At 42.4% G+C, this 251,038-nt stretch overlaps 5 protein-coding genes and 2 pseudogenes across 8 annotated transcripts; all 7 read left to right on the top strand.

The window, feature by feature from the left end:
• Positions 1–16,985: 16,985 nt before the first annotated feature.
• Positions 16,986–24,290, top strand: LOC306641731 (E-selectin-like). The gene is made up of 10 exons (XM_079106975.1): positions 16,986–17,272; positions 17,924–18,307; positions 18,776–18,883; positions 19,050–19,235; positions 19,513–19,701; positions 19,888–20,064; positions 20,589–20,699; positions 21,418–21,439; positions 21,542–21,623; positions 22,487–24,290. Exons 1-9 carry the CDS (start codon positions 17,236–17,238, stop codon positions 21,597–21,599), a joined length of 1,272 nt encoding a protein of 423 aa, XP_078963101.1. The 5' UTR covers positions 16,986–17,235; the 3' UTR covers positions 21,600–21,623; positions 22,487–24,290.
• Positions 24,291–32,733: 8,443 nt separating this feature from the next.
• Positions 32,734–49,102, top strand: SELL (selectin L). Its single transcript, XM_079106976.1, has 9 exons — positions 32,734–32,881; positions 33,663–33,741; positions 35,219–35,605; positions 36,489–36,596; positions 38,982–39,167; positions 40,240–40,425; positions 41,884–42,012; positions 45,764–45,782; positions 48,766–49,102. Exons 1-9 carry the CDS (start codon positions 32,879–32,881, stop codon positions 48,782–48,784), a joined length of 1,116 nt encoding a protein of 371 aa, XP_078963102.1. The 5' UTR covers positions 32,734–32,878; the 3' UTR covers positions 48,785–49,102.
• A 41,977-nt stretch (positions 49,103–91,079) lies between these two features.
• LOC306641839 (P-selectin-like) lies at positions 91,080–130,206 on the top strand. Of its 2 annotated transcripts, XM_079107114.1 has the most exons (16): positions 91,082–91,633; positions 102,313–102,403; positions 103,956–104,342; positions 106,703–106,810; positions 107,217–107,402; positions 108,297–108,482; positions 109,959–110,144; positions 112,325–112,510; positions 115,551–115,736; positions 120,773–120,958; positions 121,673–121,882; positions 122,838–123,023; positions 123,822–123,941; positions 125,909–125,939; positions 126,959–127,014; positions 127,568–130,206. In XM_079107114.1, exons 1-15 carry the CDS (start codon positions 91,445–91,447, stop codon positions 127,011–127,013), a joined length of 2,493 nt encoding a protein of 830 aa, XP_078963240.1. In that variant the 5' UTR covers positions 91,082–91,444; the 3' UTR covers position 127,014; positions 127,568–130,206. The 2 variants fall into 2 exon arrangements, 1 of the variants encoding a protein (XP_078963240.1); XR_013758306.1 differs by lacking the exon at positions 125,909–125,939 and having other exon boundaries at positions 91,080–91,633; positions 123,822–123,972.
• Positions 96,413–97,946, top strand: LOC306642059 (prohibitin-2-like; annotated as a pseudogene). Its single transcript has one exon. The product of its transcript is annotated as a prohibitin-2-like (transcript).
• On the top strand, positions 130,041–195,637 carry F5 (coagulation factor V). The gene is given in 28 exon segments (XM_079107115.1): positions 130,041–130,328; positions 132,466–132,557; positions 141,208–141,330; positions 154,376–154,588; positions 155,738–155,881; positions 158,747–158,968; positions 160,143–160,157; positions 160,160–160,290; positions 160,292–160,308; positions 162,044–162,221; positions 163,796–163,895; positions 164,292–164,503; positions 165,570–165,720; positions 167,850–168,062; positions 169,234–171,754; positions 175,094–175,268; positions 177,799–178,035; positions 179,007–179,214; positions 181,685–181,864; positions 183,902–184,018; positions 184,787–184,862; positions 185,536–185,599; positions 185,601–185,639; positions 186,055–186,210; positions 188,725–188,869; positions 191,270–191,421; positions 193,463–193,645; positions 194,976–195,637. Coding segments are annotated over 28 exon segments (6,369 nt in total). The 5' UTR covers positions 130,041–130,170; the 3' UTR covers positions 195,123–195,637.
• A 3,564-nt stretch (positions 195,638–199,201) lies between these two features.
• On the top strand, positions 199,202–203,632 carry LOC306641431 (large ribosomal subunit protein eL8-like; annotated as a pseudogene). Its single transcript has 2 exons — positions 199,202–199,468; positions 200,097–203,632. The product of its transcript is annotated as a large ribosomal subunit protein eL8-like (transcript).
• A 12,676-nt stretch (positions 203,633–216,308) lies between these two features.
• Positions 216,309–232,725, top strand: SLC19A2 (solute carrier family 19 member 2). The gene is given in 7 exon segments (XM_079108164.1): positions 216,309–216,862; positions 223,097–223,141; positions 223,143–223,706; positions 226,853–227,075; positions 228,076–228,268; positions 228,634–228,775; positions 231,332–232,725. Coding segments are annotated over 7 exon segments (1,500 nt in total). The 5' UTR covers positions 216,309–216,658; the 3' UTR covers positions 231,461–232,725.
• The last annotated feature ends 18,313 nt before the right edge of the window (positions 232,726–251,038 follow it).

A 251,038-nucleotide genomic window follows, 5' to 3' on the forward strand; every position in this document is an offset into this window, starting at 1 on the left:
GAACCCTGCTGAGGAATCGCCTCCTCTGAACTGATGGACAACAGACGTGCACATGAAAACACAGCATGGCCGGGCCAAGCCCTCTTGCCTCTCCAGCCTCCTCCTGTGCCCTCCAGTCATGGTGGCTGTCCCTACGCTCCCAGGCTCAGGCCTTGAGTGACCTAGAATGTCTCTCAGGCACTGTGGCTGTCCCTAGGTTCCCAGCGTCCTCCAGGCCTTTACTGAGCTAGAATGAGAGGGGGGTTTTGGTGAGATTTCTTCAAGAATTTACTTGTCTCCCTCTCTTAGATAGTGGAAGTTCATAATGACTCCAGACTTTTCCCTCAGCTGCTGCAGAGACTGCTGTGGACAAGTGGTTCTTGAAGTCACTGGTGGGGTGCTGGGGGAGAGGACCTTTCCTGCTGTCTGTGCTGTTGCTGGCTACTGCTTTATTTCCCCAGCTAAGAACGGGAGGGGACTTCTCTGAGCTCATACTTGCTTAATACAGCAGATTTCAACAAACCTATTGCTATGGTGTGAATGTCCCCACCAAAACTCGTGCTGAAATTTAACCCCCATTGTGAGGTATAGAGGTGGAATCAGGTAGGACCTTTAAGAGGCGATAGATCACGAGGGCTCTGCCCTCATAAATGGATTAATGCATTCATGGATCTGTGGATATGGGGATTTAGGAGCAGGTTTGTTATGAAAGCTAGTTTGGCTCTCTTGTAGTTTGGCTCTCATATCTCTGTGGCCCTGTGAGGACTTGTGCTGCCTCACGGCTCTGCAGACTTATGCTAGCAAGAAGGCCCACCAAATGTCGCTCCTTGATGTTAGAAATGCTGGCCAACAGAATTAAAAGCTGAATAAACCTTTATTCTTAAAAATCACCTAGACTTTTGTATTAAGTTATAGTAAGAGAAAACATGTAACTATTATCAATCTCGTGGCATTAACTTTAGGACATATGCATTATTTTTAATGTTTCATTTATTACTAATCATGCTTTCATAAGAAGACATGAAATATATGCAAAGAGTCCTGTGTCCACTGTACCGGGCTTCCTCTAAGGCAACGTCCATACAGCTGCAGTGCACTAGGAAACCCTGGGGCCACATTGGACAAGTCGCAGAGCCTCCGATGACGACCTGGGTTCACACGCTGCTGTGCACAGGTGTGTGTGGTCCCCTGCAATTCCACCCCGGGTGCTGTTCGTGCCACTACACCACAGCCACAGCACGCAGCCCCCACCTCCGGGCCCTGGTGCCTCCTCTCCTCCATCCACAGCAACCACAGCCACTGGTCTGTCTCCGTCGCTCCGTGGAGAGCAGGACGCGGAGGAGGGGATGCCTGGGCCGCGAGGAGGGGCCGATACCCTTTTACTCCCTCCCCTCTTCCCCTGAGGTGCAGCCACGCTGCTGCACGAGCCCATCGTTCTTGTCTCTTTATTGCAGGTGGCGTCTCCACCTGTCCATACAGCTGCTTCCTAACCGTTTATCCACTAAGGACACCGCAGGTGCGTCCAGTGAGTTTGTGGACAAAGCTTCCAGAAAACATTCATGTGCAGGTTTCTGTGTAAACGCATGGTTCGTGTTTTACCCATTTCTAATGGACAAATGCTAACCGCCGTTGCCATCGGCCTGGAGAATACACATTGCGTTTCTTATGAAGCTGCCAAATGAGTCCCAGGGCTGCTGACCATCTTCAGTCCCTCCAGATTTTGGTCCCACATCTCTTAGCTCCAGCTGCCTGCATGGAAAACTCACCTGAAGGGCTCAGGCCTGGCCCTCAGCTCATTGGAACCCAAGCTCCTCTTCCCCTGCATGCCACCCTTTCCTCTGCTACTTCTGTCTAGACCCCAGGACTGTTAGTGCCCATGCCAGACCCTGGCAGCCATCCTGGACTCCTCTCTCAGCTCTTCCCACATTCCGTCTGTCACTTGGAGCTCCCTGTTTTCTCTCCTGTCTGAAAGAGAAGAGGAGATACACTGTCATTCTCCAATCATCATTGCCCAGCATTCACATAAGGATTTCCTGACGTGCCTATTTTATCAAGCTGAGACCAGGCTGTTGGCAGTGTATTATTGGGTAAGGCACAGAGAAGTGGAACAGACTAGCTGACCATGCACAGCCAGGCCTGTGGGCCAAGTGAGCACCAATCTCTGCATGGAGAGGTAGATTGAGAGTAGAGGCCAGACCTACTCTGGGCAGAGCCCTGACCTTGGGCAAATGAACGTCGATGCACCTAGCAGCTTGGCAGTGCGGATACCATGCATTGGCCTCAGGAGGCATAGTGCGGATCCATTGTTGGTTAAGATAATTTGTAGACTGGCCTCTAGAAGTCATCTAGGCATCGAATTAATAGTTGTGCCCTATCAGGTTAGCAGCTAGGTCTCTCCCTGAAGATCTGATGAGCTCATGTGCTTGTTTCTGGTCAGCACTTTGAGATTTAGAGCCTTTACTGACTAACTGCACATAACTAGGTACGTCAACCACGTGATTCCAGACCCCGAAGTAGGTCCTCCTCCACTGAGGAGCAAAGTGTCTTTCAATCAAGTTCCAGAGACACACTTAATATTCGTCTCGCTGACCTGCTGCAACAAAGACCCTGCCAGTGCTGAGAGGCAGTGTGAGGAAGTCGCCTCCAGAGTCAGGTGTCGGTCATGCAGTGGTTCCCTGAGCGTCACCTCTCCCGTCTTCCCTTCACCTGGGTAGCCCGTTCCACTCTGGTGGAGCATAAGTCACTGGCCCTGTTGCTCTTCATATAAAGGGTCATTAAGACGTTGCTTGTGTTGAAATAAATCACTAATCCCGTCCCGAGAGACTGTGTAGTGTGAGTTCTTGGCCTAGATGCAGGTGAGGAAGTCAAACCGGGGCCCTACAGTAGGGAATATGTTCAGGAAATTCCCCATTTAAGCTCATTTCCAGTCGGCTTTGTTCAGCCGGTGCCCTGGGACACTAGAAGTTGGAGCCATTGACACTGTTTTTCCCTTCATTAGGAGCCAAGTTCCATCAGGTTACTGTGACCGTCACTGACAGTCTCAAAGGGAAAAACTCACAGGACTCAGCCTGAGACACGCGAGCAGCGCAGGCTTTGGCCACTTGCCGCCTCGCCTGGGGTCCGCTCATGTGCGCTCCATCTCTCCTCTGGCTCCTCAGGGTCAGGCTTGGGCTTTGCACAGGGCTGGCGTGTGAGGAGCCTAAGCGGGGGGACTAGACGTGGTCATCTTCTAGAGAGCCGGCAGCCTGTGAGGCCGGGCCTCCTGGGCCAGACGTGGGTAATAGTCCAGAAGGAGCACCCCCTCCCTGCCCCTCCCTCCCCCGTACCTGCATTGGCTCTCCATTGCTGCAGTGACAAGTCACAACAAATGCAGAGCTTCCAAGAGGAGCCCCTGACTCCTCGTTCTGTAGGCGAGAAGTCTGTGCAGGTCCCTCCTTGCTGAAATCAAGGTGTCAGTCGGCTGGGTTCCTTTCTGGACCTTCTAGGGAAGGATCCGTTTCCTTGGTTATTTGAGATGTTGGCAGAATTCAGTTCATTGCCCTCGTTGGACTGCTTTCTTGGCAGCTCTCAGCGGAGGACTTGGCCCAGTTTTCCAAGGCTACTCTCAATCCTTGTCCTGTGGCCCCTTCTTTAATCTTTGAATGAGTTCCAATGAGGAGCCATTCTCATGCTTCAGATCTCTCCCTTTCTTTTTTCTTTCTCATTCTCGCTAACCCAGCCATGAAGGGTGTTCTGCTCTTAAAGTCTCCTGTGATTATATTAGTCCACATGGAGAGTCCAGGATGATCTCATAAATTCAAAATATACAATCTTATCAGCAAATTAAATAAAATTTTTTAGTATTTTTTAGCTGTTGCTGGACATTTAATTAGTTCATTTATTTATATGTGGTGCTGAGAATCAAGCCCAGTGCCTCACACATGCTAGGCAAGTGCTCTACCACTGAACCACAACCCCAGCCCCAGCAGACTTTCTTTCACTATAAAATGTAGCATATCACAAATTCCAGGGATCAGTGTTTGGGGCTCCATGGTTCATTGTACACCCTCCGCACTACAGCGGATTCCATGAGCTCAGTGACATACAACTCCCGGCTGTGAATGAGAACACAGTTCTGCAGCAGCAAACCCAAGTAAGAGGATGGTGGGGAAGAAGCCAGTAGGCAACTCAGTGATCTATCACCCAGGAGAAACCAAAAACCCATCATTTCTATGATGGAAGGAGAATCAAAAAAGACAACACTTGGTGGCAGTGTTGGGCATGCTCTGGCTCCCCTCCCCTCCACCACTTAAGGAAGACAGGTGCTGACTGACACATCTGCAATCTGAGCAGATGGTACACTCAGGGAAGCTGAGGTGAGCCTGCCTGGGAGACTGTTGGGCAGCTCTCTGTCTGGAGAGAGACCCCACATTTCCCAGCAGAGGGGGTTGGGTTAGGGAAGCACTGACAGTTTGAAGGGTCCCTGTTTTGCCCCCTCTGAAGCAGACTAGGAATCCCTGTTGTTCACCTTTGTTTCTCAGTTTTCGCTCACATCCATAGGAGTTCTGTTCTTGATATACTCACTTTTTAAATATCTAAGACCAAACAGTCAGTCAGATTCTACTTTTCCCTGATTGACAGGTGCCCCTAACATGAATTAATCTTGGCATAAAAGAGACTGGGACTCAGTCTTTACAGAAACCCAGATGGCCAGTTGATCAGTTTGCAGAATGATGAATAGCAAAAAGCACTTTCATTTGAAATTGGCAGTCTGATCAGGATGAGGAAGAAAGTGGACATTCTCCATGACACCTCCCCAGACCCAGCAGGAGCTGGATGACCCACTGATTCACATGCCTCCCCAGAGCACATGGATAGTGGTCTACGGATGGAGCAACTGAAGGCCAGCAGCACTGCCAGACTTGAGGCCTCTTCCTGGACACAACAACAAAGCCATTTCTAGAGTGAAGTTTCTTGGGAAGCAGACGATGTTCTCTCCCCATCTACACTTCTCCCCAGCAGAGGTAGCCAAGCAAGGAGGAGGCTGAACTAAGCATACACTCACCATACAGGTTTTTGTTGTTGTTGTTATTTGTTTTTTTGTACCTGGGATTGAATCCAGGGGCACCTAAACACTAAGCCATATCCCCAGCCCTTTTTTGTATTTTATTTAAAACAGGGCCTCACTAAGTTGCTTAGGGCCTTGCTAATTTGCTGAGGCTGGCTTTCAACTCTCAATCCTCCTGTCTCAGCCTCCCAAGTCTTTGGGATTACAGGGTGTACCACTGCACCCAGCCTCACCATACAAGTTTGATCAGTTTGGATCACAGCTGAAAACAACAGCAGGATATTTGCATTATAGAAACCTCCTCAGAGTTGGGAGTTTCTAAATCAAGATTCCAGAAAGGAAGATCACTCTTTCAAAAACTCCAGAAAGAAGAAAACTAAACCTCTGTATAATAGTAATTATATTTACTGATTGATAGTAACTAATTCCTAGTGTCTCCTAACAATCTGTGTTTTGTCAGAATTCTATCTGATTTTGTGTACTTTGTCAATTAAATAGATCCTCTTTTGCTCTCTTCTGTCTCTGTCCCTGCCTCTCTCCTGCATCAATTTTACCTTCCCCATTTTAATCTCTATCTCCCTTCACCCACCAATTTCCTTTCTTCTTTCCTCTCTGATTTTTCTATTTTTAAACCACATTTTCCAGTTTAATTTAGTGTACAATCATTAATCATTAATGTTTTCATCCTATTCTATATTACTGGTCCCTCATGTTTCTCCTTGCTTAATAGAGTTGTGGAGATCATTAGTAATGACATTTATAGTGCATATTGATATGTGGTTTGCTACCACTGTTACTTTCAAGCACTCTTTCCTTTCAAAGAGATATTGGGGGTTGAAAATAATACTTTGTTTATGCTGATTGGATGTGTTGAAGCTAAGATATACCCAAGTCCCACGACTTATTGTAAAAAGATAAATGTTCTCCCAAGCACCCCCACAAAAAAGGAAGAAGAATAAATCTCAACAGATGCAAAATCTAGGACCTCTGAAAACATGAGGAAACAGGCCAACCAAAAATTTACAACCCCGATAACTGCATCTAAAGATATTGATAGGGATGAAATTCCAAGGAAAGAATATAAAACATTCATTATTAAAATGATTGATAAACTAAAAGAGGATCTAAGGAACGAATAAAGAGGGAAAATACAGGATATGAAAGAGCATTTCTATAAACAGATGGATATTGTAAAATGGAGTCAAAAAATTCTGAAAATTAAAGAAACAATAAATCCAATAAAAATTTATTTGAAAGGCTTACTGTTTTAGTCAGATTTTCATTGCCGAGATAAAAAAGACCTGCCAAGAACAATTAAAGAAGGAATAGTGTGAGGGCTCATGGATTCAGAGGTCTCAGTCCATAGACTGGCTCCATTCCCCAGGGGTCAAGGTGAGGCAGAACATCATGGAAGAAGAGTGGATCAGAGAAAAGCAGCTGGAGACATGGCACCAGGGAGAACAGAGACTAAGCTCAGCTCACAAAAAGTATATATACCACAGGCATGACCCCCAATGACCTATCTCCTCCAGCCACACCCTACCTGCCTAGGGTCACCACTCAGCTAATCTCTACTGGGCGATTAATGCCCTGGTTAGGTTAAGACTCTTATAACCCAATCATTTCACCTCTACATCATCTTGCATGGCCTCAGATATGAGCTTTTGCGGGGACACCTAATATCTAAAACATAACACTCACTAATACTTTAGACCATGTAGAAAACAGAGCTTTGGGTCTTCAGGATAAGTTATATGAACCTGAAACATTTTACTAAGCAATAAAGAAAGAAATGCTCAGAATATGCAAGAACTCTGGAACATCTTTAAGAAACCAAATTTAAGACTCATTGAAATTGAAGAGGGAACTGAGATTAAAGGCTAGGGGCATTAAAGGTTAGGGGTTGTAGTGAAATAATAGCAGAACATTTTCCAAGTCTTGGAACATCTGAATACAGGATACATATAGAATCCCAAAAAGACAAGATCAAAAAAGAAACACTCCATGATGCTTTAAAATTAAAATGTTTACAGAACCAGAAAAGAATTTTTAAAGTTTGAACAGAAAAATGTCATGTCACATTTATAGGTAAACCAATAAGAGTAACTTATGATTTCTAATCAGAAACTATAAAATACAGGATGGTAGACATGAAGTATTCCAAGCCCTGAAAGAAAATAAAGGACAACCAAAATTCCTATATCCAGGAAAGCTATCCTTAAAAATCAAAGAAGAATATTAAAAATCTTCTGAGATAAGCATAAACTAAAAGAACTCATGAATATCAAGCCAGCATTACATAAAATAGTTTAGGAAATACTAACTCCATCCATTTACCAGCAAATACTATAATTTAATTCTTCTTTAAAGCTCAGTAATATTCCATCATATATCACATTTTCTTTATCCATTCATCTGTTGAAGGGCATCTAGCTTGGTTCCATAGTTTAGCAATTGTGAATGAAGCTGCTATGAACATTGATGTGGCTGTGTCAGTGTAGTATGTTGATTTTAAGTCCTTTGGGTATAAACAGAGGAGTGGGATAGCTTGATCAAGTGGTGGTTCCATTCCAAGTTTTCTGAGGAATCTCCATACTGCTTTCCATAATGGTTGCACCAATTTGCAGTCCCACCAGCAATGTATGAGTGTACCTTTTCCCCCACATCCTTGCCAACATTTATTATTGCTTATATTCATGATAATTGCCATTTTGATTGGAGTGAGATGAAATCTTAGAGTAGTTTTGATTTGCATTTCTCTAATTGCTAGAGATGTTGAACATTTTTTCATATATTAGTTGATCAATTGCAAGTCTTCTGTGAAGTGTCTGTTCAGTTGCTTAGCCCATTTATTGATTGGGTTACTTGTTTATTTGATGTTAAGTTTTTGAGTTCTTTATATATCCTAGAGATTAATGCTTTCTCTGAAGTGCATGTGGTAAAGATTTTTTCTCACAATCTGTAGGCTCTCTCTTCACATTATTGATAAGAGAATATCATGCTAAGTGAAATAAGCCAAACTCAAAAAACCAAAGGCTGAATGTTTTCTCTGCTATGCAGATGCTAATGCACAATAAGGAGCGGGGGAATGGAGAAGAATAGAGTTACTTCATTTTAGGTAAAGGGGCGTGAAGGGAGGGGAAGGGGTATGGGGGAAGGAATGATAGTAGAGTGAAACAGACATCATTACCTCATGTACATGTATGACTGCATGACCAATGTGATCCTGCAATATGTATAATCAGAAAAATGAGAGATTACACTCTATTTATGTATGATCTATAAAATGTATAATTTTATGCATTCTACTGTCATGTACAACTAATTAGAACAAATAAAATAAAAAATAAAAACAAAAATAAAATAAAATTGACTGGAAAAAAAAAAAAAGAGAGAAATACTATACATAGAAGGAAACAACAACAATGACCGTTCCTAGCAGTAAAAAACTAACAGGAAGAATAGTTAAGCAAATGAGAACTAGAACTGAATTAAACAAAATAAATAAACCATGATGGCAGGAAATAATAATCATCTCTTTATAACAATACTGAATTTAAATGGTCTCAACTCTCCAATTAAAATCAGACTGGCTGGGTGAATTAAAAAACAAGACCCAACTATAGATTGTTTGCAGGAGGCTTGTCTCACAGGCAAAGACAAAAGTGATAAAAGGGTAAAAGTGAAAGAATAGAGAAGGATATTTTATGCAATTGGATTCTAAATGCAAGCAGGAGGAGCTACTCTCATATTCAACAAAGCAGATTTCAAACAAAATTTAATCAGAAGAGACAAAGGTCACTTCATATTAACAAAGGAAACAATTCAACAGGAAGATATAAAAATAGCAAATATTTATGTCCCAAATGTCAGTGCACCTAATTATGTAAAAACAACACTTCTTGACATAAAATCTCAGATACAACCTAATAATTAAAATGAACAATTTTAACATACCTCTCTCACAGTAGATAGGTCATTCAGGTACAAAAGCAGTAGACCTTTCAGACCTAAAAAATACAAAATGCAGTTTATAAAAATAAAAATAAAAAAAATACTATAAATCAAACAGACCTAATAGACAACTATATAATATTTCATCCAACAACAGCAGAATTTACTTTCCTCTCAGAACAGTAGGAATAGATGAAGCACAGAGGATTTTTAAGGCACAGAAACCATTCTAAGTTGGATGCCTGCTATTATACACTTGTCAAAACCCATAAAATGCACAAAACCAACAGTGACCCTCATGTAAACTGTAGACTTTGGGTAATATAAAGTGTCAATGTGGGTTCATCGGTGGTAACAAGTATACCACTCCGTAGGGGATGTCGAGAGCAGCAGAGTGTGCTTTGTGTTTGGCAACATGGAAACACTGTGTATCTTAGCTAAACTGTGCTGTGAACCTAAAACTTCGAGAAAAAATAAAAATAATTTTTAAAAGGCAAGGTCCACTATTTTTAAACACTGTATTTATGCCAGACACCATGACAAGCTTTGTTGTCATCTCTTATCATGACAGTTGTCCCATACATTAGGGTTGTTGTTTTGTTCCACAAATGAGAAACAAGTCTCAGTGGAGACTGAGTTTCTCAAAGTCACCCAGCTACTTTGAGAATCCGGGATTCTAACCTTGATTATTGGACTTCAAAGCTCTGCATAGATTTAGTGTAATGTACCATAAGTAACTTACTAGTAAGTAACAATACATGTTCTTTTGTAAATACAATGGAGCCATCATATGAAGCAATACGACACTTGATAATGGTCACTGAATTTTCAAAGAGGAAAAGTGACTTAGGAAGTATGAAAATAAAAAAAAATGTGTATAACTGAGAAAATAAGAAATAAGGGTAGACCCGGGAAGCCACTGGAAACTGCTCACAGGCAGTCACAGGTGAGCTCCCAGCTTCCCCTTGGGGAGAACGCCCTTTCAGAACAGCTCTCTCATTGGGACACGCTGGAGGGGAGTCCATGCTTGCAGGATAGAACCAGCAACAACGTGGAACCAGGCCCCACTCTTCAGACGTTTGCTAGAAGCAGGCTCAAACCTAGAACATTCCAAACCTTCCTAGGGGCAGAGCAGAGTCACTGATGGGCAGAATGTGAGTTGGCACAGTAGAAACAATCCATTCTGGAGAACAGAAAGATGGCACCCAGGGGGACAGAACTAAAGAGCAATGCAGACCTGAGATACGCTTCACTTCCCAGAACCAACAAGGCTCTCTAATTTAGGGAAGCAGTTCAGGTATTGGAATCATAGAGCAAGGCTCTCCCGTGACAGCCTCCTCTCGCCGGGCTGGCCCGAGGCATCTTGTCATGAGCTGTGGCCATAAAGCTGAATTTCTTGAAAAGGTATTGTTCATCTCTTCCTCTCCTCCTATCTATTAGAAGCAGAGAAGCAGCTTGCTGGCTCGGGGACATTGCCCTCTGTATTCCTGTAACCCTCCCCAGGGAAGGATATGTGGGGGTTTGACCTCAGTTTTCTCTCCAAAATCAACATTGTTCAACATGCAAAGGAGCCTTTGAACATCACAGGCCCAGTAAGCCGACGCCCAGAGCGGGGCCTCTGTTGGAACGTCAGCCTCGAGTCTCCCCTGGCCCCCTCTGGCCCACATGCGCCTGCAGCTCGCCCTCAGGTTCGTCATCTTGTCACTTGGTGCTCTGCTCCACAGGAACCGTGACTTTCAAACCCTGGCGTTCCCAGACCAGGGGAAGGGGTGCAGCTGGCCATCCTGACGCCTGTCTCAGATAGAAGCCCACTGCTTGTGGGTGAGCCCACCTATGCACACGGGCAGGCAGAGCCAGGGAGGCTGGCACAGGCCCACCCTTCTGTCTCTGGCCTCATCAGAAGACAGGTCAGCTTCCTGCTTTTGTGCTAGCGTGGGCCAGTTTTAGTAGAAGGTTATAACCTCCTGGCGTGGTGGCCAGCCTCCATTTACACGTCTCAGAATTCTCAGATATTTTAAGAAGGATTATTTCCACTCGTGTGTTTCATTGGTCATTATCATTGTACATAATGGTGGGGATCATTACGCCATGGGTGGACAAGCTGGTCAGGTCATTCCCCAGGACCTCTCTCCCTTCCTCCCACATCCTCTTGCTCTACTCTACTGCTGCCCCTTACATTTTACTATTATTATTTTAAATCATGTTTTAAAATCATACATAAAGCGCTCCTCAAGGTGGCCTGTCAGTACCTGGGTGAAGCATGACTCGGCGATCCAGTCCCCAGCACTTCCATGCCTGCCCTCCCTGGTGGTCCCTCCCTCATGGTCCCTTCTACTCCCCGGGAGCCCTGCGGAGGCTCTGAGCTCTAAGTAGGCCTTCTTCCCCAGCAGGTCTTCTGGGCTCAGCTCTGTCTCTGGAGTCTGAGTGGCCTCAGTTCAGGGCAGCTGACCTGTCTTCTGATGAGGCCGAGAGACAGAAGGGAGGGCCTCCCGTGGTCCTGTGGGCCGACGCCACTGGCTCTCCCCTGGTGCAGGACGCGCGGGCCCCGGCTCTGCGTCCCCGAGCCCACCTCGGGTAGCTGGGCAGCTTTCCCCAGGGCGCGTCCCTTGCGCAGTGAGAAAGCGGGAGGAGGAGCGCCAGCCTTCCTCTCTGGCGGCCACGGGCCTGAGCCTGTGAGGAGGGCCCAGCAGCGGAGCCAGCCTCACGGACTCCGGCCCGGGTGCGGTCAGCACGTGGTTTGCATCATCCGCTGAAAGCCAGGCTGGGTCAGGGGCTGGGGAGACGCAAATGCCCTCTGCGAAGCCGGCGTCTTGATTCGCCGATTCGTGCCCGCGCTTCAGCGTAACTAGGGCAGCCGCGACCAGGAGGGCGGTGGCCGGTGGCGGCCGCGGCATGGAGAGCGCTGCGCGGCCCGGGCCCAGGCTTCTGTGCGCTGGCCGTGCCGCTGGAGCCCCTGCAGCCTCCGGCCTGAGGGCTGCGCAGCGGGCAGGGCGGCCACGCTGCAGGTCTCTTAAGTAGCCAGCGGCAGCCAGAGCACAGACTGGGCGCAGGCAGGCGTGGGCCAGGCCCCACTCTGCCACCCACGGCCCACTGGAGTCCTTAGTTTGCCATGGGCCGGCAACTTCCAGTCCCTGCCCGGAATCTGTGAGATGGTGAATGCGTGTGGTCTGCAGCCACCGCCCGTGTAGGAGGTTGCTCGAGGATGATGGGAAGCAGACAGCCCACCATGTCTGTCCCTCAGAGTACGTGCAGGTGACATCACCGGCAAACTCCATCTGGCTCTTCCTTGGGGAGCGCTTCCTCTGGCCACAGATTCCACCTGGAAGGGCAGGGAACCAGCCCTGCAGGAGCAGCCCTCCCCCAGGACTGCCCTCTTGCCCCTGCTGGGACACGCTGAGGTGTCTGTACTGTCCCCCAGAGTCCCCTGAGACGGAGCAGGGTTGCCCACGGGCAACTCGAGGACCAACACGTCTTCTGTTGAATTCCTCCTTCCCTGGCCTCACCCCTCACTCCCTACACTGTTTCTTGGGATCACCTCCCAAACACCCACCTGGCAGCGACTTCCATGTCTCAGGAGCTGCTCAGAAGGTCCCAGCTGAGGACACTAAGCTTCCAGAGCTGTTGTGGGGGAAGTTCTACAACACTTTCTCGTGGGAAAACTAAGGACCACTCCCCTGCTGAGATTTGCTCAAGCAGGCGTGGATTCGTGGAAAGGACCTGGGCCTCAGAGTCGCAAATGTGGGTCTGAATCCCAGCTCTGCCATTTAGTAGCTGAAAAACTCAGGTGGGTATTCACCCTGTCTAGGTGGATAACCTAGGTTTTCTCCTCTGTACTCTTTCACTCTTTTTTAAATTTGTATGAAGCCATGTATGGAAAGTGTTTGTCTTCAGAGGACACTGATTATGGACCATGATATGAACTATCCTAAAAGCTTCACCACTAGGAAAAGTAATAACCACTGTGTTAAAACAGTGTTTTCCTGTGTCATCATTATGTCCATCATTGTGTCACAGCCAGCAAGGCTGAGGTCCAGTACCCTTGGCTCCCAGGTGGGGAAACTGAGATGAAGTCACAGAGGTAATAGTGCAAGATAGTAATCTCTTCTGCTAAATCACTGCACTTGATATTCATTGCTACCAGGTTAATACAGCCATTCCCAAACAGAAAATGCTCTGCTTATCTAATGAATCATATCAATTATCGAGTCATAGAGATGTAGAAAATTCAGGATTTTCTTCTACTTCACTTCTTTGAAATCACCTATTTTTACTTTGGGGAGGAATGATATCTTTTCATCACCATTTGGTGTCCTTTTTGATCCATTTGGAATTGTTTCATTTTGTTTCTGAAACAATAAATTCAAAGTGATGCTTTAAGAAGTGACCAAGCTAGACCCTTCTGATGTGAGGCTCTGAGAACAAAGCTAAAAATACTCCTGTAGGAAACTTCTAACTTACAAAACAAGCAGCACAGGGGGCCAAGGACAACAAGTCAGGGGGCTTTTCTGAAATCCAGGGTATTTTTTCTCCTGTGTTAACAATGGTCAGCAGTCTGGCTACATTCAGGAAAAGTTCTGCTAATTAACCTGCCCACCCCTGTTTGTTTCTTCCGCTCTGGGAATTCACCAGAGTTGGCTTATTTGGAAGATATTCCCATTAGTTGGTCCTTAAATCCTCACACAGAGAGCAGAAGCTTCAAGATAAGGGGCTGCCAAACAGGAAGCACAAAATACATCAAAATTCTAAGTCTCAGAATCATCCAGGAAGATCAAGAAGGAGAATAAGTGGAATTCATAGTCCTCTGGAAACAGAGGAGAAGAGGGAATAAATTAATAAACGTATACACTTGTGTTAATTCATCAGCAGCTATTCCTTTTCCTTGGTTAGAAACAATTCACTTTTCATATGCCTGGGGACCCCAGGCCTCACGCTGGCTCTCCCTCCCTCCCTCAGGGTCACCCCTTCACCATGAAGGCGAGTCGGCCCGGGGCCCAGACACAGAAGCAAAAGCGGTTAACACTCTCCATGTCCGATTGAAGGGTGTGGAGGGGGGACAAGGGACTTCCAGGAAAAGGGAAGACAAGCGGGAACACTTGGCACCTGTGAGCCGACAGAGCAGCCCAGGAGGCGCAACCCGGCTGGGCCTGTGTCTGCGCCTCCTTCTTTTTCCTTTCCTTCCCCATGGGGCGGGTGGGGAGGCACCCCTCAAAGGGAGGTTGTCCTGGGGACACTCAGCCACGTCCTCAGAGCTTGGGAGACTCTGGAGCCGAGGCCCCTCTGCTGGCCTGTCTCTGGGGGGAGGTTTGAATTGTGCAGAAGGGGGTAATCCTCAACAGCTCCCCTGCTCAAGTCTCGCCCAGTTCCTCTCCCAGCCCCTGCCCAGGTGAGAGCCCCTCCTGAGACCCTCACAGCACACAGGGGGCAGCCCAGAGTCCCTCTGCTTCCCTCCCCTGGCCCTGCCGTCCTGGGGCCTCTCCAGGGGAGGTCGGCCTGCACCTGCTCATCGACCCCGGGGAGCCTGCGGAAAGCCCCGCCCTCTCAGCACCCACCCAGGGCCAGGGACCTGGGCACCGTCCTGGGAGAACGCAGGACGCTTGGGAGGCAGAATGGACCTAGCGCGGCTCAAACACCGGGTTCTAATCACCCTCCTCACCAGCCTCTCCCGCTCCTTTCTCCTGTCCTTCCTGTGATACTGAATTTCTCCCGGAAGCTTTCTCAGGACAAATTTCCAGCAGTCATGTTGCCCTTGGCCTTGGAGGGAACTCGATTTTGAGTCAGTTTCCCAAGGGAGGTGTGGCTGGAGGTGCAGAGCTCCCTGTAGGCAGAGCCAGCCTGCCTGGTCAGTGTCCTCTGTCCACTTACTCCCTCCTGCTGATGTCACCGCACAAAGAACAGGGCTGGGCACAGAATGGGGACTCAACAAGGTTAGAGATCAGAGTTGAGGGTCTAGGACATATGTTTGCAAATGAAATAGGGACATGTCACCATTGGGTTCCTTCTATTTGTATCTTTAAAGAAAGGGAAGAGATAAACTATGTACTTACTTATGAAATAACTAAGCAAATAAATAAATAACCATAATAGTAAATGGATTATCTAGGACTTTTTATAACTAATTTCTATTTACAAAATGCTCATCATGCCCTTCACTGACATGGCAAATAAATTTTGTCTTGAGGTTTGGCTACAATGCATATCTGACCATGCTTTTTTAAAAAATAACAGAGCATGTATTCTTAATTCATGAAAAAAGTAAAATATATACAGGCCGTGTATGACCTCATCACCGTGACAGATTGTGTATGACCCCAGTATTGCATCCTTCCCTGAAATTTGAGTCAACTGTGAGTAATTCTCTTCCACAGTGTTGAGTAGTGAAAGTCCTATCTAGCAATGCAAAGTGGGATGCGGAGCTGGAGTACCTTCAATATCTGGGACACATAGAGGAGGAGGGTGGGGTTTCAATTCTGGTTAACAGTAGTAATAGTTAACAGCTTTTTGATAGAGGTTGAATCAAACTAGTGAAGATGGTTTTGTTCCTTTTATTAATCACCGGAATTTTCCTTGTTTTTCCTAGTTTGGCCCATGTCTTGGTATCTTTGTGAACACAGAAAGATGCAGAACACACAAGAGAAAAACAAGCCTTTCCCACCTGTCCTCACGTCAGCTGAGAGGCCTTTCCAGATCTCCTGTTTTAAGAAGCTAGAGTCACAGAAGTTAACTTGACTTGAACTCTAAAAACCCAAGGAACATGGAGGCAGAAATGACCCACTTGCTGTCACGTCACTTAAATTAAATAAGATGCCAGATGGGAATGGATGTGCGACTGTATCTACCCAAAAGCAGCGTCACACTTAAGCACAAGAACGTAGGACTCTATGTACATCACTCAGTGGCATTTAGACATAGATGCTGAAAACTGTGTTCTGTAGGAAAGAAAAAACAAAACAAAACTGTAGAAAGGGGTCATGGCAAAAATTGGGAAATGTTGAAAACAATCATGAAAGATACAAAAACTATCTCAAATTTTCCGACAAAGAAGGGGTCATTGTTAACATTTTTCCCCAGTTTTTATTCTTTGAAGTGCATATTTTGACATATTTAAATAAAATTTGCGTTAGCTAATATGAGTAGATGTAGTTTTTAATCTTTATTTTTTCACAGAACAAACTATGAACATCTAAATCTATTTTCCATTTTTTCAGTTTGTGAAAACAAGGTGCTATTTCAAATATTTGAGTGGAAGATATTACTCTAAGTAATTTAGCTATAGCCAACATGCAGATCCTGAGGAATAATGTTTCCTTTTGATGATTCCCCTGGGAGACAGTGCACAATCAATGTGCTAAGTTGGTGGCTGAACAAGAAACAGAACGTGACTGTTGATCCACCATTGACAGCTACAGATGAGAAAATTGAGGACAGAGAAACAAAGACAACAGAAATCCTTAGCTTACTCATGTGTATGAAGCTGATTGCTACCACAGTTACATGAGCAGCACTACAATAAACAAAGTCTTGAAACAATTTTGAAAAACTAGACTTCATGCTATTAGAATGAAAAGTCAGGCATCTATGTCATCTCAATGAAAGTGTGTGTAAAACACAAAGGCATAAGAGGGAGAATTAACTTTGGGGACAGTACTTCTGACATCACTGTAATTTTTAGCATTGTGGATATTCCCGGGAAAATTTCTGGACGCCGTTGAGGATTTCCTCCTGGCTGGATTTGGAGAGTCTGCTGTTGCTCACAGGAAGCAAGCCCTGCTATAAAGGGCCCAGCAGAGGCGATGCTCAACAGGGCTTGGCTGACTTTGCATCAGAAACGCCCAGGAGCAGGAGACAGAGCATCGCCACTCACCTGAGCAGTCTCAGCCCAAGGACCAGCGCAGAACAGTAAGTGCAGCCTTCATTGCAAGAGCGGCCTCGAACCAGGAGACAGATTCATCAGTATGAACCGATGTGCAGACAGACTTCTGATAAGAGATCCGAGCAAGCTTTAATTGTATTGGGGTTAAAGCCTGTCTTGTTTCTTTTGCCTAAATGAGGAAAATCGTAAATTTTGTATTTATTCATTCCAGTAACACCTTTCAGATAAATACATGCTACTGGGATCCTTTATCTCGAACCTCATGCTGGTGCCTTAAACATCAGAATGATTTGAGTAACTGGCTGCCTAACTTTTCCTTCTGTAATTAATTTTTCTCCCCAGGAAAACTCTTCAAGTCTAACCCACTGGTGAGAAGCCTGAAGTCATGATTGCTTCCCAGATCCTCTCCACTCTCACTTTTGGTAAGTCGCTGTCATGAGATGGGCCAGGGCTTCTCGTCTCCTCCCTACTGACACCAGAGACCAGGTTATTCTTCCTGGTGTGGGGCTGTCCTGTGCGTGCTGGGTGTTTAGCAGCAGCCAGGCCTCTACCTGCCTGGCGTGAGGGAAACTGACTTCTTAGTGTCCTATTTCCATCTGTGTAAATATTGATCAAAAATGGTCTATGCAGGCATTGTGACAATTCAGTGATATGGTAGTTTAGGTGTCTGGGGGCATCTGGACAAATCTGAAGAGGGCAGCAATCTGACGGTTGTGGTGACTTTATATTCCCAAAGATATGATTTTGGTTGTGAGTGCCTCGCATGGTGCCTGGTGGCTCATATTAAGGCTCAGTACTGCAGAATCAGAGGCAGAATCACAAGAATCCTGTTAGGAGGGTGAGAACAGAGCCCTGGGTGGCCAGGCACAGAGAGGGGCACAGTGATGCTGCTTTCTCTCATCTCTCCTCCTACTACTTTTCCAAAGGTGAATGACTTTGTCATCCTAATCCAGACTATGTCCAAAATAAGACAACAAAGACCCAGTGAGCAGAGTTAGACCCCAGCATGTTTAAATTTAAACCCTAGTATTTATTTAAACTAAATGCTGCCATTCTTTCTCGCTTCCCTCCAGTGCTCCTCCTTAGAGAGAGCGCAGCCTGGACTTACAGTGTGTCCAGGAGAAGGATGAATTATGACGAGGCCAGCGCTTACTGTCAGCAGAGGTACACACATCTGGTCGCAATTCAAAACAAGGAGGAGATCGAGTACCTGAACGCCACGTTGAGCTATTCTCCAAGTTACTACTGGATCGGAATCAGAAAGGTCAATGGCGTGTGGGTCTGGGTGGGGACCCAGAAGCCCCTGACCGAAGAAGCCGAGAACTGGGCTCCAGGAGAACCAAACAACAAGCAGAACAACGAGGACTGCGTGGAGATCTACATCAAGAGACCGGAAGGCTCTGGCATGTGGAACGATGAGAGATGCAGCAAGAGGAAGCTTGCGCTGTGCTACACAGGTAGGGAGCCCCAGGCCGCCGCGCACTGACGACTCGCAGTGGCAGCAACTGGCCTCCACTGTGGTCCTTGGCTCTGCAGGATACGATGCGTCCCGGCTAAGGCCCCCTTTACTCCTTTGTGCAGACGTTGGCAGGAAGCTGTGTACTGTGTGGCCTGAGCACACACGGGAGGGCCACACAGACCCAGGTGGCAGCTCAGTCACTCGTTTAGTTTTGGCAGGGGAACTGTCTTCTGGCTTGTGATGCAGGGACACCCAAGCGTGGTACAGCTGCAGCTCCTCCCCTGTCTCCAAAATTAGTATCCAATACAGAAAGATGAGCCTGGAGCTCAGATCTGGCATTCTGTGCAGCACCATTAAAATCCCGGGCACCCCGTACCCAGGTGATGCCCACTGCACACTGCTGATCCCAACAGTAACCAATTCTTTACAAGCACAACAACTGCCCTGGTGGCTTGTGTTCCCACAGCCGCCTGCACCCAGGCCTCCTGCAGTGGCCATGGCGAGTGTATCGAGACCGTCAACAACTACACCTGCAGGTGCCAGCCCGGCTTCCGTGGACTCGAGTGTGAGCAAGGTAAGTTGTTGTCACCTCCCCCTTCACTTGGGACCGAGGCCCCTTCCTTCCCAGCTGCTCTGGAGTGTGGCCTGCATATCTTCCCTCCCTGGACCAGTCAGAGCCTGTCTTCCTCCCTCCGTCGGAGGCAAGGGATGGGCAGAACTCAACTGGGTCCCCTTTGCAGTTGTGACCTGTGAAGCACAGAAGGACCCCGAGCATGGAAGGCTGGACTGCACTGCACCCTTTGGGACCTTCAGCTACAGTTCCTCCTGCTCCGTCAGCTGCGATGAGGGCTACCTGCCAAGCAGCACGGAGACCAGCCGGTGTACGTCCTCTGGGGAATGGAGTGCTCCTCCTCCCACCTGCAAAGGTAAGCCTCCTTCAGACGCGAGGACAGTCCCCACTCACCCTCATCAACCCAGGCTCCTATCCAACCCCAGGGGAAGCTCTTTTGGTGGTCATCTTAGTAAATCGTATGCGGTCTCTGAGGGACACGCTTGGTTTGAGAGCCCAATATGTTAGGGTGCTGTCTTTGTTTCCATTTGATTTAAGATAAAAGCCACCAGGGAGCCCAGGCTCAACTGCCTGGAGAGCCCTGCAGCCGCCTGGCACACACAGGCTGCACAGGGCTCGCTCTTGCCTTCCAGTTGTGCAGTGTGCTGCTCTCTCTGCGCCCCGGAACGGCTCCGTGAGGTGCACTCCTTCCCCCACTGGGAAGTTCCCCTACAAGTCCTCTTGCACCTTCCACTGTGAGGACGGCTTTGACCTACATGGATCAGCTCAGCTGGAGTGCACATCTCAGGGACAGTGGACACATGAGGTCCCCTCCTGCCAAGGTAGTTGGAGTTCAGGTCACACACCTTGTAAGATTGTGACCCTCAGTGGCTTCAGGGCTTTGGTCCTAATTTCCTACATGCTGAGTCCTTTGCAGGGTTTATAAGTTGCACTTCTTGGTGACTTAGGGTGCTTTAGAAGCTTCCAGCAGTTTTCCTAACCTCCACCCTTGTGCCTGTCATTTGCAGTGGTACAGTGCTCAAGCCTGGCAGCTCTAGGAAAGGTCAACGTGAGCTGCAGTGGAGAGCCTGTGGCTGGCACTGTGTGTGAGTTTGCATGTCCCGAAGGCTGGACGCTCAATGGCTCTGCGGCTCTGACGTGTGGTGCTACAGGACACTGGTCTGGGACACTTCCTACCTGTGAAGGTGATGCATTGACTGATGCTGGCTGCCGGGTGACCAGAGAGAAGCGAGGGAGCCCTGTTGCCATAGCGATTAAAGATGCCTTGTGTCCATATCAGAATGATTACTCAGCTGGGCACATTTATGCTTATGGAGATAGGCAGGAGACAGAGACCGGGCATGTGGGTGGAAAGGGGAGAATTCCAACAAATGGCAAAGGAGACCTGGAGAGGAAAGGAAGAGGGTGCAATGGAAGTGAGAGAGAGAGAGAGAGAGAGAGAGAGAGAGAGAGAGAGAGAGAGAGAGAGAGAGAGAGGATGCAGGTGCAGCCAGCATCCAGCAGGCAAGGTAGAGTTCTGCCTGGCAGCGGTGGGCACCCAAGGCAGGCTGGACAGGTCTCAACAGCCTGTTATTCCACCTCTGCCTCATGACTTGATCCAGACAGCGCTGGTGCTCCTGGGCACCAATGTAACAGAAAAGGTGACGTGGACGGGCAGGAAGATTTTCAAGCCAGGTCCTCATGGCCACCCTCCCCTCTGTTGCCCTAGCTCTGCCTGAGTCCAGCATTCCCTTGGCAGCCGGACTTTCTGCTGCAGGAACCTCTCTCCTAACAGTGACATCAGTTCTCCTCTGGCTTCTGAAAAGCTTTCGGAAGAAAGGTGAGTTTTTGAATGTGCTCCAAAAATATTTTTGAACATATTAATTTTTTGTCATTGATGATTGATGGTTTCTCTTGCAAATTCATACAGTAACTACAATCTAGTTATTGGACAAACTATAACATCTGTTTTATTATTAAGCAAAAGTTGTAGGAAAGAGTTCATAAGCATCCCAAAGTTTGAAGTGTTTTAGGAAAATAAATGCAAGGATGCTAATATTGCTCAACTCCAGGGGGCACTATTTGTATTCAATACCGTATTGTCTCTGGAGTTTTGTTGATTTGTGCTCCCAGGGAAATGGATGAAATCATTTCTTTAAAGAGTATTTGGAATACAGTCTTAAACTTGGAGATACCTCCTAAGGAATATGCAAACCCATCTATCCAAACTCATGGATTGTTCGGTCTACAGAGTATTTTAAACAAATTTAAACTAAGTTCAGACATTTAAGAAATAAGAAAATTTTAGGTTAAAAAAATCCTGATTTTGGGCTTGTCATGAAATGGCGAAGCCTGTGACTAGTGGCTGCCGTCAGAAAGCTGCCGTGTCCTTTGAAGGCTGTGCACCGTGCATTCACTTCAGTGACCTGGTCGTGTACCCTGACTGTTACCGAGCCCAGTGCACTGAGCTTGCAGGCCCTGATGATCAGGTCATATTGTGTCTGGATTTGCAATTAAAAGTCATTTGGTCTAAAGGAATGGTTTTCTTTCTCTTGCAGCAAGGAAATTTGTCCCTGCTAGGTAAGCTGCATTCCTGTACAATGCATGCTGTGAACATTCTAAACATTTTCCTCTCTTCCTGCTGGAAACAGTGGCTCATTAGTGTTCTTATGTATCCCACAGCAGCTGCCAAAGCCTGGAATCCCATGGAAACTACCAGATGCCTTCAGATTCCATCTAAGCTCAAAGGACTCTGGTGAGACTTGTAAGTGGAAGTCACGAGGGAACATTCTCTCTGGCGCTCTGCTCATCCTTGGGCCCCTCCGAACCTGCCATTTCCCACAGGGACTCTCCATCTCCATGGCGCTTGCTGGAAAGTCATTTTGTTTCTTTGCAGGAGAGGGAAGAAACAGAGATCTGGCTTTCCCGGGCCATTTCCTCTATGAAAGATAATAACGATGGTGACAGTTGACCCTTATGTGGCACTTACTGTGCCCTAGAAACTGCTCTAAGCTAGGAGCCCCATGAGATAGGGATGACTGCTCTATTTTTCCTCATTTACAAGGAGCAAAGGAGGCAGAGAGAAGTCAAGTGACTTGCCTGAAGTCTCAAAGCCCCCAAGTGGTGGAGCTGGGACGTAAACCCAGGCAGTCTGGTTCTAGCATCTGTGTTCTTAAGCTTCTGCTCTGCTTGGGAGGATTTGTAATGGTCAAGTGAAGTCCCTTGCAATACATTTAAAAAAATCAATATCTGATTTTTGTGCAATTTTAAGTGTATAGAAAAATTGAGCAGCGTTTTGACATCTTTAGAGTTACCTGCATCTCGTCCTAGCATGACTCCTCGGATGCAGTTGATGGAGCTGTAGAGATGTAGTATTATTAACGTCCCAAGGCTACTTTAAGGTTCACTGTGTTGTGCATTCTGCCGGGTTTCACAGATGTGTGATCCCCTGTAGCCACTTGAGGGTGCCATGGAGAACAGTTTCCCTGTCCTCGTTGAAGAGCACTGGATGTTGCTCTTTGGGTGACCCCAGCCAGAGTGCACGCTGTGTGTGCTAGAACGTGTACTCTGTTGTCACCTCCAGTATGCACAAGTGTCCTGATGACACACGTTTGCTTGCACTTGCAGGAACCCTAGTGCATCCTGGGAACTAGAGTGACTCACTGAAGACAGCAGAGCTGTCCTGGGCCCCTGGCCTTCCTGGACATTGTACCTGTGCCTTGACAGCTGGGACCACGACTTCAGTGGATGAGAGTTCAGAGCCAAGGACAGCCTTCCACTAAAAGACACAAAGCAGAAGAAAGCCTTCTGTTTCCTATTCCCAGGATAGAAAGTGCTGGCCACTGAAGAGAGAGGATCGTCTTCAATTCAAGTTGAAGAGACCAAGGCTCTGGACTCTCAGAATTCCTTTCCTAACTCTCCCTGGAGGCTCTGAATCTCAGTGGAGAAACCATGTCTCCTGGCTGTTTCTCTTTAGCCCTTCACAGTGTTGCAACTGCCAGTTACAGAATTGCCTTCAGAGGGGTACATAATAATCATGAGCAGTTTACAGAAAACCAATTAGCCAAAGATATTTTACTTCTAACTTAAAAAAACAAAACAAACAAACAAACAAAAAAAATGGATTTTAATGCCCAGAGATGACTGCATAGGAGGTTGTTCCTGGTGCAAGGTGCAAATCCTACTTAATGCTCAGTGCAAGGATCACCAAGCACTGTCTTAATCATCTTTACCTCTACAGAACTCAGTGCTTTTAACATGTTCTTAAAGGTTGTGCTCATTCTATTCACCTTGAATATAGCATAATCTTCTAGAATTAATTCAGTACAAAAGTTAAAGGTACTTGAAAAATTTGTAAATGTTGTTGACTATGATAGGGTAAAAGTTATTGATCCTAGATCATCACCTTCTTATTTATTAACAAATTTGAATGTGATACCTGCAGTAGATTTATATCAAATAATAAAATACATGATCAGGGTGACGTTCTGAGAATTTTACTACAGTTTTTTTAAAACATGGTACTATGAAGAGAGTAAAAGCTGAACAAAGGGTTTGTATTTCATTACTACATTTTTCACATATTTTTGCTTTCTTATGTTGAAAAACTTCTATGAGGCCAAATATTCCAATTTGGTAAAAGCATCCATGCAAACCAATGAATGTATAATTTTGTGACTTCCTTTGTAAAAAAGTAATGTAGACATATGAATGTGCTTTGCCTTCCTACAAAAGTGTTTGTCAGATGTAAACATGTAATTATTTTGTACTACTTACGGGTTTCAAATACATAAGAATTAATCATGTAAAGCACCACCTGTGGATTTTCAAAGAGCGGATGTCTAATGATTGTTTCTTGGTTGTAGTATTTTGTGCTAGGTGTCTTGGAGAGGGGGCAGTTTGTGTGTGTGAGCAATGTTTCCAAGGAGAGTTTAAAACTCCTAAGGAACTTCCAGGTATTACCAAGGATGAGACATTCTTGGTCCATAAGTGTCCAAGTTGCCCACACCAAAGCTTTCCCACATTTCCCTTAACTTAACATGTTGAAAAAGAAATTTTCAAGTAAGTGCTGACTATCGTCAGTGGCAGAACCAGCAATAACCAGGGAGGTGTGATAATGATGAGAAAGCAGCGGTTTCTTAAGGGACAGAAGGACTCAGGGGAGGGGGGACTATTGTGATCAGATTACATATGGAAAGAGTTATTATTTTCTCTGAAATTGCTCAAATGTTGTAAATATTTATATATCTGCATTATAAATAACTGCATGAAACATAAATGTGGTCTGTGTTTGGGTTCTGTATGTTTTACATTATGATTTAAAAGTATTTAACAGTTTTAAAGTATGTATTTATTTTAGGTTTTGTCAGCTTTATTATACTTGACATGGCATTACAAAGTTTGACAATAAATATGTGCATATTTATTTCCAGTATGGGCTCTTTCTTAAAATTTTTATTGCATTTAGATAAAACTTCAACACAATGAAATACACTATTTTGAACTGTGCAAGCTCAAGCAACCAGCGGCACACTCTAACCCCAGAATGTCCTATCTCCCCAAAAGAAACCCATTCCATTAGCAGTTCCTCCACCTTCTTCCCTTCCTCCTGTCCTGGCGACAGCTAACCTGTTTCTGCAGCTGTGGATCCGCCTATTCTGGGGATTTCTCACACGCAGATCGCAGGGGACCTCTGTCTGGGCTCCTCCCCTTGGTGGTACTCCCCAGGCCACGCAGCCGCCGCTGCATGGCGCCTCCCTCTGTGTCCTGGTGGAGTCGCCTTCCACTGCAAGCACTCAGCACACTTTACTTCTCCCCTCGTCAACTCCTGGGCTTTGGGTCCTTTCCTCTTTCTGGCCACTGAGAATAATGCAGCCATGAGTGTGCAGGAACATGTTTTCAGGTAGACTTAACATCATCCATTTTTTTGACATACAACTAGCAGTGGAATTGGGACATATGGTAACCACGCTTCATCGTGGAGGAACCACCAAACCCTTTTCCAAAGGGCCTGCATCGTTTTACAGTCCCCCCAGTGATGTACAGGAGTTACCATTTCTCCACATTCTGCATAGTACTTGCTATTGTCTATCTTTTTGTCAGATAGGCATTCTGGTTATTTGGGTGTTTTATTCTTCTTCACTTTTGAGATGTCTGCTTAAATGTCCTGTGATGGGCTATTCTCTGGATCAAGTTGACTGGACTAAGGGATGCCCAGATAGCTGGTGAACTTTATTTCTATGAGTGTCTGTCGGTCTGTCAGGGTGTTTCCAGAAGAGATTATCATTACAATTGGTAGACTGAGAAAGCACATTGCCTTCACCAATGTGGGTGGGTCTCATCCAATCTGCTTCACAAGAAGTTGGAGAAGCTGTAGGAAGTGTGAGCTGTGGCATCCATCTTCTCTGGCCCTCCTTGTTCCTGAGCCTTGGGGCTTGAGCTGAATTATATCACCAGGTTTCATTGCAGATAGCAGACCATGGGAGTTCTCAGTCTCCATAATGGCATGAATTAATTCCTACAATAAATCTGTGCACATATGCACATGTGTGTGCATGGACACACACACACACACACACACACACACACACACACACTTTATTGGTTGTGGTTCTCTGGAGAGCTCTAAAACATGACAACTCACTCCTTAAACTAGGTCTCCTCTTTAAAGTTCTCATAACCCATATTTTTATTCCTTCCTTCAATTGTAATGAGTTTTTATTTGTATAGTTTTTAATGTCTGCTTTCCTACCAGACTTCAAGTTCATAAGAGGTAAGGACAAATCACTGTATTCATTGGTGTGTTCCCTATAATCTAGTATATTCCTGATATGTAACAGATACTTGACAGATATTTGTTGAATGAATAAATTAGGAGGTAAGTGAATGAATGAATGCATACTTGGTCTTGTGATAAGGAACAGGATCACTTTCCACAGATGGAATGAATTGTCTCATCGAATGTTTAAAATGCAGTTGTGTGGGGTTGGGAGCATGGCTCAGTGCTAGAACATTTGCCTAGAAAGTGTGAGGCCCTGAGTTCAACCCCAGTACTGAGAATGAAAAGGAAAATGTATATTTATCAAATCCACCTCCCTTGCCAGTTTTCTCTCACACATACGTGTCTATCTCTCAGAAAGCTCAGCAGTTATTTTGACTCCAAATCTAGTAATGAATCTATTCAGAGGGTAGGGGGTGTGTCAAGAAATAGGAAGTAGAAAAACTTCACAAGAACATGCCACAAAGAAGAAAGGAAAAGTAAAGATACTGAGGGAAAAATCATCTTGCATTGAATAAGCAGTATAGACGCTTAGCATAAATCCATATGGTCACATATTTTTGTAAAATCTATAAAAGAAAGGTACTTAAAATTTTTTTTTAGCTGTTGATGGACCTTTATTTTATTTATTTATATGTGGTGCTGAGATTCAAACCCAGTGATTCACACATGCTAGGCAAGCACTCTTCCACTGAGCCACAACCGCAGTCCAAGAAAGGTACTTTTATATTCCTTTTAGTAAAGAGATTCTAAACCGTATAAAATTCAGTCCATGCAAAATTCTAAATCTGTCCTTGACTGCTACAGTTTGGATTCTGAATATCCCTCAAAGACTCATGAGTTGACAGCTTGGTGCCCAGGGTAGAGCTTTGGGGGTTGTTTCAGCCTTTGAAAGGCGGGGCCTGGTGGGAGGCCTTAGGTCACTGAGGGGACTGTGGGAAGCGGGCTCCTTCTTCTCTCTCTTCCTCTGCTTCCTGGCCATGAGTGAGTGGTTTCACTATGCCACCTACTCCTGCCATGATGTGCTCCTTCATCAAAGGATGGGACCTCTGATTAAGGACTAGAACCTCCAAAACTGTGAGTCGAAGTAACCCTCCTCCCTTTGCTCGAGTTTGCATCTGCACTGACCCCCAAGGCCCATGTGTTGAAGGCTTGGTCTCCAGGGCAGCGCTCTCTGGATGGGGCTGAACCTTTAGAAGGTAGGGCCTGATCAAAGAAGTTAGATCTCTGGATATGTATCACACACAAACATAAACACGTGTATTTATGTACACATATACATAAAACATTTAGTGTGCTTTTATACATAAATATTTTGTTGTTGTTGTTGTTGTTGTTTTTCAGTGCTGGGGATTGAACCCAGGGCCTTGTGCTTGCGAGGCAAGCACTCTACCAACTGAGCTATATCCCCAACCCCAATATATATGTATATTTATTAGTTTATTATCTAAGTTATTTTGTTATAGTGATGAAAATATTACTAATGCATTGGCCCAACCCAGAATATTCTGATTCAGTAGGTTTGGGGGTAAATGCTGTGCCTTTTGTTTATTTATTTTTTCCAATGTCACTCTAAGTGACTTTGATACATAGTTAGGTTTGGAAATCACTGATGAAGGACTGAACACGGATCAGGCTCAATGGGTTCCTGATATTTAGATTCTACTTTTTTTTTTTTTTTTTTTTTTTTTCTGGAGCTTTGCCACCATGTATTGGGACATAAACGGTGTAACATTATGTAGTTTGCAAAGAACTAATTAGCAACATTCACTTTCACATAGCAGTGAGGATTCACACAACTCCTTTTGTGTGTGTGTCTGTTGAGGAGCTACTGACTCTTTATGCTGAGGAATTCAAGGTTTTGCTTGTACTGGCTTGTAGCAATGTAGCTCTTGCAGTGAGGAAGGAAAGGAGACTGAATATAAAATTAACAGTTGTAAACACCAGGAAAACAGTTATTTGGTTTACTTTTTAAACTCCTGTTATGAAATCAGTCTATGTCTGGCAATAGCGCAGCAAACAGCAGAAGTTAATAAGGAGAAGGCTGACGGCTAGTAATGAAGGCTCGAGAAGAAGGACATGAGACACTAACAGGTGTCCAGCACTCACCTCCATCACCACAAATGAACCACAGTGACAGTGGATAGTTGCTTTTGGAGGTGGGTGTGTGAGCAAATGTCGGTAATCAGCAAGAGATAGTCTTGGAAATGTGTAATATCCAGAGACCTGGGGCAGCAAAGGAAGAAGAGCGAAATACCCTGGCACTGCCACCGTGGCCCAATGGCAGGGGAAGGGGACAAGGATGAAAGTGAGAGTCCCAGCAAACACCACGTCAGAGTGGGTGCTGGCAATACAGTGCCTGCAAAGTCTCACAACCTCACGGGCCTGCAGTCCACCTATGTAAGTGGCCTAGAATCTGCACAGTAGCCCTGCTTTGGAAAAGGATCTCACATCAGCTCTGAGCCAGCACCCAGGGTGCTGTAGCCAGGAGCCCTGTTGAAAAGGGAGCTACCGTCTGAACTGGGACTTCTCTAGGAGTCAGAAGCCCTGGCATATTAGCACCTCTGCAGCTCCACGGATATTACCCTGCACCAACCCCCACATGCAGCCCAGCCCTCATCAAGGGCCCTCCTGGACTGCAGGGGGAAATCACCATAAATGCATTTCAAAAGGGCTCAGAAAAGCAGGAACAAAGAAAACCCCAAATTCATAGATGGAAAGATATAACAAAAATCAGAGCAGAAATAAACAAAATAGAACCTAAAAATAAATAAATACAAAAGATCAATGAAACAAACGATGTTTTTTTGTTTTTGTTTTTGGTGTTTTTTTTTTTTTTTTTTTTTTTTTTTGAGGAGGGGCAGCAATCAAACATTCAGCTAGACTAACCAAGGAAAAAAGACCCCAAAAATGAAATTAGAGGTTAAAAACAGAAATTATAACTGATACCACAGAATTACAAGGTATCTTTAAAGAATATTTTGAAAAACTATTTACTAAGAGATTAGAAAGCCTAGAAGAAATTAACGTATTTCTAGAAAAGTATGACCTGCCAAGATTGGACCATGAGAGCGTAAAAAACTTGAACAGACCAGTAACAAGTAGTTAGATCAGAAAAAAGTAGATCTAGAAAAGTTTCTCCCAAAAGAAAAGCTCAAACCAAATGGCTTCACTGCTGCATTTTACCAAACTTTTGAAGAACTAACACAGATTCTTCTCAAAATATTACACAGAATTGAAAGGGTGAGGACCTTTCCAAACTCAACCTTTAAGTCTAACATCACCCCATTACCAAACAAGAAAGGACATAGCAACAACAAAACTAGGGACCACTATCCTTGATGAAAACAGATGCACAAGCTCTCAGTGAAACATCACCAAATTGAATTCAACAACATTATCAAATGATCATTCACCACAATCAAGTGGGTTTTATCCCAGGGATCTAAGAATGATGCAATGTAAACAAATCAATAAACATTATACATCCATCAACAGAATGAAGGATAGAAATCATACGTTCATCACAAAGGATGCAGAAAAGCATTTGGTAAATTTCAACATCCCATGAACACATGAAGTATAGGAGAAAAATAACTAAACAAAACAAAGGGTATTTATGACAAGTCCACAGACTAAATGTGGAAAAGCTGAAAGAATTTTCTCTAAGATCAGAAATAAGAAAATGTGTACATTTTAACCACTCTTATTCAATACAATATAAGAAATTTTAGCCAGAATAATTAGGAGATATAAGAAAATAAAGGCATGGGAGTATGAAGGGAGTTAGTCACTTTCTTGTTTTCAAATGATAAGGTTCTAAATATACAGGAACCTAAATATTCCACCAAAAGACTGTTAGAACTGATAAATGAATTAGGAAAGTAGCAGGATATGAAATTAGCATATAAAAGTCAATAATCTTTCTATACACCAACAATAAAATTGTTGATAAAACATGAAAGAATTCCATTTATACAATAGCTGCAAAAACCTAATAGAACATTGAGAAAATAAACTTAACCAATGAATTGAAAGACTACCAGAATGAAGATTAAAACAATGACAAAAGAAATAGAAGACATTCCAGAAAACAGAAGACATCCCATATTCATGGATTGGAAGAATTAATATTGTTGAAATGTCCATGCTACCAAAAATGATTTACAAATTTAATGTAACCACCATCAAAATATTACTAATATATTCTCTCAGAACTAGTAAAAAATAATCCTTATATTCATATGGAAACAGAAAATACCATGAATAGCAAGAATTCTCTAATAAAAAGAACAAAGCTGCAGGCATTACAATGTCCATTTTAAAGACAAACTACAGAGCTGTAGTAACCAAAACAACTCCTAAAGTACAAGAAGTAAAATCAAGAATCAATAAATGGGATGGTATCAAACTAAAAAGCTTCTTCACAGCAAAGGAAACAATCAAGAATATGAAGAGAGAGACTACAAGAAAGGAGAAAACCTTTACCACCTGCACCTCAGATACAGCATTAATCTCCAGGATATAAAAAGAACTCAAACAACTTAACATCAAAGAAACAAATAACCTAATCAATAAATGGGCAAAGAAAACTGAACAGACATTTCACAGAAGAAGAAATATAATTGGTCAACAAATATATTAAAAAGTTCAACATCTCTAGCAATTAGAGAAATGCAAATTAAAACTATACTGAGATTTCATCTCAGTCCAGTCAGAATGGAAATTATCAAGAATAAAAGTAACAATAAGTGCTGGAAAGTATGTGGGGAAAAGGCACACTCATACATTGCTGGTGGGACTGCAAATCAGTGCAACCACTTTGGGAAAAGTATGGTGATTCCTCAGAAAATGTAGAATGAAGCCACAATTGACCCAGTTATTCTACTCAGCATATACCCAACAGATTTAAAATCAGCATACTATAGTGACATGGCCACATCGATGTTTATAGCAGCTCAATTAATAATTGCTAAGCTATAGGTGCCCTTCAACAGATGAATGGATAAAGTAAATGTAGTATATATACACAATGGAATGTTCTCAGCCATAAAGAAGAATGAAATTATGGCACTTGCAGTAAAGGGATAGAACTGGAGACTATCATGCTAAGTGACATAAGCCAATCCCCCAAATCAAAGACTGAATGTTTTCTCCCCAGAGGTCATAGTGTTATTCGCAGTGAGTTCACTCTAAGAGCATATATGTGTCGTGGGCCGGATGGCTAGCATATTCTCTAAATTGAAATTTTAGCATCTGATTGTTATGCAAAAGTGCTTTGAACATATAAATAAACCTTTCCTGCTTATTAAAATAGTCCTGGACAAACAGTTACCTGTGGCTGAACAAATGACTATTAATCCTGAAAGGCAGTCGATTGAAATGCTTTTTCTCTGATCTCTTGAAGCATCCTGCCAGCCCAGGTCATGCAGTGGCCATGGAGAATGTGTGGAGACCATCAACAATCACACCTGCAGCTGTGATGCTGGACACTACGGGCCGCAGTGTCAGTTTGGTAAGCCCCTCCCATTCCTTTGCTTCTTCCCCTGGGAGTCCCAGGACTCACCGTAGCTTGGTTGGGATGAAATGATATAAGCCATTCTGAGAAATGGGAAGTTGTGGTCAGCAATTATGCTTTTGCAAGGCGTTATCTTTCTGCAAAGATTCCACAAGTCAGCATGAAGTTTCATTTCACTTCGCAAGTGTTTTTGATTTCCACCTGAGACCAGGCGTGGAGAATACAAAGCCATCTTCCTCCTCTCGACCCTCGCCTACCTGCCCCCATCCACCTTCACCCTTCCCTGCTCTGCTCCACGAGGCCACCCTGTAGATTGCATCATCCCCTCACTGGTGGGCCAATTTGCAATAGGCTTGACTGACAGTTTGCTGGAAGAGACCAGGGAGTGAGGACCAGGGAAGCAAAGGCATTTCTTACCACTCTCCCTGATTTGGTGGTACCTGCCCCACTCCTCCACCCGACTCCTGAGGACTGGCTTTTCCTCCAGGGCTGCAGGGCTCATTGGTTCTGAAAACACTGCCTTTTCTGCTTGAATCTCCAGTGCCAAGGGTAGGAAGAACTTTCCCTTAGTGAAGTGTTTGGTCTCGGTGAGAGCAGTCTCAGGTGATTGGTGTGGCGTAGGCCAGACTGGCTCACGCTCCAGAGCAGCTGGAGGAGAGGATGTAGAGACACAACCAGGCGTTTCTTTGGCGTGCAGAGCACTGGTACTTCACAGGCCTCCTTGGCTCCACATTGTCCACACTTTCTAATGTCCTCAGGTCTTGATGGAAGCTTAGCTCAGTGGTCAAAAGCATGAGGTTCAGCACTGGCGGTCCAGCTTCATATATATTCTGAGGCAACTCTCTTACCCTCTTTGATACTCTTTAAAATGGGAAATACTAAAGGTTTCTACAGAACGGTGTGGTTATAAAGATTAAATAAGGTAATAAATATGGGGTTCTGATTTCTGTAGCTCATCATTATTATCGTTCTTAAAATGCAAATTTCATGATGTCAGTAACACTTCTTTCATCATATGAGTCCTAACTTCATATGCAGTCATATCTCCCTCGCATTTTATACTTCAGAAATACAAAGGTAGTCTTGGGACCCTAAACCTGCCTAGGGCAAAAAGAGAGGTGCCGTTCACAAGGTCCTCCACTAGGTGGCGAGCAAGGACAGGAGAAGGAACTGGATTTTGTCAAGTGGCCCAGGGAGCTGTACTGAAGTGGGACAGGCACCTTACCTTGGTCTGAAATAGAGTTTTGATCTGTGGTATCGCCAGGGCCACCTACAACAGGTAGTCAGGAGTTAGCCTAGCATTAATAAGGAGAGAGAGGGAGGAGGAGGAGGAGGAGGAGGAGGAGGGGGAGGGGGAGGAGGAGGAGGAGGGGAGCAATAAGAACTACATGGGAGGGGAGAAGAGGGAGGGAAGGATGCCCAGGACAAGGAAAGAAGGGTGGAAAGATGGAAGCAGGAGAGGAAGGAGAATCTAACCCCAACACCACTGTTCTCAGGGAGAGGGGATAGAGGCAGCGAAGGAAGGGGGTGGGGCAGAGGCCAGAAGAGGAGGAAGGGGAGGGAGGAGGGAGGAGGAGTGAACTGGGTGGAGAGAGGGCCTGTGCCACTCGGAGCCCTGCCCACCCCCCCCGGCAAGCGGGCTCCCCTCTGCCAGGACCCAGAGAGGCCAGGTGCTGCCTGCAGAGGCTGAGCGCTGTGCAGCCAGAGGAGGACAAGCAAAGCCATGGTGAGCCTTTGGCCTTCCAGATTTAGCCGTGCAGAGAGACTGTCCTGGGCTTAGAGGCAGGTGGCGTGGGGCCAGAAACAAGCCATTTCGTTTCTGATTTTAAGCATGCCAGAAACCACAAATGCTCCCAGTCTCAGAGTGCAATCCTGGGGGTTCTCCCCTCAGGTGGCGACGTCCTCCCCTGCCAGTCTCTGGTGAGGTGCTTGGGTGGCCCCACGCGGAGCTGCCAGAGAAGTGTCCTCTGCAGAAAACTCGGCCCTCAGGTCTACAGAGAGCCCGGGCGCTGTCGGGCAGATGCTCAGAAATTTATTTCTTATTTTTAAAAAATGACCTGCTTTGCTCCTCTGGAGTCTGGTTCTCTAATTCTCTTAGGTATTTGAGGTATTGACGCATCATGGTCAAGTGTGAGAAGATAGCTGTCAATCTAAACACCATAGGGCATTAAGCGCCAATGAACACTTGACCATCATGCACACCAAATATTCAGTAGTTTGACGAGAAAGTAGCATAGAAAAGCAGGAACAAAAATTACTGAAATGTAGAACATGAGAGCAATAATGATCAGCAGTATGAGACCAAAACTGAAATCAGAATGGAACAAAACTGCAGCAGGCTTGGGTTGATTTGATGTGACTTTTTCTTCCTTGTCTGGGAAATCTATGGCCGGGAACAGGGTAAATGCATATGTGTGTTTAATTTGGAACCTTAAGAAAGTTGCAGGTACCCCCTAAAGATGCTTTAAACTTGTTTCCAGTCTAATTTGTCCTGTATTTTGTTGCAGATATTTCCATGGAAATGTCAGGATGCACAGAGGGGCTTGTGGATCACCAAGTGGTGGATCTGGACAGTGCTCTGCTGGGGTATGTTGTGATATTCACACTTTGCCATGCCTTTTAACATATGTTCATTAAAAAGATACCCACTGAGTGCTCACAGACGCAGGGGAATTATTAGGTGGACATCTGCAGTTCCATCCCTTCTGTGACCTCTGTCTTTTTCTTCAAGCCCTGGTACTTCCCAGAACCCCAGAACCCCACCCTTGCCTGCCCCAGCCTGTACTGCAGACTCCAAATCCTGACAAGCCCAAAGCCTTTGGCTGAGAAGGACTGAGGTCAGGAAATCTCTGTAGGCACTTGTGACCTGTACCTGTTTAGCACTGGCCTTCCTCTTAATATGCCAGTGTACTTCAAGGCAATTTCCGAAGTTCCAGGGTGAACACCTTCAGGGCAGGGGACATAGGTCCCCCGTTGGTCCTCCTCTCAGGGATGTTGCAAGTTTTCATGAGTCTTCACGACGCTCCAGCCATAGCCGGGACCCTTCCCATTCCCAGGTACATGATGTCCCCTCCCTCACCTGGACGTTCTGCTCTGACCAAGCAGGCACGCCTGGCGGCTCCTCCTGTCCCCTTACACCCAGCCACCTGGGTGTGCCCAGCGTCCCCTCATTCTCCAAGAGCTCTCTGAGTTCCTGCAATGTGCAGGCACTATTTTAGGCACTGAAGGTCAGAGTGGCCAAACAGCTTCTCCCATGGTAGGACGGGCATCGCAGCGGATGGCTGCTCTCACACAGTTCAGGGTTTCCGGGGTGTCTTTGCCCACTGCTCACGTGTTTCCGAGTCCTCTGATCAGTTCTGACATACGTGACCAAGATCAATGAGAGAACGGGACTTGAGCTGGCATCTCTCCAAGGACCTGCCCTCCGTGACAAACAGGCAGGGGCTGTGGGGCTCTTCCCCCCTGCAGAGTAGCACTGCTCAGAGATGCCACTGTGCCTGGCGTGGTGCACACCCTGGGGACGGCGTAGGGGGGGGTGGGGTTTGACATAGAAAGGGTGGGAAAGTCGGTCAAGGTTCTTCCTGTTCTAATTTTGCTTCTCATTCAGGAGAAGACAGAAGAAAATGGATTCATGTATTATGACCACAATAATACATGTTGGCAGTTAGGAAGTCATCCCAGAATAAAATAGACTGTAAATATTAATGTTATATGATATGATGCTTCAATTAGTTTTAAATGATTGACAATCAATAAGACAATGAAATTTGAATTTCTAGAGCATTAAAGTTACGTGAAAGAATTTAGAGAAAAAACTTGTTACAAAAATAGATCTAGAAAACCACCATGTTTGTATAAAGCAGAGCCATGAGGAGGAGTATCCATGTTCAAGTGGTGGTCCGGGTCCTGCTGTCCAGCTGCTGACAACTAGGCTGTGATCCTGAGCAGTCACTCACCCTCTGGGCCTCAGCTCCTCATCCTGAGTGGCAGGCTCAGCCTGGATGAGAGGTGGCTCTTCTCAGCTGAAACACTGAGTAGACATGCTTCCTGCTCTGTCTTTCAGAATTCCTGGCCCATCAAGGAACGGACTGTTGGACTTACCATTATTCTGAAAAGCTCATGAATTGGCAAAGTGCTAGAAAGTTCTGCCAGGAAAATTACACGGATTTAGTTGCCATACAAAATAAGAGAGAAATTGAGTATCTGGAGAAGACAGTGCCCTTCAACCGTCATTACTACTGGATAGGAATCCGGAAGATAAGGAATACATGGACGTGGGTGGGAACCAACAAGCCTCTCGCTGCAGAAGCCGAGAACTGGGGAACCGGGGAGCCCAACAACAAGAAATCCAGAGAGGACTGTGTGGAGATCTACATCAAGCGGACGAGAGACTCCGGCAGGTGGAACGACGATGCCTGCCACAAACGAAAGGCGGCCCTCTGCTACACAGGTGGGGGCCAGGCTGGGCTGGAGAGGTCAGACCTGCCCATGCAGGGGCTGGAGGGCGGCGGGGGCTCGTTCACCTGCGCTCCTTCCCATCCTCAGCTAGGCACTTTTGAGTTTCTGGCGAGTGAAGCCAGGTCCTACACCCCACCGCCATACCCCTAATTCAAGTACACCCAGGTGCTAAGTACATTATGTGGGAGGCAGGGAGGAAGAGCAGACAGCCAGGGCCCCTGCTGGAGGGCAGGGGCTGGACACCAAGAGCGGGGGCTGTCTGAGCGCGTGGCTCACATTGCCAGTGTCCTCCTTGTAAAGCAGGAGCCTGGGTCTACGCTGCCTCCTGGCCTCCCTCTCACTGATTCTGGGTAACAGCACTGCACAGTCTGGGGACTACAACAGTCTCAGCACAGCCAGGAATTTTCCGGGTCGCATTTCAGCAGTGAGCGTGGTCCATTTGGTCTCTTGTAAACTGGAACCTCTGCTGCTTTAGAAGGCTTGAACTTTTTATCTTAGCGCTCTCCAAAAAGGAAGGGTTCCAAGCACAGGCAGAGACGAGTGAGGCCCAGCCTTCATGTCCCCGCTCACTACACAGAAGGCAAGCCATTTCAAGAGTGTCGATGTAAGCAGCCTGAGCAACTCCCCAGAGGCCAGAGCGTTCCTCTCAGAGAGTTCACTCTAGGAGCACGTATGTGTCCTGGGCCGGATGGCTAGCATATTCTCTAAATTGAAATTTTAGCATCCGATTATTATGCAAAAGTGCTTTGAACATATAAATAAACCTTTCCTGCTTATTAAAATAGTCCTGGACAAACAGTTACCTATGGCTGAACAAATGACTATTAATCCTGAAAGGCAGTCGATTGAAATGCTTTTTCTCTGACCTCTTGAAGCTTCCTGCCAGCCCGGGTCATGCAGTGGCCATGGAGAATGTGTGGAGACCATCAACAATCACACCTGCAGCTGTGATGCTGGACACTACGGGCCGCAGTGTCAGTTTGGTAAGCCCCTCCCATTCCTTTGCTTCTTCCCTTGGGAGTCCCAGGACTCACCGAAGCTTATGATGGAAGTTGGTTGGGATGAAATGATACAAGCCGTTCTGAGAAATGGGAAGTTGTGGTCAGAAATTGCAATGCATTTTCTGCAAAGATTTCACAAGGCAGTGTGAAGTGGTTTTGTTTAGTTTAGTTTTGTTTTTTTGTAGTGGGGATTGAGCCCAAGGGCTCTTTACCACTGAGCTACATCCCCAGCCCTTTTTATTTTTTATTTTAAGACAGGATCTCTTACTAAGTTGCTGAGTGTCTTGCTAAATTGCTGAGACTGGCCTCAAACTTGCAGTCCTTCTGCCTCAGCCTCCAAAGTCTCTGGGATTATAGGTTTGTGACACCATTCCACAAGAAACCAGGCGTGGAGTGACAGCACTGAGCTCCACAGTAAGGGGTCTGGCGAGGGCTGAGTGACAGCACTGAGCTCCACAGTAAGGGGTCAGATGAGGGTTGAGGGACAGGACTGAGCTCCACAGTAAGGGGTCAGGGGAGGGCTGAGTGACAGCACTGAGCTCCACAGTAAGGGGTCAGGTGAGGGCTGAGGGACAGGACTGAGCTCCACAGTAAGGGGTCAGGGGAGGGCTGACTCCTGCTCTCAGGGAGCTCACAATCTGTGAGCTTGATGGATTAATTAGAATCTGAAGTCTGAAAGAAACTGTACCATTTACCATTAGGAGAGAGAGTTACCCAGAAGGTAATCTCACGTTTTTACAAAGCGATGACAAGGAACGCCAAAGAGAAAAGTTCATGTTGGTACACAGCACATGCCAGATATGCGTAATAGCAAATTCTACATGTTCACTTGTGCTAAGTGTTTCAGGAGAACACAAGGGGAATCTATGTATAATCTTCCCCTAAAGGGTTTCGGTTAGTTAAGGGAAAGCTTATTTGTTCACAGTTCCTCGACTGTGATGGAACCCAAGACAAGCTGCAGTGAGCCTAGAGACTGGAGCCGCCTGGTGAAGGAGGCCGGCCGTGTCTGCACTGAGAGGCTCAGGGGTCTTCCACGGGCATCTGGGCAGTTATCTCAGAAGCACAGGGGAGACACTGGGGACAGAAAGAGAGAAGGTGGAGAGGCTCTTCCTGGTCTTGGTTAGTCACTCAGAGCAAGGAGGTGGCAATGGAAAGGAGAGAAGGCACAGGTTAAAGTCAGACTTCGACCCGGTTGCCCACGGAAGGAGGCACGCAGTACTCTGAAGCTGTGGGTCATTTCAGAATGTTGTACGTGTCTGATGTATAAAATAGAAAGTTATTGAAAAAGTGATATTTGTAAATAATAATGACTTAAATTCAAAATGAATTTGAATATCAGCCCACCAGAATAGATGCAGTTCATTTTCCTTAATCTCTGAGCCAGTACACCTACCTGATATTTTACTCCTGTTCTGGAACTTGATTTTTCAAACCTTACATAATGGTATTCCTGTTCCTCACCTTTCAAACATTGTAGGTATGTTTTTGTCCTGCTTTCCATCGAACTATTCTTTTCTGGTTCTGTTTCTACCTAACATCATTCTTCTGTGTTCCTATGTAGGCAGTAATCCCAATCCTACTACTATTAATCCTCAAATTCTGTCTTTTGCCTTTGGCTCTTCTGACTACATGTTCTTTGTGGTCAAACGTACTGACTTTTGTGGACCCACAGATTTCTCTTTGGACTGACCAATCTGTCTCTAGCTCTAAATATGCTAAGGATTTCTTTGAGGATGTCCAAAAGAATATGAAGTCCATTGTCCCATCTGGCTTTACTTTTGGAATTCTTATGTCTGTTTGAGGTTGACCAGGCTCTTGAGCTGGACATGGGACCACTGTGTACTTGGGTACTGTGAGCCTCTCACCTGCCCCAGTGTGTGTGCAAGGTAATCCACACCAATATTCGGAACTCAGGGTTTCCCGATTTGTCTCCTGCCTGTCTACCCTTATATCATCGCCACATTCTCTTTCTCCTAAAAGACTGTAATAGTCCACAAGATGAGCTCCCCAACTTTAAATGAGCTCCCCTCGAATGTATCACTCATGCCACAGGCAGCGAGGTATTCATTAAATCCTATCTTTCTCCCTAGATTCATCTCACCTCCTCATTCCCTTCCTGCTGGTAACATCAAAATGCTTGTTCTCCACTTACCAAAGAGCCTTGGTATCTCAGGGACTCTGCCCATGGCCCTGTCTATCATTCTGTGTACGGTTAACACAACTCATCATCATCATCTTCAGACTGTTTCAGAAATATTTCTTTGGACTCCAAGTCAGACACATTATTAATATAATTATTATATTAAGTGGCTATCAAATCCATCAGCCCCTCTGAACCCTCCCCACACTTCTCTTTCCTTACTGAAGTGGTCCAGTGTGCGGCTTTGGAGACCCCGGAGCTGGGCAGCATGGTCTGCACTCACCCTTTTGGGACCTTCAGCTTCGGCTCACAGTGTGCCTTCAACTGCTCTGAGGGAACACACCTAGCTGGGATGGAGGAAGCACACTGTGGCCCTTTTGGGAACTGGTCATCTCTAGAACCAACCTGTCATGGTGAGTGACTTCAGAGAAGAGGTTTGACCACGGTCCTCCTAGGTTTACAGTCTGAGAAGGCGCAGCAGAGTCTTGGTAAGACATCTGCATCCTCTTTAGGACTGCGTTGTAACCTTGAATTGTGCTGTGATGCTTTCCTAAGGGGTTATTCTTACTTAAATTAAACAGAGCCCCCCAAAAACAAAAAAAAAAAATGGTCTCAAAAACCATGTGTCACTATACAACATGATTAACAGCAATACAAAACAGCAATATTGTGTTTTTTATTTGTCTCATTGCCATGGCATGAGCTATCAGTCTTGCTTTAGAATTAAATTTTATTCCTCTCCTCTCATTTATTTCTATTGGTGGAGTCCTACTTTACATAAACCAACTTTCTTCCCAGAGGTGAGGTCGTTCTTGCTTTTTTAATTTGGTGTTTCTTAAGAGTATCTTTATCTTTTTCTGTCACTCAAACTCTCAGGTGGATAACTGCTCTGAAAAACAAACCAATCTCTTCATCTTTTTACATTTGAAATCCTGGGGGTTTTTATTTTTCTTTTGGTCTGTCAAGATTATCCCCACATGGGAGAATACTGGTGGTTGTCTGCACTTGGGAAGTTCTACATTTATACTCCTCAATCACTAGTTTAATCAATTCTCAAAAGAAATATCAACATCCTTTATCAAAATCCTAGAACTAAATTGTCCCAACTCCCAATTTTTACAGAATTGGGATTTTACAGAACTGGGATGGTTTTCAAAGCTTCCTGGGTGGACTTTACAACAGGAGAGAAGGTGGAGATTCTGCACGTTCATGAGTGTATTCCAGGGACTCTTAGGCAAAGGTGTGCGGCCTAGTGCTTCATCAGGGCTGCCAAGACACCATGCTGGGCTTCATCCTTGACCTGTCACTCATCATCATCTCAAGAAGACAGTCTGGAAGCATTACCAGAAGTAACGTCTAGAAATGAGGACTCCTACAGACATGTGGATGACCTTAAGTCAGGCAGCTTGGGCTAAAAGTCTTTCGCCAAGGGAGAGTTCTCTGCTCAAAAACACTATCTTGAGTTCTCTTTCTTTTTCACTGAAGTGATCCAGTGTGAGCCTCCAACAGCGCCTGACCTGGGGTCCATGGACTGCACTCACCCTCTGGCCAACTTCAGTTTTACCTCCACATGCACCTTCAGCTGCTCAGAGGGAACTGAGCTAAGTGGGGAGAAGAGAACTGTTTGTGGATCATCTGGACTCTGGTCCAGTCCTCCTCCGATATGTCAACGTAAGTTTGCCCAACACACAGAAGACTTCAAGATGGGGTGATGGACACACAGATGCGGGGACACATACTAAAGTCGACATTTCATTTTGCTAACTAAAGTTTGTCCACATTAACTTACTATAAAGTGCTTGGCTGTCCTTGTCTCCTCCTCTAGTGACAAACATTTCTTTTTTTCATTCTCAACTCTTCCTGCCTTAACTCTTAAAAACGAAACCTGCTGTCTCTAGTGAATCACCTCTTCTGCATTGCTCTATTCCTCTACAATCTGACTTCTCCGTCAGTCCCTCGCAATGCCTCCTCAGAGGTCACCCAGCGCCACCTAATTCCCCAAATCATAGACTCTTCTCACTTGTCACTCAGCTGATGTCTCCCAAGTCAGCATGAGAAGGAGTGTGCCTTCTTCACCTTCATCTTTCCTCCACCTGACAGGTGCTGGCAACACTTGCTGGATCAAAGGCACATTCAGTTAGCATAGGAGACATGGCCACGATGTCTGCCCCACACGCCATCTGCACGGGTGACAGGGGCCTTCTCAGGGTGGGATCTGCAGAAGCCACTAGAGAAGCTGAGCTCTGTGTGTCTAGCGTGGAGCGAGGCAGGCAGCAAGGGTGGCAGGGAGGCCTCTGAGCATCAGGTTGTCGGGTACATTTGCTCTGAGGCCTGGCAAGCGTCCATTCCCTGACCTTCCTCAAGCCAATGGGTGCCTGTTTGGTGCCTCTGGGAACTGGAGCCTCCTCTGCATCCTCTAGGTGTGGGATGGAGGCACCGTGAAAGGGGTCAGCAAAGCAGTGTGAGGACCAAGGGCCCCGGTTGGACCCTGTGCCAAGATGGGGAAGGAGCCTCCTTCAGCAGGAGGTCTGCAGGGCAGGTTTCCCACTTAGGACTTTGTCAATAAGCGCCTGCAAATGAACTGAGTTTACATTCACGAAGCCTGTGCAGCGAGTCCTCTTCATTTTGGTGAAGGAGGTGGAGGGAAGTGGCGGGTCTGCACCAGTTGATGGGTCAGTGCAGGTCCTTGGCACACAAACACGTGCTGCTCGTTTCTCCATGTCTGCTTTATAGTAAGAGCAGCAGTAGTTTCTGCTGACAAGTTACCCAGGTCAAATCCTTGGCTTCTCTTGTTCCTGAAGTTGCATATGACTTTGTAAATCTTCTCTGTATTGGAGGTCCAGCCATAGACCAAGGCCCTGGAGCCAAATACAGTGACAACCTTTCCTTGCCAAGATTTTGTCTCCATTCCCAGGAATCCCACCAGTCCTCCCCGGGGGACTGGCATTGGGCTAGAGGCTGGGCCAGTCCGCCTCTGCAGTAGACTCTGGGGACCTTCCCATGCATCCCTGTGTCAAGAGCATCAGTGGCTGTAATGGGAAGGCAGGAGGAAAAATGCCAAGAATCCTGAGCTGCAGGGAGTCCGTGATGCTTGTGGCCTCACTCTGTGCCTTACTGCCTCTGTTGCAGAATCAGACAGAAGTTTCTCAATGATAAAGGAAGGTGACTATAATCCCCTCTTCATACCAGTGGCAGTCATCGTCACTGCGTTCTCTGGGCTGGCGTTCATCATTTGGCTGGCGAGGCGATTAAGAAAAGGTATGTGAATATACCTATACAGTTTTAAAGTGAAAAAAGAAAGAAAGGAAGAAAGAGTCCCACAGGAAATTAAGTGTAATGGATTCCTCTGAAGCAGATGCCAAGCTTAAAGTGCTATAGACATCAGGGCCTGGAGACATGTGAATCCGCCCAGGACACAATTCCAGTAAAACAGGCTGACTGCGTGCTAGGCGTATGGCTCAGTGGTACAGCACTCCTCTCGCATGTGTGAGGCACTGGGTGATCCTCAGCACCACATATAAATAAATAAATAAAATGTAGGTATTAAAATTCTTTAAACAACAACAAAAACCAACCAGGCTTGCTGGTTTTTTTTTTTAGGCAAACTGTTGAACATGCCCACTGTCTCCCTGCCCCTTGCTAGGGTGAAAACCACTACACGAGGTAGTATACTAGTTCTTCATTCTCATTTAATTCAGAAAAAAGGAAGCCTTCCTGAGCCTGCGTGCCTCTGATTTCAGTCTTAGAGTTGCAGTAGGAAGGGATCCTGATGTCCACTAGGGTTACAGGTGCTGCTCTCAGAGGCCTGACTTGTTGAAGAGTCCCAGTCCTGTCTGGCTCTGGACTTGTGGGAGCCACACGGTCCTGGGGAGAAACCCCTGTCTTCCCCCTGCTGTCTATCCACCAAGGCCACAGCTGGAGACAAGTACTCCACGCACACCTTCCCTCCAGCCTGGGCTGGAGAGAGGGCAGAGCAGGACTGCCCTGAGCAGCTACCGTCTGCTGCCTGGATTGGGAGTCCAACACCAGCACAGAGGCACGCAGGGTCACGTCCCTTGCCCCCACCCCCAGAGTGTCCACCCCTGAAGGTGGGACCAACAGTCTGCACCAGGCCTTGGGTGGGCACTGCACATTTGGCCAGACTCACTTGGCAGAACCATTCAAAACTGAACAACTCACAGGCATGGGGCAGCCTTTAAGATACACCTGTTTCAAGTTCGGGGGCCATGGACAACCTCAAAACAAGTGCAGATCAACTCCTCTGTGCTGTCTGAGGCATCAACTGATTGACGTTTAAATTTCCCTTCCTTCAAGTAAGGTAGCATGTATTCTGTTCACTGAACACGCAATGTCAAGGTTGCCCTGCCTGCACGCTGGCAAGTCCAGGAATTGTGTCATCCAGTCCCTAATGGTCTTGCACTATGATCCAGTCTTGATCCATATTGAAGGAGTTGCCAGATTCATTTTCTCACCAACGTGAAAGACAACAGAGGGGGCACTATCTGTGTGAAAGAACCCCATTAACTAAAACCTGAGAGCACTGAGCTGTCACAGTGTCCACTCCTGTGGCTATAAATTCCGGGAGACTGGATTCCACCATCATAAGCTCTATACCAAGTCCCTCAGTACTTGGGAGAAGAAGAGTGACAGTTGTCTGTCACCACTGACCATTCCTTCCATGGAGACTTTGAAGCCTGACTTCACTGTCCTTTCTTCCTTCCTGCCTTTGGATGATGGCAGAGCTGAAGGGCTGGAGAATAGAGCGTGAATTGTACCCTGTGCCCTGCTCTGGGATGTGGTGGCTATTATCTCAGTAACTTCAGGGACTTTGGCACTGAAAGTCACCTTTGTAAGGAGGATGCTTGTCTCCAGTTTTCTTAGTTTTTAGGCAACATTTGTTAGAATCTGAAGAATAGAATCAAGGTCATGCGTTTTTCATGAGGGGTTAGCTGGCTAAGACTCTTGTATAAGCAAGGTGAGAAAAGTACTAGGATCATTTTGTGAGTTTGTTTTTTTTTTTTACCTGGGAGTCATTTCTGTACAAGATCTCAAACTGATAACTCAAAAACTGCATGCCCTGCTGTGGGAATCAGTGTGGGGCAAACAGGAAGCAGATAACAGGCACTTAGGCTAGTTACAGTTATGCCACCAAGAGACAGAGCCCCAGAGATCACTGACTCTGTAGGAGAGGCAGAGTTAATGCAACATGTGGATGGTCTCTTGTGAATCATCTCCCAGGATCTCCAACTTTCATGTAAATGACTTTGTCTTTCAAAGTTAATTGTAAGCTGGTTCTTTAAAACATAAAGATATTTTTCCTATAGAGATCATGTTAGAAATGGTAGCTTGGTCCCTCGCCTCAATTCACAGACTTTTAGCTAATGCATTTATAAGAATAAAAGTAAAAAATAATTAATCTTTCTGTATATATATTCTTTCGAGAATTTTCTATTTTTGTTGGATTCTGAAAACTTAAGATGAGGATAAATGACCATGTAGAGCATGCTGGTCAATGAAGTGACCCCTGTCCTTTTCTCTCTGTTGGAAGCTGAACCTTGCACTGCTCCTCCCTAGAAGTCTTGGTATCCAGACTGTAGCTCTCTTCTCTTGAAAAGGAGGACGGAGGGCTCCCAAAACCTGCCATCCTGCCTGAGGCGCACCCACACACTGCTCCTGACCCCATCGTTCCCTGAGAAGTCACCACCAATAGCCACTTGGCAAAGAGGACATAGAGCCAACGATGTTTTAGGCCAAATCTCCAAAATCTCTGATCAGCAGGGACCAGGGTCAGAAATCAGACTCCCATCCAGATATGTTCCCCAAAGCCCTCACCTTTGTAGTCACAAGATTGTTCTTTTCAGAATTTGAATTTTCCACCTGACCCAGCACACATGGGCATGAAACTGAACACATGGCCCCTTAGTTCCCTTTTCTTCAAAAAGAAACCCTCTCAGTAGGAACGCATTTTTTGGTCATCTATTATTGATTCACTGTTCCTAAAAGACAAATACATTTCTATGAAGATAAACAAACGGAACTTGAGGTTAATTCGGACTTGATTCTCCCTGATCACGTGAATTTGGTCCATGTCATCAGCAGGCTGAATTATGGCAGAAAAGATTTAAAGTTGTAATCCCTAACACTCAAAAGGATTAAAACAGTAATTGAGTATTGTCTGTGAAAAGCCCTGGCCTAGACACTTTGAGGAAGCAGCAATTATTGTGCCCCTTTTGCAGGTGAAGAAATTGTGGCTTACAGAGAATGAGTAGCTGTTCAAAAACACCACACTACATACAGGTGGCAAAATAGGGTTTGCACCTGGGTGGGGCAACTAATGTGCCAGCTTACAACCACTGAAACGTGTGGCCCCACCCCCACCATTCTGTCTCTTCCAAGAGCTCGCTCTATTTCCTTTTCTTTTGCTTGATTTCCTCTAGACCCCAACTCTGCGGATCATTCTTTAATTTGCTTATTTATATTCTGCTATTTTCCCAAAGAATGTAAGACAGTTTACAGAATACATTCAACACAGTAAATTAGAATTAGCTAAAAATATTGGGAATCCAGGGTTAAGTTAGGACACAAAAATGTGTGTTGCAAAGTCCTATACACTCAAGAAGAGAGGTTCTCGGCTCTGGCCCCAGGTTTCCTTGAGGAAATCAAAAGCAGCACAACTAGGTCCAACAGATCACTGTGTTTGTGCAGTGGAAATGTCAGCTACTCAGGCACTGCAATGCAATTCTTACTGACAAGACCAGAGAGAGTCTCTTGTGCATCCCATTGGGGAGAGGCTGAGACGCAATGACACACACCACTGTTTGAATTAGAGCATTAACCAGAGCCTCAAGTCCCTCCAGACACACGTGGGGGTCCGCCTGACAAAAGCATGGTATGCCTTAACAGGCATTCCCGAGGGTAGGAATATCCCCTCTCCCTTAGTTCAAAAATTGAAATCGTGTACTTTTTGCTAATAAAATTTCTCCATTTTCTTTTCTATTTTTTTTTTTAGGCAAGAAATCTCAGAAATGGTAAGTCTTTATCAATGAGGAGTTTCTAGATCTGTTGATCCCTTCTCTGCTTTTCTTCAAACACTTCCTGATATAGCTAGTCACACTGACCCGTAACTAGTTATTTACATGGGGGGTTGGGTCTCATCTAAATAAAATTTCCAGGTATAGTGCTCAATCAGTAACGTCCCTTGAAATCTGGTTTTTTTTTTTTTTTTTTGTACTAGTGCAACAGAATGGATAAATGAGTAAGTAAAATTTTATTTTGAGGGGAGTTTTTCCTGATCATCCCTGAATTTCTTTAAGGGTTAGAAGCATTTGGTTATGTTTTTTCTTGTGCTATCTGAACACACTCATGGAGACTACATGCGATCTCTGAGAAACACTCCATTCCACAAGTACTTACTGACGACTAATACGCCCCGGGTCTTAGGAAGAATGTACATTCCCAGACCCCAAACTGTGACTCTAATAATAAGCACTGATCTTCAGAAATGTAGAAAAGATAGGGATCATGGATTCTAAATACAGTTTTTCCAAAGATGCAATCCCTCCCTCTCTCTCTCTCATATATATATATATATATATTTTTTTTTTTTTTTTTTTTTTTTTTTTTTAAACTTTGGTCTTAAATCTTCAATCTTCAAATTGGAGACAGCACAGTGAGGCAGGTTAATGAGGTAAGAAGAGGTAGGATCAACTGAATGTGGTGCCTAATTGGCAGAAAGACACAGAGAGAGCGAGCAGAGCCCAGGAAGCTGCATGAGGCTGACTGGGGACTACTGGCGGGTGGTGCTGTTTGTGCTGAGAACTCAAGGGAAGGAGCAGTTTGGGAGGTGACCATCACAAGTTCAGGTCTCACCTGCTGAGCGTCAGTGTCCGTGCTCCTCCACAGTGCGCTGGGTCTGTGCCAGCACAAGGGGCAGGAGATGTGGATTCGGGGGTTCTCTCCTTTCAGAAAGTAATGACCATCGGAGGAGGGTGCACAGTCACCCAGGGACAATGTGAGCGTGGGAAAGGAAGAGGACCTGGGAGAGGGCGGGAGCCAGAGGACCATGGGTATCTAAGTCGGCTGAGGGAAGGAGAGTGAGGACAGGTGGCCAGAGCAAGGTGAGAGAGTCGGGGCCACAGATCTAAGGAAAAAGGAAGTGGAAATGGCCTCGGTGTGGCGGGAGAACCAGCAAGTGCCCAGGGCTATGCCATGGCATCCCGGGGACAGCGTTGCCAGTGCAGACACCACGACGGAGTCCGAGGGCAAAGGGTGTAGCAGTCACTTGGGAGGAGGAGGTGGAGGCAGAACGTGTATCTGTGTATTTTCAAGTCTGGCTCTCAAGGGGAGCTGTGGGGATAACTGGGTGGGAACGCAGGCCAGTGGAGAGTCTTCTCTTCTGTTTAATGACCCTATCTTGTCTTCAATGGTGTAGATGGCATCTTAGTAAGAAAGGGGTCTCTTCTGGGGGCTGGCCTCCCTATCTCTGTGGCAGGAAACCCGCAAGATATAAGATTTCTTTCATGTTCCCACCCACCGAGTGAAAGTCTTTTCTGGCACAATCTACCCAGAGCTATTTTCTGGCCACAGGAACCACCTGTGTTAATTGTCACTGGGTGAAAGCTGACAATTCTAATTTTTTTTTTTCTTAATGTCTGTGGGGGACAGAAATAGCTGCTAGCTAGGAGAGTATTAACATTAAGTTAATTACCAAGTTAAGCAAATTGCCATATTAAGTTTAAGGGTTCAATGATTTTTACAGTGATCCATTTATAAGCTGTTTATTGAACACTTTCATGTTGGAATTGTACTAAGATTGACCAAGAGGAGTAATCTCTTGAACCTAATCTCAGGGAGATTATTATCTAGTTGGGCAGTCGAGATAAGAAATGTAGAAAGAAATTAGAAAAATACAAAGCATAGTATGGTAATGACCATTGAATTTTGTATTTGAAAATGAAAGATCACTGGGCTTGGTGATCACACAAAAACTTTGTGTAGAAGGTGGACTCTGAGTTGCTTTTGATGGATGGATAGGCTTGGAGTTACAGGTGAAATGACACCGCTACATGTGCTCTGTGCCATTTTTAAGCCCTGGAGCAGACTCTCACAGTCCTTGGTGCACACTCCTGTTAACTGGGCTGGTGAATGAAGGACTCCCTGGGCATTTGTGGTTTTGATTCATGCTTGTTATTTTGATTCTTCTGAGATGTTTGTCACCTCATTTGGTTTCTAGCGTCTAAATTCTACCTGGGTGAAAGCTACACCCAAGATACACAGGAAGATATGATGCCAACCTCAGAGGAGGGCACATGTGGGCCTGTTTTCAGAAACATTTTTATCTCTGTCGGTGAGCATGTTCGCAGCTGCTGAACTGTGGTTTACCTGACAGTTCATCATGAGACCGAAGACTCAGAATCTAGTTCTCCTTTGAAAGGTGCTGAGACTACCAAATTTGGTTCTCCCCACCCTTTCCAAAAATGAGAGTTGTAAAACACCAAAAGAAGTGGCATTTAATTCAGAAAACAAAACTTGTCAGCACCTCCATGAGGCTTATCCCACCGTAATCAGGCATTTAGAGCTACCGCCATTCCTTCCTGAGCTTTGATCTGCTCTGACTTCACTTTCCGGCTGAGCGTGCTGTCTTTCACATCCCTGGCTAGCAGTGTGCTCTGGACTCACGGATCTGGAGGCAAGGTTCTGAACCAGGTCTTCCTCCAGCTGTGGCCAGTGGGCCAGCAACACGAGTATCACTGGGGAGCCTCTTGGAGATGCAGAACCTCAGGCCCCACCCAGACCTATCAATCAGAATTGGTATTTTAACCTGAAAGTGAGAAATGTTGACCTGGGACTCTTCCCGTTTGCCTTACAATAGCCCACTTCTTGTCCAAAATTTCCAGCTGAGAGCATTTCCTTTCTCCTACTCTTAGCACTGGTGAATATTTACCTTTGCTGCTGACATTTTAACTTGTGCAAGTTCAAGCTCCTAGTTTATGCTCTCCTGCTTTTTTCCAGCATGGATGGTTCATACTAACCCACCCCGTGAAAGAAGCTCCTGAGGCACTGAAGACGTGGCCCCTCCTCAGAGAGGCTCTGCACGAAGGGCACAGGACGTTCCCTTCGGCGCGCCTGGAAGAATTTCCACGTGGCAACAGCTCCTTCTGCTCTCATTTTGCCCCTTATTCACCCCCTGGCTCTGATCCCCCCATAGTTGTTAATATGGCTCAGTCTTTTAATATCTTCTCTTTGGGGAAACAAGAAAATAGGGTAAAGGATTGTTATGGATATTAAGACGTCTGACATTGTTCTTTCCTAACTCTTGTTTCAATTAAATACTCTACCTGATGACACGTACAAATGCAGTGAAAATCTTCTACATATGTAACTACAGCCTCAGTTTTCTTGCAGATCAAGCCTTATCTCCTCTGTCTTCTGTGTATCTGTGGGGGGACACTCTTAGGCAAAATTCATAAAACTAATGTTTGATGCTTTCAAACTGCAGTAAACCAGAGGGGCTCTGCTCAAGCTGAAGGGCCCCACTGCACTGTATTCTGCCTGTGTGAGCAGAGCCACCCTATCCAGCCACCTGCAGCCTCCCCACTTCCTGGGCCACCTCCCTTCTCCGCTGGCTAACTTCCACACGCAGCATCTAGGCACCAAAGCACAGGACACAGCGATGGCGGTGCTCTTTTGAGGTTGTGGGTGTTGCTGTCTCTTCCTATGAGACCCTCCTGCCCTTCTCTGAGTCGGTGCTTCTTCTGACTGCCATTGCTGATAAGTAAGGAGCATCCTGAAATGCTGGCTGCAGGTGACGACCCCTCAGGGCTATCAGGCGAGGGGAAGCGGGCAGAGGGACTCCCTGGCCCCTGCTGAATGCTCCCCTGCCCCTGCCCCCAGGTCTCCTACCCACCTTCCTAGACTCAGTCCTTTGGGCTCCTGGCAGGCGCCCTCCCCACGCCACCTCCTCATCACTAGTGCTTACCTCATCCTGCCCATGGCCATCTCCCCTTCCTGGTGTCCCTCTATAAAGTTGGTCTGTAACAGGCATTTTGTACTTAACTACAATCTTAAAATTTTAACCCAGTCTATTATTTTTAAATTACAATATGTTCTGATTCCTCCCCCATAAGGCTGGATGCTTCTTGAGGGCAGAGGTTGTGCCAGATCCCTGAAGTGTCCAGTCCGTGGCTTGGCCTCAGTAAATGTGTGTTCAAATGAACCAGAGAGAGTATCAGAAAGTGTGCCGTCAGCAAAGTTTCAGCAAACCTCTTTCCGTGGCATGTGACGAGCTGTTCAAACTTCACCTGAGGTCAAGGGCTGGATCTTATGAGAGACCAGGGCCCCATCAGAAACTAGTCAGAAATACTCTGTCCCATGGCCAACCCAGCCTTCACACGACTCTGTGCATCTCAAGAGAATAAGCTCTGGGTAAGGGTTGCGTGTTCCTTTTCTAAAGTCATTTCAGGTTGTGCATTTCAGCAAAGGCTCTTCACCTTGCACATCCGCAACAATGTGTCATTCACATTCATGTGGCCTACGGTGCATCCCTGAGGCTATGCGGGGCACAATCTGCAGACTCACCGCACGTGCCCTCACCGTGAGTGCTTGTTCACTAGGACACAGGGCAAGTGCAGACTGCATGCTGGGAGTGCGACGCGTGGCTTAGAAAGTCATCCTCCAGGCCGTGTTCTCCCAGCTCCTGCTGTCTGCCAGCTGACGTGCCTCTGGCTGCCTCTCTTCCCCAAAGCTTCCTAAGCTCTCCCTCTTGACTCGGCCACTTGATTCTTGCCTCCTGCTCACAAGTCCCATGGAACCGACAGGAAGGAAATCTGCCAGCAGCAAGCAGCCCACAGCCGAGAGAGGGACAGGGAAACAGGAGCCATCATGAAACTCCACTTCCCTTTGTCCCTGGTCCTGCTGATCTTGTGGGCTCCCAACGTCTCCTGGGGTACACGCAGCCTTCCCTGGGTGGCCCTGAAGGGAATGTGGCTGGACTGAGCCTTCTCAGCATCTGGGCATGGAGCTCCATCCTGGTGACAGACCCGCCAGTAGTGTGTCCAGTGCCGGTGGCTTTAGCAGTAGTAGTGGCCTTGGTGATGGTAACGGTGCGGTCATTCTACAGCACGAGTCTCCGAGACTCATCCTCGTTGGCCTCCACACTCCTTCAGGAGAAAGCTGCCCTTCTGGATGAGCCTTCGCGGAGAGGAGAGCCCACAGTGTTGGAGCCCATGAACTACAAGTGCAGAATTCAGGTGCTCTGGTGACAAAGCGCAGAAAACTTAGCTTCCTCTGCCTCTCTGAGGACCCGAGAAGTGAAAAAGAGAGAAAGTAACAGGGGTAGAAAAAAGAACTTGAAAAGTTGTGAGAAGTTACAGAAAGTGTGGGGAAGCCTGGGCTCTGAGGAATAAAATGGAGTAAGGGGTGTGATTCCCTGGCACAGCATCAACCTCCTGGAACCTTCTACACAGACAGAGGCCGGCAGTCCGGTGGTCCTGCAGGGGTGGCTTCCTTGCTTTGGGAAACTAGGTATGAAGAAATAGCCACAAAAGTCAACCTGGGGACAAAATATCTTGACTGAAAAAAATATTTAGATGAAAATTTAGCTCTCTGGGAATTTCCACCACTCTTAGGGTTTGGGGCCTCCTGAAGTAGTAGTATTTACCTCCACTGTATCTGGACTTCAGGGTGTGCAGGGTTCTTCGAGACTTCTGGGGTACAGTCCTTGCAGCAGTCTGCCCTGGCTACAGATGTTATTATCCCCAGCCAAGAAACAGCTGCCCTAAACCTTACCCCTAGGAAGTGCCCGTGTGATGAGCAAGTGTTGAAGCAGTAGCAGCGGTAGCTCGAGAGGGCGTGTGTGCAATGTGAAAGACAAGAAATTAAAGTGACTCCAAGTAGATTTAACACTTTTGCCAAAGTGGGTAGTGAAAAAAATATGTAGCCTCTTTCAACTCCCAGCAAAGTAGCCCCAGAAAACAATTTGGAAAGAACAGGTGTGTCTCTCCATCTTAGCCCCTCATTACTGGCCCCTTTATCAGGAGGACAACAGGTAAACAAAGTAGACATTGAGTGACAAGTGATAAGAGCACATTCAGTCAGAAGAGACACCTAAGATGTGGGATGAATTAAAACTAAAAAACCCAAAAAAACAATAACAACAACAAACTTTACTATTGAAAAAAAAAAAAGTGTTGTCAGAGCCGGTGTAGACATGGGGCAGAGTCCCTGCCCCCGGAGGCAGCATCTAGAGGGGCGAAGGTAAGCTCCCACCTGCAAGGCCAGGTGAAGCGCACCAGGGGACAGGACCACTCGGTAAAGGGCAGCAAAACTCAGAGACTGAACGGGATCCTAGGGGAAGTTCAACTGGAAGCCAGGGGAGAGTGGAGTATCTGAGACCAAGATTCTGAAGCCACAGACAGCTGGTACTGGCTGACCAGAGAGGAGCAATGGACATGACATACCATGGCTGTGAATTCCAGATCAATGCCTGTGGAGTACATACCATGGTTTCTGGGAAAACCTGGGCAAGAGAGTGACAGGATGGTGACAATATTCTGGGAAGGTTAACATGTCTGCACATTTAGGAGTGGAGAGAAGTGGAAGCAGGAGGGACTAATCAGTAAGTGTAATTATCCAGGCATGACAATGAGGGTGAGCCAGGAAGGTCCCACCATGAAACACCATGAAACACTGTGGCGCCTTTGTTCTCTCACCAGTTGGGGTGGGGTGAGGGCACAGGGAGGGAGACTAAAGCATTCAGAAAGGAAAACAAAACAAAGAATCTGGTTAAATATGGCTTATGCAAATGTTCCTTTTACAAAGATCTGTAGGAAAGTCCCCCTTTGTTGTTTTTCCTCTGCATGAACTTATCTCCTTTATTCTTAATATAGGATCAAGTCAAGGATATGGTCAAAATGCCCACGAAACAAGCAAGATAAGTAAGGAGACTGGGAACGGGAAAAGTCCCATGTCTAAATGCTCTTAAAAATGTGGGTTTGAATCAATTCTGAGTAAGCTCAGTTTAGTTTCATCAGTGCTACTTTGATAGAAACCTTGAGGCAGACCAGGCAGGACTGGGTCAGTACTGAGTGCCCCGTCCCGTGCTTGTCCACTGGGCTTACATTTGACTGTGTGATTGTGTTGGGCACTAAACCAGACAGGCACTCAGGATAAGCTCCTGCATTAATGCATGTTCAAGTGTCCTTTCCTTTCTTAGAGACACTTAAGAAGAACTAGCCTTGCTGTCCAAGGCTCTTGGAGTAAACTTGCCACATTATAATATTGAAATGAGCATGCCCAGAATATTCATGTCAGCCATCATAAAAAATGTGTTCTCCTTGTGCCCTATGACTTTGAGCAGAGCATGCTCAGAAATGTAACCACCACCTTTTCTTCAACTGCGATCCTGAATTAACCATGCTCAGGAACCCATCTGCCCCTGAAGTATCTGCAGGCTCCCCGAGTGAACCCCGGAACTTATGCTCTTCAGGGAGAGCACTGCTTTGCTGATGACTCTGGTGTCTTCCTACTTGTGGGAGAGTAAGTCTCTCTCCATGCTGGTCCACTGCTCACGCTCTGGCCTTGGACTCACCAAGAAGCAAACCCAGAACCTTCAGATACACTTGGTTTCATGTGAATTTAGAGGAAGCAGGCAGAGCGCCTGGCAGACCATGTACGTGAGCTGCACAGTTTTGCTTATCACTTCTGAAGCATTATGGGAATGTTCTAGAGAAATCAGTATTTCCTTAGAAAGCACATACCCACAGCAGTGGTCTCCAAGCTCATCTACCATGAGAAACACTCATTAAAGTCAAAAAATGCTACCACGCAGTTACTGAGGAAAGTGGAGGAGCCAGGCGTGCTGTGTGACCTCCACGTTCCTTCCTCCCCTCCTGTAGCACAGGTCTCCTGCAGAAGGCCTACGGGAGCCGGGAAGATTCCGCAGCAGAGAAGAGCAAAGGGCACATGCAGGAGAGCTGCTTCTGACCTACTGCCTTCCCTAAGGCGGGTTGTTTCCAGAGACTGAGCCTGCTTAGAGCGCTAACAAACAAAGGTGTATGCTTTAAAAATAAGAAAACTGAAGGTCCGGAGATTAGAAACCATTGCTTGTTCCTACGCTCTGCAGTATTTTTAAGAACCCACTTGAAAGATATCAAGCTTCTCATCTTTAGTTGAAAAAAAACAATGATAGAATGAAGCTGAAGAAAGTTAAAAGAAAAAAGGAAGTAATACACTTAAGAGCAGAAGTTAAATAGAAACAAAGAACAAGAGAGGATCAAAGAAGTCAAAGAAATATGCAGATCTCTGCAAGACTCAATGAGGACAAAAGAAATGTAGAACAAAAAAATGTTATGGTACAAAAAGAACATATCACTCTCCTATCCTTCCTACCCCATAGATGAGAAATTACACTCTATTTATGTATGATTTATCAAAATGTATAAATGCATTCCACTGTCATATACAACTAATTAGAACAAATAAAAAGATTTTAAAGAATATATCAAACATAGAACAGATACTTTTTAATTAACAACAAAAATTTTTTTGATAATAGACAAAATAAATATATTTGTCAAAAATATTTTACTGAAGTTGCTACTGAAGAAGTAGAAAGAACAATGGTATCCTATAATAATTAAATAATTTGAATCTGGAGTTAAACATCAGGCTCAGATAATTTCCCAAGTGAGTTCTTCCAATTATATTTAACACATTCTTGAGAGAGAAAATGAAGACCTCTTCTTCAATTTTTATGAGTCAAGAATACCCTTGATCCAAAAACCAGATAAACACTCCAATCTCATTTATGAATATTTGTGAAAAATATTAAACATAGCTAGTAAACCAAACATGGTAGCAAATAAAAAAACATAATCCATGATGCTCAGTTCAGATTCATTTCTGGAATAGAAGAGTGGAACTTATTAGAAAACTGCTGACCACAAATAATCATGTTAACTGATTAGAAGGAAAAAAAGCATAATCACCTCAATATTGCCAAAAAGGAATTCATGATTTCTAAAGAGGAGCATTTAGCGAGTCAGAAGAGGGATTTCCTTAACCAATCAAGGGTTCCTCCCAATCACTGCAGCAAACATCACCCTTCACAGGGTCTGTTTGAATCTGCGCCTCTGCACTCAGGAGCGGTTCGGTGACTGGCCCACCATGGCGGCCATGGAACGCACAGTCGCTCTCCTGCCCTGGGAGCAGAGTGACTGACAGCCCAGGACTACCCTCTGGTCGACCACCATTTTCCAGCTGAGGCTGCACATCTCTTTAGGCGGTTTCTGACTGTGAAAGGCACCGTTGTGAGGCCAGCACGGCCCCTCATGTGGGTGAGGAACTCCTCCAGTGAACATTTAACTCAAGGACTTGCCATGGGCCTGGTCAAAACCGCCTCAGGACTGTAGGACAATGGAGCGCTTCCTCAGCCTCCTCCTCCTTCCTCTCCTCCCATGGCAGGCGTCACGCATGCACGCCAGTCGGAAGGTCAGCCTGCTTTACTGCTTCTGTCCTTCGCAGGCATATCTCCCTGCACATTTCTTCAGTGCCCAGTAATGCTGGTGCCTGTTTCCTAGAAGCCTGAACCAGCACGTTGTATTGGTCAGCTGTGACAAAATACTTGAGGAACAACTTAGGGGGGAAAGACTTATTTTGGCTCATGGCTTCAGAGGTTGCTGTCCAAGATCAATAAGTTCCACTGCTTTGGGCCTGAGAGAAGGCAGAGCATCAGACTGGGAGGGTCTGTTGTAGCAGCGCTGTCTACCTCATGGAGACTGGGAAGGAGAAAGTCTGAGACAGAGAGAGAGAGAGAGAGAGAGAGAGAGAGAGAGAGAGACAGCAAGGAGGGGGCCAGGGGCCTCCCATGGCATTCCTCCAGAAACCAGGTTCCTCCAACAAAGCCCCACCTTCTACAGTTTCTACCACCTCCCAATAATGCCATCCAATTAGGAGTTCATCAGTGCATTAATCCAGTGCCATCCAAGTACAAGCCTATCAACAGATCAATCAGAAATCTTATTATGCAGTCATTTCCCAAAACCCCAACTCTAAACACCACTGCCCTGGGGACCAGATGATAACACACCTTAACGGTAACTGCTTCTGTCCAACATTGCATTAGGCACCAGGCATCTGCAAGGGCATTATCCAGCAATCTCTGATCCTGACCCTGAGTTCTAGACGCAGCAGTGTAGCTGGCTTTCCTCGAATTCACTGTGTGCATTTTTCCCCAAAATCTTCATTTGGGCTATGTTACTTTCGCACCCCCCAGTCTCTGTTGAAGTCTAGGCCATCCTATGAGACCCAGTTTAGGGTTAAATTGACTCATGAGATTCTTCTAAAGCTCCCAACCGGGGCAAGCACTCCCTCTACCAACTTCTGCATCAGCCTGTGGGATTTTAGTCATGACCACACTTGTCACACAGACCTTATTCAATTGTGCCATTCCTCTACCAGATACCATTGCCGAGGAACTGGACGCAGCCAGATAATTAACTCCTGACACTGCTCACAGATTGTGCTTAACCCACCTTAGAATCAGCTCAAGTTCTAACCCCTGCACCCATTCACGCCCTGCCAGTGAAACACACCAGTAGGAACGTCTTCTCCCAGCCCACCCGCCTTCGTTGCAGGGATGCTAGAACAAACACAGTGCCAGGGTGGATCCACCCTCCGAGTTCCACTTAACCTCCATATCATGTTAGCCTCTACTTTCTTCAGGACGACCCTACAGAAGGCCTCCCCCGAAAATGGTTTCAACATGTGATTAGCCTGGCATTCAGGAAGTTGTTTTGTTGTTTACCTAGCTCGAATCCCTCTTGCTGCCACACCCCGAATGTTCTTCTTTGGGGGAACTGATGCAGGCTGATGAGACTGGCTGGCCATCATGGAGGGACAGCCTGCGCTCTAGGAACCATGATTCCATGAGCATTTTTTCCTGACCATATTTAAGTCTTTCAACAGTTTTAACGGAAGCTGGGGTAATGCAGAAAATGTGTCCCTTGGGCCAGGGGCAGTAGCTTCTGCTGGTGCGGGTTTGCGGTTCTGTCCTGTGTGGGGCTCTTCCAGGCTGGGCCACTTCCTCAGAGCAGACAGAGAAGGGAGTGGGCCTCTGGCAGTCTTCCCGAGGTTACAGGCGCCACTCCCCTTCCTGCTCTGCTGAAATGCAGTGACCAGGCCAGGCTTCCGGGGACAAGCCCTAGCAGTTCCCCAGGTTGACCCTCTTGTGTACTAACCAGCCTGCTCACCAAACGCAGGAAGATGCTGCCTGTAAGTCAGGCTTGGGGAAGAAAGCCCAGGGAAGCTGTGATCTGGGCCCTGATTCATGGACCAGCCAGCAGCCACATGGACGGGAACGGAGGGGACACTAGAGCCACGGGTGGACTAGCACACAGGGAAGATAAGCTTGGCTTCAGCTTTGCAATTCCAACAAGCAAGTTGCCAAGAAACTCATTTTCCTTAGCAGCAACTTGTTATCACCAAATACTCCTGTTATCTGATTAGACGCTGATTCATCCATTGTTCATCAACTAGAGGAGGCTCCGTTTGTACCAGTGTCTCCGTCCTGCTGTGCCTCTCTCTGCTCAGAAAGTACCAGTTGGACCGAATCCAACCTGGATACGGGGCAGAGATGGGGCATGAGATGAAGTCAGTTCCTGGGCCCTGAGTGTGTCCCAGATAGTGAGGAAATGCTAAGTAGGCTGAGAGCAGGACGGGCACCCTGACTTGTTTATTCCGGGGTTTACTTGAATGACCTTCTCCCTGCTCTCCCTGTATTTACTGGGTTTTAGAGCGTAATGCATGTGGAGTTTAAGAGGTTTGCGTCTAAACTCAGGCGAACAGTTTCTGTCTCATTTTTCATGCCTTTCAAATGATAATCATGGTGACATTAGCATGGTAGCTGAACTGAGTTTCTGTAAGGAATCTGCCTCTCCCACAAAGTAAACACAACAAAGTATAAACAACAATATTCCAACAGTAGTGAAGAACCCTCGTGGAGGTTGAGACTAGAGATAAAAGCAGGGAGAGAAGAGCAAGGCCCCTGCCTCTCCCCTTCCCAGGTCACTTCAGAGCCATGACTAGTATACCTAATGGAAAAAGGTAGCAACAGAGTGCCAGTGGTGTCCCCTACCACCACTGTTGACTGCACAGGAGATTGCTCAGCCCTGCCAGTCCCTGGACATAGTTTGGAGAGTCACTCAGAGTTCACATGGCTGTATTGCCACAGAGTAAGGGCCCGTGTAGTTCAACCCTGTCCCTGCACCCTCAGCTACCAAGACTCAGCACTGTCTTGCCTGTGGAACAACTGCTGAGTGTCCCACCCTAGGGATGGTAGCCACAGAATGCCTCCATTCCTGAGACTCAGCAAGCATCCCACCATGCTCACACAAGTGTCTGCAGAAGCAGGTCTCCAGCTGTTCAGAGCCCAGACCTAGCAGAAAAGCTGGACCTCAGCTTCCAAATCCACACAGGGCCCCACTGTCCAACAAAGAGGAGGACCTACACTGAAGGGAGACCAAAACAGCACTAGGAGCTCAGTTTGCCTGCACTCAGCTCCATGGCCAACTAGCAGCCCTGGTTCCCTGCTGAGCTCAGGACACATCCAAACAGCCAGCAGCACCCCCGTGCAACTGCCACCAAAAGCCATCCGAGAGGAAACTCCCATCCCAGAAAGCCCACCACACAACAGGCTGGCCTATAGTACCTGTGTGTACCCAAATCCCACCTCAGAGCCCTCCAGTCAAGAGCTTTGCCTGCCGTAAGCCTGCCACACAATTGGCCAGCCCATAATGCCTTTCTGTGCCTGTGAGGGTCCAATAGCCAGTCAGGTAGTGGCCCAAATCCCCCAGAGAGCCCATCACAGAGTCGGCTGGCTTGAAATGCCTTCATGGACCTGAACACATCTCAACAGGATCCAGATGACAGTCCCTCCCCCCAGGAAGCCTGTTGCACAACGGGCTAGCCCCAGAGCCCATATATACCATCCCCTGCCAGCAGCCGGCCAGGTGGTGATTCCGCCCCGAGAAAACCCACTATCCCACCTGCAGATGCTTGTGCCCAGTATGACAACCAGCCAGGCATGTCCTGCCTCCAGCAAAAGCACACCATGCCACCACAGTCTCACAGACCCACAGCCTAAGCCACTGACAACTCCAGAAAATCCTCTCCCTACAAAGACAAAAAGTGTCCCTAACATTGGAAAATGTAACTGTTTCACTGGATGCTCAGATATCAATGTAGGGACATTGGAAGCATGAAAAAGCAAGAAGATTTTTCTAGGGAAATCAGTAACTCTCTTGTAACAGATTCCAAAGAAAAGGAAATTTTTGAAATGAAGAAAAAGTATTTAAAATGGTCATTTTAAGGAAGCTCTGTGAGATAATAGGAGAAGACAGAAAAACAATTCAGTGAAATCAGGAAAGAAAAATTCATGACATGAATGTATAATTCAATAAAGATATATTTCATAAAAAGAACCAAACTCAAATCATAGTTGAAGAATTCAGTGAATAAAATAAAAATACAATTCAGAGTCACAATAGACTAGATGACATAGAAGACAGAATTTCTGAACTTGAAGACAATTTCTTTGAATTAATCCAATCAGGGAGAAAAAAAAATGAAAATGAGTGAAAAAAAAGTCTAACTCATCTATTAAGTATCCTTAAGTGAACAAATTCTTGCATTATGGAAATTGCAGAGGGAGAAGAGATGAAGAAAGGCACTGAAGGCATTTTCAGCAAAATAATAGCTGAGAATTTCCTAAGTCTTGGAAGACATGTGGACATCCAGAGCAATGAATCTCACAGAATAACAATTAGACTCCACTTGGTGGAGCGCTCTCCAAGGCACTTTATAATGGAGAAGTCAAAAACCAAAGAGAATTCCAGAAGCAGCAGGAGAAAGATGTCAAGTCATGTATATATAAGGGAATATCTATTAGCAGATTTCTGAGCAGAAATCTGCAGTCCTAGAAGAATAGAATGATATATTCAGTGCTGAAGGAAAAAAAAAATGTAGTCAATAATTATATAGCCAGCAAAGCTAATATCCTTCAGCACTGAAGAAGAAATAAAAGCTATCTCAGATAACAACAAGCAAGGAAGTTAGTTCATCAACACTAAATCAAATTTATAAGAAAGGCTTCAGGGAATCTCACCTTTAGAGGTCAAAGGACAATAACTACCATCATGAAAATATGCAAAACTATAAAACTCACCAGTAGCATAAATATATATTTGAGAAAGAGGAAGAAATCAAATCTTGTCACTGCAGTAAACCACCAAACACAATGATTAACAACAACAGAGGAAGAAAGGAATAAAAGATAAATAAAATGACAAAACCAACTAACAACATGACAGGGATAGATTCCTGGACTGTAAGTGGATTAAATTCCTTAACAAAGAGATACAGACTCTGGTGAATGGGTAACAAATAAGACTCAACTACATGCTGCCTACAGGAAACATGTTTCATGGGTGTACACACACCGATAGAAAGTGAAGGAATGGAAAAAATGATATTCCACACAAACAGAACACAAAAGCAGTCAGGAGTGCTCCCACCATATCAGATAAGACAGACTTTAAGCCAAAAAACCCCCCAAACATAAAAAGAGATGAAGTGGATCATTATATAATGATGAAAGGATCAGTTCAGCAAGAGGAGATTATAAATTGTAAATATATATATAGATACTAAAACCAGGTCACCAAAATCTATAAATCACATACTACTATATCTAAAAGGAGAGACAGATTCCAGCACAGTCACAAGTTGGTATTTTAATACCCACTTTCATCAATGGGCAGATCATCCAGACAGAAAAACCAACAGAGGAATACGGGAGTGAAACTACATTGTGAACCACGTGGGTCTAACAGACATTTACACAATATTTCACCCACTATTGCAGAATGAACACTCTTCTCATCAGTCCATGGAACATTCTCCAGGATAGACCATAGGTTTGGCCACAAAAAAAAAGTCTCAACAAAGTAAAAAACCTAAAGCACGGCAAGTATTAGACACTGACCACAAGAGGAACTGGGAAAACTGCAGCTATATATGAAATACATGGAAACCAAGCAGTATACCCCTGAACAACCAATGAGCCAATGAAGAAACTAAAAAGGGAATTAAACATGTTCTTGAAACAAATTAAGATGAAGACATTACATAGCAAACCTACAGAATACAGCAAAAGGAGTACCAAGAAGGAAATTTCAATTAATAAATACCTACATTGAAAAGGAGGAAAGTTTCAAACAGCCTAGAAGCCAACACAAGGAACTGGAAAAGCCAGAACAAATCAAATGAAAAATTAGTTGAATAAAAGAAATAATTAAGGGTTTTCAAGATGGCGGCCTAGAGGGTGGCTGCATTACGTGTTGCTCCAGGACTCAGGATTCAAGAGAGGAGATATTGGGACGCTTGGGACCAACTCAAAGTAGCCGGGTGACTCTCACCCCCTGGGGGGGCATCCCGGATGGGACGGGGGTCCCAGAACGCAGGAAACTTTGTGAAGTAGAACTGCCGGCGAGACGCCCCTCCCCCCGCTGGAGCTGTGAACTCGGATAGCTGGGAGCACCGTAGAGGAGGCCGCTGGGCACAGCGCTGGGACTCGGAGCAGCCACTGGGGCTCCGGCGGCTGCCCGGGGGGGGGGGGGAGGAGTGGCGGGGAGAACTGTGTGGACTCAGGACACCGGGGCCTGCCCTGAGGAGGAGGAGAGGAGCGTGGCCACTTGGATTCGGAGAGACTGCATCAGAGCTGCAGGCGGTTGCCAGAGGAGAAGCCGCGCGGCGAGCTGTTTGGAATCAGAACGACGCTTCTGAACCCCGGGGCCTGCCCTGAGGACGAGGAGGAAGAGGAGCGGCCGCTTGGATTCGGGTGACTACACGGGAGCTACAGGCGGTTGCCAGAGAAGGGGCTGCGTGGCGAGCTGTTTGGACTCTGACCACTTCTGAACCCCGGGGCCTGCCCGGAGGAGTAGGAGGAGGAGGAGGAGGAGCACGGCGGGTCCTTTGGACTCGCAGTGACTGCATTAGCGCTCCAGGCGGCTGCTCAGAGGAGAAGGCGAGTGGTGAGTTGTTTGGTCTTAAAGTGACAGCTCCTGAACACAGGGGGGCTGCCTGGAGGAGAAGCGTGGTGGGACGCTTGGTCTTGAGTGGCCGCACCAGAGCTCCGGGCGGTGCCCAGAGGACCCGTGCAGCGGGTCACGTGGATTCAGAGCCACTCAGAGGGACTGCTCCTGAACACCCGGGGGGTTATCTGGAGAAGGAGGAGGAACGGGGAGGGTCACTTCGACTCGGAGTGATTGATTGCCCCGGGCTACGGGTGGTTGGTGGGAGGAGGAGGCACGAAGTGAGTTTCTTGGACTCCTAGTGACCGCACCGGCATACTGGGCGGCTGTCTGGAGGAAGAGGCCTGTGGCGGGTCTCTGGGACTCAGAGCGATTGTTCGGGGCCACAGGTGGCTGCTCAGAGGAGGGGCAACGCAGCCAGGCGATTAGGTGCAGAACAGGGTCCCAGGATCTAGGAGGCTTCTGGGTGGAAGAGCCGCACAGAGACAGGCTTAGGGCGGAGCGAAGGTTCCAGGCCTATGGGCAAATTCTCTGAGGAGGGGCAGCCTAAGGAGATTCATCTGCGAAGGGTGAGGCTCCCAGGCCCAGGAGGTAGGGCCGGGCCCCTGGAAACTTTGCAGAGGAAGGCAGCCCAGCCCAGGCAGTAGCTGTAAATTGAGGGGAACCTCTAGGAGGAAACTGACCAGCGAGACCTCCCCACTGGGTGAGTCTTCCCTGCCTGGTGAGGTTTCCCCACAAGGACGGTAAAACCAGAGACACAGGCCCAAACAGGCCTTGCCTCAGCCCACAGCCTAGGTCCCCTTTGGATGACCATTGGTCAACAAGTGGAGGCACCTCTGCCCACTAGCAGGGAATATACCCCACCTGAAGGCCACCACTCCTAGAGAGGCAGCTTCCTTGTGGAGCACCGCATTATCAACTTCCTCCAAGACTTCAGCCTACTGAAGGCTAAGAGGGGATATATATAGAAATCTTCAGGGACATTGTACATCAACAGAGGAAATCTGCAATATCTCAGCAGTCCACTGATACCTGAACAATATGAGAAAACAAGGAAAGAAAATGCTGCAAACAAATCTACATGTTACATCAATAAAACCCAATGACAGCATGGCAGAAGAAATGACAGAAAAGGAGTTCAGATGTACATAATTAAAATGATCAGAGAAGCAAACGATGAGATGAAAGAGCAAATGCAAGCATTGAATGATCGCACCAATCGACAGTTAAAAGAGCAAATACAGGAAGCAAAAGATCATTTCAATAAAGAGTTAGAGATATTGAAAAAAAACCAAACAGAAATCCTTGACATGAAGGAAACAATAAACCAAATTAAGAACTCCATAGAAAGCATATCCAATAGGATAGAACACCTGGAAGACAGAACCTCAGACATTGAAGACAAAATATTTAACCTTGAAAACAAAGCTGAACAAACAGAGAAGATGGTAAGAAATCATGAACAGAATCTACAAGAACTATGGGATATCATGAAAAGGCCAAATTTAAGAATTATTGGGATTGAGGAAGGCCTAGAGAAACAAGCCAAAGGAATGAACAACCTATTCAATGAAATAATATCAGAAAATTTCCCAAATCTGAAGAATGAAATGGAAAATCAAGTTCAAGAGGCTTACAGGACTCCAAATACACAAAATTACAACAGACCCACACCAAGGCACATTATAATGAAAATACCTAACATACAAAATAAAGACAGAATTTTAAAGGCTGTGAGAGAAAAGAACCAAATTACATTCAGGGGGAAACCAATACGCATATCAGCAGATTTTTCAATCCAGACCCTAAAAGCTAGAAGGGCCTGGAACAACATTTTTCAAGCCCTGAAAGAAAATGGATGCCAACCAAGAATCTTATACCCAGCAAAACTTACCTTCAAATTTGACGATGAAATAAAATCCTTCCATGATAAACAGAAGCTAAAAGAATTTACAAAAAGAAAGCCAGCATTACAGAACATTCTCAACAAAATATTCCATGAGGAAGAGATGAAAAACAAAGAAGCAAATCAGCAAAGGGAGGAATTATCCTAAAGGAATTGTCAAATAAAGGAGGAAACAAGTTGTGTCAAACAAATAAATAAACAAAATTTTAAAAATGAACCAAATGACCGGGAAACCAAATCATTTCTCTATAATAACCCTGAATGTTAATGGCCTGAATTCATCAATCAAAAGACATAGACTGGCAGACTGGATTAAAAAGAAAGATCCAACAATATGTTGCCTGCAAGAGACTCACCTCATAGAAAAAGATACCCATAGACTAAAGGTGAAAGGATGGGGAAAAACATACCATGCACATGGACTCAGCAAAAAAGCTGGAGTATCCATCCTCATTTCCGATAATGTGGACTTCAAGCCAAAGTTAGTCAGAAGGGATAAAGAAGGTCATTTCATACTGCTTAAGGGAAGCATAAATCAGCAAGATATAACAATCATAAACATCTATGCCCCAAACAGTGGCTCATCTATGTATGTCAAACAAATCCTTCTCAATTTCAGAAACCAAATAGACCACAACACAATAATACTAGGTGATTTTAACACGCCGCTCTCACCACTGGACAGATCTTCCAGACAAAAATTGAACAAAGAAACCATAGATCTCAACAACACAATCAATAATTTAGACTTAACGGACATTTATAGAATATTCCATCCAACCAAGAGTGAATACACTTTCTTCTCAGCAGCACATGGATCCTTCTCTAAAATAGACCATATATTATGCCACAAAGCTAATGTTAGCAAATACAAGAAGATAGAGACACTAGCATGTATTCTATCAGATCATAATGGATTGAAGTTAGAAATAAATGAAAGAGTAAAACACAGAAACTATTCCAACATCTGGAGATTAAACAATATGCTATTATATGATGAATGGATAACAGAAGATATTAGGAAGGAAATTAAAAAATTCTTAGAGGTAAATGAGAACAAAGAAACATCATATCAAAATCTCTGGGACACTATGAAAGCAGTACTTAGAGGGAAATTTATTTCATGGAGCGCATTTAATAAAAGAAGTAAAACTCAACAAATAAACAACCTAACACTACAGCTCAAAGCCTTAGAAAAAGAAGAACAGAACAGCACCATAAGTAGTAGAAGACAGGAAATAGTTAAACTCAGAGCTGAAATCAATGAAATTGAAACAAAAGAAACAATACAAAAAATTGACAAAATAAATAGTTGGTTCTTCGAAAAAATAAACAAAATTGATATACCTTTAGCCACACTAACAAAGAGAAGACGAGAGAAAACCCAAATCACTAACATTCGGAATGAACAAGGAAATATCACAACAGACAGGATGGAAATACAAAACATAATTAGAAGCTATTTTGAAAATCTATACTCCAACAAAATAGAAAATTTCGAAGACATCAACAGGTTTCTAGAGACATATGAATTGCCTAAACTGAATGAGGAGGACATAAACAATTTAAATAGACCAATTTCAAGTACTGAAATAGAAGAAGTCATCAAAAGCCTACCAACAAAGAAAAGTCCGGGACCAGATGGGTTCTCAGCCGAGTTCTACAAAACCTTTAAGGAAGAGCTCATTCCAATACTTCTCAAAGTATTCCATAAAATAGAAGAGGAGGGAACCCTCCCAAACTCATTCTATGAAGCCAATATCACACTGATACCTAAACCAGACAGAGACTCATCAAGGAAAGAAAATTTCAGACCAATATCCTTAATGAACATCGACGCAAAAATTCTCAACAAAATTTTAGCAAATCGCATACAAAAACATATTAAAAAGATAGTGCACCATGATCAAGTGGGTTTCATCCCAGGGATGCAAGGTTGGTTCAACATCAGGAAATCAATAAATGTAATTCACCATATTAATAGACTTAAAGTCAAGAATCACATGATTATTTCAATAGATGCAGAAAAAGCATTTGATAAAATACAGCACCCCTTCATGCTCAAAACACTAGAAAAAATAGGAATAGGGGGAACATTCCTTAACATTGTAAAGGCCATTTATGCTAAGCCCATGGCTAATATCATTCTAAATGGTGAAAAACTGAAAGCATTCCCCCTAAAAACTGGAACAAGGCAGGGATGCCCTCTTTCACCACTTCTATTCAACATCGTTCTTGAGACTCTGGCCAGAGCAATTAGACAAACCAAAGAAATTAAAGGAATACGAATTGGAAAAGAAGAACTCAAACTATCCCTGTTCGCTGATGACATGATTATATATTTAGAGGAACCTGGAAATTCCACCAGAAAACTTTTAGAACTCATAAGTGATTTCAGTAAAGTAGCAGGTTACAAGATCAATGCCCATAAATCCAACGCATTTTTATACATAAGTGATGAATCTTCAGAAAGAGAAATTAGGAAAACTACCCCATTCACAATAGCCTCGAAAAAAATAAAATACTTGGGAATCAATCTCACAAAAGAGGTAAAAGACCTCTACAATGAGAACTATACAACACTAAAGAAAGAAATTAAAGAACACCTTAGAAAATGGAAAGATCTTCCATGTTCTTGGATAGGAAGAATTAATATTGTCAAAATGGCCATACTACCTAAAGTGCTATACAAATTCAATGCAATTCCAATTAAAATCCCAATTGTGTACCTTACAGAAATAGAGCAAGCAATGATGAAATTCATCTGGAAGAATAAGAAACCCAGAATAGCTAAAGCAATCCTTAGCAGGAAGAGTGAAACCGGGGGTATTGCAATACCAGATCTTCAACTCTACTACAAAGCAATAGTAACAAAAACGGCATGGTATTGGTACCAAAATAGAAAGGTAGATCAATGGTACAGAATAGAGGACACGGACACAAACCCAAATAAATACAATTTTCTCATACTAGACAAAGGGGCCAAAAATATGCAATGGAGAAAAGATAGCCTCTTCAACAAATGGTGCTGGGAGAATTGGAAATCCATATGCAACAGAATGAAACTAAACCCATATCTCTCACCATGCACGAAACTAAACTCAAACTGGATTAAGGACCTCGGAATCAGACCAGAGACCCTGCAGATTATAGAAGAAAAAGTAGGTCCAAATCTTCACCTTGTTGGTCTAGGACCAGACTTCCTTAACAGGACTCCCATAGCACAAGAAATAAAAGCTAGAATCAACCACTGGGATAGATTCAAACTAAAAAGCTTTCTCTCAGCAAAGGAAACTATCAGCAATGCGAAGAAAGAGCCTACAGAGTGGGAGAATATCTTTGCCAATCATACTTCAGATAGAGCACTAATCTCCAGAATCTATAAAGAACTCAAAAAACTCTACTCCAAGAATTCAAATAGTCCAGTCAACAAATGGGCTAAGGAAATGAATAGACACTTCACAGAAGAAGATCTACAAGCAATCAACAAACATATGGAAAAATGTTCAACATCTCTAGTAATAAGAGAAATGCAAATCAAAACCACCCTAAGATTCCATCTCACCCCAATTAGAATGGCGATTATCAAGAATACGAGCAACAACAGGTGTTGGTGAGGATGTGGGGAGAAAGGTACACTCATACACTGCTGGTGGGGCTCCAAATTAGTGCAGCCACTCTGTAAAGCAGTGTGGAGATTCCTTAGAAAACTTGGAATGGAACCACCATTTGACCCAGCTATCCCACTCCTTGGCCTATACCCAAAGGACTTAAAATCTGCATACTACAGAAATACAGCCACATCAATGTTCATAGCTGCTCAATTCACAATAGCCAGACTGTGGAACCAACCTAGATGCCCTTCAATTGATGAGTGGATAACGAAACTGTGGTATATATATACTATGGAATATTACTCAGCCATAAAGAATGATAAAATTATGACATTTGCAGGCAAATGGATGAAATTGGAGAATATCATGCTAAGTGAGATAAGCCAATCTCAAAAAGCCAAAGGACGAATGATATCGCTAATAAGTGGAGGATGACACATAATGGGGGGGAGGGAAGGGTTAGAGTTAGGGTTAGGGAGGGGGGCAAGTATGGAGGAAGGAACTACTGTATAGAGGGTAAAGAGGGGTGGGAGGGGTGGGGGGAAGGGAAAAAATAACAGAATGAATCAAACAACATTGCTCTATGTAAATTTATGATTACACAAATGGTATGCCTTTACGCCATGTACAAACAGAGAAACAACATGTATCCCATTTGTTTACAATAAAAAAAAAAAAAAGAAATAATTAAGATCCAAGCAGAAATAAACAAAAGTGGGGCAAAAGCCACAAAAGATCAATGAATCAAAAGTCATTTCTTTGAAAAGATTAAGAAAATTAACAAAGCACTACACTAAGGAAAAAAGAGAAAATACCTAAATAAATAAAAACAAAGATGAAAAAAAAGATAATGCAACTGATACACACAACGGAAGTGCAAAAGATGATCAGGGACTATAAGGGACAAGTACATGTCAGCAGCTGGAAGACCTTGAAGGAACACATATGCTCCCATTCACATACAACTCACCAAGAATGAATCATGAAGAAATAGGAAGTATTCGCAAACCAATAATGAGCAATAATTGAATCAGCGATAAAAATCAACCAACAAAGGAAAGCAGCTTTAAAGAAGGATGGAATTCTGGCATTTGTTGGCAAATGGATGGAGTTAGAGAATATCATGGTAAGTGAAATAAGCCAAACTCAAAAAACCAAAGGCTGAATGTTTTCTCTGCTATGCAGATGCTAATGCACAATAAGGAGCGGGGGAATGGAGAAGAATAGAGTTACTTTATATTAGGCAGAGGGGAATGAAGGGAGGGGAAGGAGTATGGGGGAAGGAATGATAGTAAAGCAGACAATATTACCTCGTGTACATGTATGACTGCATGACTGATGTGATCCTGCAATATGCATAATCAGAAAAATGAGATATTACACACCATTCATGTATGATCTGTCAAAATGTATAAATGTATTCTATTGTCATGTACAACAAATTTTTAAAAAGAAAAGAAAGAAAAGCCCAAGGCAGGATAGTTTAGAATTCAACCAGACTTTTAAAGAAAAACTAACACCAGTTCTTCTCAACTGATTCCCAAAAATATCAAAAGGGAGAGAGTTCTTTGAAAGTCATTACCTAAGACCATCACTATCCTAATACAAAATCTAGACAAGTCTACAACAAAGAAAAGAAAATCTTAGGTCAATGTCCCTGATAAACACAGGTACAAAAATCCTCAACAAAGTCAAAGCCAACAAGATCATTGAGAAGATTATATACCATGATCAACTGGGTTTTATCAGAGGGATGGGTCAACTTGTGCGAATCAATAAATGTGACACATCACATTCACAGAACAAAAGACAAAATTCATATGAACACCTCAGTAGATGCACAAAAAAGTCAATAAAATTTAACATTCCTTCATGATAAGAACTTATAGCTTCCCCAAATCTGTATGTTGCAAACTGTATACAAGAGCTGATCATTATTTCCATTTTTTAGATGATGAATTGAAGGCTCAGGAAAGTCCAATAAATTGCCCTTCCCTTCTCCACCACCAACCCAAAATACCAATTGTTGAGGATGAGAGAAGGAAGTTTGGAAAGCTGTTTGCCTAATTCCAGAATTCGAGTCTTCCCTACTATGCTCTCAATATCAAATACGAGCTGGTGTTTCTCCATTCAGTCAACAGGTACTTAGCAAAAGCCACCAACAGCAGCCAATAAAGAGCCCACACTCACTGTATAATAGGTTGGGGATGCAATGTGGAGAAAGAACAACACAGTCCCCACCCCACATGCACAGAGCTTAGTAGAAAGAAAACCAGCAGGTGAAGAAGACAACACGTCTGGGTTCAGTAGGTGACAGGCATCGTCCCAAGTATTTCACATTCATGTATTTCTCACACCAATCCCATGAGGTAAATATTTTTATCTGTATTTAACAATTGAAAAAGCTGAGGAATGAATGCTATTTGCTCAGGATTACAAAACCAGTCAAAGATCTAGAATTATAATCCAGAGGGTCGAGGGGTCTAGCTCCAGAGTTTGTGCAAGGACCATATAAACTATTGTTTCATGAGTGCTGTGATAAATGCTATAAAGTAAAACCACTGTATTAAATTAAGGAACATAACATTACATTTGTTTATATCCAAAGGATATTAATCTTCTAGTTTTTATGAAGACCTACATATGCATTTACAGAGAGAAAATCTGTGATGATATGTGCATACATATATGTATGCATGTGTATTGTATGTACTTATTTACATAGCACATATTTAACCACTATTGTCTTCGAATGGTAGGATTTCAAGCAATCTTGAAATTTTTTTCTTTATAATTTTTAATGTCAAATTATTAAAATAAAAATCATTATGAATTTTATCATCACAGAAAGGATAAAGATGTTTTCATTTTACAAAAAAAGCACCATGTGCTGTAAAAACAAAATTTTCATTTTAAAAGCTTTTCTTTTAGTGGGCTGAAAGAAGAAGAACAACAAAAAGCTGATGTCTAAAGGGGAAAAATTATGACAAATCTTTCCATATAAATATTGAGAAGCCACATAAATAGTGAGAACCACATCCATGAAATTTCTCAATTTAATATTGAATAAATCTTTTGACTTCAGAAGATTTCACACTACACTACAATTTTTGAGTGAAAATTTAGCAAATATTTAAATGATATCCCCTGTCTTAGACCAAATCAGATGGCCAGCAGGAAGGACGTGCTCTTCACAGGAGACCATGCTATCACAGCTGGGAGCAAGGCCATCCAAAACCCTGAGTCCCCCACTTCCTCTACGTTAGCAAGCCCCACGGAGCTTCTGCGAGGCTCAGTCTCCACCTCTCACAGGAGATGGAGGCAACCTCAGCACTCCGGGTTGTGGGGAGGTTAAAGATCCTCATGAGATTGCGTCTGCATCTGAGGTACCATGGTCTAACTTCTCTCACGAAGATCTATGTAATGGGAGCGCTCAGTTCATATCCCAACACATTTCAATGCCCCCATTTTGTTTTACAGAGGTCTCCTTTTCTTTCTTCATTGGTGCATCACTACATATGACAGCAGGATTCATGGCTACATACCCGTTCCTGTACACAAGATGACAATGTCATTTGGTCAATCTTGTTTCCAAGTACTTCCCCTATCCCTTCCATTCCCCCCCTTTTTAGTAAAATGACTTATAAGCAACATCTGGGGTACCAAGGGGGCTTCTATTTGTACCTTTTGGGGACTCCCTGGCCAGCTCTGCTTACTTCAGGGCTGGCTCTGGGTGAGAGATGAAGACACAACAGGGGATGGGACAGTGTCAGGGAGCAGGCCAGCGGGTAAAGAGAGAAGTCTGAAGCATCATCCTGCATCACTGTTTTACTTACATTAGACTATTTTCCTCTGGCAAGTCACAAACACTTTCTTCCATATCTGGTAGGAAACAGGCACCCCATTTCTCCTATGGGGAAATTTGTCATTTCCCTCTTTTCCCTGTTTTCTGAAACAGCGTATCAGGTGTTAGAGGAATAGCCTGTCTTCTTTCCAGATACACAAAAATACATGACGTGCTTAGACTCCAAAGGGGCCGAATCAAGGAACAGACCCATGCTGTGATAAGTGGAGAATCTTACCCAACAGAAGTACCTTCTGAATCCTTCACTCTAACTTTCCCCGCAATTGCCCATTCTTAAAAAGATCCATGGCTTCAATTCCACAAAGGTAAAGCCATGATCAAGTCAGAAAGTTGAGGCAGATGGAGCTGGTCTTCCTTGTGGTATGAGATATTACTGTTTCAACATCTTTGAAGTCTACTATACACATGAGAAGGGGCACATGTCAAAAGCATATAGCTATAGAAGTTTTTATGACCCAGACATCACTGTAACCAGCACTCAGGTTAAGAAACAGATCCCACCGACCCCGGCGGCTTCCCCTGCTGCATCTTCTGTCATTAACCACCCTGCCAAGGGCATCCCTCCCCAGATTTCCAGCAGCACCATCGCTTGGTCCACTGGCTTCTGAATTGTACATAGGTAGACTCCTCCAGAATGTCTTCACTCTGTGGCCTGGTTTCCATCTTGTTGTATGCAGACCATTCAACATCATTGCTGCGAACCACCTTATTGTACATGTAATTTTTAAAAAATTTCTTTTATTATTTAGTACCAGGGATTGAACCCAGGGGCACTTAACAACTGAGTCAAATTCCCAGTCCTTTTTTAATTTTTTTTTTTTTTTTTTAAATTTTGAGACAATCTCCCTAAGTTCCTTAGGGCCTTGCTCAGTTGCTAAGGCTGACTTTGAACTTGTGATTCTTCTGCCTGAGCCTTCTGAGCTGCTGGGATTATAGGTATGCACCACCACGCCTGACTGTATGTGTGATTTTTTTTTAAATCAAATATTAAATTTCAAAACTCATAGTTTAAAATAGATACAGGCTGAGGTTAAGGCTCTTTTTTTTTTTTTTTTTTTTTTTTTTTTTTTCCAATTTCCTACACCCCAAATGGACTTTCCTAAAAGTTCGGCAAGGGGACTCTGCTTTAGGAAGGAAGATGCTGGATTCCCGTCAGTCCTGGTGTTTGGATTTTTCCACAATGGGAGGCCTGGGAAAGGTCTCTTCAGTTTATCATCAAGTTTGCCAGGCCAGTCAGCTGGCTTCCCGTGTAAATCCCTAGGTGCTTGAAGACAGGAAGGGATGCTGCTGCAGGCTGCTCCTGTCTCAGTGCCCAAACCAAAGCCAGGCCCAGGCCCCCTGTGGTGTGGTTAAATCGTCTCCTACTCTCTTCCCTGCATCCCCAGCTGCTGCCTGTCTCCTAGGGTTTCGTGAGGCTGAGCCTGAGATTATGGCCCTCTTCTTCATCCACAGGGACAGGCCACCTACAAGGGACTCGATTCAGTGAGAGTGTTTCTCCACCATGTCTCACCCCACCTAGCATCTCATAGTTGGTATAAATGAGGCTAATTTCCTAGACCCTTTGTATGCATTGTGCCTTTATTTAAGAAATGTTGGAGATTAAGTGGTTTCTGAGGAGAAGTTGGATGTAATTCTTATTTATTCTCTATAGGAAAGGTGTTTTCACCCTTTGGCTTTTTAGAACTTTTAAATTTTCTGTACTTTGAAAATGGTAAGCCTTAATCGTTTTCATGACAGTGGTGTTGATCTCTGGTGTTTCTTTTGGTTCTTTCCTTAGAGTCTCCATCTTTTGGTTTGCATTGTCCTCTGGTCTTGCACGCTGTCAACTTTATCTACTAGGGCCCTTATCATGTTAATCACAGCTGCTTTAAGTTCCTGGTCTGGTGGTCCCAACACCCAACTCCTAACGCACCTGGTCTTGTCTGGACGCTTGCTATGTCCCCTCTGGCTGTGCTGTCTTCTGGCAAGCCTTCTGACTTCTTATCAGTAACAAGGCCTGATGCAGCCATGGTTCCGTGAGGTTGCTGCTGCAGGCGGCTGTGCTTCTCCATCCTCCCAGTGGTCTCCAACTGTGAGGAGAACGATCGTGCTGCAGCCTCAGCTTCCACGGTGCCAAGAAGGCCCACTCTTCGCCTTCCTCAGCTTTCTCTTGTGGTTAGGATGAAGTGGCCACTTCCACGGTCTTCCACTCACTTGTTGCTCCTCTGCCTTCCATGCCTTACTGCTAGCAAGTGCCCACAGTCCTCAAGCTATGACGCAGCAGGAGGTGACATCCAAGGACACCTTTATGCAACGTCTTAATTTATGTGTTATTACTCAAAATATTACATATCAGAAAAGCTCCATAGGAAACCAAGTAGTTGAAACTAGAACAATGAGACTTTTGTGGTCTATCAGCTTGACTATGTTTCTTGAAGTGGCAAAGCCAGATTTGGGGACAGGAATGAAGAGATGGGCACCCTCATTCACTTCTGGCAAGATTTCAAAATTGTATTATTAATTGGAGAGCAATTAATATCTGTCAACATTTTAATGCACATATTTGTTTCATTCATAGGTTTGTTGGAGTTGTGTTGCTGGGGATTGAACCCAGGGCCTTGTGCACGTTAGGCAAGTGCCCTACCACAGCTACACACCCAACTCTTTTTATTTGTTTATTTTTTAGAGGAATTCTTGCTCAGTTGCCCAAGCTGGTCTCAAACTTATGATTCTCCTACCTCAGTCTCCTGAGGTGCAACAGGCTGCACCACCTTGACCAGCATTATATGTTTAGGCCGCTAAGTCCTAGGTAAATTATAAGACACAGATAGGCAAAGATAAATATCCTGAAACCCTTGAAATGGTTGTTTAGGATAGCAAGAAATCACAAATATCAAGATTTTCATCAATACTGGATATTCTATGCAAATTATGGTCTATTATATACAAATATTATGCAGTTCCTATAAAGAATGATAGATACCTATATTTATTAACATGAAAATATGAGATTAATATATTGTTTAGCTTAAAAAAACAAAATAAAAAATAAAATCTAACCTATTTTTCTTTAAATTTATTTGTGAATACATGAATTTTGAAAATTTGGAACCTTACTGACATGTTAACAACGTATATCTTGGGGGATATAGAATGATTGTTACTTCTTTATGCTTTTCTCTATGACATGGATCTTTTATAAAAACTACTTTTATATACTCAAGTTAGCAATTAAGAATGTTTCCTTGTGGAAATTTGGTTTTGTTAAATTGACATAGGAGCTACAAAATGAATTTTTTATTTTAATGACAGAGTTTTACTTTAATAACAACAGACCCAGTTCCAGAGAGAGAAAGCGCCTGAAGAGGAGCTGGAGCACAAGCAGGTCCCCAGGGCTCCGCGGGCGCCTTTTCTGCCTCTTGATGGCCCAGAGGAAAGCGTGTCCCCAGGAGGCTACTCTTCCTCTTGGTGGCACGATGCCATCTTATCGGCAGCCACGATCACAGAATTATTCGAAGACTTGATCCTGGACTTGATTGAGTGGAACGTCGCTCTTTTTCCATTCTTGACTTCGCCGCCGTCCGCCGCTCGCTGTCACAGTTGGGCTCGAGTGTTTCAACAGACCACCGCGTTGAGGACCGAGGTACAGCCAAGGTCACGGCTTTTATTTTATTTAATTAATTAATTATTTATTTATTTTGCAGAGCTGGGGATCGAACCCAGGGCCTCGCGCTTGCAAGGCAAGCACCCTACCCACGAGCTATCGCCCCAGCAGGACACGGCTTTGGGGCAGACGCGTCGGACTTCACGTGCAGCTGGCGTCCCCTGCCCGCCGGCAGGACGCGGAGCCGCTGGGGCGGAGGCTGCTGCGGGCAGGGCGCCTGCGCTCTGGAGGCCCGTGCGGGTCCGCGTCCCCGGGGGAGCCGGGCGGCGGCATCCGGGTGACTGGGCCACAGCCTCTGCGGGAGCCGCTGCTCGGGAGGCCGCCTCCAAAGCTCTGCTCCAGGTCTCTCCGGACAGACTCTCTTGTTCCTCCAGTTTCATTACTTTTTTGTGTGTTCAAACTGTCAGAAGAATACCTAGCAAAGGTTTTCTTCCATGATGAAGGTCCTCTATGCACATTCTTGTTTCCTTTGCAGTGTAAAAGATTTTTAATCAGATGCCATCCCATTTAGTAACTCTTGTCCGTATTTCCTGAGCTTTAGTGGTCCTATTGAGAAAGTGGTGACTTGTGCTTTTATGTTGCAGTGTTGGCCCTACATTTTCCTATACAAGTTGCATATTTTCTGGCCTAATTCCTAGGGTTTTGATCCATTTTGTGTTGGTTTTTGTGCCAGGTGAGAAGAAAAGGTCTAGTCTCATTCTTCTACACATGTATAACCAGTTTCCCAGCACCATTTGTTTTGAAAGGCTGTCTTTTCTCCAGTGTATGTTTTTGGCACCTTTGTCAAGGATCAGATGACTGTATCCGAGAGGTTTTATCTCTGTATCTTCTATTTTGTACCGTTGGTCTGTGTGTCTGTTCTTATGCCAGTACCATGCAGTTTTTGTTAGTATAGCTCTGTAATATAATTTGAAGTCTGGTATTATGATGCTTCCACAATTGATTTTTTTTTTTTTTTTTTTTTTTTTTTTTTTTGCTTAGAATTGTTCAGGCTATTCTGTCTTCTATTTTAGAAGTGTTTTTTTTTCTAGTTCTGTGAAGAATGTCATTGGTATTTTGATGGAGATTGCATTGAATCTGCATATTGTTTTTGGTAGTATGACCATTTTAACAATATTAATTCTGCCTATCCATGAACATGGGAGGTCTTTCCATCTTCTTGTGTCAATTTCTTTTTTCAGTGTTCTGTAGTTTGTATTGTAGAGGTCTTTCATCTCTTTGGTTAGATTTATTCCTAAGTGTTTTATTTTATTGTTTTGAGGCTATTGTGAGTGGATTTTCCTGATTTAATTCTCAGTAGATTAATTACTGGTATATAGGAATGCTATTGATTTTTGTATATCAATTTTGCAACCTGATACTTTGCTGAATTTGCTTATTAGCTCTGTCTTTTGGTCCTTGGATCTTCTAAGTATAGGGTCATATCATCTGCAAAATAAGTGGTAATTTAACTTTTTCCTTTCCTATGTTTATTCCTTTTATTCCCTTCTATTTTCTAAATGCTATGGCTAGAATTCCAAGTACTATATTAAATAGGAGTGGTGAGAGTGGACATCCTTGTCTTATTCCAGGTTTTTAAAAAATGCTTTCAAATTTCCTCATTCACTATGATATTGGCTTTGAGTTTTTCATATATAGATGTTACTTCTTAATATGTTGTTGAATATGATTTGCTAATATTTTATTAAGGAATTTTGCATCTTAATTCATCAGGGATATTGGTCTACAGTTTTCTTTCACTGATATGTCCTTATCTGGTTTTGGTATGAGTGTGATATTGTTATGGTTTGGATGCAAGGTATCCCCCAAAAGCTCATGTCTGAGATGGTACAAGGTTCAAAGGAGAAATGATTGGGTTGGTTGTAAGAATCTTAACCCAACCAGTGATTTAATCCCATGATAGGTATCAATAGTGGTAACTGAAATGGTAGGGTGTGGCTGGAGAAGGTGGGAATTGGGGTGTGGCTTTGAATATATATTTGTATCTGGTGAGCAGACTCTCTGCTGCATGATCACTATGTAAGCCACTTGCCTGTGCCACACTCTTCCACCATGTTGTTCCTGTCCACCTAGAGCCCTGAGGAATGGAGCCAAATGTCTATGGATTCAAACCTCTGATACTGTGAGCCCTCAAATAAACACTTCCTCCTTTATAGTTGTGCTGGTTGGGTCATTTAGTCACAGCAGCAAAAAAACTGACTAAAACAGATACTGACTTCAGAGAATATATTTTGAAGTGTTCCATCCTTTTCTATTTCATGAAATCATTTGAAAATCATTGGCTTTAGTTCTTTAAGGGTCTGACAGAACTCAGCTGAGAATCCATCTGACCCTTGGTTTTCTTTTTTGGAAGTTTTTTTCCCCTCTTACTTCTTCTATCTCATTGCTAGTTATTGGTTTGTCTAGGTTTTTTTTTATAGTATTTTAAATCAGTTTTGGCAGTTTATATGTGTCTAAAAAATGCATCCATTTCTCCTAGGTTTTCCAATTTATTAGTGTTTATGTTTTCAAAACATCCCCAATGTCTGGATTTCTATGATGTCTATGGTGATTTCTCTTTTTTCATTGGGTCTTCTCTCTTTTTCTGTTGGTTAATTTGGCTAAGAGCTTATCAGTCTTATCTTTTAAAAGATCAAACTTTTCATTCCATTGAACCTTTGTATTATATTTTATTCTCTATTTTATTGAGTTTTGGCTCTGATCTTAAGTATTTCCTTCCTTTTACAGGTTTTGGAATTGTTTTTCTTGTTTTTCTAGATCATGATGTCTTGTCATATTATTTGGGATCTTCCTGATTTTCTAAGGTAGAGACTCCTAGCTATGACATTCCTCTTAGAACTGCCTTCATAATGTCCCACAGATTCTGGTATAATGTATCACTAGTTTCATTTGAGTCTAATTTTTAAATGTCTTCCCTTATTTCTTATACCACCTACTCATCAAAAGTGTGTCATTCAGTATTCATGAGTTTATATAGTTTATGTAGGGGTTTTTTGGTGTTGATTTCTAATGTCGTTCTATTATGATTTGATAAGATGCAAATAATTGCATCTTTTTTTTATTTGATAAGAGTTTGTGGCCTAAAATATGATCTATCTTGGAGTAGATTCTATGATCAATGAAGAAGACAGTGTATTCACCTGTTGTTGGATAAAATAGTCCTTAGATGTCTGTTAGATACATTTGATTTATAGTATTTTTCAGATCCAAAGAGTCTTTGCTGAATTTATGTCTGGAAAAACTATCTTTTGGTGAGAGAGGTGTGTTTAATTCATCCATTGTTTTTGTACTGGGGTCTGTCTGAGGTTTTCAGTAGTGTCTCTTTCATGTAATTAGGTACACCAATATTTGGGGCATAAATATTTACATCATTGTATCTACGTATTAGATTGTTCTCTTTATCAGTCTGAGTGAGCTTCTCTGTCTCCTCTAATTAGTTTTGGCTGGATTCTGCTTTGTCAGATATGAGAGTAGCTACTCTTGCTTGTTTTCAGTCTCCATTTCATGGTATATCAGTTTCCACCCTTTCACCTTTAGTCTGTGGCTTCTTTGCCTATAAGGTGTCTCTTGCAAGCAACATAGATTGGATCTTGTTTTTTAATCTGTTCTGCCAGCCTATGTCTTTTAATTGAACAGTTGGAACCATTTATATTCAATGTTATTATAGAGAGATATTTATTAGTTTTTATCTTTTTGATTTATCTCAAATGTTCAATTTGGTCCTGTTTCTCATTTGCTTAGCTACTCTTCAAAATATATTTGATCATTTGTGAGCTCTGGGGTTTGTTGTTTTATTTCTTCTGTGTGAAGTATTTCTTTAAGCTTTATAGCACCAGCTTGGAAATCATAAATTCTTTTAGCTTCTTATCTTGGAAGGTTTTATTTTATTATTATTATTATTAACCTGGGATTAAACCCATAGGCACTTAACCACTGATCCATATCACCACCCAGTGCTTTTTATCTTTTTTTTTTTTATTTTGAGACAGTTGCTTAGAGCCTTGATAAGTTGCTGAAGCTGGCTTTGAATTTGTGATCCTTCTGCCTCAGCCTCCCAAGCTACTGGGATTACAGGTGTGTGCCACCATACATGAAAAAAGTTTTATTTCTTATTTGATTTTGAAAGATAGTTTTGCTGGATATATCAACCATGGTTGACAGTTATTTTATCTCAGGACTTAAAATACATTTTTGCAAGCACCACTGGCCTTTAGAGTCTGTGATGAGAAATCAGAAGTAATGATGATTGACTTGTCTCTAAATGTGAGCTGATGTTTTTATCTTGAGACTTTTAATATTCTGTTTGTTCTATATCTTTGGCATTTCAATTATTTTGTGTGGTGCAGAGGTCTTTTATGATTTTATCTATCTGAGGTTCTGAACACCCCCTGTATCTGGATGTCTATTTCATTCTCAAGGTTTGGAAAAAATTCTGATATTATTTCTCTGAAGAGTTTATCCAATCCATTAGCCTGCATTTCACAACCCTCAATTCCAGTGATCTTAAGTTGATCTTTCAATGTTGTCACAGAGTTCTCATAAATTCTGATCATAGTTATTTGTTTTCTTTTCTTTAATGTTTGTCTGAATGTTCAAGGTTGGCCACTTTGTCTTCCAGTTCTGATTTTGTCTTCAGTATGGTCTAGTCTAGTGGAGAAACTTTCAATGAACATTTTATTTATTGTGTCTTTCATTTCCAAGATTTCTGTTTTGTTCTTTTACAATATCTCTGTCTCCATATTGAATTTCTCATTCATATCCTGTTCTGACTTTCGTAAATTTTCAGTCATATTTCTCTGTTTTCTTGGAATTCATTGATCATTTTAATACTCATTCCTCTGAATTCTTTATCTGATATTTCATCCACTTCAATATCATTGGAGTCAGCTGTTGGTGAATTATGAACTTTTTCATATTTCTTATATTCCTATGTTGGATTTTATGCATCCATTGGGATTAATTTCTTTTCTACTCTTATGTGTGAACCTTTTTAGGGCATGACTATCTCTTACAAATGGTTTGTCCTAGAATGATCTAGTTTGAGATTCCCCCATAGGTGTGGTATCCACAGTCTTTGTGCTAATTATCTGTTTTACTGTAGGAATGAATGTCCATGAGTTGGACCTGAGGACCCACCCCACCCCCATCAATTCTACTTGTGGTCTGATCATCAGTTTTATTTATTTCTTTTTGTCTCATTATTTATATTAAAGTACAGCAGAAGTTTGAGTGTTGTTAATATGTGTGTGGAGCAAGACATGTTCACTTTTGGTTGAGTTTAGTTCAGTAGCAGAGTCTCTACCCTGTGAACTTGTAGTGTCCCTAAGGATTCCCAGCACTTCATACAACAGGGAAAACAAACAATAGCAATAACAGATGGAAAAATATACAGCATCAAAATAAATATCTGTTGCCTAATATGACATCTACCATACTAATTCCCACAAAGAGAGGAATGGTAGTATTACTGTTTAGATATGAGGTATCCCCAAAAAATTCATGTGTGAGATAATGAAAGAAAGTTTAGAGGTTAAATTATTGGGTTATGAGAGCTTTAACCTAATTAGTGGATCAATCCACTTGAATGGATTAACTGGGTGGTAACTATAGGCAGGTAGGGTGTGGTTGGAATAGGTAGGTTACTGGGTGCATGCCTTTGGAGTAAATATTTTATCACTGGTGAGCAAAGCTCTATGTTTCCTGATGACCATACCCTGTGTTGCTTTCCTCTGCAATATTCTTCTGCCATGATGTTCTGCTTCACCTTGGGTTCAGAGGTATGGAGTCAACTATCTATGGAGTGAGACCATTGAAACCATGAACCAAATAAGTTTTTCCTCCTCTAATTGTTCTTGTTGGACCTTTTGGTAACAGTGATCAAAAAGTTGACTGAAGCAGGTGGGGTTTGCAATTGTTAACAGCAAAAACAATAAATAACTGAATTAGAGCTGGCATTAAACAGCAGATGTCACCTATGTCCTCTACAGCAGTAATAAATGTAGAAACATAAATGGTGGGGAAAGGAGTTATGTAAACCAAATAATTCTAAGAAATGGAAAAAATACGGTTCATTAAGAGAAAAGAAAATGAAGGTAGAAGAGAGTTCGTAATGTTTTCAATATGTGAACAAAGAGAATGAAGAAGAGATGTACCAAGTGATGATTATAGAGAGGAAAAACAAAGTAAAGGCAGAGAAAGAGAGAGAGAGAGAGAGAGAGAGAGAGAGAGGAGTTGACTGTTAGCAGAAGAAAGGAAAGAGAAGCAAACAGGACAAATAAAAAATAAACAAACCCAGAACCCCAACCCTCAAAATATAAAGCAAGAAAAAAATCACTACATCAAAAAATGCTAAAAAAAAAAAAAAAAAAAAAAAGAGGAAAAATGAATGGCTGAAGAAAGCTGGTATACTCACCATTATAGGCAAGATTTGGTGTACGGCTGCATACACCAAAAGAAAAAAATGTTGTTTAGTAAATATCATCAGCTCTTTAATCTTTTCTTATATTTTATCATGGGATGGCAGGAAAATTAACTAGAAAGATTGTAGGAAACTGAACCAAACAACATTAAATTTGATGATTGGATGAGTATTTAACATGGTTTAAAATGGTTCTATTTCCCCTCCATCTTACCTTTTTTCTTCTGAATTACGACATTTTTCATGTTTTCTTCACATTTCCATGTTAAAAAACAAAACAAAACAAAACAAAAAAACTTATTCCCCAGCAAATTGGCCCAGACTCTCCTTTGTGTTGAAAGGGATTTTAACCCAGTCTCCGAAACAGAAGATCTTGCCCTGAGATGTCATTTATGTGTCCTGATGTGATACAAGAAGTAGCTTGATTTAGTTTCACTCTAAATTTGTCTTTAGCTACCAGAGATTTCTAGCATAGAATATATCATCCAGGAAAATCAAGAGAAGGGGGTCAGAGGAATTCTCTTTCAGAAAGCACTTTTTAATGAACCCAATGACACCCCTGCCCAATTTAGCATACTGCAGTATCATTGCAGATGAACTTAAATTTGAATCCCATGTTCTTCACTAATTAGCTGTGTCATCTTGGGCAAAACTATGAACTTTCCAATCCTCAATTCCTTCTTAATAAAATGCACATCATAAAAATCTCTGGGTAGATGGTTCTCAAAGGGCCCAGTACCCATGTGCTTTTGGAAGAGTGAAAACACTGATCATAAGGCAAACCATTTCCTAACTCATCGACTGTGTTCAGAGCACTTCCACTGAGCTTGCACAAAAGATTCTGACTTCTTCCATTCAGCCGAGGGTCATCTCCTCCAGCAGCCGTCTGACCAGCACCCCCCACCATCAGACCATCAGACACCCTCCTGCAGGTCTCACACAGCCATGCAGGTGCCACTCTGCCACATGGCTTATAGTTAGCTTTTATGTGCCTGTCCCTCCACTGGTCTCAGAGCCCCTTCAGGAAAGGGACTGTGTCTCCAGAGAGTAGCTTACGTTATAGCACGGAGCTGCTCTCACCAAAACATGTAGGATGAACACAGGCATCCTCAGGTGGGATACGTGGGTGTGAACATGGAGCTGGGATCCCGATTCCATTTAAGGCTATGTGGGTGCAAGTTCTTGTGAAAGCTCATGTTTATTGCTTGGGACCTTTGCCAAGCTGACTGATTTCCTTCCCTTTCAAAGACTGCAGGGCAGAGATAGTGAAAAGAAATGCTTAAGCATCTCACCACAGACCAATTTAAATAGACTCTCAATAGAAAGAGTTGGCAGTTCATGAAGCTTGAGCAAGATATCTTCCTAAAGCCACACGGACCAAGAATACAAATAATCCAATCGACAAATGGGCTAAGGAAATGAATAGACACTTCACAGAAGAAGATCTACAAGCAATCAACAAACATATGGAAAAATGTTCAACATCTCTAGTAATAAGAGAAATGCAAATCAAAACCACCCTAAGATTCCATCTCACCCCAATTAGAATGGCGATTATCAAGAATACAAGCAACAACAGGTATTGGCAAGGATGTGGGGAGAAAGGTACACTCATACATTGCTGGTGGGGCTGCAAATTAGTGCAGCCACTCTGGAAAGCAGTGTGGAGATTCCTTAGAAAACTTGGAATGGAACCACCATTTGACCCAGCTATCCCACTCCTTGGCCCATACCCAAAGGACTTAAAATCAGCATACTACAGAGATACAGCCACATCAATGTTCATAGCTGCTCAATTCACAATAGCCAGACTGTGAAACCAACCTAGATGTCCTTCAATTGATGAATGGATAAAGAAACTGTGGTATATATATACAATGGACTATTACTCAGCCATAAAGAATGATAAAATTATGGCATTTGCAGGCAAATGGATGAAATTGGAGAATATCATGCTGAGATAAGCCAATCTCAAAACGCCAAAGGACGAATGATATCGCTAATAAGTGGATGATGACACATAATGGGGGGAGGGAAGGGTTAGCGTTAGGGTTAGAGTTAGGATTAGGATAGGGGGGCAAGAATGGAGGAAGGAAGGACTGTATAGAGAGAAAAGAGGGGTGGGAGGGGTGGGGAAGGGAAAAAATAACAGAATGAATCAAACAACATTACTCTATGTAAATTTATGATTACACAAATGGTATGCCTTTACGCCATGTACAAACAGAGAAACAACATGTATCCCATTTGTTTACAATAAAAAAAAAAGAGGGAGGGAACATGAGGACAGGGCCAGACATTACAGGCAGAGAGACCAGAGGACCCCGCTTGTCTGGGAAGTTTTGGTGTGGGCATTCAAAGCATGGGGAGGTTGAATTTACCACCAGCTGTGCAGGCTGAACCCTCCTGAGGAATCGCCTCCTCTGAACTGATGGACAACAGACGTGCACATGAAAACACTTAGCATGGCTGGGCCAAGCCGTCTTGCCTCTCCAGCGTCCTCCTGTGCCCTCCAGTCATGGTGGCTGTCCCTACGCTCCCAGGCTCCTCCAGGCCTTGACTGACCTAGAACGTTCTCTCCACCTAGACCTCAGTACCAAAACCACTCTCTCAGGAGAGTCATTTTAGGTTGAGTTCCTGTCGTACCATCTCAGCTAACAAAACTCTTAGCTCCATGAGGATTTGTTCATTATTAAATCCCTAGGGTTAGTACATGACGGGGAGCCCCAAAGGATTTTACTGTTTCTCATATAAGGTAAGTAGAATTCAGAGAGGGAGGCTGCAGGAAGCACTTTCACTGTGTCTCTCTGGAGTCTTCAATTGAACCAGTGACAGCCTGCATTTACTCAGGGCCTGTTTGCCTTCTGAAAGACACATTAGGAGAAGAACAATAGTATAGGAAAGGGTCTCTGTCCTCTGGAAATTTGCAGCCTAATCTAAAGAGATGAGAAAATATATTTCAACTACATATCACTATTAATTAAATTTGTTACAATAACATTGCTTTTAAAGTTAACATAATTGAAAACAACCTGAATTACTGATTATGTCCATATGAGTAAATGATATGCAGCCTGAATAGCTTTTAAGCAAATCAACTAGTATTCTCCTCCCATTCCTATTTCTATAAATCCTATTCTCTTTTCCTTTTGTTCTTTTTCCTTTCTCTTTTTTCCTTTCTCTTTTTTCCTTTTATTTTTCCCTTGTTCATATTTTTAATATGTGTGTATGTATGCACATAATTGACAAATAAAATTATATATATATGTTATATAACATGATGTTTTGATATATCTATACTTTGTAGAATGGCTAAGTGATAAATATCAGTTTCTTCACATAGTATTTTTTTGTGTGTTGAGATCAATTAGAATCTACTCTGTTAGCAATTTTAAATACATAATTCATTGTTATTAACTATAGTCACCATGTTGTACAATAGATCTCTTGAATTTATTCTTCCTAACTGAAATGTGTATCCTTCGGCCCAACTATTCTCAACACCAATCCCCACTCCCAGCCTCTGGTTACCTTTGTTCTACTCTCTGTTTCTGTGAGTTCAACATTTTTAGATGGAATGTAAATGGAATCATGCAGTATTTGTCTTTCTATGCCTGGCTTATTTTATTTAACACAATGTCCTAAAGATTCATCCACGTGGGCTGGGGTTGTGGCTCAGTGGTAGAAGATTTGCCTAGCATGTGCGAGACACTGGGCTCAATTCTCAGCACCACATACAAAAATAAATAAAACAAAATGAAGGCACTGTGTCCATCTACAACTCAAAAATTTCAAAAAAAAGATTCATCCACATCATCATATTTGTCTTGCCCCTGATCTTACAGGAAAAGCTTTCAACTTTTACTGTTGCGTTTAAAGTTAGCAGTAGGTTTATGATATGTAGTCTTTATTTTGTTGAAGTTCATTCTTTCCATAATTAATTTGTTGAGATTTGTTATCATAAAACGCTGCTTAATTTTGCCAAATACTTTTTCTCTGCATCTATGAGATGGTTATATAGTTTTTGCCCTTCATTCTGTTAAAGAATTGTATCACACTTATTGATTTGCATATGTTGAACCATCCTTGCATCTGGAAATAAATTCTAATGTGTCACATGAATGATAACTTTAATGTGCTATTGAATTTGGATTGCTAGTATTTTGTTGAGGAAAATCTACAGATTTTTAAATCTATGTTAGGTATGTTGGTTTGTTTTTGGTATTAGGATAATGGTGACCTCATAAAATGAGACTGGAAGTATTCTCCCCTCTCCATTTTTTTTAGAATAGCTTGAAAAAGATTGGTATTGATTCTTTACGTTTTATAGATTTCAGCAGTGAAGGCATAAGATCCTGGGCTTCTCTGTTGGGGTACATCTTATACTGATTCAGTCTCTTCTTGTTGGTCTGTTGAGATGTGATGTTTCTTCATAATGACTCTTAGTGGGTTGTATTTTCCTGAGAATTTATCAATTTCTTTTAGGTTATCCAACTCAGTGGTTTATAATTTGTCACAATAGTCTCTTAATGATCCTTTATATTTCTCTGGTAGAGACTTATTTATTATATCTTCTAAAAAAAAAAAAAAAACAACTCAGTTTAACCAACCTTTTCCAAGGTTTTTCTAGTTTCTATTTCATATATTTTTGTTCTTATTTTTATTATTTCCTTTCTTCTACTAATTTTGGGCTTAATTTGTTCTTTTTCAAAATCTTAAGATATAAGGTTAGGTTGTTTATTGAGATTTTTGTTCTTTTCTTGACATAGACATTTATTGCTATACATTGCCTTTGCTATATCCCCTAAGTTTTAATAAGTATACTTACATTCTTGTTTGTCTCAAAATATTTTTTAATTTTTCCTTTAATTTATTCTTTGACCCATTCATTGCTTGTTCAAGCACACATTGTTTAATTTTCACATATTTGTGAATTTTCCAAAGTTTCTCATTGTTGATTCTAGTTTCATATCATTGTTGTTGGAAAGGCTCTCAAATGATTTCAACCATCTCAAATTTGTTAAGACTTGTATTGTGGCCTGCCATTTGATCTATCCTGGAGACTGTTCCATGGGTACTGGAGAAGAATTTGTATTCTGTTGCTGTTGGATGGAATGTTCTGTATGTGATGATGAGGGTCTTTTACTTTAAAGGGTAGTTCGAATCCATTCTTTCCATATTCATTTTCTATCTGCATGATCTATCCTTTGGTGAAAGTGAAGTGCTGGAGTCCTCTTCTATTTTAAAGTTACTATCTCTCCCTTCAGATATATTAACATTTACCATATATATTTAATTACATTGTTGTTGGTTGCATATTGATGATTGTTACTTCCTCTTGATGAATTGACTCCTTTATCATCTCATAATTACCTTCTTTGCCTCTTTTACAGTTTTATAGAGTCTGTTTTAGCTGATATAACTATAGCTACCCCTGCTCAGTTTTTGTTTCCATTTGTATATAATATCTTTTTGCATCCCTTCACTTTCAGACTTATATATCACTAAAAGTGAAGGAATTCTCTTATAGGCAGCATATAGTTGGGTCTTTTTTAAATCGGTTCAACCACTCTATATCTTTTGATTAGAGAATTTAATCCATTTATATCCAAGGTACTTAAGACATAAGGACTTAAGCTTTGCTGCTTAGTTCATTATTTTCCTGTTTTTTATAATTCCTTCTTCTCTAGTGGCACACTTTGATTCCTCATTTTTTATCTTTTGTATATTTACAACAGGTGGTTGCCTTATGGTCACCATAAGGCATAACATAACAACCTATTTTAAGCTGACAGCAACTTAGACCACATAAAAAAGTTCTGTTTTATATTTTTTATGTCAACCTTTACATATTTTTATATTGTATATACCTTAACAACTTCTTGTCACTGTAATTTCTCTAATAGCTTTGTCTTTTAACCTTCATACTGAATATAAGTGACTTACACACCACCACTACAATACTAATGGGTTTTTACTAATGGGTTTTATACTTTCCTAAGTTTTCACATTATTAATTAGCATCCTATTTCTTTAAGCTTTAGGAATGCCCTTTGGCATTTTTCATAAGGTAAATCTAGGCAATGAACCCCTTCCAAAGTGGTTATCTCTTCTTTGTTTCAGAAGGTAAAGTATTTTTGGTTGGCAATTTTTCTCAGTCCTTTGAATATATTACCCCACTCTCTCCTGGCCTGATTCTACTGAAAAATTCACTAACAGCCTAATTTAAATTGCTTTGTATGTGATATGCTTTTTTGTTTTTCTTCTTGATGCTTTCAGCTTCTTCTCTTGATTTTTTATTTTTGACAGCCTGATTAATGTCTTGGTGTAGTTTTGTTTGGATTGAACTTGAGAGACTTTTGAACTCCCATGCCTTAATATTTCTATTTTTCCTCAGATTTAGGAAGTTTTTAGCTTTTATTTCTTTAAATACACTTTCTCTCCCTTTCTATCTTCTTGCAATGCTAAATGCTAAAATGAGAAGGTTAGATCTCTTGATGCTATCCTATAAATCCTCTAGGTTTTCTTCTTTTGTCTTCATTCTCAGTGCTTAATCAAGTCTATTGTTGAAACTCTCTATTGCATTTTTTATTCCACTCCTTTTATTTTCAGCACCAGAATCTTTTTTTTTTAATTCTTTTTTTTTTATTGTAAACAAATGGAATACATATTGTTTCTCTGTTTGTACATGGCGTAAAGGCATACCATTTGTGTAATCATAAATTTACATACAGTAATGTTGTTTGATTCATTCTGTTATTTTTTCCCTTCCCCCCACCCCTCCCACCCCTCTTTACCCTCTATACAGTACTTCCTTCCTCCATACTTGCCCCCCTCCCTAACCCTAACTCTAACCCTAACTCTAACCCTTCCCTCCCCCCCATTATGTGTCATCCTCCACTTATTAGCGATATCATTCGTCCTTTGGCTTTTTGAGATTGGCTTATCTCACTTAGCATGATATTCTCCAATTTCATCCATTTGCCTGCAAATGCCATAATTTTGTTATTCTTTATGGCTGAGTAATATTCCATTGTGTATATATACCACAGTTTCTTTATCCACTCATCAATTGAAGGGCATCTAGGTTGGTTCCATAGTCTGGCTATTGTGAATTGAGCAGCTATGAACATTGATGTGGCTGTATCTCTGTAGTATGCTGATTTTAAGTCCTTTGGGTATAGGCCAAGGAGTGGGATAGCTGGGTCAAATGGAGGGTCCATTCCAAGTTTTCTAAGGAATCTCCACACTGCTTTCCAGAGTGGCTGCACTAATTTGCAGCCCCACTAGCAATGTATGAGTGTACCTTTCTCCCCACATCCTCGCCAACACCTGTTGCTTGTATTTTTGATAATCGCCATTCTAGTTGGGGTGAGATGGAATCTTAGGGTGGTTTTGATTTGCATTTCTCTTATTACTAGAGATATTGAACATTTTTTCATATGTTTATTGATTGCTTGTACCTCTTCTTCTGTGAAGTGTCTGTTCATTTCCTTAGCCCATTTGTCGATTGGATTATTTGTATTGTTGGTGTAGAGTTTTTTGAGTTCTTTATAGATTCTGGAGATTAGTGCTCTATCTGAAGTATGATTGGCAAAGATATTCTCCCACTCTGTAGGCTCTTTCTTCACATTACTGATAGTTTCCTTTGCTGAGAGAAAGCTTTTTAGTTTGAATCTATCCCAGTTATTGATTCTTGCTTTTATTTCTTGTGCTATGGGAGTCCTGTTGAGGAAGTCTGGTCCTAGGCCGACATGTTGAAGATCAGGGCCTACTTTTTCTTCTATAATCTGCAGAGTCTTTGGTCTGATTCCAAGGTCCTTAATCCATTTTGAGTTGAGTTTTAGCACCAGAATCTTTTTATGCTTTCAGTCTCTCCATTAAATTTCTCATTTTGCCATTTATTGCTTTTCTGATTTCGTCAATTTGTCTTACTTCATTCTCTTCTATGTTTCTGAGATTCTTGGAAATAATTATTTTTTATTCTTTGTGGTGCAGTCCATAGTATTTCATACCTTTCAGGTACCCTCCTGGGAAATTATTGTGTTCCTTAGATGGTGGTTTGTTGATTTTTTTGTTTCTTTTTGCCTTGCAGTAAGCATTTGGAAGAGCAGCACTAATTCTGGACGTTAGAGGTTGGCTTTGATGGAGCGATACGTTCCATTGGGCTCTTACAGAGTAGCCACAGCTTGGGGGCCTGGGGATGCCAGTGTACTCTGGGGATTAGATCCCGAGGGCCACCATGGCTGATCCTGATAGTCTCTGCCTTTCTTCTTGTTCCTAGCTGTGTCCAGACACTTCAAATATGCTGATCTCACCAGTGAGATAGGCTGTTTTTGTTTGTTTTTTTCTCCATTGTGGTGTTGAAGATTTTTAAATGAGTTTAGAGACCTCCCGATATATTCTGGTTTGTGGCTGTCTATATTTGTGTGAGGTGCAGGGCACAAAGGCTGATATCTTGTAGTTCACCATCTGACATCATTTCTATAGCGATCTCTTTCTGTTTTCCTCATACTCACTATAATTAAATATTACTGAACTTATAAGCATATTATTAACAAGAACCTATCATTTAATATAACACCTTCCCTCATCCCTAACTGAATATATGAATATACACATGTACATATGCATATACATACACTGACATACATGTATGTGTATATACATATATTGTATGTATATGTGTATATACATATATATACATACATTAAGATATATGTGTGTGTGTATCTCAATGACAAAAAAAGGGGTTAGAAAGCAAAACTAAGAATGAGTAAGATCGAGGCAAGTTTCATATAAATATTACTGGAATTAAGTACTAATACTATATAAAGCTAGCATTGCATTTACAGCATGGCAGGTATTGTCCCAAACATGTTAAATTCATTTAATTGTCCCAACGCTCCAATGTCTTTGGTGACTACCACCCTGATGTATTCACGGGGCTGCGGAGACAGACACACAGAGCTCCCAGAGCTGGCAGGAGGTGCGGCCTCCAGTCTGCTCTGCAGTCTGATCTCCTGATCCCTCTTGTGCTGCCTTGGAGTCCCCATTCTTTCCCCTCCCTCAGCTTCCTTGCTCCTCTAAAGTCATTCTTCATGACCACCTCCTTTGTCAGCCTTTTTGCTGCAAAAATGTAACTTATCCCTTTTTCTCAGTCTCAAAATAAGAAGTGAAAATCTGGCCTCATGGTCCTCAATTAATCTTTACCTTCTGACCTTCTTCCAGATTTTTCCACTTTATTCCATTTTTTAAATCTACAAGAGGTGCCAATTTGCATGCTGAGTCAATCATGGAATGAATAAAGGATATCACTCATTACTAAATAATTAGAACCCCCAGAGGACAAATTGGAGTTGCAGTTTTTTGACTTAATACTAAATACTTGATACTTGATTTTGCTGTCTGAGAGCAGTCTGAAAAGTAAGAATAATGACCAACGTTTCTTGAGTGCCAACTGTGTGCTTGACATTATTGCAAGCCCTCTCCATGCAATAACGCATTTAATCCTACAACAACCTTGTAAGGTACGTTCTACTGTTATCACTCTGATTCACATTTAGGAAAACAAAGGTGTAGAAAGTTTCCTTTGCCTAATGGATAGTCAGAAGTGGAGACAAGATGAGTCTCCGGCAGTTTACCGGTTGTGCCAACAGTCATTTGGGCCCACACACTCCATGGGAAGAGAAATACCAGCCATTCCATTTTCATACCCAATCATTTTCCCTCCCCAATCCCAGTAAAAGAAGCAGAGTTCCTTTCAAACGGTCTGTATCTGTTTTATGTCATTTCAAAACTGTTTCCAACAATCTTCTCCAAGCACCAAAAATCCCTCAGTGGATTTCTCCTTTCCTATCTAATTATTTTTTGACTCTATTTTTGCTCTGTTCCCTCAGAAGTCTGCTGTGATCATAATCACTCCCTGGAATTTCACAATAACTGGAATCGACACTAGGACTTTATGATTAATACAGAAGTCTCCCAGATGCGTGACCTTACCTTGGGACTCACATTGTAATCAAAGGAAACCTGCTCCGGGGATGCAGTCTGTTCCTGCATTGCTCAGCCTGGGATGTCCAGGAGTGAGTCACACTTGCCCCTGCCTCCAGACCATCTCCACGGACGGGGTGACCCCTGCCCCTTGGTAACTCCTAATGGCCAAGCTGCCACACTGCCCCTGCATTATCATCATTCTGACTTCACGAGAAAGTCTATGGCAAATTTCTGGAAAGCAAATAGGAAGTTGTATTTCTAAGCAGCTTGACGCTGAGGGAAGGCAGCGAGACTATAAGAAGTCTGGGCTGGACAAGAGGCAAAAAGCCAGCAGAGCCGCGGAGGAGATGGTAAGTTCACTTTTCTTTTGTGTGGGAAGTCGATGAGTTGAAGTGGTTTGGGGCTGAACTGGGGAAGCAAAGGTTCAGAAGGGAGGAAGAGCAGTAGCCGTGGAGTTTTATGGTGAACAGCCTATCGGGGTTTGCAGGCATTTCTAAACCTGCCGTCCACTTTGACCGTCCCAACATCCTGATTAGTGGCGGTTACTTCCATTGTACAAATAAAAGCCGTGTGGCTTATGGAGACTGGTGTTTTACCTAAAGCTACACTGTCAGGCTTGGTGTCAGGATCTCAGTCTGTCCCCTGGCTCCACAGCTGCTGTTCTATGCACCAGAACTCGCAGGGACCCTCTGGGAGTAGATCTTGGTGAACGTGCCATCTCCTTTTCCAGGACTGCTTCTCTCTTTGGGATAAATGGAAGGCTAAGCAAGTGCCCCATGGAAAGCCTACAATTGAATGGTTTCTAATCTCTAGTCTTCTTTCTTTCTCTGAGCATAAGGAGTTTTCCCGGACTGATTTGAAATTGGTTTCAATTTCTACCCCAAGAGTCTATCCAGCTAGTGATTCGGGTTTTCTCCTCTATAAAGTAGATATAATAATACACTGTAGTACTCTGTAGTGTCTAGTACTCTGTAGTGTCATCATGAAGATTAAATAATATTACAATGAATAGCATTTACATCTGAGCCTGCCATATAGGTGATTAGAAAATGTCAGCTATTATTAAAAGCAAATTTTTTGATGTATAGTGGAGTTTGGGGTCCATGGAAGATTCAAAGATAAATGGGCATTGTGAAGTCAGAAATGTCACTCTAGATATAAAAACATGTTTTGGCTACCTCCAATTTTACCCCCAATTTATTGGGGTATCCCACATAGTCTCAGAATCCAAAGTCCTACAGTTAGTGGCTAGGGAGGAACCAGACTGGTTTACTTTGGATATTTTCTATGGGACTAAAGAAGAAAGCTGTGCTTATAACTGATCCATCCACCTCTCTTCTTTACTATAACATGCTTTTCAAGGCTCCTAATGAGGGTTTCTGCATTGGGGGAACCAGGGAAAAGAGGACGATGAAGATTCTCAAGAAGGAAGGGCTTGGAGCCTGCCCTAAGTTTGAACCACAATGACATAAGAATGTGGCTTACTTCTGTCTAATTTCTGCATGTCATGTCTGAACTTATCAGCTTGAAAGAACAGCTCTTCCCCTCTCCCTTCTGTTCTCTTTGATGCTTTCCTTTATTTCAAAGATATAACAATATTGGATCAGGGATTTCTTTAAGATTCTGATGGAAGCTACAGTTCTTCTTCCCAGATGAAAATACTAACATCCACATAAAAAAAAAAAAAACCAAACTTTATAGACAACCACAGGAGATTCCCGACCTCTGTGTGGATCTCAGAAAAACCCCATTACATTGCCTCCTATGCTAAAGCTCAGAAGCTTCTCCACTGACATCCTGCAACTAGGCTGGAACCCCAAAAAGAAGAGCTAAGGACTCCACCCCTGGAATTGCTTTACTATTTCATAAAAGTCCTCTTCCTTTTCCCCCCAAGCTTGTTTGGTGCTTAGTTTGTCAGGAACCTCAGAATGCCTGTGTAAGTTCTGAATCATGTTGAGAATGGCTTTAATTAACTCCTCGGACCTGAAAAAATGAAGTTAAGGTTTATCTGGCGGGAGGGGAGTAATTTCAAACAGATCTAAGAAAAGAAGCTCTTGGTTGGGAATTTATAATTCAGTTTTCCGAGGTTGACCAAGGCTTTAGTGAGCTAAGGAGCAGGTCTCAATTCCCTTTCCTCCATACCTTTTAATCATCTTAGGTCTGTGGCTTCCAGGTTTTACTTTTCTTTCCATGATCTGTTTTTCACAATGTAATGAACTGGTTCACATTCTATTGGGCTTAGAATGTGCATCTTCAGATTTCTCTATCTGGAAGTTCATTAGTGGAATCCTCAAAAATCAAAGTGACTTTACTATGTAGCAGGTGTTACAGAGAAAAGACCCTAACCTAACCCTAGAGAGTAGGTACATGTTGGTTTCATAAATGACATTCGTTACATTGTCTTCTTGGTGTCTGACCCCTCTGAAGGAAAAGCAAAGGAGAAAGTTAACAAAGTCAAATGCAGAGCAAATCCTTTATTTTTTAGGGAGGTAACCCAGCTATGGTTCAAAGTACATTTTAATTTAAAATTTAAGTATGTTGTTTCATTTTTAACACTAACATTTCACTCTGTATAACGGCAGGGAGTAATCTAATTTAACTGTGCCTCGACTCTAGGTGTGGATGTCCTGACCTTTGCTGTCTTAAATGCACCTTACTGTTTGGCTTAGAGACAACCTATTTCCTCACCGTGTTTCATTTTCTATAGTTAAGCTGGGGCCACTAATATCTGTGCCACACCATCACTACCACCAACAACCAGAAATTCAAGGGAATTAATATTATAACAGTTGTAAAACCTTGTAACATCTGAGCTTTGCCACCAACAGGTTGTATAGCTCTGTGTCCTCAGTGACTCTCATATCCTCCTCCTTCACTGCATTTCCAGAGACGCAGCCCAAGTCAGGCCCTCTAACTTCTGCTGGGACCATTGGAATAGCCTCCTTTTTTGTAGCTCAGCCTTCCTTCTTCTAATTTATTAAAAATACCACATTTCTCAGTTAAGAACCCTACGATTAGATTCCTTTTGCAACTGGTATTTGAGACCCACAAGATTTGGCCCCAAACTACCTTTTCAATTAACCTCTAGGACACGATCATTTTCAACATCAATGAGACTACATCACTACTCTCCCTGGCTTCTTATTGCACTTGGTATAGGATTTCGTCCCCCCGTTTGGCTTCCAAAGCCTGGAGTGACTGATGGGTCAACTACCTTCTCGTGTATTCTCCCCATTACGCACACCACTCCAGTCACGCTAACGTATCCACATTCTTTGAACACTTCACCCTTTGGTCCCATGTTACCATGGACTTTGAATTTGCTCCTTCATTTGCCTTAATGCTCTTCCTCCTGCTTCTCACTGGATAGGTTTTTAAATTTTTTCCTGGTCATTCTGCTGTCAGCGTAACCGTCACTTCTCAGAGGTCTGCCTGATCTCGCGGTCTTACATAACCCATCACTCACTCTATCACAGAACCCCACTTTAATTCTCTGCCTACCACTAATTTCTGTCTTGCATTTTCATATTTATTGTTTAGTACTCTTGTGTATTTCTTGGGCTTGTTTCATTGTCTCCCTGAATAGAATGTACATTGACACCGACTATATGAGGACAGGAATTATGTCTGTTTTCATCATTTTAACCCTGATCCCTAGAAAAGTACCTAATATATTTTAGGCACTTAATCAATAGTTGTTGAAATAAATAATGGGAAAAAGTATAGTCAGAAACAAGGGTCACCTCTTTGGGTATGGAGAAAGAGGTTGCTGTGCTAGCAAAGCTCCTTGGAGGTGGAGATATGAACTTAGGGAGCTGGGCAGATGCAGATGGAGATGGTGGGCTGGACATAAGAACAGGAAGCACGCAGTACATTCTGTAAATTACAAGATGCTTTATTATAAATGAATCGTAGGATTGTGAGGAGGCAGGGAGTGATTGAGGGGTAATGATAGGGGACGAGAATAGAGAAATGGGAAGAGGCAAGCCTGGAATGGTCTTGCATGTGTGCTCTTGAAAGGTTTGCATGTCTTGCTTATGCACCAGGAACAACTGAAGAATTTTAAGTAGTGAAACAATATACTCATACTTTTGTATAGAAATATCATTCTGATTGCATTTTGGAGAAAAACATGGAGATAGTTGATCTGGAGGAAACAGAGGCCAATTAGAAGAAGATTGATCTGGTCCAGGGAAGAAATATTAACATATGAGCTAATGCTTTTGTCATTGAGTGGCAGTTTAGAGAATGACCAAGTCTCTTACTAGAATGAAGTCATGAGGATTTAATGACAGATTGATATGAAGGGTTCAGACGAGAGAAAGATTCTTGGTCCTTCCTCTCCGCTTCCACTCGATGGAGACTTCTGGGTCTTTGTGGCAGGAGATGGGGAGCCTTTTCTGTTACAAGAGCGTACATCCTTTATGAGCCTCCTGTGGTTGCTGGAGCCTTTCAGACTCACACCCATGCAGAGGATCAGGCTGATTTCTCTCTCTGCACCTCCACTTTTAAGGTTCGCTTCACCTCCAGACTTCCTGAGATGTACCCCTGTGAACAGCCCTCCCTACCTGACTTCTCCTCCACTTCTCCCCACTTCCAACCTACATGGAATTAAAAGTCCTGCTCATGATCTCTCACATGGGATGTCTGAGAGTGAGCCATCATGTCCTGTTTCTCTCACAGACAAACAGAATGTGACAAGGTGTCAGTCCCAATGTTCTCCTAGGTAGCACATTTCCATCCTTTTTCAGTTATTCCCTTGCTATTATTCTTTCCTTTATCCATTCATCCGTTTACCCATTCAAGCTTATTAACTTAGTCACTCTACCATGGGTAGGGGATTCAGACCTAGTCCTAGTTCTTGCTCTTGAGAAGCCTCTGCCAGCTGTTCCTCCAGTTGTGCCCAAATGGTGACTTTGCATTTGGTTGTGGATCTCATGTTCAGAGATGGAACAGAAATGGAGATGCTGATTGGGGTCCTTTCACAAACAAGACCATAAGGAGGCCTAAGGAAAAGAGAAGAATAAGAAGAGAATATGGTTGGGAAGGCAGGAACTTGAGGAAAATTACCTCTGCAAATGAAGGCAGAGGCGGGGTGAATTCAGAGAAGACTTGAAAAAATTGCTCAAGACATTAGATAAGTATCCAGAGAAGAGCCAAGGGCAGCACTGTAAGCAAAAGGAAGTAGTCAATAGCATATATTGCTACGGAAAGGTCAAGGAAGATAAGTGTAGCTAATCTTCATTTGGTTTGGCAATTAGGATGTTAGTGATGACATTCAAAAGAGCAGTCTGGCTCCCGCGAGTGAGCGCTGCCGCTCTAATCCCTCGTGTGCTGGTTGTGATCTCCAAACTGGAGTCAGGTAGAGACGGGCGGGCACCCACTCCTGACCTCAGGTGCCACAGCCCTCAGAATCAGATATGGCCCAGAATTTGAAAGACTTAGCGGGACGCTTGCCCACCGGGCCTCGGGGCATGGGCATGGTGCTGAAGCTGCTGCTGGGGGCCAGCGTTGTGGCCTATGGCGTCCGCCAATCCGTGTTCACTGTGGAAGGCGGGCACAGAGCCATCTTCTTTAATTGGACCGGTGGCGTACAGCAGGACACCATTCTGGCCGAGGGCCTTCATTTCAGGGTTCCCTGGTTCCAGTACCCCATTATCTATGACATTCGGGCCAGACCCGGAAAAATCTCCCGGACAGGCTCCAAAGACCTGCAGATGGTGAACATCTCCCTGCGCGTGCTGTCTGGACCCACAATACCCAAGAGCTCCCCAGAATGTACCAGCGCCTAGGGCTAGACTATGAGGAGCGAGTATTGCCATCCATTGTCAACCAGGTGCTCAAGAGTGTGGTGGTCAAGTTCAATGCCTCACAGCTGATCACCCAGAGGGCTCAGGTATCCCTGTTGATCCGACGGGAGCCGACAGAAAGGGCCAAGGATTTCAGCCTCATCCTGGATGATGTAGCCATCACAGAGCTGAATTTTAGCCAGGGGTACACAGCTGCTGTAGAAGCCAAACAAGTGGCCCAGCAGGAAGCCCAGCAGGCCCAGTTCTTGGTGGAAAAAGCAAAACTGGAACAACAGCAGAAAATCGTGCGGGCTGAGGGTGAGGCAGAGGCTGCCAAGATGCTTGGAGGAGCCCTGAGCAAAAATCCTGGCTCTGTGAAGCTTCGCAAGATATGCCAGCCCAGAACATCTCCAAGATGATCGCCACATCACAAAATCCTATCTATCTTACAGCTGAGAGCCTTGTGCTGAACCTACGGGATGAAAGTTTCACCCGGGAACTGACAGCCTCACCACGGGTGAGAAATGAGCCTGATGAGCAAAACTCTACCCCCAGGGAGAAGCAGCTGTGTTTCTCCACAGGTTTTTGAGGAACCAGGTAGGGGTCCAGCACACCCCATCCCAATATCATGTGATGGTCCCCTCTGTGCCCATCCTCTTGAGCCCTCGTGGATTGAGGAAGACTGAAGATCAACCCTATTTAGGGGAATGAGTTTCTTCCTCCTGTGTTGGCCAGGGGTGTTGGGACAGTTTGTGATTTCTCAGTGGTTTCCTACACTGTTGTTCCCGCCCTCAAGGTGGGAGGAGATAACCACTGTACCAGGAATTCTCAATAAATGTTTATTACTTAAGCCAAAAAAAAAAAAAAAAAAAGCAGTCTGGTAGACTGGAGGGGCAGTGGCTGAAGGGTAAAGGGGAGGCAAGGAAGTCAAGAACGCTCAGCTGCAGAGCAAGGAGAGAAGACAGGCTGAATCTGGGCAGATGGCCAGAGGTCAAGGAAGGACATTAACCCTTTCTCCACATGTGCAGAGCTGTGGTCTACAGGGCCAACGAGTGAGCAGGAGCCCTTTTGTGGAGCCACGTTGGCCAGCTTTGCAGGCCATGTGGAAAACCATAGGACGCCTACTGGCCTCTGGTTCCCCTTTTCTAGGAAAGGGGAGGTGGAGGGGAAAACACTTGCTTTGTCCCCTCTTTACCTTGCAATCACTTCTGGTTCTTTCAGAAAGTAACATTAAAGATGACCATGGTGCTTAATGAAGGTTTACAAAGGCACAGGATGTTATTCTAATGACCCGCTCTCAGACTCCTTTCCAGCAACTTCCAGCCTGAACCAGGCTGCCAGAGAGCACTAAAGATTAGCAGAGCATGGGGCTGCTTCTCCTGGAAAGGCATTTCCTCTTGTTTCAACACATTTTGCTTAGTAACAGGCCAGAGCCCTTAACTCTTCAGCGCCCTACTCAGCACCATCCTGGAAACTGTACTGTAGAGCAGGAGCATATTTGCGTGGTTTCAGAGGAAGAGTGCTACTCGTGGAAGATACCCAAGCATCACCATCCTCCAAACCCACACATAATACCCATCGGCCGCCCCTGGGTCAAGGGGCTGCCTTATGGTCAACACAGAGATGTGAACTTGGGGTCCATTAAACATGGATACAATCAGTGGGCCCACGAACCTTCTGAAAGTGTCTAGAAAATTGCAAGTGCACTTCTTTGAAGAATCCTGACTGTTTCCAAAGTTCATGAGCCCTGTGAGAGTAAGAATCTCTATGTTAGGTACGTTCATTCAGGTGAGCCAGCTTGGGCAAACCATTTAACCCCATCCTGAGCATTCGCAGTGCAAAAGACCTACGGAAGTGGACCAGTGAAATGTTAAATTGATTGGCAGTGATCTTCACGATCTCCCACGGCTCTGAAATGATCTATGAGAATGAGCCTTGGCGTTTTGGTGATTAAAAGAAACAGAAGTGAATGGTCATATTGCACTAGGGGGTGCACGTCGACTTCCACTCTTTCTTGGAGGTCATTCCTCCATCAGAAGCATTTACCCGTCATCTAAAACTTGAAAATGCTTAAAACTAGGGTCCTTGTGTGCTCGCTCTCTCTTACTCTTTCTCTCTTTCTCTCTTTTTCCTCTTGTAGAGAACTGCTGAGGAAATTTTGTTTAAAACAAACTCCTTTAAAGGTTTAAACAAACAAGTTAGGTCGGGAAGCAGTGAGTAGATCTGGGCATGGTGGTAGGAAATGGGGAGCCCTGCCTACTCAGTCTCCCCCACACTCCCCTGACTTAGCCCCAGAGCTAGAGAAACCCCAGAAACACTCTGCTGGGGAGAAGAACCACTTCCAAAGTGCACATACAGTGCTTCCAGTCTGCTTCTGTCCGCGCCAGCAGAAGGCTGGCTCAGGCTCAAGAGCAAGGCCCAGGCCTGGGCGAAGCTGACCTTACTGTGCCCTTAGCAGCAGCGCTTTTGCTCCAGAGCCTCCAAAACTACTCTAGGAAACTGTGTGGTACTTCCGCCTTTCTGAGAGGAGAGTTGGCGTCCTTCTTCATGAATTTTAAAAGACTGATTTCAAGATATTGTAAAAACTGACCTTCCAGAAAACCTGTTAGACCACACTTTATCCAATGTAACTAAATAACAGTGATCAGATAACCCTCCCCACTTAAACAATGAACAGGATCTTAAAACAAGAAATTTTATATTATTCATTTTCTCTTCTTAAATATTTATTTCTGTTCCATTTCTTGTGTAGAATTGTAACCTCATTCAGTATATTTTTAAGTTGGAAATCTTCTCTTGATTACTTTATCATGCTGTTTGCAAAAACAGAAACATAATAAATCAAAATTTAAAAGACTTATCTTCTGAAGCCCTAAGTTTCCACAGGTTAATTTTTTAAAAATTAGCATGACAATTACTTTTAATACACAAGTAAATAAACTAGCATATATATGTTATGAATTTTGATAAGTAACTTAAACTTGTGTATTTGAAAGTTATTGCATATGCATCTGTAGATGAAAAGAGCTTTTTTGCTGTTGGTTCACATATCCATAGATGAATACTACTTCCAGAAACAGAAAAGCTCAGCATCAATCCTAATTCTCTATTTCATTTTCAAGGATTTTAACACTGGAAAATCTCATTTGCTTGAGTGACAAAGGGAAATGGAAGTCTAATGATAGCAATGCCTCTCAATTTTTTGAACTCCTTCTAAGCTATGTCTCCCAAATTGTATAGTGATTTATTATCAGACCTTAGTCAAAGCTGACAGCTTAGCTGGATCCTCCCTCAAAGTTGTTGAAGGACAAGAAATGGAAACCACCAGACTCGAAAAGGATTTGCTAGGCAGTCATTTGATGCATCAAGTCTTATTTTCCATGCCAAGACACTGCACTGTCACTATCATGCCAATCTCTTTTACATCTTGGAGCAGGCCTCACAGTACACAGACCTTAGACTAGTGCCTACTTTTCCTTTGTAAAGTGGGAGGAGGGTGTACTTTTGGGCAGACTGGTTTCAGGAAAGCACACATGTGGAAATCAAGATCTCCATCCAGATTGATGCTCCCCTTGCTGTATGCCCCTGCTGAAGAGTTCTGCTATAGCGCTGGGAATAGTATTTGGCAGGTATTCAATGGAAACATAGTACTAATAGTAGCTGGTGATACAACACAATCTGGAGAACACTCAGTGTATTTAAACCCCCCTGAAGGGAATATCACCATGCTTTCTGTGCAAATAAACATGTTTCTCAGCATTTGATCATGGGTCCTGCAGAAGTCAGCTGATTAGTGTTCTGGTTTACAAGAACACAAAATAATTTGATAAATACTTATCAAAGCCAATATTCAGAAATCCATCGATGGAAAGCACCAGGCTTTTCATACATGACAGACCCACTATCTGGAGATATGCATTGTGTGAGTGTATCCTTCCCAGTATCTGGCCAGGCACACATACACACACACACACAGTGCCCACACACACACACACACCACCCACACTGTCCCTCACACAGGCATTGGTGTCGCTCCAGCATGGTCGGTGTTAATCCAGAATTTTTATACAGGAGGAGTTTTAGGTGACGATTTGACTGGAAGAGCAGTAGAGCTGCAATGGTACAGCAAAATGCGTTCTTATGTTCTTATGTTGGTGGAAGTGATGGCGGCTCAGGAGAAATACTGGTACCCAGATCAGCTTGGTCACCTCACACTCTCTCCTGCCCACCACAGCAGTGCAGCATGGGTTTGGAAGCCTGGAGGTTTATGAAGGCAAAAAGTGGAGTGGACGGAGCTCTCCTTCCAAAGTCAGTCTCTGCTGCTACGGTTCTGAGAATGTTGCTTAGATGCTCCAAGCTTGTGGGACGTTCAAGTACAATATGAGGAAGTTGGGGAATATGAGCATTTCCAGAACTTGTCCAAAAAAACTTTTAAATGCTAACAGATTTAATAAAATCTTAACAGAAGAAAGCCCATGAAAAATAATAGTTGTTACAGATCCAAGGGGAGTAGGCTTATTTTATATATATATTATATATATGTGTAATATATATATAAAATATATATAAAACATATACACACATATGTATATATAATATGTATATATTATATATATGTATATATAATATGTATATATTATATATATGTATATATAATATGTATATATTATATATATGTATATATATGTATGTACATATAATATGTATGTATTATATATATGTGTAATCATCATGTAGTATTATGAATACATGCTGAAAGAGTAAAGCAAGGAGATAAAACAGATCACATAACAACACAATATGTTGCTCTGTGAATCAAACTGTGGGTTAGAGAGTTTATGTGAGGATCAAGAAGTTCTTGCATGATTTCCTATTGTTCTTGGGAATGGCATGCCAGTTCTGAAAGGAATATTACTGCATAATAATAATGACTGCAACATTCACACTTCAAGTATTTTTTTCTCACATGCATATTAAAAATGTACCTTAAAAGAAAAATATTGGCATCATGAAGTCGTTACTCAATGACTATTTCTTGAATGAATGAAGAAGTGAGCTCTCCTTCAGTCTTTTAGAGTGTTTATCTAGGGTTGCTGAACAGTGAAAACTAGGAAGGAAGCAGAGGGCTTGGACCACTTTCCCAAAGGCAATAGGATCATCTCAACACAATTACTAACTAAATTTTTTGGTCATATTGGTTGTATACGGTACTAAAAGAAAGTTTCCTTTTCTTGTTTCAGGCCAGTTGCGTAAAAGCCATCTGGATCCTGAGGTCTCAGAGAGTGATCCTCGGAGCTGCCCAACTCCTCTGGTTCAGTGCTTTGATCTCTGGTGAGGCTGACTCTTCACCTGGCCCTGAGTGATAGGGTAGAGCCCAGAGCCAAAGGGGAGAAGTTAAGGACTGCAGTCAGTTGTGAAGCACGGGACTCTGTCCCAGCCCAGATTCCTGGAGGAAAAATGCACCCACCATCATCACACACCTGGTGGGCAAGGCACCAGAAACAACGTAAACATACATCCACGATGGTCCAATGTTAGGCATGGTAGGCACAGGCCCACAATACTTTCAGTGACCCACAAACATGTCTGAAATTTTTTAAAAATAATTTTGTTTAAAGTCAAAGAAAATGTTTTAATACGTGATATTAACACATTCAACTCCATAAGGCTTAGAGTCCAGGAAGCCATGATGCTCTATCAGAGTCAAATCTTCACAATGCCATAGCGGTGGTGTCAGGGAGTGAGGAAGAAATGTGCTGGCCCTCACGCAGGCAGCAGAGAAACAAGGCCTTATAAACAGGAAAAGGAGCCATTTCCAGGGCTGATTGCTTGCCTTGTACACCTCACAAGGGAACTGGCCCTGGCTGCCCCGCGAGCTCCCGCAGGCCACAATAACAATGCTGTGCATCACAGCGCCTTCAAGCTTCTGAAGGGCACAGTCTTTACTGCACTGGATATCACAAGCAGTCACCAAGAAGTGATATCACAAGCAGTTCTGAGAAAGGGGTAAGCAGATATGGAGGAGGCAGAGTGATTTATGCAAAAGTACAGCCAAGCAGAGTGGAATGAGTGTGAGATTACAAACCAGGAGACCTTCTTTCTAAACCTGGCTCTGGAACAAGCTTCTGTGCCACTTGTTCAACAGGTAAATTTACCAAAAGCCTATTAAGCCAACCTCTGTGCTTAGTGCCAAGAACCCAGAGCTAAAAACAAAAAATTTAGAAAAAAATGTACCACTATTAGGGATTCTCAATCTAGCCCCTAGGACCATAGCATGAGCACAGACACTGCAACACACAGCAAGAGGTGAAGTGGGGCCTGAGGAAGAAACCTGGAGCCCCCAGGGAAGTCAAGGGAGGTGGGGGTATAGTTTGCCAGGTGTAAGAGCACAGGGCAGCCAGGATCAGGAGCAGCGGTGAGAAGGCTAAGAAAGTGAACGTGAGGCAATGAGGCTGGGCCAGCGGGAGTCCTAGACTGCTGAGCATCTTATTTCCCACGTGAAAAGGAGTAGGACCTTCCGTCACGTATTTTACATATCATTTAATTTGGGCCTGGACAAATTACTTAATATGTGTCCTTCATTTATAAAAGGAAAGGAGTAAATCAGTTGACCTTTAAATTCCCTTCCAACTCTACCATCTTCTGATTTCAAATCTTTAACATTAAGAATCTTAAGAAGAGGACATTTTCCTAATCTGATTCCATATATACTTTAAAATGAAATATGGAAACCACTCTTTTTTCCTAAAATAACTACATTAGACATAAAATATTGGTATTCATCTTCTGGACAGGAATTCATCTGACTACTCACAGTGTACTTGAGACCACAGCCTGCTCCAGTTAGGGATGCTAATCTGGTCCTCATTGTTCTTCACTCCAGAGCTAACAAATCAGAAGGAAGTGGCAGCATGGACCTATAATTACAGTATAAAAGCATACTCATGGAATTATTCCAGGGCATTCTGCCAGAAGCACTTCACAGATTTAGTGGCTATCCAGAATAAAAATGAGATTGCTCATCTCAATGACGTCATACCCTACTTCAGTTCTTATTACTGGATTGGGATCCGAAAGATCAATAATGAGTGGACCTGGGTGGGAACCAAGAAGGCCCTCACGGAGGAGGCCGAGAACTGGGCTGACAATGAGCCCAACAACAAGAGGAACAACCAGGACTGCGTGGAGATCTACATCAAGAGTCTGTCGGCCCCTGGCAAGTGGAATGATGAGCCCTGCTGGAAAAGAAAGCGGGCCCTGTGCTACACAGGTAAGCCTGCTTCACTCTGAACTTGCCCATTAAAGTGAATGCGCTTTCCCACTGCTCCATGTAACCACTGAGCCAACAGCATGAAACACAAAGTCAGGGGCATGAAAACAAGGAGCAAACTGATAACTCCCTTTATTGGGTATCTCAGATACAGACTTGGGGGTGGAGAAAACTGGCTGTTAGGAACCAGAGAGAGTTTAATATCCAGTTTGCCCCTGTCATTATAAAACTGAAGTGGATTCTCTGGGGACTTGAGTTTCTTAAGGCAATGGAGTAGCACGAATCAAAGGTAGGACTGGAAACCAGTCTCATACATTTTAGGCCTAGAGCTCTCCTTCGCCAGGAGCACTATGTGAGAGAGGGCAGAGAGCCAATTAGACGTCCTGAGAGGCACAGCTGTAACTAACATCTGCTGAACGCCAACACGTCCTGGTGTTATTGTTTTGCTCAGGCGTCATTTGTTCGTGAACATTAGCTGCCCTTCATCCTCAAGACAGCCTCATCAGTCAGCCCCACTTGGCTCTTATTTTGCTGAGGAGGGAAAGGCTCAGACATAACAGTCTACCAAGGTTCCCCCTAGTTGATAGTGAGGCCAGAATCAAACTCACATTGACTTGAAAGGTGGTATTGTTAGTTAGATGCCTCCATGTTCCTTAGTCTGCATGTTCATGGGACAGTTTGAGAGCATGCCTGAGGAGCACAGATGCTTTACAGATTCTCTTCAACAACAGTATGTCTTCAGGTCTTTAGTGGGAAGACTTTAGTGGGAAGGTAGGGGGCCAGGAAGGGAAGAAGCAACTGAGTGCTCAGTGGTACAATGTCACCCAGATCCAAGTGAGGGCCACCACCAGCACAGCGCCCTTGGTGGACGCCACCATTGATGGGTGTTTTGCCATCAAAGAGGCAGAGTGTAGGTGCCTTCTGTTCTTTGTGGGAGACAGGAAAAACAGTCCTGTACTGTAACAAGAACTTCAGTTTGTTGAAATAAATCTCTAAATGCCAAGGTTTGTTAGACCTAAGAATATTTTATCAAAAAAAAAAAAAAAAAAGATCTATTCATTGAATCATCATCATTCTCCTCCCTGAATATCAAAGAAATAGGCAAGTTGCTAACCTATCTAGGAAGCCTGAAATGCAACAGGAGAGAAAAAGTCGGCTGGGTTTGGTTTTGTTTTCATTCTTAGCGCATTGAGAGCTACTCTCTAGGAAGGTAAATTAAAGCACAACTTGGATGTTCTGAGAGCAAGATGTAGAGGCGTTGCTATGGTAAGGCCCTGGCGGGGTCAAGGTCAGGTGAATAGGATGTGGACAGAATCTCTCCCTACCAGCTGCTGCTGCCCCTGCATCTTCTCTCTGCTTGGAACCCTTCCCAGTGCCTCAGTGCAGCCTCACCAAACTCACTGGCTGCGGTGGGAACTTCCTCCTGTAGAATCTTGCATAGTTTATAGAATCATGGCCTCTCAGATTGAGAGGGAGCATGGAGATGATCTAACAACCCTCTATGTGCTATATAGATTTCCTCTAGAAGTCTACCACAAAGGGTGTCATTGTGTGGCTGGGGCTCAGTGCAGAGGAAATGACCACCAGAAAACAGTCCAGCCACAGACCTTATCCCAGCTATGACCCCATAAATAAAAACACCAATAAGAACAAATGAGAACATTCTCCACACCCTCGTGGTGTCAGTTCTAACATGAACCTTCCACAACATGCAGGCACTGAAATAGCTTCTTGCAGGAAAGAAGCCCTGGCCCTTCTCTTCACCCGAGGGCACAGACATAGTGAAGAGGGCCTGGAAGGGCAGCTGCGTGGGCACTGGTGCAACGCCGTCTCTGAAGATGGTTTCCCTTGGCCTTGACCCGTGTTAAACATCACCGGTGGCCTCTCTGCTCCTCTACCCATGGTGTTGGACATAGATTTGAAGGAAACAAAAGGTTGAAGGGATCCGGCTATCACAATGGGCAAACTGAGTCCAGAGAAATAACTAGGCTCTGGTCACACAGTGAGTGGGCAGCAAAGCCAGGATGCAGGCCTGTGTGACCCTGCCTCCCACGTGGCTCCAGTCCTCCATGCAGCAACTCTGCCACAAGGCTCGAAGGCCCTTGCTTAGAAAGCCACAGCCCATGCTGTAGCACATGGAGGTGTTCCTCTGTGCACACGGGCCAGGCACCCCCCACAGGAAACACTCTATGCAGTGTGAAACGGGACATCAAGTAGGACGCCTTTCACAGGGAGCAGGCTGACTCTCTAGATGACAATGGACCTCTGTTGCCTGGCTAGCTCAGTCCTGCCTGAGACAGGCCAAGCTGGCCTCGACCCCCGTGAGTGCCCATGATTCTGACCCTTCTGTGCCCATGCAGCCTCGTGCCATGACATGTCCTGCAGCAAACAGGGAGAGTGCATCGAGACCATCGGGAACTACACCTGCTCCTGCCACCCCGGGTTCCACGGGCCAGAGTGTGAATACGGTGAGGCCACCTTGCTGATATTATTTTAGCCCTTGTTCTTGGGCTAAAATAGTGCCAGTGAGTAGAGACTGGTCCTGGGCCCTTTCCATCATCTGTCCACTCCACTCAACTGTCTCTGGACAGTCTAAGTAAAGGCACCTTATTCTAGAACATTCATTCATAAAATTTCAAAGAGAAAAAGGAAAATGATCAGGAGGCAAGACAAAGAGAGCCCTTTTAGGCTGGCTCTCCTTGTTTGAAGTAAAAACCAGTGAAGAATGATCATTTCCCAAGATGCAGGTGATACAAAGAAACCTGCAGCTTGAGTGAGAAACCCAGGAAGACAGTGGGGAGGGCTCAGGGCTCACAGCAGACCCAGCAGTGCCTGTGAGTCTCCAGTGAAGATGTTGCCCTTTTGTCCCCGCAGTCAGAGAGTGTGGAGAATTCGTCCTCCCTCAGCACGTGCTCATGAACTGCAGCCACCCGCTGGGAAACTTCTCTTTCAACTCACAATGCTCGTTCCACTGCGCCCAAGGGTACCGACTGAATGGACCCAGCCAGCTGCGGTGTTTGGCTTCTGGAATGTGGACACATGGGCCCCCACAGTGTGTAGGTATGTGGACTTCTTCCTTTCCATCCTCACTGACAATCTGAATTTCAGGGATGGGGTGCAGTGAGCTTTTTTCATTAAAAAATGTGAGAAATAATGAAGGTCTACATTAGATGGAAAAGTCTAGTTATCATTGTTACTTGTCAACCAGAGTAACAGTGGCTTGATTTTCATGATATCCTGCATCTGTAGAGTGAGGGGGGAGTTAATTCTTGAGTCTCAGGCAAAAACATTGCAAAGGGCCCCCTTTCCCTTTAGTTACAATGTGAGCAGGGTAAAATGATGAGGATCTAGGGATTGAGCATTATTAATGTGATAACTTTGACTTGCTTCTTCAAATGAAAAACAAAGGTGTTGAGATCTTTCCAAACAGCATCTACCCCAGCCCAGTGCATAGGGAGACTCAGGACATACAGGGTGTATAGGGTTCACTGCACCCGGTCCTTGCCTTCACTGCGCCTACAGATAAAGCTGCCATGTTAGGCAGAAGCTGGACAGAACTGCCAAAATCTAGCTGTCCTTCCACCAGCTGCAGAGCTAGACTGGGTAAATCCCACCTAAGGAAACAGTCAGAATAGAAAAATAAGAGGCTGACTTTACTGTGGTGAAAATTAAAAGGTCTTCCTTCCCCCAAACTCACAGCCTTCAAGCAGCTTCAGCAAGGCCATCTTCTCAAGGGGTAGCAGCTATAACTCTGCGTGGCACCAGAAGACCTGCGGGGATAGGTTCATAAAGGCATGAGGAACAGAGGACACTAAGATAGAGCTTGGGGCGAGGCCATGCTGAGGACAGGGGCGCTGAGTCTGGCGGGGCTCCCCTGACCCTCCCCACCATGCCCTCCACCCTGGGCTTCACTCTCCCCCTCACTGCTCAGCTTGCCCTCACTGTTCTCTCCAGCCGTGCAGTGTCAGCACCTGGAAGCACCTGACAATGGAGCCATGCACTGTGTGCACCCACTCGCCGTCTTTGCTTACGGCTCTCGCTGCACATTTGAGTGCCAACCTGGCTATGGAGTGAGGGGCCTGGACACACTCCGCTGCGTTGGCCCTGGCCAGTGGACAGCGCCCCCACCGACCTGCGAGGGTAGGTTTTCCTTAGCAGCCCCCAGTGCGCCCAAGGAGGCCATGGCACCTGAGAAGGGCCCAGGGCTCTTAACATCAGGGTGACCTCCCCTAGGCTCTGATGCGGAGGTAGCTTGTCCCATCTCCAGGAGCCAAGAGACGTCCCATCTGTGAAATGGAGCTAAGGATTCTAGTGTCATTAGAAAAACAAGAGGCTGATTCACTGTGGTGACAATTAAGAGATCTTCCCTTCCCTTGAAGCAAGGTGCTTGTGAGGACTAAGTAAATAAAGTGTACACCTTGAAACAAATACAAAGCACTTAGCAGAGAGCCGGGCACAAGGCCAGCTCTTGTGTCTGCCCCTTTTTTACCTTCTTGTCTCGTTTGCATGTATGAGCTCCAGGACAAGGTTCTATATGTGAGGAGCAGGGCAGTGGCTGTTGGGACAGAGAGAGAGATTCCCCATCTCCTCTTTGGAGGCAGCCTTTGGCAAAGGCCGTGTTTAAAGAAGAGCAGGTGACGCAATCCTAGGCAATCACATAACACCATGAAACTGCGTCCCAGCCACTGCCTCACACCCTCAGCTTCCGAGGAGCCTGAAGCCCGGCTTAGTTGTTCCCAGACCTGGATCAGAGCCCCACTCCGGTTCTGCTGGCCATGAGAAGTTAGGGAGGCCAGATGGCATTTCTGAAAGGCACTTTTCTCATCTGTAAAGCAAGAAAGAAGGCCTAAGGGACGTTTGTCCTTACACTTCCTGATTCTGTAAAAGCCAGAGGTCGACACTGAGGGTAAAAGGATAGTCTTTATGCTCTGCCAACCGCAGGAACTGCATGGAGGTGGCACTCCTCCAGGAAGGGGCCTGAGGAAACAGCCCTTATCAAAATGGAGGTCACTCGAGTCCAACTGCACTCAGGAGCTCACTTTGGACTGCACACAGTTGGCAACTGAAGTCAGTTAGGATGACATCCTGAGTTCCAGGGACAAAACCCACTGATGACCACTGCACAGTACAGGACACAGTGTCAACAACAAAGCTGCGCTACTTAGTTTTGTCCTTATAAACCCAAATCTTCTTTAATTCTGCACCTGTGCTTTTCAGATCCCATACATACCTAACAAGCCCCTCTGATGTGCCAAGCACATTCTGGACTCTGGGATGTAACTAACGGCAACCCCAGCCTCCAGGAGACTGTGGTGTGCCGGGGAGGAACAGCGCTCAGGGAGGACAGCATAGGACGGGATGTGGGAGCGGGCTGTAGGAGTTCCTCCCCTGAGCAGGGCAGGCAGGGAGGAGGCGAGGGCTCAGCTGAGACTGAGGGCAGGTAAGAGTGAGCCAGGCAAAGGGCCTGGGAAAGGCGACTCTCCTTCTGCAAAGGGGAGGATCTGAGGTTCTGCCCAGCCGACAATGTGGGCAGGAAAGAGACAGGGTCTCCGAGTCTCTTCTGAAAAGGGACCAGGCCCTCCTGGTACACAGCTACAGACAGCTTTTTCCCTTCAGCCCTGGCGTGTGAGCCACTGGGGAGTCCTGACCATGGGAGCATGGAGTGCACCCCGTCATGGAGAGCATTTCAGTACAACTCCAGCTGCAGCTTCTACTGCGCCGAGGGCTTCCTGCTGAGAGGAGCGGAGGCGGTTCGCTGTGCCGACTCCGGACGGTGGACAGCACCAGCCCCTGTGTGTCAAGGTACTGCAGCATCAAAGATTCTTCCGTGCCTCTCAGGCGTAAGGGCATCAGCATCCGCATTTAGCACTGTCACTCCCTCGCCCACCAGCCAGTCACCGAGTCCACAGCACGGGGCCTCTGCGCAGCACCAGGGCTGAAGTGGCGAGCAAAGCCAGTCCTGCTGGGCAGAGCATTACAGCACAGTCAAGGCAAGCACTGCTTTGACTGACGCACATGGGGTGGGCCGGGAGATCAGGGTGAGGAACAGCACGAGCGGGTGGAAAAGCAATGACAAAGCACTTAGTGCAGTTCTGTCACGGCTGTCAATAAGCTGTGGGACTCGTGGGAACTCAGTGTCTTCTGTCAAATGCGGACACAGCCGTGCACCTCACCTTCCCTCTCACTTGGTGGTCAGGGCTACTGCCATCCACCTCGCCTTCCTGCCTCACTAGTAGTCGTGAATTAATGCGTGCAAAAGCAACTTTAAAACTGCGTCGGCTTTATGAACATTGAGAAAATGATAATAGTACTTCATCAATCATGAGTCTGTGGTCTAATTTGACAAAATGGTCCTCTTTTAATATTTCATGTTTTCACTGTTCTGCTCTTACATGCAAACTAAGACAAACACTGGGGCTGTTTATCTACAACGGGCTCTCAACTCAACATCATGTCCCAGAAGTACAAGACTGGCATTGCACATTGCCATTTGCTGAGATGTATGTGAATCCCCTGGGTCAATATAAACTCTATTTTCAAAATGAGAGACAGAAGTTTGCAAATGGGCCTTGAGCAGCTTTATTTACAATAGTTTTGATGCGGAGATAACCCAAGTAAGATGGACAAACTGAGTGTGGTATACACAGACAATGGAATATTATTTAGCTTTGAAAAGTCAGAAAATTCTGACAAATGCTACTACACGGATGAACCTAAGGACATTACCCTAAATGAAATGAGCCAGCCCCACCGCCCAAACAAGTAATGCATGATTCCTATTCCAAAAGTCATTTAGGTAGTCGAAATCAGAGTCGGAAAGTAGAATGATGGGGGAGAGGGAGTGAGGAGTACTGTTCAACAGGCAGAGTTCGAGCTTGAGACAGTGCAGCATTCTGGAGATGGGCTGTGGGGACAGCCGCACAACATTGCCAATGTGCTGGTGCCACTTAGCTCCGTACTTACAACTCTTAAGTGGCAAACAGCTGATTTTATGTTGCATGTATTCACTGCAATAAGCACTGAAAGTCCAAGGGAAGGAATGTGACGGAGGAATAGACAGCCACGCCCCATGCTGGTGCAACTGGGGTGCTGTGCCCAGCTGTGGACAAACGGTCTCAAGCTGTGGACGAACGGTCTGTGGACAGACATGAGTCCTGGGGCGTGCCTAAGAAGGGCCCCAGGGGACCACTGGAGACGTTCTGCCTCCGGGCGTGACCTGTGTCTGGTCATCCAGGACAGGCGCCTGCAGAGGCAGGTCACTGGCCCCCGATGGCCGAGGTCCTCCTCTGCTGCATGGTCTTGAGGACGACACCAGCATCTGTCGCTGCCACTGCCACTCCAAAGTTACGGAGCAGCCCCTGGGACCTCATCTGGGCTGGCTCCAAGAGCTAGCTACAGCTGTTATTCTCAGCTTAAAAGCAAAAAGTACGACATATATAGAAGTCATGCATTCTCTCCCTGTTTGAACACCTATTTTACATGTTTACAATCATGGTATAATTTGATTATGATCATGATTTTTCATTTATTCTGCTTTTACATCTAACCTCACACAGTGAGACACCTCCCGTATCTTTCCAAAGTGAAATATAATTTTTGGGACCTTTAACATTCTTTTCATGAATCTACCATGATTTATTTTCCATATATTAGTGTCATTTATACTTGTTTTCAATATTTTGCTCTCACAGACCCTATCACGATAAAATGTCTCTGAATTAATTTTTCATTAAGGATCCTGATTTCCTACTTGGCATCAATTCTTGGGTCCAAAAGTATGATAGTTTAAGCACTATTGATACATACTGCCAAAATGCTCAGTGATGTTTTAGCATTTTCCTCTAAACCATTCTGGTGCCATTGCAACTAATTGACACTATTATATTGGGGAATCCTCGTTCTTGGCATCAGGTGGTCAGAACCAATGAGTTCCTGCACGCTACTGCTTCTTGCCCTTACTGCCTCCATTCCTCTGCCCTTAGCTGTGCAGTGCGGAGATCTTCCAGCTCCCCGTGGGGCCCAGGGGAACTGCTCCCATCCCTCCGGCACCTTCCAGTACCAGTCAGTCTGCACCTTCACCTGTGAGGAAGGCTCGTTCCTGGTGGGAGAAAGTGAGCTGCGGTGCTTGGCCACCGGACACTGGAGTGCCGCTCCTCCAGAATGCCAAGGTGAGAGCACATCTTTCCAGCCTCTTGGAAGTAAACCCCAGGCAGTATTTTCAAGAGCTGCCTTTTAGAGGTGGTAACTGTAGAGTCCACAGGCTGGAAAACCCTTTTACCCTGTAACCCAAGGATCAAAGGGCAAATGTCTCCAGAGGCTCAGCAGATAATACAAGTGTCCAGATGTTTGGCAACAGGCCACAGGGAGCAGAATGGCTGTCACTTACTTCTTGACAGGGCCTTTACCAGCACCTGAAGGTTCCTATCACAAATGAGGTGAACTGTACTTACTGGCTGAAAATAATATGTGGATAGAAAACTAGGAGGAAAAAACCCAGCTTCCAAAAACAGCTTGCAGTGTTTGTTCCAAGGCTGATCTAGCATTTTCCTCCTAGGAACCATGAGGTGTAATGGTGGCCACGCTAACGGGTATCTAGCTGCAGACATACCCAGGACTTGTATAACGGTGGGGAAACACACTTAGGATAAAGGGTAGAGGGATGAAGAGAAGATACTCCAGGACCTGGAGGGTACAGGTTCTCTGAAGAAAGATGTGCAGATTCAGGGTGAGAGTCATATCCACACTGCACTTGGTAGTCGAAGGCCGGGGTGCTCTGTCAATATTGGAACATCCGGGACAAAGTGCAACTGCTCCTGTAGAGTCCCCGTCCATTTTTCTACTCGACACATCCAACTCCTTAGTTACATTTATGGCAAACACATTTTAAAGGGACCTTTACAAAGCAAGATTTTCATATACAAAAACTATAGAAAAATAAGAACACAGAAAAGTGAAAAATATCCTCTTAAATATCCCTACTACCCTAAATTGACATTCTTAGCATTCTGGTATGAATTCTTCCAATATTTTCTCTATCCACCCTGCCCCTTACAATTATTGTGTTTTATGGTGCACATGTGATTTTAATAACACATTTAATGGATAAAATATAAAATATTTCTGCATTATTAGCCATGTCTTTCCCTTTGCACAGACTTTCAGTATCTAAGTGAAAGCAGGCAGATGCAGGTTTTCTGTGAGGAGGAAACCACTTGCTATTCAGGTCACACAAGCTCATAGGTGCTTACACACGCAGTGCAGTTAAGCTAGGTTAGCTGTAATGAATGGATGAATTAATAGAAGGGAATTCAGCAGAATTGGAGGTCCTTCGTCCCCAGGCTCCAGAGCACATGGCCAGCCACTGGAGCCGGGCTTGGAAAGGGCAGTGGGCTGTGGCCTGGCCCCTCAGCTCTCGGCCTGGCAACAGTGAAGACTGAGTGTGTTAGAGCCCACACAGCTCTGGGAAGACCCTGGAGTCCTGAGGAGGGCCACCACGGCGGGCAGAGCCTTCTGGGCTTCCCTGGGCTGTGCAGGCACACATTACAGACCACTGCTCCACACTGCCCTGCCTGGGGCACTTCACAGCAGAGGTTGCCACTCACTCGCTTCCTGTGACCTTCCAGTTCCCTTCTGCTTCTGGTTCTTTGTTTACTCAACCCAACTCTGTCCTTTTGCGGCTGGGTGTGCAAAAGTGACATATCCCCAGGAGGGCTGGGCAGGAAGGTTCCAGGAGGCCTGCAATCCGCAGGCTGTTGCAACCGCAGAGGGGCCTTACCAGAAGCGCTCCCTTCTTACTGTCCCCCACCCCGCCACATCCACCCCTCTCCTCAGAAGGCAAAGCCACGGAGTGAAAATGGACTCTAGCGCCCCAAGGGCCTCACGGGCACCCCTTCCCGGTCATTCCTGCAGTGCCGGGGCTCCTTACTGGTCTCCTCTCACATGCACACAGAATTCAGAAGACTTCAAGTGGCAGGGAAGAGTTAGGGCTGTGGAGGAGGTGACCAGACTGAGAGGGCAAGGAATAAAGGGACGAGAGGGGAAGAGAAGCTGCTCTTGAAACCAAGCCATTCGAGTCAGCGCTGAACAGTGGCCCTCGGACAGCCACAGCCCCGTCCCTGCTCTAAGCCACCCGATGCTCAACCAGCACAAACAGTGAGGAAGAAGAGCCTGAAACCACATGTTCACTCGTCCCTACCTTTCCATGTCCACACTTTAATCTGTGCTTTACTGTTTCCTTAGCTGGTAGAGGCACATCTTGACAGTTCCTAACAGTTACAGTAAGTGTTTTCCCTCCTGATCCTAGCGGGAATGCTAGGAGCTGTGTAAGACTGTGCTCCCGCTTTAAGATACTGTGATTCAGAGAGGCAGGTGACTGGCCAAGAGTCACAAAGCACAATCATCAACCCAAGCAAGTCCCCTAGCACCTCAAACTCCACACACTGTGGCAAAGAACTGTAAGACCTAATTTAACTTTTTTCCCAAGTGAAAAAGCAATCATGTGTGGCTGATCACTACAGAATGGGGCTACGAGGAAGAGGTAGAATTAGCATTTGCCAACAACTGATGAATTATGTGCCTACTTTGTGTCTATGGTTTTTTATTGCATTTTAAATTTAATTTTTAGAGATGATTTAGTTAACTTCCTACATAGCTAAGGATACCTGCAAGGCAAGGATTATCCTTTTTCCTATTTGAAGCAACTGAGGCTCAGAAATGTCACTGTGCAGAGATGCACTGCTAATGAGTTACAGAGCCAGGTCTGGACCCCGAGCTCCCACCACCAGGTTGGGAGAAGGGGAGAAAGCGATTTATTCTGTTTCCTCTTTCCAATCGCCTATCATCGTTTCCTGGGAAGGTCACTAGGTCTACTTCTGAAGAAGGTAATTAAGAGAGCAGCCACCTCCACTCCTGTCAGGGACATCCAAAATGCACTGCAGCACTGTCTTTCCAAACATAACACCAGCTCCCTTTTAAAGTTCCCTCCCAAGATCTTGATGGCTGAGAATTCAGAGCATCAATCAACGATAAGCTGCTGCTATCTTACACCTCCACAGACTGAGACGGCACCATGAAATTCAAATAATCAGTTACCCAGATGCTGCCCCCGAGTATTAAGCAGGCAAGACACACACACACACACACACACACACACCGACTTCAGAGTGTTGAGTACTAACACAGTCTCCTCCTCTGCTGCATCCATGGTAGCAATCACCTGCACACCTCTGCTGAGTCCTCAGAATGGAACAATGACCTGTACCCAACCTCTTGGAGAGTCCAGTTATAAAGCGACTTGCCAGTTCATCTGTGATGAGGGGTTTTCTTTATCTGGACCTGAAAGTTTGGATTGTGCTCCATCTGGACACTGGACAGGCTCCCCACCACAGTGTGAAGGTACGCACTTTGGTCTCTTAATATTCTCAGATAACAATACAGAATGAAGAATCATCAGAGATTCAAGAAGTGTTCTTGAACTAAGACAGCATGCACTCCACAAAGCCTGGTAATCTAGTCAGTCCGTCTCTCTCTCTCTCTCTTACTCTCCCTCTCTCTCTGGTCTCTCTCTGAACATTTTAATAAATTGAGTTAAACATTTCAGATTTATGAAGTGCTTTCATGCCTTCATAGCATGTGAGGTTTGCCAGAATTCTGAAATAAGGAGGACAGACATAATCATTTCCATTTGGAAGATGGAGATGAGGCACAAACGGGCTCAGAGAGAGGTTAAGTAACCATCAGTAAGTAGTGAAGCTCAGCTGTGTCACTGACACTTGTTTTCTGTGCATCTTTTTCTGCTACACCATCATCCATTCTTTCTCACACCCACCTTCACTGGGCACTGCTAAGCCCCAGACACTGAGCACACCAGGGGTGGATGTGATTTTGTTCTGGTCTACCTATTACTCCTCCCCCAACTTCTGCATGGATTGTAAACTCCTTGAGGGTAGGCGCTTGCTCCTCATCTTTGTACCCCTGCAGCAGTGAGACAAAACAGTGGGTGTGTGACAGACAGCCAAAGCTTACCATTTGCCAGTGAAATTCACTCAAGCACCAGCCCTACTGACGGTGAGTTAGTGGAATCCTCTTACCTGTGTTTAACTTCCCAAAGCATCTGGCTGGCCAGTATCTAGCATGTCATGTGCTCTGAAATAGCAGTGCACTGGGCTTACTAACCAACAGCTGCTGTTGAGCTTCAGAAGGCACTGTTGTTCCGATTTAGTGGTCAGGGTAGTCAGGGTAAGTCAGTAAGCTCAGCAACAATAGTTAATATTAATTGCTTGTGTACTGCCACCTATTTCATATGAGTTCTTATGACGCCCACTTTGAAGGTGAGGAAACTGAGGCTTTGAGAGAAGAAGTAGCTGGCACAGGCACACAACTAGGAAGTCTGGAATCAGGGTTCACCCAAGCCAGTCTGACGTGGCTTTTCTGCCACCATGCCATGCTGCCACCCAGTGGCAGGTTTCTAAACCCTGGGTCTGTGACTTAATTTACTCTTCCATTGCACAGGCTACAGTTCTAACTACTGAAATAAACCTCAGGGGTTGGGGCGCCTGATCAGGCAAGAGAATATGTCAGTAGGAATCCATTAGTGTTATGTAGAAGATGGCTAACATATTATTTATTCCTCCTTATGCCAGGAGCACTAATCTCCAAAGACATATATTGCCCCCACCCCCTCTCCCACCATCATGTCGCATTGAGAAAGTCTTGTCACCTCCAAAGCCTTCAGTTTTCTCAATCCCAGAAGAGGAGAAAAGTATAAGACTATCTTTGAGGTCTCTTCCTAGGCCACAAATTCTTCAGGTTGAGGAGTATAAAATGCTACTATCTGCTGTTGAGAAGATTCACTACAAGCCACCTGAGGAATCTAGAACATTCTTAAAGGCCAGCATTAGGGCGTGAGCTCCACTACTCGTTCCTTCATTTCTCACTCTCATCCAATTATCCCACTGACATTTATCACCAGCTCTCTTTTATAATATCCCATTTTTAATGCTGCAGAATCCAAAATCCCTTAAAAAAAAAAAAAACTTACGAAAATTTCAAATCATCTATGTAACCTACATGGTTGTTAAACCATACTCTCCAAAGTCCGTTTCCCTTCCCTTCTTTCCAGTCCTCTTTCCCTTATACCAGGTGGCATTTGCCTGTCTCCTTTCGGTCACCCCCACCCTGAGACTAGAACCAACCCCGACAGGAACAGCACCTTCAGGCAGCGATGGCTCTCAGAACTGTCCACCTTACCTGATCCTGAGTCTGAGATCCGGTTTTTGTACCTGTGTTCTCACTTCATTCTCCAAATTCATTCTGCAAATCCTTGGTCTCCTTTCCCCACACAGCTCAGTGCTTGAATTTTTAACCCTGGCACCATCTCTAGAGTTTCACATAGCATGCTGCAGAATCCTAGCATACTTCAGAGAGCCCACTGGAGGTCACCAAGTATGGAGGGACACTGTGACAGATGGAGCTCTCCATTTCTCTTTTACAGTGCAATGCAGGATTTTATTTTGGGGGCAGCTCCAAAATGTCTCCATCGTAGTTAGAACACCAGTTCCCTGCGCCCCTTGGAACTTGTGTTCTGCCTATATTTCCCAGTCCCCCCCTGGCCCTTGCCCTCCCAGACCTGGAGTCCTCCCCACAAGCCTCCGCAGCCCTGAGGTTCTTCTGCCAATATCACCATTTGTGAGCTGGAGCACGTCTGTCCAGTTGTATGTCCCTGTTACTCCTGTCTGTGCATCCACCTTCCTGGCACAGATGAGTCTCTCCTGACCACCAACACTCTTGCTGACCTTCCAGACACTGTTCAGTTCTGGACTTCCATTCCTAATATCCAGTCCCACCATGTTGGGGGACTGCTCCCAGCCCAACCTCCACTCTTCTTTCTTAGCCCTGCTTATCCAAATCCTGAATTATGGCAAATGGGTACACTCTAAGCTCTGGCTGGGGGTATGTCTCTACTTTGTCCTTTCTCTCTCTCCTTGGAAGTTCCCACTTTATTTATTTAATCATCTTCTTGTTTGCTTGCTGTGCGTTAGTTCGGGGTGGGGGTTCCCACTATTTTGCTCAGGTTGGACTCAAACTCCTGGTCTCAACCCATCCTCCTGTGTAAGCCTCCTGAGTAGCTGGGACTATAGGTGTGCCCCTACTGCACCCAGCTATTTTCCAAGTTTGAGTTTAGTATAGACACCTCTGTTAAAATTATTATTTAAACTAGATCTTAATTCTAAGAAGCTCTTGAGGCGATATTAATTTTAAGTAAAATGACACAATAAAAAGAAATAGGAAAATTGACTAGATCTAAAATTGACTAGAATCAGCATGTCTTAAGATGGTGATTAGAGTGCAGTGAATATAATAATTCATAGACGCACCTGCCACATGTATGTCCACTTGTGGAGCACAGAGAAACACAGTGAAGGCTGTGTTCCAGGGAAGAACGGCCTTGGAAGTCAATGAGATGGCATTTAATGAAAGCAACTTTTATCAGTTTTCTTATTCTTCAAGTAAGTCTCTATGTCTACATTAAGTGCCTCTACTCCAACATCATTCTAGATAACTCCTTTAATTTAATGGAGCCATACCTGCTGAGTGCCCGCCAGATGCCAGACCTGAGTTAGGCTTCCAGGTACCTCATGAATGCTGCCCTTCCTTCAGAAGGAAAACCTGCTTCCCTGCATGATTCAAAGTCAAACCCTTGAAGTCTTTTTGAGGTCTTGATTTTAACAATGTTAACATTTACCTGAGAAGATTCAGAGACTTTCATAGATGGAAAAGGATGGGACTGCCACCTTGGCAGAGCAAGATTGACAAAACTGAAACCACAGCAATAATCCCTAAGTAGATAAAAGTTGTAGAAATTCTCATTTTAGATGCTCAGTCATGTTAATCCATTTTTTAAAATAGTAACTTCTCTTTACTTCTTTCAAATCAGACCAAAGAAATCTTATTAGAATTAGTCTAAATTAAAGTGCACTCATTAACTTATTCAGTCAACAAATATTTTTAGACACCCCCCCCCGCATGTGCCAGGCGTTTCCTGGGGTACAGTGTTAGAAGAACCCACACAGCCCCTGCTGTCTTGCAGCTCACATTGTGCATATTCCTGGGCTTAACAGGGTAACCTCAGGAGATTCTGAGACAGCTATTTTAATGAAAATGTTCACAGATGACTTATGCATAGGACTTACACCAATAGATATGTTTTGTAAATGTTTGTAAGTGGAATTGATGAGCCAGACATGGAGTTACTAATTACTCAATAAACTGAGAGCCCCGGACTGAAATTCATTGACTGTTTCAATGGATTTCTGCAATAAGGAACCACCATCCTCAAGTGAATAACCCATCACTGCAGAACACATGGACCAACATGCAAAAGCCAAACACATCCCTTTTCCATGGAACAGCACAAAGAGCTTGAAGAGGGATTTTAAAATCAGAATAGCTAAGTAAAATGAGCCTTACTCGACAAAGGATTTAAAGAAAGAACACTCAGTTTGATAATAATTCAGTATTTGTTGATAAATAATAGTTTTGTCAAATAATTTAATGAGAAAAAAGATAATGCTAAGAGAAACACATAACTGCAATAATTTATGAAAATTTGGGGAGGAAATTATAGTGAATAAACTAGAAATTCATTAACTCAGCCACAGGGCGCAGGGTTATTGAGCGCCACCTCTTGGGATCCTGCAGTGGAGACAAAGGAAGGTGGTGGTTGGATCTTGGAAGCTTTCTGTGCAGAAGAGAGGAAACAGTCGACCTGGCAGGAAAGTGTTTGAGTCCAAACAAAAAGCCAAGGCGTCTGAGAAGAGCTCACGCTGGATTCAGTGGCAGCTTCAGAGGGGATGTTGAGTTGGATCCTGGAGGACTGTGGGATTTTAACCAGTGGAAAGGGAAATAAATTCAGGGCAGTGCAAGCAAGAACCAGAGCAAACACTGAGTCAGGTAGGAATGCCCGAACTCAGCTGTCTTGTCGGGAAGGCTTGCCCTTTCCGCTGTGATGGACCTGCAGCATGAGAAAGCAACCTGGAGATTCAGACAGAGGACATGGCTTGAGGAGGAAGGTGATCGTTGTGGTTTTAGATGTACTGAATTTGAGGAGATGACGCATATCTAAGGCAGGAAGAAAGTAGAAATGGAATCCCAGAGTGCACCCACCCAGATACTGGGAGCCAGAGGAGACTCTGTGGTTTTGGAGCAGAGGGTGTGGACAAGAGGACGGGATTGTGAGTTCTGTGTCCTCTGATATCCTCCATTCTGCAGGCCCACTGTCCCTCCACTGCCCTGTTCAGTGCCCATGTTTAGTGTCTACCAAACGCCTGGAATACAGTAGGTGGTAAATAAATACTTGTTGAATCTGTGGATGGAGCACAGAACTTAGGAAAGGACCCGGTGACAGTGTCATTCTCGTTTTGGTACTCCAGCCATCAAGTGCCCAGAACTCTCCGCCCCCAAGCAGGGCAGCCTGGACTGTTCTCATACTCATGGAGGATTCGGCATTGGTTCTACCTGCCATTTCTCCTGTGATGAGGGCTTTGAGCTAGAGGGATCAGGCAGCGTGGAGTGCACAGCTTCTGGAAGATGGTCAGCACATCCCCCAGGCTGCAAAGGTAAGAACTGACACTCGCTGGGACACCTCCATGTTGGGGGCATTCCCCACAATGACAGGACACGTGGCTGTCATGCGGGGCAGGTGTGTATCACACTACCATTCAGGTTTAGCAAACACAGCCTGTGGGTTAAAGCGATGTCTGAGGAGTGACAGGCTGTTTATGCTGTAAGTAAGAGGTACGCTGATTCTCGTGCAGAAACTGTGCTTCATGTGGGTAGCTGGGGGCTTCACCGAGCAAACGGAACAGTGCCCATTACTCCACTGCCTGGAGAACAAGGGCTGCCGTCAGGGGCCCAGGTTTGCAAATCAAGGAACCAGGTGCTGAGAAGTTAGTCATCATCTTCCTGCCACACAGCAAGTGGAAAAACCAGCGGCATCTCCTTTTGTGTTGACCTTTGACCAATCACCTCCCAATAAAGCAGGGAGGCGACAACTGGCCCACATGCATTTGGCCTACTGATTGCTGTTTCTGCAACAACTCTCTCACTCATTCCTTTTTTAAAGTAATATTAATATTAATATTATTCTTCTGTGTAGGATAATCATCTCTTCAAGGATTTCCATACCTGGGGTTCATCATTTTAACTTCCCTATAGGCATCACTAGTGCCTTCCCCAGGGTGAAAGGAGTGGGGGCAATTTCCACGTCGGCCTTAACTGACGCGCTGCCTTTAACTGGGAGCTTTCTAAATTGCAATACCCTCTCACCACAGGAGTAGTGCCAGTGCCTACCTCCAACGTGCGATGCCTGGCCCTCGTCTCTCCTGGGCAGGGAACAATGTCCTGCACACATCCCCGGGGAACCTTTGGCTTGGATGCCACTTGCTACTTTGGATGCAAAGCTGGATTCACACTCACAGGAGACAGCACTCTCAGATGCACACCTTCAGGACAATGGACAGCAGTGACCCCAGCGTGCAGAGGTAAAGAGAAAAGCAGCCTGCGGTTCTGATGCTATCCTGCAGGCACTTAAGTTAGCCAGGTGGTGAAACCCCACCCAGCCCCAGCAGCCACTGTACCCACGGGGCCTCCATGAATTCCACCCATTCCAGTTGGCTACACCAGGCCCAGGCACACTCTGCCCTTCCTCGTGCCAGAGCTAATGCCCTGGTTCTCAAAGCCCTAAGGAGGAAATCTGTGTGAGGACGAGCAGCATGCTGAACGTAAGCCAGCATTTGAGTTGTGAGACATAAGCTGCAATTTTATTAGGCGGCAGGATAAACAGCTCGTATTTTCATAGTTGGAATCTAGACATTTACACCTATGTGATCCTTCCTGGAGAGCTGCCACGCCTTACAGGAACCTTAAACTCTATGTCCCGTTCATCTCGACATCCCCACAAAGCACAGCACAGAGCTCTACAAATCTCAGTACTGCTCAATCATATTTACTTAAATTAGATATAATTCCTGACCTTTAGTTCCCATCCATAAGTTAGAAAAAAGAACATGAAATTCCCTGAAAAGTAATTTAAAGAGGATGATGGTCTTTACTTTCCAAACTTTCAATGTCTACTATGGAAACAAATAAACTTCCAGTTCTAGATGCACTGAGTGTTTATTAAGTATTTTAATGAGCACATGCTGACCTACCAGTCAGCCATCAAAGTACTAATAATAACACTTAAAATAGTATTTTTGAGAGAAAAAAAAATTCCAAATAGTATCTTAGGAGGCAAGGTCAATCCATCGCAGACGTTTAGGGATGCCACCGTGTCCCTCCTTGCTCTTTGGCTAGCGTTCCTTGAGTGGGCGTGAGCGTTGAAGTGGCGAATCTCCTTCCGCTCTTCTGTAGTCTACTCTCTACTGGCAACGCCAGTCAGGTTACAGATGACACTGTGGTCTCATCACTTCATCCTGCATGCTGTTTCTCCTGTAGCCATCGAATGCACAGAACTACACATCAATAAGCCAGTAGTGATGAACTGTTCCAACCCCTGGGGAAATTTCAGCTATGGGTCAACCTGCACCTTCCACTGTCCAGAGGGTCAGTTACTTAATGGCTCTGCCAGAGCAGCATGCCAAGAGAATGGACACTGGTCAACTCCCATGCCAACCTGCCAAGGTACGTTTTTCATACGGTTTAGGAAGTCTTCTCAATACGAAAACAAAATCAGTGTTTCTGCTCTCTGTATTTGTCACGGTCGTCCTCCTTTCTGTCACTCGGTTTCCCTTGCTTGATACACATTTCACATTGCGTCACACAGAATCTCCTTGCTTATGCAGAGCAGTGGGAATTCACTCAGTGACTGCGCATAACCACCACTCCTTTTCAGGGCTCAGATCTGTGAAAGGAGTTCCCTTGCTCACTTAGAATCTCTACTAACACATCTTGAAATTTCAAAATATATTAATCAAGCAGATTCTAGTTTATTTCCTCAGAAGACCTTTGTTTACTACTTACCTCTAGAACTATCACAGATCTGAATTATGCTCACCTGTTCACAAGCTTCATTTCAGCTCCCAGCTTCTCCCCTGCTTTTCCCTGGCAGCTTGTTCTGATCACTTTCTGTTGCATATCTCAATTTTTGATTGCCAGAAAAATTCCCCATGGTTCATTTTATTTGTTCAACCTTCCACGTGTAGGCCCCTTGTGTCTATAGTGTCTTTCCTCTTATTAGGTCTTTCCCTGAACTCTTTGAAATCACATTTAATATTTAAGCCTTAGGAATATGATCCTGGGAGCTTCCCATTCTCTGACCATGGCTTTCTGACTTCCAAGATCTTTCACACCAGGTTCTCGGCACTGCAGGTCTTTGGATGATCCGAGATCATCTTAGAGTCCTTGGGACCCTCTGAAGGGAACAACTGGCCTTCCCACAGTGCACCTCTCATGTCTTGCACATGCATGGTTCTTTTGCAGAGGGGCCATTGACGGTCCAGGAGGTCCTGACTTACTTTGGTGGAGCTGTGGCTTCTACAACAGGCCTGGTCATGGGCGGGACCCTCTTGGCTCTGCTGAGAAAGCGTCTCAGAAAGAAAGGTAAATAAGAGAGTCTTCCTATTGCTTTCTTGTTTCATGAGATTTGGGGTGGGGTGGTGAAGCCACCATTTCAATAGTTCATGTTTAGGAAACATTTAAATGAAAGAAGGCTAAGATAACTGAGTGATCCTGAGGACTGACTATCCAGCAAAATCACCTGGAGAAATTTACCAAATTGTAGATATTACAGGGATACTTGGGCATAGGCTAATAAATCTGAAGTTTTCAGAAGCCCTCCTTCAAAACTCTAAGGGGGCAGTTTTGCAGTTCAGACTTTGTGATCACAAAACCCAAATTCAAAAATGTCATGCTTGCTTCCCCCACCCACTCCTTCATGGGACAGTCATTTCAGGCCGACTGTGTCAGGCTGAACTCTGTGGGACTGTAATGGTCCCTGGTGTCGAAGCTGTGGTAGCTGGTAGGGAGGTAGACAAGTCCCATCAGCACACACATACTCAAGTGGGGCGCGTGTGTGAGGACAGGGACACAAGCAGGGTGTCACCAGAACGCAGAATGGGCCGCCTAAACCAGCTGCGTGGCCAGAGAAGCCTTCTCAAGCTCAGCTTTGAAAAGCAGACGAGAGGGATTTGGCGAAGGGGAACATGGAAGTAGAAAAAGTGGCAGGTGGAAGGGGGCAGCTGGGAGAGTGTGTGCAGCACAGGGTGCCTGAGGCCATGGGGCTCACGGAGAGCGCTCCTGTGCCCGCCCGTGCCGCCAAGACACCTGCATTTCCACCGAGAACTCGTGGAGTCCACGCGGGATCTAAGCAGGGAAGTGGCCACAGGGATGAAGACTCGACTGTGGCCTGGGAATAAAAGAAGGGAATGTCCTCTCTTAGGGTTAAAATCTGCTGTGACACATGCCTGCTCATGATTGCACAGGGATCTTTGCTATCACCCCCCACCGACATAAGGAGGGCATCAGAGGGGCCACTGACGCTCAATCCAGGTCACTGGAAGTGGCTGGTTGAGAGCTCGGCCATTGAAGCTCTCCATGCACCGAGGCGCTTCAACACCTGCTCCTAACTTGCTCCCTCCTCGCGTTCACAAAGTTGCCTCTGCACTGAGCTGTTTTTCCAAAGCCCCTTCACCATGTCTCCCATGAGTAAGTGACTAGGATGATAGACAAAAGATAATGCTGTGCTCGAAGACCAGAAAGGTGCACCAAGAGCTACAACCAAGCCCTCCAGCAAAACGCGTTTGGCCAGGTTCAGAAGGCAGAGGCAAGAGCTCCCGACACAAGGTCCGCGCCTCCGTGACCACAGGGATCACAGCGCTCCCTCCCGCTTTCCCCACAAGTTCTTTCTCTGGTTTGGAGACATTTCTAGGTTGGAAAGGGACCAGCCACCCTTATCCTCTATATCTTTGATAATAAATGAATTCACCTGTTTGGAACAGGAGTTTTTTCCCTGGGTGTATCCAAGTTTGGTTTTGTGCCTCTGGATATTCCACAGCCAGGCAGCAGGCAAACGCCACAGCCATGTCTGAGAGTTGACTGCCAGAGGCTGTGGTGTGGACTAAGGCTGGAAAACTGATCACCTAAGTGACAGGGAGGGAAACCCCACGTCCAGGTGGTGTGAGTTTGTGTGACAGCTGGCCCAGCTCGGGCCCAAGGAGGGACACAGGATGCTGCAATAGGAGACCCGCAAGGACCCAAAGGCTGAAGGCCTCAGAGGCTTGAGGAGCTCTTTTTAAATGAAAGGCAAGAGGAAGAAGGTGAGAGGACTCTGGAATCAAGTACTGTACAGCTTGTAATTCAGCCTACAACAGGCCCTGCCTTTCAGGGTAGACTGCACCCAGTCCCCTTAGAACGAGCCCATCTGAAGGTCATTCTACTGGTTCTCCTCAGTCATTGTCATCACTGACGACTCTGCCCCTCATCTTGTCATCACTAACGACTCTGCCCCTCATCTCGCTTCTTTTTTTTTCCTTTTAAACAAATCATTTGTGTTTTCCCACTTCTTTCAGATGACGGGAAGTGCCCCCTGAACCCTCAAAGGTGAGATGGAAATGTTCTACGGCTGAGTGGGTTGTGTTAGTTTGCACTGTGTCAGGAAGATCATGCACAAAGGCTAACTCCTCTGTATCTTTTGCTGTGTCCTCAGGATGATCCTGAAGTAAGATAATCTATCCCCACCACACGCCATGCTTTTACAATCAGCAAATGTCCTAATTACAGTATAAGGATAAATAAAAGAAACGGTGGGTTAGAGTAGAAACCAAGTGCTAAAGCTGAGGTGCCACAGGCCATCAGAGCTTGCACTTCCTGTAGCATCACTGGGAAGCAGCGGCTGTGCAGCTGGGCTGGCAGAAGGCTGTAGGAGGGACTCAGACAGCATCCCAGCCATGGCCAACACAAACCTGATATTTCAGAGTGGCAAACAACCACAGCAGAGTTGTACAACCTGCTATGATCTTACCTCAATTCATGTGGCAAATGCACTTTAAAAGACGCAGGAAATGCTTAATACTTATGTGTAAGTCTGTTAAGTTCCAGGTGCAAACATATCTGGTCTCTATGAACATCGAGTAGACATTCCAAAGCTGTGTGGGATGTATGACAATTCATTTATATCCTGTACCTGTTTGGACATTCAGCACCCCGACCCACGCCTACTTTGTCAGTATGACTCCTGATCGTTAAGAAAATCAAAAAGATGCCCCTAGGGGGCAGTACCACCATTCTTGAAAACTAATGCTAGATCATCAATTTATCAAGGCTAAGAATTTTGTGATTATTTCTTATCACCAAGAAAGGGGTACAGACCCCTCAGAGGGCACAGAAGAAATTCTGCACATAAAGCATTGACAATAACAGTCTGGGTGTAAAATGCAATGCAAACTACCCAGAGTTGTTAAGTGGGATCTCTAAAATTGCTTTAGCACGTTTTCCTTATTAAAACAGACAAAATTCCGGGGGTGGACTGGTAATGCATGGTTTATGGAGACAATATGTGTGGGACTGTGTTGAGAACTGTGCATTACATAGCAGGTCATCCTTGTGTTTCTGTTCTTTAGCCACCTAGGAACATACGGAGTTTTTACAAATGTTGCATTTGACCCGAACCCTTAAGGTAAGTTAAGCGTTGGTAAGTTAAGACGATATTTTTGAAGGAACAGGAAAAAATGGAAACAATAGGGAAAAATGGAAGAATAGAAAGCTTGATTTTCTTTACATAATCAAGAATTAAATCTGAAGCAAGTATTAAGTCTTCAGGCCACGAAGGAGACGGTATTGGCAGTGAAAGGCAGGTGTGACAGTGAAGTGACAATGGCAGGGGAGTCGTCACGCCTTCTGCAACCTCCAGGATAGAAGTGCTCCAGCAGTATGTCTCCTCCTCCAGGACACCTGGCATTACTGCTGTTGGCTGCTAGGTGTACTGACACCATGCCACCCCTGACACCCCCTGTTACCTGCTGGGAAAACTGAAACTGCCACCACCCTTTTCCAGAGCAGAGCAGAGCAGTAAATAGCTGAGTTTCCTAAGGACAGTGGCCTTGAGCAGAAAATCTGGAATCTAGAAAGAGAAGATTGTCTTGAACATCAGAGGAGAGATATGATGAAAGATTTCTTTCTTTTATTTAAAGAAAAGTACTTATTTTGATTTCTTTTAATCTCATTTTCAGAGACTTGTCTATCTCCCAGCCTCTCAGGATCCTGGTTTGTGAACATGGAGCTTCCTGCTAGACTTGACTTTAACTGTAGCATACTTGTTACAGTTTTCTGTAAAAACCCCTGGATAAAGGGCATGGACTGTCCTTTAGATGAGCTCTGGACCAGAGTGGAGGACCTCTCCACCTCCACCCCTTCCTGCTCCACCTGTGCTCCTTCTCCACACAAGCTGCAGAAGCCAGAAGCAAATGTCTGTGCTGTGGTCTGTGGACTTACACACAGCTATCACTGGAAATACTAGCCAGTCAAAGAGACTGGAGCATTTGACTCACTAGAAGACCAGACTAGAGAAATGAAAATGCCCCTCTATTTGGGGGTTGAGGAAGGCATTCTCTGCAGTGTTGGAAGCCAAGCACATCTCTGACTTGAGGAAACTCTGATAGGATCTCCCAGGATCTCCAGTGATCACTGTCTATGAGGACCCTTAGACCTCTGCTGCTGAGGTTTCCAGAGAAACCTGGGATGGGGCCCAAGACGACAGAAGACCTAGAATCAGCACAGGAAGCCACATCTCACTGTAGACCTTCCCAAAGGACCCAAAGACCAACTTCAATTGTAGAATTAAATGGATTTGTCCCCAAATGCCATGTTCCTATTGATGTTTTGTCCAATAAGGTCTGCATACATCACTTTGTTGTGTATGTGTAGTGTAGTGCACATTATCCTTGTCTTAATTACAGCTCCACCTCTAAATGAGCTGGCAAATAGACATCACACTCCCTGATCCAAGAGAGAAGCAGAGAAGCAAAAAGTCTTCATTACCTCAATGTTCCACCAGAAAGAATGGTTGTGTTTTACCTGGTCTTTAAATCTCATACCTAATAAGTGGGTCACTGAAAGTTATGTAGTGCTTATCCAGAATTATGCAAAAGTTAGAGAGCCAAGCAGTGCAGTCATCTGGTCATGATGAAATGCAATCCGATGACTAAGTCATATAGACTGGGTACACATAAGCAAATATGCAAGTGAAAATGGTCAAGCAGTCTAAAGATTACAATGATTTTTCAGGAATATTGGTAATAACCTTGGGATTTAGGGACACAGTGCTTTATAAAAAGTTTCTCAGACATACTGCCATTGGCATCCCTGACTGCTTCTCATCTGTCAGTTACTAGGCTAGGTATTATATGCCACTGATCTCAATGTTGTCTTCTGAATCAGAATCTGCACTTTGTGAAAGTTATAAGGGAACCCTGATGGTCTCTTAACTTTGGGAACCACTGGGTCCCAAATCAAATGTACAGAAGTGTAAGACCTTGGACAGTTTATAATCTAGTTGCGGTACAACAGACACCCACACAGTATGATAAAGGGGAACAAGTGTATAACTTGAATGGTGTTGCAGGAGTTCATAAAATAGAAAAGTCAAATTTGAGCCCACAATCAGAGAGATAGGTAGAACTCTGGACTTTAGAGAACGGGCAAGCAAAGACGAAGGGAATTCTTCATCAGTAGGTAATATTAGCAAAAGGGGAAAAAGAAGACTGTGGAGGGGAGTTGCAGAGAAGCCTGGTGTCATTAACTAGTGCCTCTTGGAGGTGTCAGACCACAACATGTTGAATGAATTGAAGGCAAGCATACACAGAAGCTTGGAGCACACAGATCCAGGCCCCCTGGGATGAGTCGTCATGATGTCTCAGACGATAGAATTCTCAGGTCCTCTACCAATAGCAAAATAAGATATAGAGGCCTTGTGTGAAACAGATACTTCAGGAAATATGAGGGGCCCTGGAGACAGGAAAACATAATCACAGAAATAAACATGTGCTGTGTGCTTTCTAATGTTAGGCAATGTTTTTTATCCTCCCAACAATGCTATCAGGAAAAACTGGTATTAGCAACCCCATTGTGCAGATGTCAAAACCACAATCTGGAGAGTTGATCCCAAGAGCACACAGTTAGTAAATGGAACTGAAATCTGAACTGCTCATTATCTCAGTTAAGCCCTCTGCTCTGCTGTGCTCTAACTAGCAGCAAGCCCTTACTTATCAAGACAACGGTACCTGGGTAGAAGTTGGCTTCCTCACGAGCTCATCACCCACCTCAACACACAGTGTCTCTGTGGGTAAAATCAGGCAAAATGCCCTTTTTCTCTGTGGGAGGAAGGCTGCAGAGTCTCAGTGCACTGGGAATTGCAAAGAGTGTGGCAAACATGAACTTTGACCCAAGCACCATGGATGGTGGGAGGCTACTGCTTCAGTGGTTTCAGCCAGTGAAGTGTGGCCTGTGAATTCCTGGGCACTGTCCCTCCTGTTGGAGACTCTAACAGGATCTCTGCCTGCCATTTCTTCACCTGTAGAAAAACAGTCACTAACTCTCCCTCTTGTCCCTCTTATCACCAAGGACAGTGATCTTGCCACGCCCCGCCTGGGACAAACCCCAGGAAGTGGGGAGGGAGGGTGAGCCAGAGACTGCAGGGGAGGAGGACACTGCCACCCAGAGCCTCCCAGAGCTCACTGCAGCCAGGACAGTTCACAGTGCGGCATCGGGCACGGCGAGCTGCTAGGCGAGCCCTGCCATTCCCAGGGTGGCAGAGGGCAGGAGAAGGAAAGGAAACATGCTCCTAGACTGCCCGTGCCTCTGGGTCCTGGTGGTCCTGTGCAGCAGCTGGGCAGGCTGGGGGAGCCAAAGGGCTGACGCAGCGCAACTGAGGCAGTTCTACGTGGCCGCTCAGGGCATCAACTGGAGCTACCATCCTGAGCCCACAAACCTAAGGTAATTCAGGTGCAGTGTCCAGGTGGGGTAGACAGGGTGGATAATCTAATGTTTTAGAGAAGACTCCCTTTGCAATTCCACAGGCGTGTGTGTGTGTGTGTGTGTGTGTGTGTGTGTGTGTGTGTGTGTGTTTCTGGTAAATAAATACAATTAATAAAGGTATGAAGAGCGTAATAAACTTGGTGAGAGCTAATTTTGCTCCACTAATGTGAAAAATATTCGACTTGATTGTTTAGATGCTACTTTCTTTCCATGAGTTTGTTTTCAGAACGGTTTATTTGTAGTCTCATTGTTGGTTTAACATGTTGATTGATTCACAAACACCAAGCTCCTTCATCTGCCCTTCTTCCAGTTCCCATTCCATATTTTTAGTAGTCTAGTATTTTTATGTCACTTCTAGTTACATATTATTTATTCCATTGTCATACAGCTTCATCTTCTAAAACTAAAGGTGTGCACATTGTACTTTATTTTGAGAAGATAATTGAAGAACTATTGCCATAATTTTGTTGCTTTCTTAAAAATGACTTTTGAAACGTCGGTCCATGGATATGCAACACTTCAGTACTTTCACCCTATCCTGCTTCCTATTTGGCTTATTCATGGCTGTTTACTGTGACTCTCAATTTTTTTCTCTCTTAATCACTTCCTGGAGTATGGTTTACCCTAGATATTTTGGTAAGGTCACTATTAAAAGGCATGTGTCACTAAGAGGAGGTTTAAATAATATTAAACCCTATCTTTCAGTTGCAAACTATAGTTTTCTAATTGAAAGGTTAAAATGAGACTTCCTGGAAATTAACTAAATCATAGGGTCTATTCAATTTTTCCAGCTAATCTTATTTTTATTCATCTTAAATGGTAAGCCTCCTAATGTGAATCACTTTTTTTTTTAACTTAGCATCATAGTTTAGATGATTGTGAAAACTGTGTTCCTCTTTTACAATTACAAAACCAAAGCAATCTGCCAAAAAAAAGTAATATTTCGAGAGTCTTTTCATGTATCACATTAACCCTTTAAAAATTCCATTGTAACTGGTTATTTAAGAGGGCATTATATACTATCTTGGTCTTATAGTACAAAGAAATTTTTATTTTTAAACGATAATATTGCATTTCTAGTGATTCATCCAAGTTCATGCCCACACCCTTAGTGAACTGCCGCTCGCTCAAACCCCATAGAAAATAACACTCTTTCTGACACCGATCTTGCCTGCCCATGGGTGGAACAGGAGCTTGGTGACTGGTTTCCCGGTAGCAGGCGGTATGTACGCCTTGGGGTGGGGATGGGTAGATGCAGGCCAAAGCACACAGACCAAAAGATCGAATGTACAGCGTTGGGACCGCACTGCACTGGCAGATCTCCCGTGGTTAGGAAAGAAGGGTGGGTCAATTATTGACGAGGGAGCCACCTGGATGGAGGACGTTCTCCTTTCACAGCCTCTGTCATTCCTGTGGAAGATGGTACTGTGGTTAAGACTCAGAACCCTGTTGAACCTAGAAAAAAAGATTAAAATAGGGATTAACTGGGTCAGGATACAGGACAGGAAATGATTTTAACCATTTTGGATCTTGGCTCTGTCATATATCAACTGTATTTCCTTGGAAAGTTACTTAATCTTCCCAAGATAGTTTTTTCATTTGTTTGTTTCCAGTAGGAATCCCAGAGAGTTTACTCCATTACCTATATCCACCCTCTGAAGTAGAAAGTATCCAACAAATCAATATGAATTTAAGATATTCCCTAGTGGCTTAAAATTATAATTTGTAAGAAGTGTTTTAAGAAAAATTGTATTTGATTGATCAGTTGAAAACAGCTTACCTATTTACCTATAAGTGATTTTAATCATTTAAAACCTAAACCTAAAGTTTGAGTTCATACTATGATCTTAGGTTCCTTTTAAGAAAATTGATTCTGAGAAACAGCATTAGGGCAGCCTAAACTTATGAAAGAATGTGATCACAGCATACTATTTTTGAAGAGACCAATAATTATTTCATTAGTTCCACTTATTGTTCATATCTATAAAATGCTGTCATTCTGCTAGAAGTCTGAGGTTATGAGAGATATACTTGGTTATAATGTAAGTAGATGTCATATACATCTTTCAAATTAGTTTCTGCATTTTGATTCCAGTTTGAATCCTTTTACAACTTCTTTTAAGAAAATTGTCTACAGAGAGTATGAAGCAAATTTTAAGAAAGAAAAACCTCAATCCAGCATTTCAGGTAAGCCTGAAAAAAATATATATATATATATTTAAATTTTAGATATAAATTTAAATTCTATGGAGCATGTGTTATTTATCTGTATCTAAAATATCTATTAAAATATCTATCTAAAATATCTATTTGTTTTTACCAGTACTGACTGTGTAAGATGTTGGCCCAGTGCACAGCGAGAATGTGATACCCCTTGCTCATGTTATTGAGAATTTTCAAAAGAGTGACAGCAAAGCATTAAAGCAAACAGAGCCCCTTTTGAGTAGGGGGCCCTTTTAAAAGGCACAGGTCACGTGCCCATGAAACCAGCTGTTTTTAGTCTTGGTCAAAATAGCTAAACAAAACTTTTAGGAATTTGAAGTTTTACCCATTTGTCTAATGAACCAAAGTGGAGCACTGGGGGCTCGGCACTGAATCAGGCACTGTGGGAGCAGCAGTGGATAGAGGGCCTCACACACACCTTGACGGGGCTTGTGGGTTGGTCTAAAAGGCACAGATGTGTCTCAACAGCATGATTTTTTGTTTTAATCTGTCTTCCTGGATTCTTTCAAAGGAACTATGTATAGCTAATTCTTTGCATCTGTCTTTCTCATCTATACTGTTGGTATAATCATGGAGAATAAATTCATTAGGGTTCTAGGATCTTAATTATGGAACCATAGTCCACAGAAATGAAAGAAGCCATCAAGGAAGAACTTCTTTCAATTGGGTCCCCTTGTGAATGACCCCCCCCCCCACCATGCTTCCCTAGCCAGGCAGAGGCCTGTCATCTACCCAGACTCAACCTTCACCTCTCCTACTTATCCCAATCTGCTCTGACTCCTCTCATCTCCCTTAATCTTCAATCCTTCCTCAACCAGCCTTCTCTGAATTCAAAAATCAACACCAACAAAACAAAATCATGATCAGGTAAATTGCAACCTAAAAAAAGAAAAGGAAGAAATCTCCCATGATCCTGCCTGCCTTTTCCTTTTCTCCTTTCCTTCACTACTGATTCCTTGAATGAAGAGTCTACATCATTATCTCCATTTCTTTATAGATTCTTTGTATATGTTCACTTATCTTTATTTTTTAAATATTGTTTTAGTTGTTGATGGATCTTTATTTTTTATTTATTTATATGCAGTACTGAGAATTGAACCCAGTGCCTATGCGAGGCAAGTGCTCTACCACTGAGCCACAACCCCAGCCCATATTCACTAATCTTTAAATAAATATGCATATAAATATTCTTTTCCTTTTTCCACATTTGTGTAATTGAGAACTATGACATTCTAGGTTGTGGGAAAATAAAACTGGGTAAGACCTGGAGCCTGACTACCAGGTGCCAACCAGTTATTGGGGATGACCTATAATTAGAAAGGTCATGACAGTACAGAAATAAGGAAGAACTACGATGAGGGATCTACATTAGGACATCAGAGACCTATCTCCAGTCCAGTGGTCATGAAAGTTTTCCTATTTTTAAGTTGATAGCTTGAAAAAAAAAAAAGAGTACGATCTTGGAAATCCAAGCTGTGGTTAGGGATGGAGATGCATTTTAGACCAAGGTGATTCAGAAGTTAGAAAGCATGTGTATTGGGGGAACCATAACTGGATCAGCACAAACATCAAGGAAGGAATCGACAAAAGATGCAACCAGATGGGGACATGGCCAGATCGAAGCCACAGAAAGGCTTTATCCTGAGGAGAGTAGGAGGTACTGAAAGGATAGATGCAGGAGAGACTCAAATTTGTTTTAGAAGGAGTACGGGTTGGAGAAAGCCAAGTCCAGACTAGAGAAACAAGTGATGGAATTTGGCGTTTGTCTAGGTAAGAATCCAGCAGGGAAGCTGAGGTGGGGAAAATCAGACTATTCCAAAGATATTGAGGAGCTAAACTTGGTAATAAACTGTATGTAGATAATGAGGAAGAGAGAGGAATTGTGATTGATTCTGACATTCCTGATTTGAACAGCAGAGTGATATGCTGCCATTCAATGATAAAGAAAATTTAGAAATAGGAGAAAGTTTGAGAGGGAAGGTTTGGGGTTTGAAATACCATTGAAATATCTACCTAGTGACTCAAATGAGAAGATAGAAGTTTGCCCTTTGGGAAAGACATCTATACTGGACATAAATATTTGGGAGACATCAGAACCAAGATGGTAAATGAAGAGTTTAAGGGGAGTTTAAGGAGAAAAGGTCATAGACAGAGTTCAAAGGAGCAACAAGAATGAAGAGATGAGATCATTCTTTCCTGAAACTTGGCTCCAAATAGGGGGAGAAACAGGTCAGCTCTAGAGAGGAATGAGGGGTCTAAGGATATTTTGGAGTTTCATAAAACAGAATTCAGAAACCTGATATATTAGGGAAGATTCCAATTAAGAAGGTGAGTACAAAGACACCTGAGAGAGAATGATTCATGGAGTTCGAAGAAGCAGGAAGTGCTGGGATTCAAAGCTTGGGCTGGCTCAGCTTGAAGCAGAAGGGCTACAGCCTTCACTGGGAGACAGGAGGAGAGTAAGTAAGGCTGCCTGTAGAGTTAGTCTGTGGCGAGGACAGAAGCCGAAGGACCTCCCCTCATCTATCACAGAGCCTACTCATTTTCATTCTCCAGTTCCAAGTTTAGCATATATAGCAGATACTTAAGGACTGTTTAATGAAATTAAATTGTAGGTGGGTAAAAAGGAAAATGGGCTTGGAAACATAGTCCTTAGGCCTAGAAAAGAGGGACTGGCAGGTATTTGAGATTGCACCTTTTGTGGCTTTTGACAAATTAACCAAATGTTAATGTCATACTGGATAGGACATCCACTGAGTGCAAAGTAGTAAAAAGGACAAATGCCAGCCTGGGCTCCAAGCAATATGGAAGATTTGGTAGTTTTTGAAGAGAAGAGTACTGTGATGGAAATCCTTTCAGATGATTAGCTTTTATAGTCATTTCCTATTTAACTTCATTAACTATAAGTGGACCTTGAGAGTTAATGAATCAGTTTCTGATTCATGTTTAAGTTCATTTCACTTTAAGCATTACTTTTCTGTCAACTTCTGCACATCTCAGATTGCATTTGTTTTAGGCAAACTAAGTATGCCAGCATCCATTTTTACGCAGTCTCTTCTTGAATTCTCTAAGTTGTTTAACTACGAAGCCCTGAAGAGTAGCAGTGGCATTGTGTTCACCTTTGTAGCTGAGACAAGGAAGCAGAGCTGGTGTGAAGGAGAGCCGCAGATTTTGATTGAGAAGATCTGTATGTGAACGCTGCCACTAACCATGAGTTCCCCAGCTTGGCCCTGGGTCATTTGTACCTTTGCTCCATTTTCTGCTCTGCTCATCTGGTAGGTATGATTCTAGCTGACCCCTGAACAAGTCATGATGCTGCACTTCTGCAGGGTGACCCCAGAAGTTGTTGTAATCGTGGATGGGGGCAAGGCTACAGGGCTGACGTTCAGTGAGGCTTGTGAGCACTGGACAGGGGGAGGGCCAGGCTCATTTTCAGGAATTTTGTCACAGGCTTTAAAAGAGCTAGTGATGAGTCTCTGCTTCTTTTCAAGGAAGATTATGAAATGTTTGTTCCCAAAGGCGTTTTAAAATAGCTGCTTCTTGTCTCACGTAATTCCCTGTTCAGCCAGAGCAGGGGACTAGGCTAGCTCATCTCCGGCAGGCATTTCTTTCCATCTTCACAACTCCATGAACTCCAAGGTAGGCCTTCCCCCAGTCCACCTCTGGGCTCTGAGGGGAAGGTGGAAAGGACTTACGGAGGAGCTAATCAGCAGCTCAAAAATATTGCAACACGTGTTTGCCTGCATGTGTTAAGGTATCTGGTTTGCATCAATGAAAACATCCTTTAGTTTTGCTTAATTCTGAAGAATCAGGAAGGGAGGCTGAACAAAAACCCCAAACTGTCACTGTAAAGGTCTCATTAGGAAGAGAACTTAGGAGACTTGTCCTGGGCATCGGGCATTTAAAGCCATGTGATGCCAACAAACGGATTAACCAGGTCAGGTAACCATGACAACAAAGCATGGCACAGGCAGTCTAGGACGCTGGGAGTAGCCAGTGGGACTTCCAGGAGAAGCCGAGGTGGAAGGTAGCAGCCAGATAGGATCAGTGGAAGAGTCAGACATGGTCAGGAGCCAAGAAAGCTGAAGACTTCTGTACTTTTCTAGGAAGGGGAGGGTCTGACTTGCTCTGTGGAAGGTGGAAGAGAAAGCTTTGGTTCCAGAGTGTAGAGCTGAGTTCTAGTGCCAGCAATGCCACCAAATCACTGACTTCCCCTGGGGAACCACCTTACTCCTCCCTCCCAGGCTTTGTGAACCATCTCTAAAATGAACATGGAACTACATGCCCTCCGTGGTCCTGTGCAGAGCTAACACAAAGCAAATGAAAGAAAGCTTCAGGCATAGAACAGTATAAACTCATGGACTAGAAATTCTGTAAAAGGAGCAAGACAGCAATGGGTGGGAAGACAGGGGTAGGATGGTAGGTTACAGATAACCATTGCCGCTGTAACGAATCACCACAAATTCAGTGCCTTAAAACAACACAACTCTTACAGTTCTGGAGGTCAGAAGTTCAAAATGGGTTTCACTGGGCTAGAATCCAGAGCCGTGTTACTGCTAGAGGCTCTAGAGGAAAATCATTTCTTTGCCTTTTCCAATTACTTAAGCTGCCTGTATACATTCCCCCATCTTCCAAGTCAGCAGAGTGGCATCCTCTAATCCTCTAATCTCTCTCTCTCTCTCTCTCTCTCTCTCTCTCCTCTCTCTCTCTCTCTCTCTCTCTCTCTCGCTCGCTCTCATTTTGCAGAGGTTGGGACTGAACTGAGACCTCTCACGTCAGGCTACTAAACTGGCACTGAATTGCACCCCCAGCCCTAACCCTCTAAAATGCTCTTTCATAAGAACCCTGTAACCACACTGGGCCCACCCACTAACCCCCAGACTTCTTCCCGTCAAGATTCTTAGTCACATGCAAAGGGTCCCTTCTGCAATATAAGGCAGCACACTAATAAATCATAAGCATTAAAACACGGACCTCTCTGAGGGAGGGGACTTTATTCTGCCAGTGTCCTCCACCTCAGAGAGCAGCACTTCATCCGCCCAGCTCCCAAACCAGGCCTCACAACCATCCATGGCATCCATGGTGATGTCCCACATGCAGTCCATCAAGTCCTGAGACGCGAATCCCCCAAACAGATCTCGCATGTTCCTTCCTTGTCATCTCCACACCACAACCTGGACGTACATCAACGGGGCCTTCTCTCAGCATCCACACTGGTTTCTCCCCAGGTCATTCTCCACAAATGCAGCCAGAGATTATCCACACCTGGTCCATGCTGTCCCCTTGCTGAGAACTCTCTAAGAGCCTCTGAACACTGTTAGGCCACAGCAAGACTCCGGAAAGCCTGCAAGGCCCTGAAGAGGGGGCCAGGGGTGCAGTCTGCAGTCTCCCCTTCCACTTTGCTCTTGCTCCTCCTAAGCTTTCTGGCCACCTGCCAGTTATCCAAACAGGCCAAGATTTCTGGCATCTCAAGGCCTTTGTACATGCTTATCCCACTCCCTAGAAAGACCCTGCCCATCTCTTGGCTTCTCTGTCCTTGGACTTCAGTTAAAGTGTGGCTTCCTCCGGAAAGTGTTTCCCAACTCTGACCCTCTCCCTGACCAAAAGTGGACTAGATCCCCCACCTAACACTTTCAGAGCACCCTGCACTGTTCTGCCATAAGGATCACCACGGTTGATAATTAAATATTCATATGATTATTTGTTAAAATCTGTCTTTACACAGGGCAGCTGGTGCACGCCTATAATCCCAACAGCTGGGAGGTTAGGCCAGAGGATTGCAAGTTCGAGGCCAGCTTTAGTAATTTAGCGAGACCCTGTCTCAAAGTAAAAACGATAAAAAGGGCTGGAGATAAAGCTCCCTGGTCGAGTGCCCCTGGGTCCAGTCTTAGAATCTGTCTTTCCTACTACCTTACAAGCTCTATGAAGGCAGAGAGTGTATTTTACTCTTTATGCATCATGGCAGTTCTGAATCCTGGAGGATGTGAACAATCAATATTTGTTGAATGAATGCAAAAAAACGTGGAGATTGCAGGATAAAGAGGTGGTTTAAAGTTCAGCTAGATTTCAATTTTAATCATGGCTTTGCCTCTCATTCACTGTTATATTGGGCAAGATATTTAAATTCTCTGAGGCTTATTTTCCCTACCTATAAAATAAGAATTCTAGTGTCTCCCTGAAGACTTCCTGTGAGGAGTACTGCAAGGGCTCAGGGTGCGTGGCTGTCTTAGGTGGGTGCAGAGGCTGCGTCGTCACCATCACCACTGTCAGTGCACGCCTGGGGGACTCTGTGACCACTGACACTTCCCTCTACTTCTGAAATTCCTAATGGGCAGAAACCAATCCCATGAGGACTTATGGATGGCTTGGAAGTTGATCCAGTCACCTGTCTGAAATGGGACTTTGGATGACAGATTCTCAAACTTTAAAGGAGCCAGAATCACAGGTGAAAATGCAGATTCATAAGGTGGTCATTGAAAATTTTTGTTTTAGTAAGACCCCAGGTTATTCTGAAGTGGAGACATTAAGAACTTCACTTTGGGAAAATATGTGATTCTTCAAAACTCTGACTCAATGTTAACGGAAGAGGTTGACTTTAACTCCCCAGACAGAATTAGTCCTGCATCTTCTCTGCCAACCATGTCTCAGTGGTAGCTCCTACTGTATATCTACCTTCAAACTCACTGTAAGCACCCAAAGGACAGGCTGTGTGCATTTATCCACATGGCCCATGACCTCGCTCAGTGCCCAGCCTGTTCCGAGTGAGACCCTACTCTTGAGGTCTGTATCTCTAACCTGTTCCTGTGTCATTAACTGGTAACATTAATCAGGTCAAAAACCTCAGTCATCCTTGGTTTTTCTTCCACATGCCACGTCAATCCACAGGAAATCCTGTTGCTTTACCTTTATGTGTCCAGAATCCAACCTCCTCTATCGCATCACTGCTACACAGGGTGGCCCAGGACACCACAGTCTCCTTCCTGAATGCCAGAGTCCTCTGCTTTCACTCTTCCTGCCGTGACGGTTTATTCCCTGCACTGCCAGCAACAGACCTTCAAAACACATCTGACCATCTCTGTTGCACAAGTCTCCAGTGACTTGCCATTTTACATAGGGGAAAATCCAAATTCCTTCCCACGGCCATGGGGCCTTGTATGATCTACACCCCGCCTCCACTCACCTCGTCTCTTCTCACTCTGCCCAGGCTGTTCTTCTTACTGTTATTTGGATACGTTAGGCTTACTTCTATTTTAGGAATTCTAAACTTGCCCCAAGGCCAGAGAGCTGTGTTATTTAGGCCTCTGGGGTCTCCTACTTCAGAGAAGTATAATCATTTCTTTATGTCCTGGCATAACTGAAAATGATCTTCTTGACCAAAGTTAGCAGTGTCTAAGGAAAGGCAGTGTATCAGAGGGGGACCTGGTCAGAAAGGTCTCCCCTGCTCTCTTGACTTGCTCTGGGTCCAGTCAAGGACTGGACTGCTTTGATTATATGTAATGTAGAGTTAATGTGCTGACTGGGTCTTCCAGATTCAAGAGAAGCAAGTCAGCTTCAGGACCAGGAAGAATGATAGCAATTGCTTCTGGAGTTTCTCTGCATGTTTTTCCAGCTTGGCATTGCAGTCTTTGATGATCCTGAACGCACATTTTTTTTTTTTTTGTTCTAATTGGTTATACATGACAATAGAATGCATTTTGACACATTGTACACAAATGGAACATAACTTCTCCTTCCTCTGTCTGTACATGGTGCTGAGTCACACCAGTAGTGTAATCATACTTGTATATAGGGTAATAATGTATGTCTCATTCTACTGTCCTTCCCATCCCCCATGCCAACCCTCCCCACACTCCCCTCTGCACAATCCAAAGTTCCTTCATTCTTCTTCACCCCACCCCCACTATGGATCAGCATCTGCTTATCAGAGAAAACATCCTGACCTTTGGTTTTCTGGGGATTGGCTTATTTCACTTAGCATGATATTCTCTAGTTTTATTCATTTACCGGCAAATGCCATAATTTCATTCTCCTTTAAGGCTGAGTAATATTCCATTGTGTATATGCATCACATTTTCTTTATCCATTCATCTGTTGAAGGGCATCTAAGTTGGTTCCATAGTTTAGCAATTGCAAGTTGAGCTGTTATAAACATTGATGTGGCTGTGTCACTGTAGTATGCTGATTTTAAGTCCTTTGGGTATAAACCAGGGAGTGGGATAGCTGGGTCAAATGGTGGTTCCATTCTGAGTTTTCTGAGGACTGCTTTCCAGAATGGTTGCACCAATTTTCAGTCCCATCATCAATGTATGAGTGTACCTTTCCCCCACATCCTCACCCACACTTATTATTGCTTGTGTTCTTGATAATTGCCATTCTGACTGGAGTGAGATGGACTCTTAGAGTAGTTTTGATTTGCTTTTCTCTAATTGCTAGAGATGATGAACATTTATTCATGTTTGTTGATCAGCTGTATTTCTTCTTCTATGAAGTGTCTGTTTAGTTCCTCAGCCCATTTATTGATTATTTTTGTGTGTGTATGTGTTAAGTTTTTTTAATTCTTTATATATCCTGGAGATTAGTGAACACACATTTTTTTAAATCTTTGTTTCCACAGGACTTCTTGGACCCACTTTATATGCTGAAGTTGGAGACATCATGAAAGTCCACTTTAAGAATAAGGCAGACAAGCCCCTAAGCATCCATCCCCAAGGGGTCAAGTACAGTAAGTTCTCAGAAGGTAAGGCAATGGCATATCCTTAACATCATTTCAAAATTTAGAACTGGTATTATTAACTGATGTTATTAGGAAATATCCTTTCCCACAACTGGTAACCATAAAAATTGTTGCCTTTGTAAGTTTTGGAAATGGAAAAAACGGTTCTGGAGTCATCTAGACCTTAGGTTTTCATTAGTTCTTGCTCCTTAATAGTTTAGTAGGCAAATTACCTCATCTCTCTGAATTCCAAAATGTTCGCCTTAAAATGGGAATGAAAATAATGTGTACATTAAGTGATGGTTCAGGGTAGGGGTCAGCAAACTTCTGTAGAAAAGCAGTTAGTAAATATGTTCAGCTTTGCAGGTCAGGGGACCTCTGTCATAACTACTCAACTTGACATTTTAGTAGAAAAGCAGTCAAAGAGAATAAATAAATGGATGAGCATGGCTGTTTTCCAATAAAACTTTATTTACCGAAACAGGCAGCTGGCTGAGTTTAGCTACGAGTCACTGACAGAGTGATATAGGACTATCCTGACAGAAGGGGTGGCCTGGCACACAGGTGACACTCATAAGTTGTGTTCGATGGTGGTGGCACTAGAAGTAGTACTTGAATTTTGGACACAGTGGTTAGAAACATTAGCTTTGAAGATTCAGACTTCAGACTTTTCACATTTCACGAATCTCTTTTCTCCTCCCACGTGTTCAGCCCTCACACCTTCGCAGAGAGGAACTGAGTAAGAGAGTTCAACTACACTGCACTGTCAGGTGCAAATCTTGGTTTAAGACACTTATTAATTCTGTGACTTTTGGAAAGATACTTAAACTCTTTGTGCCTCATTTTCTCATCTGTAAAATGAGGATAGAAATCATATTTATCTCAGACATGTTTGTTTTCATGAAATCTTAGAACACTGACTAGCATGTAATAAGCAATCAACAAATATTAGCTATGACAGTAAAAAGGATTTTTCAAATAGTGTTCAAATAATTTAATACCTGATAATCTGTGAGTTAGGAAATGATTTTACACTCATTATTTCCTATGTAAATTACTGTTAAATTCATTCTTACTAAAGTATAAGTGACTCCAGGTCAATGAACTACCTTCCCCACAAACTAAATCCCTCCCCACAGACTAAATCTAAAACTAAGTCCTTGGCTTGAGGATAAACAATGAAGCATTATCTGTGAAACTGCAGCCATCTTCAAAAGCTGATTTGGCAAGACTAGGAGGGGCAGTGTCCACAGGACTCTCTTCTGTCTTCCTAAAATCACACAATGGCATAATGAACGACTGCTTAACCTACTTGGGAGGTCTCCAGATGACTGCTTGAGGAACTCAGCAGTGAAGAGCAAGAGAAACCTCAGAATGTCCGAGTGTCCCTTGCAGGTTCTGATTCCAGCGTGGGAGGAGGTATGAGTTGTGGACTTTGTTCCCCACTAGACTGTTTGCACAGTGAATGGACCTTGCAACATCATCCCTCACTTTACTGTTCATTTGCTTGAATATCCCACCCCCAGACCAAATCTTTTATGAAAAATTACTTGAAATGCCCCACCACTTCCACGAGTACCAGATTATTGGTGCTATTCATGCCTCTGCCATGAATCTAGGAAGGCTAAGTGTAGATGGATGGAGAAAGTAAACTTTTCCTTGGAAATGAGATGCAAATCTAGTTAAGTAGCACCCTCCATGGTACAAGACAAGCTTCTGTTCATCTTACTAGGCCCTCTGTGATGAAATAAGATATCCCCTCTTTGTGTCTCACTCACCCTCACCTGCAGCCTTCCTCTGAGTTTTGAGACTTTTTCTCAGGAGTGGGACAAGCTAACAGTGTGCTTTAAGGAACCCCAATTCCTTCATCTCAGAGGTAAGCATGTGAGAGATGGATGGCAGGGGATCGCAACACTGGGATAGGTTTGAGAAACCACAACAGTACATAGGGCAAGGATGGGAACCCTTTCTGAGAGCAACTTGTGGTTTGTAAAAATGCTTATGTTTCCTTTAGAAATGTATTTAATATGCTTTTAAATCAAGAAATAAAGTGTCTATAACTGTGCCTAATGGTTTAAAACTTTTCTATCACTAATAGAGTTTCAATTTGAGGCTAAAATTTCAGATATTCTATACGAAGCTTGCACTGAATTGTTTAAAACTGGTACCCTTAAGCAAATTTTGTTTTTCAGCAAGTTTCAAAGTTGTTTTGATCATTATCTTTAGAACATTTGTTTCATAGCAAATCTTAATATTATTCTTTCATTTGATTTATATTTTTCATATTTTAAATATGTGAGTTGCCTCATTAGTATTGTACCACAACATTAGTTTGATAATATTTAGCTATCTGTTGGTAACCCAACTCTGTGAATTGATAAATCTCCACTAGAGATTTTGCATCTAAGTGTTACTAAATTCTATATGAAAACTTAATCTAGACTTTTCTAAAATATTTCAATGCTGAATATAATGTAGTGATTATATTTTTTATTTTTCACCTAAATTTTAATTTTGGTCTTATGTAGCTACTTCCTTAAAAATATGATAAAAACCTGAAATAAACTGTTGGCTAGTATGAAAGTTCTCAAAAATGTGAATTCCCCCTCAAAAGAGGCTTGCATGCCCTGCACAATGGAATCAGGCTCTTTACAAAACAGTCAGCATTTAAATTCGCCCATTGCCTAAGTCATAGCTTCTAAAAGAGTGTTCTGAATCTTTGAATGCACTGAAACATTCAGTAAGCTTATTAAATGGAGAGGAAAGAGTTGTTCACAAAAATAAGTAAGGGAGGCTTAATTAATGAGCACCCTAATGGGCAACCGAAAAGACTTTTTTGGAATTTCCCAAGCTTGTATGCACCATTTTACATTTTTAAAAAATGCTGAGAGCCTTTGGGCAAAATAATTAGTACACATGACCAGAGTAAACAAATCACAAAGCTGAATATGGACTGAGCAGGAAGTGAACAGAACCGGGTAAATATGAAACCAAGGACTCCCTCGTGCAGAGAATTTAGTCTAGCCCAAGGGTGAACAAGGACTTTTTGTGCCCTAGCACAATAGCTGTTCCTGCCCGTTTCTCTTCTTTGCAATTTAGTCTTCACTTTTTCCTTCAATTCACAAAAAATGCATTTCAAAAATGTTCCCTATAGGGCTGGGATTATGGCTCAGTGGTAGTGCACTCACCTAGCATGTATGAGGCCCTGGATTTGATCCTCAGCACTACACAAAAATAAATAAACAAAATAAAGGTATTGTGTCCATCTATAACTAAAAAAAATTTTTTAATGTTCCCTATTAATAACTGTTTTATTTCACACCTTATACTATGTAGGTTGTAAATAAAAAATAAAACAAGCCCTGCTTTATTCTAAAGGCAAAAGTATCTGAAGTGAAAAGAACAAAAGCAGATAAAATTATCCCCCAACTGTCTCATTAGTAGTCCTCACTACTTACTTACAGAATATCACCCATCTGCAAATCTATGTCGTCCACCAATCATTCCAAGATACCCATAATTCACCTTTTAAGCTTAATTAAAATCATTCATTCAATCGTCTGAAACTTTTCTTACACTTAACTGACATGAATGTGCAATTCTGAGGAATTTACTTTGGTCAATTATATGGATATTAATTTGTGTGACCATAATAACCTTTTCAAAATCTTTAGGTATATCAAAACATCATACTGTACACTTTAATGATATATGATATTTTTTGAAACCCAATATGTGTTAAAATAAACCTGCTGTGAACCACTGACCATTCACAAATTATCATAAAAAAGTCACACTGCTGTATCCAGCACAAGCTCTGAGGTTGAAGCAACTCCTAAATGTTTACATTGCTTGGTGCTCAATCAAACAGTGGTGTCTAATTGTGGCCTCTGCACTGAGGGGCCCTAGAAGAAATCTGGGGATAAGGCCCATCACAACTAGGCCACCAGCACGCACCCTCCTGTTACCACGCTGAACACTGGGCTGCGGCTGTGCTTCCTTCACGGTGTACCTGGCACCTGTCTCTGGGCCTGAGACAGCAGACGACAATGTCATACTGAGCTGAACCAGAGGACCGCGGGCTGATTAGGAAGTCGGGACTGGGTGGCACTTCCCCTTTGCTTTAACAAGCATTCATCTTGCTGGAGGTTATGAGCAGTTACGCTCCTGGCATTGGTTTTTATCACCTTTAGAACAGATACATCACTACAGTGGACCAGATATTGTGTCTCCCCAGAATTCATGTTGAAATCCTAGCCCCATGTGTGATGGTTGAGGGGTAGGGCCTCGGGGAGGGGCTTACGTCACAAAGGTGGCCCCTCAGGGTGGGATCAGTGTCCTCACAAAAGGAACCCCAGGGTAAGTTGTCCCACCCTCTCCTGCTGTGTGAGGATGAGGAGAAAGCAGTCTCCCACTTGGAAGAGGCCCCACCAGAGCCTCGATGTGCTGGACGCTGCCCTCAGGCCTCCAGTCTCCAGAAACGTGGGACGTGTGCTGTTTAGATGGATGCAGTCCAGGGTTCCTCCTTGCATCAGCCAAACTAAAGCAATCACCAATCTCACTCTTTCTCGCTGCATTAAGAGAACTCAAAAACACAAAAGATGTATCTTATCCAAAGTAAAACAGAGAAAGAGGCTATATTAATTATAAAGTGCCTGGGAAAGAAAATACTTGGCTAAAATACAAAAGCATGTGGTCACAGGCTGTGGAGTAATTATATATTATATATAATTAATTATATATATAAATATATATATATATTCCAGTCCTCATAACCCATCAAAAATAATTATTATTCCTATTATATCCAGGCAAAGACTTATGTTATCTTAAATTCTGAAGGAGAAAGCAAAGGCTGAAAAAGGGCATTAAGAAACTTTGCAGCTTCACATGGTTGGTTGACAGAAGGCACAACCTCTGACACCACAGCTCATGTGCTTCTCACATGACCCAGGAGAAAGTACCATTAATCATAATCTCAATGCAAATTGTGATGAGTGCTATTGAAAAACCTGTAGCACAACCAAAGATCGAGAAGGGGGTAAGCTTATATTTCATCACGTGTGAAAAGGATGAGTGCATTTTATTCAGAGGAAGGAAAGTAAATTATCTCTCACCTGACAAAAAGTATCATTTGTGTCTTTTAGAGAGTTTGTGAATACAATGGAAAGAAGGCTACTTTCTGGCATAGGAAGGGCCTGAGATGTTTAAAAAGTTAGAAGGGTGCAAGCTTTGTGTTCAGAAACATCATTTTTTCAGCTCCATGAGGCCAGGAAGCATTGAGTCAGGGCTGATTGACCACAGTGCAGCTCCACCCCAGCCACCTCGGGCCAGTTAGTGAACAGTCCGACCTCAGGGGCAGCTCTCCTTATCAGTCTGTTTGCGCTGTGCTACAAAACCTCTTTTGTAACTTTGCAGAGATAAAGCTGCCTGTTTATCAGTGGAAAGTCTTCTTCACCTACTCTTTTATTTTTCTAAGGCTGAAAGGTTATAATTCACAGGAAGTTATTTAAGCTTCTATCATTTCTCAGCTCCTGATAATTTTAACACTCAAATCCTATTTATCATCAGAATGAAAGTTCAGTTTAAGGTAAATATGGGTTATCAGTCACTGCCAAACCATCTTTCAAGGGTGGGAGTGGGCAAGAGGCCAGCGTTCAGCTAACCTATACCATAAGGTCGCAGGCTTGAATGCCCACAGTGACCAGGTGGGAAATTCAAAGGAACATGGGTCCCGTAGGTACAGGCAACCAGAAAGTAGAAGAGCACAGCTGGACACCAGTCCCACCAAAGTCTGTGCAGGAGTTTGAGCCTATGTTAGTAAATCTCTAGGATTTTGTTTTGCTCTTCTGTTTCTTAATCATGACGTTATATTTCTTGTTGCTTAGTCTGCAGCAACTTGGTGACAGAGTCCCATTATCTGTCAGGTACAATGGACTTTGGTGCATAGTGGGGTAGAAACACCAATTACAGCAAGTCATTCCTGTGCCATTATCCTCAAAAACTTTTGGTGTTATTTCTTAGGGTAAGTGCAGATATCCTGAAAGAAAAAGTCATTTTATCAATATATCCCTCTTTTCTGATGAATTCTATTCTAGTTATTTTTGGCTCTTTGGCTTTGTATCTATAATTTTTACATGAATTTATTAGCGTGCTATGGTTACACATAATGTTGGAGGTCATCTTGACATGATCATACACTCATGGAATGTAATTCGCTCCCTCGCAATCGCCAGCACTTCTCCTCTTCCCTCCTCCCTCATGATCTTCCCCTACCTCTCTGCTGGTCTTCCTTATATTTATTTATTGTTTTTAAATTGATGCTTTGTAGAGATACATAAAGGTGAAATTCACTGTGGTATATCTGGATATGTATGCAGCACAATTAGATCGATTTCCTTCCATCGTTCCTATTTCTATCCTTCCTCCCTCCCTCCCTCTTTACCTCCTTCCTCTAGTCCACTGATCTCCCTTCTATTTTCATGGAATTCCACCCCCTCCCTTTTATTTTTCTTATTTTGCTCTATCTTCTACATGTGAGAGATCATTTGATGCTTAATTTTCTGAGGTTGGCTGGAGATCAGCATGATGATTTCCAGTTCTATCCATTTGCTAGCAAACGGATAATAATAATTTAGTTCTTCTTTATGGCTAAGTAAAATCCCATTATGCATATATACCACATTGCTTTAAAATTTTTTTGTTTTGTTTTGGTACAGGGGATTGAACCCAGGGGTGCTTAACCACTGAGTCACATCCCCAGCCCTTTTTTAAAACATTTTTTTGTTTTTTAATTTTAAGACAGGGTCTCCTTAAGTTGCTTAGGGCCTCACTGAGTTGGTGAGGTTGGTTTTGAACTCATGATCCTCCTGCCTTAGCCTTCCAAGTTGCTGGGATTACATGTATGTGCCACCACACCCAGCTTACATTTTCTTTATTCATTCACCTGTTGACAGGCACCTGAGAGGTTCTGTAACTTGGCTACTGTGGATTATGTTGCTATAAACATTGATGTGCCTGTACCACCCTAGTATGCTGATTTTGGTTCTTTTGAATAAATACCTAAGAGTGGGATAGCTAGGTCATGTGGTAGTTCTATTCCTGGTCTTTTGAAGAATCTCCATACTGCTTTCCAGAGTGGTTGTAATAATTTGCAGTCCCACCAATAACGTATAAGTGTACCTTTTCCCCACATCCTCAACAGCATTTATTATTGTTTGTATTCTTGATGACTGCTATTCTAACTGGAGCGAGATGAAATCTTAATGTAGTTTTGATTTGCATTTCCCTGATTGTTAAAGATGTTGAACATTTATCATGTACTTGTTGGACATTTGTATTTATTCTTTGGAAAAATGTCTGTTTAGTTCTTTTGCCCATTTATTGATTGAGTTATATGATTTTTTTTGGTGTTAAGTGTTTTGAGTTCTTTATATATTCTGGATATTGATCCCCTGTCAGAGGAGGAGCTGGCAAAGATTTTCTCCCATTCTGTAGGCTCTTTCTTCATGCTCTTGTTTCCTTTGCTGTGCAGAAGTCTTTTAGTATCATGCCACCCCACTTATTGATTCATGGTTTTATTTATTGAGCTTTGGTGGCCTTTTTAGGAAATCTGTCCTATGCCAATATGTTGGCATGTTGACATCTTTTCATCTAATAGTTGCAAAGTTTCTGGTCTGATTCCTAAGTGTTTCATCCACTTTGAGTTGACTTTTGTACAAGGTAGAAGAAGGGGACCTGGTATCATTCTTCTACATATGTAAATCCAGTTATCCCAGCACCATATGTTAAAAAGGCCCTCTTTCCTCCAACATGTTTTTGGCACCTTTGTCAAATATCGATGTCTCTATGTATGTGTGTTTGTCTCTGTGTCTTTTATTCTATTCCATTGGTCTTCATGTTTCTTTTGATGTCCATACCATGTTGTTTTTGTTACTATACCGCTGGTGTAATTTGAGATCAGGTATTAAGGTGCCACCGGCGTTTCTCTTCTTTCTTAGCATTGGTTGGCTACTCTGGGTCTTTTCATATTCCATAGGAATGTTAGGACTGATTTGCCAAGTTCTGTGAAGAATGTTATTAGCGTTTTGATGGGGATTGTATTGAATCTGTAAATTGCTTTTGGCAATATGGCATTTTAACAATATTAATTCTTCCTATCCAAGAATATGGAGGTTCTTTACATCTTCTACAATCTTCTTCAATTTCTTTCTTCAGTGTTCTACAGTCTTCATTACAGAGGTGTTTCATCTCATTGGTCATAATTAATACCCAAGTATTTTTTTAGGTTATTGTGAAAGGGATAGTTTTCCTGATTTCTTTCTCAGCAGATTTATTATTGGAGTACAGGAAAGCTATCAATTTATGATTTGTGTATGTTAATCTTATAGCCTGCTACTTTGCTGAATTTGTTTATCAGCTCTAGAAGTCTTCTGGTGAAGTTTTTTGGGTCTCCTAGGTATACAATCATGTTTTCAGCAACCACAGATAATTTGACTTCTTAATTTTCGTTTTGTATTCCTTTAATTTCCTATTCTTGCTTGATTACTCTGGCTAGAGTTTTAAGGATCATGATGAATAGGAGTGGTGAGAGTGGGCATCTTGTCTTGTTCCTGATTTTAAAGGAAATGCTTTCAAATTTTCTTTTCAGTATGATGCTGACCTTGGGTTTGTTGTATATAGACTTTATAATACTAAGTTCCTTCTGCCTCTAGCATTCCTTCTTTCTCTAGTGTTTTTTGACATGAATGGGTGCTGGATTTTGTCAAAGATCTTTTCTGTATCTATGAAGACGATCATATGATTCTTGTCCTTAATTCTATTTATGTGGTGAATTACATTTATTGATTTGCATTCCTCGGATAAAACCCACTTGATTTAATGTGTTTTTGAATGCATTTGCCAGTATTTAATTAAGGATTTTTGCATCTATGTTCATCAGTAATATTGGTCTGTAGTTTTTTTTCCTTAATCTGTCTTTGTCTCATTTTGGTATCAGGGTCATACTAGCTTCATAAAATGTATTTGGGAGTGTTTCCTTCCTTTCTATTTTATGTAATAATTTGAGGAGGTTCTGTTTTTAGAAGACAAACAAGGAACCCAGAGTCTTATCTCCAAATTTTCAATGTTGGCATTTAAACTGCTTTAGTACCATGCAATTCTAGCAAAACACATCCATGAGCTGTGATGTGGCTCTAACCCACAGGATCTTGAATCTTCAGAGTGCAGTAAATATGCATGCTTCTCCGCGAACTGTGGAAGGCACCAGAGATACTAGGACAAATACAACCCAGCAGTATCCCTATTCCCTGAGGAGTTTACATTTCTGGCAATCAAAATGTGTAGAATACAAATACCTCAAAATAATCATAATCTTGAAGGAAAAATTAAATTATCACATAATATCAAATATTTAGTTACAAACTATGATGAATGCTATAAAAGAAAATTATGTAGCAGAGTCAGAGATAAGGGAAGGAGTAAACTGACATTTAAGTTGATATCTAAAAAATGAGCATCATTTATCCCAAGGAAGAAAAAAGAGGATGAGCACTAGAAGCAGAGGAGTTAGCATCTGCAAGGACCCTGAAGCAGTATAGGACCTGGCACATCTGGGGAATTGACGGGGAGCCTGCGTGACCAGCACACAGTGAACAGTGGAAGGCACTCATGATGAGGCTAGAGAGAGAAGTGGGGCTAGACTGCACGTGGGCTTGCCCATGGTAGGAATTCGTGCAGTTAGTGATGGAGAGTCACTTCCATGCTGGACTCTCATGTACGTAGAATACAGTGCATGTCACCTCAGGGCCTGTGTGCCTGTTGCTGATCACGGCACTGTGTGCGCTGGTCCCACACCCACTGAAAGGGCCCAGACGTATGCTGATGCCATTGAAACTGTCACAGAGTTGTGCAGGGAACAGACTTTGTGAGGCTGGGGTGGGGGAAGTCACAGTTAAACAGGGATCGTCAGTGCTGCGACGCAGACATTTAAGATAGCTGTTGTGAGCCTTCTCCACATGTTTCAGATAGAGAAAAGGACAAGCATGACCAGGAGAGACAGAAGATAGAAAGATACTTAACGAGAACTTGTATAGCTGTGGAGTCGAGGTTACCAGCACATTAGACACTATGGGAGAACATTTTCAGAACATTAATACATAGCAATAGGAACTATTCACGGCTGGGCTAGGGCTCAGTGGCAGAGTGCTTGCCTAGCTCATGTGGAGCACTGGGTTCAGTCCTCAGCACCACATAAAAATAAACAAATACGATAAAGGCATGCTGTCCATCTACAACTAACAAAAAAATTTAAAAATAAAAAGAGATGAAACAGAGATAAAAAAGAGAACAAAATGAATGGGGCATCTTTGAACTGTGGGATATCATGTAGTCTAACATGCCTAATTAGATCCCAGAAGTGATGGAGACAGGAAAAGAATTTGAAGAAATAATAGCTGAAAACTTTCCGAATGTGAAAAGTTCTACAAACCTGCAGATTTAAAGAGTCTTGACAAGCCTGGAGGGGAACATGAAGAAAACCACACCAAAGGGCATCGAACCCATGTTGCCAAACGCCAGGGCCAAAGAGAAAATGGTAAAAAGTACTCAGAAAAAAAGAACACAGGGAGATCTGTCCACTTAGCGTTGTATGCCAGGCAAAAACACCCTTTCAAAATGAGGCAAAGTAAAGACTGACTTAGACATACAAAAGCAGAGATCATTTCTCACTAGCACACCAGAAAAAAGTGTTAAAGAATTTCTTTAGCAGTAGGAAAACTGTCTCAGTGGGATACTTAGACTCAGAGGGAATGAAAAATTCTAGAAACCAGTAAATATAGAGAACTTTTATTTTTAACCTCTTAAGAAGATAATTGATTATCCAAATATTAAAGCAAAAATAATAAATTATTGTGGATTGGACCATGTACATAGAAGTAAAATGTTCAACAATGGCAAGAAACAGACCAAGCACCACAGGGTCTTGTACGTAAAATGTCACATTATTATTTGAAGGGAGACCGTTAAGGTAAAGTTGTAAACTGAAGGACCCTGCTAACAACAAAGCAAGACCAAGGAGCTGATTGTGGGGACTTGAAAGAATCACTAAAAGCACTCAACCAAAAGGAAGCAGGAAGAAAGGGAAAGTAACCCAGACCAGACAGAAATGGAGCACATATTGCAGGATGGCGGTTTTTGATGCAGCGGTTTAACTACATTCCAAGGGAGCAGAAGAACACTACAGTGAATAGCTAATTGGAAGCCTGGATAAAACATCGGACTGTGTGCAGAATTCAGAAAATCCACTTAAAATTAGACACAAAGAGGTCAGAAAGAGATGAACGTCATATGTCTTCTCACATATGTGGAAACTAGAAAAACATCTGAAAATAGCAGAAAGACTTTAAGAAAGAGGAAAGGGGAAGTGGGGGGAACATGATCCAAGCTTGATAAAGGCATGCACTGGAGTGTCACAGTGAACCCCCAAATCTGCACAATTCGTATGTGCTAATAACTTTAAAATATTTGAAAGAAAAAAGAGACTAATCCACGTGCTCAGGTAAAACAGTTCATACCAACCAGAAAAGAAAAGAGAAAGAAATTAAGAAAACTATACACCATATCAACTGACTGTAACTGAACACAAAGCCATCTATAACGTCACCCATTTATATGACATCCTAGAGAGGCAGATGGGTGGAAGAAATGGGCGGTTGCCTGGCCTGGGCAGGGGAGGGCGCCCGCTGCGATGGCACAAGCACTCTGGAGCGAAGGAGCCGCTACTTGGTTGTGGCTGTAGCTATGAGCCTGCACACCCTCGTCAAAGCTCAGCAAATACGACACTTAAACTGGTGGACTCTGTACACGCAAGTTTACCTCAATAAAGACGAAGAATGGAAGGGAGAGAGGGAAAGAAGGAAGGAAGGGTGGTAGGAAAAGATGAGACACTGAAAGGAAGAAAGAGGGAAAGGAAGTGGAGGAAGGAGAGGCGGGAAGGAAGAAATGAAGCGCCATCTGTTTTCAAAAAGCACAATCCCTTGAGTAAGAACAGTTCCCAGGGGCCTTTCCCCATCCTGAAGTTCCGGGCTTGATCCTTGCCTGCCCAGAGCCGTGCTGATGGTCTCCCCATCTACCTCAAGGCAGTTATCAAGCTACCGTTCCAAAGATCACCGAGACCCAAAGGGAAATTCCGGCACCGCTGCTGGGAGCGAAACTTTCAGCCAGTGAAAAGAGGGCTGCCTCCCGCAGGGGAAACTGCCCAGCCCTCCTGCCCTCGCCCTTCCCGTCTCACTTGCTCCATCCCCAGCACTTCTTCCCTTCCTTGCTGAAAGCCCCACCCAGCCCTCTGGTTTTCTTTTCATTGTGAGCATCTCAGTTCCCCTTCTTCAAAAAGGAAGACCAATTTCCACATCCTCTACGTCCTGTCAGAAGGGAAAGGAAAGCACACACCACACGGGGGTGTTAAGGGGTCACTGGGTGCACAAAGAACAGGAGCAAGAAGTCTGACTTCAAAGGACAGACACAGTTCCTGAGCACCAGGATGACTGCACTGCTGTGGGAGCCCACCTAGGCTCCGGGGGGAAAGTTGGGATAACCAGATAACAGAGACGCATGAAGATATTAACCAGGGCTGAGGGGGACTGCAGCTGGAAAGAAGCTAAAGAAGGTACGTTCAGAGCCAAACACAACAGTGGAAAGAGCCCCGAGTGTACTCCAGTCCCGTGCTAACAGCAGCTAAATATAAGAGGACTTGTCAAGCACCAGAGAGAAAATGTAACTTGTTTTCATATTTGGAGGTGATTTACTGACCAGAGGTATTTGAGTCTGTGATTACATTTAAATAATTGTTTGTATACCCTGGAAAATTAACTTGCTAAACCTTAACTAATTCACTGGTAACAGCTATTCAGTGGCATAGAAGTAGGTATATGTGAATCTTTCCAAATTAAAAGGTTCGCTATAGAAAGGCATATACCCTCCAGAGAGTTCTAGTCAGGTTCTCAGATTTGAAAATGATGAAAAAGTCGTCTCAGGATCTGCTCAGATGTCCTCATGGCCTTTGCTTCTCCAGGTGCGTCTTACCCTGACCACACATTCCCTGAGGAGCAGATGGACAACACTGTAGCTCCGGGTCAAGAATACACCTATGAGTGGCACATCAGCGAGGACAGTGGGCCCACACAGGACGACCCTCCCTGCCTCACGCACATCTACTACTCCTATGAAAATCTGATTCAGGACTTCAACTCGGGGCTGGTTGGACCTCTCCTTATCTGTAAGAAAGGTACAGACCCACAGCAGCAAACGTGTTCTGGTGGTAAGGAGCTCCATGTGGGATGCGGTTTGGCATCAGGCAGAGGGAGCAGGGGTAGAGACCAGATCATTGTTTGACAGTAGAAAACACCTAGTATTTGAGGGTCTGGATCCTACTCTGCTTATTCTAATTCCTCCTTTAGCTCAGGCATGGACGCTTCTCCCAAGTAAATGCCTCTTTGAATGTGTTCTGACATCATGCTTGTAACACTGACCTCAGGGCCAGCCTTTCTAAAAGGGTACAGCAGCATGTACTCTGCTGAAGAATTCTTAGAAAGAATGCAGGCTAAGGTATTTGACATATTAGAGACAGCAGAGGTTTGGGCTGGTAATTTGGTCGATAAATACATGAAACTGCGGCTTCCTTTCTTATTAAGTTGAACACTGAGCAGCAAGTTTCAAACATCCCAAGCTGGCTTCTTAAGAAATTTCATTGTCTAGGCTTGAGTTTTCCCTTCACTCTAGGAATTCAGGCCTTGTTTCCTTAAAACGAACTGTACCAGGAGAAATAAGTGACACCCTCACCATCCGCCCACAGACACAGACCAGACCTACACACACTCGGTTACTCATCACGCAAACATTTCTCTCATTGCCTGTACACAGAAGATGCCAGATGGGCACTGAAATTTTTTAAACCTATGAAAAGCTCTTCTTTCATTTCACCATTGGCAGCAATATTTCCTTATATGAAAATGAAATAATCCTGATACAACCAATTCTCTAGTGACCTATTTCAAATACGAACAAGATAGCTGCATTAAGCTTAGCCTGTGAGGCTTTATTACCTGAACTGAAGTACGTACGTATTGGACTGATAAGACTCCAGGAAGTGGGCACTTTTACAGAGCAGTCCTTGACAGTCACCAAATGCTTTCTTTCTGTTCCAGGTGAAATTTATGTATAAAACTGTCCCCCCAGCCCACAGGGTACCAAAGTAAATAATGTGGCACCAGGAATTTAATAACTGGCAACTATTATTCCTTGATAAAGATGCTATTTTAAAAAAATAACAACTCTTCAGTTATATCCTATGATTATTTTCTTGCTCTAAACCTTTGCTACCTAGCAAACTAATGAGTATTCAATACAGGATGCTACCACGTCTTTTCTCTCCCAGGCACCCTCACTGGAGATGGAACTCAGAAGATGTTTGACAAGCAGCACATACTGCTGTTTGCTGTGTTTGATGAAGGCAAGAGCTGGGCCCAGTCGTCATCCCTGATGTACACAGTCAACGGCTATGTGAATAGGACAATGCCAGGTAACCCACAAGCCACGCACCACCCAACCTCTGTGGGCTAGCTACACCAGACAAGTGGCCACACCCCCTGCTTTTCAACGCCTAATCAGAAAGCAACATAATCTAGTGCAATAGTTCTTAAGGTTCTATCGCCTTTTGTTTTTAACCAGGAAAATACAATACCCAAATTAGAAGCTAGCTAGGAGAAGGACAGCCTTCTCCAGTGCAGTGCTCTGAACAGGCTTCACCTTGGCCTGTCCTACAGAAAGACCTCCAGGGTGTTAGTTCAGTCTCCCTCAGTGAGGCCTGTGGACCCTGCTGTATGATAAGCACGCTTACTTCCATGTCACTCCCTTGCAGAAATGGTCAGCAGGTCAACAGAAAGAATGCAATAAAGACAGAATGCAATGAAGACACTTTGGGTGAAGATGAACTGACAGGAAAAATCCCTAACATAAAAAATACATTATTCATTTCAAAAGTTGATGAATGAGTAATATTCAATGGCAAGAAGAATGTTTTTTTGTAAATTTCCATCTACCTATAGACTGTAATGAGCAAGTAAAATCAGAACCACTGTTAGGTAGAAAAAAAAAAAAAAACCTTAACTTCCACTGTATTAATCCATTTTCTGTTGCTATAACAAAATACCTGAAGTTGAGTACTTTATAAATAAAAGAGGTTTAATTTAGCTCACAGTTTTAGAAGCTTAACAGCCAAGATTGAGCAGCCCCATCAGTTCAGCTTCTTGTGAGGGACACTTTGTCTGTGTCACAACATGACAGAGAAGCAGAAAGAGAAATGGCCACATACAGGAGAGGCCAAGTTCATGAGTAAACTTCCTTTGTGACAACTCACTCTAGTGAGAAGAAAGCAGGGTCCTTCCATAGGCCCCACCTCTTAAAGGTCCCACCACTTCCACACCACCACACTGAGGACCAGTCTAGAACCAGCACATGAACCATTAGGGACACATTAACACACCTACCAGTTCTTATACTGAGAGTCCTGGTTAAACCAGGATGGTCACCACCTACTCAGCTCCCTCTTCGGCCTAATCCCTCAGCATTCCTGTGTTTCTGAACTAATGTCCCCGTTCTGGGCCGTACTCTTATCTTGGTAACAGCCCCACCCAGACCACCTCTGCTCCTTCCTTCTGGTAGAACTGATTGAGAACTAATACTCCACGTACATGGTAACCAGTCTAGGAAAAAAATAAAAACATTCCCATATTACTGAACGCTAACTTCTGAGAGGTCATTTTCATCTGAATAGCACTTGTGGCTTCAGTTACTAAAATTATCAAGAGTGAGTTCTAGGTATTGCTTTTAAATTGAGTTCTATTTCCTTTGACTCTGTTTTCCACCTGGATTATTAAAAACACACCCTATAACTCTGGGTATTGATTCTGAGCTCCAAAATCAGGAGTTTATAAACCTGAGGCTTAGTTAACCGTGGGAAGTTTAAGTCCACACCTCATTCTCTTTCCCATCCTAGTGTAGCCTCTAGGTGCTTACTTCTAAAAATGGATCAACCTCTATCTGTGTCCCAAGAGTAAGCAATGCATACAGAAGCCAACAGAAAAAAAATCCACGAAAAAACCAACTTGCCGGGTGCTATGGTACACACCTGTAATCCCAGTGGCTGGGGAGGCTGAGGCAGGAGGATGGTGAGTTTGAAGCCAGCCTCAGCAATGGCGAGGTGCTAAGCAACTCAATGATACCCTGTCTCTAAATAAAATACAAAAAAGGACTGGGGATGTGGCTCAGTGGTTGAGTGCCCCTGAGTTCATTCCCCAGTACCTGCCCCCACCCAAAAAAAAAAAAAAAAAAAAAACTTGATGAGAACAGAGATAATAATTATTCTTTAGAAAAGAGTAAATGGGGGTAAAAGGGAGAGGGAAGGGAAATGCCTCTAACAGAAGGGTCGATGCCTGTAAAACTCCCTGACTTACACGACCAGTACAGCTGCAGACTTCCACAGGAGCACTCCTTAGGGACGTAAGCCTCTGAAAAGCCTCCCTACCTTCAGCTTGTTGCCAGTGCTGCCAGGTTCCCCGCATTGTCACAGTGGCCCCTCCCAAGCAGTACAAGCCCCTAAATGGGTAGGAACTGATTCTCAGTTCCATGATCTAGTGTCTGGTGATTATGGATCTGAAATTTAAAGCCCAAGCCAGAGACAGAAGCCAGGATTAAAATATTCCATTGAGCAAAATAACACATTTTCCCCGTTACTGTGGGAGTGATGAAGGAGGAAAAACTAAGCTTGTATCCTCAGTTCTCATTAGTCCATCCATGAAAAGCTCCCACCAGCCCAGCATAATGAGGCATAATCCACGGCATTTTAAGGAGAGCCCGTAACCCACAGTAATACAATCAAATGTGGATGAGGGAGCGACACGAAGTCCTCCCTATAAGCAGGGCTTTGCCATCTGTCTAGAGAAGAGGAGAAAGCTTGGACACAGCCTCACTGGAGGTTCTGGTGACTCTGTCCAACTGAGAGCAGACTGGTGTGTCCAGCCACCCTGTTTTGCCCAGGATCCTACCAGTTCTTATACTGAGAGTCCTGGGTAAACCAGGGTGATCCCCACCTACTCAGCTCCCTCCTGGCTTAATCCCTCAGCACTCCTGTGTTTCTGAACTAACGTCCCCGTTCTGGGCTGTACTCTTACCTCGGTAACTTGCTGCATTTACTGGAGTGGGTTGTGACTGTCACTTTGCTGTCACTCTGCAAGACAGGCACCACAACTGGAGCATCTGCTTCCTGCCCCAAATTTCACAGAATGCCTGTCGCATAGCAGGTGCTTGATCTGCATTTGGAAGTGAACTTTTATCCCACAACAGTGAACCGAGTGCCTGTACTGCCCTCTCTCTCCTCCTCCCTCAGATATACCGGTCTGTGCCCACGATCACGTCAGTTGGCATCTGATTGGAATGAGTTCTGGGCCCGAGCTGTTCTCCATCCATTTCAATGGCCAGGTCCTGGAGCAGAATCACCACAAGGTCTCCGTCGTCACCCTCGCCAGTGCAACGTCTGCTACTGCAAACATGACCATGGGTCCAGAGGGGAGGTGGATCGTATCTTCTCTCATCCCCAAACACTTCCAAGGCAAGGCGCTCTTCCGGCAGGCTCGCTTATGGATGCAGCACTGCTGCCCTGGCTCCCGTTCCTCCTTCTCCTCGCCTTTCAAACCACCTCCCCGCACCCAACATACATGCCCTGGGACCTCACAGAATTTAGATACTCTGCTTCTAGACATGGAACCAGGGCTTGGGGATGAAGGAAGTGAAGGAATTGGCAAAGATTGTTTTAAATGATGCAAAAGCTGAAGAGAGCTCTGCTTCCTCAAAAGGAGGAAAAGAGGAAGGAAATAAATGCTACAGAGAGGAATTCTTTCTTGGGGGTTGTCATGTGTAGCCAAAGGAACAGACCTGGAGGCTAGAACGAGACAGACACCCACAAATTAGAGAAGCACCAAAGCACCAAGAGTGCCAGAGCTTTAACACAGAACTGCCCTTCACGACAAGATGGGCACACGCCTGACATGGGCGCTCGCTAGAGGGTGTTAAGAGTAGGGATCATGTGTACAGAGACTAAAACCTGAGTAAATGCCATCTCTATGGCCATCTGATTTTGTTACCAGAGTAACCGTGTGTCGGCAACACATGCCAGGAAGAACTACTTCATGGCATGTTTTCTTTTCACACCAAGCAACTAAAATTATGTTCAAAGTAACAAAAAATTGCAACAATATCCATGGAAGATACAGTTCCTAATAATAATAAAACAAAAATAGAAACTAACTTTAATCAAGGATAAGCACCATCCCGTATTGCAATTTAATCTTCAATGACAATTTCATTAACTACGTACTGTTGTTATCTTCATTTTTCAAAGTCAAATAACAGGAAAAATAAGAATTTAACAAGATCTAAATTATAGGGTTTGCTGTTGTTTTGGGGTGCTGGGGCTAGGACATAGGGCCTCCCACATGCTGAGATTTACCACAGAGCTACACCCCAGAATCTACAAATTTCGAGAAATCTTCCTGCTCCAGAAGAAACACAGGGACTGCTCCCAGGTGCTTCCTCTAGTACCAGTTGTCACTCTCACCTCCTCCCCTCCACAGCCTGGCACTCTTACTTCTGGAGGCCACAGGAGGAGTTCCAAGCCAAAACGCTCACTGTCACTGTTTAAATCTTCCCCAAACTGATTTTAAAAACGTGTTTTGATCAACAATTTTGTATCTCAAGTCCTTCCCTGTCTTATGTCTTAATGCCAGCTGGGATGCAGGCTTACATGACATTAAAAACTGCCCAAAAAAAAATAGGAATCCTAAGAAACTAACCAGAGACCAGAGGCGGCACATTAAGAGGTGGGAATACTTCATCGCTGCAGAGGAAGTCATCTGGGACTACGCACCTGTCATTTCCAGCAAACATGGATAAGTGAGTCCCTGGGTCCATTTCACCCTGCAAAGGTTTGAGACCCTTTGGCAGGGTCCTATGTGTGGGGTGAAGTGTCACAAGCAGACATTTCCCAGGGTCATGTGTGTTTGTTTCCATTCAGGCCTCCTTGTCAAAGTCAACATGCGTGACCCCAAAACCTAACCCAGGGAGTTCAGCCCAACTAACAAGCAGTCCACTGCAGCTGCTACCGTCTGCCACATGCCACGCTCCATCCTTCCCAAGAGCTCACCGCAGTTCTACGAGTTAAGAGACTGCCTCTTAACCTTCTATAGAAGAGGGACTGTGTCAAGATATTAAGAAATCTGGAAATGTGAATAGCTCCTGAATAGTTGAAAAGGACTGAATTCACTCATAATAAGAGAAATGCAAATTAAGCTTCACTGGAATATTGTTTTTTGCCTATTAGGGCTGTTCATATGTCAGGCTGTGGAAAATAAGTATGGTCATATATTACTGGTAGCAGATACATTGGTAAGGCCATTCAGGAACCTGGCCAAAATGAATCAAAATAATAAATGCATATATGCCCTCCAAGCCAGCAATCCCACTCTGGGAATTTAGCTACATAGTCTCCCTGCTCACAGGTAAGATGATGGACATACAGGGCATTCAGTGCTGTACTGTCAGGCAATAGGAAAAGATTTAATAATAACCCCAAATGTCTAGCAACAGGAATGATGTTTGATAAATTATAATATAACCCATTACAATGGAACACTGTGCAGCTGCCAAAAATCAAATACACAGAAAAGGATGCCAATGTTCTCTATATGCTAATATGAAAGTCCCAGAAGATATGTTGTTAAGTTAGAGTCAAGAGTAGTACAGAGAGGATAAACAGCACCTTATGTTAAAGAAGCAGGGAGATAAGAATATTTATATTTGCAAGTCATATTTTGCATTAAAATTCTGGAATTACACACATGAACTTAATATAATTCAGAAAAATTTGGGGAGCATATGAGTTTTCACTGTAATAGAAATCATGTGAATGTATTTTCTATTCAAAAAACCAAGAAAAAGAACAAAGATGAAACTTGGCCAGGATTATATAATTAGTGACAGAAGGGAGACAGGAATCTGGTGTTTTTCACTGCTCAAAATAAATGCATCTACTTTTGCAAACTAAGGTAATAAAGAGCGTCAGGGGAAAGTACTTCCTGTTATTGGCCCTAAATCACTTATCCTGGTGGCTACAGAAGATAAGTGAAGGAGGTCATTTTTTGGTCTACACCTGAGAAGGGTGGATATCAAGAAGGAGAGCCCAATAGCTCAGGGCTATGACTAATAAAGATGGTGAGACTTCCTGGGTAGAAAAGTGCTCTGGGCAACTGAGAAGCACCTGAAAGTCAATAAGGGAATCATAGACGGAGTAACAGGGAAGACTGAAAATGTCCTAGTGTGTCCTATCCTTTCCTGTAATGTGGCCCTTTTTCCAGGGACACCTAAAGGTCTACTGCATGAGAAGGACAGAAAGGTCTAACCTGGTACCTGCAACTCTACCATTGGTGGAAGAGACAACCAAGAAGTCTCTAGTTTTCCAACTAGATAGAAGGCATTAGGACCTTGCAAACTACAGAAATTTTTAGAGAACTAGCATTCTAGCTAACCCCAAAGCAGAACTTCTAAGCACAAGGGTTTCCCCATCCTGCTGGGGTCTCTATTGAGGAAGTGGTTTAATTTTTCTTTATTATTATTTCATTTCACTTTAAAGAAAATACAGGTCTCTGCACTTGGACAATTTCTCAAACCAAATTGGAAAATATTATAAGAAAGTTGTTTACAAACAGTACCAAGATGAGACCTTCACCAAACGCGTAGAGAATTCCAATATCAAAGAAGAAGGAATTTTGGGCCCTATTATCAGAGCCCAGGTCAGAGACACACTCAAAGTAAGTAACATAAAGAACCATGAAAGAAATGAAATGACAAAAGAGATCATGGCATGCTTGCTTGTTTATTAATTTTTTTTAAAAAAATTGTGATAGTCTTTAAGAAAAAATGATTGCCAAAGTTAATATCTGCATTTATTTATAATCTGCTCAATAATACAAAAGGCCTGGGATTTATCTTCAAATTATTAATGAAAAAAACAGAGTGAATGTAGTCGGGGTGGAGTATAATATGAGACCAAAGAAAACAAAGTCATAAATAAGTAAAACAAAATCCATACCATATGATCCTAAGAGACCACTTGCAAATTTGGTGCTAAACTCTATGACAGTCAACGAGAAAAGGAAATGTGCCAGAGCAAGACTCATGCAGTCATAAAAGAACCACAGTCTTCTGACACTAAGACCTAAGGAATTTCTCCCATAGATCCTGCAAGTGCGGGGGCAAGGTGGTAGACAACATCATACACAGAATTCCTACAACTGTTGTAGATGTAAAATGCCATCAGCGTCTTTAAAATAATGCATCTCGTTTTTTTTGTCACAGTAAACACAATGGAGTAAAGCCAAATCTTTAATGTGATCTAGGTATGTAGTTCCTAAAGGTTGGTCTCTGATAAAGGTAAATTTAGATATAAATTAAGAACTTGGAGTTTTCATCAGACAATTCTCTTTAAATATTACATCATATTGCTGAGATGCAAGAACTGGGTAACAGGAAATAGAAGGTTTTAATCTTTGGCAAGATCCTAGGATGCAGTAATCCACAGTTTAAGGGTGATTTAAAGGCTTTGGTAATCAGCCAAGCAGAAGATAAGACTAAGATTCTCACTGGAAGGTTAGAAGACCGAAGCCTATGCTGTTCATTCCCAAACAGCAAAAGACAAAAGCACTCCCGGTGCTTCTCCCTCCCTCATGTCTGGTTCCTGCTAGGTGCTCTAGTAGGTATAAACATGCCTCATAGGGAATTCAAGGCCTGGTTATTTGTACCCTGCAGGAAGATGGCTTTAATGACAGTGGTCCTAGGACATCTGGCAGGAGAGGGACCATGGCCTAGAGATGAGAAGGACCAGGCTGAAAATGAGCTGTGGTCCAAACTAAAAGGAGAACAGGAACCAAGTGGAGACCAGCTTGCAGAGGGTGATACACTAGGAGGAAAAACGCAGTCTCTCCCAGGCTGTCCACTTTAATATGAATGTGAACGTCTCAAAGCCTCCTGCCACGTTTCTGGAGAGGTTGTTGCTCAGATAAACAGAACTAATTTCTCCGTGTGGGTGTGTGTGCGCGCGCGCGCGCGTGTGTGTTTGTGTGTGTGTGTGTACAAGTGTGCACCTGGACAATTTTTCAAACAAAATTAGAAAATATTATAAGAAAGTTGTTTACAAATAGTACTAGGATGAGACCTTCACCAAATGTGTAGAGAATCCCAATACCAAAGAAGAAGGAATTTGGGACCTCTTATGAGAGTGCATGTGCACATGCACACACATACACAGAGTAAATATGCAAAGATAATGTCCTTTATTAGTTCTCGAGTGATCTTAAACACTGAAGTAATAAATCTAACCTTGTAGATTGTGTTCAAAAATATGGCCAGTCGAGTCTACAGCATTTACCCTCATGGAGTGACCTTCTCTCCTTACGAAGATGAAGTCAACTCTTCACACACCTCAGGTTGGAATCTTTCACTTCTACTGAAAGAACTAGTGGCCTCTGAGAGGCTTCCATGTTTTTCTGTTTCCCTTCTTGCCCTGTGGTATAACTAGTGCAGTTAACTGTTTACACACAGGAATATCCTACAAATCACAACAAAACCTTTCTCACTTCAGGCAGTTTGTCCTAGTAGTAACACAATATGGTAACCATTATTAGTGTCATGGCGGCCCCTAGTGGAGCAATACTGGCTGGCTACATGCTAGTCAGAATTCAAGAAGTGTTTCATAAACAGTAAAAATTATATTCCATTCCTGATATTAATTGGTTCTGATGAGAGTCAAAATATTTAATTTTTATTCATTATAATGAAATAATTCTCTAAATGCAAACAAAACTGAGTACATTTTCTTTCAGGCAGTCACACCATGATCAGAGCAGTTCAACCAGGGGAAACCTATACTTACAAGTGGAACATCCTAGAGTTTGATGAACCCACAGAAAATGACGCCCAGTGCTTAACGAGACCTTACTACAGTGACGTGGACATCACAAGGGACATTGCCTCTGGGCTGATAGGGCTACTTCTAATATGTAAGAGCAGATCCCTGGACAAGAGAGGCATACAGGTATTCTGTCTGTGAGATAACGCCTCAGAAATTCTGGGAGTTTCTTATGGATGAAACAAGCTAAATGTTCTTGCTAAATTATGAGGTTTCCTTCTAGAGAACAGTAAATTCCAGGTAATCTTCTTTAGCTTGACTGTGATGACATTTACCAATTTCATTATTTTTTTCTTTTCTGTTTCATGTGAACTCTCTTTACACAAGGCAACTTTATAGTGTGATATCATATTTTCTTAATTTCAAATTCCATGTCTGTTGGTAAGAAAGTCACTTAGCTTCTCCTAATTTCTTCCCTTTATCAAATGGGCAATACCCCTCCTAAAATTTTTACAGAGAGGCTTGGGAGCTCAGTGATATATCACCCAGTAAAGTAGAAAGCTTTGTACCCACCTTTTTTATTTCTAGACACCCACAACTGAGCAACAGGAAAGACTCCCTGAAAGCAGATGCACTTGGAGAGACCATTTCTAGTGAAGGTGAACCAGACATGGTCTTTCCCTGGTGAGACTTAATCACACAGAAAAATGTGATCAGAGTTGGTTTTCCAAGCTTATCTTCACTGAAGATTAATATCTCAAAGTGTTAACCTAAAATTCCCATTTGGGCTTGTAACAATGAAAGAGGTACCATCCCAAGGCATACAGAATAAATAGGCACCTGAGAAAAATCAGAAATAGATACTTAGAAGATCCTGATATGTTGAGCAGATGGGAAGCAGGTAGGAGAGGCATGAGGCTTCCCTACTGAAACCTGTTCGGCCTCCACAACTCTTTGGAATACATGAGTCAATCACGCCTGTGAAAGGTGTTCAGTTAAGAGGTAAGTAGACTTGCAGCAGCCATGGTGAAGTGGAATTTTTTCTCTGGGATATTTTAGCCTCTGAATTTTCAAATCTGCTGTTTGCTCTTGCATGCTAGCTTTAGCTTGGGCAAATGCTTGGTACACAACAGGCTCTTGTGCCTTGAACTGAGCAGCCCCCAAGGACAGCGCCCTCTGGTGTCTGAAGAATTTGGTGTTACAGATAAGCAGCAGAATGTTTGTCTCTGAACACAGCCCTTTAACCCTCCAGAAGGCAGCAGACATTGAGCAGCAGGCTGTGTTTGCGGTGTTCGATGAGAACAAGAGCTGGTACATTGAGGACAACATCAACAAATTTTGTGAAAATCCTGATGAGGTGAAACGTGACGACCCCAAGTTCTATCAATCCAACATCATGAGCAGTAAGTTGGGGCACTGGTTCTGTCCATCAGGCTCTCACGCCTGTGGTCGAAGTCAGTCTGTGACTAGAGGCAGAGATAGGGGTGCTTTTCAGTAAGTACTGAAAAGCAGTTCTCTTACCCTCACTTCCAATTCAAGGACTTGGTGACAAAACCCTGGGGTGATGGGGCTGGAGTTGTAGCTCAGTGATAGAGTGCTTGCCTAGCATGTGTAAGGCATTGGGTTCAATCCTCAGCACCACATAAAAATAAATAAATAAAATAAAGGTATTGTGTCCATCTACAACTAAAAAAATATATATTTATATAAATACACACACACGTGTGTCAGTATGTGTGTGTGTTTATAAAAGAAAACCTGGGATGATGTCACTGCAGTCCATTTTTGTTATATTTTAAGCAAGAAGTCAAAGACTAGTCACACCAGGCACTTTTTGGTCTTTTTGGGCTCCTATTCTCAATGAGTGTATGTGTGTGTGGATGTGTGTGTGCCCATAAATGTGTATGCATGTATGTGTGTGCATGTGTGTACATGCATGCATGTGTGTGCGTGGGTATGTGTGTGTGAGTCTGCACTTGCTCTGGGCAGTGAGGAAGGGGGCAGGGAAGGTGTTAAGGCCCTGCTCAGTGGTATCTGGGGACTTAACACTTGTGCAGGGTGAACACTCCTTATTAAGGCCAGGGTGGAAACAAGATAGGTTATCCAAAGCTGGATTGTCAAGTCAAAGTAAAGCAAAATGAGTCTGGGGACTCAAGATTCTGGGAAAGGCAATGCATGAAGAGGTTTTAAGTGAGCAGTAAAAAGTTCAGAACAGAAGAATTCCCTAGCTGGGGTTCAGCCATTTGCTGCAGTTCCAAAGTTCACTGCCATGGGGAATCCAAGAGAACTTTCACTGAGGCAGCTAGAAGCAGACTTCACTACAGCCAGGGGCCCTCCTGTGCCTCAGAGTCAGGAGTCACCTTCTCTGATACTCATAACTCTGAGGATGAGTTCTCCAAGGTCTGTTCACATAGCTCCAAATGACTGACAACTGGGGATTACCAGAACCGATAGGTGCCATGACATATCATTCTAAATGGAAGTTATTCTCATCTTTCTTCCCATAATTTCATTTCAGCAGTGAACCTAGACCAGTGCTGTCCAATAAAAATTACATGAATCACATGTAATTTAAAATTTTCTAGTAGCTACATTAAAAGGGAAAGAGAAATAAGTGATATTAATTTTAATGATGTGTTTTATTCAACCCACTATATTCTAGACATTATCATCTCAAAATACAATCAACATAAAAATTAATAAGACTTACTTTATTTTTGTCTTTGAAATCCAGCATGCATTTTATTTTTACAGTACATCTTATCTACCACATTTCAAGTGTCCAAAGATCACCACATTGGACAGTGTAGCTATGAACCATCTAGACAACCATCTAAAAACAGGGTACAAACTAGTGACACATTACATCAGTGATTCAACATGCATGTACTAAGTGCCCACTTGAAAGTTTGACAAGTGTCAGGCACTGTACCAGCACTACAGGTATAGTGGTAATCTAAGCAGATGTCAGTCCTGTTCATAGAAACTAGATCTTTGATTTGATTACCACACTTAGTACATAAGAAAGATACTATATAAAGCAGTATATTTTAAAAATAATTAAAATATTTTAACACTTGAATGAAAATTTTAACTTATACAGATGAGATTAAATGGCAATAAAAATGTCAAAATATGCTAAATAGGCTCTTTTAGGGCAACATTCGTTTTTACTCAATGACCAATATTTCAAGAAGATGAATTTCTTATATTGTTCTTCCAAGTAGAATTATTCTGGACAATATTCTAAATTGACTTCAAAGACAGCACAGAATATGAGATATCTAACATACCTCAGATAAATGAACGAAAGGCTTTGTCTCTCTCCTGGCATTGCTCTCTTAGCTAACTTAGAATAGGCTCCCTTGGGGAAGTCTGCATTTGACCTTCTAGCCACACTTAGACCTGGAAGTGTAATCTTGAATGAACACTGATTTGACATAGCCAGATGAATGCTGGACAGGTGCCTCAGGGAGAAGGAGATGCTGCCTCTGGGTGGCACCTGGAGTTCTAACAGCCCTCACTCTTGCAGCTATCAATGGCTATGTGCCTGAGAGCATACCTACTCTAGGATTCTGCTTCGATGACACTGTCCAGTGGCACTTCTGCAGTGTGGGGACCCAGGATGATATTCTGACCATTCATTTCACTGGTCACTCATTCATCTACGGAAAGAAGCATGAGGACACTTTGACCCTCTTCCCGATGCGTGGAGAATCTGTGACTGTCACAATGGATAATGTTGGTGAGTAAGAGCATGGACACTTGGAGAGAAAGCTGACTTTGAACCTCTGGTAAAGTCTGTTGCAGCTCTCCAGATGACCACTGCTGGTGGGTCCATCTTCCTGACCCCTGCAGGCTATCCTTCCACAATTTCTATTTGGGAAGTTAATGACTTAAATAGATTCAGTCCTTTCGTGTGGTTTTCACTGATAGAATCTCTGGACCAAGTGGGAAGTAAAGACACACCACAGCAGGATACAGCATAACCTTGAGGAAGAAGCACAAATATTTTGACCTCAGAAGAGCATTTCCTTTTATTAAAATGCACTTTTCAACTTTTTAAGACTACCATGCTACCCAGAGTCAGCAATCATCAGATACAGTGCCTTCAAGGCTGCCTCAGGACAGCTTTGGCATGTTAGACCTTAGTTCCAATCCAGCTCTGCCACTCCATCTCTTATAAACTTGAACAAGCTACTTGGCCTCATTGAGCCTCAAATTATACATCTGAAAGACGGTATAATAAAACTTTATAAAGCTGCTTCAGCAGTTATAGTATGCACTAAGTGCCTGGCACTCAACAAGTGGTGACTGTTGGAGACATCCAGAAAATCTTGAGTGTCAGCAATTCATGCCACTCATGCCATTTCAGAGAGACTCAAACTAGCACTTGCCCCACCTGAATTATTTCTTAGAAATGCCTAAATATGTCTTATTTGTTGGAGTAGACAACATCATCCCCTAACTCCAACTCTCAAACAAGATGCAGAGCTAACAGGATTTTAATGATATCCAAAGTCTATTTTATTCTTGATCCACCCCTTTATTAATACATTCTAAAATAGTGATTCTAGAAGTATCTGTGCTGAAGAGCTTCTTTTCCTCCCGAATCCCCACTGACCAATACTTTTGGTCAATATTCTGTTAAACAAAATAAGTACACTTACCATGTGCTCCAATGCCACAGCAATGTTAAATTGCTCTAACATTTTTTTTAAAAATACATTATTCTTGGTTTATTTCCTTATGTCATCATGGCCAGTAATTCAGTTCACAGACTGGCAGTGGTCCATCATCCACACTGAGGCATCCCCACTAAAGTTCACTAGAAAGAACACGCCACAATGGATCCTAGTGTTTTCATATCTTTTCCTGGACCTTTAGCCATCTCTTCTCTCTTTCTTCTTCTGAAGGAACTTGGATGTTAACTACCATGAACTCCAATCCAAGAAGCAAAAACCTCAAGCTGAGATTCAGGGATGTTAAGTGTATCCGGGATGACGAGGACGACTCATATGAGATCTATGAACCTCTAGCTCCTACAGTCATGGAAACACGGAAGATGCGTGAATCTTCGGAAAATGAACACGAAGAGGACAGCCCTGATGATGATTACCAGGATACACTGGCTTCGTCATTAGGGATCAGGTCATTCAGAAACTCATCACTGAATCAGGAAGAGAATGAGTTCAACCTTACTGCCCTTGCTCTGGAGGACAACTCCGAGTCCATTTTCCCAAGAAGAGATACAGCTATTGACTCAAATTTTTCTTCCCCAAGTAACAGTAGTAGGCATATAGCTAATAATCCCACAGAACCTCAGAAAACCCTTCCTCACTCAGGAGCCACCAAAGTTGGTCCCCCACTGGGGTACCTTGTTGGCTTAGGTGAGAACTCGGTTATCAACACTTCCACGGCAGAGCATTCCAGCCCATATTCTGAAGACCCTCTAGAAGATCCCTTGCAGTCAGATGTCACAAGGATAAGCCTGCTTCCACCTGGGGCAAAAGGACTGAGAAATCAGGAGCATTCCATACATCAGGTATCTAAGGCAGAGAGGGACCGAGTAGCAAAGCACAGGTTCTCCTGGATGAAATTACCAGCCTACAAAATTGGGAGGCATTTAAACCATGGTAACACTTCTTCCAGAAGGAGACCCTGGAAGGACCTTCCAAGTGAGCCCTTACTCTTAAAACAAAAGAATCCATCTAAGACTTTGAATGGAAAATGGCATTTGGTTTCTGAAAAGGGTAGCTATGAAATAATACAAGACACTGATGAAGATGTAGCTGTTAGTAAGCTCCCAAATAGCCCCCAGAATGTCTCAGGGACTTGGGGAGGAAGCCTTCCTCCTATAAACAAGCCTGACATGCCTAGTGACCACCCAAAGTTCCCTGGAGTTAGACATAAATCCTTACAGATAAGACAGGATGGAGGAAATAATGGACTGAAGAAAAGACCATTTTTCATCAGAACACGAAAAAAGAAAAAGGAAGAGAAGCTTGAACACCGTGTTCCTCTTTCTCCAAGAGGATTTAATCCTCTAAGAGGAAAGGCCTACAACACATTTTCAGAAAGGAGATTTAATCATTCCCTGTTATCCCACAAGTCCAATGAAACATCTCTTAATCAGACATCCACATCTGTCAATCTTGACTGGACAATCTCACTTGACCATAATCAAAAGACCCCAAATAACACTAGCCAGACAAGCTCCCATCCAGATCTTTCTCAGACAGTGCCCCCAGAAGAACACTATCACACGTTTCCTATCCAAGACCCTAATAGAACACATTATACAGACCCCAGTCACAGGTCCTCTCCTCCAGAGCTCAGCCAGGTGCTTGACTATGACCTGAGCCATGAGTTCCACCCTACTGGCATGGGTCACATGTCCCCTTCATTGGAACATGAGGGCTGGCAGACACCTATCTCTCTAGATCCCAGTTACCCATTCCTTTCTTCAGACGAGGGTCAGATGACCCCCTCCTCCCCAGACCTCAGCCAGACAATACCCTCCCCAGACCCAGGTCAGATGACCCTCTCTCCAGAACTTGGTCAGAGAAACCTGGACCCAGATTTGGGTCAGATGACCCTCCCTCCAGAACTTGGTGAGAGAAATCTGGACCCAGATGTGGATCAGATAACCCTTTCACCAGAACTTGGTCAAGCAAATCTGGACCCAGATGGGGGTCAGACGACCCTCTCTCCAGAACTTGGTCAAGCAAACCTGGACCCAGATGGGGGTCAGATGACCCTCTCTCCAGAACTTGGTCAATCAAACCTGGATCCAGATGGGGGTCACATGACCCTCTCTCCAGAACTTAGTCAGATAACCCTGAACCCAGACAGGGGTCAGATGACCCTTTCTCCAGAACTTGGTCAGACAAACCTGGACCCAGATGGGGGTCAGATGACCCTTTCCCCAGGCCTCAGCCATGTGACTCTCTCTCCAGACCTGGGTCAGACAATCCATCTTCCTAATCTCAGCCCAACACTGCCTCCTCCAGACCTTGGCCAGACATCTTACCCTTCTGAGTCCAGCCAGTTGTTGCCGCTTTCAGAATTCAATCAGACCTTTCCTAATCCAGACCCTGTGTACATGCCATCTCCTCTACCGTCTCCAACACTCAGTGATGCTTTTGTATCAAAGGAATTTAATCCACTGGTTGTGGTGGGCCTCAGCAGAGATGATGGAGATTACATTGAGATCATTCCAAGGCAGGAAGTCAAAAGCAGCGAAGAAGATTATGTTGAAATGGACTATGTGGCCTATGATGACCCTTACCAAACTGATACTAGGACAGACATCAATTCCTCCAGAAACCCTGACAGCATTGCAGCCTGGTACCTCCGCAGCAACAACGGAAACAGAAAGTATTATTATATTGCTGCTGAAGAAATATTCTGGGATTATTCAAAATTTGCACAAAGGTTTGACTAGCTTTCTCTTTCTATATTATCATTCTTTGACTACTGATTATAAAAAAGGAACTCCAATAGTGTGGGTAGATAATTCTAGGCAAATGACCTTTGGTTCCCCAATTGCAACTTGGCCTGTAAAATTTATTTTTATCAATTCCAAAAATTAGTTTCTCTACATTAGATAATACCTGGACAATATGAGACAGTCCTGTGGAAAGTCTATGATATTCTAGAGGTAAATAAACCTCCTGTCTCTTCTTCTCTTACCACACATGTTCTACCCTTCTTCTTGCTCCAGTGCAGTTTCTTCTATTCATAGCTATCAGATAATCATTATGATTTAATTGAAGTTGGTTTCAAATTCAAATTCTGATGGAGAAATCTCCTTTTTCATTTACTTGTTTACAACACAGAGTTTATAAAGGATCCATGCACTTTCTTAAAATATCATTTTCAATTTTGGTATTGCTTAGGGAAGAAAGTCATATTGGGCTGAAGATACAAAGAGAGAAGAGAGAGGAGAAAAGGAGCAAGGCTTAGTCAACTACAGGCTCTCAGGTTTACTGCACGGTGACTGTGCACAAACTTGTCTAAAAGTAGTTCACTGCTCTTACAGAGCCACCTGTTACACTAATTAATTAAAAACAAAAGTGTAATTAGAGTATGCAAACATAATACATGGTGTGACTTAGGCATATTAGCTCATTAATCTGATGCCTGACATTTCCATGTTAGAACTCTGTTTAAAATACTTTCTCCCTGACTTCCTACTGAATGGTAGCACTCATTACTCTATGTGAACAACCAGTTATCCAAGGAGTTCTAAGGAAGACCCTGAGGGGATAGCTCTTAGGGTCTGTGCAGAGCAGAAAGGGTAGGAATCACTCCTTCAAGATCGTGGGTCCCACTCAAGGCCTACAACCCACTTTTATGGCAAAGCTGTTTTGCCCATTCTGTGTGTTCTTTGAGATTGTGTTCTATGCTCAGAGTCGTATGGCTGAGGCTAGTAGGGGAGAACGACCAGAAAGAAGGCAGAGTAAAATTTTCTGTTGATGGTTATGGACTATAACAAATATGATGTGTTTGACAGATGAGCTTTTGACTTATTTCCATAGGCTTGGGAGATTTGAGAGTCAGTGGGAGAATTTGACAACCACTGGCCTCAGATGGAGCTAATGAGAATACATGGAGAATAATGACCTGTATTTACATTTTTAATTAAACATTTTATGATGATTGTAGATTCACATGCAGTTATGAGAAATAACACAGATTCCTTGTATCCTTTACCTGTTTTCCCAGTGGTAATATCTTGCAAAACTATAATCTTCTATCACAACCAGTATACTGACATCAATACCATGAGGATGAAGAGCATTCCATCGCCACAAATGTCTCTCTTGCTGCCCTTCTGTAGTCACACCCACTTTCCTCCCACCACCTCCTGCATGCTGACAACTCTGCACTGGACTTCATTCTGTATTTTTTTTTTTTTTTTTGTCATTTCAAGAATATTACATAAGTGCAACATGTAACTTTTGGGGATTGGCATTTTTCACTTAGCATAATTCTCCAGAAAGTCATCCAAGTCTTTGCATGTATCGGTAGTTCATCCCATTGCTGAGTAGTATTCCATAAGATTGCTGTGTGTGCCACAGGTTTTTGTTGTTGATGTTGTTTTATATATTTAGGGTATCATGTTTATATATATATATATATATATATATATGTAAATTTGAAATGCCTAATTCTGGCTAATTGACACATGCATTACCTCACATACTTACCTGTTGTGATGAGAACACTTAAAATCTACTTTTAGTAATTTTTAAGACCATACTACACTGTTATTAACTATAGTCACCATATTGTACAATAGACCTCCTGAAAGTATTCTTCCTAACAAACTGAAATTGTGTATCTTTTGACCAACATCTTTCCTTCTTCAAAGCCTCTGGTAACTACCACTCTACTCTCTGGTTCAATGTTTCCAGATTCCTTATATAACTGAGATCATGTGATATTTGTGTTCTGTGCCTGTGCCCTCCAGGTTCACCATGTTTTTAAAAATACAGAATGTCCTTCTTTTTAAAGTTTATGATGCTCCATCGTGGATACGCACCACATTGTCTTTATCCATTCATTCACTGTAGGCACTTAGGTTCATTCCACATCCTGGCTGTTGTGGACAGCGGGGCAGTGAGTGTGGAGTGCAGGGGTCTCTCTGATTCACGTTCTTTGGATACATGCCCAGAAGTGAGATTGCTGGGCATGTGGTAGCTCTATTTTTAATTTTTCAAGGAACTGCTACACTGCTTTCCACAATGGCTATAAACTAATTTAACTGTACCCGGTACCAACAGTGTACAGGGTTCCCTTTTTTCCACATCCTTGCTCACAATTACCTCTTGTATATTTTATAAGACATCCTAAAAGATGTGAAGTGAAATCTCACAGTGGTTTTAATTTGCATTTCTTTGGTTATTAGTAATGTTGAGCATTTTTTCATATACCTTTTGGCCATTTGTATTTTTCCTTTTAAGAAAAACATATTCAGGTCCTTTGCCCATTTTTAATCAGGTTATTTGGGTTTTTATTTTCTCCTAGTCCATAGATTGTCTCTTAACTCTGTTGATTGTTTCCTTTTCTATTCACAACATTTTTAGTTTAATAAAATCCCATTTGTCTATTTTCACTTTTGTTACCTGTTTGGGGAGGTCATAGCCAAAAATATCTTTGCTCAGATCAATGTCAAAAAGATTAGAAGTAATGCATTTAGCAAAAGCAGAGAGTGGCTGCTTCTAGGGTACAAAACACTCATCCACCCAGGGCCTTCCACAGAGGTGACATTCCAACTCAGCTAGCAATTGTCACCTGACAGCCCAAGTTCTACTTCTGACACTGTCTAGTGAATGGCACCTTGTCTGCCTTTGATATTAAAATCTATGTTAATATATACTTATATTTGTTCATTTACTCAGGTGTTTGATAAAAATCTCACAAATAAAGCATACATAATTGACTACATATATTATAGGAATACTATAGGAATCTACTGTATATACTATAATAATACAGTAACACTGTATATACTATATAAAGAAATATGAGGAATTATATGAAAGATTTGACCTAGTCCAAAGAATCTTAGGAAGACGTACCTAGGAAATGATATGTGAGTTGGAAGTTAGAAAATATTCAATGGTGGGCCTTTTCATTCATTAATTCATCCATCAAGTATTTATTAAAGACTCTGTGCTAAATATTACATTCAGAAACAGTTTCCTAAATTCTTTTTAACAGTCTTTAGTTTCTTCTTTTAAATAAACCCTATTGTTAACATTTCAGTGAAATGGACAATGAAGACACTGACGACCTTCGAGAGGACACCACATATAAGAAAGTCGTTTTTCGAAAGTATCTTGATAGCACTTTTACTAAACGTGACCCTCAGGGGGAGTATGAGGAGCATCTTGGCATTCTTGGTCCTGTTATTAGAGCTGAAGTGGATGATGTCATCCAAGTAAGTCAACTTTTGAGTGCTACTAAGATCATCAGAGGAATTTCCACAAGCACCAGAGGTTGTAAAGGTGAAGGTGGTGAATGAATTCTCCAGAATTAACAAATAATCACATTTTTTTCAAAGACTGCTTGCCAAGCAATTTGACAATCTTTAAGACAAAAAAAAAAAAAAAAACTCACAATTTTTTAAATGCTGAAAACTATATAATTTGGAGGATATCATACAAATTTCTTGGGTTTTTTCTTGGTTTTTGATTTATTCTTTTTAGATATACATAGCAGCAGAGTATATTTTGATATATTATACATACATGGAGTATATATAACTTGCTCTAATTAGGATCCCATTCTTGTGGTTGTACATGATGTGGAGTTTCACTGATTATGTACTCACATATGAACATGGGAAGTTCTGGCTGATTCATTCTACTGTCTTTTCTATTCCCATCCCCCCTCTCTTCTCTCCATTCCCCTTTGTCTAATCCAATGAACTTCTATGCTTCCCTCTGTCCACATTGTGTGTTAGCATTTGCATATCAGAGAGAACATTTGGCCTTTGGTTTTTTGGGGATTGGCTTATTTCACTTAGTATGATAGTCTCCAGTTCTATCCATTTATCAGCAAATGCAATAATTTCACTTTTTATGTCTGAGTAATATTTCATTGTCACACTATAATTTCTATCTAAAGCTAACCTGTGTGAAGCTAACAGAAAACTAACACATTCAGGAACAGTTCAACTGAGTTTCATAGCAATAGCAGAGGTGGCAAGGGCAGTAATTTAGCAGTATCTCCTGGTATTTTCTTAAAAGAAAATAGAGTGAAGTTAAAGAAAACCAGTAAAGGAAATAAGTGTGTCTCTGAGCCTTCAGAAGTAAGCAAGTTCCCAAAGTATCTTCCCAATTCTGGTCATTTCCTTTAAAAATCCTGTATCCAGCTCCATGCCTTTAATTCTTTAATTCTTCCAACCTCTCCTGAACATTCAACCAAACAGCTGCTTCTCCAGGGCATTCCCAGCTAAACCCATTCATGCTTTGTCTATAGCACATGCTATCTTGGTTCCTGTTTCTATGCCTCTCCTCATTAGTAGTTTTTATTACAAAGTTTATCTCCCCCATCCTTCCTAACCTCTCACAAAATAATAATAATGATGGTGGTGGTGGTGGTGATGGTGATAAAAGGGTCCTGAGTCTAAAGTAAGCTATTTTAGATCCAGAAATATAACCTTTTTATATCTATTTAAGCATTTGTCAAATTTTCAGTGACTATTTGCTCTTTTTTAAAATGCACATTGGAGAACAAGAATATGTATTAATCAGTTTCCTGTCACTGTGACAAAATACCTGAGATGACCAACTTAAAGGAGACAAGATTTATTTTGACTCATGGTTTCAGAGATGCAGTCCTTGGTTGCTTGGTTCCATTGCTCTTGGGGCTGAGGCGAGCCGAACGTGGCAGAAGCTCACGGAGCAGCAGAGTGCTCACCACATGGCAGCAGGGAAGCAGAGAGAGGGTGGGGCTGGGGGCCCAATATCCTCTGCAAGGAAGCACCTCAGTGACCTACTCTTCTTTCTCCTGGTTCCCACCTCCTAAATATTCCACCACCTGTCAACAGTATCACAGGCTGATGACGAAGCCTTCAACACACAACCTTTGGGGAACCTGAGGATCCAAATCATAGCAGAATGCAAGGATCTTAACTACTCTACTTGTTCCATGAAGACATGGGAGGCAAGAATCCTCTCTCAAGATTAGGGGGATTTTAGTCACGAGAAACTATAGAAGAAATAGGCTAAGAGACCAGATGGTGCTGGGGCACGAAGACTCCCCATGCGGCATTTAAGATCCTCCATCATCTGGTCCCAGCCTGGTGTTCTTTGAGCCACATTTCCCACCAGGTCCCACCCAGCCCTGTGTACTTCAGCCACTCAGATGCTTGCTATCCCCCAAACTTGTCCTTCGCCCACCCCCCCAGGCCTGTCTGTGCTTTTCTGGGACCCTGAAAGCCTTGTTCCTCTTTCTCCCTCTGCTGAGACCGTGTTCATTCTATAAGGGCTAGTTCCATGTCTAAGGAACTTTCTCTCCTGAACATTCAACCAAACAGCTGCTCCTCTGGGGAACTCCCAGCTAAACCCATGTATCCTTTGTCTACAGCACCTGCTGCCTGGACTTGTGGCTTGGGTTCACATGTGCATATCTCTCTTCGCCAGTAGCTTGAAAGCCTGTCACAAGCAAGGCCAGGCCTCATTTGACTTCAAACCTCAGCGCCGATCACTATCATTTCACTTGTCAATAATGTCAACACTTTAGCCTTGGGCATGAGATTTCATGTTTTGGTGTTTCTGGGTAAACTACCTGAGCACTATCTCACAGGACGGTTGTGGAAGTAGATGAAATATTATGAATAAGGTGCTTTGCAATTGCAAGTGCTCTGATCTCACAATTGTCTACTTTGGCCCATCATGCTGACAATTTTTTGGTCTGGATTTTTGTTAAGCTCAAGTACATTTGTGGATTGTTCCTTGTTCTAGGTACGTTTTAAAAACTTAGCATCCAGACCATATTCCCTACATGCCCATGGACTCTCCTATGAAAAGTCATCAGAAGGAAAGACTTATGAAGATGACTCTCCTGAGTGGTTTAAAGAGGATAATGCTGTGAAGCCAAACAGCAGTTACACATATGTGTGGCATGCCACCGAGCGCTCAGGGCCCGAGAGCCCTGGCTCTGCCTGTCGGATCTGGGCCTACTACTCCTCCGTGAGCCCGGTAGGTCTTTCCATCTGAGGCTGTCACCATCCCCAGCCTCACAGCCGGAGTCTGCTCTGTGCGAGGATTGGATTTCTGTGTTGAGTCTGCCTAGCTTTCCATGAGGACGTGGAAGGGTGTGTTAGCCGTCCACAGCTACCACAACAGGGAGAGAGACACTCCTATTCAGTGGACAGGAGAGAGGATTATTTAAATGGCTCGCTCCCAGTTACAGTGCCTGAGTCTACAGTAAAAAAGTGTTTGATTTGCAATTTTCTAGAGCGCTTTATTGAAGCAGTGTTCTTCTGCTCTTTACAGAAGGACTGAAAGATTGGGACTACTTCCTTTAGCATTCTACAGTGTATATATAATCCCAGAAAATATGCTGTACATGATAAATATATACAAGTTTTTCAGATAATTTTTAAAAAGGATTTCTTAATTTGAGGTACAGTTGGAAGAGCACAAATTTAGTTTTTCTGTGTGTGTGTGGGGCTGGGGGTTGAGCCAAACATGCTTCATACATACTCTACCACTGAAGTACATCCCTAGCCCCTAGACTTAGATTTACATTCCTACTCTATCACAAATTATTTGACCTCTCTCAGTCTCAGTTTCCAAAATTAAAAATGAGATAATAGTATACAGCACTTGATAAATATTTGTTTAATGAACAAATTTATATTCATTATCGTAGAGGACAATTGTCAGGATTAAATGAGCCAAGAATATAGTACAGGTGCTCAAAAAATAGTATCCATTGTATTATCAATATCATTATTATCATCATTACTGGGATAAAGAATATAATCAGAGGAATGCAACAGAATTAAGTGATAAGTGCCCACATTTATTAAGCTATTGATTAATAATTTTCAAATTTAGAGCCTTTAAGAAGAGATTTCCTTTTCAATATGATTAGTTATCGCTGGAAGAGTAAAGCAATCCTGAGCAAAGGTGAACTCGTGCCATTTGCTCTTCCTCTCTTACAGGAGAGAGATGTCCACTCTGGCCTGATAGGTCCCCTTGTGATCTGCCGAAAAGGAACACTTCACAAGGAGAGCAACATGCCCATGGACATGAGAGAATTCGTCTTACTATTTATGGTCTTTGACGAGAAGAAGAGCTGGTACTATGAGAAGTCCAAAGGGTCTCGGAGACGCGAATCTTCAGAAGTAAAAAACTCCCATGAGTTTCATGGTAGGGACTTCCAACTTGAATCTAATCTCTGCTAATCACACTGGGTCACAGTGATTTCTGCCCTTAGGGTTTCACAAGATTAGACATTAGATCTTCTGAGGAACCGGGAGCTACAGGGAAACCAGTTCTTGAACACTGGCAGGTGACAGGGCAGGTGAGGGAGTGCAGAGAGTCTGAAACAGCATACAGAACTGCCCAAGACAAGGCCACACGCTTCAGCTGCTAGCATGCATGGCAAAGGCTGTAACGTTACTCTGCAATTTAAGAAGCTCATAAACATTCATGATCTCTGGAAGAGCAAGTATCTACACAGACAAGATGACCGTGCATGTCTTTACTAAGAACGAATGTCCTATGTTCTCCCTCCAGCAGCTATCAGGTGGCAGCCATACCAGGTGGCCTGTGATGAGGAAACTAGGAGGGAGGAAACAAGGGAGCAGGTAACAGGAGGAGAGAGGCAAGAGAGCAGAAGAAAGTACACCCAGAAGCCCACTCAGAAATTTAGCCTGTACATTGCCAACTGAATTGCAAACAGTTTTAGAGAAAGGCAGAATTTAGGATTTTGTGGACAGCTAAAAATAAATAAATAAGGAGGAGATGTTGCAATTAGAAAACAATGAAGACTAATAAGCCATGTTTTCAGAGTTTGGAGAATGGAGGTATGGGGTGTAGTTCAAGATTTCTGATCTCTGAGGGCCTGAGTTGGGTAGCGGGTCACTCAGTGTAACAAGAAAGCTGCTATTGCTTAAGGAAACAAACAAAATCTGTTATATGCAACACCTCCAGCCAGCCAGCAAGACTGGGCATATCTCTCTTCCCTCTTCTCCCATTCGAGTGCTCAAGCTACCCTTCTTTTATCTTCTCTTGTTTTTAACCTTTCTTCTATTTCTAGGAGACATTTAATGATGTCACCCATAAAGGGACTTTGAGGTAGAGACAGGCAAGGAATATGATTTATGATCTGCTCCAAATCCCACCCATCAAGGATGGACTCTACTAATCACAAATAGGTCTATAAAGTTCAAACATTAAAAAGACCTATCTATTAAGCAGTGTAGAGCAGAGTGAGAGACAACTAACAAACAGGCTGAAAGCAGAGCTTCTTCCCTTCTCTCCTACCATCTGCAGCCCCAGTGTGCTTGGTCTCAGGAGCAGGAAGCACACTTTAGAAAGCCATGGCCTCTAGGAAGGCACAGGCTGCAGAATCAGACTGGGTGGTTCTTGGCTGTGCCCTTGACTCACAACCCTGGAGAAACTGTTTCTCAATTTCATCACAGAAAGACTCAAAAGCATCTGGACTAGCTTTAGTCCCAAGTGTGTTGCAGTCGGAGTCTCTGTAATGTGGTAATCCCCATGCTGCGATACTTACCAGGGTATTTTACAGACAGGCCCCCTGAGTCCCCAGCCGCTAGCTCAGTGCCTTGCCTCTGAAGAACAGGCTCAGCAAACATGTGAACTGGTGACTAAAGAGTGGATTCATTCAGCTTCATTAAGTGTTTACTGAGCACCCATCGTGTCAGGTCTTCACTTCCACTTCCTGACGGACAGGTCAGGAGTGCCCCTAATCATCGTCACAATGCCTTGCACTCTCGTGAGCTCTATTTTTTTAACAGAGCTAAGGTGAGGGGTAAGAGCTGGTGTTCTAAGGAAGTCCACAGCTGCTCCCTTACCTGACGTGATTCCCCTAACTTGGCTCCAGGAATTCCACATCAATTCCTTTACTATAATAATAGCAAGAGAAACTTTTCCTCTCTTCTGTTCCAGTTAAATGCTCAGTAGCATTAGGCTTTATCATTAAAATGTTGTGTTGTATTTGTAAGAGAATCAAGTTTACCAGGTGCTTTAAACACACACACACACACACACACACACACACACACACACACACACACTTCACTAAAGAGAGAACCCTAGACACCTAAGCTAAGAAGGGGGCAGAGGAGCCACCAAATCGAACAGAAAACAAATCAAATGGCTATGGGTGGTGGGAACACTGAGGATAAACTTGGAGTTCCAGATTTGCCTTGGAACTCTGACTTCAGGAGACCTCAAGGTGACGAGCTGCTTGTCCCCTTACTTACTCTCACATCAGATTTGTATTATATTATCTGCCCAAATTAATCTCCATCATGTGGCAAAGGGACATTTGCACTATTAATGTGAAGACTAGATGAGTAAAGCACAGACAGGGAGAGGCATACTACAGGGAAGAGTGGGAAACGGTGGAAAAGGAGCTCACTGCACTCCTGGAGGCTGGTGCACAGGACAGGAGGAGGACCTGAAGGTTCTGGTTCTGTTTCAGCCTTTCGCTGGTCTTATGATGCACAGAGGGCCCTCTCTATGCCTGGGTGGGTCTGGGAATGTGGAGTAACGAGAAGGTTGGGGGGGGGGTGGATTGCCCCACATTTCCTTATCAGCCTCCTCCTGGTGTATACAGGTTTCAATTGATTGCAATTCTCCGTCCTTTCAGCCATCAACGGGATGATCTACAACTTGCCTGGCCTGAGAATGTATGAGCAAGAGTGGGTGAGGTTGCACCTGATGAACATGGGCGGCTCCCAGGACATTCACGTGGTTCACTTTCATGGCCAGACCTTGCTAGAACGCGGCACTCAGCAGCACCAGTTAGGGGTCTGGCCCCTTCTGCCTGGTAAAGATATGAGCAATGGAAGAGGTCACTGCTGAGAAGTAGCTAGATAGGGCAACCTTAGTATCCATGACTCCCCCTCCTTCTCTCCAGTGCATCCTCTACCTAAGGGGTCAGAACACAGGATTCTGCCGTAGATCTGAGGCAAAGTCATATACCAAACTGTAAACAGTGTACAAAACAGCTAGTATATGATGAGTGCAGCCCACACAGGCTAAATGTGTGGCCAGATGTGGTTCAACAGAGATGCTGTGTTTCTCCCAAGCTGCTGTCTGTTGAGCAGAGTGGCTCTCCAGCAATGACAATATGAACCCCAGAGGGCTGAGGCAGCTGAAGCTTTTTCTGTTGGGAGGGAGATTAGAAACTAATTAGACCTCTGCATTCTTGAATTCTACTCCTGGCTCTATCACCCTGACAATATGGGGTCCAGGAATCATAATTTGTACTGACACATGCAGATGTTTGGAGAGAAAAGTTCTTTTTTGTTTGTCTGTTAATGATTGTAAAAGATGAACAATAACAAAGGTATTTATGGCTCTTCATATGTAGAATAATGAGAAAATATAGATTTAAGCAAACCACAATCATCAGAAAGGACTTCAGTGTGCCAGTGAGTTGCTTGTAGGTGTATCTGTTCAGGTAGCAGAACCAGTGCTGGGTGCCACTGATTCTCAAATGTCAGTGGGCATAGTGAAACCTAGGAAGCTGGTTAAAACACAGACAATAAAAGCGAGATTTTGCTCTCAGAGACTTTGATCTTGGGTGGGATTCCCAAGTAGCCTCCCCTCCACAGTAATGTCTAAGGAGTTACTGAAAGGCTGTCCCTTGACAAGCCCTTGGGTAAGGATCGTCATCATGTGACTCTGCTCAAATGCAGGTCCACAAGTCCACACAGACCTGATTTGGTGAGTGGAGGGGAGGAGGGGTTCTTGTTTGCTTGTCACACACCATGATTGCCCAATAAATCTAGAAAGACCCACTCTGTTAAAATTAGAGACAGAAAGAATTGGGTCAAACTTATTGCCACTTCTGGGGTTTTCTTTTTCTTTTTCTTTTTCTTTTTTTTTTTTTTTTTTTTTTTTTTTTTTGGCACTGGGGATTGAACTCAGGGGCACTCAACTACTGAGCCACATCCCCAGCCCTGATTTTGTATTTCCATTTAGAGACAGGGTCTCCACTGAGTTTGCTTAGTGCCTTGCTTTTGCTGAGGCTGGCTTTGAACTCACAATCCTCCTGCCTCAGCCTCCTGAGCCACTGGAATTACAGGTGTGCGTCACCCAGCCCAGCTTACTGCTTCTTTTTCACCAAGTATTAGCACATCAGCTGCACTTCCCAAGAGCCTGCAAATGGACTGAGCAGCCAGCGTGGACCTGGTCATCTAAACTTCCAAACCTGAGTATCTGATTGGAGGCAGAAGAACTAGAGATCACATTCAGTGTGTTTGAGGGCGATGACCACAGGCTACTAATTTTCACTCACAATCTGGGCAACTGGCTTCAAGTCATATTCAATAGAATTTTAGTACAACGTTAACTGGCAAAGGATGATGTTAAGGTATCATAATAAATAATCATGAGGTCATATAAACCTCATTCTTTCAGTGCTTTTCCAAAACAAGTTTATATAAATATTCAAATATGTAAGTTTTCTAAGAAAATTTGAAAATACAAGGAAAGGATGTTTTGTTTTGATTTTTCTTATTTTAAAAACCGAAAAGAGAGATGAAAAAAGGAAGGAAACATGAACAATATTTTTGAGGCCTGAAGGTTACCTTGATACTTGGAACTGTGAAACTTTGTTGGCCATGGGTGACCTGTAACATCACATTAGATAAGTGAAAGCTGCTTTCCAGTGTGGGGTGGTTCATTTTTAGTAACGTGTGTGTGTGTTGTTTTATACTTGTTTTGGTTCTGTCAGTTGCAACTTGAGGCTTGCCTAGAGAAACGGACGACTCCTAAATTCTGTGCTACAGCCTCTGTGATGCAGGGGCTGTAGGACCCTTGGAGAGCTGTCAATCATAATATTAACTCTCTATTTGAGGTTCATTTACAACTCTTGAAATGAAAGCATCAAAACCTGGCTGGTGGCTTCTGGACACAGAAGTTGGAGAAAACCAGCGAGTGGGCATGCAGACACCTTTTCTCATCATAGACAAAGGTACCACCCAAGAGCCACGTCTTGTTCATGAGCAGGAGAGCACCCCAACTTTTAGATCATGAATGTTCAGTCCTGATAACCCCCTGGAGAAAGGCGTGATCTGTAGCCAGAGGTTTCTTACTCCGGCCCCAGGTCTGATGGCACTGAAACCATGCCAGAATGGCTCAGAACAAAGGCAGCCCTTACTCAGGGAATCATCCCTCCTCCTGATCTTTCTGCCAGAAAGAATATTTAAGAAATTCTCCAGGTTCCTAAACAGGAGGGAGGAAATGTAATAGGAATTACACAAATGACAGAGATAGTCACTGAACTTGGCACATCAGTTCAAGAAACTCAGTTTCCATCTGCCACCTACCAGCCTTCACTGACAGACACCTGTGGAGCACCACTGTGCCACATCCAGGCACATGCCCGGCTGGCAATCTCTTCCCTGGTGGCGTAGGGATAATCTGTAACTTCTGGTCAATGTTTGAGAACACAGTCTCACGAGGGATAGAAGTTAGAGTTGTAAAATAGCTTACTTTAAGATCCAAGCAGGTAGAAGTAGGTTTAACAACCAGCCGCATTTCAGAATTTCAGTTCTTTTCCTCTGGGGTGGCACTATTAAAATTAAAGCACTAGTCTTGCTAGTGCACTTCCTATTTTATAATGAAACATATTTAAGTCCATGCCACACAAGGCTGGTAAAAGCAGTTACCAACCAAGGATCTCTTACTTAGTTGTGTACATTTTCTAAGCAAAAACTAATCATTGTTCGGTTTTTTATAGAATGTAAGATGCCAATGGGACTAAGCACTGGTATCATATCTGATTCACAGATCAAGGCTTCTGAGTATCTGAGTAAGTATTAGCATCATGGCTTGTGAATGGCAACTCTACAATTGTGCAGTATACACCCTGTGGAACCATACATGACAACACTGTGGGTCAGCTCTCCTCAACATAATAAGACAGCTCATCTCGGGGTGCTCATGTGATAGTGGGAGGAGCATGAGGGCAGGTGCTAAGAGCCTGTTAGTTATAGTCCCCATTAATAAGGCCCCTTGCCTGCGCCAACCATTCATCTACTCCAGAAGCTTTACTGGACCATCCACTCTATGTCAGGGCACACCTAAATTTCCTCAGTCTGCTGCAATCCTTCCAAGATTGAGGCCTTGATCAAGAGGATGATGAAGGTTCCCATCTGGGTCCCTCCCTTATCTTCCTGGTATGGAGGCAGTCAGCAGCCAGCCACACCAACAGAAACTGATAAAACACAAGCTGCTGACCTGTGTGCAAGGAAAAGGCTGGGAGGGTGAATTGACAAACTGACCCAAACACACGGCTGAAAGAAGATTCCATCACCAAGGTCTGGCTTGGTATCAGGACCCTCTTAACTTCCTGCTCTCCTAAAGGGAGCAGACCCTGCAAGGATCTGTTTTCCCACTGGACTTAACTCACTTAAGAATATTGCCTAATTATTCTATTGTTGTTTTCAAAAATCCAGAATAAGCTTTTATCCTTCCTTTGAAGTTTAGATTATTGGAGCCCAAATTAGCAAGATTAAACAATGTTGGATCATATAATGCTTGGAGTGTAGAAAAAAATTGCAACAGAATTTGCCTCTAAGCCTTGGATCCAGGTATGTCTTATTAACCTGATAATGTTTACTACTATTATAATAAAATGACTGTGATTTAGTAATTCTTTTTGTTGTTCTTTCAATGTTAGTAAGGGAAACAGCAACTAACATTATTCTCAATATTTTTACATCTTCAAAATCAATACTCTGAGTATGGTTCTAATAATATCCCATTTTATAGATGAAAAACCAAAGACAGAGAGGTATAAACAACTTCCCAAAGTGACAACAGTAGGTAGTGGTTTAGCTGGGTTCAAGTCAGGCACTCTGAGCTTACATATGGATTGCATGTATGAATTTGCTGAGACCGTAAGGTTGATTCTGGAGTTCTGAAGAGAGTTGACTGCACCAGGGGTTAAGGTCATATGTGACTCATTGACAAGGACTTCTGCTTGCTGGTGTTCCTACACTGCAGGTGGACATGCAAAAGGAAGTCGTAGTCACAGGCATCCAGACCCAAGGAGCCAAACACTACCTCAAGTCCTGCTACACTACTGAGTACCAGGTAGCTTACAGTTCCGACCGCACCAACTGGCAGATCTTCAAAGGGAACAGCACCAAGAATGTGATGGTTTGTATACAGGTTTCTGTCTGAATCTCAGGACTCACCCCATGGTTACTCTAATTGTGCCCTTTTTATATTACTTTTGTGGGGCCTGGGGTTGTGGCTCAGTGGTAGAATGCTCGCCTAGCACGCGTGAGGCCTTGGGTTTGATCCTCAGCATCACATAAAAGTAAAATGAAGGACTGTGTCACCTACAACTAAAACATGTATTTTCTTTTTAAATTAGCTTTGTGGGTGCTAGAAATGTGAACGGCTTTCTAAGGGTCCTACGGAGGAATGTGGTGATACCATAGGTTTATGTATACAAATTAAAAGGATCAGCAGAGCTGCTGAAACTTTGAAACCCCACAAAACTTAAAAAAAAAATTCCTTCATCATCAAACAAAGCACCTAGATGTATCATGTTGGCAGACAATGTACAGTAGAATCTCTGCTCTTATTCCTCAGAGCTCTCATGCTAGAAATTGGCCACCAAGAGTTCTAATTTTATTATTGTATTTTATTCTGTTCTTCAATTCAAGGTACCTGAAGCAAACAGTAGGGTTATGCCAGTGATGCTCTGAGGCAGTATGATCTCAGACGCACTTGGGGCCATGCCTGAGGCCATGCCTGAGCTGGTATACAGTCTGGCTCCTGCCCCTTGCCCCCACTCCCCTCCCCAGAGGAAATGACCTGAGTGCAAGGACACCAGTGATCTTGTCTGCCATTATGACACCAGGAACCTTGAATCTGTCTCATTTTATATCTTGTGTAAATCATCTACTAATTACTATTTTTCTACATTATCATTTAGCTATTTCTAATAGCCAAATTAGTGATAATATAACAGATAAAATCATAAAATCATAAAAATCTTAAGTTATGGTTCTTATTACTCCACATTGGGAGAAAAACACAGACTGCAAATGGGTCTGTAACTTAAGGATTTCTGCATTTGTACTCATTTGTGAGTGATATCACTGTATAGTTTTGGTACTGCCTGTTTTTGATAGGGCATTAATACCAAACTCACAGAAGAAACTGACGAGCATATAAAGAGATTTCTACAAATTTGTGTTAATTTTTTAAACATTTGGAAGAAATTTCCAGCAAAACATTCTGGATCTGGGGATTTCATTTGGAGTTTTTAAAATCATAAATTCAATTTCATTAACAATATTCAAATGATCCATTTCACATTAGGTGTGTCATGATGCTTCATTTTTAATAAATCTGCTTGCTTCCTGAGGTCCCAAGCCATGTGTGTGGAGGCGTCTGTGGGATCTGCCCTCACCAGCCTGTACTGACAGTGCCTGTTTTCACCTGATGTTGTGAATTGCCTCTCCTCTTGTTTTTAACTTATCAGGCGTGCTCTCTATTTGCCCATTTATGTTTATGGTTTCCAAGAACCAGCTCTTTCGTTGGTTGTTCCCTGCTGTTTTTCTGTTTCCAGTCTTACTGGTGTTTGCTCTGACCTACTGGAATTTCCTGACACTGCTCTAGCACAGTCTGGTTACTGTCAGGTGAAGGTCAAAGTCCAGGCTTCCCAATGGGCCTCGTGGGCATCTTAGGGGAGATTTCTCCTCTCTGCTGCAGGGGCAGAAGCCTCATGAGGGGCTGGAGATGATAAAGTCCTGGGTTGGTTCCTATTTTCACCTTCTCAGACACAGCCCCAACGGGGATGTTGAGGGTACCTCTTCAGTCTCACAACCCTAAGCGTTGGCTCCCCATTCAACCTTGACTGTTGTGGGTGGGAAGGGGCCACAGTTTTCTCGTGCTGCTTGGTTTTTATAAAACAGTTATTGTCTATAACTCTTTGCCAGGCTGCCTCTTCCCGGTACGATGATGACAGAAAGCAGGCTTTTTGTTGAGTAATTTTTTGTCTATACCCAATGGTGTCTCCACATTACTGATTTCTTCTCCAGACTGGGATATATGAAGCAAAAAGGAAACTCAGGGAGCCCACCTCCATGTTGTCCCTTGGGCCCTGAGAACCCTGGTCAGTCCTCTTTTCTCTCCACCTTTCAGAGTCTTCTTCTGTCTCTTTTGTGTACAATGTCCAGGGAGGGATTCTAGTTGTATGTAGTGAAGGAAACAAGGCAAAGTATATCTATACCAACTTCCTGGAAGTGGAAGTCAATTATAATAATAAATAATAATAATAACTATTATTATTATGATTATTATTGGTTCTGGAGATTTAACCCAGAGGTGCTTTACCACTGAGGCACATCCCCAGCCCTTTTTGTGTTTTTTTTTTTTTTTTTTTTTTTTTTGAGACAGGGTCTCACTAAGTTGCTTAGGGCCTCACTAAGTTGCTGAGGTTGGCTTTGAACTTACAATCTTTCTGCCTTAGCCTCCTGAGCCACTGGGTGTGTCACCACACCTGGCAGAAGTCAATTCTTTTTTTAAGATCAAATTGATTTGAATGACTCAGCTCGCATGAAAACTTAACATTACAATACTGTTAAATCAAAATATTATTATAAAATTATTTTATTGAGAATTGTTACATGACTAAGCTTTCCTCTTTTCTTGTAGTATTTTGATGGCAATTCAGATGCCTCTACAATAAAAGAGAACCAGTTTGATCCACCTATTGTGGCTAGATATATAAGGATCTCTCCAACAAGATCCTATAACAGACCTACCCTTCGACTGGAGCTGCAAGGTTGTGAAGTTAATGGTAAGGCACAAGATGCGTTATATTCTCACTGGCTTCTCTAGGGCACAAGATTGGGGGCCATGGAGGATAAGCAGAATTCTTAGATCTCTTCCATGAATTATGCTTCCAGAAAAATCTCCATGATCAGAGGCTCTACTCAGGTAAACTCTCAGTGACCCACGATGGGAGGGTCCTAGGTTGAAATTAGCTCCATCAATCCATTATCAGCAAGAAATACTTGAGATTTGAACTAATTTTGACTCTTCCAAAGTCCTCCAGGCTACACAGACTTTTATGTAACAAAAATATTCGACAATGTTACTCACGTATCTTGCTGTTCAATGAATATTTGAAATCTGATTCTGTTTTCCAACTTTGAGGTCACACTCTATATTCTTTTGTACCTATGTAGGTACTCAAGTCTTTTCTTTGTAAGTTGCTATATTTTAGGGGATGCTGTATTTTAGTGTAAAAAAAAGTCTAGATAATCATAAATAGTCATAATGAAATTCTACTACAGCTAGCGAGGATGCCTAAGAGTTTTATCAACTATTCTTCTCTGACTTAAAGCAGTGCTGTCCAGCATTTTTCACTTCAAAACACACAGAAAATAATGTCATCTGCCTAACATTCTGAGCTAATCCAGTAAAGCAACTGGCCCCGGACTTGGCTGATCCTGGCCCCTCAGGACTGGGGTGAGGGGTCAGAAAAGAGGCACAGGGGAAACTCACTGTGTCGCTCTGGGTGGAAGTTACAGCACACTCCTAGGGGCAGATAAGGAGCTGGGATGCTCAGTGGAGAAAGCAGCTGAACCTTGGAATCACTTTCTTATCAAAGCAGATAATGGAGCAGTATATCATTGACACTTGTGAAGGATAAGGACGTGGGCATTTTGCCAATGTCCAGATAGCTGCAGTATGCAACACCTCCATATAAAAGGCAACTTTTGTGCAGGCAGGACTACTCCTTGAAACAGTTTTGTAAATAACCGGGGCTTTTTCTTTCCATACAGTAAATGGCATAAATTGTAGATTTGTTCAGATCATACAGTCAAATTATCCTGTGATGTCTGATTCTGTTAATTTAGACATCTCTTTTCTATGCAAGAAGCATTACTTTGTTCATACTTCACTTCCTTGTGTATAATTAGCATCAGTAGTAGCCATTCCTTTTAGGGTTTTTGTCACCCACCCCCAACCTACCAAACATACACACACACACAGAAAGGGGGGGGGGGGTGATATCACTTCAAGAAAATGAGTGCACGTTGCACTAGCAAGAACAAATCATCCTGGATGGGCAGTCAGTGAGGCTCACTCACTAGCTATGCTCCTTACACAACTGGTCAGCCTGGTTGCCTGGTTGCCAAGTTACCCCTTGGCAAAATTCCAAAGGGTGCATAACATGAGTCACACTCAAAGAGTTGAAAGGAAAGTACTAAATGGTCACTATCAAGGATCTGTTACATTCTCTGTAGCTTTTGTTGGGAGAAGAAACAGTGTTTTCTACACACAGCCATGCATTGCTTAACAGCAAGGATAAGTTCTGAGAAATGCACCATGAGGCAGTTTGTGTCTGTGAAAACCTCAAAGAGTGTCCTTTCACAAACCTAGATGGTACAGGTCAATCACTTGATGCCATTTTGATTGCATCAGGAGAAGCAGAAAACAAGATGTGTGTGGCTACTGCCAGCAAAACATGACACACTGTTTTACAGTAGCTATTTTCATTACATAGGAGTACATTCTAAAATAATAGTTAAAAGTGAATACACAGCCAGTAACATGTTGCCCTTATCAAGTATCACGTTCTGTACATAATTGTATGTACTGTACTTTTATACAATCAGCATAACAGTCATTTATTTGGCCAGCATAACCACAAACACATGAATTACATGCTGTGTCATGATATCATGAGGGCTATGACATCACTGAGCAACAGAAAATATTCAGCTCCATTATACTAATGGGACCTATTGCACATGCAGTCTGCCATTAACCCAAAGGTCACTGTGCAGCACATAACAACACAGGGATAGTTTAGAATACTGTCTGCCTCAAAGCAAAGACTAAAGGTTCCACTTAATGAAGGAGGCACTGGAGTTTAAATATTTAGAACATGGTATTTGGTGTCAGTGAGTTTAAACTCAGTTTCTGATTCTTTTGGCTGTGTAATGTTAGACAAGTTACTATTTCTTGCTGTATTTTTGTCTTCTCATTTGTAAAATGGAGATAATTATGAGCATTAAATAATACATTCAAAGCCCAAGAGTAGTGTTTGACACATGAATTCAATAAATGTTCAGTGTCGTTTTGTTGTACTTGGTAGAGATGCTTTCTCTGTGTCTTCTGCAGTGTAAAACGCCATACAGGAGATGCTGGTGCTGCATAACTCATTACATTCCTTTTCTCTTGACAGGATGCTCTACACCTCTGGGTATGGAAAGTGGAAAGATAGAAAACAAGCAAATCACAGCTTCCTCGTTTAAAAAATCTTGGTGGGGAGATTACTGGGAGCCTTCCCTAGCTCGTCTTAATGCCCAGGGCCGTGTGAATGCCTGGCAAGCTAAGGTGATGCAGACCTTTCAAATGCAGTCTTCTTGGCCCCCAGAAGAAAACGTGGCCTCACCACAGAGGGAAGCAGGAGTGTCATCTCCTGTCTCTGCAGGTTAAAATCCTAGGTCTGAAAGTCTAGGATATCTGCTGATCAATAGCTATAGCTATGACTTTGGTTCAGAGAAGTCATTTCTCATCTCTGTGGTTTCTGCTTTATAGCCTTGACTTAAACCAGGAGGGGACATTTATCTGCAAAGAACCAGATAGAAAATACTTTAGGTTTGCTGAGCCATTTATTCTCCCTCATAACTACTCAACTCTGCCTTCGTAGCTTGAAAGCAGCACACACAACACATAAATGCAAGCACATGACAACGATTTGCAAGTTTCTGATTTAGACCAGTATGCATTACTGATAAATGAATGATTTAGATTTACCACATTTCTTATTTTTTCTTTACAAGTTAGCAATATTTTTCACTTTCTTTAGTGTGCCATCTAAACATTTTTGTTCCAATTTTTTTCAAGAATGTTATAACATTCCTTGACACAACTGGAGTCATGGTTACAAAACCAGGACTATAAATCAGTGACCTAAGATAAAGAGACACCTTCAAGAGAGTTATATTGCCCCTGATATCAATCCCTGAGTAATTCAGGTGACTTAATTTTAGGATAACTGTTAATAATTGACTTATTTTACCTCTTTGTTCAACTGACCAGAAGAAGCAGAGTGGCATAGGGTAGCTATGGGTAGCTATGATCCCTTTAACCAATTAAATCCAAATTCCCAATTTAGCATCCTCCTAGCTCCTTCTCTTAAGGTAGCTAGGGTCCAATTTCCTGGGTCCTCTGTAGAATTCCATACCCTGCCCTCGAATTAGGTCTCTAGAGTGGAAAGACCTATGGTGTGACTAGATCCAGCCCAGTCTTGGGAACAAATGTCTGTGCCTTCAAACTCATTCTGCCCATCATGAGATCACAGAATGCTAACATGGCAGGGTTAATGAAGCATCTGCCTAGGCCTTTCAAGTCTAAAGGCTCAGGAGAGTACATCATTTTTGCTTTTGGTGTTAGAACCAGGACTGGAATCCCATTCTTCCAGGATGCAGGTCAGTGCTCCTTCCTCCTTTGCAAGCAGCCCAAACACCTCGTTTTGTAACCCTGAAAGGAGGCAAACTGGCACCTACAGAAGTTTAATGATTAAAATCATAATATTACATTATACTTATAAAATAATATAAAAAATAAAGAGAGCTGTCATCCAAAGCTTTCCTAGATAATTCTTTGGACCTGTACATTGTAAACCTTGTTATTCCACCCTCCATTTTATACCCTTTTAAAAAATTTGCTAATATAGTTTGCTCTTAGTCTCTGTGATGTAATGAAGACCCAAAGATAAAATGCTTATTTTAAATTTTTAGTTCTGCCATTTACAATCTGGAATTCTGAGTCAGAAATATGTTTCATTTAACCTTCTACTAGAATGAAATGTGTATATGTGTATATACAAACACACACACACACACACATTTTTGAGACACAGTCTGGCTAAGTTGCTAAGACTGGCTTTGAACTTGCTATCCTCCTGCCTCAGCCTCCTGAGCAGCTAGATTACAGATGTGTGTCACCTGGCTCATCATAGTATTTAAACAAACTCGCTTAAGGATTTTCAGATAATTTAGCAATATTCTGAAGGAAAATTCATTTATTCATTCATTCAACAACTATTTCTCTGAGCACCAACTGTATTCCTCACATTGTCGTGAATACCAGGAAACAAAATTAAATAAGTCCCTATTCTCAACCAGTAGAGGACACAAACAATTATTGTGCAAATAATTATTGCACATTGTATAAAATACATCAATAGAAATTTATACTTGTGGCAAAAACAAGAAGAGACAGGGAAGGCTTCTAAAAGACTGAATCTTAAAGGTGAGAAAGAAAAGGAAAACTCTGAGTTCTGTGCATTTCTGAATATCTCTGTCTTAAAAAAAAAAAAAAAGCAAGGTTGCAACATCTTCCTTATCCCTGTGTTTTTATCATTTCATAGGCTAATAACAACAAACAGTGGTTACAAATTGATCTGCTCAAAATCAAGAAGATAACTGCAATTGTAACACAGGGCTGCAAGTCTCTGTCCTCTGAAATGTACGTGAAAAGCTACACCATCCACTACAGTGACCAGGGTGTGGAATGGAAACCTTACAGGCAGAAATCCTCCATGGTGGACAAGGTATGTTGGCAAGAGAAGGCATTCTGAAAACGGAGCTATGATTAGAAGGATATGGTGCCTTACATTTTACACATGTGCATCAATGTGTACCACCTCTTTACATCTTCTAAATCCTAGGTCTGCAGGTGCCTGGTCTTGGCACAGGGACAAAGCACATCACCTTTCTGCCTTGACTGCACCACCTGTGAAATAGGACAAAATTACTTAGTCTGGTTGAGAAAGATGGCACAGGCATCCAGAAAACCTTCCACTGAAATGATACCACATTAACATTGCCTTAGATGTACTTGGTATTTGTGACTGATTGAACGCCCAAGACTACAAACCTTTGTATGCCATATTGTTATTAAACAAACAACTATTATCCTTTCTGATGGGGAGACTAACTTTCCTGCAAGACAAACTGCTCTGTAACATTCTTACATCTTAGTAGGTGGTTTAAAATGCTACCAGAGGCAACACCACAGAGATGTGCCTAGTATTTGAGGAACGGGAATTGGGCTGAAGCCAGGAGGAGACGCTACACAGGGAAAGGAACTGAGAGCTACTGAATTCTCATCAGGTGCTCAGCACTTTCTCTATTAATGAATCTGTACCCATTTTTCATTTTATGAGGCTGTCCTTGTAACAGGGTAAGCATCAATGTCATAAACCAAATAGTGACTTGGATTCTACAGTGTGTGTGTGTCTATCTTGGAGAACTTGCTAAGGATGGGATAAACACACACACACACACACACACACACACACCCTACAAAACAGTTCAGTTGAGAATATAAAGAATATTCTAAAAAGGATGAACAAAAATGCCTGACCACATTTTTAATTTAAATGCCAGTAATAGCTAATCATTTACTGGTGTCCATTACCTGACATTTATTGGCACTCGTTGTATGTACACTTTCAAACCTTCTGTGCCACAGAATTTTATTATCTCCATTTTGCCAAGAGGAAATGGAGAACCAGAGAATATAACTAACTTCTTCAAAGTCACAATAGCTACAAAGGGGTGAGGAGCAGAGATGGTTTTGCAGCTGCTCCCCAGCACCATGTCAGATTTATTTTTCCTTCACTTGACTCAGATCATTGATGAAATGAAAAATCATTTTTTTTTTCAATTTTTAAGTTTTATTTTATTACTGCCTTTCTGTTCTCCAGGTATGACTCCTAAAAGGAGTCTGCCGGGCTTGTGACTTCATAGTGAGGATCATCTCTGGGAGAGCACTGTTTGATGCCCTCAGGTTCAATGAAAAATTTTTTTTAAAAATGTGTGTAAGATTTTTATACTAACTCTACCAATATTAAGGATTTTCTCTTATTTTGCTTTCAGATTTTTGAAGGAAACAGTAATATCAAAGGACATGTTAAGAATTTTTTCAATCCGCCAATTATTTCCAGATTCATCCGCATCATTCCTAAAACATGGAACCAAAGCATCGCACTTCGCCTGGAGCTCTTTGGCTGTGACATTTACTAGAATTGATTCTTTGAAAAAACAGAAGAGACTCTTTAATACCTCCAATCATTTAATGAGGACAGTGTATTTTATGACTATTTTAAATATTAACAATTTTCCATTATTTCTTTTCTTCTATTAGAGAATAAAATTTTATATAAGAAATGCTTATAATGCAACTCATTGCTGCCATTCAGTGAGACAGTGGCTATTATTTCTACATTCATTTTAATAGAGATGAGAAAATATCGTGAACCAACAAGATGACATCTTTTACAATGATTAAAAACTCTATACAAAGTAATACTCATGTACATAACATGCTTCATTATAGCTTTTTCAAATCCTACACACATTAATAAAAGATTGATTACTTTTGTAAACCCTTAATAGACCTGGAAAACTTTCATTCTTACACTTTAAAAAAAATGTGATTTATGAACAAAGGAAAAAGGATTTTTAAAAATGGTTTGTAGCTTCTGATAGAGAGAAAAACAATGTTACCATGTGAAATAAGTGCCTGAAGTGCCCTGTCTTTCTTGTATGATGATGATATGCTCCTTCTACATAAGCAAAGAAAGAAACATGATTTGAGTGTCCCACTGGACTTGTGCATCTGTCCTGGTCTCCCTTGGGACTGGCTGCAAGTATTAATGTTCAAGCAGTTGGTGGACATTGTTATGATTTGGACCTGAGGTGACCCCCAAAAGCTCATGTGTGACACAGTGCAAAACAGGTTTAGAGGAGAAATGACTGGGTTGTGAAGGTCTTAATCCAATCAGCGAATTAACCCCCTGGTGGGATTAACTGAGTGGTAACTGAAGGCAGGTGGGGTGTGGCTGGAGGAGATGAGTGGGCATTGGGGCCTGGCTTTGGGTACATATTTAGTATGCGGTGGGTGGAGTCTCTTGCTGCTTCCAGATCATCATGTGAGCTGCTTCCCTCCACCACACTATTCCACCTCACCTTAAGCCCTGAAAATGGAGCTGGCTATCTGAACTGAGACCTCTCAGACTGTGAGTTTTTCCTCCTCTACAATTGTTCTAGTCAGATCTTTCAGACACAGCAGCAAAAAAGCTGACTAAAACAGACATGAAGCAAAACCAAAATAACTGTGGGAGAAACAGAATGGCTTTGGCTTCATTCTGGCTGGCACTGTCTCAGCACAGGTTCACCTAAGGGAAGGCTTATACCTGTAAAACACTATTTAAACTGCTGGCTCAAAAGCAGCTATTCCTGCTGTAACTGGCCCTTGGCCAAATGGGCACACGGTAAAGGTGTTCTCTCTGTGCCCTTTTCTCTGTGGCCGCAATCTCCTCCTCTTCTTTCCTCCAGTAGCTTCTCAACACTCCCTTCCCTAGGAACTTCGGATCCAGTGATCCTGAAGACTCTGTGCGGCCAGGAGGTTTTGGCATCCTTGAAGTCACATACAATAGTCACTGTGGAGAGTATCTAGTTTTGTGAAATAAACCACCTCAAACTCAATGCTTAAAACAACAACCACAAACAAATGGTATTTGAGGTAAGGGATATAATGGATAGCTAAATTTATTCATTTTACCATGTGTACATATATCAAAATATCACACTGTACACCATAAATATATACACATATGATTTTAAACAAAAAAAATTAAAACAATAATGTCACCAACAAATTTATCATCTTTCATGGTCCTGTGGGTTGACTGGGCCCAGCTGGGCAGTTTTACTGCTGAGTCTCTCCTGAGGTCATAGCAAGACAACCGCTGCAGCTGGAGTCATCAGGAAGCTCAGCTGAGTGTTATCACAGCCAGTCTTCTCCCCTCTCCAAGTAGTTTCAGGTCTTCTTCTCACAACATGGCTTCCACATACAGTCTTCCCACTTGATGTCTCCAACAGCATAGCGGACTTTTTATATGGTGGTTCAGGCCCTATAAGCAGGTGTGTGAGGGTTAGGAAGCAGAGGCTTCCAGTATCTTGGAAGGCTGGGCCCAGAACAGGTGCAACCTCACCTCTGTCACATTCTTTTGGTTAATGCAAGTTAACAAGAACAGGTCAGGCAAGATTCAGAGTAGGAGGGGCTACTGAGGATGTGCATACCAGAAGCTGAAATTCATTGGATCTTCATAAACTAATAAAGTTACCTACAGCACCTTCAGGTGGGGTGAGCACTGCAAATGTGCATGAGAACTCCAAAGTCTCCCAAACACTGGCTTTCTGGTTGGTATTTCTGTTGTTTCTTCTCTTTCACGATTCATGTCACTATTCCACCACAAGTGCTCTAAGGTTTTTATTTTGTTAAGAGCAAAAGAGTGTCTGAAGTTAAAGGAAATATTCCCTTTTTTCTCCAGGGTTGGCCTCACAGATGTAGTCTCTGTTCAGTCACAGAAGGCCCATGCGCAGAAAGACCCCATGCTTAGGTCAATTCTGCTGTCATCCCCCTTGAAATCCTTCATTTTTAAACAAGAAACCCAAAATTTTCATTTTGCAATGAGCCCGTCAAATAATGAACCTGCTCTCTACTGCCGAATTGGTCAGGATTTCTCTTGATCTAGAAGCTACTGAGACACAAAAAGGATAATTAAAACATATGGCAAATAGGAAGGGAGAAGATGGCAATGGAGCATAAGGTCCAATTGGTCATTCAATGCGTTAGAAGAATAAGGCCCCAAGGTAACAATTTGCCTGAGGCTGGTTGCTTAGGACTGTCACAGCCCATAATCTCAGATGATCATACTCCCAGCTTCTCTTTCAGTCTGGTTTCTCTCCCATACAATGGATCTTTTATTTACGTTTATGTTTATGTTTATTCATCCCCCCAGACAGGCAGACATTTGGGGATGAATAAAATGTTTGGGCTACATCTGATTTGAAGTAAAAGACATTTCCACTTTTATTCCTCTCTTTGAAGTTACTTAGATGCAATTACAACATTGGCTTCATGTTCTATTCTCCTGACATAATATAGCTGTTGCTATGGAAAGGAGCAAACTGACTCAGAGAGAAATCATGACTTGGGAGGAGAAACAAAGTGATAAAACTTTAAACATTATGAGTCATTCCAATTGAAAAGTTGGGCAAGACTAGCTATGAGCGAATCACCAATTCAAAACAGCATCAAGAAACATGGAACCATTTTCTCCAGGATTATCTCAGCAAATGCCAGTCTACTTTTAAAATGACTTTAAATAAGCACCATTTGCTGAGATTGGGACCATTATACCAAAATTAGAGCCAAATAGTGTGAATCCTCCCAAGAGCCATGAATATTTCACCATTTGTTTCTCTGGTTAGACCAAGAAGTAACACTTCACAGGCAATATTTTTGACTGTACAATTCACACATGCCCCAAAGCAGCAAGCCTAAAACATACTTAAAAATACCTTTTTATGTTTTCCCCCCCAATAGACAACTGGAAAATTCTGCACGATTAATTCTTCTAAGTTCTTATGCTCTCATAGCCTAGAGGTAGGACAGACAGCGAGACACAGACAAAATGACTACTTTTGGAGTGACACATGGTCAACGTCTGGATAACAAGGTTTTTCATTCCCAGGTATTATGCTGGGAAGGACTACAGAGCTTTAGATTTTTCTACCTCTGACTTGTATGAACTGTTAACATCAAAACACATATGGATTTTGCATTTTGGTATATGCGAAGAAAATAATTTAATTTTTTTTCAATTATTAAATTAAAACAATAATTTTAATTAACTTCTCTAGATATACTAACATTTTAATTTGTTCTTTAAAAATATTAAGCCATTCTATCTGCACAACAAAGCACTATGATAAGCTTCGGAAGGGAGAGTATACAAAGGAAATAAAAGACTGTCCAGCACATCATTCAGTGTGACAGGGAAAACAAATAAACATAAGAAACAAACAGAGACTATAAAACTACAATGCCTAACATATTATACCCCGAGGATTAGGGGTGGAGTGAGACTTTGAAAGCTTCTGGAGAAGATTTGACCTAGGTGACTAGAAGAGAAGAGCTTTGTGCTCCAACTTGGGACCTTGTAAACTTTCCCCAAAATACCCACCAATTCTCCCTGCTGTCTCTAGCTCAATCTGGTAACGCACCTCCCCTTCCCTCCTTACCATGGTCATAAATCCAGTGTGTCTGTAAGGTCAAAATAAACAACAATAGCTTTCTCCTCCAGCAGCCCAAGATACCGAAAGGAAAGAAGGCCAAAGGGAAGAAGGTGGCTCCGGCCCCCGACGTGGTCAGGAAGCAGGAAGCCAAGAAGGTGGTGAACCCGCTGTCCAAGAAGAGGCTGAAGAACTTCGGCATTGGACAGGACATTGGAAAGAGACAAGGAAATAATAGGAATTGCTATAGTTGTGTGTTTTGTAATAATAATAAGCTATATTTGGTATTTGCCTGAACTTGTAAAGCTAAAATCATAAAAGGCTCCTGGTGACAAACTTGCTGTATGGCAGGATGACACTCCTGAATAATGCCGATATGATCATGTTTATCTATGATTTGAGTGGGGGCTCCTAGTCTAGTCGTGTTCTGGTCTTTATCAATGAAGACCAGAGCATGACTGGGCTGAAAATCACTACTTAAACCCCTGGACTTTTGGAGCAAACTGTCAGCAGCACCGTGACCAGAGGACTCCACGTCACTCTGTCTCTTGACTACCCTGGCTGCTGTCCACACTATCACTGATTGCTGATGGACCATTGTCATTGAGGCCAGATGACTGACCACCTCTCTGGCGATGATGACTGCCATCCAGCCTCCAGCTTATCGGACACCCGAGGACATCCAAAGACATCCAAGGAGCTGAGAGAGGCTACGGCTGAGAAGAATCCCCTCAGTCTTGCTGACTGGCTTCTTGGCTAAGAGATGTTGCATTGAGTAAGTCCATGGGGACTGGGTTCCAGGTGAACAAGGGAGAGAATCTTCAATGTATTTGTGACTTGCTATTACTAGGAATGTTAAGTTGAGTGTGCACTGCATAAATAAAATCCACTTATTGGAACCAAACTTGATTCCTCTCTTACTCACTGCTCGCAACAGACATCCGGCCCAAAAGGGACCTTACTTGCTTTGTAAAGTGGCACTGCTACATCCAGCTGCAGTGGCAAAGGGCTATTCTCTATAAGCGGCTGAAAGTGGCCCCTGCAATTAACCAGTTCACCCAGGCCTTGGACCGCCAAATAGCCACCCACCTGCTTAAGCTGGCCCATAAGTATAGATCAGAGACGAAGCAGGAGAAGAAGCAGAGGCTGTTGGCCCTGGCTGAGAAGAAAGCAGAGGGGACGTCCCCACAAAGAGACCACCAGTCCTTCGAGCAGGGGTCAATACTGTCACCACCTTGGTAGAGAACAAGAAGGCTCAGCTGGTGGTGATTGCACGACCTGGATCCCATTGAGCTGGTTGTCTTTCTACCTGCCTTGTGTCGCACGATAGGAGTCCCTTACTGCATCATCAAGGGGAAGGCCAGGTTGGGTCTGGTTCACAGGAAGATGTGCACCATGGTTGCCTTCACACAGGTGAACTCGGAAGACAAAGGAGCTCTGGCTGAGCTGGTGGAAGCTATCAGAACCAACTACAATGACAGATATGATGAGATCCATCACCACTGGGGAGGCAACGTCCTGGGTCCCAAATCTGTAGCTGGCATTGCCAAGCTGGGAAAGGCAAAGGCTAAAGACCTTGCCACGAATCTGGGATAAATGTATGCTGTTGGGTTTCTGTACATAAAAATAATAAATTATCCTCCATCCAGTGTCTTGGAAAAAAATTTTTAAAAAATAAACAACAATAGCTACCAGAGTGGACCCAGCAATATCGGGATGGGTAGGAGACACACCAGGACACAAAACACCCCTAATCTGCAAATTGGGAATGATAGATGGTGATGACCAGATTGAAAACAGCTCACCTTTGGAATATTATGGAAGATGACTACATTGGACATAATTTTAGTTTGCTTAGGGTGACTGGAGAAAGGCACTGGAGTGGGAAGAAGATAGATAAACATGTCACATGTGAGGAACTGACAGAGAGATGAGACAATCACAGGGGATCTTTGAAAGATCACAAGAGCTCAAAGTGCTTATGTAATGGTTTTACTTTGTTTTACCACAAGTCCACATCCTAACCACTCCCAAATCATCTGCACTTTCACATTTTGCACTTTGGGACAGCTTCTTAATGTGTTATGATGTACAGATAATTGTTACTCTACCTTCTTTTTATTGGCATGAACCTTGGTTATAGGTTTACTAGTCTATTTATCTTAACTATATTGTATCAAAGTCCCTCAGGTACATTCCCACTGTGCAAACATCACCACCATCCACCACTCATTACTTTTTATTGCTGCTCTATTTCCTACCTGTGACTTGATGCTTCTCCCAGGAGGTGGCAGTCAACTGCACTTAGAGTTCTGGGGACTTGCACACAGGTCAAGCCTTAATTATGCACTAAACAAATAACTGAATAATTTGCATGGACTTTCTTCAGTGGATTTAACTGAACTGATTATGTTTTTCTCAGGAGTAGGGACAATTAACATTAGTTTACTTACTAAGTTTAGACCTCATATGAGATTCAGAAAAAATATCCACACAAAAATTGGAAATTTCAAATAGAATGAAGTAAAACATTTCTCTACAAGAAAAAAAAAATTGGTTATCAATGAAGCAAATGAAACCAAGAGAGGTGAATAATTTTTGCCAGAGACTAAACCAGGAAGAAAGATCAGCATGCTAGATTGTTCTATGCACTGTGAAGACTGTACTTTTTTGCAATGCAGCAAATAGGTCATTAAAAATTTTGGCTGGTGGTGATTGTATGGTTTGCTATTTGCCAGGTACTATAAAGCACCCTCTCTGCCCTCTCAGCAGCCAACATTCTAAATTAAAAATGCTCATATTTCTTTGGATGAAAAGCTAATTGGAAAGTCAGTGCTCTTAGTAAAAATAAAATCCCAAATGATAATGTAGTTTTATGTACATATGAATGAATGGTATTTGTCTTTTATCTCATTCCCCTAATATTTCAGGTTGCTTTAAAAATAACACAAAATGCTATCTGATAACATGTTAAAGTAAAAGAAAAAGCAAAACTAGAGGTAGAAACAGAAACAGGAAGCACAAAGAGGTCACCATGATAATGCTTACCAGAATGCCCTTGACCTTGCTCTGAATGAACTTGGAATCAACCAAGGATTTTTAATAGTCAATGCAGAAAGGAAAACCTTATTAGTTATACAATACAATGTCCCCAAAATGTTCAAAAGAAGCACACTTTTCTTCAGAGTAAAATTAAAAATAAATTTCTCCCAAGGGACCTTAGAAAGAGGTCACCATGTAATATGCACGGTGCCTTCAGCAAGAGCAGACTGTTCCCTGTGCAGCCCTCAGAAGCTGAAGGCTTCCACCAAAGCACTGTTCAGTACAGCTGGTCTTCAGAGGCTACTCTTCCATGGTCTACTGTTTGGCTCTCTGCTGGTCTGGCTGTGCCAAAGGTAGACTTCACAGTCTGTAAGTATAGTTTTCCTACAGACCACAGCTCATATCGCAAATACTGGATACTCTAAATCATGATTTTTACAGACATTTGGTGGCAATAAGCTCAGACTGTACGTTCTGCAAGGTATAACAACGACATTTTTGCAAAGCTGTTGTATTCCAGCATCAGATTCTATTGTAAGCAAGTATCAGTAGAAGTCAAATATTTCAGTGATTAATGAGGAAAATACACAAATTGAGAAAATTATTTCCATTAACCTAACTTCTTTGCTACAAGATAGAAAAAGAGAACCATTCTATTTTGGTAGTAAAATACTTTAGTCTTTCATAGATGGCGGTAAAGATATCAACATTCAATGTTACATGTATAGACATGATCTGATTTCCTTTTACACTTCATTTAGTGCAGATTAGCCAATTCTAGTATCTTTCCTGAAAATGAATATAACACATTTGGAGTCTTTCAACTCAATTACACAATATTTACTGCTAATCATTTATAGAAAAAGGAAGTTTTAGGTACTGTAGAGAGCATCATCCAGCAGAGTCCTGAGAAAACTCACACTTATTTACAAATTCCTAATTGTTAAAGCTCCATTTGACTAATTACATATTATTTTCTTCTTAGTAGCTAGCTTTTTTTCCCCCAGCACTGAGGATTGAACCTAGGGCACACTACCACTGAACTACATCTTTGGCCTTTCTTATTTTTTGAGATAGGGTCTTACTAAGTTGCTCAGGCTGGCCTCCAACTTGTGATCCTCCTGCCTTAGCCTCCCAGTTGCTGGGATCAGAGGTGTGTGTCAAAACACTTGACTGGCAACTAACTTCTTAACATTTTGTGGTTTGTTGTCATACACTCAGCACAGCAGACTCTAAATAAACAGCTTCTCCCAGATTTGAAATCATCTGAACTATAACCTAGATTATGAAACAAAATGTAATAAGCTCCCTAAACCAGGTGTTTGTTTTAGGAAGGGACCATTTATAACAGCTTTGTAAACACAGCCAGGTTTATACTTAACCCTTTCCTGTCCTCCCAAAACACACTCCTCTCCCTAACACTTTACTCACTATTCAACATTCACAAGATAAAAGGTTTTTCCCTATTATTCCTATTTTTCCCTATTATTCCTTTTGAAATAATAATTTTTGTGGCTTATTTTATCAAAATGCATTTTGTCCTCCAATATGTAGATACCTCTAAAGTACTGCCCTGCTTAAAACTAATGTCATCCTTTTAAAAACACCCTTTCTAACAGTGTTCTGTAGTTCCTCACATCCTCGATTTTACGTGAATGTGGAGGATGTTAAATGTGGTTTTCCAGAACTTTCTCTAAGTCTGCATTCCACTCTACCTCAGCAGCTGGTCCAGTGGGCAGATCCTGAGCTGTGGCCTAAGAATGTTAAAGCCCCTGGGCAGAATCTCCCGTGTGTCTCAGCTCTCAGCACCATCACCCCACCTACCTTAGAATCCGCCAAGGCGCCAGCTGTCTCAGGCCCTCTGCTGACTTCTTCCCTAAGGGGTGAGCACCCTGGGCACAGCAACCCTGCTTACAGACACTTGGAAAACCCTTGTTTCCATCCCTTGCCCTTCTCCCCACCCTAAGAAGTCCCCAGCCCACTTCTCCCAGCTGGACGGGCTGCAGCACAGGATCTGCACACAGCCCTGTCAGCTACTCCCCAGCACCTGCACAGTCTGACCATCTGGTTCACCTCTTCTCAGGACCTTGTCTCTTACCGCACAGGGAACCTCTCCACCCAGCACTCGCTCCTCTTTGTCTGCATTTCCATCTACTTTACCTCCTTCCCTGAAGGGAGAAAGATGAACCTTCTTTCTTAGTTAAGGCCAAAACTTGCGATTCAGTTCCGGATTTCAGAAGCTTCTATGACCTTAGTGGCCTATTTTTTTAAAAAATCCTTAATCCTACAGTGGTAATTACGTAGTTGTATATTTTGCCAAAACTTATTGAAAGATACACTTAAAATGAATGGGTTTTACTGGATGAAAATTATAACTCAATAAAGTCATTAAAAAGTTCTTTAAAAAAAAAATAAAACCCTGAATCTCTTCTGTCCCTGTCCCTTCTGCTCATGCATACGTTCCAGTCTCTGACAAAATAAACAAAACCTAAACTTGAAAATGTACTCTGCATGTTCTATCCACACATGCATTTTAAAGAGCTCCTATTTTGTGCTCTTCTAAGTACTTGCAAGCTGCCAGCATGGTACTTACGTAATAAGAGATCTTATTTTTTAAAGAGCACTTAACATGTATAATCTTTTTAATCCTTCTGCCAAGGCTAATAAGCAGGTATTTTCTCTGTTTTATACATGAGAAAGCAGCCTTACAAGGGAACGGGACCTTGCCAAGGTTGTCAAAGCTGCAGTGGCAGTTAGGACCTGAACCCTGGTCTGCCCGATGATGAGCTTAAGCTCTTCATACTAAGCCAGGGCATTTTAGGTAAAGTGGGAGAGGAAAGGAAAGATCAGAATAATCTGTTGCTCACAAATTTCATGCACTTTTCTCTTGTATTAAGTCCTCACCCTCATGGCTAGGCACAGGAAGGTATTCCTTGCCAGAATAAGAACTAGAGGGTCAAAGTTGCTGGTGGACCACCAGACAGTATCCTGGGTCTACAGATCTTCTCTTACCATTCGAGGTAGAGAGAGATTTCACCCTGGAGTTCTGGTGGATAGCCAGAGAAAGTGAGTTTGGAAATACAAAATGGTATGGGTTATGCAAAAGCATGAACCAAGAGATCTCCTTAAGGGATATCTCTACTCAAATACAAAGTTTGGCATTTTTGATCCTGTGGATCATGGCAGACTCTAGAGTTGGTTTCATCTAAAGATCTCTACACCAAATTAGAAGAACTGGGTTAATGGTGAGGATGGAATGCTTCATCTATAGCTAAGCGTGATGTTATAAACCTGCAAATGAGCTGCAAAAAAAGTTCTAATGAAGGCTGAAAGTGTAAGTCATGAAAATCTGGAAATCTGTCCACCAAGGAACACTTATTAGATAGCTCAGAACACCAGAAGAGACAGGGAAAGATAAAGACCACACTTCAATCCTGATGACAAAAATCCCTGTAGTTTTCCAGAGAGGACATTGTGTGTACAAGGTCCAGAAATTATTCACCTGGCAGGATGTGACACAGGCTGAGCATGAGCGCATGTGGCTTGATAAGTCATGTCCCATAACAGATGGCCTCAGCCAGAACCCAAAATATCCTCCCTCTGTTGATAGGAATTCCAGCCACGAATCCTCAACCCTCAAAATCAGGGTTGAGAAGAAGATACATAATGGGAATTTGTGGTTATGAAAACCTGGAGAGGGGATCCTGAATCAGTATTCAGACTAAGAAGTAGGAAGAGTATGTCCTTACTAATTTCTTCTATCTGGGAGGACTTTACATGAAATATTTTGAACCCTTCATTCATCAAAGAGCATTTCAAGTTATTTCACCAAATCGTATGAAAAACAACTAAACCAGAGGAGAGAAAATAAGTATGTGGTGGTGTGTTTGGATGTGTTTACACACAGTTAAGAGTGAGAGAGAGGAGAGAGACAAGGCAGAAACACTTTAATAGACATAGCCTGTCTCTGTGGCATTGAGAAAGTCAAAGCACCTCAACTGAGACCAGTTGCTTGGGTCAATTATGTTTCCACCAATGAATATTTGATGAGAGAAATCAACACACCCTTGTTTCAGTTTATTCAGGATTTCTCAACATGTGATTCATTCACATGTGACAGTGAATGCTGCTTTCAGAGGTTACAAGAGGCTGTGTGTTTTTATAAAACAGGACTTAACACATTTTCTCTCAAAGTTCAGAAGCATTCTTGAAAGAAAGAAAGAAAGAAAGAAAGAAAGAAAGAAAGAAAGAAAGAAAGAAAGAAAGAAAGAAAGAAAGAAAGAAAGAAAGAAAGAAAAGAAAAGAAAAGAAAGAAAGAAAAGTATATCGGAAAAAAAAAATCTTTTACTCCCTGGCATGGCTGAATAGTCCAGTTAGTTCTGTTCTCATGTGAAATTGCTCTGTGTAGAAGTCTGTCTGATCCAGGACACTGAGGAGGCTGCTTCGGCTAAGTCACAGATGGTGCATTCAGGCTGCCATCTCACTGGTGACTGTCTGCTCTCAGTATGCTTCTGGCAACCTCCAGAACCTCCCTGGGAACTTCGGAAGTCCCCACCCTGCATCCTTCGCCAAGTGAACTCTAGTTGTCAGAGAAAAATCCAACAGCAGAGCTCCATGTCGGAAGTCTACAGACCTGAGTAGGCCCTTCCCAGGTACCTCTCACATGTGGCTAGAAGCAGGTTGGACCCTCCCCTCTTCTCCTCTTCAATCCTGGTAAGAGCCCAGCTGCTGCTCGCTGCCAAAGGCAGTTGTGTTGATAAGAAGGGGAGTACAACAGCATCTGATGCCTGGGTGGAGGCTCTGCCAGGTGTCGGACTCTGTCATTATACCCTTGTCACTCAAGGTCATGGGTGTCAAGAGATAATGCATTCCTCTTCCAGGACTCAATCTGTTGCTACCACTTGGCTGCAATCACCCAGCTGAATCAATAGAGAACTTCCCGGTTCTCTATTGGAAAGACTTCCAGAGATCATGTAGCTCCTATCCCTACATTAGAGGAATCTGAGTTGCAAAGTGCAGCTACCTTTCCAGGGCACAGAGCCTATATGTATAATCACCTGAGCAAGAACTCATGGCTCCCACCTTCTAATCCAGTGTGTTTTTACTGCAATAAACTTCCTCCTTAGATTGACCTGTAGAGTTGTTATGAGGTCCACAGACTCCTACCACCCAGCTGGTTGATGGGTTAAAGTCTTGTTTCTAAGAAAATCAGTTTTCTTTTCTTATTGAATTCTACAGGTTACCAGTGTTTGTGCTAAGGCCTATCGTAGAGAACTGTTACATTGTGACTTGTTTTTTAAACGTCTGCTAATCTGCCACCAAGGCCTAGCTTTCAGAGCTCAGGAAAGCAGAAGGGAGGGAAATCTGGAGAAATGGTACCCTGGAGGAGGATGTTTTACTACTTTGGTGGCACGACAATGAAAAAATGCCAGAATTCAATAGTATGGTAGCCTCCTGGAAGGTGGGATAATAAGGGTTGCAGTCTGGCCACTGTGGCGTGTACATTCCACACCTCTTCCACCTTCACTTCTTCTATTCCTTCTCCAACAAGTTTTTGCTGGCTGCCCGGCCTGACAGAAGATGATAAAGACCTCTGCTTCTGAGGATTTCATAGACTGCAAAGGGTTAAGAGAGACAAATGTGACAACTGTCTATGTTATAACCTAAAGAGAAAGGGGACAGAGAATAGAACAAGCATCCAGGAGGTATCAGAGGTGCCAAGAGGAACTGACACCTCATTCAGTCATTCAACCAGTGCATACTGAGCGTGAGCCTGCTTGCCAAGCTCCATTCCAGATCAGCAAGCAGCTGCAGCAGGTGTCGAGCACTTCTCCTGCTGTCCATTCCGGGGGAAAGGAAAAGGAAGGAAGCATATAACACAGCAAGTGGGAATGAGTGCTGGGACGAATAAGGCAGAGTGGGGGACAGAGTGGCTGGCATGAGACACATGCTATTTTAAGGAGGCAGAAACATGAAAGTAGTGAGGCAGGCATCGTACACATAGGTAGGAAGAGAGTGCTCTAGGCAGAGGAACAGCAACACAAAGGTCCTGAGGTAGGAGTGTACTGGCTGCATGCAAGGAATGAGGAAGCCAGTGTGACTGGTTCCCAAGGAAAGATGGAGAGTGATGTGCCACAGTCAGCTGAGGTCAAGTGAGTAGATCAGGCAGGACTCATAGGCTGCTATGGTGTGAATGTCCCACCAAAACTCATGTTGAAATGAAATCCCCCTTATAAGGTATTAAGAGGTAGGGACAGGTAGGACATTTTAAGAAGTGATCAAGTCATGAATTCTGTGCCCTCGAGTAGATTATCTATTCATGAGGCTAATGGGACTCATGAGTTAATGATTATCTCAGAGTGGTCTGTCATAAAAGTTAGTTTGGCTCTGGCTTGTCCATGTGCCCCTCTCATCACATAAGGCCCTATGTAGCCTCAGGACTCTGTAGAGAGTCCTCACCTCAGCAGGAGGGCCCTCACCAGACACATACAGGCAAATGCCCAGCACCATTGTTCTTTGGACTTCCAGAACCATAAGTTAAATAAATCTCTTTTCTTTATAAATTACCCAGTCTGTGGGATTCTGTTACCACAATAGAAAAAGGACTAAGACACAAGCCATAGTAAAACTCGGAATTTAATTCCAAATCCAATGAGAAGCAGAATTAGGGACCTAAGCAGAAGAACAGCATGATCTGATTTAGGCTTTAGGAATATCATTCTAGCTGCTGTGCAAACAGACTATAGGAGGAAAGATGGGTGCTAAAAAAGATATAAGGAGATAGTGCAGTAGCCCAGGCAGGAAATGATGATGGCTTAGACAAGGTGGTAGTGGTGGAGGAGATAAGACTCCTGAAAAAATACTTTGAAAAACTCGTATTAGTACAAGCTAGTCGAGAATGAGATTGTAGGGTTTATCAAAAGTCAGAAATTAAAGAGATTCTGTTTTATTCAGTAGCACCAAGGATTCTTAATCAGAGGACAGGACAAGGGTAATATTCGGTTCTAGTAAGATCATTTGAACAGTGGTATGGAGATTGGCCTGGACTGGAGAGATACTAGAGGCAAGAAAACTGCAATTGGAGTGGGGCGGGGTGGCACACACCTGTAATCCCAGCAGCTCAGGAGGCTGGCACAAGAGGATCACAAGTTCAAGGCTAGTCTCAGAAATTTAGCAAGTCTCTAAGCAACTCAGTGAGACCCTGTCTCAAAATAAAAAATAAACAAGGCTGGGATGATGCTCAGTGGTTAAGTACCCCAGGTTCAACCCTTGGTACCAACAAGTAAAGAAAAAGTAAAAAAGGGCTGGGAATGTAGTTCATTGGTAAAGTGCCCTGTACCACAAAAGGGGAAAAGAAAAAAAGAAAACTACACTCTAATAAACGCAAGTAGAGGATTAAGGTAGTTATTTGATTATATCTGAATTATGGTTTACAACAGATAGGTTCTTTTGGGGTATGCTAACTTTTCACAGAGGATGGAATTTTTGAGATGGATGAGTGATGGCAGCCATTCCAATTAGGTGTCAAAGGGTAACAGAAGACAGGCAGAGTCAGGAGAGGAATGACTCTGCACAATGTTCACTGGGAATGTTCCAGAGCACTTTCCCACAGGGACTTGTAGGTGTGGCCAATGCCTCACCTGCATGAACCACATTCCCAGCCCACACAGTCCAGCAGCTGATGAGTAGGCAGCCCTAATTTAGATGAGCTGCTCCATGAAACAGCTAAGCTTTGGGGCAATGTCTTAATGACTACCTACAAAATTCTGGGTCAAGTATTTAAGAAACAGGGAGGAGAGTACTTATGAGCTGAGCTGGTGTTTTACTGAATAGTGCAGCATAGTCATTCAGTCTATAATTATTGTCAGGACACAACTTGGCTTTCTGTTTGTGAAATGGGTTGTGAATTTAGAGGGATTTCAGAGGCTAGCTTGGAGTGGGATCTTGGGTAACTGATTTCCACTACTGATTCATCATATGAGCCCCCTGAGATTGTGGAAGGTCTTATCTTTGTTTTCCTATGACATGAATGCAATGCCTGAGGCTCCCAATAAACTCATGCTAAGAGAATAATGTGACCTTGAAGGATGGAGATTCTTTGTCTCTCAGAGTTCCCTTCTATAAACTGAGGAATATGTGTATTTTTACCTCTCACACTTAGAGGGACCTGTAGTAAAAATACAAATTCTAGTAAATACATTTGAACAGCATTTCAATACTTTGTTTTCTAGGAGAACTGGTTTGTGGTGTGGTACCATTGTCCCACCATATTCATGTAGAACTGGTTCCAGGACCCATCACAGATAAGTCTGTGAATGCTCAAATTCCTTACATGAAACGGTGTAATATTTATGTAAAACTGTGCAATCCTCTCATATGCATTATCTATGCAGCATTACATTGTGTTAGATATTATAAGTAATCTAGGGATGATTTTATTCTACTGTATTGTTTACGGGAAAATGACAAGAAAGTCTGCATGTGTTCAGTACAGACATGATTTTTCCCCCCTGAATATTTAAAATCCACAGTTGGTTGAATCCATGGATGCAGAACTCATGGAGAGGGAGAGAGTAAAGAAATGCTACTGGGGAGGGAGAGTGCAGAGGTGTCCTGGCAAGGAGGAGCAGTATGAGAGCGAGGCTGCACAGCCCACTAACTCTTGAGGTGATGCTGGTAAATTGATTCACATTTCTTGGCTTCAACTTCAATGTTCTTTCCAAAATGAGCACTCCATGATTACAATTATTCTTACTGAATTCCACCATCTCTACTGTAAAACGGAGTTCAAACTGGGCCAACAGCATTTTTTAGATTATATCATATTACGTCCCTTAACATCTCAGTAACTTTAAGTCTTCCTCTGGAAAGTAATGCAATAAAAGAGCTGACCTTACTTCTTCCTTCTGTTCTAAAATTCTATATGCCACTCCATGGGGATGAATCAGTGTTCCTTTCCTGCCTGCACTACTCCACAGGACAAAAATGTTTGACTCGCCCATGCTTTGTAGGTCCCTGCTAGCTCAGCTGCCCCTGAGGTTATGGAATGAACCATTTAAGGCATCAGAATCAATGATCTACTGGGGACCTTGAATCACCAAGATTCATGAAGTTCTTTCAACTTGCCAGATGCCATGCTAGAAAAACAAGAGATAATAAAACGAGGTTTATGTTATCAGTCCAGCACATTCTTTGGGATGATCAAATTTATAAATATTGTTTTATCACTCTCTTTAATTTTTTATATTTTAGTGGATTTCCATTACTTGAGTCCAAAGTATACATGTAGTTGCTTAGATTTTGGAGATTGCTCCTTACATTTAAGTCATTTATGCACCTAGAATTTGTTTTATATGTTGCTTTAAGATTATTAAGATGAAAGAAATCAAGTCTGGAACAAATTGTTATGCTTAAGCCATTTATTAAGTTATCCATCCTTTTTTCATTTAATTGAACAAAAACAGCTGTCATTTATTAAATTTTCATATGAATAAGAACTATTTATGAATTCCCCTGGTTTGCTTCACTTATGTACCTGTCTATTCTAATGATCTTGCCAAACTGATTTGATTTCAGGGCTTTTACGTAATGTTCTGATATCCGGTGAGGCAAGTTTCCTCTTTAATCTTACTGTGAACAATTTTATTGGCTATTCTTAGACTTTTTTGTTATGCCATATAAACTTCAAGGTACTTTTGTATTCTTAATTGAATAGTGTTTATATTCAGGTTGGAATTGTATTAAAGTTATACATCACCTTTTTTTTTGTTTTTTAAGAAAAGAACATTCTTATGATGCTATTTTCCATCCAAGGATATAGTTTGACCATCTGTTCAGATCTTCTTGCTTTATGATCTACATTAAGATTTACTATTTGGCTAAATACATTTTAAAAATTAGAAAAATAAATATATTCAAAAAAATAATAAAGGTTTGGATTTTTTTTTTTTTAATACAAGGGATTGAACCCAGGGGTACTCTAACCACTTAGTCACATCCCCGCCCTTTTTCTGTTCTATTTAGGGCCTCACTAAGTTGCTGAGGCAGGCTTTGAACTTGTGATCCTTCTGCCTCAGCCTCGTGAGCCACTGGGATTACAGGTGTGTGCCACTGCCCGTCTGAAATATAAAGGTTTTAATGAAGAGAAAAAGTAAGGTTTTATAAAATTTAAAGGGCTCTTATATGTAGATAAGGATGAAAAGCCAAAAGAAAAATTGGGCAAGGGTTCAAGTAAGTTATTTACAGAAGAGTAAATCCAAATGTCTGACAAACACAGGAAAGATGCTCAACTCACCCTTAAATATTTCAAATCTTTGTACCAGGAATTCTCAACTTTTTACATTGTTTCTCATCTTCCTCACAGGATTCTGAGCTGGATAACTCTTTTGTGTTTGGATGATGCCCTGAGTATTGCAGGATATGCAGCAGAATCCCTGGCTTTGCCCAGTATAAATTGGTAGCACCCTCCCCCAAGTCATGACAATTAAAACTATCTCTAGACATTGACACATGTCTCTGGAAGGCAAAAATCATTGCAGACTGAGAACCACTTATTTGCACCTACTAGACAAGCAAAAATGTAAAAGTCACACATCAGATTCTTCTCATCCTTCAAATTTGACTTCTGATATCAGCAGGAGAAAATTCTGCTCATGTGATTGATTTTACCTGCAATCATAGATACAGTGCAAAACAAATACTCCCATCTGTTGCTAGTAAATATGGTAAGTTATTATAGCTTTTATGGAAAACAACAGAGGAACACCTATTAAATGAAAAATGCATACACTCTTTAACTCAGCAATCACAGTCCTGGGAATAAATGCCATTAAAATTACATTTAAAAGACATAGCTATATTGTACAATGATGTTAATCGCAGTATTACTGGCAGTGATCAAAAACTAGAAACAATGAATTAATTATAGTACAGCCACACAATGGGATATTTTGTAGGTATTTAAAAGAATCAAAGACATACCTTATTACTCAGAATGTGCACTGTAAATTATTCCTTAGAGAGAAAAACAAAAACTAGAAATGTGTATAACTGTATAAGTTATAATCCTACCTTTTGCAAAACACACATTTCTACATATGAAAAAGAGAAAAATATCTCTCAATATTTTATTTACTCCTACCAAAAAGGGAACACAGTATCCAGAATATATAATGAACTCTTATGACTCAATGACAAAAGATTAAACCACCCATAAAAAAGTGGGCAAAGGACTTGAATAGACATTTTTTCTGAAGATGTACAAATAGCCAACAAATACATGAAATGATGCTCAACACACTCATTCATTCAAAAATGCAAATCAAAGCTACAATGAAATACTATTTCATACCCATCAGGATGACTATTTTTAAAAGAGGAAAATAAATGTTGACATGGATGTGGGGAAAACTGGAACCTTTTGTACATTGCTTGCAGAATGTAAAGTGGTGGAGCCTCTCTGCAAAACATTTAGTTTGGCAAGTCCTCAAATAAACATAGGATACAGCAATCCTTCTCCTGGTAAGTACCCCCAAAGTATTGAAAACAGGCATTGAAACACTTGCACAGGAACGTGCACACCAGCACTATTCATAAGAGCCCAAAAGCAAGAACAACCCAAATGTTCGTCAACAGGCGAATACATAAGCAAAATGTAGTACATACACATATTACTCCACTATAATAAGGAATGAGGGACTGACACAAACTACAATGTGAATGAACCTTTAAAACATTATGCTAAGTGAAAAAAAACAGACAAAAAGGGTCATATATTGGTATGAAAATTCCAGAACAGTTCAATTCATAAAAACAGAAAGCATATTACTGTTTGCTAGGGGCTGGAAGGAGGAGGAGCAGTAGCACTATAGCTTAATGGTAAGGGTTTCCTGTCCAGCTTTTATGGCAAGGGTGGTTGTAATGTCTTGGAACTAGACCCAAAGAACGGCCTCCACAATACTGTGAATGTACTGGAACATACTAAAGGCACTAAGTTGTTATGTGAATACTACCTCAATTTAAAAATATATCCTATTTGCCACTGTGCTAGTTTCCTATTGCTGAACAACAAACTACCACAAATTTAGCATCTTAAAAAAATCATATCTCTAACTCACAGATCTGTAGAGCATGAAATCCAGGTGGGCTTGAGTGGTTCTCTGCTTAGTGTTCCACAGGCCAAAACTAAAATGTTGAGCAGGCCAAGCTCTTCTCCAGTTGCTCCAAGAAGAATCCACTTCCAATCATTGGGATTTGTAGCCAGAACTCAGTTCCTTATAGATAGGACTGGGGTCCCTTGCTTTCTCCTTGGCTGACAACCAGAAGCTAGCAGAAGTTGCCACAGAGGGACCATGTTCTTTGGAGCACAGTCCCCTCCAGTAGCAGCACATCAAATTTTTTCTCCAAAAATTCTGCTTTTAAAGAACTCATTTATTGAATTAGGACCAGATGGATAATCTGACTTTTGCCATAAAAAGTTAGATAATCACAGGAATATCATTTCATTGAATTCATATGCTCCATTCCACACAAATGGCTAGACAATACAAGGGCGAAAGCCATTTGGGGTCAGTTTTAGAATTCTGCCTATCATGACCTCTTAGAGAGAAAATAAGAAGAAAACTTTTTCCACCCAATTCAAGAACAATTGCTATTTGTTTATGCTTAGCATCACTGCAAAAAGGACTTGAAGGGCCTACCAGATTTATGTTAAAAAAAAAAAAAAAAAAAAAACCGGTAGTTTACAGATTGACATAGTTCAAGTCTCCAAGCCTCAGGGGAAGGATAGAAATATTCTTTTGGTAGGTAGTCTTCTCTGTCTGAGGCTTCTCCCCGCCCGTCTTCCTTCCTTCCTCTCTTCTCTTTGCTTCAAGCAATTAATGGTAAATGCAAAGGCAATTGCCAACAGGACCAAGTTCTCTGATCATAGTAAAGAAGAAGCAGATACTACATAGGAGTTTAGGGGACTAGAATATTGTATTGCAGGAGATCAGAAGTTCATCAAACTTGTTGATTTCAGGTTTTTGTAATTGAGGACCCTAAGATTTTCGGTTTGGGTAGGTCATTATCAATTTACATTTACCATACAATAAATTAAACCTGGAAAGTGTTTTAAACACGAGAGCACAAGAATACATTCTCTTCACCTATGAGGTGACAGTATCATGGCACATGATGTAGTTCCCGAGGTATAAAAGGAAACAAAAGCCTTTGTACGATTATGAAACTGGTTTTGACCTTGTGTGTACCTCTGAGAAGGTCACTGAGGACCTTCAGGGTGTCCTGGACCCTCTGAAAAGTCTCAGTGAGAGGTATAAACACCATGAATCGGATTTTTCACGGGGTTGATTAACTCGCGTGTTGGCGCTCTCGCTTGTGAGGTCTTAGAAATCTCCGCCCTTGCTAGTGCGGTGTTCCACCCCGCTCTGCGGCTGATGCGCACGTAACACACGCAAAACAAGGTCAACAACATCTGCTTGGGCGTCTGGCGGGATAGCGACCCTACAAATGCTGCCGGGAAACACCGCCGTAAGAGGCGCCGCTCGGGCTGCAGGGGGCTGGGGGCCAGGCGGCGCCCAGCGGCGGCCCGCGAGGCGAGAGCACGCGCCGGCGATTCCGGTCCGGCGGTGCCTTCGAGGCCACGCCAGGCACTGCTCCGCCGGCCTGCTTTGAATGAAATCGGTCGTTCGCGAGTGCCGGATACTCGGGTCTCCAGCCTTCTTTGAAACCCGAGGCTACACGTACGGCTGGAGTCTAATGGCTCCGTGTGTCCCTGGTAGAGGGACCAAGCGGCGCCAGGGCCCCGGGGGCGGTGGTGCGGCGCCCGGCCGCTCGCTCTTCCTCACGCGCCCTCGGGGTCGCGCGGCGCCTTGACGCGGCGGGTCCTGCCCGGGCCGAGGGCCCCAGTTCTACACGGGGCGCCGGGCAGAGGCCCGCCGCTCCCCGCCCCGAGGGCGAACCCCTGTCCGCCGCCACCACGTCTTTCCAAGAAGAGGACGACGACTGAGGGTGAGGAAAGCGACTGGCGGCGCGCGTGGGCGCTGAAACGCAGGGGCCGGCGAGCGGGAGCCGGCGGGGCCGAGCCTCCCGCAGCGCTGCCAGTTCCGCGCGCGCCCTGACGAGCCCGCGGCCCGCCCCCTCGACGTCAGTGCCTGGCGAGGCGCCGCCGCCAACCAATCGGGGAGAAGCCGAGTGCCGGACGCCCGCCGTGATTGGCCCCGACCTGGAGGCGGTGGCGGGGGGGCGGGTTCAGGAGCCAGGCGGCCGCGAGGCTCCGCAGGACACGTGAGGGAGTGAAGGCCCCGCCTTGCGGCGGCCGGCCGGGAGCGGCCTGCCCTGCGGAGGAGAGGTGTCGCTCGAGGTTGCAGGTGTCGCCGCCCGAGACTCCCTCCAGTTGGCGGAACAGAAGGAAGGGGCCGGGCCGGTCCGCGCCCCGAATGGATGTGCCCGGCCCGGTGTCCCGGCGGGCGGCGGCGGCGGCGGCCACCATGCTCCTGCGCACCGCGCGGGTCCCTCGCGAGTGCTGGTTCCTGCCCACCGCGCTGCTCTGCGCCTACGGCTTCTTCGCCAGCCTGCGGCCCTCCGAGCCCTTCCTGACCCCCTACCTGCTGGGGCCCGACAAGAACCTGACGGAGCGGCAGGTAGGCGCGGGCGGGCGCGGGGCCGTCCCGGCTGTCGACCTGGCTGGCGCCCCGCTCTGCCTCCTCCGCCGGTTTCCCTCGCCCTCAGGAGTCCGAGCGCGCCCAGCCCGCGGGCCGGGGCCCCGGCGAGGGAGGAAGCGGCGCGGGCGCGAGGGCCCGGCTGGCCGACGTTCCTACCAGCTCCTGCACAGCCCTGCCCGAGCGAGGGCAACGCTTCTTTGATAGGGAACGCGCGGGCCGGTACCCCGGGACGAGTGGAGAGCCGGCCAGGACGCGCTGGCTGAGGGCGGCAGCCGCTGCTTTTTCCGAAAGGGCCTTCCCTCGACCTGCTGCACCTCCCTTCCCTCCCATGCCCTCCTCTGTCACCTTTGACAGGTGGGATGTGCTCGGAGAAGGACAGTACAGGACAGACTCCAATCATCCTCATTTGTCATGTTTGTAATTAGGTGAGGGTGTATCCAAAGGTAGCCCTCCCCCGCCCCAGTAAGGCCCCATCTCCCGGGACAACGCGGGTGGTTGGTAGCGCATAAATTGGCACTTAATCATAGTTTTTTTCCTGCATTGTGGATTATTGCTTCACAGATGTTGGTTTTGCTCTCAACTGGTATGTGAGGTGTTTGAAGGCTCTGTACCTGATGCCTCAGGTCATTGAGAGCACATAGATCATGGTCAAGATCTTCTTGCTGATTTATTTACCCAAGATAAGGACTTTTAAGTATTTCAGAAGTGCATAATGTACTTTTTAAAAAACTTATTTTTAGTTGTAGATGGACACAATACTTTTATTCTGTTTATTCATTTATTTTTATGTAGTGCTAAGGATCAAACCCGGTTCCTCACACATGCTAGGCAAACACTCTACCACTGAGCTACAACCCCAGCCCATCATAAAGTACTTTAATGACATGTTTAACTCTTAAAGAGCATGGTCAATCCCAGTATTTGGTTTTCGCATTTAGACATATAAGCTGAAAAAGAAGTTAAACCCAAAGTGCTACCACAGAGCCAAAATAAAGCATATTCAACACCTTTACCTTGAATACTACCAAAGTTGAAAGCTGAGGTCTGGTCTTTACCTTCCTGTCAGTTGAGTGGTGGCTGGTTAGCTATTGATTTTTTTTTCTCTGCCTCCCTTTCCTCCCACCCTGCCTCCCTGCTCCAGTTATTACAGAATACTCCTCTGATTTAAACCTTACTCTTCCTAGTGTGGTTAGTACTTGGTCACCTCTTTTGAATAGCAATTCAGTTACCCAGCATGACAGGTCAGAGCAAGAGGTGGCAGTATGGGAGTCATTTGCTGACTGGCAGGATATAATTACTCATAGTCCAGTTTGTTGTTCCAGTATGCCTTTTTTTTTTTTTTTTTCAAGGGCACTTGAGAGAGAATGGAATCAGTGTTGAAATCTTGGATTCATTTGAGTGTCTGACATTGTTTCACCCCAGTGAGTGTAGAGCTGACTTTTGCCCAACTCTACATCATCTGTGTCTCATCTTGTGGATCACCCCACAAGGAACTGTAACAGTTATTCATCACCCATTTGAATTTTGATACTGGTTAAAACCAAGAATAAAGTGGAAAGGACCATCTCTTAAGAAGAGAATGATTTAACAAGAAGAAAATTACTGCACTGACCCTCAGAAAGCATGATTCTGGGGACCCCAAACCAACCACTGAATCTTGAGGGTTGGCTGCTAAGACAAGTATTCAGCTTGTGAGCAGCTGACAATTAAGTTTCATATGAACTGCCATGTGATCTGCAGTTTGTGCACCTTGCCTGACGGAGAAGCACATAGGGGAAGAAACATGTCCCCAGTGTTGATATTTGAAAGCTGATCTGTTTCGTCATGTGTTGGGCAGAGTTAACTGTGTGCTGTCATGATTCTGTGGTCTGTCTTATCAGAAAGTTTTCTAGGGTAAATAAAATATGTTCGAGGGGAAATAGAATGAAGCAGGGGTTGACAGGCCCAGTAAATATTTATTGCTATGTATAATAGAAACATAGGCATGCTTCTGTAATTGCATATCAGATGCGGAGGAAGGCAGGGTTTGAAGAGAAATCTAGTGGTTTGGGAAGAAGAGTCCGCCATTTCTGAGGACCCTGGATTCAGAGCTGATTCTGTTGCTTGTAGCAGTGTGGCTCTGTTTATTCTGTGGAAAATCCCCCTAGGTTTTTTTTGGATAACTAATAACAGAATCCTTGCTTTTAGCAATAGACAGTTAAGTTAGTTAGCAAACTAAATACCAAGCCACTTTCAGTGTCACATGTACTGAGGTTTGAATTTCCCCAAAAGACTTCAGAAGGACCCAAATGGATCACCTTAAATAGAGTACTATGACCTAAGTCCAAAAGATAGCATTTCCTCTCTCTTTGCACTCTCCAAGGAATTTTTTTCCCTTAAATTTTAGGAATAACATTCACTTTAAAATAGTTACCACTTCATAAGTTTTAAGCAGGTTAAAGTTTATAGTTGAAAACCAAACGTTCAATAAAATAGTGCTCTTTTTTTCTCTAAACAGTTTATTAACCTTACCTCTTTGTCATATGTGATTTGAAAGACATTTACTGTTTTCGAATTTTTTCATCATTGTGCATATTCTGCTTGATAGTCAAAGCCTAACAGTCTGATTTTTATCTCCTTGATAGCATTGTCTCCCACTCCCTCCTTTTCCCTCTTCGCCCTTCCACATAGCCAGGCTTCACGCAAACTGATCTTAGAGTCATAGGTCCCACATATCCACTAACTCCCATCACCTGTATCCCAAACGTGATCTCTGTTTGGAATAACCTTCCCACACATATCTGTTGATACCTTTCTGTAGCTGCTTCTTCATTCTTCAACATCTGCCTCAAAGCACCCCTTATTTCCCATTTCCATTGTAAGTGCTGTGTGTATATATGCATATTCCTCGCTAGCTTCAGAACTCCTGGAGAGAACATTTTCCTTTTTTTTTTTTTTTTTTAATCACCTCTAAATGGATTGAGAACAGTGTTGTGCTAATAAGTGTTTATTAAATAGTTTAATTGAAACGATTTTAAAATGAAGTCTCAATTGTTTTCCCTTGACTTTTTATATCTTAGAAGAAAGCACAAACTCTGATCCAAAGTTACAAAAGATACTTTGAATAAGCTCAATTCCCTTTGATCAAATGGCAGATTTTACCTGAGGTAAGAAGTTGGGGCATAGATAATAAAGATCTTTAATTTGTATAGTTTTGCCTATAGGAAGTTCCCCTTCAAGATTCAAAATATTTATCCACGAAGTGTTTTCTGGTATAACAACTTCCCTTGGTGGCAATGAAGAGAAAGAAAGGATGATCTCCTTTGAGGACACAGTGGCTAAGCTCTGGAGACTGTCTGCAGTATTGCAGTTTTTATTAGACAAATGCCCTATAACGTCACCTCCATGGCTGGAGAGCTGCTTAGGAGGCTTAGGCAGGAGGATTGTGAATTCAAAGCCAGCCTCAACAACTTAGCAAAGCCCTAAGCAATCCTGTCCCTAAATAAAGTATAAATAAAGACTGGGGATGTGGTTCAGTGGTTAAGCACCCCTGGTTTCAATACCCAGTATCGGGGCGGGGTGGGGGGAAGCCCCCCAAAACCTCACCTCCATGTAGACTGTAAAAGCACTTGCAGGCCTCAAGTACCTTGGGAGGCTGTGAGATTAATAACAGTTTCTGACTGAAGAAACCAAGTGTTGCAGTGTGATGGATTCAGAATATCTGATTTTGAATGTCCGCTTTAGATCTTCCCTCTGCCAGTCCTCACTGTGATGCCATATATAGTTCACCTAACCTTTCTCTAAGACCAAGTTTCCTTGACTGCAAAATAGAGATGGTGAAAGCATTTGCCCTGCAGCGCTGTTGCTTGGATCAACTGGGGGTAATTTAGGTGAAGTGCATAGCATGATGTATAGCACATCAATGGAGATTCACTGTTAGGAAAACTGATATTAGTGTGAACGGGGCCATCCATTCACCATGGGCAGGTGTCTAATAGGAACAATGTAGGCCTATTAATTATAGTAGGTTAAAGACAACCCAACACACCCCCCAAAACACTTATGTTTTGGCTGGCATTGCCAGGCTGACAGTGTCACTTTCCCTCAAGTTCATTATGTAAATTGTTTTTCTTATGAGAATGAAATATTTTAAATTGATAATTAAAAGAAGAGAACTTTTATAATGAAAACTTGACAGTTAATCATTTAGGGACAACCATTATTGAAAGGTATATAACATGTCTAAGCACAATTACTGGAAGTGAAAAGGTCAACTGATGTCCTAAAACAAAAGATGGAGTAAGGGAGTGATAGAAACTATTTTTTAACTTATTTTTTATTAACCTGCAATAATTATACATATTAATGAGGTGCAGTACACAACACATGTGCACAACATGCACCAAACAGGGTGGTGTGCATTTCCATCTCTTTACCATTAATTCATGTTTGGAGCTTTGAGCACTGCGCTTCTACTTATTCATAAAACACATGATAGGTCGGCTGTGGAATGCTAGAACGTATTCCTTCTGTGTTTTGGTACCTTTATCCAGCCTCTTTTTATCTACCTTTCCCTCATCATTTCGACTGTCTAGCATCCTGTATTCTATATTCTTTGCACAGTTCCTACTATACAGTGGTTCAACTTAGGATTTTTTTTTTTTTTTTTTTACTTTATGATGGTACAAAAGCAATACACACTCAATAGAGAGCATACTCCACATTTGCATTTTGATCTTTTCCCAGGCTAAGCAATGCATGGTACCTTGCTCTCTGACGATGCTGGGTGTTGTGTATAGCTCCCAGCTAGTCAGACAGACAGTCACAAGGGAAAACGGCCAATGCTCTGTGTTGCTGGACGATGTTGCTTGGTAGACTAGGTGTGCTAAGTGCATATTTGACTTGTATTTTCAAGTTACAGTGAGTACATCAGGACCAATACCATCATAAACAGCAAGTAGTAGAATTGCAATTCCAGCTAGAGCATTCTAGTTTAATGCTTATTTTATAGATCATTTTAAATTTTATTCCCATTTAAAAATATGCATTAAAAAGAAAATAGTAATAAGTTCTGGTGTACCATTACATAGAAGAATGATTATAGTTAACATTGTAATATGTAAATCAAAATAGCTAAAAGAAAGGATTTCCAATGTTCCCTTCACAATGAAATGATAAAAAAAGTTTGAGTTGATGGATAACCTAAATATCCTGAGTTGGTCATTACACAGTATGTACATTTACTGATACAACACACCTGTATTCTATAAGTATGTACATATGTACAATTATCTGTCAAGTAAAAAAATTAATTTTTAAAAGTTGAAAATGGAAAAACTGCTATCTTCTTCCAAATTACAAGTAAAAAGGACATAAAACTTGCCTATAATCCTACCATCCAGAGAGAATTGTTCTGTCAAGATGCTAGGACTGATTCACTCTCTCTGCCTATTCCTCTGCCCCAAAAATTAAAATTAGAGAGATGTAATTTGTCAATAGGATCAAAGCTCCCTGTCCTGTACTTTTTCCAAAACATTAAAGGAGCCTAGTATCTTTTTTTTTAATCAAGTAGATAATTTGTTGTTTTGTACTAACAGTTGAACACAGAGGCACTTTACTACTGAGCCACACCCCCAGCCCCCACCCCTTTTTTTTTGAGACAGGGCCTTGATAAGCTGCTGAGGCTGGCTTTGAACTTGGATTCCATCTGCCTGCCTCATTCTCCTGAGTCACTGGGATTACAGACTTGCACCACCATGTCTGGCCTAGAGCCTTGTATCTTTCAAGCATGCTGACTATTAGGGTGTACCGATGAGTGTTGGGTCTCCCTTTAAAGAACCTACAAGACAGTGGTTCTAGGAAGTTTAAAAAAAATCTTGAAATCCAAAATTTTTAAAGCTTCTTGGGAGGTATACAGCCATGGCTATGAATCAGTGTTATGAGTTAACTGGGGACACTGACACAAGATAGTATCAAGAGAGCTTTGAATATCAACTTCAGCAATCTTCCTGGAGAAGGAATTCTAAAGAGCCTTGATGAATGGGAGAGATTTTATTAGGAAAAAGATGAGAGTAGAGCTGGGGAAGGATATTCAAACAGATATCTAAACTGCTATTGCCTAGGTTTCTTTGGTTGGCAAGAATGTGGTATTTGAAGCATTGGTGGATTGTTTATAAGAATAAATTCTTTTTGAGTATTTCCATCACTAAGAGGTTTTTATTCTCTTTTTACCAGGTCTTCAATGAAATTTATCCAGTTTGGACTTATTCGTACCTGGTGCTTGCTGTTTCCTCCTGTGTTTCTTCTTGCCACAGACTACCTCCGTTATAAACCCGTTGTTCTGCTACAGGGACTCAGCCTATTGTTACCCTGGTTCATGCTGCTCTATGCCCAGGGACTGCTGGCCATTCAGTTCTTGGAATTCTTCTATGGCATCGCCACAGCCACAGATATCGCCTATTACTCTTACATCTACAGTGTGGTGGACCTAGGCATGTACCAGAAAGTCACAAGTTACTGCCGAAGTGCCACCTTGGTGGGCTTCACTGTGGGCTCTGTCTTAGGGCAGATCCTTGTCTCAGTAGCAGGCTGGGCCCTGTTCAGCCTGAATGTCATCTCTCTTACTTGTGTTTCTGTGGCTTTTGCTGTGGCCTGGTTCCTGCCTATGCCACAGAAGAGCCTCTTCTTCCACCATGTTCCTTCCACCTGCCAGGGAGTAAATGGCATCAAGGTACAAAATGGTAGCATCGTTTCTGACATGCCTGCTTCTAACCACCTTCCTGGGTGGGAGGACATTGAGTCTAAAATCCCTCTAAATTTGGAGGAGCCTCCCCAGGAGGAACCGGTAAGTTCAGCCTTAAAATTTTTTGTAGTTGCTGTTTTGGGAACTGACTATTGATGGTAAGACAGATTGGAACCCCCTCTTGCTAGATGTTTTCAGATTGAGGTTTTGTCATGAGTGGGTTCATTGGTTCATTCATTCATTCATTAAAGATACAGTTGATTTATATTAAGAATGACAGTTTTTCCCCTGAAGTGCTTGACCTCCAGACTGGCACAGCATTGTTTATTCATGTCAGAAATGTCTTGGATTCCAGGGGCTGTGTGTGCTTCATCTTTCTGTCTCCAGTGCTTGATAGAATGTAAAGATAGCATTCAGAAAATTTTGGCTGACTGAACAGATGAAGTGATTCTGATAAATCTTTTATTATCTACTTCTAGTTTCTGAATTGAAGACCACAGCCTTTAAAGATAGAAAGTTGTTTTCCTTTTCTCTGCATATAGTGTGTTATTTTTCAAATGACACTTTGCCAAAGTAGGATAGTAATGAATGTTACAAAGGAAGAAAATCACAAGAGAAAACCTAAGATAATGATATAAATACTAAAAGTGTGATTATAAAGAGAGATGACATTTAAAATAATTCATCTACTTATTCTGTCTTTCCAGGAAGATAAACTGCCTCCCCAGTCACCCACTTTTTTTAACCCCCTCTATCAGGTTATAACCTATAAGGGGCAAGGTTCATTTTCTGGGACATATTTGGAAATAAGCCTATTAAACATTCCGGCTTTGCATGTGGGCTTGGCAGACTTAATATTGAGCTCCAAAAGTTGTGTAAACTGAATGAGAATAAAGAACCACCATGAAAAGAGACTCCACTACCTGGAGTTTACCCAGTGGTGACCTCTGATGTCCTTATTGAAAATTCTCTATTTCACCTACCCCATTCTTCATCTCGGGTTACTAGCTGGAGTTTAGGTTATTGTCCCCAGGAGCGTGAGGCAACCCTCTAGAGCCTGGTTGATACTCATCATGAGACTTACCCTTGATCACCAGGGAAACCTACAGCCAGATTTGGCCAAAATGACAAGGGATTGAATATCAATGAAATGCTGATTTCATCAGAATTTGTTAGCTGACATTGCAAAGTCAACAAAGGGTTGCTGGGGGAGGGGAGTATATATAATCATTTAATAGGTCTCATGTAGTAGAAACAAAATAAGAACTCTTTTTGGTCTATTCCAAATGTTTTCAAATTAATTTGGCTGAATAGATATACTTAACATATAATACTTATAAATTTTATTTTTTGTTTTTTTAATTTTTGCAGTGCACTTGGACTTAAACCCAAGACTTTTGCAGGCTAGGCTTAAATATATATTTTAAATATTAGCAAGACCATAATTCTAAAGATTTTTATAGATATTTATACGCCTAGTGTTTTTAATGTGAATGAGAAACCCAGTAAGAACATTTTACACAGCAACCAGTACATACACATAGGTACATATTTTATGTATGACAGAAAAAAATCTTTACAACAATATACTTTATTCTGATACATTCCATTCTATTTATTTTTTACAATTCAGGCCATTGTTCGCTAAATCCATGTTTTACCTACTGATGAGTTATGACCTACAGTTTAAAAAATTCTGTCCTAAACCAACCTGAAATGTGTTATTTATAGATATGTGAAATGTCAGATTTTTATATGCTGAAGAGTTGTAAAATTTGGTTAGAATGGAATCTGATCATAGATACAGAACAATCAGAGCATCTTGAAAGGGACCAGGTCTCATCAGTCCTCTCACCATACAGATTGGAATCATAGATTAGCAGTTTATGTGGAATTGCACAGATAATAATCCTGAACATAATTTAAGAGCACCCATGAGATCCACTTCTCGCTATACTTTGATCCATAAAGTCTTTCACTAGGGTGACACTATCGTCAGACCATCAGGTTGGCTATAGTGTGATGAAAATTCGGATTCAGGTCAGTTCTGATATCCTAGGCTCTGCTGCTGATCCTCTAGCAGGCTGGTAATGCTGCTTGGCAGCTGTTCTGACCGGCCTGAAAATACTGCTGTTTTTCTTGGACAAACTTGAAGAAAAGTCACAATATGGATACTGGAGATTGTAGACTATTTAAGTTAATCAAAATCTATAAGTAAACTGTAAATCATAGTTGTACGTATTGAAGAATGGGTAGTTTGATCTTGATTTTATAGAAAGGAAGAGTAAAGTAGGAGTCAAACTGACAGCCTAGTCCACAAGTTATTTGTGAGTTCTTCGCAGAGCCTATTGCTTTGGGGCCAAGGTTGCTAATACTGCAAGAAGAAGAGCCACCTAAGCCAGTGATTTTTTTAAATTTTTTTTTTTTTTTTTTTTGGTGACTAGAACTGGACTGAGGTACTTGGCTTATAAGCTGGACCTAATATATTTTGAATTCTTCATCAAAAATAATTAAGCGGCTGGGATGTAGCTCAGCGGGAGAGCACTTGCCCAGCATGTATGAGGCCCTAGATTCCCTTCCCAATATTCTCATTCTTTCTCTCTCTCTCTCTCTCTCTCTCTCTCACACACATACATATAAAAGATACACACAAAACTATTTTAGCATAGGGATTGACCTATCATTAATACTTAAGAGTTGATTCTTTTACTATTACCACACTTTTATTTGTAGATGATATCTTTTGCTATTAGTACACATTCTTTGTGTTATAAATCTTTGAGTTCTGTAAAAAAATGATAACAAAATTAATGCTTCTAGTTTGGTATTTAATAATATAAGATTTCTAGCAGCAGGGTGTAGTGGGTTTTGAAGAAAAAGAAGTTAAGTGCAGACTCCAGTTCTAATACTTCTTGGGCAAGTTATTTAATTCTGTGAGACTTAGTTTCCTTATTCATGTATCTATTGAGTATTAAATGAGGCAGTATAAAGCTTTTAAATAGTAGGTACTTAGTCCATGTTAATTTCTGTTATTAATGTTATTATTAGTCATTGTGCCTTTACTGTAGATAGTCATTTGTGAGTAATCTCCCCTACCAGGGATAAATGTAATTACTGTTTGTTTACTTAGTTTATTTATATAAAATAAGTTTGTTTTACAAGAAAAAATAAAAGTCTGTTAAATAGGAAGTCCAGCCTTCTATACAGTTGCTGTCAGGGTGTTGGAGCTGTTTTCTCTTGCTGCCTAGGAGTCCAGGCCAGACCGTCTCCTTGTGCTGAAGGTGCTGTGGAATGACTTCTTGACCTGCTACTCTTCCCGCCCTCTTCTCTGCTGGTCTGTGTGGTGGGCCCTCTCCACCTGTGGCTATTTTCAAGTTGTGAACTACACACAGGGCCTGTGGGAGAAGGTGATGCCTTCTCGCCACGCTGCAATCTACAATGGTGGTGTAGAGGCCGTGTCAACCTTACTGGGTGAGCAGAGTGGGATGGTTAACCCCCTGGTAGTTAGGCCATTTGTGACTGGATTTATTCTCCCCTCCTAAATTTGAAGGGGCCTCAAGGAGTGATTTCCTTATTTTGAGTTCTGATTTTATTGTGTAGGTAGAGAACTTAGAAGGGCTCAAGTGGTGGGGAACTATGACTGACAAACCTGAATTTTTTGTAAGCTTCAGGGAAAACTAATACAGTGATTTTCAGAATTGTTTTACTTATCCAAGGTTCTCATTATCTTTGTCTTTTTCACTTGATGTGAAATTTAAGTAGCAGCATACCATGTAATAGTAGCTAATGTTGATGGTTAACATGTGCTAGGTGCTATTCTAGTATTCTAGGGTCTACGTATATTAACTCGGTTTCACACAATTCCTGAGATAGGTGCATTTATCATCACTGTTTTACAGTGGAAACTTGAGATAGCAGGTTGTTAATTTGCCTACAGTCGGATATATGTCAAACAGTAAAGTCAAGATTTGAGCTTGGCAAGTAGCTTTAGAGCCTGTGTCCTTCACATTATACTCCGTTGTCCCTTTCTTATTTGTGGCCCTACTTACAAGGTTGTTGGAAGGTTTTATGTGATATCTGTAAACACTTATTAACTGGCACTCAATATGTTTTAACTCTCAGCAGCAGCATCATCTTAACAAAAGGGTAGAGAAGCCCTTTCACATGTACTAGATTGCACCTTGGCTTAACAGAGGCAATACTCTTGCTGCCCTGTTGTCAAACTAGAAGTCTGGTTCTCTCTGACATTTTTCCTAAGGCCTGTATCCCGCTTCTCCATCTCAGTGCCAGCTACCCTACTTAAGTTTATGGTCATTTCTCCATAATCTTGACCTGGCTGATTTGTTATAAAATTTGATAATTTAAATTAGATTAAAATATTATCTAATATAAATAAAATTAATATAAATTAATTTTATTGAAACGTGTTTATTTAGTCAAGTAACTAGAGTATTTTCTTCTTGTTTTGTAGGTGCTATTGCTGTGTTTATGGTTGGTTATATAAAAATATCCTGGTCGACTTGGGGAGAAATGACACTGTCTCTGTGTTCTCTCCTGATTGCTGCTGCAGTGTATATCATGGACACTGTGGGTAACATTTGGGTGTGCTATGCATCCTATGTTGTCTTCAGAATCATCTACATGTTACTCATCACGATAGCAACGTATGTATTTTGGCCCAAAACAGCATAAGGAAAAGGTGTGACAGAATAAACTTTTTGGTTGCTTAACAAACGAAGAAATTCAAATTTCTAGTTAAAAGAGACGAGTGGGAGGAGGCATTGTACTGTATGCTGTATCCGTTTTTCTCTTCACAAAGCATGTAGGCGAAATTTGTTTATTCCCTTGATTGTATGTTCCTGTTTTTAGATCTTTGCATGGAATTTACATCATTCAGCAACAAAATTTTTTTCATTTGATTGGGAAGAGAATTGACATGGAAAGAAGGGGCTATTCCTCCTAGTTAAAGATTATAATTACCCAAGAAGCAGTCCTTGTTTATTCATCCTCCTTTTACTTTTTAAAAAAGTTTTCAGATCGCTGCAAACCTCAGCATGGAGCGCTATGCCCTGGTGTTTGGTGTAAATACCTTCATTGCCCTGGCACTGCAGACTCTGCTCACTCTAACTGTGGTCGATGCCAGTGGCCTTGGCTTAGAAATTACCACTCAGGTAAGCTCTTTCCTTCGGCATTGAAGATGGCCTGACATGGTCAGGGTGACAGAAGTAGAACATGCTTAATGAAAACAAAGCCAAAAAACTTGGGCAGATATAAAGTGAAAGAAAAAGTGTTCCTTGTTCCTTCCAGTCACCTAGTCCTTAGTTCTTTTGTGTGGAGGATGTTGAGGTCATCATCTTTTAGATGAGGCCCTAGAGCATTCTTGAGTATGACTAGCCTAGAGGGACTATTTCAACTGAGAGATAATATTAATTCCTTTTAGGCTTCGCCCTTTGGCTTTCTCATTAATTTTGGGGTGCTAGGGATCAAACCCAGAGCCTTACACATACTCGGCAAGTACTCTCCCACTGAGCTCTCCCCAGCTCCTTCTTAATTGATGCCTGGAATAATATATCTTCGTGGTTGAGATGCTGCACCTCATCATCTCACAGTCCTCTGTTTCCTCTCTTGTTATCTAAAGCACCCCTCACCCAAATACCAGTGGAATGACTTGCAGTGGACAGACAGCATTTTGTTTCTTAACATATGACCTATTGAGAAAAGATCTGCACAGACACCCAAACAAAATGAATATCTTTATTTGTTCAGGAACATATAGTTCTGCATGCCTTCATGTATTGTGAACTTGTAGTGTTTGCTCTGTACTTTGTTACAGTAGCAACTGAATCAAGAAGTGCCTACCCCCCAGTCCCAGCCCAATTTAGCCCAAATGATTCCTTCTCCATTATTCCCTCCATAAATACTACCTAACATTCATATTTACATATTAGTTTTCTTAGAACACAAAGACCCAACATGTTAGCAATAACTAACTTGTTTTATTAAAGAGGGATGATAATAATGGGTAATGTGCATTCAGTGCCCTCTATGTGCCAGGTGCTTTATATAGAATTTGCAAGGTGGTTGTCAGGAATAAATATCAAGAAATGAGTCTGGGAGATGTCAAATGACTTAAGATCATCCAATCAGTGTATGGAAGAGCTAGAATTTAAACAAGTTGTCTAACCCTAAAACCTACTTTGGAAAGGAGAATAGGAGGGAAACTAAGTTTCTGTCATCCTATTTGGTAAGAAGAATTCCAGCCTTTACAGTTGAAGAACATATGGCTGACATTTGAAGTAGAAATTTGATAGCACATCCTTGTAGAAATGGTGGGTTTACACATAGAATAATCAAATTTTGTGGGCTATGCTGAAACTAACTGCCATTATTAATTAATCAACTTTGTATCAGAAATGTATTCAAGTTTAAATGAACTTGACCAGAGATTTAAGGCCATACTCTTATTGTGTCTTTGAACCAGTTTATAAGTGTAGTAAGTCATTAAGAATTAGATGATGATGATGTTGATAAACTATAATAACATTAGAAAATTGTCTTAGGGAAGTCTTATAAAAAGTAATCCTGCCCTCTTCTGGAAAAGAATGGAAGTTCTTGATCTTCAGAACTAGGCTTGTTAGTTGTATCCAACTGTCAGTTTGAGGATATAGACTGTGTTCATCAGCTTTTCATCACTGTGACAAAGTACCTGATGGAATCAACCTAACTGGGACAAGATTTATTTTCGCTTTGCTTTTAGACCTCAGGTGAAGCAAATAAATCATATGGAAGGGTGTGGACAAAGAAAGCTGTTTACCTCATGGCAGCCAGGAGCAGAGAAAGTAAGCCAGAAAAGAAGGGGTCAGCGACAAGATATAGTCCCCAAGAGTACATTACCTCCTATAACCCACTCCCTTCAATTGTCCCACCTCCTCATTTCCATCACCTCCAGGAATGTCATCAAATTATGAATCCATCAGTGGATTAATTCACTGATGAAGTCAGAACCCTCATGATCCAATCATTTCCCAGAAGCCCCACCTCAGAACAGTGTAGCACAGGGCACCAAGCCTTCAACACATGAGCTTTGGATATTCAGATCCAAAACACAGCACAGACCATGACACAGTTATAATAATAATAGCAACAACAATAAAAATATTATTCATTTTATGTGTGTAGTACTGGGGATTAGACCCAGGGGTCACAAATGCTCGCCAAGTGCTCTACTACTGAGCTATATCTCCAAGGTCTCATGCAGTGTTCGGGTGGCCTGAGTCCTCCTGCCTCAGCCTTCTGAGTAGCTGGGATTATGGGAGTGCTCCACTACACCTGCTAACTTACCATATTATTAACAGCAGAAATCTTGTGCTAATAAGCATTTACATTTCATTGGCTCCTCGTAACAAACCTGTGAAATAGCAATTGTTATGAACTCCATTTTGTAAATGAAGAAGTCAAGACTCAGAGGTTAAGTATCTCAATCAGGGTCACAGAGCTAGTAAGGAATGAAGTCAGAATTCACACTCCGACAGTCAGAATTCAGAACTACCATGCTAGGCTACTGCTTTGAGTCTTCAATGCCTGGCACATAGTGTAAGCATGCAAGTTTTGAAGTTGTATTGAGAAGCTCTGAATATAACTTTAGTTATATAATGCTCACACATATGTAATGAAACAGCTCATCTCTAATAATTATGTAAATTCCTACTTTTTTTTCCCCCTTTTAGTTCCTGATCTATGCCAGTTATTTTGCATTCATTGCTGTGGTTTTCCTGGTTAATGGTGCAGTCAGTGTTATCAAGAAATATAGAAAGCAAGAAGATCAAGAATCAAGTTCTCCAGTAACTACTTCATAATACACTGCTGAAGGGCTGCTGCTTCTCGCAAGAACTCTGCATAGCAACTACCTGGATGTATTTAATTTTTTAAGGTGTAGGCAGATTTTATGAATATGCATTTCATGGCTTCAAAGCAGTCACTCAACTAACACCTTATATTTCTGGTATCATGATGCTGTTGAGAGGAGCCATGGATTATTTTTGAGAGCCAATTTAAAGATAACTCTTTTCTGATTTTTCTGATTTTGAAAACCAAGTAATCAAAAGCAGTCAAGCAGCACATGTGTTGTATACTTGATTAGCAATTGAATGGTGTTTTATAGATCTCTGTATCCACTAGCCAGATGCTTGGCCTGGTTGGACCAGGGCTTCAAAGAAGCCACAAGATGTTACAAGCCTTGAGAGAAATATTTCCTATCAGCACCTGCCTCTATTCGACTTCATTCTGATCTCTGTGTTACTCACATGCATTTGTGTTTCTGAAGATGAAAGTTGATCCTATCATTGGCAATATTTGCTCTGATTTAATGTTCTGTCCTGTAAGGAGTATGTATTATTTCTCATTTTAAGTTATTTTTAAAAAATTCATTGTATGAATGTTTTTGGTTCCCATCTTGACCATTATGTATTTGAAAACTTTCTGTAGAAGTACATTTTTTGCATTATTCATATGCTTCCCAGAGAAGCTCACTTAGAAAAGGCAGCAAGTTTTCAAGCCTGCCAGTAATCTAAATGAAGAGACCTAATCAGAAAACTTAAAGTAGGTTTGCTTGTCTTTTGTAATTCAGTATGAAGGATTAATTCCATGATGAAAAACTCATGTGGGCTAAAGGTAAAACTAGTCCACTTTGTATTCTCTCCTTCCCTTTTATTTCTAAAATAAAATGAATGTCTTTTTTTCTTTAAACTAACTTCATTCCCATTTATAGCTATTATATTACTTTTACTTTATTATCCAAGATAAGGATGTCAGTAGGAGTTGGATTATTCCAAGGCCTTTTTCATAAACTGAGCCTCTTTTTAATTATTTCAGTGGGCAGGAACTAGGTTAGATTTGATTCCTGCATTTTGTACCTTAGGTCTGCCTTTGTTTCTAAAGGCAGATCATCTTGAATATTTGCTTAAAAGTTGCTAAGTGATTCCAAGTTACTTGAAAAAAAAAAAAAAAGTTGTTCTGTGTGCATTTAACTCTGAAGTCAGTCTCCCAATGGGCTGCTAATATTTGTGAGACATGAACACTATTTTAAAGCCAACTTTGTTGCCTTATTGTGAAAAAGAATCTAGGTAGGCGCTTTTAACTGGGGTATTAACTTTTAGAACAATATAGCTAAATAGCATTTAATAATAGGGTCAAGATTGAAAAATTGATATGTTCATACGATTTAAGTAGGAATCCCAGAAGCAAATGGATGAGGATAAAACAGATCTTTTCCACTCACCTTCCTTAACAATTAAGGGAAAGGAAAAGAATATTAACAAAGAAGGGAAGGGGAAGTGATGTCATAAAAGTAGCAACCTGCAATTTTATTTTTTGGTTTTTGCTTTGATTCCTTTTTGCTTTATAGGGAATTGTTTACCCAGAAACAAATAGAAAAATAGTGTTTGAGGAATTTTTATTTAATTTTGTAAAGTAAAATGGACTATGATACAATCAATTTATTCATGTTACCAAAGCAATATTTCCCTGGTATTTAATTCACAGTTTGTGGCAACTACTCTGAGCCTTTACCTATTTAAGACAAAAATATGTTCACCTCTTTAGAGTGGCCATATTTGTAGAATGCTAAACCCAGTGTGCTAGTTGTACTGTATACAGTTTTGCAAAGAAGTGAAAATAATTTGTTGTAACTTTTTATTCAAATCTGTATAGATTATAAAATTATTTTTATTAAAATATTTTAAAGTATATTTTCCCTTTTTAATCAAAATCATTTTAAATTTATCTTCTGCTTCAATGGGAGCTTTACATTACATCTTTAAATATTCTACTTTTTCCTAGGACAAAGTTCATATTAATCCTTCCCCTCGTCTGACCTTATAACTAGCCTTTAGTCATCCTGTGAATTCTTCCGTTGCTTTATGATCTTACCTTTAATTTTTCCACCTTGTTTCTGTCCTTGTCTTTTTTTCTGGCACTGCACTGCCAGACAAAACAACAACATTGCACTGTTGATTTTTCTTAATCTTCATCTTGGCCCCTCTCATCTCTAAAAAAAAGCATTCTTTCCTATAGAAAATGAAGACCTACATTGCCTTTGATGTTAACTGAATTTTTTAAATAAAGTAAATCATATCAAAGCAAGGGCTGAAAATACCATCTTAAGACTCCATAGCCTCTTTGTTCCACCCCCAAATATTCTGATACTCAGAGAAGTATCTTCTTGCTGGTTAAGAATCATCTATCATATCCAGAAACCAAATCAGTTTTTTTTTTTTCTCTGTACTCACATATGACTAGTTTTATTTTAATATTCCATCCCAAAATCTACTGAAGGGATCTCATTGATTATCACCAAAGACCTGGAAAACTCATGCAAAAACAAAAACAACGAAGTTTAAACTTTTGTGTGTCTTCCTGTAGGTACATCCTCAGTATCTTATTGCCTTTCAGATTATAAACCTTCTGGGCAGGGACATGTTTTTTCTCTTTGTTGCAAAACACATCCCGGTGCTATGTGAATACTGAATTATATAAATGGCATCATTTAAATGGTTAAATGATGAACTCAGCTACCTGCAATTATTCAAGAAGAACATCTGAAACATTTAAATGTCTATGACTGATCTCTAGTCCACCAGATGCTTTATTCAAGGTATTGTGTTTGAATGATAGAGATCTTGTTTGAGTTGTTATGGCATCTTCCCTACAATTAACATCTGCCACTTGGTTAGCTGTTATACTTCAAGTAGAGGCTTTGTGGACATCATCTTTGATTCTTGTAAAGGAATTTGTACTAATTCTACTTTAGTAAGTAATGCTGTCAGAAGAGATTTCAAAATACTAGATTTGCATCTTGAATTTGACATGTTAGGAATGTCATTGTGTCTATCCTCAGTTTCTGCATCTGTAAATGAGATGATACCTCACAGGACTGTGAGGAAATGAGAACACATTTGAAAGCACCTATCACCAAGACCCTGAGTAGGGGATTGGGAAATGAACTCATTTCCCCTTTCTTTCCATTTACAGTTAGTTTTTAGCTATCAATTTCAAAACTGCACTCTCCAAGTTTAGTTGCAATCAAAATGTAAATACGAGGCTTTTAAATCCACCTCCCTTCTTTTTTATTTATATTTTGGAGCATTTATGTTAATACAGAGATGAAAGTCATGGTTCCTGCTCCCAAGGAACTTAAAATGTTCCAGTAGAAAAGATAGTAGGACTAACAAGTACACTATTGCAATCCAAGATAAAGTGACAGGTAACTTAGTGAAAGGCTTCTGTCAGGAACAGCAAGGACACTGGCTACATCAAAAGTGGTTCCTGAAGAAGGTGGAATTTAAGCATGCCATGAACATTGAGTAGGATTTTAACAAATTAGGAAAAGGTAGGAAACTTGTGGGAAAAGAGCCATAACTGTAAAGGTTTCTGAAGGGCATAAGGATGCTGGGGGCAGGGGAACACACAATAGGTACAACCAGCAAGGAATAAAGACGGGTCTGACGACTGTGGACAGGATGAACTTTATAGACAGATACCCGAATTAGTTGAACTGCCATTGTAATTGGCTGTGTGGATGAGGAAGGACTTTTGTGCCTTAGAGCAATAGAAATAAAAACAGGACAGGTTCCTTGTTGCTAAATTAACATTCTAGAAAGTGCCCATATTTCATGGCGACTTAGAAAATTTAACCAGCCCAACATTACACATCTGTGAAGTAGGAAAGCCAAGATTCCGATCCCTTCCCTACTGTGTAAGTTGATGGTCACTTCCGCCCGCGTCCCCCTAACAAGGGCGAGAGCTGGGCGGGGGACAGTAGATCCTGCTCAGGAAAAGGATCCAGCAGGAAGAAAGCCAGGCGGGGAAGAGCAGCTGTCAGGAGGTGTGCTGACGGGCTCGCCTGCAGTGGGTGGGCAGGTGGCAGGCAGGGGAGGAGCCCTGGGGTCCAGTTGATAGGAGTGGAGGGACAAAGCCGCAGAGACACCCCGCGTGCGCTCCCCGAGGGCGGCCGCAGAGGCAGGCGCACCGCCCCGCCGCCTCGGAAGCTGCTCCCAAGCCTGGCCAGCGCGGTGGGGGACGCCGGGCTCTGGGGAGCAGGCTGTGTGCTGGCTGTTGTCTGAAATTCCTCAAAAGAAAAAAAAAAAAAAAAAAAAACCCACATGGAACCACAGGGAACGTAGGGTGAATGTCAGACGGGAAAGAAGGTCGGCGGCTCTCCGTGACGTTCTAAATGCCTTCGTAACCAGGATGGGCCGTACAAATTGCCCTCTGAAATCATTTATTACCAAATTGTCTTCCTTTAAATAAATGAATCGAATGGGGCAAGAGCCATTTGCAAAAGAATAGTCTTACCCGTTAGGTAAACCCCTTAATTTTGCTCACCTATATGATGTAGTTCCATCTTCTACCGCCTCCAACTCCTCTTGTCTGTTTTCAATATTCCAAATTGCATGACTTAACCATCACCCTTCTGTTCTGGACGCCAAAAACCTGGAGGACCAACTTACAGAGTCCTGGGAGCGTTACAAGCATGGACCTTGAAAGCTAGATCAGCACTCACTGAGATCTCGCCCAGAAACAGCTGCCTGGAAAGTTTGCCACTATCTTGTGCTGGACTAGTGAAGAGAAAGCATAGGCCGTAGAAAGTGTCCGTGGGTAGAATCATCCAAGTAACCACCAACGGGCTTAAAGATCTGTTTCTAACTCCCATAATTAGCTCCCTGCTAGTCCCCCCACCACCCAGCTAGTGTTTTGATCCTCTCCTTCCCATCTAGATATTTTCTCTACACTATGGGCTCCTTTCCTTTGGTGTAAGCCATTCCATGCTTACCCACAGGCTTTCCTTCATAAACATTTTTATAAAAATGACTGTATCTACAGGAGAAAGGATTCCAGCATGAAGCCAGGGATTCTGGATGGAAGCTAGGTGGTGTTGGATGAGTAGAAACCCCTGGATTCTCTCAGAAGCAATATTTTTATAATTGTCTCTAGGGAAAAGCATTGCCTTCTAAGCCACTGCACAGATGGAATTATGCACAGTGAGCAACAGAAAAGCAGAAAGAAGGGGACCCCTTAATAGTCAATAACCAGTCTCTGAAGAAGGGACTAAAGTACTATTCAAAGTGCATATGAGTTTATGTTTAGCAAATATTCTGATTGCATAGTTATCTTAATATTATTACATGGTTTTGGAGTCATTACCATTCATGATAGGAAATTTGAGGAAATAAAACACAAAAAATAATCATTGCTATTAGTAATTGCCAACTCTAATCCCACGTATGTGATTTTATCCTCCCACAGGCCCCAAGAATCCACAATAGAGCACAGTAATTAATAGGAAACTTGGTGGCAGATCATGTCAAATCAAATAAATATGTAACATATTCATAATTATAAATTAATAAATTATTAAAAAATGAAATATGTGATTTAAAATTCACCAAAGACATAAAGAAGCAAGCAACTACAAGTAAGAGTCAGCAGAAACAAAAATCAGATTGAGTCCTAATGATTTTAGACACTGGGATTATCAGATACAGAGTATAAATATGCACAAATTTTTAGGTATAAAAGATGACACAATGAGCAAGTACCAAGAGACTAACAGAGATGACAAGACTGACTGGAAAAAGAACTTAAAGAGATTTAAAAATGGAAATGTTGAGGAGCTTCCAAATTGGGGAACACATCAGCGTGCCAGAAGAGTGACCCAACCCAACTCCACAGGGGCAGAAGCTACTGTGCTGGGCACCCTTCTGGACCTTGCCCTATGCACCTTTCCATCTAGCGGTTCATTTCTACCTTTGTAACAAACAGATAAACATTTTAAAAAATAAAAATTTTGAATCTAAAATTCAATGCTTAATCTCATAAATTGCTTGTGGGAGTATGAATTGTCACAACTACTTTAAATAATATTTTTAAAGTCAAAGATACACATACCCTATTGACCCAGCAATTCCATTACCAGATAGCACTCCTGAGCTGCACTGCCCAACATGGGAGTCACTATACACTTGCAACTACTGAGTCCTTGAAATGTGACTATATAGGAATTAAAATGGATAAATCAGAGCTATAAGCAACAGTTTCAATGAATCTTGACACAAATCTAAAGAACCAAGACACAAAAGAATATATCAATATAATTCTTGTTAAAGCAAAGAAACTATATTGTTTAAATCTATATGCATGTGGTAAAAGTATAAAACAAAGGAAACATTATCATAGGAAGTACTACTTCCAGGGAGTACTGTGAAAAAAAATGGTGTGCTTAAGAAAGGGGTATACAGGTTTTGTGGCACTTTTATTGTTGACTTGGAATATGGGATGTGTGTTTCTATATAATTCTTTGTACTGTACATCTATGTATTATGTCCTTCCTCATATAGTCACCAACTTTTTTCACTCTTCAAACACTTTTTTTTTTTAAAGTTGAAGGGTTAGGTTAAACAGCAAATTAAACATCTGGAGAAAAAAATTAGTACAAGGGAAGATAAGGCTGAAGAAATAACTAGCAAATGGCAATAAGACAAGAAGTTGTTTGATTTTTTTTTTCTTTAGTAAAAAGAAGAAATATGTAGGGGACAGAATAAGAAGATCTTATGTCAACAACCTCAGAAGGAATAAATAAATAGAATAGAGGAGAACCAGTATTCTATAATATGCTGAGAATCATTCAAAACTAATGAAAAGCAAGAATTCACAGGGATAGGAATCACAGTACAGTCCAAGCAGGATAATTTAAAAAAGAAATCCACATCTAGACATATAGTAGTAATATAGTAGTAAAATTGCAATTAAATTAGGTTCAAGAGCAAATAATAAAAAATAAAAACAGCCCAAGAAAAAAGACAGATCATGTAAAAAGAACCGTAAGTCCCTGATAGCGTTTCTCAAGAGCAACAATGGCAGCCAGAGACAATGCAATGAACTCTCCAAATTACTGAGAGAAAATAATTTCCTACCAAGAATTATATATCCATATAATCTTATTTATAGAACAATGATCTTTTAAGAGCTAGAGTAAAATGAAAACATTACAGATTTTTTAAAACAATGGAAAAAGACTATGCCAACAACAGATACCCCAGGAGGAAGGAACGGGACCCTAATAGGAAGGGCCAACATGAAAGACGTTAGTATAAGTTTTTTTAAAAGACAGGGTTAATATTGAAATAAATCTAAATAAACATAACTTTGTTAGTAATGATTATTTGGGATGTGTATTAAAATCCATTCACGAGGAGCATGTAAACTGGGCTTTGAGAGATGCTCAGGTGCATCAACTCTGCACTCAGTCTCTGGGAAGGTTCCACAGAGCTTTGGCTCATAGGTACCCAGGGATGTGCAGTCCCCACCACAGACCACTGCCCAGAAGGTGCAATCAGATGAAGTGACAGTAAGGAGAACTTCAGAGGAGGTTCCTAACCAGTTCCTGCAAGTAGTTGAAACTAAGCCAAGAAAAAAGCAAGAAAGCATAAATCAAAAGTTTTGCAACAGAAAACAGGAAGCAAAAAGAAAACTATGGCTACTCAAGAAATGAAAGACTGATTCAGCAGGAAGTGGAGAAACTAAAACTGAAGAGTACACCGTCTAGTTAAGTCAGGAAAGAAAGTCAAGTCTGATCAGTTTAATTTACCAAGTTTTAGAGGTTCCTATATCTTCCCAATTGCAATCCAGAAAAGTATATTCATCACCTATTTTCTAAATACAAGGGTTTAAAAATAGTTCTAAAAAGACATTTTTTAGAATGTGGAATACCAATACATTGCAGGGTGAGTGTGCACTTGTACTGGAAAAACATGACATCAATTGCATAAGGGAAGGACTAGGAATTTTTTGTTCGTTCATTTATCTTTGTGTCTTATAATTATCATAAAAGTAAATTTTATTCCAATTTCTCCTTTTAAAATTAAAATTTTATCACATGATGTCATTGCCAGTGTTCTCCAGTCTGGATATAAAGTAGGCAGATGGAAAATATGTCATTTATATTTGAACCCAGGAGTAACAAGAGTTGGGGACTGATTGAGTTGCCTTTTAACAAATTGAATAGATAATTTTACACTGTTGAGAGATGTTTGAATTTCAGTATTTAGAAATTATTTTTTGTTGGTCATGTACACCCACAAGAAGGGGATCCTAATTAGAATAAGTTATACTCCATGTATGTATAATATATCAAGATACTCTCTATTGTCATGCATGTCTAAAAAGAACAAATAAAAAAAGAAATTATTTTGTGTTGAAAACTGTATTGAATATTAAGTATCCTTCTTTACAACAAACAAATACACCAACAGTATTCACACTAACACAAAACATGTTTCTGATAAGCTGTTACTATTTGGGACAATTTCAAGTTGTCTTTCCCCCAGCAAAAACAGAAATGTACCTATAAAATTCTCAACATAGACCATGTTCTTAAAGCAAATGATTCATAAAAGAGCATGAATATAACCTGTAACTAGTTGATACAAACCTAGTTGAATTTGTTAAATTCACTAATAGAACACATCTGTAGTCTTCTCAGATTAAAAAAAAAAGTGCCCTGAAGAAAAGACTTTATCAATGTCTAAAAGTAAATGGTTTTTATACACAATCTAATAAATTATCATAAAAAGTTTTAAATTTTCCATTATAATGTTAAAAAATATTTAAAAAATAGTTAACTTTTGCCATCGGTCCCACTATGTTGTTTATTTATGTTTGTTAAACTAATCCTAAATTACAAATACAATACCTGTGAACTCATTAATGTCCTCATAAAACCTAGGACTTGGCCTTCAGGACCCCAAGACCCCAGCCCACCCACGCCCTTTGCAAACTCATAGCCAGTGTCCCACCCATACTGTGGCGCCCCATCTACCAACTTGTTCGGAAGCCCCAGTACAGCCATCTTGGATTATCCCAGAAGCAGAAACTGCCATCTTTAGGTGGGGCAACTCCATCCAGAGTCGCCTGCCGGAAACTGGAAGCTTATTGTCAGATATCTCTCGTGAGTCAGGCCACTGAAGATTGGCAAGTTTGAATAATATATGACTATTGTATTATAGATTTTTTTCCTTCTTTTTAAATTTTTATTTCCTTATTTTTCTTGCTCTATTTTCCTTTTGTTTACCTGTTTTCTTGGAGTCTCTCTCCCTTTTCTCATGCTAATGACCAACTTCTTTTAATTCTGCCTTCATGCTTCCTATGATCTAGTACCTCTATATATTCTCTTCTTATCCCATTAACAGTTACATCCTATACCCCTCCCCATCCTCTTTGTCCACCATTAGAAATTGTAGAACTCATTGCAAATGTATTGGTTATACTGTAGATAATGATAGAACTCATCTTCTCTTAATTACAACAAAACTGTTAACATCTTCATGGGACTACTTGGTTTAGGGCTGCATATTGTTTGTACTGGGTGTTATTAATATGACCTCCCCCTTAGAGGAGAGGTATTGGAAACTAGCAGGGTCACTGTAAGCCTACAGGGGTAAAAATGCAATACCTCAGATCTGCATTGCTAGAGGGGAAGATACACGAACAACATGAAAAAACAAGGGAAGAAAGTGCTCCAAACAAATCAAGATTCTATGTTAATAGAAATCAATGACAGTATGGTAGAAGAAATGGTAGAAGAAATGTCAGAAAAGGAGTTCAGAATGTATGTAATTAAAATGATCTGCGAAGCAAAGGATGAGATAAAAGACCAAATGCAGGCAATAAATGATCACTCCAATAAACAGCTAAAGGAGCAAATGCAGGAAGAAAAAGATCATTTCAATAAAGAGATGGAAATTCTTTAAAAAAAAAAAAGAAGTTCTTAAAATGAAGGAAATAATAAACCAAATTAAAAGCGCAATAGAAAGCATCATCAACAGACTAGATCACTTGGAAGACAGAACCTCAGACAATGAAGACAAAATATTTAATCTTGAAAATAAATTTGACCAAACAGAAAAAATGATAAGAAATCATGAATGGAATCTCAAAGAACTATGGAATATCATGAAAGGACCAGATTTAAGAATTATTGGGATTGAGGAAGGCACAGAGATGCAAACCAAAGGAAGGAACAACCTATTCAGTGAAATAATATCAGAAATTTTTCCAAACTTGAAGAATGAAATGGAAAATCAAATACAAGAGGCTTATACAACACCAAATGTACAAAATTAAAACAGATCCATACCAAGGCACATTATAATGAAAATACCTAACATACAAAATAAAAAGAATTTTAAAGACTGTGAGAGAAAAGCATCAGATTACATATAGGGGGAAATCAATATGGATATCAGCAGATTTCTCAACCCAGATCCTAAAAGCTAGAAGGACCTGGAACAACACATTTCAAGTTCTGAAAGAACATGGTTGCAGCCAACAATCTTATACCCAGCAAAATTAACCTTTAGATTTGATGATGAAATAAAATCCTTCTATGATAAACAAAAGTTAAAAGAATTTACAAATAGAAAACCTGCATTACAGAACATTCTCAGCAAAATATTCCATGAGGAGGAAATGAAAAACAACAATGTAAGTCAGCAAAGGGAGGAACTACCCTAATGGAAAAGCCAATCAAAGGAGAAATCAAGCCAAGTTAAAAACTGAAAATAAGCCAAAATGACCAGGAATATAAATCTCTACCAATAATAACCCTGAATAATAATAACCCTGAATGTGAATGGCCTAAATTCATTAATCAAAGACCAGCAGATTGGATTAAAAAGAAAGACCCAACAATAAGCTGCCTTCAAGAGACTCATCTCATAGAAAAAGACATCCACAGACTAAAAGTGAAAGGATGGGAAAAAACACTCCACACACATGGACTCAGTAAAAACGCGGAGTTTCCATCCTTATAGCAGATAAAGTGAACTTCAAGCCAAAGTTAGTAAGAAGGGATAAAGAAGGTCATACTGTTTAAGGGAACTATGAATCAGCAAGACATAACAATCATAAATATTTATGCCCCAAACAATGGCACATCCATGTACGTCAAACAAATCCTTCTCAATTCCAGGAACCAAGTAGACCACAATACAATACTGGGTGACTTTAACACACTGCTTTCACCACTGGATAGATCTTCCAAACAAAAACTGAACAAAAACCATAGAACTCAATAACACAATCAATAACTTAGACTTAACAGACATATATGGAATATTCCATCAACGAGCAAATAGTCTATGGAGTGGGAGAAAATCTTTTGCACACACACTTCAGATACAGCACTAATCTCCATAATTCATAAAGAACTTAAAAAACTTTACACCAAAAATACAAGGAAACCAATCAATAAATGTACTCCAGAACTTGGCAGATACTTTACAAAAGAAGATATACAGGCAATTAATAAATATATGAAAAGTGTTCAACATCTCTAGTAATTAGAGAAATATAAATCAAAACCACCCTAAGATTTCATCTCACTCCAATTAGAATAGCTACTAACAAGAACACAATCAATAATAAGTGTTGGCGTGGATGTGGGAAAAAAGACACACTCATACATTGCTGGTGGAGTTGCAAATTGGTGCAGCCACTCTGGAAAGCAGTATGGGGATTCCTCAGAAAACTTGGAATGGACCCATCATTTGACCCAGCTATCCCCCTCCTTGGTTTATACCCAAAGGACTTAAAACCAGCATACTGAAGTAATGCAGCCACATCAATATTTATAGCTGCTCAATTCACAATGGCTAGACTGTGGAACTAACCTAGATGCCCTTCAGTAGATGAATGGAAAAAGAAACTGTGGTATATATACACAATGAAATACTACTCAGTCATAAAGAAGAATAAAATTACAGCATTTGCAGGTGATAGATGGAGTTGGAGAATATCAAGCTAAGTGAGATAAGCCAATTCCCAAAAAACCAAAGGCCAAATGTTTTCTAAGTGGATGATGATACATAATAGGCGGGTAAAGAGGGTAAGAGAAGAATGGAGGAACTTTGGATTGTGTAGAGGGAAATGAGGGGGAGGGGGTGGGGCATGTAAAGATAGTGGACTGAGACAGACATCACTACCCTATGTACATGTATGATTACACAAATGGTGTGAATCTACATTGTGTGTAACCATAGAAATGAAAAGTTGTACCCCATTTGTGTACAATGAATCAAAATGCAGTCTGTAAAAATAAAAATAAAAAAAACTAGGACTTGACTACAATTAAGAGGAGGACTTAAGTCCTTTGACAGTGTAGTGATTGGTGTGATGATAAAAATATCAAAAACTTGAGAACCACTCCGGATTACTGGTGATGTTGGGAAGATAAGAGGGTCAATAAAACTCCAGAGACAGCACTGGAAGCTCATTACAGTCTTCCTTCACCTGAGTTCTGGCTTTGTCTCACTCTGCCTTCCCACACCACACCAGGATACAGGCTGTGCTCTTGACACCCCCTGGGATCTTCACTGTGCCTTTGCATTCTGGACCGTGCCTGGAATAGTCTCACCCCTAATTCTTTGATGTTGCTATAGTTTGGATCTTAGGGTCACCCCAAATCTCTATGTTAAAGGCTTGGTCCCCCTGGTGGCACTAATGGGAGGTCTCTAGGTCATTGGGAAATATTCTTGAAGGGGACTGAGGCATCTTTGTCTTTTCTTTTTCCTTTCTTTTGTTCCCTGGCCATGAGGTTAGTGGTTTTGCTCTGCTATACACTTCCACCATAAAGTCTAGCCTACACTCAATCCAAAAGTAATGCAGCTAACAGATCATAGACTGGAGCCTCTTAATTTGCCTGCCAAAACAAACCTTTTCTCTTTATAAGATGATTATCTCAGTTATTTTGTTATAGGGACATAAAGCTAACACAGATAACCAACTCATTCTTAAGTTTAGCTCAAATGCTATTTTTTGTAGGAATACTTCTCCAATGTTCCTACACTACTAACATTCACTCAACAATGTCTATGGTTATTTTCATATATATATACAATTTAAACTTTTTTGAAGTCAGGAACTTATTTTGTTCATTACTATTTTCTAGCATCTAGCACAATGTCCCATAAATGTTCAACTGAGTTTACTGACTGAAGTAGAGATTTCTTTTTTTCTCAGATTCAAATATTTTAGCAATACAAATTCAGGGAATTAATATCTTTAGAGAATATGGCTTACAGATCATGTATTAAAAGCTGGTAATTAAAGAAATCTCTGGTTTTATTACTGATAGCTCTAAGATCCACTTCCAAGGAGGGATCCAATATATACTAGTGAGGCACTTAATATTTGTCAAACTACCCCTGCTTTTTTGATTCCATATGCTCCTAAACTGTGTACTATATCAACAATTTAGAAAGGAACCCTGTTTCTGATTATGATGAGTACCAAGTGCTGTAAGAAGTTCTGTGGTTTAATTGAGCTTGGCTCTAGAAGCTGGAGGAATCCCTAGGAATACCATCAAGTCAGAGTTGAAGTTGATTTACAAACCATTTGAAGGATGAATTGGTCGATAGATAATAAAGAAAACAAACTAAAAACCTAAACCAAAACGAAATTTAGATAAGTCAGAGGTTGCTAAAAAGATATTTACAGAACATATACCTATTAAAAGGCTTGTATAAAAATGTTCTTAGAACTTAATAATAAAACAACCCAAGTTTAAAATGGGCAAAAGACTTTAACAGACATTTCACCAAGGAAGACATACTAATGCTAAGAAATATATGACAAGTGCCTAACATCATTAGTCATTAGATAAAGACAAATTAATAGCAAATGAGACACCTCTACATATCCTAGAATGATTATCACCTAACAAAGCAGAAAATACCCAGAGCTGACAAGGATGTGGATAAACTAGAATTCTCACACTGCTGGGAGGAATGTAACATGGTATAGCCACTTTTAAAAACTGGTTCACAGATTCTTAAAAATTACATACAACCCAGTAATTCCAGTCATAAAAATCTAACCAAGAGAAATGAAAATCTGTGAATACAAAGATGCAAATTTCCAAAGGAACATAACATATAGTAGTCAATAATAGGACAACCCAAATGTCTAGCACCTGGTGAGTAGATAAACAAAATGTGATATATCCATCCAGCAACTACTATATTATTCTGTGACGAAAACAAGCAAAAATACTGATAACTACAACACGGAAGAACTTCAAAACATTAGGCTAACCGAAAGAAGCTAAATGCAAGAGACTAACTATTGTCAGAGGTAGGATGAAGATTGCCCGGGGCAGAAGGAAAGGGAACAATTTCAGCTGGGGGGCATGAGAAAACTGAAGGGGGAAGTGAAGGGGAAAGTAACCATTACACAGTGGGCCCAGAGCACTCTCCATAACCAAGGGGACAGCGAAAGAGCCTTGTTTGTGTGGAGGATAGACGTCTGAGTTCAGAATCAGAACTCAGGTATGATATTACGGGAATTATCAAATGGAATTTTTAGTGAGTATGTTTAGGGCTCTAATGGAAAAGCTAAACAATGAACAGATGGGTAACATAAGCAGAGAAAAGTAAACTCTAAGAAAGAACCAAAAGGAAATGCAAAAAATCAGACAGTTAAGATACAAAGAATGCCTTTGAAAGGACGGGATCATCAGTGTACTGAGCACAGCAAAGAAAGAACCAGTAAGTTAAAAGATGGATAAATGGGAACCTCCTACACTAAAAGACAAAGGGAAAAAGGATTAGACAGAGAGAGAGAAAAGAGGAGAAAACATTCAAGTGTAGGACCCCCCAAAAGGAAGACCCTTACTCGAGTCTCAGGATGGCGCGCTCCAGGAAGCACGAGAGACCGGCTTGATGCAAAAGCACGAGGCACTTTAATAACGGAGCTCCGGGCCAACACGCATCTCACGCAGGAGATAGAGGAGTCGACCCCGAGGCTCAGAAACCAGGGATTTATATAGGAAAAGTTAGGGAGTTTGGCGCGGGTACACATAATTGGCTGATTCAAACATAAGCGGGCACATGACTACATTGATTTCGTCAGCAAGTAGTACGTGCAAATTGACATTCCAGCAGTATGGTAGGGCAGTTTATTTTGGTTAGCAGGGGTCAAGTTAACCTTAAAGAAAAGGGAAGAAGGGGGAAAGTGGGTGACACCAGATGGTCCACGGCCTTGTGGCGATCGTTCATCCTCCACGGCCAGTTAGTTTTTGATGCTTTGGCAGTCTTATTTTAGGCTTGTTTAGGTATGTTCAGGCCTCAGGCCTGTCCCTCTTTGTTTCTTTTCCTAAGTTCATTTGCTAGACTACAGATTCTGTGCTTTATTATGGGCACTTAGATTTTAACTCCTTCAATACAATGATTTTAGATTTGTAAAATAGCATAGTCTTTGATGAATCATAAATTTCAAACACATTTCTCCTGCCTATAACCGAAATTGCCATCTATTGACAGACTTTAAAAATCATAAAGCCAGTCTAAATGAAAGACCTGAAAACTCAGCAACTTTCTTTTCCTCACGTATGTGGTTTTTCCTAAATCACCTTATTCCTTTTTTTAAAAAATATTTTTAAGTTGTAGCTGGACGTAACACCTTGTTTTCTATTCATTTATTTTTATGTGGTGCTGAGGGTTGAACCCAGTGCCTCACAAGTACTAGGTAAGTGCTCTACCACTGAGCCACAACCCAGCTCCATTACCTTGTTCTTACATTTCCTTAATTTTCTTCTCTTGAGCAGTTCCAGGGCTCACACTAGAGGGGATAGGGAGAAGACATCAAATGACATGTGTCTATAGAGATAGGTATCTTGACTTGATGGATTCTAAAATTTCAGTGTGTCATTAGCATCCTTCCATAATCCCTTCAACATGAATCTTGGGTTTTCATGGTGTCTATGATTACTCCGATTTACCAAAGTTCGCACTTTCCAAAATGTCCCATTTAAGAAATTTCTCTTCTCTGTGATCATCAAAATGCTAATTCCTTCCACTCTCTTGATAAAGAATTAGGGGGAAATTTAGGGAAATAAGAATGTTTAACTTTTTCGCAAAAAATAGTTTATTAATTTTAGAATTCATTAATTTTATTAGATTAGTAGTCGTGTGAACTACATAAATACTCATTAATCATTTAGATGCCTGAACTATTGAGTGTACAGAAATGCCTAAAACTCAGTCTCTTCTTTTAGGAAACATGCAGCTTAGCAGAAATGAATGATATGCTTAACTTTTCAAAGGACAGTGATAATTTTAATGAAAACCTTTGTTCACAGATCTATTGCTCTGGTTTTCAAAATATGCTTACAGTATCTCAGAGGCTGTCATAGGCAATAAAGCACAGATTTCAACTTACGCCATGCCCCACTGTGCATGTTTTGAGACAGTCATTGTGAATTGCCTAAACACCTGAACTAGTTGATGGCTCCAGGGCCTGGGAATGCCATCATCTCTGGGTGTGATGCCCTACCCTTCTTGCACAGCTCTTTTCATTCACCAAAAGTCAGCGCTGATGTCAGCACTTTGCAGAAACCTTTTATTGCAATCCTCTTAATTAATCCCTCCGTATTTGAGTTTGCATCTTGTGTGTCACACAGTGCTCCCTTTGTTCAAACCTATCTCCTTTTTCAGTGGGTGGCTGCTTATGCAGCAGGTGGGAGGAAGAGTAGCGTGGAGGTGTTAGGAATTACCTCCCAGTCAGCCCATATATAAGGACTTCAAAAGGAAAAATTAAATAAAATTGGAAACATAATCTTGTTCTGCCTTTTAAAATTGATAAAATGCAATCAACCGTTTTTTAGTTGCTTGGGTTTTTTTAAAATTATAGATTGTCAATTATTGTACAATATTGCAACTTAGTGTTGTCTCTGGTGCTCTTAGACAGAAATTTGGTTTTATTTTACATTGTCTCTGTTTCTAATTCTTTTTATTTATTTATTTTTATTCCTGCATGTCGTTTGGCAACCTTCTAAGTATTTCTGGTGTCAGTGTACTTGCTTTTAACAACCCATTTGTTTCCTTTCTTTCTTTCAAATTATCTTGTTCTAACTTCTAGCCTGGGAACTCAGAGATCTGAGTTTATGAGACAAACATAAGCAAAAGAACTATGAAGACTTTCATACAACTGCTCAGTTGGCTCAAGAACTTTGTAATAGCTTTGTATTGTTGCTTTCAAGCCCTGTTCAATTGTTTGTATTTACAACTGGTTTCTAAGTGGTTGTGAACTATGATCTACATACAAGTGGGATGTTTTTCTGAATTTAGCACTATCTATTCCACTCTTTTTTAATCTTAGTCTTTTTAAATTTTTAAAAAATTTGTTCTAATTAGTTGCACATGACAGTAGAATGCATTTATACATTTTGATAAATCATACATAAACAGAGTATAATTTCTCATTTTTCTGATTATACAGATTATAGAATCACATCTGTTATGAATCTATTCACTCCTAAAGCTCAGTTACATAGTGTTCTATAATTAATGTTTAACATATTTTTGAAATTGATACATTAACATCTAGAGCCCTCAGTAATGAAAAAATTGCTTGGGAGCTGAAAATATTTTCTTATGGAATTCACACGAATTTTAAATATTTATTATTTTAATTTTAGATTATCAGTATTATAGAATCTATTTCAATTCTTTTGAAAAATATGTAGTGAAAACAGTCACCATTTACTGAGTACTTTTATACATCATGCCTGAGTTCTTGAGCTAAACACATGATCCTCACAGGACTAAATAAAAATATTATCTCTATTTTGTAGATGGGGAAACTAGACTTAGAAATTAAAATATTTCACAAGTCTAACATAGGAAATAGAAGCCATGTGTTAATCAGTTTTTGAAAACTCATTTTTAATATTTTCAAATTCTCCAGTTATCGTTTGCCTACTCTGTCATGGATTTTTTTTATAAGATCTTTTTTTGTTGACATGCAATTCATATGGCATACAGTTCACCTTCTAGTAGTCATCCACCCATTTCCCTCCAACAACTTCCTTGCCTCAGCCCAAAGCAATCTCGGATCTATTTTCTGTCTCTATAGATTTGCCTATTCCAGACATTTTACATAAAGGGAATTATACGATATGTGGTCTTTTGTGACTCACTTCTTTCATATAACATTATATTTATTCTTAAGGTTCATCTATGTTGTACTATCAGTACTTCATTCCCCTAGAGGCTGCAAGCCCTTAGCAGACTTCAGAGTTCCAGAATAGTCACAAGAGAGAGATTCCGCCACTTATGACCACTTCTAGGTGAGGAGACAGATTCCTGGTGCTACCTATTTCACCATCTTCCCAGAATCTTCTTCTAGTACTTCATTCCTATTTATTGAATAACGTTCTACTTAATGGTGTACTGCCCCTAAAGAAAAGGGGAACAGTAAAACGCCATGTCCCTAAATGCCCCCTTGCTATTCCCAAAATCCTAGCCAAGTTAAGAGTGCAAGAGCAAGTCTGTGTCAAAAAGTTCAGATACATATTATGAGGGATATTGGGAACTAGGGCGAGTTAGTGTTATCTGTAGAAAACTACATTCTTGCTCCTTGGTAAGCTGCTCAGACAAGAAAAGTAAGCAAGCTAATGCTCAGAATCTCACTGCTTCTGCAGCCAACATATAAAACCCTCTCTCAGTGGTGATGAGTGAAGACCTGAAGATAACTGTGGAGAGGATACATTCACTGGTCCAGCCTGCTGTCACTGGACAAAATGCCTGAGGAAGAGCAGGCACTCCTTGGTGAAACTCTGAGGGACAGGTGCCCTTCAGCCTATCGCCTCTGAACATTTCTTGGGGCAGTCACTGATCTCTTTTAAGCTTTCTCCAATTAATTCTATGTGTCCCATGTCATCTCTGGGCACTTTCTTTGGCCTTTCCAGCAACTTACCTCACTACCCTGGCACAAATGCCCTGTGAATGTGACAAATGGATATATATTACATTTATTTACCCGTTATTCATTTGATGGGTTTCCACCTTTTGACTATTAAAAACAATGCTGCTTTATCCAATTAATATTTACATAAACATTTACAAATTTGGGTGGGAGTAGTCAAAGGAAAAAGTAAAAAAAATGTAGTTGATCATTTTAAACTAGGATTGTTGAATCCTAGGGTCTACTTCTAGCTTCTAGACAAAAACTTTGCTCAACTTTTAACAATAATGTTTTTTTTTTTTTTTTTCAAGTGTTTGCCCTGGATCCTGAAGCAGTAGAAACATTAGCTTCAATAACTACACAACGGCTAGCAAGTGCACTCAATATTATAATTCATTTTAACCTGAATTTTTTTTCTTAAACTTAGTTTACTCTATAATTTGGAGAATACAAAAAATTCAATTTTATGTAGCTCCTCTTTGGAGAAAAGGTGCTTTCCATCATACCCAGTGACGGACATTCTATTAACGAACAATTTGAAAATAACTTGAACTTCCTAGATTGTACTGAGAAAATGTTTTTCACTTCTTCACTTTCTTGTCTGCCTGGGACAGTTTTGAACTCCTGCCATCTGTCGC

This window comes from Sciurus vulgaris, assembly GCF_902686455.1.
Source record: "Sciurus vulgaris genome assembly, chromosome: 12".
NCBI lineage: Eukaryota > Metazoa > Chordata > Mammalia > Rodentia > Sciuridae > Sciurus > Sciurus vulgaris.

Bases quoted from the DNA above. Each gene is read 5' to 3' on its own strand.
- LOC306641839 (XM_079107114.1), top strand. From the start codon at position 91,445: ATGGCCAAGCTGCCACACTGCCCCTGCATTATCATCATTCTGACTTCA. The intron at 91,634-102,312 runs GTAAGTTCACTT...TTCTTGTTTCAG, and splicing joins GCAGAGCCGCGGAGGAGATG to GCCAGTTGCGTAAAAGCCAT. The intron at 125,940-126,958 runs GTGAGATGGAAA...TCTGTTCTTTAG, and splicing joins TGCCCCCTGAACCCTCAAAG to CCACCTAGGAACATACGGAG.
- LOC306641731 (XM_079106975.1), top strand. From the start codon at position 17,236: ATGATTGCTTCCCAGATCCTCTCCACTCTCACTTTTG. The intron at 17,273-17,923 runs GTAAGTCGCTGT...GCTTCCCTCCAG, and splicing joins CCTCTCCACTCTCACTTTTG to TGCTCCTCCTTAGAGAGAGC. The intron at 19,236-19,512 runs GTAAGCCTCCTT...CTTGCCTTCCAG, and splicing joins TCCTCCTCCCACCTGCAAAG to TTGTGCAGTGTGCTGCTCTC.
- SELL (XM_079106976.1), top strand. The intron at 33,742-35,218 runs GTATGTTGTGAT...TCTGTCTTTCAG, and splicing joins CTGGACAGTGCTCTGCTGGG to AATTCCTGGCCCATCAAGGA. The intron at 36,597-38,981 runs GTAAGCCCCTCC...TCCTTACTGAAG, and splicing joins CGGGCCGCAGTGTCAGTTTG to TGGTCCAGTGTGCGGCTTTG.